We start from the raw sequence: 286,302 nt of genomic DNA on the forward strand, positions 1-286,302 counted from the left end.
CCCACTCACACTTATACCTCCTGGAACTGGGTGAAGACAGCATGGAAGGGAAAGAGGAACACAGCCTATTCCCTCCAAGGCCTCCAGGAGGACAAATTACAAAGATTCGCCCTGTTTAGGAGCAAGCGAACACGATGGGGAAAATGTGTTCATGCCCACCGAGCTCACAGTGAAAATTATAACACGGATGGCGCCCCTCTACTAACCAGCTCTGTAACTCTCAGAGAATCACTTTGGTGACACCGCGTTGAGGATGTTTCATGAGCTCAAAGAAACAACGGCACGGGTAGTCCAAAAAACACAGGAAAGTATGAGAGTGGAGATGAGAAAACTACAATTGGGAGTGATGAAAACAAAGAGTATGGGAGGTGATATCAAATCCTCAGCAGAAGGTCTGAGGAAGAGGCAGGAGTGAACCCGAATCGCTGCTGGGTGTGGACCCCCCAAACAAACAAAACAAAGCAAACAAAAAAAAAGAAAAGAAAAGGATTCCATTCCCCCTTAAGTGTTCATTGTATGGTATTATTAATTAAAAATCTTTGTTTGCAAGTTCAAGGTGACCCATCCTTACCTATAAGCAAACTGCTAGCAAGGAATCCTTGGAAGCAAAGTCCTGATGTGGTTTTATTTAATGATAGTATCAGATAACTTTGTCACTTGAAGAGAAGCTAAATTGAAGGTGGTACTGAAGTTTTCCTTATTTAATTTTTAAAAGTTTCGTTGCATGATTGTTTTTGTATTTAGTGCCAGATAACCGAATAATGATGCAATAAACAACCCCATCTCTTTCAAGGTTGGGGCACAGGTTACTGAATTCTACTTTGTGTTGACAAAGTCTCAATTTGCCTACTCCTTAAAAATAAAAAAGTCACCTATTATTATCAACAGGCTGGAGCGATAGCACAGCGGGTAGGGCGTTTGCTTTGCAAGCGGCCAACATGGCCGACCCGAGTTCGATTCCTCCGCCCCTCTCGGAGAGCCCGGCAAGCTACCGAGAGTATCTCGCCCGCACGGCACAGCCTGGCAAGCTCCCCGTGACGTATTCAATATGCCAAACACAGTAACAAGTCTCACAATGGAGACATTACTGGGCCCACTCTAGCAAATCGATGAACAATGGGAGGACAGTGACTGATCATTATCAAGCATTACTGGGGCAAATAGGGCTAAAAATAATCTGTTTTTGTTCAGTAGAAGGGTTTGTACACACTTTTTTTTTTTTCACTGGTGGGAGGCACACCCATTGGTGCTCAGGGATTCCTCCTGTTTCTCTGCTCAGGGAAGACACTTGGTTGGACCTGGGGAATAGAACCAGGACTCACTGTGTGCAAGGTGAGACCCCAGCCACTGCACTCTCTCCAGCCCCCATGTGCACAGGCGTTGTCCAATGTCCCCTGACTTTCTTTGGTTCTGTGCCAGGATACCACTTGCTTACCAGTCTGCATTTTGGAAAATAAGCTTTCTCAGAGTTCATTAAAAAAAAAAGGCCCTCCCGTTGATCATCGATTTGCTCGAGCGGGCCCAGTAACGTCTCCACTGGAGATTTTGTTGTTACTGTGTCTGGCATATCGAATACTCTCGGTAGCTTGCCGGGCTCTCTGAGAGGGGCGGAGGAATCGAACTCGGGTCGGCCATGGTGGCTGCGTGCAAGGCAGACGCCCTACCCGCTGTGCTATTGCCACAGATCTTTGACTCTAACATAAAGCTCTGCAAAAGTGCCTGTCTCAGGGCTGGAACAATAGTCCAGTGGGGAGGGCATTTGCCCTGCCCATGGCTGACCCGGGTTCGATCCCTGGCAATGTCAGGAGTTATTCCTGAGTGTAGAGTCAGGAGTAACCCCTGAGCATCGCTGGATATGACCCCAAAAGCCCTCCTCAAATGCCTGTCTGTTGTTACAGAGCCACTTGGAAAGATCTTTTTCCTCTTGGAACTTCCGACCTATTCTCTCAGCCTTTTGGGGCCCCTGGAGAAAGGCCTACTGTTGTTTCCTGTTTCGCAGGAAGAGTTACTTCCTCATAACATGTGACACCATTGGACAGAAAAGTGCCCCTGAATCCCTAAGTTTGTGAGATGACCCCAGCTTGCTGTCCCATGCCTACAGAGCTGGGAAGGCTGGGTGCGTGTCCAGATGGCCGCTTTTGTATATTTACACCTTAATGTTCTTTTCCTTCTTTTCTGGAGTTACACCTAGTGGTATTCAATGGTTATTCCTGGCTCTGTACTCAGGAGTGACCCACGGCTGTGCTCAGGGGACCAGATGTGGCATTTCAGGAGTGACCCCTGACAGTGCTGGGTGCCACGCATTGAAGCCCAGGGTTGGCTGCACATAAGGCAAGCACCATTATTCCTGTACCATCTCTCCTGCCTTTTGTGCCTTTTTCTTTGGGGGGGGCGGGGGGGCATACCAGCGATGCTCAGGGGTTATTTCTGGCTCTGCAGTCAGAAATTACTCCTGGAATGCTCAGGGGACCATATGGGATGCCAGGGATCGAACCCGGGTCAGCCGCATGCAAGGCAAACGCCCTCCCCGCTGTGCTATGGCTCCAGCCCCTCTCTTGTTCCTTTGAAGCGAAACAGTTTGTTCCTAACAACATACGTGCTCATTTGGAATACTCCCATTTTAAGGTGAGAAACGCCTCACATTTCAGGCTTTTACAGGAAGATTTTTATCTGAAGAATGAATAATTCTTGTAAGTGGTTTCCAGTACTGTGGATTCCCGACATTCTACTGCAGGATATCATCGATTAGTTTCACTAGGACCAGCGCCAGTTTGAATTCTATTTCCTGTCTCTTTGTTTGCCTTTGTGGCATAGGTGAACTAAAATTCCAGATTCCTTTAGGGAAGAATAGCTGGTTGTTTAAAAGGTAAAGGTAAAGGCCCTCCCGTTGATCGTCGATTTGCTCGAGCGGGCCCAGTAACGTCTCCATTGGAGACTTTGTTGTTACTGTGCCTGGCATATCGAATACGTCACGGGGAGCTTGCCAGGCTTTGCTGTGAGGGCGAGATACTCTCGGTAGCTTGCCGGGCTCTCCGAGAGGGGCGGAGGAATCGAACTCGGGTCGGCCATGTTGGCTGCGTGCAAGGCAAACGCCCTACCGCTGTGCTATCACTCCAGCTGGTTGTTTATGTTTTTTTATTTTTATTTATTTATTTTTTGCTTTTTGGGTCACATCCAGTGATGCTCAGGGGTCACTCCAGGCTCGGCACTCAGGAATTACTCCCCTTGGTGCTCGGGGGACCCTATGGGATGCCGTGGATTGAACTTGGGTCGGCCTTATGCAAGGCAAATGTCCTACCTGCTGTACTATCACTTCGTTTCCGGTAGTTATGTTATTTGCAGTTAAGTACAGGATTGAAAACCTTCTGTTCTTTGGATTTTCTTTCTATGGTCTTAAACGCACAGTTGGAAAAGGAAACAAAGGGAGTGTGTGGGTCCAGATACCACTTGAGACACTGGTTCATTTGGGGCAGTTCAGGCTGTGACGAATGTTGTCATTTCCCCACCTAGAATAAGCACCTTGTCTGGGGGCACACACGGGCACCTGCCCATTAGCAGGAATCCACTAAGCCCCATTATCAGGAAGCCTTTCTGGGAAAGCAGGAGTGGAAATGCATCGCCTCTTCCTAATTGTCCTGATTGTCCTGATTCAGGTCAAACAGGCACTGTGGAGGACCAGGTCTCTGCTTGGATCAACCAGACAACCATAGAGGGAGCAAAACACCGCTTAATTTCTAGGGGAGGTTTCTGTACTCTCAGAGGAGTTCACTTCATTTGGAGAAGAAAGAAATGAGAGGGGCTGGAGCGATAGTACATGGGGAGGGCACTTGCCTTGTGCGCAACTGACCTGGGTTCAGTGCCCAGCATCCCTCTAGCCCTGTAGGAGAGATCCCTGAGCACAGAGCCAGGAGTAAGCCCTGAGCACCACTGGCTGTGGCCCAAAAACCAACCAAACAACCAAAACCCAACCCCCCAAAAACACCAAATCAAAAAACTGAGAAAGAAAAGACAAAAAAACTTCGGAGGCAAAGTATGAAAACTCAGATTTGGACTTTCAAGTGCTGTAACTGTCCCTGATACCAGAGCACTTCGGGAATATGGGGGTCACTTGTGGCAGTGAGCCAGATCGCCGGGCGTTGTCAGAGGCCCTGGCTGCAGGGCAGAGGATGCTGGTCTCGTCCCGACTAACCAGGAATCACTGTGATCATGGAGAAGAAATTCTTCCTGTTTCCAGCATTTGCCATGTGGCAGGGTGTGGAGGAGCTGATTTATATAAAATGCATCATTTGATTTTTATGACTAGACTTCCAATTCACTCATTCTTCCCTTCGGCTTTTGGGCCACACTTAGTAGTGTTTAGGGCTTGACTTCTGCCTCTGCGCTTAAGGCTTGCTCCTGACCGACTTGGGGGACCATCTGGGGTACTGAGAATCGAGCCTGGGTCAGCCACTTGCAAGGCCAAGTGACCTGCCCTGGGTGGCAACAGGCCCACCCCTCCAATTCAGTCGAAAAGAAAAAAGTACAGGAGCTGGGTTGTGCTAAAGGCCTAAGAAACATGTGAAATATGGTGGTGGGAAGGTGTTATGGTGGTGGGATTGGTGTTCGAATATTCAATATAATCAAATATTGTGATCAACTTTATATATAATAAAACAAGAGGCGCATATGCGACCCGAGCCCATGTGTTGCTTGCGCCCATGCGGCCGAGCAGCTGAGCACATGTGTCGCCCGCCTCTCCCCTCTTGAGATGTGGACTTTCATGCTTTCGTGTCTAATGCTGGTATGTGTGGAGAAGCTCTCTCCATTCTTGGAGGAGCCCGTGTTCTCTCTTGAGTGCGTTACACTCTTTCATTCTCTCCACTCACTCCCACTGCCTCGCTCTTCTCCCCTTCAATACCTCCAAATAAAACCTGTTCTACTTCAAAAAAAAAAGAAAGAAAGAAAGTTCGGTTTTCAAATACACGTGCTGGGCAGGCTGTGAGCGGAGCCTCTCAGGGCCTCCCATACCCTGGCACCCGAACAAATGTGGGGACTCTGGTACTCTGAACATTAAACCACAGAGGAAGGATGGGAGGTGGGGGGGATAAAAATATTCATGAATGGGTAAAATAGGTCACATAAAGAAGTATTTTTAGAGCGGTGGACTAAGGGCCTCTCAAAGTTCAGTTTTCAGATTCAACAATAAATCTCTGGGGAGTGAGCACAGAATGATATGCCATAGAGATGCCTCCAGACCCCACACCAGGCTGTTTCATCAGGGGCAACCTGGAGGGGGTCGGGTGAGACCCCTCCCCACCCCAATGGAGACAGCCCCGGCAGCCAAAAGCCTCCAGAACTCAACCGCCACCACGTTCACGGTCGGTCTCCACATACTCGGACGAGCCTCACCCAGGAGTGAATCTATTCTTGGACCTGAATAGATTTACTAATACTTTACACCACTAATATACCAAAGAGTAGCGCACCACATTTGATGGGGTAGAAAGTAGTAGGCAACCAATCTTAGGGGGAAATATATTTCTACAAATATATTTATAAGCACACAAGGCTCAACCTTTAACAACATGTTACTAATCTCTTATGGAGGGCTGAATGGCTCCTGGGTAAAATACAACAATCTTCACACACTTTCCTCCATGAAACCTTTTTTGGATCATTTTTAGCGGGTTATTCATAACAAGCAATACAAAATAAATTATTTTGGTTCTGCTTTTGGGGGCAGAGTTTGGGGTTCTGGATGGAAACATCTGAATTATGGTGGTGGGAAGGCATGAAGGTGGTGGGATTGGGTTTGAATATTAAATGTAGTCAAATATTGTGGCCAACTTTATATTAAAAAATAGAGAAAGTTCTGTTTTCACACACACACACACACACACACACACACACACACACACAGTCAAATTAACTCTTCAGAACTCTGGGAATTGACCCAAAGCTTTTAACATTAGAAGCATTGATTGGAAACTGGCTCCGTCTGGTCAGACCACGGCAGTCTGTGGAGCGTTGGCCACCTCCGTCCAGGCCCAGCTGCAGCGGCTCAGTGTCTTGGAACAACAACAGACTCTGAGCTGCCTCAGTGGTGACAGTCGCAGCTACGGAACCAGAATGTATTGAAGTTATTGCAATGCTCCTTCTAGGAGCTTGTCACCCTCTGAGCTGATTGGCCTCTCCCGGGGCTTATTTGAAATGATGCAGAGTTGAGTCTGTTGAAACAGTCTTCTAAGGCATTTGGTGGGAAAAACTGTTTAGCAAAAGAGCTGCGGGAGTCCCTGAGAGTGATCAAGAAGAAGTAAGCAAAATGGTCAAAGGAAAAATGGATTTAGCTGCACGTAGGAACTTGAAACGTTTTGATAGATTTCTGCTTCTCTAGAAGGCCAAACATAGAGGGTGCCGTGGACACGGGGGATAGAGCTGGGAAACCAATTTCTCACCTATGCGCATTCTGAGATGTGCGGGAAGCAGGAACAGACAGCGAAGCTAGATGATCTGTTCACGGAACCTGAGGAGAACTATCACCTCGATATCAGGCAGCGGCTTGCTGTATCATGGAAAGTAAAGAATTTACAGCTTATTCAGGAAAGTCATTCAACAAGCAGCAACAAAAGCAATAAACAGAAAAAAAAAACCTGGAGAGATGGCTGTGGAATCTGATTTCCAGGGTTGGTTGTTATTTAAAATGTTGGGTTTTACACACACACACACACACACACACACACACACACACACACACACTCACAAATGTTACGATAATACAAACCATCAGGTTCATCAATAAGAAAAAGCAACAAAAGACAAAAGCAAAATCCAGTCAGCAAAAGGAAGAATCCCGAGGAAGTGCAGACCCAGGATATAGTACTGTCCTCCTGTCGTTCATCAATTTGTTCGAGCGGGCCCAGTAACGTCTCCATTGGAGACTTTGTTGTTACTGTGTTTGGCATATCGAATACATCATGGGTGGCTTGCCAGGCTGTGCCGTGCGGGCGAGATACTCTTGGTAGCTTGCCGGGCTCTCCGAGAGGGGTGGAGGAATCGAACTCGGGTTGGCCACGTTGGCCGCTTGTAAGGCGAACGCCCTACCACTGTGCTATAGCTCCAGCCCTGGGATATAGTAAGTAAAGGGAAATAATTCTTATCATAGTTCAAATTCTTATCATAGTTCAAAGAACTAAAGAAAAGTTGAAGGATTTGTATTTGTCAACTTGACGGGACTGAGCTGTCCCCAAATTTCTCAAGTCTCATTTCTGGAGGTACCTGTGAGTGTTTCCAGACAAGGAGTCTGAATGAACGCGTCATCTGGATGATGTATTAAAGCAGATTTCTCTCCTCGGGGCGGGAGATTAGCACCGTCCTGTTGTGGTACTGGATAGCATGCAAAGTCAGAGAAAATGAGGGTTTGTGCTCTGCCCAACTGTGGAGCTGGGATATCACTTTTCTACGCTCAGACCAGGAACCAGATCCTCAGCTCCTGTGAGTCACAGGTTTGGGACTCAGGTGGAACCACAGAAACATCTTTCCTCCATGTCCAACTTGCAGATGGTGGACTGTGCCATTTCTTAGTCTTTATAATTGGTGAGTAAATCCCCCTGCTCCTCCTAAGATCTCCACTCCTCCATTATCTGTCACTGTCACTGTCCTCCCGTTGTTCATCGATTTGCTCAAGTGGGCCCAATAACGTCTCCATTGGAGACTTTGTTACTGTGTTTGGCATATCGAATACATCACGGGGAGCTTGCCAGGCTCTGCCGTGCGGGAGAAATACTCTTGGTAGCTTGCCGGGCTCTCCGAGAGGGGCGGAGGAATCGGCCCTGTTGGCTGCGTGCAAGGCAAACCCCCTACCCGCTGTGCTATTCGGCACTCTCACCACTGCGGCCTGGGTTCGTTTCTTGGTCAGGGAACCATTATCTGTAGTTATTTTAATAACAAGGCCAAACACTCCAATCAAAAGACAGTTACTGGCTGAGTGGATTTAAAATGTACATGCTGTTACAAGAGACGCTCTTTCTGAGGATGAAGAATTGCATGCATTTATGAAAATGAAAGTGATTATACCAATAGCTGACAAAATGGATTTGAAGGCGAAAATTGTTAGAGGAGAGAAAAAAGGACCTTTAATAAAGATAAGGTCAGCTCACCAAGAGGACCTCACAATTTAAGTCATATATAAACCTAAAAAGAGTCTTCAAAAACATGAAGCAGAAATGGAAGGAATTGGAGGGAGAACTAGACAATTTAATAATATTGTTAGAGACTTAGACGCCTTTCTTTCAATAATGGACAATACACACAGAGAAGAAAAAAATGAGAGAAATAGATTTGCATATTGTTAACCAACTAGACCTAACAAATGCTTATAGAACACTCTAGGTAGCAATAGTAGAATGCATATTTTCTCAGGTGTAGCTGACCATTCTCCAGATCAGACTATATACTAGGTTATAAAACAATGAACTAATAAATTTTTATTTATCGATCCATTGTCCACAGTCCTCCCGTTTTTCATCGATTTGCTAGAGCGGGCCCAGTAATGTCTTCATTTAGAGACGTGTTGTTACTGTGTTTGGCATATTGAATACATCACAGGGAGCTTGCCAGGCTTTGCCGTGCAGGCGAGATACTCTCGATAGCTTCTGGGCTCCAAGAAGGGTGGAGGAATCAAACCCAGGTTGGCCAGGTGGGCTACGTGCCAAGGGTATAGTCTGTTTTGTATGTTGTTGAGCTTGTCTTTTAGTGTCTATTCAAGAGCATTTGTATCTGTATTTTGTAGAAATTCCTATAGTTCCCTTGTGTTTGATTTTGAAAGCTGGACCCATTAGATAAATTCACCTCTTTTATTGTTGAAAGAACTTATGAAGGGTTGTTATGATTTTGTAAATATTTGGTAGAATTTACCAATATATCATAAACCCCATATTTTCTTTGTAGGGCATTGTGGGAGAGAAAGTATTACTAATTCAATCTTTTTACTTGATATAGATCTATTTAAATAATATACTTCTTACATTAGTTTTAATAATTTTGCTTTTTCCTAGGAATTTGTCCATTTTTTTTTCCCTTCAGGATTTTTTTGGCATTTAATTTTTATAGTAGTTTTGTAATTTTTGTTTCTGAAAAGTCAAAGTAAATGACATTTTATTAGTAATTGTTTGAATTTGAGCTTCTCTGCTTTTTTCTTTGAGAGTCTAAACATTTATCAATTTTTTTATTTTTCCAATGAGCCAACTTTTAGTTTCACCAATTTTCCTCAGTTTTTTTTTCTTTTTCTCTATCATTGATTCCTATTTTAAATGTTTATTTCCTTCTTCTTACCTGGGGGTTAATTTGTTCTATTTTATTATCTTACTAAAGTAAGATAAAAATACATGATCATCTAGGAGACAGAAAACAGAGTTGGCAAAATCCCATCCCCATTCATAATGCAAAAAACTCAACAAACTTGGAATAGAAGGAGACGTCAGTGAAAAACCCACAACTAACAGTATTCTAAAGAGTGAAGACTGAATACTCCCCCCCTAAGATGAATAGAAAACAAGTATGATTACATACACCACTTTTCTTCAACTTTGCACTCTAGTTTCTAGTTATGGCAAGTAGGCAAAAAAAAAAAATTAACAACATTTCTTCTTAAAAAAAATTATAGATGACACGAAGATGACATGATCGTGTATGTGGAAAACCCCAAAGCACACCCACACATAAGACTGAAGATAAGAAGCAAGTTCAGTGTTGTTTAAAAATACAAGATCAGGGGCTGGAGCAATAGCACAGTGGGTAGGGCATTTGCCTTGTACACGACCGACCTGGGTTCGATCCCCAGCATCCCATATGGTCCCCCGAGCACCGCCAGGGGCAATTCCTGAGTGCAGAGCCAGGAGTATCCCCTGTGCATCACCAGGTGTGACCCAAAAAGCAAAAAAAAAAAAAAAAGATCAACATATAGTAATCAACTGCTTCTCTATGGGGTAGCAATGGAAAATGTGAAAAAGAAGAATCCAATCATGAACGGCCACCATGTTGACTCACCCCCTGGCCCTGCTCTGTCGATTCCTGATGAAATCCCTGAGGAGATGCATGCCAAACAGCTAAAATTCACAGATACCCTAGTCTCCCGGCTGAAAACACTGGGACGCCCTGGAAAAGGGTCCTGGCATCTACACCCACATCCCACCAGTGCAGCCACCAGGGGCTCAACCTCACCACCTCACTGGTAATCTCTGCAGAGACACCAAACTGCAGAAAACATTCAGGTATCCCGGTGCCCAAGCTGAGAACGCTGGTGTCTTCTCAGAGTGGGCGCCAGAGGCCTCCCCTCAGCACCCCTCCCCTCCCCTCCCCCACCCCCGTACTTCTGGAAGGCTCAACTAGTAACAAACTGTAAACCCTCCGACAAGGACTCGGGGAACATCAAGGCTCCCTCCCAGCACACTCACAGCGGGAAGGGCGTTTTGCCTTGCATGCGGCCGACCCTGGTTCGATTCCTCTGCCCCTCTCAGAGGGCCCGGCAAGCTACCGAGAGAATCCCGCACGCACGGCAGAGCCTGGCAAGCTCCCCGTGGCCTATTCGATATGCCAAACACGGTAACAACAAGTCTCACGATGGAGACATTACTGCTGCCCGCTCTAGCAAATCAATGAACAATAGGAGGACAGTGCTCCAGTGCAGTCTTTTACTGAAGTATTTTTGATACTTCTAGTAGCCATCTAGTTGTAATAAGCAATATAAAATAAATTACTGTGTGCCTGATAAGGGGACAGGCTTGGGGGGTGGTTTGAAAAGTGGTGGAGAGAAGGTCACTTTGGTGGTGGGATTGTTGTTGGGACACTTAAAGCCTGTGACCATTGCATTATGGAAAACTTAATAAACTACAGTGTTTAAATAAAGTATTTTATTTTATTTTTAAAGAAACAATCCCGGGGCTGGAGCAATAGCACAGCGGGTGGGGCATTTGCCTTGCACTCAGCCAACATGGCCAACACAGGTTCGATTCCCAGCATCCCATATGGTCCCCCGAGCACCGCCAGGAGCAATTCCTGAGTGCATGAGCCAGGAATAACCCCTGAGCATCGCTGGGTGTGACCCAAAAAAGCAAAAAAAAAAAAAAAAAAGAAACAATCCCATCTACAATAGCATCAAAAAAATTGGGAGGTGGGGCTGGAGAGATAGCACAGCGGGTAGGGCATTTGCCTTGCACGCGGCCAACCCAGGTTCGAGTCCCAGCATCCCATATGGTCCCCTGAGCACCGCCAGGAGTAATTCCGAGTGCATGAACCAGGAGTAACTCCTGTGCATCGTTGGGTGTGACCCAAAAAGCCAAAAAAAATTGGGGGGAGAATAAATTTAACAATGAAAAGCAAAATTTGTTAACTGGAAACTATAAAACATCATTTAAAGAAATGAAAGAAGACCTAAGTAAAAGGCAAAATAATCTGTGTCCATGACTGTCAAAAAAGGCAATACTTTGGTTTACATATTTGCTATCAAAATTCAAACTGCCTTTAAAAAATTCTCAGAAATAGGAATCCAGGATAGCTAAAAAAAAAAAAAAAATCTTTAAAAAAAATAGGAGAGTTGGAGAACCCACACTTCCCAATTTCAAAACTATTATTATAACCTACAATGATCAAGACAGTGTGATCTGGCAAGAGAAAAGACGTACAGGCTAGGGAAATGCGGCCAGGAGCTCCAAATTAGATCTTACATTTAAGACAAGTTTAACTGTCAACAAGCGTGGCAGGGCACTCAGTGGGAAAAGAAGATCTTTTAACTTACGAGACTGTGAAAACTGAGTGCCAAAGAATGACATTGATTCTTTCCTCACACGGAACAAAAATCAACTTGAAATGGATCAAAAACACTTATGTAAGAGCAAAACTACAAATATAAGAGTTAAGACTATAAGTTCTTACAAGAAAACCTAAAGAAAAATCTGCTTGATTTGAAAATAGAAACTAAGGTTTGACACCAAAGATGTAAGCAACAACAATTTTTTTTAAAAAGGAGAAATTAGCCTCCCAAAAGATTTCATATCAAGAATATGAAAGAATATATAAAATTGTACATCAAAGACTACTATCAAGAATATGACTTAGAGAATGGGAAAATATTTTCTAATGTTTTCTAAACAGAGCCAGTGCCCAGAATGTAGGAAGAAGTCTGTGACTCAACACCAGAGCCCACAGAAATGGACAAAGGACATTCAGGGACATTTCTTCTAAGATATACAAATGGCCAGTAAACATGTGACAATATGTCCAAATCATTAGTCATTAGAACAATGCAAGCCAAAGCACACTCATGGGGATGGCTATAATTTAAAATGAATTTTGAGGGGTCGGAGTAACAATACAGTGAGTAGGGCGCTTGCCTTGCATGTGGCCAACCCAGGTTCAATCCCAAGCATCCCGTATGGTCCCCTCTGCACTGCCAGGAATAATTCCTGAGTGTAGAGCCAGGAAGTTAGTGCAAGCTAACGTCCGAGCTCGCAAAGCAGTGCAGAGATGCGATCAAGGAAGACCTCAAAGAGAGAAGAGTAGAAGTGCTGGTAGATGCGGCAGAAGCTGGGAAAAGTATTCGTTACGCCCGCCTGTCCTTTGCCAACTACAAGACCAAGATGACTGCCCTCCGACGTCCTGATGGATCCATCACATCCTCCAGAACGGCAATGGAGAAGATTATCCATGACTTCTACTCAAATCTCTTCGATAGCCATGTCCACTTGCCGACATACCAAATTCCACAGGATGGATATGTCGTTCCCAACCTTCTCCCTTCCGAAATCCAACACGCCATTTCGTCGGTAAAGAAACAAACAGCACCCGGCCCAGACAAGGTCAGACCTGAACACCTGAAGAACCTGCCGTCAGTACTCATCAATACACTGGCTCGGCTCTTCACTCGCTACCTGTCTGAATGCAAGGTTCCGTCCCAATGGAAAACCAGCAGGACCGTACTACTGTTCAAGAAGGGAGACATCCATGACATTGGCAACTATCGCCCGATCTGCCTATTGTCTGTCATCTACAAGTTGTTCACTCGAGTCATCCTAAACAGGATTGGTAGAACACTAGATGAAGGACAACCATGCGAGCAAGCAGGGTTCCGCAAAGGATTCAGCACCATCGACCATATCCACACGATAACCAAGCTCATTGAGGTTTCTCGGGAGTTCAAGATGCCGCTCTGCTTAACGTTCATTGATTTAAAGAAGGCCTTTGATTCTGTTGAGACGGAAGCGGTCATTGAAGCTCTAGCCAATCAGGGCATTCAAGCCCAATACATCAAGATCCTCCGTGAGCTGTATTATGGATTCACTACCAGGATCTCACCATTCTACAAAGAAGTGATCGTTGATGTCAAGAGAGGGGTGCGGCAGGGTGATACCATTTCACCGAAACTCTTCAGTGCCACCCTCGAGAACATCATGCGATGACTGGAATGGGAAGGAATGGGAGTGAAGATAGATGGTCGGCAACTACACCACCTCCGCTTTGCTGATGACATTGTTTTAATAACACCAAACATCAGCCAAGCAGCACAAATGCTGGCTGACTTTGACCGTGAGTGTGGAAAGGTAGGACTACAGCTGAATCTTACGAAGACAATGTTTATGAGAAACAGCCTCGTTCCTGACGCCCCATTCGCTCTCAATGGAACGACCATCTCCGAATGCAACAGCTATGTGTACCTAGGTCGAGAGGTCAACATGACAAATGACCTGGCACCCGAGCTGCGCAGGAGGAAGAGAGCAGCTTGGAACGCCTTCAAGAACATCGAAGAAATAGCTAAGAGGACGAAGAACCTCCGGCTCCGGGCACATCTCTTTGATTCCACTGTTCTTCCTGCATTAACATATGCCTCAGAGACCTGGGCCCTACGCAAACAGGATGAGAACGCTATTCAGGTCTCCCAAAGAAGAATAGAAAGAGCTATGCTTGGAATATCACGTTTCACTCAAATGAGAGAAAGAATCCGGAGTTCCGACATCCGTCGATGATCAAGAATCAGGGACGCTGTCTCATTTTCCAAGGTGTCAAAAATCAGATGGGCTGGTCACGTAATGCGATTTAAAGACGACTGCTGGACTAGAGCTGTTACTGACTGGATTCCACGGGATGTCAAAAGACCGCGTGGCAGCCCACCTACCAGATGGTCAGACTTCTTCGTGAAGATCATGAACGATTGGTTTGAGGCTTTTCATGTTCCCAGGGCGAACAGATGCCATTGGGCTACACTAGCATGCGACAGGGACAAATGGAGACATTATTGGCGCCCGCTCGAGCAAATCGATGACTAACGGGAAGTTAAGTGATTAAGTGATTAAGTGCAGAGCCAGGAGTAACCCCTGAACATCACCGGGTGTGATCCAAAAACCAAATCAATAAAAATTATGAAATAAAGAGTAAATGACCTTCCACGCCTGACCCCAGCCACTAACCACCTCTTGCTGTTGTTTTCTTAGGCATCAGAGATTTCCATGCATGATGAGCATGTAAGTACACATGTAATAATTATCTTCAGACTCTGCACTCTCTTCAGCCCTTTGCTTTCTTTTTTTTTTATTTAAACATTAGCACCTGGTACCACTCTCTGTTGACACCCAGTGCTCTGCTTCAGTGAAAGCGACCCCATCAAAGCTTGCTTTCTGGATGCATCTCCCACCCTGGGAGGATCCTCCCAACACCCTTTATTTGGTGCTCCCTTCTCTATCTGAGCTGCCTTTTCCCCCAGCATGTGCGACTGGCCTCCAAGCCATGGAGGGAACTTCCTGGTATTTATCTTGGCTATTCTTGGGGTGTTAGTCTCCTATTTTGTTACTTTATGTTCCCAGATGAATGCAATCTTTCTATGTCTGTCCCTCGCACAAAAATTTGTAAATCTACAACTGTACCTCATGGTGTTTCACTAATAAAAATCGAAAAAAATAAATAAATAAAAGCTTGCTTTCGTGCACATGGGCTGGGTTTGTTTCTCTTGTCTCTGTCAGAGGCCTGGGTTTAGGAGACGCACAGTCTTTTACTATTAAAATTAAAAGTAACAGCATTCACAGAGTTAGGTGCTTTGGATTTTGACCGTGCCTGTTTCTGAATTTCTGCTATCCCGTCCACTCTCTGGAGGCACTCAACCAAGGGGTACTCAGGAGGTGCTGGGAGAGCCAGGACACTCAGTCTTCACGCTGGTGGAGTCAGGCCTTATTAAAAATGTAATCGAAATGAAACAAAGAAGACCATAAGTTGAGGATTAGAAACAGATCTTCCTTGAAGCTTGAACTTTGATTTTGCAGTGCCGGGAGTCCAACCCAGGGCCTCGTGCACACAAAGTCTGAGTTTTCCCACGGACCCACAACCTGATTCTGACTTCTTTGATTTTGAAAGACGCGCTCATCTGATCACCTTCTGACTGTCTGAGCAAGTCTCTGAGTCTCCTTAGGAGAGGACCCTTGCGCTTCTGCCAGCTCCCGAGTGCTGGGCTTTCCTGTCCCCCAGCCCAGCTCTGCCTGGAAACCAGCAATTCTCAAGGACTCCCTCCCTCCATGCTCCTAATTTGCATCTCTCATAAATCTAATCTAACCTAATCAATACCCTTCTCCACCTACTTTATGCCCTAACCTATGTCTAATTTACACTCTAACCATACCTCTTCCAGACCTAATCCGTACCCTATTCTGTACTGAATTTATATCTAATTTACTTTATTTATTTTGGTGTTTTTTGGGGGGTCACGCCCGGCGATGCACAGGGATTACTGCTGGCTCTGCACTCAGGAGTTACTCCTGGTGGTGCTTGGGGGACCCTATGGGATGCTGGGAATAGAACTCAGGTTGGCCTCATGCAAGGCAAATGCTCTACCCACTGTACCATCACTCCAGCCCCTATACCTAGCCTATATTACATTTATACCCCACATCAGAAGCCTTCTAGTACCTTGGCAGCTGTCACAAAGGAGCACAGCGTTTGAAATGAGAAGGCGGCTGTTTTGTGCCACATGGTGGTTGAGATACTGCCCACTGGGCTGGAGGTCACTTAAGCTCACAAGGCTCTACTGGCAGGTCTGTATGGAGCACGAGACTCCCTGCAGCAGAGAGAGCAGGGGTAGGATGGAGGGAGAATGGCCCAGAGGAGGAGACGGAGGGTTTGCAGACAAGTGTCGATGCTCAAATGTATCAGGATTGAATAGACTGTCAGAGAAAGAGAGCGCGCCCTCCACTCCTCCCCTCCCTACGTGTAGCCATTGTGAAACTCTCATCACAGGAGAAAATTCTTTGAGGATTTATTTATTTTTTTTCCACTTTGTGGAAATTCCCAAGTCTTGCTGATCTCCAAGAAATGACGGCTACCAGAATGTTTGAAAGTAGCAGGATGAAGTTCTATTTAAAGTGAAATGTGGGGGCATTTCAGTGTTGGCTGCCTAGAGGATCCCAAGGGTCAGTGAAAAGTTCCAGAGAGATCCTAGCCGTGGGGTGAAAGACTCGACCTAGGAGATTGAGTTTAGAGCCTAGTGTTGTTAGCAGTAGATTCACACATGGTATTAGCCTTAGGTCCTACTGTTAGTTTTAGGTTAGTATTAGGTTTAAATACACAAAAGTTTCTTGGAAAGAGTATATGCTACTGGTACATCCAGCCAGAAAACCGGCTGGAGCAATAGCACAGCGGTAGGGCGTTTGCCTTGCACGCAGCCAACAGGGCCGACGCGAGTTCGATTCCTCCACCCCTCTCGGAGAGCCCGGCAAGCTACCAAGAGTATCTCTCCTGCACGGCAGAGCCTGGCAAGCTCCCCGTGACGTATTCAATATGCCAAACACAGTAACAACAAAGTCTCCAATGGAGTGATGTGATAGGATACTGGGCCTGCTTGAACAAATCGGTGAACAACGGGAGGACAGTGACAGTGACAGTGACAGTGACATCCAAATTGTTGGAGCAGGGAATTGGGGCGGTACTGGGAATGGATCATTTAACCAACACCAACTGATTGTGGAATCCCTGGCTTTTATTGATTTACTTGTGCATTGAATATTTGGTGGGGGGGGGGCTCTCCCAATTGTTCTCAGAGGTCTGGGCGTTCCTCGGGAAGGCTCTTTTCAGTGGCTAGGGTCTGAGGCGGAGGCGCGGCTGGGAGCTGTTGTGTCAGGGGGAACTCGGGTCACCAGGGCTGCTGATGCTGGGGTTCAACCCAGGGTCAGCCCATATCCTGGATTTTAATCAGAGCCTCCTCCCTTCTCCTTTCATTTCATTTTGCTCTTTGGAAAAAGATCAGCGGATCAGCCGATCACTCCCTCCAGACCACATTTCTGCCTGAACTTGACCGCTGCCAAGTCTTTCCTCACGGCCAGGGTGAGCCCCCGCCTTTTCTAATCAGCTGAGCCCCCTCCCAATCCAGCAGGACCTGCTTTCCAACAGCCCCCTAACCCCCCACCCCCCATCCTTCCTCTGTGGCCCTCCTGTCCTTAAATGTCCCCCACAGCTCTCAGCGCTTGGCGGGAATGTCTTTTCTCGTTACCGAGGTTCTGCTTCAGCAAAAGTGTTTTCTCTCCTCGTTTTGCAATAACAGGGACTTGGGGGTGGGGGTGGGGAGCAAGGCTGCCACAGTGCAAGGCTGAGAAGGAAGGAAGCAGAGTTTGAACCTTTGTCAGCAACGCCGACAGGGTGGCTCGGTGATTCTAGGAAGAGCAGTGTTAGTTGTTTGGGAGACGAGGGATAAGGGAGGAAAGGTCTCCTCTGTTTTCTGGGGTCTTCCTCTGTCCTGCGGCAGGAAGGCCATTGGACAGGCAGAATTGAAGAGCAAGATGGGACCCCTCTTCTCCTTAGTTTAGGCTGGAGGCTGGAAGGAAGCAAGTCAGCCAGAAATGAAGAGCTCGGGTAACTTTAGGAAATGTCCTGGTTCGGCTGCAAAGGTCAGGGGCTGTCTTTCTTTCCTTGGGGAAGCCTTCTGTTCTCAGGGTACTTGTGCTTGGTTCATCTGTGAGTGATCCAGCGTTTACCAGGGGCCGTGGCACACTTCAAAACGACAGAATTCTATCGCTTCTAACTGAAGGCAGCAAATTGAAGACGAGGCCAGAAATGAAGATGTATGTTCCTATCATATCATCCCAGCAGCACTTCCGGAAAGTTGGGCTTTCTATAGCCTTTGGGATGTGTGTGTGTGTGTGTGTGTGTGTGTGTGTGTGTGTGTGTGCGCGCGCGCATGAGTGTGTGAGAGTGTTTGTGAATGTGTGCAAGTGTGTGTTTGAGTGTGTGTTTTGTGTGAGTGTGTGAGAGTGAGTGTGTGATTTACATCAGAATCACTGGGTGGCCGTTAGCGGCAGGTTCCTGGGTTCACATGCCTACCGGAAGAGTGCCTGGGCCCAGGAATCTGCATTCTAAGTGAGATTCTCGGTGATTCTAGGAAGAGCGAAGTGTTAGTTGTTTGGAAGAGGAAGGCCAGCCTGATCCTTCTGTCCAGCAGTTTGGGCAGGAGATCGGCTCTATTTGGGGGCAGGAGAGGGACTTGGCCCACAGCCGGTGCTGCTCCCTACTCTGTTCAGGGACGGCTCCTGGCAGGGCTTGGGGGACCATACGTGGTGCCGGGGTTGAACCAGGGCAAGCAAGTGCCTCGCCTGCCGTACTATTGCTCCTGCCTCTCTCATCTACATTTTGTGTTTGTTATGGAAGCCACACAGGTCGGTGCTCAGGGCTGACTCCTGGCTCTGTGCTTGGGGATCATTTCTGATTGGACTTGGGGTACCAGACGGGGTGCCAGGGCCCGCCCTGGAAAGGCGAGTGCCCAGCTGCTGTACTCTCACTCTGACCCTCATCTCTTTTTTTGGGAGGGGGATCACACTAGGCGATACAAGGGATTATTCCTGGCTCATGCGCTCAGGAATTACTCCTGGAAGTAAGTGCTCAGAGGACCATATGGGATGCTGAGAATTGAACCCGGGTCAGCCACATGCAAGGCAAACGCCCCCCCCCCCCCTCGGTGCTATTGCTCCAGGTCCCTCTCCTCATCTCCGTTTTGAGAACATTTCTCAGGGTGCATGTGCAGTCAGAGGCACCGTCTGATCTGAGCCTGGGCCCCCAAATCGCCCTGCAGCCCACAGAGGAGACAGCTGCCAGACCATCCAAGCAGCTGCAGGTGCCCCTGGCAGCTGGAATGGGGCGGGGTGGGGGGAGAACCCCACCTGCCCTGGACAATGCCCAGACATTGTGGAGATCTGTCAGCCGTTGTGAAGTGGGCCCTGATTCTCCTCAGAACTTTCAGGAAGGCTCCCCGCCATGAGGCGGTTCTTGCCCACGCCCCACCCCACCGTCTGTGGGAAAAGCTCGTGGTTAGAAGTGAAGCCTGTGGTGTGGGGGTGCTGGCTTTCAGGACTCATTGGAGCCCCCTGGGGGTGCCCAGTGAACTCTCTGTGCTGGACATGGCCTGCCAGAAAGGGGGCCCGCAGCACCCCGGTACCCCATTCTTGCAGAGAGCTGGGAGAGGATGGGGCTGGGGGAGTTGCTGAGACGTGAACCTTCTTCTGGAAAGCCCTGCACACGCTCTGCAGGAAGAGGCTGGACTGAGGCACTGCACAACGCCGGGGGCACCAGCCTGTGGGTTCTGTGGACGCAGCCACGTGGCGTTTAGGAGGGCAATGAGGGTGCAGAGACTCACCAGCTGTGAGGAGGTGAGCTGCTCCAAGCTGTCTCTGAAGTGAATATCTCCCTTCTCAACTGCCCTCAGAACTCCCCACACGCTTCCCCTGTCCGAGGAAGCTCAGTGACAGACAGTCATTTGACACCTGAGGTGACACCAGAGGTGGGTTTTGTTCTCCAAGGGATTAAAAAGAGAAAAAAAATTGATTTACAACTCAACTGGAACTCTTATAGGAGAATGTGATTTCTGATGATGAAGAAACCTTTTTTTTTTTTTTTTTTTTAGTGAATCACCGTGTCTAAATCTGCAGTGTTAGCGTCTCTCCACAACAATGAGGGATCAACTTTTCTCCCCCGGGAGACCAGATCGGATCATTGATTCCTTGCTCCCTGCTGAGCTTCTCTGTTTTGCCTTGTACAGCAGGTGACAGGAATCTTCTAGAAAACACCCCTACCCCCAGTGCTTCCTCCCAGTGTCCTTGGTGTTCTAAACTGTGGGCTTTGGTCAGCCGGTAGAGGCCTTCCTGCCTGGGAGCCAGCAGAGCTTGGAATACGTTTTCCACTTGGTTCTGAGTGATCTTCATTGATTTAAGTAGTGATCTTTCTTTTCCTGAAAAAATGGATTGTTGGGCTGTTTCCTCTTGCGTCCTCCACAGAGGATCTCTGTAAAGGACACTGTTGGAAATGGGAGGTCAGCCCAGTCACTCCAGTGCTCACTGATCTTTGAACAGTCCAGATTCAAAGCCAAGAGCAGCTGGGCCGGGTCCTGCTGAAGGAGCCCACAGAGATGACAAAGAGACGACAATGCCCCTCCCTGGGTTGCTTCCCTCCTCTTAGAGCTGAGAAGGTTCCAGGGGCAGGTGTTCAGAGCATCCCGTGAAGCTCATCCACACCCAACAGGAAAAGCCTGTCCAGCTCTCTGCAGCCTCGGGGAGGCTGGAGTTGGTGGTGCCTGAGGAGAGCTTCAGGGCCTCAGTCTTCCTGGTGGATCCTGTCAGGTGGCTGAAGCTGGAGTCTGAGGAAGCTCAGTGACAAGACACAGTCATTTGACGCCTGACGTGACACCTGGGGTGGGTTTTGTTCTCCGAGGGATTAAAAAAAAATTGATTTGCAACTTAACTCAAACTCTTTTTTTTTTTTTTTTTGCTTTTTGGGTCACACCCAGCGATGCTCAGGGGTTACTCCTGGCTCTCCTGGCTCATGCATTCAGGAATTGCTCCTGGCGGTGCTCGGGGGACCATATGGGATGCTGGGAATCGAACCTGGGCTGGCCACATGCAAGGCAAACACCCTACCTGCTGTGCTATCGCTCCAGCCCCTCAACTCGAACTCATAGGAGAATGTGGTTTCAGATGATGAAGAAAACTTTTTTTTTTATTAGTGAATCACCGTGAAGTACAGTTACAGACTTTTACAGACTTGCAAGCTTTGGTGCTTGTGTTTCAGTCATACAATGCTCGAGTACCCATCCCTTTACCAGTGCCCATTCCCCAGTGTCCCTTCCACCCCCCACCCCACCCCGCAGGGTATTCCCTTTTACTCTCTCTTTTTCTTTAGGGTGATGTGATTTGCAGTAGGGTGGCCATAGTGCCGAGAAAACTTTTAATATTGGGGAAAAGCTTTTTAAGAAATCATGTACGCTCTATCTACTTAAAAAAGATATTTTGAGGTACTTTATCACTTGTATTGATTAGGGAAGAAAAAGCAGAGACAAAACAGGACAGCAGAAGCCAGGAGCTAAGGGTGAGGTGGTACATTACTGCTTCTTCTAGAAGTTTCTAAACAGGGCATAAAGGTGGCTGTGAGAGATGGCACAGCTCATATTGTCTCATTGGAGGAAGACTTCCAGGTGTTTTTCTTCCAGATAGTTTTCAGGTGCGGGATTTATTGAGGGATTTTTTTTTTTGATGATTATCCTCTCGAGACCTTGGGGCTATACTTTGGGACAAAGATTTTGCATTAATTTAACAGCAGATATAAAAAATATACTAAAATGTATAGCACATATAAATTGCATATTAAAATCCCAAAGAACATTGAAGTAAGTGTTTCTGTCAGGAGAACCCCAATCTGGGCCTTCTCTGAGCTGCCCTCACCATATTACTCACCAATAAGGTTTAAAAGGATTCTTGACCAGAATTGTGTGGAAAAAAACAAAAACAGATGCCCAGAGAGATTGCCAGTAAGCAACAGAACCAAGAGAGCAGGAAGAGAAAAGTGAATTTGCAACCAAAGTCCTCAGAGAGCGGGGGTGTGAAGGCCTGTTGGCCTTCAGATGAAAGACGGTGGTGACCTTGACTGGGTATATCTCATAGGCTGCCTCCCTTCTGTGGGGAAGCACGCTGACCCCCACCGCAAAAGGAATCCTGGTTAGGGACTTGGTTAGATTTGTTAGACTAAGAGGAATGACATATGTATTTTTTCTTTTTTGTGTGTGAAATAAAGAAATGTTCTTAGAAAGTCAGGGAGAACGGGGCTAACATGGGCTGCCTCAGAGGAGAGAGGCCCAGGAAGGGAAAGGAAGGGGCGTCACCTGCCAAGTTCAGTTGCAAGTGATTCCAGAGTGAAATGCAAGACACCGTTTTGCCCTTCACAAAGGGTAGCTAGAAGAAGGAGACTCTTTTTTTTTTCCTTTTTTTTAGTTTTGGGATTTTCTCTGGGGGTTTGGGGCCTCCTCACCCACTGCCCCACTCAGATCCCACCCCCAACTTCCTGTTCTGAATCAATGTACAAGGACTCACCTGCAGTCTTCCCAGGGGTCCCCAATCCACTGCAAACTCTTTCCTTTTGGCTAGAGAACCACTGGTCACTCCTTCAGTCACAGCACAAGTGTCACCGGAAGTGGGATTTCCACAGTAGGGAAGTAGAGAAAACCACAGTGACTCTTTAATCAAGGGACAACATCTTCACTTTCTTCAGCTTGGCATCAAACTCCAGCTCATGAACAGGGAATGTGTTTCCATTCCCATGTGTCTTTTTTTTTTTTTTCATTAATTGAAGTAGTGATTTGTAGTTTTTTTTATATAAATCTTTCACTTCTTTTGTTAAGCTGATTCCCTTGTACTTGATTTGTTGGGGGCAGAGTTATGAAAGGGTTTTTTAAAATCGATTTCTCTCTTTTTTTTATTTCATTGTTTGTATAGAAAATGCCAGTGTAACACTGTCCTCCCATTGTTCATCGATTTGCTCGAGCGGGCTCAGTAATGTCTCCATTGTGGGCTGGAGCAATAGCACAGTGGTAGGGCGTTTGCCTTGTGTGCAGCCAGCCTGGCCGAGCCAGGTTCGCTTCCTCTGCCCCTCTCGGAGAATCTGGCAAGCTACCCATGACATAGTCAATATGCCAAACACAGTAACAATAAGTCTCACGACGGAGACGTTACTGGGCCCGCTCGAGCAAACTGATGAACAACGGGAGGATAGTGACAGTGACAGTGATAGAAAATGCCATGGATTTCTGCATATTGATTTTGCAGTCAGCCATGTTGCTGCATGTTGGATAATATTGGGTTGTCCTTGCTCCTCCTTCAGGGAGCTTGGGCTTATTGAATTATTCCCCCCACAGTGCTCCCGGAGCACACCCAATTCCATCAGGCACTAATGATCTTTTATTGTCTTTCTCTTTCCTTTATATCCTTTGCATGGTTTAACAAAGTCCTTTTTGTATAGACACAGGAAGACAGTTGGTGCTATGCTTTTGTAACATGGTCTTTGTTCTCAAACTGTACAAAAGATGACCTGTTTCTGAGTTCGAAGCTCCCAGCCTCTGCCCGTTCTTGGGTACGTTGTGGAGCCCCAGCATGCTGGTCCGAATAAAACCCCACTTGAATTCCTGCAGGAACGTTGTCTGTCTGGTCTCTCCGTGCCTCCCTGGGTAAGGGGACTCTCGACCCCAACATTTGGTTGCCCGCTTGAGCAAATCGATGAGTAAGAGGATGTCAAGTGATCAAATGATCAAGTGATTACTAACCAGCTTGTGGCCCCATTCCTTCATTCCCCCATTCCCTGTTCCTTTGTTTGTCTGTTGCCTGCGGAGGTGGTTCTTGGCCACCGAAGGGACACATCACATGCCCACAGCTTCAACGCACAGCTTTATAGTTTATTGTTTCTAGGAGATTTTTAATATCTGGTTCATGCCTAGTGGCTAGGACCTCCAGTACTTTATTGAATAATAGTGGTGAGAGTGAGAAACTTTGTCTTGTTCCTGATATTGGAAAGCTTTCAGTTTTTCACCATTGAGTATGATATTAACTGTGAGTTCATGGTAAATGGCTTTAACTATATTCAGGAAAGTTCCTGCTATTGAGAGGTTTTTATTAAGTTTTTTTAAAATCATAAATATATAGTGGATCTTGTCAACTGCTTCCTTTGTATCTATAGATAGAATCATACGGTTTTTATTTCCCCCTGTGCTCATACAGTGTACTACATTGATTCACCAGTGTATATTAAAACATCCAGCATCGCTGGGATAAATTCCACTCAGTCATTAAAAGGAGTAAAAGGAGTAAAAACAACCAGTATTGTGTTTTTGGAAGAAGAGGGACCCTTGCCCACTGCTGGTGGGAATGATGACTTAAGTCTTGACTTGGTCCATCCTTTTGAGAAAATGATACGGACACTTCTCAAAAACCTAAGAAATGAGCTTCCAGCCGATCCAGCAATTCGGCTTCGTAGCATCTATGCCAAAGGGTCCAAAAAAATTCTATTTAGAAAAGTATTTACACTCTTATGTTCATTACTGCACTATTCTCCATAGATAAAATCTGGAAATAATCAGAGAGTCCAAGAAATAATGAGTGGATAAATAATCTGTGGTGTATAGACACAATGGAATACTGCTTGGCTGTAAGAAAAGATGAAACGGGGGCCAGAGTGATGGTGATATAGTACAGCGGGGAGAGTGCTCGCCTGACTTGTCGCCGACCCAGTTTCCTTTCCTGGCATCCCATATCGCATCCAACCAGGAGTGATTCTTTTTTATTTTTTTAATAAAGTAGTTCACAATATTTAATTACGTTTAATATTCAAACACCAATCTCACCACCATTATACCTTCTCACCACCATGTTTTGGGTGCTTCCATCCCGAACCCCAATCCCTGCCCCAAAGCAGAACTGAAATAATACATTTCCCTCTAAGGTTGGTTGCCTCCTACATTGAATCCCATCAAATGCGGTGCGGTACTCTTGGAGTCTGGGTAGGATGTGTCCTATGAAATGTCCAAGAAAAAGGTTGACTCATGGGTGAGCCGAGTGTGGGGAGTGGCGTGAGCATGGTGGCAGTTGCGTTCTGGAGGTTTTTGGCTGCCGGGGCTGGGTCCGTTAAGGTGGGGAGGGGTCTCACCTGCCCCCTCTGGGGTGTCCTGAGTGAAACAGCCTGGTGTGGGGTCAGGCGGCATGGTTATGGTGAGTGTCATGTCGCTCTCTTCTGGGAGCGAAGGAAACACCTGTCCCCTTCCACGTACCAGCCCCCCTCCTGTAACAGTGCAGGCTTCTCTGGGGAGTCTGCCCTTCACCCCTGCGGCCCCCAGCTCCACCCCACCCCTTCCCAGGGCTTCTCCTGGCTCTCTCTCGTACAGCAGCGAGTGAGCAGGGCTGCCTCCTGCCCATCCATGTGCTGACTCCCGGGCCCACAGACACGTGTGGGCTGGTTGCAGGGACGAGGCTCTGGATGCCAAGGGGGAAGGCAGGAGACCACGCCTGAGGCTCTCTGGGGTGAAGTGTGGCAGCCCAGCCCTCCTGAGTGACTCCTCTCCCACAGGGCAGAGCTGCGGAGTACAGCTTTCAAAGGCCAGTGGTGACGCTCTCTGTCACCTCCGGATGGCCCAGCGGCTCAACAGGAAACGTTCTCATTTCCTTCCTAACCCCTCAGTGCAAAGGGCACCTGCCATACCTATACTTGTCAGAGAAAAGACTTAACAGCTGCAAGAATTCCTTTCTTCTGGGGTTGAAGAATTGTCCAGTGGGTAGGGTGCTTGCCTTGCACGTGTCAGATCAGACCTGGGTTCGATCCCCGGCATCCCTGAGCACTGCCAGGAGTAATTTCTGAGCACAGAGACAGGAGTAAGCCCCGAAGCATTGTAATATGGCAGCACCAGTTAACCAACCACAGGAGGTGCCCATGAGGTGAGGACCTCCCCCTCTTCCTCCTCACAGCTGCTAAAAGGAGAAGGGGGAGAAGGTGCAGGTAGAGAGAAGACCGGGAGAGCCCCAGGGAGTGAGGGGCAGGGGGAGGGGGCCTGAGGAATTTCGGTTTGCAAACTAGAAATCACAACCCCGTGTTATCAAAGAAGCATGGACCAGAAACTGGGTCGCCAGAGGCCTGGGGACATAGGAGCAACTTAAGTCCATTTTTGTTTAGTTCTCAGTTCTGGTGTCACCTGTCCGGTGAAGCTGTTAGAGCCCCACGTCTGGGGTAGTGATGCCAAACCATCCAGCTTGGATTCCTCCATGTTTTCGGGGCTTCCCAGGCGACGCTCTACTGGCAATTCTCTGGCAACTGGGCTGGCGGTTCAGTGCAAGCACCAAGAACGGGGTGCTGCTTGGGCCCTGTGCTGCTGGGAGACCCCTGAGTCCTCCAGGCACTGCTAAGGACCGCCCCACGTTGCACCTGGTAATGCTGGGGGACCAGGTGGTGCCGGAAATTGAGGCTGGGTTGGGCACATGCGACCCCTCCCCCTCCCCGCGGGCCCGTCTCCCGGTTGTGGGCTTGGGAGTGCCGAGGAGCAGAGCATCTCTGTCACAGCCTCGTCTGTCTCCTCTAGAGAAACAGCGCTGGGGTTCACAGAGGCTGAGAGTGAAGGAGTGTCCACCCCCCCCCGAAAACCAGGACCTCAGCCCCGGTGACCTACACAGAACCTGTTCTTTCAACAAAGCATAGACAGGATGCCCGCAGGATGCAGTTCTCACATTGGTGACTTAGAGGCAGGGTTGTCGGTGACAAATTTGGGTTTTTCTGGATGTTTCCCACCCGGGGAGCACTGGGAAATTGGGAGAATGACCATGCAAGGGGGAGGCCACCCTCAGAGCTGGCCGGGAGCTGGGGAGCCCTTCGAGGAAGCCTGCCCTGCAGGACACAACTGCCTTTGAGATCAAGAGAAACTCCCCCAACCGCCGCCATGCTCAAGGCCACTCCCCACACGCTCAGAAGAGCCTCACCCAAGAGGGAACCGGCAGAGAAACCCAGGTATGTGGGACCCGTGGCTGAGATCTCCAAGCTTGCTCAGATTGGAACTGGGCCTCCTCCACCCAGGTCCCCAGTGTCCCAGCAGCTTGGCAGTCACATCCAGAAACTACCCCCAGCACCATGTATGTAATCTCATCAACGGCCGAGACCCAGAGGCTATAAACTAGAGCTCCCGGAAGAGAGCACTGTAGAGCACCTGGAGAGAGCAACCTCTTATACTCTAGTCCACGTACGTACCAAAAATAGCACGCATTCGTTTGGTTTTAACATACTTGCTTGTATTCTCTTAAATACGGACGTAAATGGCTCCAGAATGAAATTACAACAACCTTCACACACTCCCCTCTTATTGTGGTGGGAAGGTGCTCTGTGGTGGGATTGGTGTTTGAATATTATCTGCAATGAACTCACGGTCATGGTCCTCCCGTTATTCGTTGATTTGCTCGAGCGGGCCCAGTAACATCTCCACTGTGAGACTTGCTGTTACTGTGTTTGGCGTATCGAATACGTCACGGGGAGCTTGCCAGGCTCTGCCGTGCGGGCGAGATACTCTCGGTAGCTTGCTGGGCTCTCCGAGAGGGGCGGAGGAATCGAACCCGGCTCAGCCAGACTGGCTGCATGCAAGGCAAACGCCCTACCCACTGTGCTATCGCTCCAGCCCTGCAATGAACTATTGTGAGTTATTTTATGAAAATAAAATATATACAAAGAAACAGAGAGAAACTCCCACCCCTGTTTCACCCCCATGCCTCTCCTCCTGTGCTCCCTGGAAGGTGGGGGATGTCCGTGGAGGAGCCCCCGCAGAGTCCCTCTGGCCAATGGCCACAGCCATGACTGTTCAATCTGGACCACAGCTCAGTTTAGAGGTGTCGATGGGGGACGGTCCCCTGGATTCACAGAGGTGTTGGATGCCGAGAGGGCGTCGTCTCTCTGTTCTCCCTTCTTCTCAAAAATGAGACACGGATGACAACCAAGCCGAAAGCACTTAGGGGCAGACGAGACAGGTTTCTGAGAGGCTGCGGCTCACCGATGTCACAGGAAAGCTGCTTCTGGAAATGCTGAACAGCGATAAATCAGCTCGCTTAATGGACCCTGTCCTGCCTCCTCGTCCCTGCGAGGGCGCTGGGTGTACAGCCGGGGCCCGGGGGATCCAGTGTCTGGCTAAGCTGTGCATTTTTGAAGTGAAATCCTTCGCACTAAAAGCTTCCCCTCCTCCTGTTAGGGGCCGCGGCCACCCCCGCCCCCACACATGTCTGCTTCAGAGTCTCCATCACACACTGCACCTCACTCCCTCTGAGCACTGCCGGCTGAGCAAACACAGCCGAGTCCTCGCAAACCACACCTCCAGTCGACGCGGGGTCCAGCACTGTCTTCGGGTCCAGGGTCTTCAACCCAGGACACCCCAGCGGGTGAAGGGGGAGGCGAGAAGGAGATGCTTGACTGGGCAGGGCGTGATGGGTGTCCTTTCAAAAGCTAGTTCCCAGGGGCAACTGGGTGGCCCCCTGGAGAACGGGGTGGACGAGGCTAGGAGAGGGACCTGGGCTCTCAGAGGAGCCAGTGACCCCCATGCCGGGGTGTTTGTCCCAAGAGATAAAAGCTCTCTTCATGGGAAGCGGTCCCTGCACACCCGTGTTCACTGGCGCTTTCTTTCCAAGAGTCCCAATGTGGAGCCAGTCGAGGTAGCTCTGGGTGAGGGCGTGGCTGGAAGGAGCTTGGGGAACGTGGTTCAGCTCTGGGCGACGTTGAAATATCGGTATTCACGGTCCCACAGATGGATGTTATGTCGGAGAGAGAAAAACAAGCGCTGACCTGATTTCACTCATAGGCAAGGGGTCACAGACAGTCAAAATGAAACAGAAATAAGCTCTCGGATCCTGAAGACAAAAAGGGGGTGACCTGAAAGGAAGGAGAAGTGGAGTGGGGTGAGGTTTGGGAAAAGGTGAATTTCCTGGTGATGAACAAAGACTAATCCAATGATGATCCTGAGGTCAAATGACAGCCCGATGTCAAATGAAACCTGCATAACATTTTAAAACACGGTTATTTCCAGGAGGTTCACTCCATGGCTTGGAGGCCAGCCGCACATGCTGGGGGAAAAGGCAGCTCAGATAGAGAAGGAAGCACCAAATAAAGGGTGTTGGGGGGATCCTCCCAGGATGCATGCTGAAAGTAGACTATAGACTGAACATGATTGCCACTCAATGCCTCTCTTGCAAACCACAGCACCCAAAAGGAGAGAGAGAACAAAAGGGGATGCCCTGCCACAGAGGTAGGGTGGGATGGGGGGATGGGGGTGGGAGGGATACTGGGATCAGTGGTGGTGGAGAATGGGCACTGGTGGAGGGATGGGTACTCGATCATTGTATAACTAAAACCCAAGCACAAAAGCTTGTAAGTCCACAACTGTACTTCATGGTGTTTCACTAATAAAAAAATAAAATAAAATATGGTTATTTCAACAAAAAAAATTACAAAGAAAAGTAGGGTTTGTATAAGCCTACTTTGCTTATACCTTGCTGCTACCTTGCCCACAGCTTTCTCTGACTGAGAACTTCCTCTGAAGGGCACCATCCTGGTCTTTTTTGCAGGGGGCGTGGGGGGTGGCGGTTGTTCAGTTACCCCTGCGGTGCTCAGGGGTTAGTCCTGGCTCGGTACAGGCTCAGGAGCGACCCCTGGTGGTGCTGGCAGGTAGGTCCACGTGCCATACAGATCTCCCAGGTGAGCCTTACCCCCTGGATTATCCTTGGCCCCCCCTCATCGCTGTTTAATTCTTACCTGCCTTCTCACTATTCCACCTGAGTGGGGACAGATTCGTTAAATAGCACACAGTATTCACTGTTCCTCTGGGATCCACTCCTGGGAGAGGCCCCGGTGAGGGTCTGGCCAGCTCAGACAATGGAGAATGTCCAGGAAGCTTCAGGACACAGGGGACTTCCCTTCCGGGAAGGGTCCGCCTCCCCCTGCTGGGTGGGACTCCTGTCTAGCCTGAAACAAGGCCCCTGGAGCCCCACACCCCTTGCAGCCCAGAATTCCTCAGAGAGGGTGCTAGCTGCTGCCAGGAAGGAGGGTTTTGGGAAGCTGAACCTCAGAAAACAAAGCTGGGCTGTCAGATTTCCTCACCCCTGGCTTGTGCACTGCCCAGTGACTCACACATGTGATGTGACCACAGTCACATGGCTGGTGCACAGGGAGATTTTCTTGTTTTATGGGTCACCCCTGACTCAGGGTTAACTCGTGACTCTGCTCAGGGATTCTTCCTGGAAGGCCCGGGGGTCCCTATGGGGTGCCGGGGATTGAACCGGGGTCAACTGCATTGAGGCAAGCACCCTACTCGCTGTGCTACCGCTGCAGTCCCCAGCGCAGAGTTTTCTGCTTGCAAACTCACATTTCCCTGGAAGTAGAGCAAAGAAGGCTGGAAGAATATTCTGGAAGAATCAATTTTTTTGGCATCGATGAGCTTTACCACCCCAGTGCCTGAACTTCCAGGCCGTGTCTGCAACTACCTGGGGATACCCGGAGCCCAGGACCTCACCTGCGCTTATACAGACCCACAAAATGACAGCAACATTGGCTGTGGATTGAACTGCTCCCCAGTCCATGTTGTAACCACGCCCGGGGACAGAACGGAGGAGGATGAGGTTAAAGGAGGTCAGAGCCACAGGACCCTAGAACCCAAGAGTTGGTATCCTTGGAAGAAAAGGCAGCTCCACCCTGTGACACACCCAGAGAAGGACACGGCGCTGTGTGGACACAGCAAGATGGTAGCCATCTCCACCCTGGGAGAGACGCTGCACCAGAAACCAACCCTGGGCCCACCTTGGTCTTTGGTTCCAGCTCCCAAAACTGAGAGAAAGCGTCTGACTTGGCCCCCAAGGGCATTTTATTCGGCAGTACAAGCAGACCAACACTGTTTTCTCTAGCGATCCTTGAAGCCCACTCTCTACCTCACAGGGGCACGGCTCTCGAATCAGGAGGCGCGACGTTTCTCCTGATCCTTCTGCTTAGTCCTTGGGGTTTAGCAGGGACAAAGGGGCTCCTTGGACTTCCACTCTCAGAAGGCTGGTAACTCAGGAAGCAAGCGGGAAGAAAACGCTCCTCAGGATGGGCGGGACCCAGAAGGATTTCCTGTTTTGTGAGGATCCATTCCTGTGAAGCAGCCCAGGGGATTCCCTGCTGGTTGGAGGCCAGCTGGCTTCAGGCCTGTCAGGCTGCCCCTCTGGGGTCCACTGGCTCCCGAACCCACGTTCCTTGAGGCAGGGTGACTCTGGGGCCAGAGATGGGAGTCATGTCTAGTTTGGAGTGTTGCCATGTTTGAGGGACGTCACTGCTTCCTAGTCAACCCGGCGTGTCCCTCTGCTGTGGGCTGGAAGGGGACTCACCGTGAGCCACTGCCCATGACCTCATGAGTCCATGAGGTTTGTCCAGAGGGCCTGGATTTATAAGACATGGAGGACATAAAAGAGAGAATTTTTCATCATGGGCTGCTCAGAAAGAGGAGAAAATAAATGGGAGCTGTTGGAGTCTGAGTTGTTGGAGTCCTGAGGAAGTTCTGGGGACACTGCCTTGCAAACAAGGCCGTGTCCTAGCTGCAAACAGCTAGGAACTCTGTGTGAACTGGACTGGGGTCAGCATGGCCCACTGCAGCCGCTCTCTGTTATAGATGAACTGTGCGATGATTGGATGAAAGTTAAACAAACATCTTACTGGGCTATTGTGTAGGCTTGCATAGATTTTGATGTGGAATGAATGGGAAATGGCATGTAAAGATTTACAACGTGGTCAGATTTACTTCATCAGGAACTTTGTGCGTTGTTAGGCTACAAAATAATGTGTACTTTAAGGTGTTTTGATCTTATGTATTTTGATATTATGTTCTCTGAGGGGGGGCACAGCAGATAGGGCGTTTGCCTTGCACACAGCCAACATGGTCGACCCAAGTTTGATTCCTCCACCCCTCTTGGAGAGCCCGGCAAGCTACCGAGAGTATCTCGCCCGCACAGCAGAGCCTGGCAAGCTCCCCATGACGTATTCGATATGCCAAACACAGTGACAATTGTCGCAACGGAGACGTTACTGGGCCTGCTCGAGCAAATCGATGAACAACGGGAGGACAGTGACAGTGACAGTACTCTGAGGTATGCTAGATGTTTTGATCAATAACTCAATAAAAGAGACTGCAAAAGCCGATCACTGCTAAATGGCCTGAGCGAGCTTTAGCCCTCCGTGTTTCAACATTCCACACGCCTTGCTTGTCTCTGCGCCCCCGACCCATCACTCAAGAACTAACAGGGAGCACAGTGGGTAAAAAGTTGACGAGCACTGGCTGAACTTGGGGAGCACCCCTGAAATTCACAGCACTAGGCGGGGTCAAGAGGGGGTGAGCAGGCATCCGACAGGCTGGTCAGGAAGAAGGGGGTGTCCCGGGGAAGTGAACAGGACCGGAGCATTTCACGCCCCAGAGCCTGTGAAGCCAGCCTTAGTGGGGGTCTCAGTTTCGAAGGCCACAGGCAAACTGTGCCCCACTCCGTGGCATGAAGCAAGTGTGGCTTATCTCATCTCCGAATGCTGTGGGCCGGCTGGGCTTGTGGGGGTGCCGGGATGCCTGTGGAGTGTTGGGATGGGGGGAGGGAGGTGCTCGATTAGGTTCCAGGACCCATAGAGAGACGGATCTGACCCTGCTTTTAGGCAGAGGTAACACCGTGGCCAGGAGAGTGGGTGGGACCCTATTGGAGATGAGATGGTGCTGGTGGGATCAATGGAGTCATTGGGGTGTGCCTGAGGGAGAGGCCCCCGAACCCCTGTATGCAGGGTACAAGTGCCACTTGGGGGCAGGGCAGGCACCCGGTGCAACCAGGAGCCAGGAGGAGGAGGGAAGGGTCTGTCCAGCTTCGCAGGGGGCCCACAGGACCCCTTGAGTTTGGAGTGCAGCCTGAGAGAACCAACTCTGTTCTCCTGCTGCTGAGGGGGTCATCGGCACCTGTCCCCCTCCGGTCCCCAGTGAGCCCCACGTCACAGGCAGCTGTGGTCACGGGGAGAGGGATGCTGGGCAGGGGGAGAAAGGCCATAGGACTTGGGGCTGCCCGAGCCAGGGAGAGTGACTGGAGCTGGGGGCTGGTCAGCTGCTCATCTCAGGAGCTATGCTGGGAGACTCACGGGGGCCCCTGCACCCCGATTTTCTTTAGTGGATTCCCTGGCCACTCCCAGTCCACATGGATCCAGGGTGGCCGTCTCTGGCCAGTGCAGGGTGGGGGGGCAGGATGGGGGTCTTGGGGTGGCCAGGGATTTCCAGGCTCACCAGGGTGGGGCTAGGGGACACTCTGTGTCTGTCGGTGCATGGGGCACCTCAGGGAGCAGGCCCTGCCGCCTTGCAGACTGTGGGTCAGCCTGTCTGCCACCCGGTCCTGGGGTAAGAGCATCTTAAGGCTGGCTGGCAGGACTTGCACTGGGATTCACTCACGCCAATCCAGAGCAAGCGCAGAGGGAGGGATGGGGGGGAGGGGAGAGGGTGGTGACTGGGGGGGGGGAACGGAGACTGGGAGGGCGGGGACGGGGGCTGGGAGAGCGGGGACTGGAGGGGGATATCCAGGTGGGCCCTGGCTTCGCAGCTGGGATGTGCAGAGACTTTGACAGATTCCACTGCCCTCAACTCCCATTCCATCCCCAGTGGAATTCCATCTGCAGCGCCTGGGGAGGGTGGGTTTGCCTGGAGGAATGTGCTAGAACCTTGTGCTTATTTTGTTGGTTTGTCTGTTTGTTTGGGGGTTGCACCCATCTGTGCTCAGGGCTTCTTCCTGGTTTTGCACTCAGGGATCACTCCTGTTGGGGACTGGGGGGCCATATGGGATTCCGGGGATCAAACCCAGGTGAAGGCCAGCACCCTGCCTGCTGTCCTGTTACTCATCTGACTTTTGAAGCTTCCTCCTCACAATAGTTTTGGTGACTCTCCACAACCACGTCGGCCTGGTTTGAAGTGAATGGGGAACTGGAGCAGACAGTGTGAAGGTCCCTGAAGATTTGGCCTGACCCCCACTCTGGGTCTGAGGGCTGGGGGTGGGGGGGTCTTCCCTGGCAGCTCAGGGAGCCGGCAGGCTGGCATGCACCAACAAGTCTCTCTCTGGCCCTTGGAGAAAACAGTGCTCTTGGAAAGGAGGAAGCTTCTAGAAAAAAGGCCCAGCAGAAGGGCAGGAAGTTTGTGTTTCCTGGCTGCTTCCTGAGGGAGCCCACACAGAAGTTCCCAGCCAGCCTTTCCTCCCTCCTTTCACGCTCCTCCATCCTCCCTACTCTCTCCAAGCCCATTTCTTTGCGTGTATGAGCCCCGGAGGCAGGAAGGAGGAGTGGAAGGCGCGTTCTCAGGAGTGCGTCCCCCCAGAGCCCAGCCCAGGAAACCCTGGAGACCACCAACACACTCCCACCTCCCCAAGAAGCAGACGGGCATGCTCAGATGCACTCCCCGGTCCCGCCAGGTGTTTTTCAGATGTCACTCCCCGGGTTCCCGCTGTGCCTCTGTAGGGGACAGGGGTACAGAGATCCTGATGTGACTTTCCAGGGGGGACCCAGCTGCCGTCACTGACCTCAGACCATCACTTCCCCGAAATGCAGCCGGGCTGCTCCGCATTTAAACCCTATTTTAAAATCAATAGACTTTGGTTCAGGTTCACGGTTGTACAGAGTACTGGGTGCCCCCCCCCACCCCGCCAGTCATAGTCATGCCCCCCCTTTCTTATTTCTGAGAATCGCCCTGATGTAGGCAGATAGATAGGGAAAGGCCCTCGGCAACAAAACTTAGGTCAACAGAACTTCTTGGGAGGAAAATCGTAAGGCTGATCCACCCTGTGGATACAGAAAACAGACCTGATAAGACTTCAGCAGATCGTGAGGAGGTTGGACCCCTCCCCATGAAGTTCCTCAAACCCTCGGACCATTCCCTTAATCTGATTAAAATGTGATCCAGCCCTGAGAAGACTCCAGAACTTCCGGATCCAGGAAACCCGAGAAGAGCCTATAAAGGCCACCTTGAACAAAGGAAGGGTGCACATATGCTGTCCGGCCCATGTGCTGCTAGCGCCCACGTGGTCAAGCACATGTGGTGCCTGAGTCCATGTGTGGCCCACATCTCCCCCCTTGAGATGTGGACTTTCCTGCTTTCATACCTAGTGCTTATGTGTAGGGGCTCTCTTGGCCGTTGAAGGAGCCCACGTTCTCTCTTGAGCGCGTCGCTCTGTCTCTCTTCCTCTCCACTCTCTCCCACTTTTCTCTTCCTCCTTCCCTTCAAGACACCTCCAAATAAAATCTGTTTAAAATAAGAGACTAACACCCAAGAACAGCTGTGATAAATACCAGGAGGTTCACGCCATGGCTTCGAGGCCAGCCGCACACCTTAGGGGTAAAGGCAGCTCAGATGGAGAAGGGAGCACCAAATAAAGGGTGCTGGGAAGATCCGCCCAGGACGGGATATGCATGCTGAAAGTAGACTCTAGACTGAACATGATTGCCACCCAATGTCTCTTCTGCAGACCACAGCACCCAAAAGGAGAGAATAAAAGGGAGTGCCCTGCCACAGAGGCAGGGTGCGATGGGGGATGGGGGGTGAGAGGGATACTGGGATTGGTAGAGGTGGAGAATGGGCACTCCTGGTGGGATGGGTACTCAGATCATTGTATAACTGAAACCCAAGCACAAAAACTTGTATCTCATGGTGTTTCACTAATAAAAAATAAATAAATAAAATCTGTTTACTTGACTGCTTGTCTACTCTTGAAATTCTTTTCTGCGAGCAAGACAAGAACCCAGTAATTCTGGGTCCCAGGTGGCAGAGATGGATCAAGAGAAAGTGACTGTCATTCTCTTCCTGACTGTTGTGAGCCATCTGTGGGGTCCACCGACATCAGACCCGTTTCTGCGGGGGGCCCCGCCAGACCACTCTCCGGCCCGTGGAGGTGGCCCTAGGATCCGTAGGTGCAAGGAGGGACCAACCGAATGAAGACACAAGACACAAAAGACAGAGTACAGTTTAGAAACAGAGATAAAGAGACAGGACAGGACAGGACTTTATTCAGAGAAGCAGGGGTATTATATACTTTGCAACGCAGGAAACTAGGCTTACATCACAGAAGGCAATTACATCACTAAGTCATATCATATATTGTTAGGAGAGTTACAAAAACTACATGTTCCATGTGCTTGATTAGTCAGTGTCAGTTACTTCTTATTCTTGGGCTAGCTGTGACAAATGTTTTCTTCTAGACAACCATACATAGCTCATAGGCTGCGGTCAGAGCAGACGCAGTACCAGATTTGCGCTAGTCAGGACCCGCTTGTTCAGGGTCACATAGGCCAAGATAACCATACATAGCACAGGCACGTAGGCCCTTGGTCAGTTAAAGGGCCAGCTTCCCACACGTTTCCAAACTGCGCCTCCACAGCTTAAAACCTGGCCCAGGTCCTCGCAAGCAATCCTGGTTTGGCCAAGTTCCAGCGCCCTGTCCTTAAACTCTGTTTGAGCTGTTTTGGTTTCGTTTGTTTAGTTTGGGGTCCGTGACGAACTGTGCTCGCTGGGGAGTGCGTCTCTGAGTCTCCTTCCTGGCCTGTGGGTGCACTCAGGGGAGCCCTGGTAGTGCTCAGGGCTTACTCCCGGCTGGGCTTGAGGGACCTCACTCATGTGGGGACAGAGGACGAGACTTGTCCAAGTGCCTTCCCGCTGCTTTCTGGGGGTGCTGAGGGGGCCTGTGGCCACAGTGACCTCTGTGGGGACACAGATTCCAGAGGCGCTTGGAACCACCAGGCCCTGCTGGTACTGCCCCTATCCCCAGGAGGGGCCGTGCATTCGCTGGACAGCCTTTGTGTGTGTTGCTCACGGAGTCCTGTCTTCTTAGGGGCCAGGCAGCTGGGACACTGGGACACTGTGTCCAGATAGGTGTCTGGGCAGCTCAGGGCATGGTGGGAGGCTCTGGGGGTTGCAGGCCTGGCGCCTGCATCCCGCCGGACTCGTTCCTCCCTTCCGTCTAGCCTCAGATCCTGTTGTCTGTGGCCTTCCTGGGGAGTCAGTGCTCAGGTGACTGTCGGGGCCCATGGGTGAGGGGTGCTCAGCCCCGTGGGTGGGGAATGCACCACCCACAGGAGCTGGCTGGCTACAGGGCCACTCTATCCACGTTCAGGGCCAGCCCTGACCAGCCCCACCGTCTCTTTCTCTAGACACAGCTGAGAACCCCGAGGGCAGCGCGTTCAGGTCCAGGGCTCAGGGTTGCAGTGCTGGGGGCCCCCAGGGCCAGCCCGTGCTGCTAGGGCTGTGGGGGTCAGGATGAAACCAGGGTCTCAGACGTGAGAGGCATGAGCCTGTCCTGGCCCCGTGACCCTCCCGGCCCAGCCGTTTGTGTGTGCTTGTTTGGGGGCCACCCCTGGCGATGCTCAGGGGTTACCCCTAACTCTGTGCTCAGAAATTATTCCTGGCAGTGATCGGGGGATCATATAGGATGCTGAGGATCGAACCCGGGTCCCCGGGCGTGTGCAGGGCAAATGTCCTGCCTGCAGTGCTATGGCTCCGGCTCTTTTCTTTTTTTAAAGTAAAAATGTTTTGGTGCTGGGGCGATAGTACAGTGGGAAGGTGCTTGCTTTGCACAGGGCTGAGCGGGGTTGAACTCTTGGCATTCCATCTGGTCCTGGGGCACCTCCAGGAGTGATGTCTGAGCACAGAGCCAGGAGTAAACCCTGCACATCACAGTCCAAACAAACAAAATACCATAAAGGCACCTTTTGATCACTGACGGCTTGAGGAGCACCGCCCTCACTCACTCCTGCACCTGCTGTCGCCGCTTCCTGGCCTCTGTGTCTGTCCACGGCAGGTGCGGAGGGGGTGGGTAGTTGAGACCGATGTTCTTCCTTTCTTTTGCTTCTGGGCCACTCCCAGTGGTGCTCGGGGACGGCTTTGGGGTCAGCGCTTGAGGGGGCCCCATGCCGTGCTCGTCCACAGATCAAGTCCATGCTCAGGCCATTGAGCTCCGTGATCGGTGTTCCTACTATTTCTTTTGTGCTCCTACTGAGGAATCTCTTTCCGTCACACGGAGGATTGTGACTTCTGCTGCAGGTGAAGCAACCGGACATCCTTTTTTGGGGGGTGAGGGTTCCCCAGCCAAGAGACCACTCAGCTGAGGCCACTCGAGGTGTTAGCCAGCTGGACAGGTGCTTCTGGGCTATCTGAGGATGTGGTGTTCATGGCCCTTGTGGCTTCTGGAGTCATGCTGGGACCTCAGGGCCACACCTGGGCTGCTGGGGGCCTCGTGGGCTGCACCAGCCCGGCTTGGGGGACCGGAGGTTGCCATAAGGATGGGACTGGGGTCAGTCACAAACGAGGCATGTGCCCCGACCTTCTCCCTGGCCCCAGCAGGAGACACTCCAAGTCTAATCCATCCAGTGTGTCCACTTGACCAGGAAGGACCCACTGGCCTGCACCCACCAAGGGCTTTGCTGTCCTATGGGTGAATCACTTCCTGCCACCAGAGGGCGCTCAAGCCAGGTTCCTGGGTGTGAAGAAGGGTGGGGGGACACTGAGTAGCAGGGAGGGACTTTGTGGGGGGCCGCCCGGGTGGGCGTCCTCTACTAACCAATTTCCCCCTTTCCGGCAACCCTTGGGAGTCTTTTGCCTTCATTCCTTCGAGTTTATTGAAGGGATCGCCCAAGCTAGTCACTGGCCCTCCACTGCTGACCCACGTGACGGGAGGGGGGGCACCTGGCCTTGTGGGTTGGAGGGCCCCCTTGGGCATGTGATGGAGCCTCGCTTGGGGGTGGCCTGCGCCCTCTGTAGGACCTGTCATGACACCCAATCAAGTCCGCCAGTCTGGGGGGCCTCGTGTCCTAGGGGCTCCTGGTGCTCTCAACGGTGCTTCCAGAGAAGTCTGAGAACTGAATGGAACCCAGTTGGTCACCAGGGGCTACAAAACGGAAGTGGACAGAGAATGGGGGGGGAGGGGGGAGAAGGAGAGGGAGGGGGAGGAGGAGGGGAGGAAAAGAGGGAGACATGGAGAGGGAGAGATGGAGAGAGAGAGAGAGGGAGAGAGATGGAGAGAGGGAGAGGGGGAGAGAAGGAGGGAGAGGGGAGAAGAAGAGGTAGAGGTAGGGAGAGAGACAGGGGAAGGGGGAGAGGGAGAGGGAGAGGGAGAGGGAGAGAAAGGGAGGGAGAGGGAGGGAAAGGGGGAAAGAGAGGGAGAGAAAGAGAGAGGGAGGGGGAGACAGGGAGAGGGAGAGACAGAGCCCCTCCTTCTAGCTGACCAGTCCAGCTGCTCTGGGGCCCCCAGTGGCCCGCAGGGTGCTTAGAGCGGCTCTGACAGGGCCGTCTATCCTGTCTACCCCTGCACCCGGCCCCGTGCCCACAGTGATAACCAGACTGGACTGGCTGGCCACTGACGCAGGACCCCTGGGAAGGAGGGTCGGAGCAAACCATCAGCTCCTCTCCTGGCTCCGCAGGGCGTGGCTGGGGGCTCCTGGGGCGGGCACTCACTTAGCTTAGGGCCTTCCCCGCCCGCCGGGTCTCGGCTCCTGCCTCGGTGATGCTTGCTGCTCCTGCCTCGGTGCTGCTCGCCCGGGCTGAGCCCCACAGCCGCCGTGTGCAGCGCGCCAGGCCCCGTGTGGGCGTCCGTGTGTGCAGCGCGAGCTGCCCCGCCCTCCCCCTGCCGCAACCCTGCCTCTGTTTTCTCTTATTTTGGGGGCGGGGGTCTCCCAAGCCATGCTCAGGAGAACCGCGGGCACCTTGGAAGTCGCTGGGCCAGGCCGACAGCTGTCCAGTGCAGTGGGGGTAGCCCGCAGTGTTTGGGCCACAGGAACAACCACGTGGTGTCAGGGACCCCACCAAGGGGCGGCTGCCTGCAGTGTGCGCGCCCGACCCCCAACTGTCTCTCCAATCCCGACCCTTCTCCTGATGCCAACGCGGTCACTCCTCTGGAGCCCAACTGCAGGACAGCTGAGCGCGGGTCACTCTTCCGGTCACCGCAGTCATCCATTCTGGGCTTGAGGAACAGAGGGGACCGAGGGGCGCTCCCGGGTAGGTGAATCTGGGGTATTCTCACGTCCTTCCAATCTGCTCCTGCCTCGACCAGCTGAGGTGTGCTCAGAGCAAGTCCCTTACCCTCAGGCGACTTGAGAGGAAGGTTCCGGGAGGTGAGCACTGAGGAGCTGGGACTTGCCACTGCCCACCCAGTTGCTTCGACTCAGGGCCAGGGGTTGGGGGGTGGGGGTGGGGGAGGGCTTTCCTGGAGGACGGAGGGGCTGGAACCATCACGGTGGTCTCCATCCACCCATCTGTCCTCATCTACCCAGAAAAAGTATGCATTTCTTTTTATCATTTTTTAAATTTTTATAAAGTAGTTCACAATATTTGATTACATTTAATAATTCAAACACCGATCCCACCACCATATTTGGGATGTTTCCATCCCGAACCCCAATCCCTGCCCCAAAGCAGAACCGTAATAAAATATCTTGTATTGTTTGTTATGAAAAACCACTGAAAATGCTACAAAAAAGCATCCTTAGAGGAAAGAGTGTGGAGTTGTATTTCACGCAGGGGCCATTAAGCCCTACCAGAAGAGATCACTAACCTGTTGTTAAAGGTTGAGACTTGTGTACTTATAGGACAGTGACAGTGACAGTGACAGTACTTACAGCACTGCACTGTATCACTGTCCTCCCGTTGTTTATTAATTTGCTTGAGCGGGCCCATTGTGAGACTTGTTCTTAGTGTGTTTGGCATATCGAATACATCACGGGTAGCTGCCAGGCTTTGCCATGCGAGCAAGATACTCTTGGTAGCTGGCTGGGATCTTCTAGAGGGGCGGAGGATTCGAACCCAGCTTGGCCAGGCGCCACGTGCAAGGCAAATGCCCTACCACTGTTCTATCGCTCCAGCCCTCGATATATATATATATATATATATATATATATATATATATATATCACAAAATCACAAATCATCCTGTTATTCATCGATTGCCTCCAGCAGGCCCCAGTAACGTCTCCTTCATCCTAGCCCTGAGATTATATTCAAGGCTCTTTAGGAGAATGAGACTCATCATTGTTACTGGTATTTGGCATATTGGGTATGCCACGGGGAGTTTGCCAGACTCTGCTGTGTGGGCAGGTTACATTCGGTAACCTGCCAGTTTGTCCAAAGTAGGAATGAGATAATAAGATGTCGCACGGCCGCATTTGCGGCCGCACGGTTCCGGGAGCTGGTTTTTATAGTCTTTGAGTCTTGGCCGTTGATGGGATTACATGGCACCAGGGGGCCAGTTGGTGGGTGTGACCCCTGCCTACTGGAATTTGGAGGATCTGGGTGGAGGATGCTCGGCCCAAATCCGAGTAGACTTGGAGATCTTGGCCCCGGAACCCGCGTGACTTTGTCCCTCTGCCAGTGCCTTCATGTGTGCAGAGAGTGGTCTCAGCATGGTGGTGGCTGGTCCTGGAGGTCTTTGGCTGCCGGAGCCCTGGTTGGGGCGGGGAGGAAAGCTCAACCCGCTCCCCTCCAAGGGGTCCCTGCGAGCTAGGACAGTCAGGCGCGGGGGCAGGAGACTGCACTGTTCACTTCCGGGAGCTGGTTTTTATAGTCTCTGAGTCTTGGCCGTTGATGGGATTACATGGCGCCAGGGGGCATATATATATATATATATATAAAAAATGTGTATTTCCCTCTAAGAATGATTGCCTCCTACTTTGAACCCTCTCAAATGTGGTGCACACCTCTTGGAGTATGGGTAGGGTGTGTGTTGCTTTGAAGTATTGTGTGGCCCTGTGGTCCAGGAATAGATTCACTCAGGGGTGATGCTTGGGCCTAGTGTGTGTGGAGCGGCTGTGAGTGTGGCGGCAGTTGGGTTCTGGAGGTTTTTGGCTGCTGGGGCTGGGTCCCTTGAAGCAAGGAGGGGTCTCACTCGCCCCCCTCCGGGGCACCCCGAGTGAAGCAGCCTGGTACAGGGTTCGGTGTCATGCTTATGGCATGGAGCATCATGTTATGCTCCCTTCCGGGAGAGAAGGATGTGAGATCTTAGCAAAGGCATTTTCTAGGGCAGGTACTGTAGTGACCTATCAGAGCGGCTCAGCGTTTGTCAGCAGAGGAAGATGCTGCCCCAGCCCTGGGCTCCACGGGCTTCACCAGAAGGTGACTGAGAAGCAGTTTTGCTTTCTGGGGTATCCTCTCCCCTGTGGCCAACCCAGGGTGGGGTCCTGAGCTCATGGCTGATGTGGAGCAGATCCTTGGAGGAGAGAGATGAGGACCATCCATGGCGCCCAGCTCCTGTCCAAGGCCGGGGAGAGAGCCGGTTCATGCTGGTCACCGCCCTGAGCTGAGTTAAGGATCTAGAATGTGGGCCAGGAACCCTCGCACCCAAAATCTCCCAGGGCTGTAATGCAAAAGGCAACGCTTGGCGAGAGAGCGCTGGAGGCCAGGTAAGGTGCTGACCTTGCGAGTGGTCATTTCTAGCCAACACCACATGTGGTCCTCCGAGTGCTGCCGGGGGACACTCCTGAGCACCCTCACCCCAAATAAACGGAACAACGACAGCTTGTCTTCAAGTGATACTTCAAGTGTGTTGCAGTGGAGAATGGAACCATTTGGAATCTCTGGAAAAAATGAAAATTAAAGAATTTCCTTCAGGTTTTTGTTTGTTTGTTTGTTGAGAGTTTAAGGAAATTGGATAAATTCCATGCATTTGGGGGTGGAGTTAACTCATTTGGTAGCAGGTAGAAAAGGCAGCAAATGGCCAGATGGTTCTCTGGGGTTCCTCAAAGAAGGTTTAGAACTTAGAGAACTTTGGACTTGGGGAATGGTTAGGGGTGTTTAGAGATAAGAATGGTCATTAATGGTACTTAAGGTTAGGAAAACCATTCTGTGACTGAGGAGCTAAGTACGACTTGTCATTTTTATTTCCATGAGAAATTGTATTCCAAGTTTCAAGCTCACATCACTGTATCACTGTTATCCTGTTGATCGTCGAATTACTCGAGCAGGGGCCAGTAATGTCTCTCTTCCTCCCAGTCCTGAGATTTTAGCAGCCTCTTTTTTCTCGTCTTTTCCTAACAATTGGAGGCTCTTTTGGGGTCAGGAGAATGAGACCTGTTGTCGTCACTGTATTTGGCATATTGAAAACGCCACAGGGAACTTGCCAGCCTCTCCCCGTGTGGGCGGGATACTCTCGGTAGCTTGCCGGGCTCTCTGAGAGGCATACATTTATATATTTTCTCTATGATTTGTTGCCTACTGTCTAAACCCCATCAGATATGGTGTAGTAATTGTGGAAAATGGGTAGGAAGAGTCTTTTAATGGTCCGGAAAGCAGCCTAGAACATGGTGGTGGTTGGGCAGTGGAGGTCAGCTGCCGGGGCTGGGCCTTTGGGGTGGGGAGGGCTCTCACCCACCCCACAGTCTGGCACGGAGTCCCAAGCTCACATATAGACTATAATCTGTGGGCACAGAGAATATACAGTGTGGGGCAGGACAGGTAGTGCAATGGGCAGGGCACTTGCCTTGCACATGGCAACCAGGCTTCAATCCCTGATGGCTCAGAGGGTCCTCTAAGCCCCTTAGGAGTGATCCTTGAGTGTAGAACCAGGAAAAACCCATGAGCACTGCTGAATATAACCCCAAAGCATTATAGTATATATAGTCTGTATTACCATATAAAAAGTAGTGAGTGCTGATATACAATATGGTATAAAGCAGAGGCATATGCAGATGCAGATAAGAAATGCATCTTATTCAATGTCCCTGACAGAAGTATATTAATAGAACTGATAAAAGCTTTCTGTTTTTTTTAGGGAAGAAAAAGAGAGGGGGGGGTCCAGAGAGAACACAGGCTTCACAAAAGCAAACAAGCCCAAAATAGCATTTTATTTAGAAATAATTTTAACAGTACACCATCCCCAAATAATCTAAGTTAGCCTACTATTGATCACGGTCACGGTCCTCCCGTTGTTCACCGATTTACTCAAGTGGGCCCAGTAACATTGTGAGACTTGTTACTGTGTTTAGCATATCGAATATGTCATGGGGAACTTGCCAGACTTTGCCGTGCAGGTGAGATACTCTTGGTAGCTTGCTGGGCTCTCCAAGAGAGGCAGAGGAATCGAACTTGGGTCAGCCATGTCGGCCGCGTGCAAGGCAAACGCCCTACCCACTGTGCTATTGCTCCAACCTACTATTGATCAAAAATTGGAAAAAAAAATCGATACCTTTCCTTCCTATGGGAATTTTCAAAGGTAACAGAGGCAGGAACTCTTTGACCCCAGGACAGAATCCCTGACTAATCCAGAAAATCTCAGGGGTGCTGGGGAGGGGGTTGTGATCCCCCCACCCCTGTGAGCTCCCAGGAGGATTTTCTCCAAGGCCAGTTCTTGCTCTACAGGGAGATTTGCAGCTCCGTGATTTCATGTTCTAAGGGTCGACCCCGGGACTAGCCCAAAGAAATGGCTCTCTGTTTCCTGAATCCTTGTCCCAGCCGCCTCTTTAGCCTCCAGCACTGCCTTCCAGCGGTCCCCTGGGAGAGGGAATCAAGGCAGATCACAATAAGGACCACACACACGAGGTGCCAGGGATGATGGTGGGGTCCAACCAAGGGAATCAGCCAGAAACGGCTTTGGGGGGTCTGGGGCAGAGTTAGGGCACTATACTCTGAGGAGTCGTGCAGCTTACGGGGAATTGATGGAACATACATGATCTGTCGATTTAAGAAACTTCGAGAGGGACCAAGTCATCATGGAATTGTAGAGGAAGGGGGCCTTTGGGGCTGAAGTCTTGTGGGTGTGTGGAAGGAGAGGGAGGAGCTTGGAGGATGGGGGGAGAGTGGTGGGTGCTGGAGGGGAGTGTTGGGTGGGGGGAGGAAGCTCAGGAAGCAGGGGCCAGGCTGGAGGGAATGTGACATGGGACAGGGTCACAGAGACTTGCTCTGTCCCCAGGCAGGACAAGGTGAGAAGCCTTGCCTACAGGTCACATGGGTGGTCAGGCTCCAGAGAGCTCAGAGGGGAGGCGGTGCAGGGAGCCGGGGAAGACAGTGTTGAGCAGCCGTTAGGGATGTGGCTGGCCTGCGACACACCCGGCTTTGATTCCTGGCACCGCCTGGTCCCCTGAGCATGACCTGATGCAGTTCTACAGGCCGCAGCTCTGCTGGGCCTGAGCAGTGCCACATCCTCCAGCCCTAGAGTGACACAGGGGCCCAGGGGAAGAGACTCTCTGATGGGGACCCCAGACCACTGCTTAGGAAGTAACAACAACAACAGCAACAACAGCAACAGCAACAACAACAACAAAACCCCCAAAAAACCCAAGCACAAAGCTTGGAGTCCCTTGTTCCAAGTCAGGCCGCCAACCCAAACCAAGACTGACTCTTCCCCCATAGCTAGTTCAGCCTCCTCCAGTCAACCCGGCACTTTCCGGTTCACACCAGGCAGCAACGAGGTGGCTCGTCCTTCCGTCCCCCAAAGTTCCCCTGTCTGAAACACTCTTTTTGCTAGAAAGGTCCTTTCCCCACCTCCTTTCTGCCTAGAAAACTCATCCGTTTTGCAGAGCTGCCCGGACCTCCTCTAACTGAATAAACACTGCAGGATTCATGAAGTTGAGGAAAAATCCAAGGCTCACAACAGTCCAAGGTGGTGAGATCACTCCTGGGGGGGGGGGGGGGGGCGGGGCGGGCACAGGGGACCATTCGGGTTGCGGGGCATTAAATTCATCCAGGTGAGCCCCGTGCAAGGCAAGAACCCTACCCACTATTCCCTTTCTGGCCCAACTGTGCTCCCAGCTTTTAATGAAGGCAGAAGGTATGTTTGAGTCTAAGATCCATTCTGCAAACACAAAGGGAACTTGAGGAAGCAGCGAAATGCTGAAGGCACGCGATGCTGAGGGTTGTCGTGCTCACTGCAATTTCAGGGAAGGCTGTGAGTCCACTAAGAGCTCCAAATGCATCCCCTGGCTCTCTTCAGTCTGAAATGCTTGACGGTCAGGGAAATATCAGTACAGAAGGCCCCAAGGCAAGCTGTTAGCAGGGCTTCCATTTTATTGTTAATTGCGGGCTGAAACCATCTTCGTTCACGTGGAACCGAGAAAAGATGTCTCCTTGGATACGCCTTCCAGTCTCTTCCATGAATGATGCATGAACATATCAAGGTCGATTAGGAGAGGTATTTATTCATAGCTTCCTGAGCCACACCAAGGATCTTTTAAAAAAACCAACAAGTGGGGAAGAGAAGTCTTTGCAAGCATGCAAGATGCTTATCAGCTTTCTAGTCCATTCTGTATACAACTTCTGGGGTTTCTGAGATTGGGGGGAAAAAATCTCTAAACTTGTAGCAGCTGCAAATTCCGTCGTTCCAGAAAAAAAACAACTAATCTCCAGACTTCCACTGATTTCCAATGGCTTTATCAGGGACTGTGCATCACTGGCAAGTTGTTGGAACATTGACTGGCTTACAAAACACCAGCATCTCTGATACTTACGTGAACGGAGGCAACACTTTATCTTATTTATTATTTCCTAGTCTTATAAGCAGAGACAGACACACATACGTTTCCAGGGAATAAGCGAGAGAGTGTTTTATTCTTTTTTTTTTCCTTTTTGGGTCACACCCGGCCGATGCACAGGGATTACTCCTGGTTCTGCACTCAGGAGTCACTCCTGGCGGTGCTCAGGGGACCATATGGACGCTGGGAACTGAACTGTGGTCGGCCACTGCAAGGCAAACACCCTACCCACCGTGCTATCTCTCCAGCACCAAGGTGTTTTATTCTTTAATGAGGAAACCTGGCTAGCAGCCTATTATGCCCGACGCAATCCTCCAGGGCAGGGGCACGGGGATCCATGCACAGACCCTCACTGGGGCCCACACACGCAGCCTCTTGCCACTCTCAGAAACTTGGGCCTCAGGGACTTGACTTGGGCTTGGCTCTAGGACAGACGTGAGGGGCTCCCCAGAAAGCAGATCTGATACTTGTTCCTGCTATTTTCTGTGAACGAAATGGGCCAAACTGTGTGCTCATGTGGGTGGGAGAAAGGCCGGCCTGTCTGCAAACACTGGGGATGATGGAAAACCCTAAAGCCCCCCAGCTGTGGCCCAGCGAGAAAGGAAGCGGATGAATTTTTAACCAACAAAATGAGTGACTCTGTGTGCTGGCTTGATAACAGCCCAAACTTTAATAGCATGGTTAAATATTTATCTTGTTTTCTGTAGCTAGCATGCAATCACTCTGTAGCACACTGACAGAATTTAGAAAGACCAAGGTCTGTGCAGATGCATCTAGACGCACGCACACACACACACACACACACACACACACACACACACACACACAGAGACACATACACATATGCACGTACAGGCACACACACACACACACACATGCACACAGGCTGTGTTCTCTGTCAGTGGGAAATGCAGATGCATTGCCTGGCAAGTTTGTCTCCTGGGACCCGGCCCCAGCCAAGTGGACAGAGTTTCCCTCTTGACTCTTGGCTCTTCCCCGGCTGCAGACAGTGACCAGGACTGTGCTTCTGTCCCTGGTTGGAGGTTTAGCAAAGTCAAGTTAATCTCCCTCTTGGAAGCTGAAGAGCTTGTATTGGTTTTGCTCAAATTCCCAGTCACGCAGGGAGGGTGACGGTGTGGGATCTCATCCCACAGATCGATAGTCAACAGCCTGGTTAAGGCATGTGCCTGTTCCTCTCTTATTTTTTGGTTTGGGTCACACCCAGCGATGCTCAGGGCTGACTCCTGAGTCTGAGCTCAGGGATCACTCCTGACAGTACTGGGGGACCAAATGGGGCGCTGGGGATCAAACCCTGGCCAGCTGTGTGCCAGGCCATCTCCTTCCCTGCTAGACTCCCACCTCAGGTTAAGACAAATGAATAATGATCCTTGCTTTTGAAAGTTGCTTTTATTTTGCTAATGAGGTAGGAAGTAGGTCTGGTCACAGGCCTTCGGCACCTGTGACCACAGGGCTCGACACTGGGGTCCTTGCAGTCCAGAGGAAGTCAGACTGTATGGTCAGGCAATGCTGGAGCAGCGGAGAACAGACCCGTCCTTCCATCTCCTTGGAGCCTTCTGGGGTTCCAGGAGCAGTAGCCAAGAGGCCGTGAGCCAGAAAAGCTGGCAGACCTGGAGGGAGCACTCATGGGGGCACCGTGATTCTGGGTTGAAGGAGAATTGCCCCTGAGTGGGAGAGTCATGGCAGCCCCTTGGTGATGAATCTCCAGTGGGTACCAAAGAAAACCAAACAGAGCTGTGAGGGCGGAACCCTCCCGCTGCCAGCTCATGAGGACCCTCTGGCCAGGGAAACGGTCAAAGGCACGGAGCAGAGAGGGCCCGGGGCTTCTCAGTACCTGTCTCTGGGACCTACGGAGAAGTGGCTTTATTCCAAGTAGACCTGAAACTCTGCTTTTCCTCCTTCCCTTTTACATCAAAAGGCAACACATGCCTAGAGAGACAGCCCTTCCCCACACGAGCACGTGGCTTGGGCTGCAGTGTGACCAGAACTGCAGGGTGGAGGGAGCCTGGTTTTGAACTTGGGACGTGGCTGTTGGAGTTACAGGGATGAAGCAAGGACGAACCAAGGTGTGCAGCGGCCACCCAGACGACTAAAAGCCAGTGTCCCTCCCAGGACCAAGGAGGGAAACTGGGTTGGTGTTTGGTTTCTTTCTTTTTTCTTTTCCTGTCCTTTTTAAAAAATTTTGGGGCTACACTCGACCATGCTCGAGGACTCCTCCTGGCTCTGCACTCAGGAATCACACCTGGCGGTGCTCGGGGACCCGTATGGGATGCTGGGGATGAACCCAGCCACGTGTTAGGAGACGCCCTCCCTGCTGTGCTGTCGCTCCAGCCCCTGGTGTGTGATTTCTTAACTGCAACCTGGGCCCTGGTGTTGGGAACAAAGGGTGAGACAGACAAGTTGGGGAGCAAAGTGGATTGGGTGTGTAGCGAGATCCTGAGATCCGGGATGCCAGGCCAAGAGGGGGGGGCGTGCTACTGAGGTCCTGTGACCGCTTTGTCTCTGCTCTTTCTCCCAGAGGAAGCACCTGTTCAGATCAACCCGCCTTTGCTCTTTGCAGAGACCCTTCTACAGTTTGGTTCGCCTAGAGGCATCCACATGCAGGATGTTCCCCTTGTCCCCCTAGTGATGGCTGTTCAAAGCATCCAGTCCCAAGGCTCTCGTGCCTTGACCTTTTCTCTTCTGTGTATTTCTGAATCCTCCGCCATGACCCATTTTCAACTCCCTTCACTCGGGACGGGTCCCTGGCAACCTGGCCTGGGACAAAACCAGGGCCATGATCCCTGGCTAGAGTTTCAGCCTGATCTGACACATTTTCAGGGGCATCAGGGCGCCCCTCTGAATGGGGTCACGCAGAAGCCCCCACGGCTGTCGGCTCCTGGAGCCCCCATACCCCTCCACCTGCCGCCTTCTCCCCCAAGAACCAACGAACCATGGGCGCCACTGGAAAATGTGGTGCTGATTCTGTCTCACTGGGGACAAAAGGGGGGAAAAAAACAAAACAAAAGAAAACCCACAACTGTGGAAAAGTTACTCTCTCCTCTGAGCAATCATCCCATAAACAACAAACCCTCAGTGCAAATGTTTCCTTTTTTCTTTGGCTGTTTGGGAATCTGGCTTCCTGGATTAGGACAAGCCCCCGGCCCCCCCGCTCCCATTGGAAAAGTGACGGGTCCCCCCCCTACCCCCGCCTGTTAAGGACAACCGTGTGCAGATGCCAAGAGCCAAGGACATGGTTTTATTGGCTGTCCCAGGAGCCAGGAGAGAAGGAGGAGGCCAGGGAGGCTCTGCACAGCTCCTCAGAGACCCAACCGGTGGGACAGAGCTAGCAGCCCCAGGGTCAGTGCGCTGGACGCCAGGGCCAGGCAGGGCACTGCCCTCCCACCAGGAATCAGTGCTGGAAAAGTCACGAAATCCAAGCCAGGAACACAGGAAGACACCCGGAGAGAGAGAAGCAGAGCTTCCTGGGATCTGCACAAAGGCCAGGGGTGGGCGCGGCCCAGACCCCCACCCGGCCTAGGCACTGCTACTGGGGCGTCAGCTGAGAGGGGTCAGCAGGTCTGTTCTGGGCATCATTTAGCAGGCAGCCAGTTAATACCGGTGCAGTCAGTGTCCTAGCCAGCAGGCCCGTGTCCACTGTCCCCAGGCCCAGCAGCCCAGCCCATCCTTCCTCTTCCAAACAGCCCAGAAATCTGCACGGCCCAAGTGCTCAGGGCGGGGAGACTCTGGCGAGCCCACGGCTCAATCCTGCAGCTCTAGCCCTCGCGGGGTGGTCCGGGATGTCCCCGAGGCCAGCGCCGGGCTGTCTGTTGTCGCCGTCACACGGAGCTGAGCTTCACCAACCCGCGCACCGAGTCCTCATGCAGGGAGTCCTGGCCGGCCGGGCCCAGCCCGTGCAGCGTGTGGCTATGTGCCAGGGGGCTGCCCCCCAGCAGCCGCGATGGTGACGGCACCTCGTCGGGCGTCAGGAGGTGGCTCAGCGGCTCTTTCTGCAGTGGCAGCAAGTCCGCCAGCACGGCATCTGCGCTGAGGCTGGGCATGGAGGAGGGTGGCGTGGGCGGGCCCAGTGTTAGGCTGGTGCATGGCGTGCCCAGGCCCGGCTTCCCCGACGACAGGTGCAGCTCATCACTGGACAGACTGGGCTCGCTCTGCAGCAGGGGGGTGGCCGCTGCCTGCAACATGAATTTGGTGCTCTGAATGCACTGGTCTTGGTCACACTGGAGCAGGGGGCAAAGAGAAGGCCCAGGAGGGGGTGTGGCGGGAGGGAGGGAGCGGGGAGAGAGAGAGAGAGCTGTTAGGGAACCCGTCAGAGCAGCCCTGCGAGAGCCCCAGTAAGAGCACCCCTCAGACTGCCCCCTCACCTCACCCTGTCAGATCACCCCTGTTAGATCACCCCGTTAGATCACCCCCATTAGGTTACCCCTGTTAGATCATCCCATTAGAACACCCCTGTTAGATCACTCTTGATAGATCACCCCTGATAAGTCTTCTCTGTATGATCATCTCCATTAGATCACCCCTGTTAGTTCACCCCCATTAGATGAGCCCTGTTAAATTATGCCCATTAGATCACCCCATTAGATTACCCCCATTAGATGACCCCTGTTAGATCACCCCGTTAAGTCTTCTCTGTTAGATCACCCCCACTAGATGACCCCTGTTAGATCACCCCAATAAGTCTTCTCTGTTAGATCACCCCATTAGATCACCCCCATTAGATTACCCCATTAGACCATCCCCAATTGGTCTCTGTTAGATCACCACATCAGGACAAACCGTTAGATCCCCCTTCCCATGAGAACACCCGCAGCAGCAGGGGCAGAGAGTGTGCAAGCAGCGCAGACCATGTGGAGACATCCCCCCCCCCCCACACACAAGGCAAGTGACCAGGAGGCAGCTCAAACTATCAGCCACCCCAGGCGCCCACAGGCAAGGCACGGTCCTGCACACCTGGCCTTTGCGCCAGAAGGGACCTGGTTGGAAAGTGACCCGTGGGCAGAGCGAGCCTTGGACCATCCACAGCAGATCAGGACACTGTTTCTCATGGGTTGAGAAGGTACACAGGCGTGTGCACGCGCACGCGCGCGCACACACACACACACACACAACACACACAGAGACACATAGCCTGGAGGCACAGTACAGGAGGAAAGGGGCTATAGCGATGACCCCGACTGGAATCCCCACATCTGGTCCCCAGAGCACGGCCAGGGGTCACTCTGAGCATGGAGCCACACATTGTCCCCGAGTACTGTGGGGTGTGGTCACAAAACAGAACGCACCAGGCAAGGCATTGCCGTGCCGCTGAGCTATACCTTCTCCCCAGTGTGGGCATTTCTGAAACACTATCGTACGTGGCATTCAGTGCCAGGATACGGCTGGGGCAGAGCCTGTGGGTTCCCCATCTGGGTCCTGGGGAGGTCCCCAGCACCGTCAGGCTGAATGAAACCCGTAAGCATCAAACAAAGGCCGGTGGCCACCTCCTGGCAGCGTCTCCCTAAGAGCCCACAGGTGGACGCGACATGAAGAGGCATGGGTGTCCCTGGGTGCAGAGAGGAGAGCGTCCCTATGTGGGGGGTCCTGGCGGGGGTGGGGGTTCCCGTGTTCTCACTATTCCCCTACATGGGAAGAATCTGGACACACTCAGGACCCCCAACTCAGACAAATTTCTCTTTGAACATTCTGCTCTGGGATATTGGGGAAACCTGTGGAGGGAGACAGTGGCATAGGTCAAGAGTCTAAACACCGTCCATGGTGACGGGGTCCCATAGATGATCCATTGCCAGACAGTCGTCAACAGCCTTTATTCCCAACCCCACAGACTGGATGTAGGGGAAGGGCCACCACGGGAGAGTGGGGGGCAGTGACAGACGGTGAAACAATGCAGGGGAAGTGTAGCCCGAGGAGAAGTTTACCACAGGCTTGGGGAACTGGGAGTATCCCTAGGGAGTCAATGAGTCACGGAGGCAGTGCAGTGGGTGACACACACGGTGGCAGGAACTCAAGGAACGAACGTAACCTCCTAGCGAGGGGAACAGACCTGAGCCAGGCCCAACTGCTCGTAACAGAGGAGCAATAATCAGAAATCATGGGGGATGTGCCCCTTGGGGCACTGTTCCCTGCATCTGAAGCGATGTCTCCGAAGCTCTCTTGCTGCAAGGAGAAACCTCGAATGTACCTCAACAGGGCACCACGGCCCAGATAGATCGGGAGCAGTATCCGTGGGAGACCCAACGTCCCACGGAGGGAATCCTGACTTTAGGCTCCAGTCGGGGTGAGCCAGGGGGTCCTATCTGAAGGAAATAGGCCAGGCACAAATGGGTAAATGCCAACCCTACTCATGCGAGGGGCTGGCGGAGTCTGATCACAGCAAGGAGAGGGATGGCTGCAGGAGATTGGGAAGTGACTGCTGGAAGCAAGGAGCTTCCGTTTGGCAAAGTGAAAAGGTCCTGGGGTTGGCAGAGGGTGGTGGTTGCCTAACAAGGTGCAGGAAGGTCCCGACCCCACTTTAGAAGGGCCAAGATGCCCACAGGGGTGTTAAGTACATTTTGCTGCTGAGAGAAAAATCCACAGGGCAAGAGAGACCCCGAGGGTTTGCTTCACTGGTTTGTGAAAGTCCCGGGACCCCCCTCCCCACAGTGCTGCTGTTTCTCGCCCCGAGAAGCATGGGCAGTTTCGTTCCGTGTCCGGGCTAGAAGGTCCATGCCACGCCGTGGCCAGCCCCATCCTCTCTGACACGAGCTCTGTGCTTCGCCGCTTTCCTGGGTGTATCTGGGTAGGCTGGCCCCCTGTGGCGGGTTACCGCTCCCTGGCACAGGGATGGCTGAGAGGGCTGAGTGTGGGCTATGAGAGCACAAGGCCTGGTTCTGACCCAGGAGGAGGAGGAAGAGGAGGAAGAGGAGGAGGAGGAAGAGGAGAAGGAAGAGACTTTCTGATCACACAAAGTCTCCGGGCAACACCAGAACAACCCATGAGCACTGCCAGGTGGGGTCCAGAAACCAAGCAAAAGAAAAAACTCCCGAAAGCTTGAGGACTCTTCCTCCTCCTCCTCCTCCTCCTCTTCTTTCTCCTCTTCCTTCTCCTCCTCTTCCTCCTCCTCCTCTTCCTCCTCCTCCTCCTCTTCCTCCTCCTCCTCTTCCTCCTCCTCTTCCTCCTCCTCCTCTTCCTCCTCCTCCTCTTCCTTCTCTTCCTTCTCCTCCTCTTCCTCCTCCTCTTCCTTTTCCTCCTCTTCCTCCTCCTCCTCTTCCTCCTCTCATTCCTCTTCCTACTCCTCCTCCTCCTCCTCTTCCTCCTCTCATTCCTCTTCCTCCTCCTCCTCCTTTTCTTTCTCCTCTTCCTTCTCCTCTTCTTCCTCCTCCTCCTCCTCCTCCCATTCCTCTTCCTCCTCCTCCTCTTCCTTCTCCTCTTCCTCCTCCTCCTCTTCCTTTTCCTCCTCTTCCTCCTCCCATTCCTCCTCCTCCTCTTCCTCTTCTTCCTCCTCCTCCTCTTCCTCCTCTTCCTCCTCCTCCTCTTCTTCCTCCTCCTCCTCTTCCTCCTCCTCCTCCTGTTTGGCTTCCGTTTTTTTTTAAAAAAAAAGCATGTTGGGGGCTATACCTGGCGGTGCTCAGGGCTCACTCCTGGTGGTGCTCTGGCGACTGTGTGACCTGCGGTGCTTTGTCCCCGGCCCTGACCTTTACCCAGTACACCTCGTCCTGCTGGATTCTCTCTCTCTGACCTCACCAACCCCCCCTTCCCGTCAGTCCACCTTCCTCCTACTTCTCCCTTTCATCTCTTGTTTCTTCGCCTCTTCCTCCTCCCCTTTGACCTCAAGCCTCCCACTGCCCCCCCACCCCCGCTTTCCTGGCTTTTCACCCAAATCTGTAGCTTCTCCTGAAAGCTACGGTGTGGGGCTCCTCTGCTCTCCAGTTCCCAGAGGGTCTCCCAGAGGGTCTCTAACCCTGCCCCCAGAGGCCACCAGGATAACTTCTAGAATTGCAAGGGGAAAACCCCCGGGCTCTGGGGTGGGGTGGGGGGAGACACACCATCCACTGGGACCCCCGGGGAACGACCGTCTTGACCTGAACACTGAGCACAGAGAGGGAAATGCTAGATTAGCCAGGCAGAGCAGACTCCGAATGGCAGCTCTTTCGGGGGTGCCAGGGCCTGTCCCGGCAGCATCATCACCCCCACAGCTGATTTACTGTCCAGGCAGAGTACGGGCATTGCCCTTGAGAGAAGCCTGAGGCCAGACACGCTCGATTCATACTCCCCTGGAAATTCCCAGCAAGAAGCTGAGAGAGGCAGAGCTGAAGGCTCCACTCTCAGTGCTCTGCCTGTCTCCTGAGCATCGCAGGGATGGGACTGAGAGGGTCCCATCTGAGCACAGACAGGAGCATCCCCTGGGGCCCACAGCGCCAGGTGGGGCCCCCAGACAAAATCGCCTCCTTCCTCACAAAAACAAAACACCAAGAAACCACCACCAGAGGTCATTGACTCTGTAGATTTTCAAACGTAACTTCCCATGTTAAAAAAATGCATTTTGTTTGGCCCAAGATGTCTTTATCAGTGGAAATAAAGCCAGTGTACACATCCAAGACTGCGGAAAGCGAAGCTGGACATTTCTAGGTGGTCCGTATGTGAAATTGGGATAAACAGAAGCATTTATTTCTTTTGCTCCAATTCTGTCAAACTGGGTAGTTCAGACTCGGTTTATTTCTGGGCTCTTACGAGCGTGTGTTTCCAGGGATAAAAATACTATGGTCGTTGACCGCTCCCCTGAAAGGGGGGTCAGGGCGGCCCCCTTAGTTCTCTTTTATGTAACATCACCATTCTAGTGCGTCTGGGTTATTTAATTCCATTTGAGTTTTCAGGTTAGGCGTGGAGAGGGTGTAATACTCATTTAAAAATGGGAAAGTCACTACTTGTAGCCTTGTCTTGATACAGGATTAAGAGGGATTTAAAAATTAGACTAGGCAAATAGAGTCAATTATTTTCTTCTGAAAATGCCAACAACCCTTTACATTGAGCTGTGTCTGTGCTCAGAGCATCTCCCTCAGGGGCTGTGGGCTTCCCCACTCCCCCAGGCCAACAGGGCAGTCAACCCATGGGGTCAGGAGAGATTGCAGGAGAGGAGGAAGGTGGCTGGGGACAGTAATCCTAGTGACCTCACTGGCACCAGCTGGTATGTAAGGACGGCGATGCCTTCTGAGTCAGAATCATGCTTTAAAGTGAGACCAGGGGCTGGAGTGACAGCACAGCAGGTAGGGCGTTTGCCTTGCACGCGGCCAACCCAGGTTCGATTCCCAGCATCCCATATGGTTCCCTGAGCACTGCCAGGAGTAATTGCTGAGTGCAGAGCCAGGAGTAACCCCTGAGCATCGCTGGGTGTGACCCAAAAAGAAAAAAAAAGTGAGACCAGTCTTCATCACACCAAAATCAAACTCTTCTGGGCTCCTCAAGCAGACGAATTTTGCAGGTTGAGTTTCTCCAAAATCCGAGGGTCTGAGAAAATGGTTCTTTCCTAATGAAACAGTCTCAGTCTACATAAGCTCACAGGCATGAACCAGTGGGTGGATGGCTACTGACGTAAGAACGAATGCCCTTCACAAGGAAATAGAACCCTGTTATCTACAACCCCCCCTGCAAGTCTCTGGAATGTGTTATTCCAAATGCTCCGGATCCAGTAAACTATAAGCAGATCTACAAGAGCCATAGAAAGTTGTGATCCAGCGTCACGAAACAGGATTAAAGACCGCAAACCCAAGGCGGCTCAGATATACTTTGCAGATAAAGATGTTAAGCACCGAATAATGATGTTCAAATGTGTAGAGAGAAGAGGTAGTCTCAAGGGGATAGTGAGGCATCCTCAGATGCAGTAGAGATGGGAAATGAGTCAGGCGAAGGTTCTAGAGCTAGAAAGAATAAAAGAAAACTGAAGAGATATAAGTGATTAAGCTGGACTCGCCGAGCAGGCGCTGAGCCAGGTTTGATCCCTGGCACACCAGATGGTCCCCTGAGCCCCACCTAAAGGGACCCTGGCACAGAGCCAGGGGCGAGCCCTGAGCACCATCACTGTGGCACCTCCCATGCACACGAGGATGAGGGACAAAAGGGAAGCTGTCAATTCTCTGGATGTGCCCTCCAGTGAGGGGAGACGCAGTAGACCCTGTGAGCAGGGGGCTAGGGTGAGCAGAAAACCCCAAATGGGCCTCGGGGCCTGTCCGAGGGGCAATATCTGAAGCTCCCGGACACTTAGAGATCAGGGGCAGAGACAGAGAGTTGGGACAGGAGGAAAGGGCAGGCCCGACAGCCCAAACATCGCAGCGTGCTTTAGGAGAGAGAACACGGAGGGCCGGAAACCAGTGAACTGGGCACCAAGGAGAGGGTGACCTTTGGGTCATCTCCTCTCACAGGGCGCCGGCGTGCTTCCTTTGGGTCATAGCTCCGGCATTTCTGCTAAAGTGCTCCTTTGGGGCTGGTGGCGAGAGAACACGAGGCCGGCTGTGGTGGGTGAGCTCTGTCCCCGGGGCCCACGGGAACGAGACAAACTTCAGAGGTGTCTGTTTCGTTGAACCGTAGTAGGTCACAGCATGGAAAGGGGATGCTGGCTCAAACACCATTCATGTCCTGAGCTCAGCAAGACCTTCCTCACTCCGGAAAGGGGTTCAGGAGAGCACTCGATGTGGAGTCAGGCTGCTAAGGACAAAATCTCCGCTGTCACTGGTCCCCAGGTGTCAGGGAACCTCCCTGGCCTCAGACTTTTCAGTGGGGGGCCTTTAGCAGACTCTGTGGGGATGGAGAGAGCTGCGGGCGGCCAAGCGCTTGGGCAACCCGACATGCAGAAGGGATGGCAGTGGGTCTCCATCTCTTCCCCAGCCACCCCAGGGACGGGTCTAGACCAGCGGAGAAAGTGCAGTTGCCAAGTAGGTCTGAAGCACTTTTCACCGCGAGCAAAATCCTTCGTTGGTAGCTGGAACCCGTCCAGCCTCCTGCAGGCCCTGGGAGGTGTCCAGGGGTTGCTGGCAGAGGTTGCCCTGGGGTGGGCTTTGCTGGCGGAGAGAGTAGATGAGGGGACAGAAGCACAGGGGGGCAAAGACCCCTCACAGAGTTGGGGTGCTGGCTGAGCATGGCAGAGCTCGGGCACCTGGGACCAGGTGCTCAGCATGGCCCGGCTATAAAGGGGCCATCGGCTGGCCGTGCAGATTGCGTGAGTGTGGCGGTGTCCTGGCAGGCAGGCGAGGGAGGGGGCGTGGGCGAGGACAGTGGGGAAAGTCGTCCTCCTCGTCCCTCCCTGCTCCGCTGACTCAGCGTCCACTGCTAGATGCCCACCCGGAGCAGTGAGCCAGAGGGGACATCACCAGGACAGGAATATGGGCCTCCCAACAGCGGGGGTTTTGATGACAGGGGAGAACCCAGCAGGACCTGCGCTGGGTGGACCCCAAGGTCAGGGGTCAGCCCTTGCCCAAGCCCTGGGCATCTCTGGCCCTTCCTGAGGAGCACCCCTGAGCAGAACACACCCGGGGCTCTGCCATAAGCTCTGAGGACCAGGGTCCTTCCTGCTGCACATGAGCTTCTGTTCTGGGCCGAGTTCCTGGGGAGCTCAGGGAATCCTTCACGGTTCTGGGGACTGAGCCTGCGAGGCAAGCGTTCACCTGTTGGACCCTTGCTCTGGCCTCGCACAGTGTGACTTGGCCTAAGAGCTTTTTCTGAGACCAAAGAGATTTTCTTTGTGCCAAGGCAAACACAAACTGGCTCAAAAGTCACTCTATTTTAACCTAACTTTTGGAGCAGACACGGGGACTGGGAGGCTGAGGCGAAGGTTTGTGTGCTTGGGGTAAAGCGCCCCTGACTTGTGTCCACAGCTGTCACTGGTCCCCAGGCATCAGGGAACGTCCCCTGACCCCAGACTTCTCAGCCGGCCACAGGAGAGCAGGGCTGCCCGGATTCTGTGCTCACAGCCCTTAGGAGGTCACAGCCGGATTGTACCCTGCCTGCGAACCGGGAGCCCGGGAGGGTGACCTCTGCTCCCAGAGCTAAGAGGCGGGTCCTTCGGGGTCCCCTGACCAGAGGGCCTGTTCACAGGGGCGTGGACGCACCATAGTTGTGCGGCCTTGAATCTCTGCCGTGTGGCTTTGCACAAGTAAACTGTCTTGTGCTCTGTAACTCAGAAACTGCTGGTAGGTTTCTGGAGGGCTGAAATGAAATAATCCTTACAATCACGGCGTCAATATCAGCCACGACCTGCCAACTGCCAAGAGCTCTCTGCTGTGGAGAACTTTCCGGAAGGCACCTGCAATTTGTGTGAACTCGGCAAGAAAGGCCTATGCACCTGCCTCCTCATTTCCTAGTGGGGGTGTCAGGGTACAAGAACACGGGCTCTAACAAAGCTCCAGTGAGAGACGCAGAGGGGAGGGTGCAGGCAGGCGGTCCCACTGCTGGGGGCACTACGAAATGTGCAGGCGGCAGGGTCCGAAGCCTCCTGCAGAACCAGAGCCTGGAAACTTTGGGGGCTTGGTGGGGGGGGTGTCCCTCGAGCCATATGGCTCTGGCTTGATTCTGGGATGGTCTTGGCTGGGCAAGTGAAGGAAGGGAACGTTTCGAGAAACGAGCATGCATTATAATGCACTATCCACACATTTGGACCTTCTGGAGCGTCTGTGGGGCCCGCTGCTCCTGACCATGTCATCGGTCCAGTGCCCTCGGCTGGGACTGCCCAGGTGTTCTACAGCACGTCAGGAAAACACGAGGCTGATTCTGCCTCTCCCTCACCTAGATGCAGGTGAAGCTTCTCGCCTTTCACGAAGACGCGGGTGAGCCCGCTTCTCACCCTGCAAACGAGAGCACACATACACACTCACATACATACACACATGCACATGTACACAGTCACACGCACATGCACGCACAGGACTCCACGTGGAATCTTTAGGCAGAGTTCTTCCTTCACCTGTTCGCACAGTGAAGGGCCCAGGGAGAGGTAACGGGGCCCAGCAGGCTGGCCGTGCATGCAGCTGACCCCAGCTCAGTCCTGATTATGGTCCCGAGCACTGTAAGGGGTGAACCCTGAGCATTGAGCCAGGAATAGGCCCTGAGCACCACTGGGTGTGCTTCCCAAACCAGGTCAACACACAAACCCCCAACACTGAAGACAAGTGCTAGGCTGGCACTGAGGGGAAACAGTCCCTGCACTGCGACGGCACTTCTGGGGTCTCCCGGCCTTTACAAAACACACCCCAAAGTCTTCTCTGATTCTTTGACGAAACAGAAGAGAGAAAACTCTTCTTACTGTTGCTCAACAGGGCCTGTGCTGCCTCGACAGCTCCACAGACACCCCGAGAAAGAAAACCAAGGAATCTTTGTCAACAAGGCCATAAAACCTGCAGGACACCAGCAGCAGAAGGCCACGGGTCACAGCCAGGCGGGCTTGTCCTGGACAAGCGGCAGTGGGGCTGTGGGCCCAGTCTCAGGGGAGGGGTGTTGTGGGGTTGTTGGCCAGGGTGGGGGGGTGCAGGAGGAGGAGGATGGAGAAAAGGGGAGGAGGAAGGGAAGGAGGAGGAGAGGAGGGGGTGGGAGGAGGGTGATGGCTGAGACGTCCTTTCTGCTGCGTGCCCAGGGCGTGGGGCTACACAGGTCCAGGGCCCTCTCTGTGGATGAGGGACACGAAGCTTCACCGGACACAGGACTCGAATGGGACTCCCTGCTCTCCAGGCCATTGGCAACGGTGGCAATATCACTCATGTGGTTGGACCAGACCAGGCCTCACACACACACGCACATACACACGCACACACACTCACAAACATTCATACATATACAAACATGCACACACTCACACATGCACAAACACACATACTCTCACACACATTCACACACACACAAGCACACACACTTTCACACACATGCGGACATACACACTCACATACATACGCACACATTCACACACGCACACACACTCGCACACACATATACACACATGTACACACTCATAGGCACCCACACTCACATTCACATACACTCTCACACATGCACAAACACACACACTCTCACATACACACACTCACACACACTCACATACACACACTCACATATGCACACACTCACACAGGCACAAACACATACATATACTCACACACATATGCACACACACATATGCGCGCACACACACACACACACACACACACACACACACACACACACACACACATGCTCCCTGCCCACTGTGTCCGATCAGGGAAGCAGGGAAGCAGCCCAGGGCTCCTTCCCTCCGTGCACATAAGCGCAGAGAGAGCGGCTCTTCCTGCGGTCTCTGTCTAGCGAGTGGGTCTTCCTTGCCAGGTGCTTCTGGAAGTTTCTGTGTGCAGCTCCCTACTCCTCCCAGGAGACCGGCCCAGCAGCTGTCTGGGCAGAGGCAGGGGCTGGGTGGCAGGGGGCCCTACCATGTCACTCTGCGACTGGGTGGCCCCGTAGGCCAGCATCCCGTTGGACGGCGCGGCCGGCTGTGGTGTGTCGGGCTGGATGTACCCTCTTCGGTCGATGAGGCTGCGGGGAGGGTGGGCGAGAGTGAGCACAGACCACAGCCTGTCCCCTCCATCCCCTCCGCCCCCTGCACCTGCAGTCAGGGGTCACACCTTTCGCTCCCCCTTTCAAAAGGCCAGAGCCTCTGTCTCCGCACAGTCCCCTCCCGCCACCTGCAGGGGCCCTGGCCTCCCACTGGCTGCTGGTCCCCCACTATGAGCTTCTCGGCTCTGCCCAGGCCCAGGCGACCAGCAAGTTCCCAGTGCCCAGGCCTGCCCAGGGTCCCTGCACCTGGCAGGACGCCTTCTCGGGGCCCTGCAGGGAGGGAGTCGAGGGGGCCCATCATTTACATGCATGAACTATTGAACTATTCAGACCTGCCGATAAATAAAATCTCATTTGATTCGAAAGGGAAACATTATGAAAATTAGATATATTTGTTTGAAATGTTTGTTGTTTTGGTTAAATGGGGGGAAAATACTGCTTTGTCTTAATCTTTTTAGTAACAGTGAGACAGATTTCTTGGAACAAAGAATATTAAGGAAAGATTAAAATCTCAGTTGGTTTAATAGAAAGTGGCTGTGGAGGTCTTAAAAGAGCTTCTGTGACATCCCACTAACATTTTCTCCCTACGGAAGGAAAGAAAATCCATACGGATGAGGCCTATTGGGACAACTGAAGCTCTGTGGAATCATGGTCCCATATGGAAGTGTGTTAACTTTCTTGTACATAACATTAAGCATTCCACAGTTTGTGAAATGCATGAAAATTAATGGCTGGAGCAATAGCACAGTGGGTAGGGCGTTTGCCTTGCATGAGGCCGACCTGGTCAGCCCGGGTTCAATTCCTCCGCCCTTCTTGGAGAGCCCGGCAAGCTACCGAGAGCATCTCGCCCACACGGCAAAGCCTGGCAAGCTACCCGTGACGTATTCGATATGCCAAACACAGCAACAAAAAGTCTCACAATGGAGATGCTACTGGGCCCGCTCGAGTCAAATGATGAACAACGGGAGGACAGTGCTCCAGTGCTCTGATTGGTCGCTTCCGTAAACCTCATTTGCATAGGGCTGGCGCCTGCTTCCTCCCTGAACTCAGTGCTCTGCTCCCAGGTGACACATGGTATCCCAGGGACCTTGTCCAGGTGTCTCTGCAAAGCCTCCTGCAGGCTCTGAGGACAGTGTCCACCGCTCACCCTGCCAGCCCTGGTAGAGCTGTGCCCCCGCACCCCTGCACCCCCCATCCTGCTGTCCCCCACTCCCAGGGCAGGACGGGCCTTCTCCATCACTGAAAGTCGCTGGACATCAGACATCAAGCTAGAAGTGGGGGTCCACCGGGTCCTCACCAGCTCCCGAGAAACAGCCCTGACCCCTTGGCTGTCCCTGTCCTCCCCTTGAGGTCTGTTCGTGGACTCTTGGAACTGGCTATTCCCTCCCCCTCCAACCCCTCCCCACCACCATGCTACCCTGCAGTGCCCACCTCCAGGGGCTGTGCAGGGAACTGTGTCCTCCCTCCAGAGCCCTTGGCTGCTCCCTCCTGCCAGCCCCCCGCAGGGTGGCAAACCAGGGGGATCTGGAGTCCCCCCTTCAGGAAGGCCCATGCCGGCCATTCCTCATGGCCAGGAGCCAGGACTTAGCAGCAACCCAGAAGCGACTCGGGGGGCCGAGTGCCCGAGTGTGCAGGCTGAGGGGGTGTCCTGGAGGCTGACAGAGAAAGACGAGGTCTGCGTCCCATGAGCTTGTGACAGTCACGGCCAGCAATGGCCTCTAAGTGCATGGGGCTCTGCGGGGTGCGGATGCAGTTTCCCTACTTTGCTCACCCTTGGTCACTGCATGGCGAGGGAGAAGTGGCTGGGCAGACCAAGGGCACATGTGGCCCCCTCCCAGTCACGGCGTCTGTACCACACCGTTCCTGCCGGCAGACCTGCCAGGGCCTGTTGGCCTCCCGGGGGCAGGCTCTGGGCACCGACTGGCCAGCCTGCAGCCCAGCACAGAGTCTCTCAGGCTCTGAGACCTGGACCACAAATCCCCGCGGCGTGCTGGGGTCTGGCATATGGGCCCCTTCCCACACACCCTTCCCAGGCTCGCCCATCGTCACATCTCACACCTGCAGAGGCCTCCTCCCTGTCCCCCCAGATCTCCCCCTGAGTCCCCTGCGGTTCTCACCTGGGAGAGACGGGCCCACACAGGGCCACGCAGCAGTTGGTGAAGATGTTCCCGTAGCTGTAGGGGTTGTAGTTCTCTTTCCCTCGTTTATTTGACCAGGAGCCTTTGATCTGCATGGGGACAGTCATCGGTGAGAGACGTAGCTGCTCTTCCCAGAGAGCCCAGAGGGATACTGGCTTCCTCCTCAGCACCGCCGCGGGGCTGGGATTCCTCTACCCCACCTGGAATGCCCCCAACCCCCTACCTCAAACAGCAGGTGAGAGGGGCCAGGGAGGCCGTTCTCAGGGGGTCACACCCAGCCGTGCTCAGGACTGACCTCCAGCCGGGCTTGGGGACCAAGGGTTGGTTCCAGAGCAGGGTCAGCCGCATGTCAGGCAAGCCCCAGCCCCGCTCTCTCCCAGGCCCGTGACAACCAGACGTCTGTGCGGTCACCTCACTGGCCCTGACCCATCACACGGCCACACTGGTCCAACAGGCTCAGTCTCCTCTTCGTGGTGCTAAACAGAGTGGCCTGGGGTAACGCCCATACGTCCCTGTGGCCCCCAGGTCCCCACAGGCTGATGGTCTGACCCAGCCCTGAGATGCTGCCAGAGGGACCCTGGGGTTCTGATGGCCGCCCCGTCCAGCCCTGTGTTCTGAGGCTCCAAGGGCAGCGGACCTTCCTGCTTCACGCCCGCCCCTCTCCCCCACTGCCCTGTCCCCGCAGTGGAACTTGGGGTGTCCATCCTTCCCTGTGCTCTGCTGGCGCAGAAGATCGGGGGAGGCTGGCCAGGCTCTCAGCCGTGCCCAGTGGCCCTTCCCTGGACATTGCCCTCTTGGGGTGCACCCAGCGACCTCTGCAACAGGCATGACTCCCAGGGGGACGAAGTGGGCTGGGCTGGTGCCCCCATGGTGATTGCACCCCCTTCTTCATCCCTCCACCCTCCTGCCGTGCCGGGAACTCACGTCCTCGTTGGTGGTCTGGTTGGAGCTGATCAGGTAGGTGTGGAAGCCCGACAGCCCCACGATGGACCACACGGAGAAGAAACACACGACGGCCTCCAGCACGGTGCCCGAGTCAAGGAGCACAGCAGGCCAGACGCTGGGCAGTTCGAACCCTGCACACGGGCACAGCTGCCTGCTGGGGCCCCCACAGGTCACCCTGGCCTCTCCAGCTAGCCCTCACTCCCCCTGGGAAAGAGGGCGGGGGGTTCTGGACGCGACTGCCCCCAGTCACCCTCCACCCCGACTTTTGCCTTTTCCTTGTGACCCAAGTTGTCGACAACCTTCCCCCCCACCCCACCCTTGCTTCTCCAGGGTGGTCGCAAAGCAGAGAGCACAGAGGAGCACTGCTGGCTGAGCTCTAAAATGGAAACCGTGGGGCTGGAGCAATATCACAGCGGGCAGGGTGTTTGCCTTGCATGTGGCCGACCCAGGTTGAATTCCCAGCATCCCATGTGGTCCCCTGGAGCACTGCCAGGAGTGATTCCTGAGTGCAGAACCAGGAGTAACCCCTGGGCATCGTCAGTGTGACCCAAAAAAGAGAAAAACAACAACAAAAACAAAAACACAAAAAAACGGAAAACGACGAAAAACAAAAACGAAACCTCTGCTCCTGGGACGGGAGCCAGGGCGTCAGGACCACATGAGTTCTAGGAGGGCAGGTGGCAGGGCAGAGCCCACCCAGGCAGTGGGCAGAGGGCAGCAAGAGGACTGGCCACAAATCAGGGAGAGCGGCCCGGCCTCCCTGTGAGGCTGCTGTAGGCACAGGCCCTGCCGGACCCTGCCGGGGTGCTTCAGGTCACCCACACCTCCACCCCATCACGGCACGGCCATGACTCCCCTCTGGTGCCCTTCTCTGTGGCTTCCTGCCATCTGCAGGAGCGGGGTTGGGCGGAGGGGCGCTGTTTCCACCATGGGCAGGAGGAACAGGCCTTACACCGCACCCCCCCACCCCCGAAAATTGCTTGCGATTTTGTATGTTGGTGTGTTTGGGGCCAGACCGGTGGTGCTCAGGGCTGACTCCTGGCTCTGCACTCAGCGATCACTCCTGGCAGTGCTCAGGAGAACCCTATGGGGTGCTGGGGAATTGAACCCGAGTGGGCCGCATGCAAGGGAAGTGCCCGGACCACTGTGTCATCTCTCCAGCGTCTGCCCCTTCCCCCCGGTCACTTGGTGTTTTAAAGAGTAAATGAGTTCTGTAGCACTGTAGCACTGTCCTCCCGTTTTATCGATTTGCTCCAGTGGGCCCAGTAACGTCTCCATCGTGAGACTTGTTGTTACTGTGTTTGGCATATCGAATACGTCACGGGGAGCTTGCCAGGCTTTGCTGTGAGGGCGAGATCCTCTCGGTAGCTTGCCGGGCTCTCCGAGAGGGGCGGAGGAACTGAACCCAGGTCGGTCGGGTTGGCCGCATGCAAGGCAAACACCCTACCGCTGTGCTATCGCTCCAGCAAATGAGTTCAGAGACCCAAATTTGGGAGCTGCTGCAAAAGAGTAGCAAGTGGGATTTGGACCTGGCTGGGAAAAATAGTCAAAACCTGACCTCATCCCCCCCCACATAGACTCACCTGACAGATAAATGCCCGTATGGCCTCAGGAGCAAAGGGAAAGGCATTTGGGAGAAGCACAGGTAAAGGTCAGGTGATCTGTGGGTGGTCAGCAGACACAGAGCCCAGGAACCCTGGAGAACACGGACAATAATCTGGGGAACCCTTAGCAGAGCCCAGGAGCCTGCAGGCCAGCTAGTGGGTACTCTGCCCGGAACGCTCAGCCTGAGGGCACTTTCAGTGGCACTGGGCCCCTGTGGTTGCACCCAGCTGGGCTCTGAAGGATCTTTGGGGCAGGGCACCAAACCCGGGGCCTCGGGCATGCCAGGCCTGTGCTCCAGCCCTCTGAGGCATTTCCCTGGCTCTAAGAAATCATGCTTTTTTGGTGAGGGCGTGATAGCACAGCAGAGAGATGGGAGATTGCCTTGCACACAGCCGACCCGGGTTTGGTCCCATATTGTCCGCTGAGCACCATCGGGAATAATTCCTCAGTGCAAGGTAAGGAGTAACCCCTGAGCATTGCCAGGTGTGCAACCTACCCCCCCCCAAATCCCACAAAAAAACAAACAAAAAAACTCCTAAAAGTCATACTCTGTTTTAACAGATTGGAAGAAAAAAAATGGTGAAAGAGATTTACTGGAATTACAAAAGAATGAGTTCACGGAAGATAAAACACCAATTAAAAATAAACAAAGGTCCCTGCCCCAAGGGACCCAGCACCGGCAACCAAAATCCTTCAGAACTCAACCAACACCAAGCTCACGGCCGCTCTCCACACGTTGAACAGGCCTCACTCACGAGGGAACTTATCCCTGGACATCTCATACCTCACAACACTCGTATTCCAAGAGTAGTGCACCACCTCTGATGTGGTTTAAAGTAGAAGGCAACCAACCTTAGAGGGAAGTAGGGAAATATATTTTTACTTATATAGATATAAGCACACAAGGCTCAACATCTAACAACATATTAGTGATCTCTTATGGAAGGGCTTAATGGCCCCTGGGAGTAATACAACAATCTTCACTCTTTCCTCTAAGGATACTTTCTAGTAGCATTTTCAGTGTTTTTCAATAACAAACAATACAAAATAAATTATTTTGGTTCTGCTTTGGGGCAAGGGCTGGGGTTCGGGATGGAAAAAATCCCAAATATGGTGGTGGGAAGGATGTTTGAATAGTAAATGTAATCAAATATTGTGAACTACTTCATAAAAATAAAATAGAATTTAAAAAAATGGATAAAGGTGGGGGTCGGAGCGATAGCACAGTGGCTAGTGCATTTGCCTTGCATGCAGCCAACCTGGGTTCGATCCCCGGCATCCCAGCATCCCATAGGGTCCCCCCAGCACTGCCAGGAGTAATTCCTGAGTGCAGAGCCAGGAGCAATCCCTGAGCATCGCTTAGTGTGACACAAAAAGAAAAAAAAAGAGGATAAAGGTTCTGAACTGGCCCACAAGGAAAATAAAAGGTCAGTAAATACGAAGAGGTGCAGAGGCCATCCGGACAGACGCTCCAGGAAATGGACATGAAGACACAAGCCCCACACCTGACCTGGGGCAACCTGCTGTCCAATCACAGCACGGAGGGCACCTGAGCAGGGATTTGAACAGTTCTCCAGGGGACAGGCTGGTACATCGGTCGAGACTGTGAAACATGCTTCACTCAGCCCAGTGGGGCCACAGCTGTTGCCGGCCCTGGGGAAACTTCCCCTCTGTGGCTGAGACATGCTGCTGGCGGACACGACACCATCTCAGGTATGACCGAGGTGTCAAGAGGGGGAGCAGGAACCCCAGCTAAGGGCTTCATGTGTCAACCTGTCCCCCAAGAAGACCAAAGCTGGGGCCAGGATGATAGCACAGCAGGCAGGGAGCTGGCCTTGCACTCAGCTGACCTGAACCCAAGTTCCAGCACCCCATACGGTCCCCCGAGCAACGCCAGGAAGGAGCCCTGAGCATGACCGTGTGGACTCCAACACAAAAACGGAAGAAGAATATGATCAAAATACCCAGGTACCGGCCCGTGTTCACTGGGGAGAGCCAGCGAGTGACCCATGAGGGACCAATGAGTGCTCTGGGGTCACGGCAGAAAGAAGGCTCTGTGTCTGGAAATAAGCCCGGGAAGCAGCCTCTGCTCAGGGGTCACACTGCCCAGGGGAATCCACACCGAGGTCAGAGGGTGCCCGCCGGGCCCACCCCATGACTGCAAACCACCAAGGGCACCCACAGCTGTTCTCTAGGGACCCTCCTGTCGAGCCAAAGGAACTGAAGGTGCATCCAACCCGAGGGGCTCTAAGCCAACCTGGGGGCGCCCACATCTGCACAGGCCCTGGTAAAAGGTGAGAGGACCCTCACGGGGAGCACTGCCCTCCTGCAGGTCTGAGCCCCAGGCCATCCTCTGGAGGGGAGCCAGGCTGCATGGGACACGAAAAAGGATATCTGGCAGGACTGTCCTTCAGCGCCGTCAGGAACCCGGTTTGCTGAGAGCCTGCAGGGGAGAGAAGGCGACTGAGTGTCCTTCACCGAAACCCCCACAGCCCACCTGACAAAGGGCTCCCTCTCCCTCCCGGCGGCCCTGGGAACACGGGATTTTGCATGTGCTGTGGTGCCTCTGGGTCAGAGCTAGGGGCCAGAGACCAGACGCCACCGTCAAAGTTGTTTAACAAGAAAATGGCAGCAGGGGCTGGAACGATAGCACAGCGGGGAGGGCGTTTGCCTTGCATGTGGCCAACCCGGGCTCGATTCCCAGCATCCCATATGGTCCTTCGAGCACCGCCAGGAGTGATTCCTGAGTGCATGAGCCAGGAGTAACCCCTGTGCATTGCCAGATGTGACCCAGAAAGCAAATAAATAAATAAACAAATAAATAAATAAATAAAAATCCCAGTAAGTTGCATGCAGGTGAACTATGGCGGATACAATAGTTCTAAACATACTGCAGCAAACTGCAGTGAAGGGGACTTGGGAGGGAAGGACAGTGACGTGGATATCACCCAATGGTGCTGGCACCGGGCTGGCTCCGCTATGTACGTGGGTGACAATGCGTGTATGAGTGTGTGTGTGTGTAAATGTGTGTATGTGAGAGTGTGCATGTGTGAGTGTGTACATGCATGTGTGTGTAAAAGTGTGTGGTGTGGGAGTATGTATGTGTGTGAGTGTATATGTGTGAGTGTGTGTGTATGCATGTGTGAGTGTGGATGTGCGTTCATGTGTGTTTGTGGATGTGCATGTGGGTTTGTGCTGTGAGTATATATCCTTGAGAGTCCACTTATGTATACATGTGAGTGTGTGTGTGGGGGGGGGGGGAGCGTGTGCATCTGAGCATACGTGCATGAGTGTGTATCTGTGAATGCATATTTCACGAGGGCATGTTCATTCCTAGAGCCGAGAACTCATGTATGAGTTGAGAATCCATATGCAGAGTATCAGCGCAGACCATCAATAGCATGGGGACATCCATACAGAAGCATCTCGAAGATGCTAAAAATGATCTCAGATATGTCTCAATCCTTGGTTTTAGGGTCACAGGTCTACTGGGATAATGGTCCTTGCGTAACAGTTGCTGCTTCTCTCTGCTGCTTCTGCTCAGACTCAGATCGAACCCGTGCCCGGTGTTGCCCCCTGTCCAACCGGGACACAGAAGTGTGACTCTGCGGGGCCCAGGAGAAGTTCAGGGGGCAGGAGAACTTTGCATGAGGGCGCCTGGGTTCGACCCCTGGCGGGAGTGAGGCCTCCTTGCAGGAGGAGTGGCCAGGCCAACTCTCCTCCTAACAGCCCAGAGGACGTGTCAGCCCCATGACATGCTCCGCCCACATGCGTGCTGCTCGCAGATAGGCTCTGGGATGCCGTGAACATGTGGAGCAGCACACGTTTCTGCGTGTGGAAAGAAGGAAGGCTTCATTTCTGCACTGCCCCCCTCCCCTCGCCCCTACGGGGGACCCCGGGGGGCTGACCTCAGGCAAGCACCCAGGCCGGTCTACGCGCTGCTGAAAGCACCATGACATGTCGAGGCCGGTCTGGGTGGGCCCGAGCCCCTACCTCACCCCTCCGCTCCTTGTTCTGAGTGCAGAAGAGCCCCCCAGAGACTTGGAGATCCACCCCTGGCCTGCAGAGTGGGGGTGGACGATCCACTTGCACTGGCACAGCTGCCCCCTCTGTAAGCTGGGCTTGCTCAGGCCAGTCCTGGCACCTGTGACATGCAGACCGGCTTGTCTGAAGGTCCGCACCAGGGCCCCGAGCTTCCCCAGGAGCGTGTTAAGTCACGGTCATAGTAAAGACCCAGAACGTTTTGCCCCTTGGTGGGTATCCCTGATGCTTTAGCCCTGTAGCAGCATGAGGCTGATTCTCCCAGGGGGCCCTTGCAGAATGGGGAATGGGGTGAGAAAAGGTCTTTTCTCATGTTTTTTTTTTTTTTGGAGAGGGTGGGGGACACACATCTGGCAGTGTTCAGGGTTGTCCCTGCTGAGGGTAGGTGCTAGGTGTTAGTGGGACCACGTAGCGCTGGGGTTGAACACTGGCTCTCCCGCATGCAAAGCATGTGCGCAGCCCATTGAGCCATCTTTATGGCCCTCGGGGGAAGGAAGGTCTTTGTGGAAAGGAGGGAGCTGGTTCAACTGGGGCTATTCTGGACAGGGAGGGAGCACGGTGGGAGAGGAAGGGGGACAGGCAGGAAGCGAGGAAGGGGCAGGGGAGGGGAAGAGAAGGAAGAGAAAGCCGGAAGTGATCAGAGGAGCAAATCAAAATCAAACCCGAAAACCACAAGTCAGGCAAACGGTCACGTAGGGAACCCGAGCTTGCCAGAGCATACTTACGAAGGATGACGTGGGTGATAACGAACGCGAATATAAAGACTGTCAGAAAAGACAGAGATAAAATAAACATATAAAAAAATCTGTAGTTCCTTTTCCCCACACAGTTGCCTACCCAGGGACAGTGGTGATCAAACCGTTCTGAAACGAGAGGCAGAGAAAGACAAAAAGGAAATCCATTAGTGACACGTCTTCTCCCCCTGGGGAAGCCCCAGCCCCACCCCACCCCAGGACACAGGATAACACAACTAGCCACTAGCTTCAGTGCTCAGAGAACACTCCGGATGCCCCAGGCACTCGGTTCTCCTCACGTGGGACAGAAGTCCCTCCAAGGTGACCAGAGGAAGCCGCAATGCCAGAAGCCCCCGATGACTAGGAAAGTCTCTTCCCCCCGGCCTGCTCCTCTCAGCCCCCGGAGTCACCCTCCTCCCCGTTAGGGCCCCCGGCCCTGTCCCTCCCTAGCTCAGGTGGCACCTGGCCCTCGCTTTACCCTTACTCCGTGGACCCCTCAGGTACACGGGGATCGTGGCCTACAAAAATTCAGTGAGTTTTTTTGTTATTGTTTTCTTTTGTGCAGGGGGCCACACCCGGCGGTGCTCAGGGCTGACTCCTGGCTCTGCAAACAGGGATCACCCCTGGCTGTGCTCAGGGGACCACATGGATGCCGGGGATCGAACCCGGACGGGCTGCGTGCAAGGCCAGTACCTTCCCTGTGTGGTATCGCTCTGGGCCCTCCGTGAGTTTTTTTCTCCTTGGTAACCTGGCTTCCGTCGATTTGAAAATCAACCCCACTAAAGACTTTCCTCTCCCCACACACGCCGGGTCCCTTCACGAGCACCTGCTGAGCACCTGCCCACGTCTGAAGCCACTGACTGACTGACCCACTCGCCCGACAGTGGCCAGGCTGGCCAGAGAAAGGGCGCGCAGGGGTGTGAATCCATCTGGCTTTCCTGAGACACTGGAAATGCACCACCCTTGAGGACAGTGCATCTTCCTTCAACTGAGCAGAGAGTAGTCACGGGGGGAGGGGGGCAGAGGAGAAGGGCAGCGGGAGGCTGGGCCCGAGTCCAGTGTGGACGCTGTGTCCACTCAGAGTGGACAGAAAGTTGCTGGCCACAGGGAAGCCCACGGGGCTGGGAGGCAGCAGGGCACCCTTGCCCAAGCACGAAGGTCTCTGCAGCACCTGGCACTCCCAGAGGGTACCCCAGGGGTGCAGGCTGGAAGCTTGCTCTTTGGGGGGCTGTGACCCCAAGCTTGACTATAGGAGGTGGCAGCTGCTGTCCGTGGGTTCTGGGTCTGGGGGCATCCTGGGAGGGGTCCTCCTGAGCTGGAAACGAGCTCTATTTGGAGTGGTTTGCTGAGAACTTTTTCTGTTTATTTTTTTGGGGGGTGCCACATTCAGCTCCGGCCTGAGCTTTGGGGGGACCATACCCGGTAGACTCTCTACCAGTGTCCCCCGGTCACCTCTGGTCTGAGCTTCCTCCCTCAACCCCGCCACCTCTCCTCGGACAGTCGTGCATTTGGGGCACGTTGTCCCCTCCCTCAGCACCATCCGTGTGCTTCAGACACTCCACAAATACCCCTGTTACTTCCAGTCAGCCTAACTGTCCTGCGCCCCCTCCAGACCTGGCATTCAACGGGGCCCAGCACCCACGGTTTGTTTGGGGTTGATACTGTCTGTGCCCTTGACTCATTTCTCTAGAGACCACAGGGCAGGGGGGCCATCCTGGGCCTGGGTCTGTTCTCCTGGATCGTTTTGCTTAGCATGATGTATCTCTTTGCTCAGTGACTATGGTCTATATATACAGATATAAAAAATTAGGCTAGAAGTGGGCTGGAGCGGTAGCACAGCGGGTAGGGCGTTTGCACGCAGCCAACACAGCTGACCCGAGTTCGATTCCTCCGCCCCTCTAAGAGAGCCCGGCAAGCGACCGAGAGGATCTCGCCCGCACGGCAGAGCCTGGCAAGCTCCCCGTGACGTATTCGATCTGCCAAACACAGTAACAACAAGTCTCACAATGTTACTGGGCCCGCTGGAGCAAATTGGTGAACAACAGAAGGACAGTGACAGTGACAGTGAGAGGCTAGAAGCAAGTGTTGAACATGGTGCAGTGGAAAGGAGACTCCTTGCCATTGGGGAGGGGGGTGTCATCTTGTCTAGCCCTGATGGAAAACAACAAGGAGATCTCCCCCAAAGTAAGGCAGGAGCTCAGGTTCGATTCAGCAAGCCCATTTCTAGCTTCTACCCCCTCCCGAAACACAGGAACGCTCGTTTGAAAGGATCTTGCACGCCCACAGACACGCAGCACTGTGTCACAGCTGGGGTAGGAAGGCAACTCAGACACAATAGAAAACTCTGGAGGTGTCTCTTGAAGGAGGAAGTTCCCACGAGAAACGTGGGCTCATGGGGAAATGCTAGCCCTGCATGTCTGTGGCCGGGTGTGCAATGGGGAGGGTGCTTCGGAGACGGTCCAGGGGCTGGAGAGAGGACGGGGCTGAAGGCACTTGCCTTGCATGCAGCTGGCCCGGGTTCGATCCCCTCTGCTCTGTATGGCCCATGAGCACTACCAGCAGTGAGCCCTGAGCACAGATCTGAGAGGAAACCCACTGGGTGTGGCCCCCAAACCCAACCCCCCCCATGCATACACACACAGGCACACACACGCACACACGCGCACACACACACGCACACACACACACACACACAACAGAGTTCAGGGCTGTTTGTGAAAGGCGTGTCCCAGCCTCCCGCTCCCTTCTTCCACCTTCCTTCCCCAGGGTCCCCTCTGCTGCCTCTCAGCGGGGGTCCCACAGGGCCGCCTCAGGCTCCACACCCCTTTCACAGGATCCTTTTCTACAGCAAGGCGCAAAGGACGGCCCAACCTGGCTGCTCCCGGCACCTCTGCCCGGCACCTGTAAGGCTTGCTCTTGCTCCCACTCCCTGTCGCGGCTGGATAACCCCCGTTCCCCCGCTGCATCCTTCGAGAACAATGTCGGAGGAGGTGCCGTCTCCACCCAAGTCCTGGCAGGAGTGGCCGAATGCTGATTCCCAGACTCAGAGGAATCCGCGGGCCCAGAGCAAGAACTCGCAGAGGAAAAACTCCTCCAGCCCAGCAACGGGCCCCACTTCCCAGCCCCCTAAGGGCTCGGAGGGGGAGGAGGAGGAGGGTGCTGGGGAGCGGCCTTGGGGGCTCCTGGGGCAGAGGGGACCGACCCCTTCAGCTCCCGGAACTGTAGATGATGAGGCACCAGCCAAGCCAGGAAGAGGCGCGTGGCTGCAGTGGCCACACAATGGGGTGGCCGGGTGGAGCAGAGTCCGAGAGGTGGAACATCTGGGGGCAGAGGGGAGCCCGGGCTGCGGGCAACCTCCCCCTGCCCCTGGGGCGCTTCCCACGCCCATCGTAGGGCTCAGTTTGTGGGGGTGCCCCCGTCCTCTGGGCTGGGGGTGGCACCCATGATCTGGAGACGGGGCCACGCCCAATGGCCAGGGGGAACGCTGCTTAGGAAGGGGAAGGAGGGGGTTCCGGGGTTCCTGTCTCTCGAACCCCAAACCCTGAAAGCCACAAAGGCAAGGCGACCAACAAAAGGTCCCCTTCTGGAAACGCCGGTGATACCTCACTTGGCAGTGCCACGCCCTGCAGGGTCCAGTGGGGGGGGGGCGCCCTCGAGCCAGGAGCACCCAGACCCTAAGGAGAGACTTCCGCTCTGGGAGAGACAGAAGATGGCAACGAGGCTCTGAGACCAGAGAGATGGAGAAGCGCGAAGAGCTGACCTGGAAAAGGGCCAGAAAGCCTAGTGAGCTGTTGGGGAAGGTGTTGGCAGAGTCGGGATGAAGGTGGACGAAAGGGTTGTGTGAAAACGCTAAGGCGGTCACCGGCCTGGGTCCTGGAGGAAGGACAGTGATGTCCTGGGCAGGAATGTGGAAGGGGCTGCCGAGAGTGGGCAAGGGGTGTCAGGGGGCTGGGAGAGGGGGTCGGCTCGGGCCCCAGGTGCCTGGCAGACAGACGGAAGCAGCCGCCGCCACTGCCAACGCACCCATTTTAACGGCAATTACAGCGGAATGACATGGAATGCTTTTAAAGGTACAAAGTGGAAAATTGCTTTTCCTTCAAACCCAGGACTTTCTTTTTTTTGTTTTTTTTTCAACATCCAAAATTAGAATTTCCTCTAGGAGGTCTCCTTTGTTTCTGAGCCCCACGAATGACGAGACTGTCAAGTGGGACATCGCGTAATGGGAATAGTTATTTTTATTTTATTCTATTTTACTTTTTTTCTGAAACAGCACATTCATTTTGATTTTTAAACTTTTCTCCAAATCGCGTTGAATTTCTTTTATTTATTTATTTATTTTTCTTTTAAAGTGTTTTCAGAGTCACTGACATCTCATTTATTTATTTATTTTCCCCCAAGATTTTTTTCTTTCTTTCTTTTTTTTTTTTATTTTTCACTGAATCACTATGAGATTGACCCTAGTCAAGCTGTTCCTGACTAGGTTTCAGTGACACAGTGTCATGGGCACATTTAAGCACTGAACTGGTCAGTGGGGAATGCTTCTTCCTAGGCCCTGAGTGATCCACGCAGCCCTCCTCCCCTGTGGGATCGCGGGCAAGGACTGGCTCCGTCCCTCCTCACAGGCCACTTCCTGTCACGTGACCCAGCCTCACGCCCGCTTCCCACCTGCTGGCTCTGCCCAGGGTGACACAGAGTCCTCTTGAGCAGGTCACAGAAATGTTTCCTTGGGGAATGTGTGCGGAAGAGAGGACGCTGGCCCTGTGTGGGGACGCCCTGTGCAAAGCGCACACCCTCCTCTCCCTCTCCTGTGTGCATTCCTTCCCCTGCACACACACCTTCTCTTCCTCTCTCCCCTGCAACCCCATCCCTTCCCTCTCCCTGCACACACTCTCTCTCTTCCCCTATACACAGCCCTCTCCCCGCTCCCCTGCACACAGCCCTCTTCCTGCTCCCCTGTACACAGCTCTCTCTTCCCTCTCTACACACAGCCCTCTTCCCACTCCCCTGCAGACACCTCCCTCCCCCTCTCTCCCCTACAAGGTGCCAGCATGAGTTGCGGAGTTGCCAGAGCATGCTGGAGTCGGATGACCTCGGCCCCTTTCTCTGGGCTGACACCCCGTCCCCGTCAGTGCTCCTGCTGCCTCCCTGGGTCCTGCAGCTTCCTCCTCGGCCCTGGGTGGTTGGGGACTTTCCCTCAGGGACCAGGAGGGAAGGGCAGGGGGACCACGGCTCCAGGACCAAGTCCATCAGCAGATGGGTGACGCCTTCCAGACAGTAAATGCTCGGCTGGTGGCAGTCGCCCAGACCATCAGCAAGGCCCTGGCACCCCAAGCCAGGAGCTAATGAACACCTGGGGCCTCCCCCATCTCCTCACTGCCGCCCAAAGAGCCACTTTCCCCAGGTGTCTAAATAAATCTTTCTTCTTCCTTACCCCATATGAAGTTTCCCACTTCAGGTTTTTTTTGCATTATTTTAATTTAATTTTATTTATTATTTTTAATTTTTTTATTAGTGAAACACCATGAGGTACAGTTATGGACTTATAAATTTTTGTGCTTGGGTTTCAGTTATACAATGATCACGTACCCATCCCTCCACCAGCGCCCATCCTCCACCACCACGGGTCCCAGCATCCCTCCCACCCCCCGTCTCCCCCCCATTCACGATTAAAAGATTCCATAGATGAAATGAAAAACTCAGTCTCTTCTCTTAACAATAGAATGACCGCAGTTGAAGAGAGAATTCAGTTTTTTTTTAAATGGAATAATCCAGTCCTTTATCTTAAACCATTCCCCACCTTCTAAAAAGAAAATAAAACTGACCCCGTTCCCACAAGTATTTCTGTAGCTCTATCCCCAGATGCACAAGCTTGCGTGAAGCACACAGGTCCCGGCTGTCACTCACCAAGCTGGCTGCCATCACTCTTTCCTCCCCAGACACTGGGCGGGCCCAGGCGATGGGTCATTGCTCAGCACCCGGCATGCGGCGGCTGGCCCAGCCCAGAACCGCACAGAGCTTGGAAGCAGGAACCCCCAGGCTGGGAAGCCGAGTTTCCTCTTTGCCCTATTAACCCCACCCCTCCACCCCCCAACTCCCAAAGCCCTTGCTTCAGAGTCCACTTTAGTTGTCTGTGACCTCAAGCACCGACCCACTAATTCACGGGCACCTTCTCTGAGAAACAGTTTGGGGATGAGGAGAGACACACGGGCTGCTCCTTAGACAGCAGTGAGGGTCAGTCAGGCGTTTCCTGGGGGCCAGTGGTGACAGCCACCCACTCCCGGCACCAAAGGCCACCTGCCCTTCAGGCCTGGGAGCCAGGGCTTATGGCCCACGCCCAGGCTGGTACCCCGGCTACATCCCGAGCCTACGAGGGTGCCACTACCCCTGGCCTTGGTTCTGCTCCCGCCCGAGACAGCTACAAAGTGCTAAGTCTCCCCCAGAGTGCTGGGACATGTCAGCCTCATCACGTTCATCACAGACTCGTGGGGTTCACCCTGGTGTGCACCCCAAATAAACGTCTCTTATTGCTTCACCTTATTCATCCTTGTCCCTCTGTCTGCGCTGGTTGGGGTCCCCAGGCTTATCAAAAGCCACTCCTGCTTGCTCTTGGGTCTCTGGGGAAGCACAGAATACATACAGACTTTGCTCCCTGGTGATGCATCAGGGGTCGGCCATTGTCATTGTCTGCATGGCAGCTGAGAGCCTTGGAGACACCTCATGCCTGACACCTATCACGTGGCCCAGTGAGCCACATCCACAGCATGTGCCTGTGGTGGCATCTGTCCCCTGGCCAGGCCCCAAGTAAATCCTGGGGGAAGTCAGAGTCTGACCCTGAGGCCCCCAGAGGATCCCTAGCACCAAGGACAGGAACGGTGATGCCCCATGGAGATGGTCACTGTCACTGGGAGATGCTTGTGACGCAGCAACACTGGCCAGCAGCTCGCTCCTGCACCCCTGCCCTCACTCCACATGGGGAGAGGCCTGGCCAGGGTCCTTTTCAGCAGCAGGCGGGAAGACCAGCCCTGCCACCACAGGCAGCCACAGGACTGCCCTCCCGCGAGCTCCCTGGAGCACTGTCCCTGGCCCGCCTGGCCAGTGCCATGGCTGAGGATGCCCCAGGATCCTCAAGGCATGAGGGCTTCAGTCACGGTGCAGCAAAAGAAGTGCCGCCCCCCCCACTCGATAACCGAAGCATCTGTCCTTCGATGGTTCCCGGCAGCTCAGCTGGGCTTTGGGGGTCACTTTTCTCTCCGGCAGAGAGTCTATATTGACTCAGTCACACCGGGCCCCACCAGGGCACTGCCAACCCTCCGTGCTTCGGGTTAACTTCTCCTTTGCGTTCTGCTTCCCCTACCCGCTAGTTGCGTTGCTTCCCGTCCTATCCCTGCCCCCCAACCCTTTATTTATTTATTTATTTATTTAATTGAATCACCATAAGATACAGTTACAGGTTTTCATGCTTGAATTGCAATCACACAAGGATCAAACACCCATCCCTCCACCAGTGCACATTCCCCTCCACCAATGTCTCCAGTATCCCCCCCTTTCCAACCCTCTCCCTGCCTCCATGGCAGATAATTTCCTCCATACTCTCTCTCTACTTTGGGGCATTATGGTTTGCAATACAGATACTGAGAGGCCATCACGTTTGGTCCTTTATCTACTTTCAGCACACGTCTCCCATCCCAAGCGATCCCTCCGACCATCCCTGTCTTAGTGATCCCTTCTCTATCCCAGCTGCCTTTTCTCCTGGTTCATGAGGCAGGCTGCCAACTATCCCCCACCCTTTACAGGGCAGTTTTCCTATCCCTGTATTAGCCCTGCTTGAGTTCAATAAAGTCTTGACCAGCCCTCAGCCTGTGACCCGTTCTTCAGCCCATCAGTCATGAACACACCAGGTGACACGGGCACTGTGGGACCCATGACAGCTGTCCCCTTCTTCTCCTAAGGGGAATGGTCTGAACGAACCACCCCGTGCTCACTCACAGTGGCCAACCCGAGCCTGGCAGCCTGGTCCAATGACTCTTTGTGATGCAGTGAGCTTCCCGGGAGAGGTGGAAGCTCCATACGGAGTGTGTCCGTATGATTTGCCTCCTCGATCCCTGTGCCCAGAATGCCCGGTGAACACATACCCTCCGCTGTGGAAGTGGTGCTGTGCACCCTAGGGCGGTCGCCTGACTCTCATACTAATCCTCAGCCTCAATGCCTGGACTCTGGGCACAGGCATGCGGCTCTGGGCGCCCGCAACCCTCTGGTCAAGCCACAGCCACATGAGGCTCAGATGTCCAGAGAGACAAAGGAGAACAGGGAGGGAAGCTCAGCCCTGCGGATGATCCCACCTGCGAGATCACTGCACGCGAGGCCTCGACACCTCTCCAGCCATGGGATTTCCCCTGATACTTTTGGGGGGGGGGGATTGCAAATCCCTTTGGCAGAATCTTCCAGGAAGGAGTTGCCCGCTGCCAGGGGCTGAGCAGCTCCAGGCATCCAGATGGCCACTCTTACTCCTGGAAGCCGGAGAGGCTTCACGACTTCCCTGGGCTTCCGCCCGGACCATGTGGTTTTTAAAAATAAAAATACTTTTTATTTTTATCGCTTTGCTTTGTTTGGAAGTACTCAGGGGTGACTCCTGGCTCTTCACTCAGGAATCACTCCTGGCGCTGCTCCGGGGACCATACGGGGGGTTGGAGATCAAAGCTGGGCTGGCCACATGCAAGGCAAGAATCTGGCCACTGTGCTACCTCTCCGGGCCCTTGTTTATCTATGACTCGCAGAGCCAGGAACAAACCCAGAGCCTCACACATGCCAAGGAAGTGCTCTGTGCTGAGCCCCAAGCCCAGTCATGATGCTCTTCTCTTTACTGCTTTACTTAATACTGAGGGTCGCACATAAGTGAGTGTCTGCCTAACTACAGAGCCCCTGCCCAGGCAGCCTGTTGGAAGGGACCCACATCTACCCTCACAGACCGACGGCCACGGCATGGCATCCAGAAGACCCTTCAAAGTAGTGACTTCGTGGAATTTTAGTTTTGCGACTGCCTCAAAAGCCTCTCCTGGGAATCTGCCTTGGGGACACAATGTGAAGCCGGAAAGACACGTGTGTGGGTCTGCTCTTCACAGCTCTGTTCACAACAGCCAACATCGGGAAGGAACCCAAGAACCCAACAGCAGACAAGTGAATGAGGAGAGCAGTACACATGCACACTGGGGGCTGGAGTGATAGCACAGCGGGGAGGGCGTTTGCCTTGCACGCAGCCCGACCCGGGTTCGATTCCCAGCATTCCATGTGGTCCCCCGAGCACCGCCAGGAGTAATTCCTGAGTGCATGAGCCAGGAGCAATCCCTGTGCATCACTGGGTGTGACCCACAAAGCAAAAAAAAAAATAATAAAAAAATAAACATGCACACCGGAGCACTATCGAGCTCCGAGAGAAGAGGGGGTCTGGCCGTGAGATGGATAAAATCGGGGTGTCACACTAAATGAAGTGTCTGAAAGTAAAAGACACGGACTGGAGTGATAGCACGGCAGGCAAGGTATTTGCCTTGCATGCAGCCAACCCAGGTTCAATTCCCAGCATCCCATAGGGTCCCCCCAGCACCACCAGGAGTAATTCCTGAGAGCAGAGCCAGGAGTAACCTCTGACCTGAGTATCGCAGGGTATGACCCAAAAAGTTAAAAAAAAAAAAAAGTAAAAGAAAAAGACAAATGCCAGGTACTGTCACTCCCATGAAGAGCCTGATAAGAAAGGGCCTGGGGGGCTACAGGTTGCCTTGCACGCAGCCCACTAAGGTTCTATCCCCAGCAATGCATCCAAACCTGAGAACCGGTGATGTGATTCAAAACCCAAAACAAGAAATGAAGGGCACAGACAATCCCCAACAGAGTTTTTGATGACTGACAAGGCCTCTGAACTGATGGCAGATTTCCTCACAGCCTGTCACCAAGCCCTGCTCTCTCCGCAGTCCACAGTTACCTTCACACCACGGAAGCAGCCAGCCCAGACGTGGTACCTCTGTCGAGCCTCCTTCCCTGCATGAAGGCCACCGCAAGAGACTAAGCTAAGCATCTCGCTGGGTTTCTGCTCTCAGGCGGGTAGGACGTGTGTGGGAACTTTCTGAGAGGGCGGCCCATGGGATGGGGTGAATGCCTCACGGGTGCCTGGATCTCCGAGCATTTACTCGATGGTCTGATGTGGTTTTTAAATGCAGTTCCAGGGCCTGTAGCAAGAACCCAGGAGAAGGGCTAAAGCTCATGACCCTGAGGCAGACGGCAGTGGGCACCAGGGGGCCGGATGCCATGGCAGTAGACATGCTGGCCACGGGCCCAGGTAGGAAGACAAAGCAGCACCCGGGGGCCCGGAAAGGGTCCAAGCCTGGTTCTCCCCCATGTCCTTCTCTGCTGGTTCCATAAACAACCTGTGTTAGTCCTGACCCTCCCCTCGTCCTATGCTCTAAGTCTGGGGAGGGACCAGCCGCCCCAGACCCCAGCAGGTGTGGGGGGCTCTGAGAGGGGAGCAGGCCAGGGGGAAGTAATCTGCTTGGACAGGGGTACACGGGTAGGTGGGGTCCGCATCCCCCCCTGTACCTCATCTGCACATCACTATAGGGTTTGCACTTCAGCATAATAGTCTGGACAAGTTCCACGCACAGACAGCATCTGCTGCAGTTGCGGGTGTGGTTCTTTCCCCAGAGAGCTGTCGGGGACAGGGGCTAGCTCCTGCCCCGTGGACTTCACAGGGGCCTCATCCCCAGCCTCACACTGCATTTGATTCAAAAGCAAGATTTGTGCAGAGAAAGTGCCCTGGTTTTCTGCATGCTTCCCTCTGATGGAGAGTTCTGTCGTCTCTGAACTCAATGCAGGCTCTGGACAGTGGTAGGGCTCCGAGGTCAACTGATTATAAGATTTCTCTCTCTCTCTCTCTCTCTCTCTCACACACACACACATACACACACACACACACACTTTGTTGCACTCCTACTCAGTGCTCAGGAGACCCGGCAGCCCCTACCAGTGATTCTCAGTCCATTAGGGCAGAGTTCGAACGCAGGAGGCTGATGATTCAGGCATGCTCAGGTCCTCTGGGGACACAGGCCATCCTGGCAGGGCTCCAGGGGCCCTGCCCAGCAATGCCCAGCAATGCCCAGCAATGCCCAGGGAACCAGGGCAGCTGCACGCAAGGCATGTGTCTTCATCCCTGAACCTTCTCCCCCTGCGTTATATTTCTGGATTTTTTTAAAATCTTAATGCACCAGTCAGAGAGATGAGGAAAATGTTAGGTACCATTAGCAGCACGGGCAGTCGGCATCCTGATTTTCCTGTAAGTAATACAGAGTTTTGTTGTGAAGGAAATAGTAGCTTTCACTCTTATGGGAATATGTAATTCACTCACTGCCTTGAGACTCAGGAGTCGCGGACTCTGCTCTGGTCTCCCCAGCCGAGATGGAGTGAGATTGGGGTGCTGGTCTCAACCAGGGGGCCTTCCACACTCCCTGGGCTGATGTCCCCCTCACACACAGGCAGACCATCCAGCCCTGAGCCAGCAGAGCCCGGGGAAGCCCTGCACCATTTCAAATGGCTGTTTTCGCTCTTGGGGCCCATTATGGCCTCGGGTTGACTGGTCCAGTGGAACTGTCAGGACATTGCCCCAATTTAAGGTCAGTTGATGGTGACCTCAATGGCACCTGCAAAGTCTCTGCCAGGTTGCATCATATAACCAAGGTGGGGAGGGCCGAGGGGGAGATGTGGGCACAAACCTCCCTCCCACCCCACCCGGTCTGGGTTTATGGACCCTCTTAGAAATCGGTCCCGATTTTATCAACGTCTTCTCGAAAATCCTTCACTATAAATATCTAACTTTTGGCCTTTGACCTTTGATAAATTAAGCCTTCTATTAACATTAAAAGCAACCATAATCCTGGAGAGCGATTCAGATCACAAAGACCAATCTTTTTATTTCATTGCCAAGTCAGTCCGTTATCTTTTCAAGTTGCCTTTTGACATTTATTCAGAGAATCGCTTTCGCTGGTACCTGTGGCCGGGGTGAGGCGTTGGACTTATGTTTTCTCATCTGCTCTAAGCTCTAAGCTCTAAACCACTATGCCCAGCACAGGAAGCAAAATGGTCTGGGTTCATCCTTGGGTATTTCTTCAATGAAACTCTTGTTTTTATTGGTGGTCCAAGCTTTCCATCCCTCTCTAGCTAATTTCTCCTGATGTCTCATTGAGACTTTCAAATCCAGCAGCACAGAGTTGTACAACATGCAGATGACGCAGAGTTTCTGGTTCCTAAACAAGCCTTTACGAAAGAAACCTGTGTTTGTGCCTTAGGCCCGCTCTTTCCGTTGTGCTCTCTGCTTTCTTCCAGGCCTACCCAAGTTCCCCCTTTTCTTGTTTTCATCTCAAAGGACCCACCCTGGCCTCCTGCCTCTTTTCTGGGCCAGTGATTGTTTTCTTCCGTTTTTTTTCCTAGCTTGATTTTGCTATTTTCCATCTTCTTGAGATGGTTGCGATGTCTGATTATTTGTTTCTAAGTTTTAGTTTAGTTTAGTTTAATTTTGTATTAGACTTTAAAAAAAATCAACAAATGATTTCATGGCCTGTGCTCCAGCCAAGATAGTCCTGGGTCCGAATCTGTGGGAGGCAGGCACGTGGCTGCCTGGGGGTGGGGGCAGGGGGGGAGATGAGGCTGGGGCTGCTGCCCTGATGCTGACCCCAGCCATGAGCCTCGCAGACGGTCAGTGCCACAGCTGGACGCTGCTGGGGGGGCAGCGCTGAAGCCCCACGGGGGGGGGGGGGGCGGAGGGGTCTGTGGGCCCTGCAGCCCTGAAGGACCCACCCCAGAGGTGACTAACCGCACTGAGCCCCTGGCCACTTCTGCGCCTGCAGGCTTTCAGCCCCCAAGGGGCTTCACAGCGAGGAGAACTGTTCTCTGCGATTAGAACTTAGAATTTGGAACGGCCCACACTTTTACTCTGCATTGTTCGAATGGTCACTTTCCTAGCATACCACAAATGCAGTTTGAACTTCCTGTTATCCAAGAGTTAAAGATAAAAGTTTGAAAAAAATATATATATCAGTTAGAGGGCCAGGGGATATGGTACCCCCAGTAAGATGCTAGACGGCCCCTGGGCCCCCGATGTTGCTGGTACGGTACCCCAAAGTCATGGCTGATTAGTTTCGTGTGTTTTCACACTGTGTGATGCTTTCTAGCTTAATATGTGCCAGCAAATCACCGATTTGGGCAATGTCTCCTTTGGGGATGTTAGGGACATTTTTTTATGGCCTAGTAAAATGAATTTTTAAAAAATATTCCACAAGTAGGTAAAGAAGTTACATCTATGTTACAGAAAAGTGCAGATTTACTTAGTGTATGTTTAAGTCCTTGATCTTCTTCCATGTATTTTCTTACTGGAGTTATCACGTCCCCACACTGGTCACTTACACTGTCATCCCCCCTGCAGGTCACCTCCCCAACACCTGTCACCTCCCCCGCACCGGTCACCTCCCCCGCACTGGTCACCTTCCCCACACTGGTCACCTTCCCTGCACTGGTCACCTCCTCTGCACTGGTCACCTTCCCCACACTGGTCACCTCTCCTGTACTGGTCACCTCTCCTGTACCAGTTACCTTCCCTGCACTGGTCACCTTCCTGCACTGGCTACCTCCATGTACTGGCCACCTCTCTTGTACTGGTCACCTCCCTTCTACTGTTGACTCCCCCTGCACTGGTCACCCACCCCACCCCAGTCACCCCAGGCACTGTCCCTCTCGGCCCCAGGCTGAGCTGTCGCCTGGAGGACAGATGAAGGCTGGCCGGGCCATCTGTGTCAGCCTTATTTTTAAGTCCATCTTTTCTGTTGTAGATTGGAGGGTTCCAGAACTAGCTGACTCCAGGGAATCCGCTGGTGACCCCAACTGCCCCTGGCCTGCCGGAAGACAGATTCCCTGCCTGGGCTCCTAGTCAGACCCCACGTGTGCACACGTGATGCTGTTCGGGCCCGGCCAGCTGAGGCTGTTTGCAGTATTCCCAAACAACACCAAGGCTTTTGGGAACAAACAACCCTGAGGACGTGTGGCCAAGAGGATGTGGCGAAAGGAGGGGCTGAAACAGAGAGACATCAGGAAGGAGGACAGACAGACAGACAGACAGAAGGAGCCAGGCCCCGTGCAGCCAGCAAAATGGAGCTGGGGGAGGCGGACAGTAGGATTGGGAGAGCGCCCGCAGCTGGGCAGTGGGATTACGGCAGGCTCGGGATGGCCCTGCGGGAGGGACAGGTTCAGCAAGGCTGCAGAGGAGCCTCTGCCCGCCTGAGGGTCTTACCAGGGCCACCGCCACTTCCCACAGTCAAGGAACAGCGCGTGGATTCTGCGGGAAAGGGGCAGCCTGCAGGGGGGCACATAGCAGGAGCGTGCTGGGAGGTGGGCAGGTGTGGAGGTGCGCATGCAGGTGTGTACTAGATATGTACAGGTGTGTGCAGGTGTGTTCTGGGTACGTGTAGGTGTGGAGGTGTGTGTGCAGGTGTGTGGAGGTGTGTGTGCAGGTGTATGCTGGGTGTGTGCAGGCGTGGAAGTGTGCGCGCAGGTGTGTATTGGGTATGTGCAGGTGTGGAGGGGTGTGTGCAGGTGTGTGTCGAGCATGTGCAGGTGTGGGTGTGTGTGTACAGGTGTGTGCTGGGTATATACAGGTGTGGAGGTGTATGTTGGGTATGTGCAGGTGTGGAGGGGTGTGTGCAGGTGTGTACTGGGTATGGCAGGTGTGAAGTGTGTGCAGGTGTGTATTGGGTATGTGCAGTTGTGGAGGTGCGTGTGCAGGTGTGTGCTGGGTACATGCAGGTGTGGAGGTTGTGTGTGTGTGCAGGTGTGTACTGGGTATGTGCAGGTGTGAGGGTGTGTGTGCAGGTGTGTGCTGAGTTTGTGCAGGTGTGAAGTGTGTGCAGGTGTGTATTGGGTATGTGCAGTTGTGGAGGTGCCTGTACAGGTGTGTGCTGGGTATGTGCAGGTATGGAGGTGTGTGTGTGTGCAGGTGTGTGTTGAGTATGTGCAGGTGTGGAGATGTGTGTGCTGGGTACGTGCAGATGTGTGTACACACGTGTACCAAGTATGTGCAGGTCTGCGGATGTCTGTACCAGGATGGTACCAGGCGGTTTCTGGGGTCTAGCTCCCTGCACCCTAAAGAAGCCAGATGGAGTGAAAATCACCCCATTCTGAAATGTGAGGACAGGGGAGGGGGCAGAGAGTCGACCCAGGATCCCCAGAGGAGGCCAGGGGAGGGGAGTGTGGGGTCTGCCCTTTTCTCTGCAGACGGCCTCTCTTTTGCCCGGGTTGTTTCCCTGAAAGCTCCATTCTCAGGAGAGAGATGGGGGCACTTCACCTTCACCCTCATCCTAACATGCTCCTCCTCCCTGCCAAGGGAAGCCCGCTCCCCCCTCGTCCGGCCCGAAACAGCCGCCCTATGGGCCCCAGGAAAAGACCCAAACCCTGTCCCCACCCAGGGCGGCTGGCCTCCTCCGGTGCGGGCATCAGTGCACTCACTCCCCGGTGCAGAAGCAGAGCTGTTCGGGGAGATCTTCCTGTCTGCAAATAAACGCAATGCAATGGCCGGCTCTGAGGGACACCTCCCAGCTGGGGACAGTGGCCTCCTGATCCCACTGGGCTGCGGCTGGGCCCCTGGAAGGACCTGGTACACCTGATGTGGGTGTGACTCATGGGACAGTTTCCCCAGAAAAGCTGTGTGGAGCTTTTCTTCAAACCTGAGCTCGCCAAACTTCTATGACCAACGGCTCCCTTCTTCAGAAAAAGAAAATTACTGGTCTCTCCACCCTCAAATCTACAGTTTCTTAAATAAACGAGCAGAAAATGTCCCCAATTGCACTGTGGGCTACTCTGGGTCCCCGGGATGCTGATACCTGAGGGGGTATCACCTGCTTTGGGTGCTTGAAGTCAGGGTGAGGCCACAGAACTTGTGTGTGTGCCTCTGGTGAGGGTGACCCAGACCCTCCGTGCCAGCACTGGGGTCTTGCGCGCCCAGCTCCCCTTCCTGCTCAGACAAGTAGGGGCGTGTCTGCAGAGTGTCATTCTCCCTCAGGACTTGCAGTTTTCACAAAGGTTGTTAAAAAAGCTCCTGGGCTTTACAAATCAAAGGTTCTCATGGTCTCAGTGGGCAATTTCCATCAGAAAGAAGCGTGTCATCAACTGTTCCCCTGCAGAGGGCCTAGGGAACTGAACCTCTAATCCACATGCTACGGAGCCGATGAATGAGAGAATGACATGGACTCTTACAACGTGTTTTCTAATAATCCAAAGGAAATTTTGAAGATATTAGGTAACACGAGGTAAGTTTTATCACGATGAGAAATCTAACGCACAGACGTGAACCCATAAGAGATGAACTAATAACAATGTAAAACAGGAAAGCTAGGTCACAAGTTAACATTTCCATAAACCAAAAGTAGGTAGGTGTCCAGTAAGCCCATTGGGTTTGTAAATGAAAACTCCCCACCACCTATAAATGCTGGCCAGCGAGTCGATTGGGCCAGTAACACCGTTAGGAGGGAGTGGGTGTAATGACAGGAAGATTCGAGAAAAGAAAGTTGCATTCTGCTATATCACACAATATCCCACCCTGTGATACCATGATGACCACCCCGGAAGGGATCCCCAGGACCCCTACAGACTGATCCCTACAGACTGATCCTTGGAAGAGTTGAAAGCCACTGTGTTGCTCTGGCTTTAAAGTGTTGAGATGGACATAAATGACCTAGGGACTAATATTCCAGGAAAAGTACCAAGATCAAGCCAAGAGTCCTGTGTCCTTATGGACCCCCTCAGAGGGGGTCCACAGAGAGGCCCAAGACAGAACATCCCTCCTGCAGAGGAGTGACAGCTCTATGCCTAGGGTCCTCCTGAGAAAGCCAGTTAAAAACATCAGGGGTGAATGCTGTGCTGGTCTTCTTGCCTCCCAGGTCAGTTAACCTGCCAGTATTCAAACCCAGGACTTGGCTTTTGCCGTGCAAGCACCCCAGGCATCTTCTAGGACCCTAGGACAAAAGCAGCCCTGAGCCTCTTCCTCTTCGTCCCCAATGCTGTGCCGGTCTTCTTTCCCTCCCAGCTAGTACCCCCCTCGCCCCCCCAACACACATACCAGGTTCCTGTGGAGGCGTGGCCTCATCAGAAGTGGGCGTGGCCTAATTTTAGGCAGGTAGCCGCTCATGTGGTTACAGGTAATTTACTCATACCAAGAAATCTAGTTCCCATCCCTATACATCCAACATTAAGAAACAACACAAATCCCCACCACGTGGGGGCGAAGATGAAAAGAATCCAGAAGCCTCAGTAGGTTCTACTCACCTAAAGGACCTCTCTGAGAAAGAATTCAGATGTGAAGTTACAAAGGTGTTCAATGTATTCAATGAAACAGTCAGACAGATATCCAGTAACATGACAGAAACAATCGAGAAATTACAGGAAGAAATTAGAGCAGAAATGTCACGAATAAAAGATTCCGTCGATGAAATAAAAATCCCAGTCTGTGTCCTCAACAGTAGAATGACCACAGCAGAGGACAGAATCAGTGAGCTGGAAGATCAGCTGCACCAAGCCAACAGACAACAACAAACAGTGGCAAGAGATCTCAAAATAGCTCTAGAGCGAATCAGAGTCCTAGGAGATGATTCCAAGAGGAACAACATTAGAATAATTGGAATACCAGAAGGTCAGGGAAACAATCCCAATGAAAAAACCACGGTTAAACAAATTATTGCTGAAAAATTCCCAGAGCTGGACAATGCAGCCATTCAGATTCAAGGAGCCCAAAGGGTGCCAGCTAAAAGAAACCCTAACAAAAACACTCCAAGACATATAGTTAGAATGATAAATACCATGGATAGATACACAATACTGCAAGCAGCAAGGTCAAAGAAGGAAATCACATACAAAGGAGCACCCCTTAGATTCACAGCAAACCTATCAGAGGAAACCCTCCAAGCCCGAAAGCAATGGCGGGATATAGTGAAAAAACTCACTGAAATGAATGCTTCACCAAGAATACTCTACCCTACTAAGCTCTCATTCAAACTAGAAGGAATGGTACACTATTTTCTAGATAAACAGCAGCTCAGGAACTTCATAGACTCAAAACCAAACCTAAAAGAAGGGCTAAAGGGGCTACTATAAGACAACACAAACCCTACAAGCACAACAGACCCTTACAGAAAGATGACACAAAACCCCATAACAATAACCTCTCTCAACATCAATGGTCTAAATTCACTAATTAAGAGACACAGAGTGGCAAAATGGATTCAGAAACAGAACCCAACATTCTGCTGCCTACAAGAAACTCATTTCAACAGTCACAACAAACACAGACTCAAAGTTAAAGGATGAAAAATAATCCTGCTAGCAAACAGCTCCTTCAAAAAAGCTGGAGTGGCCATACTAGTATCCGACAATATCAATTTCGGGTTGAAAAAGATTAGAAGGGACAGCTAAGGCTATTTTTTATTCATCAAGAGATATGTACAACAGGAAGAAATCACACTCTTAAATGTATATGCACCTAATGAGGGAACAGCTAAATATTTAAAACAACTGCTAACAGATTTTAAGGAGGACACTGCTAGCAACATAATAGTAGTCAGAGACTTCAACATCCCCTTATCACCTCTGGATAGATCAACAAGAACAAAACTCAGTACGGAAATATTGGCTTTGAAAGAAGTAATAGAAGAGAAAGGGCTTATAGACCTATACAGGGCTTTACACCCCCAAAAGAAAGAATATATTCTTCTCCAGTGCACACGGAACATTTTCCAAAATAGACCATGTGCTAGGACACAAAACATACCTCAATAGAATCAGGAAGATAGAAATAGAATCAACAATCTTTTCAGACCACAATGCACTGAGAATAGAAGTGAATCACACACAGACAAGAAGAACCAAATCAAACACCTGGAAATTAAACAACTCAATGTTTAGCAACGAGTGGGCCAAGAAGGAAGTCAAGGACGAAATCAAAAGATACCTGGAAGCAAATGAGAATGAAGCCACGAGCTACCAGAACCTATTGGATGCAGCTAAAGCTGTATTAAGGGGAAAATTTATAGCTCTGCAAGTATTTCTCAGGAAGGAAGAAAAGGCCCACATAAACAACTTGACCTCACAGCTCAAGATCTTAGAAAAGGATCAACAAAAGGAGCCCAAATCAGGCAGAAGGAAACAGATAATAAAGTTTAGAGCAGAAATCAACAACATGGAAACCAAAAAAAAACAATCCGAAAGATCAGTGAAACCAAGAGCTGGTTCTTCAAGTAAATAAATAAGATAGATAAACCACTAGCAACACTCACAAAGAAAGAGACAGAGAGAGAACCCTAATAAACCGAATCAGAAATGAGAAGGGGGATATCATAACAGAAACCAAAGAAATTCAAAAGATCATCAGAGACTACTTTGAAAGTCTGTATTCCACGAAACAAGAGAACCTAGAAGAAATGGATAAATTCCTGGATTCCTATAATCTTCCAAGGCTGAATCAAGAAGATCTAGAGTACCTGAGTAGACCTATTAACATCAAGGAAATTGAAACTGTAATCAAAAGTCTTCCCAAAAACAAAAGCCCAGGTCCAGATGGATTCACTAATGAATTTTTCCAAACATTTAAAGAGGACCTATTGCTAATTCTTCTCAATCTTTTCCAGGAAATTGAAGAAACAGAAACTCTCCCAAACAGTTTCTATGAATCCCATATCTCTCTAATACCAAAAGGAAACAAAGACACCACAAGAAAAGAAAACCACAGACTGATATCTCTGATGAACATGGATGCGAAGATTCTCAACAAAATACTAGCAGATAGAATTCAACAACTCATCAAAAATATCACACACCATGACCAAGTACGATTAATCCCAGGGATGCAAGAATGGTTTAACATTTGGAAATCAATCAACATAATCCATTATATCAACAAAAGAAAAGATAAAAACCATATGATCATGTCAATAGATGCAGAGAAAGCATTTGACAAGATCCAGCACCCATTTATGATGAAAACCCTCGCCAAAATGGAACTTTCCTCAATATAGTTAAAGCCATCTACCACAAGCCTACAGCAAGCATCATCCTCAATGGGGAAAAACTGAGAGCCTTCCCCCTAAGATCAGGGACAAGACAAGGATGCCCACTCTCTCCGCTGCTGTTCAATATAGTACTGGAAGTACTTGCAATAGCGATTAGGCAAGAAAAAGATATTAAGGGCATCCAGGTAGGAAAGAAAGAAATCAAGCTCTCACTATTAGCAGATGATATGATACTATACTTAGAGAACCCTAAAACCTCTACCAAGAAACTCCTAGAAACAATAGACTTGTATAGTAAAGTTGTAGGCTATAAAATCTATACCCAAAAGTTCATGGCTTTCCTATACGCAAATAGTGAGAGAGAAGAAAGTAACATGAAAAAAACAATCCCGTTCACAATTGTGTCCCAGAAAGTCAACTACCTAGGAATTAGTTTAACTAAGGAAGTAAAGAACCTGTATAAAGAAAACGGCAAAATGCTACTTCAGGAAATAAAAGAGGACATGAGAAAATGGAAAGATATCCCCTGCTCATGGATCGGGAGAATTAAAATTGTCAAAATGGCAATACTTCCCAAAGCACTGTACAAATTCAATGCGATCCCTATAAGGATACCCATGACATTCTTCAAAGAAATGGAGCAAACACTCCTGAAACTCATACGGAACAATCAGCCTCCACGAATAGCTAAAGCAATTCTTGGGAAAAAGAAAGTGGGAGTTTTCAACCTCCCTAACTTCAAACTCTACTACAAAGCAGTAATGATTAAAACAGCATGGTACTGGAACAAAGGTAGAGCTGCAGACCAATGGAACAGGGTGGAATATACTGACAGCTCTCTCCAAACATATGATCATCTAATCTTTGATAAGGGATCAAGAAATGTGAAGTGGAGTAAGGAAAGCCTCTTTAACAAATTGTGCTGGCAAAACTGGAGAGCTACGTGCAAAAGATGGGCTCAGATCTCTGCCTAACACCATGTACAAAAGTAGGATCAAAATGGATTAAAGACCTCAACATCAGACCAGAATCCATAAGGTACATTGAAGACAAAGTTGCCAAAACCCTCCATAACATTGAAGTTAATGGTATCTTTAAAGGTGTCACATCACTGACCAAGCAAGTGAAAACAGAGATAGACAAATGGGACTATCTTAAACTAAGAAGCTTCTGCACCTCCAAAGAAACAGGGACCCAAATACAGTCTACAGAATGGGAAAGGGTATTTGCCCAATACCCATCTGACAAGGGGTTGATATCAAGGATATACAAAGTACTGGTTGAACTCCACAAGAAGAAAACATCCAACCCCATCAAAAAATGGGGCGATGAAATGAACAGAAACTTTCTCAAAGAAGAAATCCGAATGGCTAAAAGGCACATGAGAAAATGCTGTACATAACTAATCATCAGGGAGATGCAGATCAAAACAACAATGAGATATCATTTCACAGAGACTGGCCCACATCCAAAAGAACAAAAGCAACCGGTGCTGGCGTGGATGTGGTGAGAAAGGGACCCTCCTTCACCGCTGGTGGGAATGCTGACTGGTTCAGCCCTTTTGGAAAACAGTATGGACGATTCTCAAAAAATTAGAAATTGAGCTCCCATCTGACCCAGCAATACCACTTCTGGGAATATATCCCAGTGAGGCAAAAAAGTATAGTTGAAGTGACATCTGAAATTGTTTGTTCATTGCAGCACTGTTTACAATAGCTAGAATCTGGAAAAAACCTGAGTGCCCGAGAACAGATGACTGGTTAAAGAAACTTTGGTTCTACACAATGGAGTACTATGTAGCTGTTAGAAAAGATGAAGTCATAAAATTTACATACAAGTGGTATTACATGGAAAGTATCATGCTAAATGAAATGAGTCAGAAAGAAAAGGACAGACATAGTAAGATTGCATTCATCTAAAGTAACAATATAGGAGACTAACACCCAAGAATAGCTGAGATAAGTACCAGGAGGTTTATTCCATGGCTTGGAGGCCAGAGACACACACTAGGGGAAAAGGCAGCTCAGATAGAGAAGGGAGCACCAAATAAAGGGTGTTGGGAGGATCCTCCCAGGATGGGAGATGCATGCTGGAAGTAGATTATAGACTGAACATGACTGCCACTCAATGCCTCTTTTTCAAACCACAGCACCCAAAAGGAGAGAGAGAACAAAAGGGAATGCCCTACCACAGAGGCAGGGTGGGAGGAATACTGGGATCAGTGGTGGTGGAGAATGGGCACTGGTGGAGGGATGGGTACTTGATCATTGTATAACTGAAACCCAAGCACAAAAATTTGTAAGTCTACAACTGTACCTCATGGTGTTTCACTATTAAAAATTTTTTAAAAACCATCAGGGGTTATTAATATTAGTACTAATAGCAACTGGTAAACAAAAAGTAAAATCCATGAAGCCATTCAGAGTCCAGACGCACAGGGAGACGCTGCAAGTCAAAGCCTGAGCACAACCAGCTCACCCCACTATGTGTAGGGAAGCCCAGACAAGACCACTTCAGTGATAAGGGCCTATGACCACTTAGAAGGGAAATAGCCAATCATTAGTTGAGGTACTCTCTACTGGTCAGAACTGCAACAGCTAAGATACTTTGCAAATGGGCATACATCTGGCGGGAGCGAGATCGAGTCCTGAGTGCCTATCCGGGCAGACCATTCGAGTACTTCTTGTGCTCCAAGTTGCAGTTCTCTTGTGGAGATCAGGGGTGGGGGGGGGAGTGGGCATTGGTCTATACCCAGTGGCTTGGTGTTTGGGAGTCACTCTCAGCAGTGCTCAGGGGACCTGTGGTGCCAGAGATCCAAAAGGAGCCAACTGCATCTAGGACAAGCTCCTCACCCGCCGTCCCACCTCCCTGCCCCGAGCTGCAGTTCCAAAACCTCGATAGACATGAGCTGTCACCCTCAAGCTACAGACTCGATCAGACTTCAGTTTCTCGGCCAGCACAGCGAACGGTTACAGGACATCTTCCCCACAGTCAGGCAGTAGCTGAACTCATTTAGTTTCTCTACTATCCTGTGAGGTGGGAACTGTTGCTGACTCAGGGTAGAGACGAAAAAGTGATAGTTACGTTTGTCTACACAAATCTATTGTTTGCACTCAGCCGTGCGGTTCAGTTCCAGGTTTGTACCTATGGGCAAACTGCGACATCAGAAAAGGCTGAAGCCCAACCAAAGGATGGGAAGTAATTTACCTGGTTACTAAAACAAGACAAGGCCTGCCGGGGAAACACAGCTGTCCCACCAAATTGCAGGTGATTAGCGTCAGAATACAGTAAACTGCTTCTAGTTAGAAGCAGACTTGCTCTTCACAGCAGGCAGTGCATTAAAACATTTGCTTTTCCCCATGAATTGCCGAATTGCCGCTCCAAATTCCAGACCTGGCAAAGGGGTTGGCCAGCCAAAGCGTGTTACCAAGGAAACGAGGCAGCTTCCGGAGATGCCCGCCCTTCAGACACAGCCAGCAGAGGATGCTGAGGCTTTTCCTCCCAGAAAAGTTACAAGTTGTTTCTATGCCAGGTAGGCACTGGGGCTGCAGACAAAGGTGTGGGCAATGTGTCCCCAAGGGTGGAAAAACCCCCATCCCTTTCTTACACGGGCCCTGCAACTTGGGACTTTGAACACCTCTCCCAGCCTCATCTTTCAGCAGCACCAGCCTCGGAAAATATGCCACTTGGGTAGCAAAGGGACAGGAAAGGCTCTGCAAAGAAGTGCCGGGACCTGGGACCCTGCGAGTGGCAGAAATCTCGGGTTGGGTCTTAGGGAGGAGAATCCCTGCAGGAAAAGGGGACAGGAAAAGGGGACAGGGAGGGGGAGTCAGCAGGTCCCTTTCCTGCTCCTGAGCCACAAAGTGGGCACATCCAAGTGTGCCCACTGGCTCAGTCCTGGAGGGACCGGAGGGCACAGGGTCTTTCCCCAGTGAGGGAACAAAGACCCTGTGTTTGCAGAGCCCTGATGCAGCCTCCTGCAGCGTGGGGTGCAGCCGGATGAGAAGGGAGAGGAGGAGCCTGGGTAATGCCAGGTTTGGAGAATGCCTTCGTGGCGGGAGGCAAGTACACAGAAATATTAACTGGGGCCGAGCTGTTCCGTTTCCAGGCACAGATTAGACACCCATGCTGCGTCTCCAGCACCAGGTCTATTCAGAGGCGACCAACTTGGGGGGCCCTGCCGGCCCGGGGGCGGGCCAGTTCCCTCGGCTACTCACCTACGCAGTTATCACAAAGGCTACAGTGAGAGGCACGAGGGGGCCGGAAAATCTTGCAGGTGAAACAGTATTTGAGTTTCACGGTCTGGCCGTTGATGATGACTTCTTTGGTTCTGGGGGGCGGGCGGTACCCCCCTGAACTGGTGCCATTTGCGACATCTGGAGGAAAGAAGGAAAGAACACGACCTTAGCATAATCACGGGGTACAGGGCCTACCCGGGCCCCAGATGCACAATCTGTGCTCCTGCCAGCATCCCGCAGGCCTGACAGCATCCCGCGGGGCGTGGCCGCGTGACCGAGCCCTGGCCAATAGCGTGTGGGCACACAGCCGTGCTCCATCAGTGGGACCCTCTCCTCCGCGCTCCGCCCCTTCTTCCCCTCTGGTCCCCTGCGTCCACCCCACGCGGCTCCAGCACGCGACTGACCTCTTCTCTCGTCCCCACATTCCTGCTGCTGAGAGCCTGGGCTTCATTTGTCCCACTTGACGGTGGTGTACTCATCAATAGGTACCCAACTCTCTCAGGGTGTACCCCCAATCCATCTCAAGAATCTCTGACCCCTCCCCAGAGCTGGGGAGATACTAAAGGGGGCTGGAGGGAGTGCTCTGCATATGGAGACTGGCTGTCCCACCCCCATCCCCCACGCCCTCCACCTCATTACCCCCCACTTCCCTGGCCGGACACCACACCAGGAATAGCCCCAAGCACCACTGAATGTGGCATCCCCAGATGGGGTCTCCCCACTTTGCTACTGGTGTGCCTCAAAAATCCCAGGCACTGGATGACTGGGTGGGTGGGGAGAGGCTGACAGGGCTGTGTGTAGCCTTAAGCGGGAAGGCTGCGTGTGGGCGGCCCCGCACTCAAGAGGAGAGAACTTGGACTGCAACATATGTGTGTGTCTGTATGGACATTTGCACATCAGCAGACCGTCTAGGGGAGGAAGGAGTTCTGTGTTTTGTTAGTCAGGCCAGCACTCTATGCTTCTGGAGCTCCATGGGGCAGTGGTCACAAGTCGCCCCCTGCTCAGTGCTTGGGGACTACTGCCCGGGTGCCTGCAGGCCTGGCCAGTGCAGGGATCAAACCTGGGTTCCTGCAGGCAAAGCCCTCTAAGGTCTCTCCCCAGGGTCTTTCATGGCATTCTAGAACTCCTCTGGGAAATATAATTATGTATTTGCTTCTAAAGCTCATTGTCCCTGAATCAGAGAGGGACAGACATAGTAAGATTGCATTCATCTGGGGAACATAAAGTAACAAAATGGGAGACTAACACCCAAGAATAGCTGAGATAAGTACCAGGAGGTTTATTCCATGGCTTGGAGGCCAGCCGCACACACGCTAGGGGAAGAGGCAGCTCAGATAGAGAAGGGAGCACCAAATAAAGGGTGTTGGGAGGATCCTCCCAGGATGGGAGAAGCAGGCTGAAAGTAAACTAAGACCAAACATGATTGACACTCAATGCCTCTTTTGCAAACCACAGCACCCAAAAGGAGAGAGAGAACAAAAGGGAATGCCCTGCCACAGAGACAGGGTGGGATGGGGGGATGGGGAATGGGAGGGATACTGGGACCCGTGGTGGTGGAGGATGGGCACTGGTGGAGGGATGGGTGTTCGATCATTGTGTAACTGAAACCCAAGCACAAAAATTTGTAAGTCTACACCTGTACCTCATGGTGTTTCACTAATAAAAAGTAAAATAAATAAATAAATAAATAAATAAATGAATAAAATAAAGCTCATTGTCCCACCCTGAGCTCACAGTAGAGTCCCGGGGCTTGGGGTGGGTGGGGGTTTCAATTCCATCTGCACAGGTGGGGCAGGGGGACCTCAGCCCCCTGGGACCCTTGCCCTGGGGGAAGGCAGACCACCCCGGTTCCTTCTCACTGAGACCCTCCAGCATCATTAGTCGATCAAGAAGGTTCTAGGGGAGCTGGCAGAGCCGAGAAGCAGAGCCAGATGGACAGAGAGTGACCAGGGCTCTGCGTCCTGCGGCAGAAAAGCAGAGGCAGAGGGTGGGGGCTGGGGGCTGGACTTTGCGTCCAGCTGCTCTGCTCCAACAGCGCTGGGCACTGAGGGACAGCCAATCCCCAGTGCTTCTCACATACACAGATAGAGGGCACTGTGCCAGCCGCAGCATCACAGACATTTAAAAAAATATTTATTTTAGGCCCCGCGATTTATGACATTGATAAGGGCAGGATGTCATCCCAAAGCATTTCAACGGCCCAGTGCCAGCCTCCCTCCACCATGTCCCAGGGTCCCCACCCATCCTGACCCCCTACAGTACAGGGATGCTTCTCAGGAAACCAGGAAGCGGCTCCCATAGGGTCCAGCAATTCCACACTTCTGTGTTTACCCCCAGGGCCTGACAACTCTTCAGGAAAGACGCTGAGCTCCTGTGTTGGTCACTGCAGCGCTGGTCACACAGCCATAGGGACACCCATGCACACACCCCTGCTGGGAGGGAGGGTCTCAGCGAGGAAGAAACAGGACAAGGGTCCCAGGGGCCCGAGGGGCTCTCTCCCAGGCCTGTGAAGATGGGATTGAAACCCCCCACCCCCGTGCAAACCTCACTTGGAGACAGCACCGGTGGCCAAGAACTGATGGATGGAGAAACCGTCACACATGTTTGCTTCATTGCCAGTGAGAGCGACTGTCCCACTGTCCGGCCATGGGCTCAGGTCCCCCATCCCCCACTCAGGAGGTGCGAGGAGCATGGGAGCCGCAACTGGTGTGGCCCCGAGCTCCCGGTGGGTCTGGGCGTTAGTGCTGGGGACCTCGTGTTGGGGCATCACGGCATCCATCTGGAGCTCGCTGGAAAAACTGGACGGCAGTGATCGGCCATGCCAGGACCTGGGCCAGAAGCCTCATCCACCCAAGCCCCAGGCACCCCATTTCGGGAAGGAGAGGCCCAGGCCGCTGGGGAGCGGGTCACACCTGTGCACACGACCCTCACCTCATCATCCTCAAAGCTGCCCCCCAGTCCCACAGGGTCCCTGATGGGGCAGCCCCCTCCCCTTCCCCTGGCCCACAGCCACCAGGCATGTTCTCGTGCAGAGTCCTGTGGTCCAGGAACAGGGGGTGACATCTTCAGGCTGTACCCTGGGCCTGTACCTCTTTGCCTCCCCGGGACCCCCACCTCTTCACAGGGCTGAGCTCCATGAATCCGCAGACTCATGGAACCCTGGGATTTTAGGAGCCTGCGGGAGAGACCCCTCCACACCGCCTCTTCCTTCTGAGGTGACAAAGGCCTGGTGTCTCCCTGAGTCCTTTCTCCTGGCACCCCTGTATTTGGGAACGGCCGTTCGCAGCCTTTATCTTCATGGAAGAGGCAGGTTCCACCAGCAGAGGAGAGGGCGTCTCCTGCGGGAGCCCGTGCTCCCCGCCCTGAGCACGACCATCCACGGAGAGAAGCGGCACCACGGAGCTGCCCACAGGGAACCCCTCCTGGCATGAGCCCAGCAGCGGCCCTGGCCAGCGGTGTCCAGCGGGGCAGGAATGTGGCATCAAAGGCGCCTTCCCAGGGCGCCGAGAGGAGCAGCCCACGCGGGCCTGTGATGACAGGACAAAGCACAACGGCGGGAGCTGCCTCCAGTGGCAAAAATAAATCGCTTTGAGCACATCAAGGTTAAGGTCCGAGCACTGCGCTGGCGAGTCCTGACTCAGCACCCCGCATGACGCGTCAGCTGGGGAACCTGGAGTCTCTCTTGGCACTCCCAAACGGTCTAGGAAACACGACACAGCAGGGGCTACGAAGGATCCCCAAGAGAATAGGCCGACGGCTCATATCTGGGGGAGTTGAACCGAGAGGCTTAGGGGTTGGAGTGGCAGTGTCCCTTGCATGCAGCCCACCCTTGTCTGATCCCCGGCATCCCATAGGGTGCTCTGAGCACCGCCAGGAGTGAGGTTGAGCACAGAACCAGGAGGAAGCCCTGAAGCACTGCTGGGTGTGGCTCAAAAATCAACAATCAAAAACCGGATCAATACATTTCATCAGGGCCCAGAGTGATAGCACAGCGGGGAGGGCATTGACCTTGCACACGACTGACCCAAGTTCGTTTCCCGCCACCCCATAGGGACCCCCGAGCACCGCCAGGAGTAATTCCTGAATTCAGAGTTAGGAGTAACCCCTAAGCATCACAGGGTGTGTGACCCAAAACATAAATAGATAAATTCCATCGGACAGGTTTAAAAGCTGATTTTTCAAGAAAAAAAAATATTTTCAGGAGAGAGGTAACCAATGTACCCCCAGCAGAGCCTCAGTACCCCCTGCACACCCCACCCCAACCCCCACACCACACAGCTCGGGCACTGGACAGCTGGCCTTGTTGCCAGGACTCACCAGGAGAGACCCAGCTGCTCCGAGCACCGCCTGGGAGCCCCCAGCTCCTGCAAACGGAGGATACCTGGAGGAGCCCGAGACTTGCCCCACACAGTGCTCAGGGAGAGTCCAAGACAAATGCTTGGCTCAGCACAGGGCTCAGGGCTTGGGGGAGATTCAGGATGATCAAACCCCAGATACAAGGTGCTGAGGCTAGGGCTCAGGAAACCTCTGCTGGCATTTCCCATGATGTCACGGGCTCACCGTGTGCCAGAATCTGGGCCGGGGCAGCCCCTATCTCTGCGTGCAGGATTCAACGCACTCAGCGCGCCGCCAAAATCAGGCGAGCTCCGGGGCTGGAGCAATAGCACAGCAGGTAGGATGTTTGCCTTGCACACGGCCGACCCGGGTTCAATTCTCAGCATCCCATAGTGTCCCCTGAGCACCGCCAGGGGTAATTCCTGAGCACATAGCCAGGAGTAACCCTCTGTGCATTGCCGGGTGTGACCCAAAAAGCAAAAAAAAAAAAAAAAAAATCAGGCGAGCTCTGACATACGGCCAGGCAGGCCCAGGGCCCCTAGACTCAGGGTTCAGTGGGTGCCTGTCAGTGAGCCACGGGTGGAAAAATGCAGAAACGGCACCTGCTGTTATGACCAACTCCTGCAAGAGGCGGCGGGGGCGTGACTTCGCGTGGGGCCCTCTGGGGAGCAGCGAGGCACCTGCCAGTCCCACCTGCCCTCTGCCCGGCCTGGCCTCTCTCTTGCCGGCACACAGCCCCCTCCACCTGCAGGTCCTTCCAGTGCCTGGGGAGGGCACTGAGCTGCTCATGCGCTTCCCTGGGAGGACGATGCTGTTCTAGGCGTTGGCTCTGCTGACCCCCCCCCCCCCCCCCGCCCCAGGCCTTCCAGGTTGTGCCTCCCAAGCACACACCTGCTTCAGGCTTCTCTTGGTGCCTTCGCCCCCAGCTCCTGTCCCTGTCGTTGTGATCGAGTCGAGAGGCTGGGTAGATGCTTCTAGATGGAGCTAGCAGGCAGGCTCCTGGATGCCAGCCTACGTCAGGGCTGGGCACTGTGGCCAAGAGCAGATGCACGAGTGCCCGCTCCTGTGTGCCCCCAGTGATTGTCTGTGTCTCCCCTCGACACCTCAAGGAGCCACACTCTCACTGGGTGCTCAAGCTGCAGGGCAGCGCAGAGTAGCTGCTCAAGAAATGCCTGTGGGATGCAAGTGCAACTGTCCTGGGGTGGGAGGTATGCGGGAGGAGTAGGCAGCGGGTGGACAGAGTCAGTGCCCCGGCCCCAGGCACCCCTCCCTCCCAAGATCTTTCTGTGGCTTCTGATTCTCTTAAAAAGTAACTTTATAAAAATAAAACAAAATTTTAAAAAATTAAAAACTTATTCATAACAAGCAATATAAAATAAATTATTTAAGGATCTGGGCTGGAGCGATTGCACAGAGGGTAGGACATTTGCCTTGCATGTGGTTGACCTGACTGACCCGAGTTCGATTCTTCTGTCCTCTTGGAGAGCCCGGCAAACTACCGAGAGTATCTCACCTGCATGGCAAAGCCTGGCAAACTCCCCAGGACGTATTCGATATGTCAAACACAGTAACAACAAAGTCTCACACTGGAAATGTTCCTGGGCCTGCTTGAGCAAATCGATGAACAGCGGGAGGACAGTACAGTGCATTTAAGGACCTGCTATTGGGACAGGTTTGGGTGGGGGCTGGGGAAATTCAAAATAAATGGTGGTGGGATTGGTATGGGAATATTGAATGCAATTAATTATTGTGAACAACTTTATAAAAATAAAATAAAATAATAAATAACTAAAAGCGTCTGCAGCAGAGACCAGGAGATGCACAGAGGCTGGCATGCCCGCCTTGCACGCGAGAGGTTTCAGTCCCTGGCATTACAATATCCCCTGGTCCTGCCAGGTGTAGCCCTGGTGGCCTCCCAGCACCTCTGAGCCTAAGGCCCAGCCCACAGGGCCAGCGCTGCTGGGCTGCATGTCCCTGGGAGTGGCCTCCGGGGACTAAGTGACCCAGGGAAGAAGGAAAAGCATATCCCTGGGGTGGGGGTGCTATGACCGGCAGGCGTCTAGCTCGGTAACCCACAATGGCGTTTCTTTCACAGAAAAGACCCAGCGGCTGCCCGGTGTCCAGGGCAGGGCCAGGCTTTGAAGCCTGTCTCGGGGTGGAAGGCACGGCCGGCCACCAAGGGTGCTCTGGTCCCGGGCCTGTCCTGGCAGCTGGCCTCTGTGGGCGGAGGGGAGCCACTGGCCGGGCAGAAGGGCAGGCGGTTTGTGAGCATATGTGTGGGGCAGACGCTGCTAAGGGCGAGCGAATGGGTGCTGGTCTCCTAGGGGTGTTTCTAGACACCCATGTGGCGGGGGGATACATCAGTACCCCAGAGTCTGGCTGTTAGACATTCCCTGGGGCCTCAGGCTGAGTGGGCCAGGCTGTTGGGCTGTTGGCCGAGAGCTCCAGGCTTCAGCTCTCTGAGGGAGCTTTTTCCTTCGTCCACAGTCTCCTTCAAGGCCACTCTCGGGAAATAAGCTGTTTTCTTTTCCCCGAAGGCGAGAGCCACTTGTCAACCCTCTTACTGATCCTTGCACCCCTGCTGGGAAAAAAAGTACCAAAAAATACATGTGCCTAGAGGAATTGAGGGGCCCAGCCTTTCTGATGTGACACGGGGAGAGCCCTGCTCACAGGGAAGGGCAGCGGGAGCCCCTCTCTGTGCCAAGGCTGCAGAACGTGGCTCCTCTCCCGGTGCTCGGGGGGCCAGATGGGCAAGGAGCGGTGACTGTGGATGAAAACATCCACGACCATCAGCTCCCCGAGGAGTGGCCTGGGCCTGGGAGTGTGGCGGGACAGCAGCCACTCCCTGCCCTACCCACAGAAATTGATCACTTGATCCCATGACCCATAAGGAATCGATCACTTTATCCTACTACCGGGCTCTAGCTCACTCAACAGGGCTGTAGTGCCTGCACATTCCGGCCCTCTGGGCGGCCACAGCTTCACCTCTGCAATGCGCCCCAGGGGTGGCCAGGGGCGAGGCTCCCCGCCCCTTCCTCTGGGGAAGGCTCTGCTGCCAGCTGGTCTGAGAAGCTCATCAGCAAGGAAAGAGACTGCTGTTGGGTAGAGGGTCAGCTGGGCAGACAGGGGGTCCCCTCTGATTTGGGGGTGCATCTCAAGACACAGAGTGGCAGAGGAGGGGTCCCCACCAGCACAGGACGGAAGCAGCTGGCCCTCAGCGCCTTAGTACCAATCCCTCGCCCACGGATGGGAACAGATTTTGCCAGTGCCTTCAGTTCCCACCTTTCCCTCCTGCAGACCCCGAACTCAGTCAGAGCAGTCGGGGGGGGGGGGCTTGGCTAGGTAATCAAGTGATCATCTTTGTGGGTAGAAGGATCAAGTGACTGATTCCTTGTGGGCAGTAGGATCAAGTGATCAATTCCCTGTGGATATTAGGATCAAGTGATCAATTCCTGTGGATAGTGGGACCAAGTGATTGATTCCTTGTGGGCAGTAGGATCAAGTGATCAATTCCCTGTGGATATTAGAACCAAGTGATCAATTCCTGTGGATAGTAGGATCAAGTGACTGATTCCTTGTGGGCAGTAGGTCAAGTGATCAGTACCTGTGGGTAGTAGGATCAAGTGATCAATTCCTGTGGATAGAGGATCAATGATTGATTCCTTGGGGGCAGTAGGATCAAGTGATCAATTCCTGTGGGTAGTAGGATCAAGTGATCCATTCCCTGTGGGAAGCAGGAATCATTGCATACACTGCAGTCTCAGCAAATGTGTGTGTGTGGGGGGGGGGGGGGTTGGGGTCACACCGAAACAGTGCTCAGGGTTTACTCCTGGCTCTGTGTTCAGGGATCGTCCTGCTGGAGCTCAGGGGACCATGTGCTGTGCTGGGGACAGAATCAGGGTTGGCCACATGCAAGGCAAGCAGCACCTTAATCCCTGTACTATTTGCCCAGCCCAGGATTTTCATGTTTATTTTTGGGGGATTTGGGGGCCACATCCGGGACTGCTGCCGGCTTGGTGTTTGGGGAACCACGGGGTGATACGGGGTCTCTGGCACATGTGCTCCAGCCTTTGAGCTAACTAGCCGGCCCCCCAGAGAGTGGACTTTTAAGAATGTCAGTGTTCAAACAAATCACATTTATTAATAGATCTGAGCCTTGGCCGCTGCTCAAGTTCACAGGGGACAGTGGTTCTCAGCCAAGGGTGGTTCTGCCCCCAGCCCCTCTCCAGGAAAATGTTCAAGTGTCTAGAGATATTTTTGGCTTGCCACAGCGGGAGGCGAGGCGACGAGCATTTAGGGGGAGAAGCCCAGGCAGAAGGCCCAGAGCAGCGCCCCTGCAGTACGGAAGGATCTCATCCCAGTCACCAGCGCTGAGCCGAGAAAGCCCAGCCGAAGTCTCGCTGCTCCAGAGGTGGCCCCTGCACCGGCGGGATGAACATCGGACGGAGCTGCTGGGAACGTGGGGGCTGACTGCCGGGGGGCCGGGAAAGCATACGGAGGTGAAAATGCCGTGAGCAAGCAGGGCAGAAGCTGGGCAGAACCTTGCCTATAGCCCTCTAGGTTCTCTGACGGGCAGCAGACAAGATGGAGCACTCACCAAGGAGGCTGTGGCAGTCCTCCCTCCCGGAGCTTCTTTCCAGAGTAGCTAAGATTCGCTTCGGGAATATGCTCCAGATGGGCACGGACTGAGGCTCACAGCTAACCCTGAGGGCAGGGTTGGAGTCTGCAGCTGGAGAAGCGGAGCATGCAGAGACCAGGCTGGGGTGACGGCTCGGCCGCCTGCACCGTCAGCTTCGCAGAAAAGAGGCTCGAGTTTGATCTCCCCTGAGCGCCACCAGGAGCGACCCCTGAGATGCTCGCGGGGAATAGCCCTTAAACAGCGCCGTGGGGTGGCCCCTACAGAAACACAAGACCCAAAGAATGGAGGTGCAGGGGAGACCATCAGGGGCCTCTGAACAAGAGCCTAAAGGTATCCAAGGATCTGTGCCGTCAGTCGATTCTGGAATGTGTGCCTCGTGAACCCGCAGTCTAGGCTTCCAAACGCTCCTTCTTGTGGGGGCTGTATTTCAGCAGTGTAACTTTGGGTTCAAGGAAAGTCTTCCCAAGAGCCTCAGTATCCCAGAAAGGCAAACGGGAAGGGGTTTGCTTAGCCTGTGCCCCGGGTCCAGGGCATAGAGGGAAACAGAGCCTGTCAAGCAGCATCTGGGCCTGGAGTGGCAGCCAAACAAAGGGCACAGTCCCCTGAGACTCACCTGTGACCAAATGTAGGAGGGGCCTTACCCACAACCCTGGCTCTCCCAGAATTCAGGCGATGATGACGGGCATGGATTGGAACTGTGACGTCATGGATATTCTCTTACTAGAGGCATGGATTGGAACTGTGATGTCATCAATGTTCTCTTACTGCGGACATGGATTTGAACTGTGACATCATCAATGTTCTCTTACTACAGGCATGGATTTGAACTGTGACATCATCAATGTTCTCTTTCTATAAAAAGAATTCCATGGGTAAGAAATCCAAACACTGCTAAAAATAAAATAGTCCGGAAGTTGTGTGTCATATAAAACTGGAGTATGCACTTGTGGGATATAAAATGACAGTATGAGACTAACCCCCAAGGACAGTGGAAACAAGGGTCAGAAGGACTGCTTCACAGTTGAAGGCCTGCTGAGGGCAGTTGGGATAGAGAAGGGGCCACTATGACAATGACGGTTGGAGGGATCGCCCTGGATGGGAGATGTGTGCTGGTAGTGGCAAACATGATGGCCTCTTAGTATCTGCACTGCAAACCATAATGCCCAAAAGGAGAGAGAGATAAAGAAGCAAAGTGCCTGCCCTGAGGCTGGCCGATGGGTGAGGGTGGCGGGAGGGATACTGGGGACATGGTGGAGGGATGGGTGTTGGAACACTGTATGACTGAAACATGAGCAGCTTTGTAACTGTGTATCTCATGGTGATGGGCAGTGATAGCATAGCGGGTAGGGTGCTTGCCTTGCACGAAGCTGACCCGGGTTTGATTCCTCCGCCCCTCTTGGAGAGCCGGGCAAGCTACTGAGAGTATCCTGCCTGCACGGCAGAGCCTGGCAAGCCACCCGTGACATATTCAATATGCCAAAATCAGTAACAACAAGTCTTACAATGAAGATGTTACTGGTGCCTGCTCTAGCAAATTGGTGAACAAAAATAAATTATTATTATTTTTTTGCACTTGACTGAATTTATTTGTTTCATTCAACATCATAGGAACTGTAAATATTTTATTTTATTTTTTTTGTTATTAGTGAGACATCATGAGGTACAGTTGTAAGGTAAAGGTAAAGGCCCTCCCGTTGTTCATCGATTTGCTCGAGCAGGCCCAGTAATGCCTCCATTGGAGACTTTGTTGTTACTGTGTTTGGCATATTGAATACGTCACGGGGAGCTTGCCAGGCTCTGCCATGCGGGCGAGATACTCTCGGTAGCTTGCCGGGCTCTCCGAGAGGGGGTACAGTTGTAGACTTACAAATTTTGTGCTTGGGTTTCAATTATACAATGATCAAATACTCATCCCTCCACCAGTGCCCATTTCTCACCACCACGGATCCCAGTATCCCTCCCACCCCCATCCCCCCAATCCCACCCTGCCTCTGTGGCAGGGCATTCCCTTTTGTTCTCTCTCTCTCTCTCTCTCTCTCTCTCTCTCTCTCTCTCTTATTGGATTTTTAAAAAATAATAAAATAGGGGAAAAAGAAACCGGAGTACGGAATGATGTTTGGTGAAGTAAGAGATTTACGCCGTAGAGGAAATAAGCTTCTTTCCTCTACTTTAGAAAAGAGACACCCAGCTGCGCTCAGGAGTTACTCCTGATTCTGCACTCATGCCTCACTCCTGGTGGGCCTGGAAGACCCTACGGGATGCCGGGAATGGAACCCAGGTCGGCCACAGGCAAGGCAAGAACAAGAGCCTGCGGGTTTCCGGTTTGCCTTTCAGTTTCCCCTGATGTAAACCCTGATGATTTGGGCACCTGGAGTTTAGGGGAAGACTGAACTGTCAGAGGGGGTGATATTCGCAGCTCTAAACCCTCATCTCCCCACCCCCACCCCCAGCCAACCCAGATTCTGCTGAATCTCAGGTATGGACAGAGTGCACTAAGAATGCAATTAAAGACAGAAGCCAAAGAACTGCAGGCAGCCCTGACCTTTCTCGTTCAGCTCGGTGGGTGAGCGGAGTTCATCCAGAGGGGCTGGGAGCACAACGCAGGCAACTGCGGGCTTGGGTTTTCCACACAGATGCCAATGTCAAAGCAAGAAAAGCAGGATTGTCCTTGTGACGTTTTAGTTCCTTCCAATTCTGTCCAGTTCCCTAAGTGCTGAGCTATTTCAATGAGAATCGACTGAAATGTACTGACGGCCAGAGGGAGAAATCTCTGTGTTCTCACCCCACGGGGCCCAGATTCTGCATGGTCAGAAGCTCCGTGCAGAATGAGAGTGCAACTACACCAGCAGTGTTTGCTGGCGGTGGCTGGCATAAGCCCGGTGGCTGGGGAAGAGGGGAAAAGCCGGTCACCTGGGCAGCAAGGAGGGGCCACTGCCTGGACATGCTTTTGGTAGAATTCCCATGCCTGGCAGACCAAGTGGACTTCAGGTGTGGCCCGATGGCCACCCTGTGGGGCTGGTGGGGCTCAGGCCCGTGCCAAGCAGGGGCTCGTAACAGACATTGCCAGTCCTAATCTTTCCAGCGGGTCCCGGATGGCAGAGGTGGAATGGAAGAAGGTGGCCGTCTTTCTCTCCTCCTGACTCAAGTGAACCATCTGTGGGGGCCACCAACATCAGTGTGACATTAACATTACGACCTCAGCCACGGCCTCCCTGGCAGGTCCAGCTTCTGTCTCCTTCCGTCCAGTAATGTTATAAGGTTTCCGGCTTTAGCACAAAGGAAAGAAAATGAATGATGCCAGCTCAGAACTAGGGGATGCCCATGACAAGCACACTGCACTCGAAAGGAAATGAAGCCCCCCTGTTCCCCACCATCTGCTCTTTCTCCTCTGCCATCAGAGAAGAAAAGAATAAAGCTCTTTAGTCAGGTGTCTGGTGTCACTCTAGAATCGACCGTCTATGGAATGTAGATGTGCGTATCTGCTAAGGTGTCACTGTCTACCCTCTACCTATCACCTAGCCAGACTCCAAACGTTACGGTCTCTCATATTAGCAGTGACAGGAAGACCCTAAGGAGGTATGATCCCACCGAAGGCAAAAGGCTCCCTGTCTGTGTTCTAGGGATCCCCCTAACCAACAGGGGGTGGGAGGGTCTCATGTCAGAAAGGGGTCAAAACAATACGGATACTTTAAGAGCAGGAGGAGGTAGAATATCAGGGAGAGACTCCATACTTCCTGGATGGAAAATGCTATCTTTTAAAAATGCCTTTTTCCCCCCAGAGTCCTTTGTGCGTTGATTCAACACTCATCAAAATCCTGGTATGATCTGGACAAATTTTGTGTGCTTTTTTTTTCTTTTTGGGTCACACCCGGTGATGCACAGGGGTTACTCCTGGCTCATGCATTCAGGAATTACTCCTGGTGTTGCTCGGGGGACCATATGGGATGCTGGGAATCAAACCTGGGTCAACCAGGCACAAGGCAAACGCCCTACCTGCTGTGTTATTGCTCCAGCCAAGATCTGGACAAATTTTGACCAACTGGACGACATGGTTCTAAGCCTTATCTCAAGGAATAAACAAGTGAGAGAGTTTCAGCAAAAGTAAAATACTGATGGGAAATTGTGGTTCTAAGCACAAATGAAAGGTTGAAACAAAATAGAACATTGCCAATTTCCAAATACTTGATGTCTATAAAACTCAGTATTTAATAAGCTGACAGCATTTCAAATCAGTAGGGAAGCACAGATTAAAAAATAAAACTGAGCAACCACAACACCCAAAAGGAGAGAGAGAGAGCAAAAGGGAATGCCCTGCCACAGAGACGGGGTGGGGTGGAGGGGACGGGGCGGGGGATGGTGGTGGGGATACTGGGAACATTGGTGGTGGAAAATGGGCACTGGTAGAGGATGGGTACTTGGCCATTATATGACTGAAACGCAAGCGCGAAAGTTTATAAGTCTGTCACTATACCCCACGCCGATTCACTAATAAAAAATGTAAAAAAACTGAACTGGGATAATAAACTAATCATTTTGGGGGACATACCAGCAATGCTCAAATGTTACTCCTGACTCTGCACTCAGGAGTCACTCCTGAGGTGCTCAGGGGCCCAGTGAGATATCGGGCATTGAAGCCAGGTCAGCCGTGTGCAAGGTAAAAGCCCTGCCCGCTGTACTATTGCTCTGGCCCCTTCCTTCCTTCCTTCCTTCCTTCCTTCCTTCCTCCCTCCCTTCCTCCCTTCCTCCCTTCCCCCTTCATTTCTTTCTTGTTTATTTCGAGGCCATACACGGTGATGCTCAGGGGTTACTTCTGACTCTGCACTCAGAAATCACTTCTGGTGGTGCTCTGGGGACTGTGTGGGATCAATCCCAGGTCACCCGCATATAAGACAAGTGCCCTGCTGTGCTGCTGCTCCAGCCCCAAGCATCTTCATCCCCTCATCTGTCCTTGACCACGGGTTGTTTCCAGATCTTGACTGTTGTGTATAGCTGCAATGAACACAAGAGCGCAAATGTCTTTTGGAAATATTATTTTTGGCCTCCTGGGGCAGATACCGAGATATGGAATCACTAAGAAGTAGGGCCCTGTGGAGCCTCCGTTCTTATTCTGAGACGTCTCCATACTGTTTTCCACAGAGGCTGACCCAGGCAACATTCCCAGCAGCAGTGGACAAGGGTCCCTCTTTTCCTCACATCCCTGACACCACTGGCTATTCCTCTTTGCTGTTCTCATTGATGTGTGCCAGCCTCGCTCTGTGAGGTGACAGCTCAGTGTTTTGCTTTGTGTTTGCCTGATGGAAGTGATGAGGACATTTTTCATATCTCTGTTGGCCATCTGTGTATCTTCTTTGAGAAAATGCCTGCATAGCTCCACTCTCCAGTTTTGGATTGTATTGTTTTTCTGTTGTTAAGTTTTATGAGCGCTTTATAAATCTTGGATATTGGTCTTCTGTCAGATGTGTGGTCAGTTAATACTTTTTCCCACTCAGTAGGCTGTATTTTTTTTTTATTATCATCATCATTTCTTTCACAGTGCAGGAGCTTTTTCATTTGACGTAGTGCCATTAGTTTATTTTTACTTCTTTTTACCCAAAGTCATTGAATATGTAAAGATATCTCTGAAATCAATCTCAGGGAATGTCCTTCTATTGTTTGTCTCGATGTACTTTATGGATGGATGGGTCTAATCTTGAGTTTCAAAATCCCTTTCGAATTCAGTTTTGTGTATAGCGCGAACAGGAATCCAGATATATTTTCTTTTTACATGTTGCTAAACAAATTTTCCAACACCATTTGTTGAGCAACTTCCCTTGAGTCATTTCATCCACCTAACACCTCCTTTGTTAAAGATGAGCTACTCAGGTATCTGAAGATTATCTCTACACTCTCCATTCTATTCCACTGCTATAAGAGTGTGCTTTTGTTCCAGCACCATGCAGTTTTGATTACTATAACGTTATAGTATAGTTGAAAATCAGGGAAAGAATAGAACCCATCTTCTTTTGTCTCAGGATTGTTTTGACTATTCAGGGAGTTTGGGGTTTGGGTTTTTTTTGTTTTGGGGCCACACCCAGCAATGATCAGGGGTACCTCCTGACTCTGGACTCAAGAATCATTCCTGGTGGTGCTCGGGGGACTACATGGATGCTGGGGATTGAGCAGGGGTCAGTCATATGCAAGGCAAATGCCCTAGCCACTGCTCCACCTCTCCGTTCCTGTTCAGGGAATTTTATTATAAGGCATCAAAAATCAGATGCGCTGAACACGTAATGAGATTTGGAGATGACTGATGGACTAGAGCCGTTACCAACTGGATTCCATGGGACGTAAAAAGACCGCGTGGCCACCCACCTACCAGATGGTCAGACTTCTTCGTCAAGACCCTGAACGATTGGTTTGAGGCTCTTCATGTTCCTAGAACGAACAGATGCCATTGGGGTACACTAGCACGCGACAGGGACAAATGGAGATGTTACTGGCGCCCGCTTGAGCAAATTGATGATTAACTGGAAGTCAAGTGATCAAGTGATCATGCAACAAGCTACCATCTGCTATTAAAGATGGGTCTCACGTGTCACAGTACACACAGGCGGAAAAAAGTCTGTTTTCACAATAGTACTGCACGAGGCGAGCTAACACTTGCATAAAAATATGCATAAAATATGCATAAAATTTTTTTTGTTGGAAAAAGTTATACGAGAGAACATTAGCACAAAATCAACTGTGACTACCTCTGCCTGATAGGATAGTCCAGATTTGGACAGTCAACATATATTACTTTGCAACGAACAAAAAATATGATTTGAAAACAGCATCTGAAAGCAATGTAGAGGGCCTGCAGGAAGGACTATCACTGTGGTTCCCAAATAAAGTTCTCTGCTTCTTTGAAAACTCACGATAAATACAGAAGAGCACTGTCCTCCTGTTGTTCATCGATTTGCTCGAGCGGGCCCAGTAACGTCTCCATTGTGAGACTTGTTGTTACTGTGTTTGGCATATCGAATACGTCACGGGGAGCTTGCCAGGCTTTGCCGTGTGGGCGAGATACTCTTGGTAGCTTGCCGGGCTCTCCGAGAGGGGTGGAGGAATCGAACCTGGGTCGGCCATGTGCAAGGCAAAATGCCTTACCCACTGTGCTATCGCTCCAGCCACAGAAGAACACAATAATCTAAAAAAAGATGTCCTTGGAACCTTGTCTAAAGATTGGTTGGGGAGAAGACCTTTGTAGATCATTTTCCCTCTCCTGGACTCCGTGAGAAGGTAGGAATTGGATTCTCTTGGGCTGTGCTTGGTGCTCTTGGAATTTTTTTGTGTATGGGGTGAAGCCACACTCGGCGATGCTCAGGGCTTGTTCCTGGCTCTGCACCCAGGAGTCACTCTTGGTGCTGCACGGGGACCATGTGGGACGCCGGGGACAGAACCCGGACTGGCCACATGCAGAGCATCACCCTACTCGTGGTCCTATCACCCCTCCCCTGCTCTTGGGATCTTTAATCCTCCCTCTGACCCTCCAAAAGTCACACATTGAAAATTACAAAATGAGCGCCCTTCACAAGATTCTCTCATAAATAAGCTGAATAATTTATATAATGTTTATCTTTAGGACAAGCGCCTTCCGTGCTACTGAGCACTGCGGTCTTCCATCTCCCAGATTTAATCCTGAGAATCACATCTATGAGCTCTTTCTGCCACCCCCCAGTGACCTCACTTTCCTGGGCCACTCACCTCGGGGTGGACCAGGAAGAAAGATGGGCCAGACTCCTGACCACACGGACTGTGGGATTCTGAGGGTGAGTAGAAGGGGGTCTGTAGACTCAAAGCTCATGCCCAGTGGCCGGCACTTGTGTGTGGCCGAACCATGCTGAGGATCTTACCTATGTTCTCCCTGAACCTATTTCTTGTCTTTTTGCCTTAGTCCTGTGAGCACAAAGCACCTGGCAGGTAAATGCTTCATAAAGGCTCATTGAACCCAAATCCAGCCCACCAGTAAGTCACAGCCTCAGTTCCACACCTTTAGATCAGCGATGCAGAATGACTCAGACGCTCTTATGGGGATGAGCCAGTCAGAATTGATCCTTTACTAACAAAGCAGCATGAAATCGCTCCCCCGGTCTCAAGTCCCCAGCCCGGGCACCTCAGGCTGGCCAGCAGAGGCCTGGGACAGCTCCTGGAGGCCCAACCCTCTGAATTCTCAGGGGCCAGAGCTATTAAAAGAATGAAGCAAATGAAGAAGAAGCAAGAGTAAGTTTTATCCAGGGCCCCGGGGATAGCTCGGTGATAAATGCCTGCCAGCATGAGGCTCTGCGTTCATCCCTGGCACCATCCACATATGCTAGGCAGATGGTGGGCCCATGGTCCGACACCCCCAGTGCTGAGGCTCAAGCATGGGACTCCTGGTTCCCCACAACCAAGGGCTCTGCAGGATCCTTGGCCTGGAATGCAAGTCCCAGCAAGCACGTGTATGAGCACAGTGACCCCAGGGACCACCTCAATCAAGCAAAACGCGCATGATCCCCACAGCTACATAAGGGGGACCCGGCCCACAAGTGTGCAAGTACTGAACACCAAAGCAGGGGTGGGTGACCCTCAAGGGAGCTCCACAAGCAACACGTGGGACCCCCAGTCATAGTAGTAATAAAGGAAAGAAGGGAAAGGGAAAATAGATTGTTTTGTTTATTTTTGTTTTCTTTTCGGTGTTTTCTTGGGAGTGGGGGGTGCACTTGGAGCTGGTGCTTAGGGCTTGCTCCTGGCTCTGTGTTCAGGGATCACTCCTGGAAGGCTCGAGGGACCGGTATGGTCCGGATGTGATCGAACCCAGTTGGCCACGATTTAGGCAAGTGCTTTACCTGATGTATCAGCTCCCTGGCAACTGACTAATTAATTTTATTTATTTATTTTTCATTTGGCATTTTATTTGAATTTTATTGATTTTTTTTTATTCTGGCCAAGAACATTATAGATATGAAGCTTTTCCTGCTACACTATATTTATCATTTGTATCCACTGAGATAAGAAATTGAACCAAATGCGGAACTTTGTGACTGAGAACTCTGGGTTCAACGGGACCTGGAATGGAGATCTTCTGCCCATATTCCCCCATCTCTGGCAACTCAGCAGTCACACTCCTGACTAATTTATTTTATTTTATTTATTTATTAATTAGCACAGTGGTTGGGCATTTGCCTTGCATGCAGCCAGCCCAGCTGAGCCGGGTTTGATTCCTCCACCCTTCTCGGAGAGCCCAACAAGCTACCGAGAGTATCTCGCCTGCACGGCAAAGCCTGGCAAGCTACCCGTGACGTATTCAATATGCCAAACACAGTAACAAGTCTCAAAATGGAGACGTTACTGGGACTGCTCGAGCAAATCGATGAACAATGGGAGGACAGTGACAGGACAGTGTTTTATTTATTTATTTATTTTTGCTTGTTTGAGTCACACCCGGCGATGCACAGGGGTTACTCCTGGCTCATGCACTCAGGAATCACCCCTGCTGGTGCTCGGGGGACCACATGGAATGCTGGGAATTGAACCCGGGTTGGCCATGTGCAAGGCAAACGCCCCACCTGCTGTGCTATTGTCCAGCCCCAGACTAATTTTAAAGGCATATTTTATTATTTTCTTGAAAGAATGTGTTCTGATTCGCTAAGCTTGCTCATCTGATTGGTAGCAATGGCTTCTCATGCCTTGAATAGAGCTCATGGGCACTTCCATAAAAGACTGTCATCCTTGAGCAAGAAGGTATGTTCGAGGGACAGAAGACAGAGGCAGCATTGGCCGGCCAGCACCCTGTCATCTGTAATTATCTGGACCATACATCTCCTCTGTATTCTTCTGATAAGACCTGTAGCGAGGGCCAGCGAGTCACTATGATCTGTGTACTGGACTGAATGAGAAGAAGGTTCAGTTTCCAGTTCTGGAGGCTACCAGATTACCATAATTTAAATTCAGTTTTAAAAATAAACATTATGCAGTATGGTTTTTTTGGGGGGGGCACCCAGGGTATATTCCCAAAAATGGTATTGCTGGGTGAAATGGGAGCTCAATTCCTAGTTTTTTGAGGAATCAATGCCCATACTGTTTTCCAAAAGGGCTGGACCAGTCAGCATTCCCACCAGCAGTGAAGGAAAGCCCCTTTCTCCCCACATCTGTGCCAGCACTGGTTATTCTTGTTCTTTGTGATGTGTGCAAGTCTCTGTGGTGTGAGATGATATATCATTGTTGTTTCGATTTGCATCTCCCTGATGAGTTGTGATGCAGAGCATTTTTCATGTGCCTTCTGGCCATTTGTATTTCTTATCTGAAGAAACTTCTATGTTCATTACAATACTATTCACTATAGCCAGAATCTGAAAACAACCTGAGTGCCCAAGAACAGATGACTGAATAAAGAAACTGTGGTACATCTACACAATGGGATACTTGGCAGCCGCCAGGAAAAATGAAGTCGCAAAATTTGCTTATAAATGGATGGACCTAGAGAGAATCATGCTGAGTGAAATGAGTCAGGAGGAGAGGGACAGACATAGATTGCACTCATTTGTGGGATATGAATAAAACAATAGTAGGAGACTAATACACAAGGAGCTGGAGCGATAGCACAGCGGGTAGGGCGTTCGCCTTACACGCGGCCAACATGGCCAACCCGAGTTCGATTCCTCCGCCCCTCTCGGAGAGCCCGGCAAGCTACCGAGAGTGTTCGATATGCCAGACACAGTAACAACAAAGTCTCCAATGGAGACGTTACTGGGCCCACTCGAGCAAATCGACGATCAACGGGAGGGCCTTTACCTTTTACCTTTTAATACCCAAGGACAGTAGAAACAAGGGCCAGGAGGACTGGCCCACACAGCTTGCTACAAGTGGGAGTGGGAGGAGGGAAACTAGGATAGAGAAGTCCACTGTGGCAGTCATAGCTGGAAATGATCACTCTGGACAAGAACTGAGTGCTGGAAGTAGATAAAGGGATAATCATGATGATCTTTCAGAACCTGCATGCAAACCATAACGCCCAAAAGGAGGGAGGGAGGGGGAGAAAGAGAGAGAGAGAGAAGAAAAGTGCCCTGCCACAGAGGCAGACTTGGGATGGGAGGAGGGAAACTGGGGACATAGGTGGTGGGAAACATACACTGGTGAAGGGACGGGTTTGGGAACATCCTATGCCTGAAACCCAATTGTGAACAACTTAGTAACTGTATCTCACAGTGATTCTATAATAAATAATTAAATTAAATTTAAAAATAACCACTCGCGGGCTAGAGAGAATACAGGGGTTAAGATGCTTGCCTTGCACATAACTGACTCCAGTTTGATCCCCAGCACCATATGATCCCTGGAGTAGAATGCAAGTACCACTGACTGTGACCCCAACCTCCTTAATAAACACGTATATACATATGTGTAGATATGATCTATATATGCCCCCAATTTCACATAATTATTGTGCTGCTATTTTTAGCCCCCAAATTGGTTAATTCGCTTTTATCATGCAACTGTAGACAGTTTAGTAATAAGCGATTTAAAAAAAATTTTTATTAGTGAAACTCAATCAATCATGGGGTTTCCATGAGGTACAGTTGTAGACTTACAATTTTTTGTGCTTGGGTTTCAGTTATACATTGATTAAGTACCCATCCCCTAATAAACAATTTTTAAAGACATACTAGCCCAATATTTTTAAAAGGTTTCACATAATGGGACAGAGAGACAGTAGAGCAGGTAGGGCATTTGCCTTGCACCCCACCAACCCAGGTTTGATCTCTTGGAATTCCAGACGGTCTTCTGAGCCCACCCAGCCTATCCCTGAGCACAGAGTCAGTAATAAAACCTGAGCATTGCCTGGTGTGGCCCCCAAACACACACACACACACACACACACACACACACACACACACACTCCCAAAGGTTTTACAATGGTTTCACCTTACTTTTGTGCAATAGAAGGAAAAAAATTGGCATAAAATCTGTGGTGAAATACTAGTATGAAAAATACTAAAGATGACAATTTCTCAATGTCTACCCTTCTCCCTCCAACCACACAGAAATACAGGCAACCTGAGTAGCAATGTTTCCCCTTCTGACAGACATAATGATCTGAGGTGGGTCAGCTGGTTGTCAGGGTGACAGCAGCTAAAATGGCCCCTCTTCCAGCAGTATATGGGGGGGCAGTCCCTTCCCACATCTCTCTGGGAAGGAGACATGAGGATCCCCCCTGCAATTCAGTTGGCCTCGACAGCCAGGCATCAGCCCCCCCCCCCCCCCCCAGGCTGTATTCCACGGCCCTAGACAACAGAAACTCTGACTCCTTCCCGCTGAGAGGCATCTAACCCAAGGATCCAAAATCATTTTGTTCATCAGGATAAAGATACGCATGTTTCTCAACCCACAAAACCCCAGGTAGTAAGAGAAAAGGAAAACACCCAGAGCATCGACATATGGTACCTCTTCGCTTTCCTTCATAATCATGCAAAAACGGGACAATAATTCACGAAATTTTGGCTGCTCTTGCACACATTCTTCTATAAATCATTCTTCAGTGAGTGAGTCTCTGAGTCAGGTTTGACTTTTGTCCCAGAATCACTGTAAAACAGGTGAGAATTTCGATTCTTCCTGTTTCTTACTACGTTTCTTCTGACATTTTGTTTAGTTTCTCAAATTCATTTCCGATCCTTGACACAGTGTGGATAGCCTGACGGTTCTTCTGCAAAATTCAGGAACTAGAACGTGGTCCCCCTCTTCCGGGAAAACGTTTCGAATGGGGACGCTACAGATGCTGTTAGTGGCTGTGGGGCAGGAAGGGAAGCAGCCCAGACAGAGATGTGGAGGATTTGAGGGCTGCGGAGGGAGGGGGAGCTGGGAGAGAAATAAGTAGGAGGAGACAGGAAGCTGGAGGAAACAGGAAGTAGGACAGAAATCAGGAAGGAGACAGGAAGCAGAAAGCAGGAAGTAGAACAGAAAAGAGGAAGGAAACGGAAAGAAGGAGCCTTTGGGATAATGGGGCCTCTGCTCCACCTCAGAGACAAAGAACAGGCAACACCTACTTCGTCAGATTCTGTGTCTCAATACAAAGCATTTTTGCCATCAACGGCCAAGGGTGTCTACAGAAAGAGGCCAACGCTGACACTAATGCACGGGAGGGACCAGCAACACATTTGCTGGTGGGCAGCATCGAGTGGGGAAGGTTGCTACACCCCCACCTGCTTCCCGACAGCTCGGGCACAGGTGTGAGAAGGCTGTCAGGCAGCCAGACAGGCACCTGGGAAGAAGTCCACTTGGCACTGGGAGATGGCGCTGCCCTTGGGCAGCCAGCACAGCTGAGGACTCACCTCTGGAATCACCGCCAGCTTCTGTGCCCATCACTGTCTACGTGAACAAGCCGTTAATGGAGGAGTGGTGGACGCCAACAACCACATGGCCTCATGGGAGAAAACATCCATACTCGTGTATGTGTGTGTGTGAGAGAGAGAGAGAGAAAGAGAGAGAGAGAGAGAGAGAGAGAGAGAGAGAGAGAGAGAGACGGGGAGAGTGGGGATCTATAATGATTCCAAGCATGGCTGGAACCAGAAGCGCTCATTTCCATATCTAGAGAGGATTTGAGTGGAACATCCACCTGCAGAGCCTTGGAACTGTGAGCCCCTCCGTCCCCACAGCGGGTCATCTTGGCAGCCGTTCTCTCCTCCCCCAGAGCCCACTCTGGCTGTGCTCAGCCAGGAAAGGAAGGGAGTCTGGGGTCCAGAGAGGAGAGTTCTCCCTTCCCCCAAGGAAAGGACAAGTGCAAGCCCCAAAGTTAGTGGGGGTTGAGGGGCAGGTGTGGACTTCTGCAAAGTGCCACAGCCAAGGGATTTCCTAAATAATGACTCCCTGAAAAACAGAATCACAAGGAGCTGGAATGAAGACCTTGGATGGGATAAATGAAAACCCACCTAGGGCTTCGAGTTCACCACTGCGTTAGCCTGAACCCAATCTCTCCTGTGGACGGGTGGTGCTCCCACAGACTGGAAACCGGGTGGTGCTCCCACAGACTAGAAACTGCCGCCCCCAAACTTAGCTTGAGGCTTAACTCAAGAGAACAGATGCCCAGGAGTGAATATCATTCGGAGTTAATGAACTCCCAAGTTACAAAAACATAGCATTGACTGTCTCCTTGTGTCTATCCAAAAAGGACATTGCTCTGAATTTACTATGCCAACGACTTTTTTTAAGGAGAAGAGAAAAGCAAAATTTACAAGTTAACAGAGTCCAATCAGGAGATAAAGGAGATTGACCGGTTGGGGAAGCAGAGCACAAAGAAAGAGGTTACAAATAAACACAGAAGAATGGGAGCACTGTGATGGGAGTAACCTAATAAACCTAAGCTCCCTGTGGCAAGGCAGAAAGGACAAACCAATGTTATCCTACAGCTTGGACTCTGAAGCTATTATTAGTTTTCCTCGGGATTTGGAAGGGGCTGGACACAGCCTCCCAGGTGACTGTTCCTCATCACTAAGTGGCTCGCCCGGGGCTCTCTGGCATTGGCTGGTCTGTCAACAGCTTCCCTGGGGGCCCGCAAAGCAGCCCCGATATGCAATGAACGTGGACCTTCAGGTCTCTTGAGCGGGCAGCAGGATGGCCGCCCCCCTCAATGGCACCCCCAGCCCATCCCTGTAGTGGTGTAGGGGTGGATTAGCCTGTGGTGCCTGGTGCCACCACCTCTACTGGCTCTCAAGGACTAGAAACACAACTGCAGTACGCCCCACCTGTGAAACCCACAGCAGCCTTTAGAGTTCTAGTACAGAAGGGAGAACATAAAATACTTCAGTTCCCCAAAGAAGCGGGGCATGTTCAAATGGGAATACTTGGCACAACCGGGAGGAATAAAAGGTGATGGATACGGGCACTGGGGGTGGGGGGTGGAGAGATCGTACAGCGTAAAGGGCATGACTTGCACATAGTCAGCCCCTGCCTGATCCCCGGCACCACATATGATCCCTGAGACCTTCTGGGTATGGCTTGAATTTCCATCTCCCTCAAACCAATTGGAGGCAGGCAGATGGAACAGGAGTTAGCGTGCCACTGCCTGTCACTGTGTAAGGTCCCTTGAGACCCCAAGGGAGATTCCAGAGTTAAAACTCTACTAATTAGTAACTCTCCCTTTCCTGCCCCCTCCCTAGTAGAGCCTTAACTGTGAAGCCCTTCCTTATTGGGATGTAAATTCTGAAACCATTTATTGACTCTTCCCTGCTGGGATGTAAATTCAGAAACCAATTGTTGGCCCTTCCTTATCTGTTACCTCTGTTAGGAACTTTTCCCTTGCTTCCACCAAAAGGGAGCCAGGTGATAACCAAATGTCAGAGTTACCAGATGCCCACTAGCCACAATGCCTATGTACATAAATGCTGATCTTTGAATCTATAGGCTAAGGAGTGATGTACTTTCAAATGGATTGGTTAAGAAACTATATGTTGTTACAAATCTATTGGCTATGAAATGCGCGGGCTTTGCTGTAAAGGCCAGTGAAGGCCTATATAAGATCCCCTTTGAAGAAGTTCGGGGTCTTGCCTCACCTATCTGACCTGCCTGTCTGTGTAGGCGGCTGGACCCTGGCTAGCCAGTCTCACAATAAACCCTGCTTGCTGTTTGCAGTCTCTGGAGTCTCTTTGTCGTTAAAGAGAGATCACGATCTGCGTCCTAACAACTGGTTCAGCTGCAGCTCACACGACCCTCAGAGCACAGTGGTGCTGCAGACCAACAGTACTGCTGGGAGACCTCCGGTGGTCCCCGCTCCAAGGTCCTGGGGCCCTTAGCGCATGGGGAGGGCACTTACCTGGCCTCCCGTGTACAGTTCTGGCTCTGCGGGGTCAAAGTTACCAGGTGCAACAGGGGGAGGAGTGCTAGTGACGAGGGGAGGAGCAGTGGAAAGTTGCCACAGAAGTCACTGGCCCGAACAGTGCAGAGATCACAAAGCCTGCATTCCCTCCCTCCCTCTGTCTTAGCCGAAGCATCTCTGTGAAACCGAAGAACCCTCTAGGTTGTCTGCAAGCCTAGAAGAGAATCAATGGGGGGGAGGGAGGGGAATAAAAAAACCAACTCGTGGACATCTGGGTCATGGCCTCCCTGCCTGGACTTGGGAAGTGTAAAGCCACCTTAAGTCCAGGGGGCTGGAACCACAGGTGGAGCACTGGTCCTGCAAAGGCCCGACTCGGGTTCAAATCCCCGGCCCCTCACATGGGCCCCTGAGTCCTGTCAGAAGTCACTCTTGAGCACAGAATCAAAAATAGGCCCTGAGCATGGCTGGGTGTACCCCCTCCCGCGAAGCAGACCCCACTGGTCCCATTCATGCCCAGTAGCCCCCAGCGAGATTTCTGCCAGTCCTTCAATGCTGGTTAGGGCAGAGTTGGGCTTTAAAATAGCCCGATTACCATGCTAAGCAAAATGAGTCAGAAAGAGAGGGATAGACATAGAAAGATTGCATTCATCTGGGGAACATAAAGTAACAAAATAGGAGACTAACACCCAAGAGTGGCCGAGATTAGTACCAGGAATTTTGCTCCATGGCTTGGAGGCCAGCCACACATGCTAGGGGAAAAGGCAGCTCAGATAGATAAGGGAGCACCAAATAAAGGGTGTTGGGAGGATCCTCCCAGGATGGGAGAAGCATGCTGAAAGTAGACTATAGACCGAACATGACTGCCACTCAATGCCTCTTTTGCAAACCACAGCACCCAAAAGGAGAGAGAGAACAAAAGGGAATGCCCTGCCACAGAGGCGGGGTGGGATGGGGGGTGGGTGGGTGGAGAGGGACACTGGGATCCGTCGTGGTGGGAAACGGGCAATGGTGGAGGAATGGGTATTTGATCAAAACCCAAGCACAAAAAATTGTAAGTCTACAACTGTACCTCATGGTGTCTCACTAATAAAAATTTTTAAAAAATTAAAAAAAATAAAATAGCCCAATTAAGTGATAATGACTATGCTTCTAATGCAACAGCTGGCCGGGAGTATTCCCCATTCACTCGTAAGGCTATAGCATCCCAGGTTGAAAAATAGCCGCATAAATTTTTGGAATATTCTTCACACTCCTTAGCAGGGGCTGGGGCACGGGGGTTGCAGGCTGTAACAAGGCAGAGTCGGCTGGGGAGACGGCTGTTTCTGGTAGCACACTTTCACTTTTGTGCTATCTCCCTGGACCCTGATCTTTCTCATTGCCGTAGGTGGTATCGGCCTGAAGCACGAGTTAACCCTGGTCATCCGTGTTCAAGAGAAAAACCCATCTTTGATTTTTCCAGAAGAGAGTGAGGCAGGTGTCCCAGTGACGGAGGCCTGAGGGCATGGGTAAGTGGGGCCTCATCTCTCTCAGGGGGTTGTCCTGAAGAGGAGAGAGTCACCGAGGGGAGAGGAGACTGCCCCGCCCCCTGCTGGCACCTCTGTGGCAGCCCCCACATAGGATAGAGTAAAGTAAAGTAAAGGCCCTCCCGTTGATCATCGATTTGCTCGAGCGGGCCCAGTAACGTCTCCATTGGAGACTTTGTTGTTACTGTGTCTGGCATATCGAATACTCTCGGTAGCTTGCCAGGCTCTGCCGTGCAGGTGAGATACTCTCGGTAGCTTGCCCGGCTCTCCGAGAGGGGCGGAGGAATCGAACTCGGGTCGGCCATGTTGGCTGTGTGCAAGGCAAACGCCCTACCGCTGTGCTATCGCTCCAGCCCTAGGCTAAAGTAAGTTTATTTTATTTCTTGGGAGGGGGTGCACATCAGCAGTGCTCAGGGCTTACTCCAGGCTCTTTGCTCAGGATGGTGGGGATCAGAGAACCATGGTTCAAGGCAGGGATTGAACCCGGGCCAGCCATGGGCAAGGCAAGTGCTCTGCCCACTGTACTATCTCTCTGGCCCCCTGATCACTCTTGAGATGCGTAAACCCTGCGGGTGTTCTGAGAGGCTCAGCTCTGCTTCCAGTGGGGTATGAAAGAGCAGAGAAGAAGTCCAGAGGGCTGGAACCACAGGTGGAGCACTGGTCCTGCAAAGGCCCGACTCGGGTTCAAATCCCCGGCCCCTCACATGGGCCCCTGAGTCTTGTCAGAAGTCACTCTTGAGCACAGAATCAAAAATAGGCTCCCAGGAGGAGCCAAGGCCAGAGCCCAGTCTCTCTGCAACGCCCGGCACAATCAATGTCCACCCCACCCTCCCACCAATGCCCATGTCTGTCTACCCACGCCTGCATGGAAACTCTCAGAAATACTCAGAAACTCCAGCCCAAGAGCCTGTGGTCTAACCCAGTGTGGCCACCATCAGGAGGCTGAGAGTGCTTCGGGGTTAGCAGGTGATTCCACTGTCGATAACATCACCGTTTCATTTGGGGACAAAGAAAAATCAGCAAAGCAAGAGGACACCTGCTCGGAGCCTCCCTGGCCAAGGACACAGTGCCAGTCTCAGCAAGTGCTGAGAATATTAGCCGGACTCAGCAAGTGCTCGAGAAATGTTAGTTGAATGAGACAGTGAGTGTATGTAGTGTGTTTCCCTTCAAAACACAAAACTGTCACTGTCACTGTTCTCTCATTGTTCATCGATTTGCTCGAGTGGGCCCAGTAACATCTCCATCGTGAGACTTGTTGTTACTGTGTTTGGCACATCAAATACGTAACAGGGAGCTTGCCAGGCTTTGCCGTGTGGGCGAGATACTCTCAGTAGCTTGCTGGGCTCTCTCCAAGAGGGGTGGAGGAATCAAACTCAGGTTGGCCATGTTAGCTGCGTGCAAGGCCAACGCCCTACTCGATGTGCTATCACTCCAGCCATTAATTTCCATGCAAAACGACAAATAAAATTAAAAACCATTCTCCCCTGGGGCCAGAGAGATAGTACAGGGGTTAGGGCACTTGCCTTGCATGTAGCTGACCCTGATTCAATCTCTGGCACGTGTATGAGTCCCTGAGCCCTTACCAGGAGTGATGCCTGAGCACAGAGCCAGGAGCCAGCCCTGAGCACCCATTCTCTCCAGTATGTCTTTCACATGATCCAAAACAAGTTAAACAAGGAGCCAGAGAGTTAGTACAGCTGGGTAGCACAGAGCTAACCTTCATGAAACTGACCAGGGTTCGGCACCCCCTACGGTTCCCCAGGCACTGCCAGGAGTGATTCCTGAGTGCAGAGCCAGGAGCAAGCCCTGAGCATCATCGTGTTTGGGGTTTGGCCCCCAAACAAAAACAAACTAACACAACAAGATGAACAAGACCAATAGCTCCAAGATTCCTGGAACGATTTAGGTATGATTCCTGGCCGTCCATGAGAAGCCACCTTGGATGCTCGGGTGCCCGTCAAACACGTGGAATGTGCTAGTCTGGACCGAGCCGTGTGCCAGGGATGGGCCCAGCCCGGGAGAGACGCAATGCGAAGGGCAGTATGAGAGGGGCTCCGCGCGGCACACCTGACAGGGGATGAGACAATGCCATCTAAGGTAGGCCAGGAGAGACGAAACAGAGGACTGGAGCTAATTTCACCTGCTCCTTTTCCCTTTCTTGAATGTCACGGCTAAGAAAGCGGTCTGCAATTATGCATGTGGCTGGCATCTCCTCTCTTGGATGAGCTGCTCCGAATCGCTTCCAAGTGCGCTATTTTTAGCTCCGCGAGGACCACAAATTTCCACTTATTTCTGTTCTGTTGATTTCTATTCGGACTGCGGAGCACCCCCTCCCCCGGCCCCCTTAAGTCATTCAAGGGCCCTTGGCCTTGAAGTTTCCATCTGTAAGAAAGTACGGGGGGCTTCTAAGCCAGACTCTCCTGGTAGCGAAGGCGGCGCTCACCGACTTGGGCTTCTGTTGCCAACTCCAAAGTGTCAACCTACTGTTTCCAAATAAACGGTCTTCACTTCTGCCCACCTGGGCCTTGTCACATTCCCCTGGTGGCAGGAAGAGCGCCCGCTGCAGGGCCCACGATTGCTGGCAGCACCCGGTCCACAAAAAGCTGTTGACCCAAGGGTCCCCCAGCGCGGTGGCAGGTAAGTGCCACACTTACACCAAACCTCAGGCGACATGGTGCCATGTGAGTACCACGGCCATATCAACTTCAGACTACACTATGCCACATGAACGCCACGTGGGTGCCACGCCCATCTCAAACCTTAGTCAGTGCCACATGAGTGCCTGCTGAGAGCACACCTCAGACGACATAACCAACATTACTCACGTTCTTCAGCGACTGTCCTCCCCCCCCGCCCCCCCCCCCCGGAGAACTTTCTATGAGAAACACAAACGAATGCTGACCTCTCTCTCTCAGAAGCTAGACAGAATTTCTCCAGGGTACAGATGGAAACAGGATGGAAACTCTCTCCCCACTGAATCCCAGCATCAAATGCTGCAGAGTGAAGGACAGTGGCCACTTTGGAAGCAAGTGAGTCGCCTGGCTCAGAGGTGGTGGTCCTGGGGTCACAGTATCATTGATACCACAGGGGAGGCCCCTCCACAAAATGCCACAAAAAAACAGAGAAACTCAGGGAGGCTGTTGGCGGGGGGTTCTTGGTTAAAGGGGCTCCCTCCAACCACAGAGCATGCAGAAGCTTAGTCTGGCTCCTTCAGAATCTGCTCAAAAAGGGAAAAGGAAAAAAGGCCTTGGTCAGGGCCACAGGGCTGGAGCCACGCCAGACTTCTGCATTAGCCTGCCGCACGGCGCATCTCCCCCCCACAAGCACTCGGACTCAGCAGGAGAACTGGGCCCAGAGAATGAACATTCCTGGGACTCTCCCTGGGGGTGGGGGAGGTGCGCCGGGGCCCTGACTCTGCAGAGGAGGGGGTCTGGGGGGGGTCCATTTCAGAAACAAAATGTCAAAGGAGGGACCGGAAGCTGATGAAGGCTCCACAGGAGGCGGGCAGCCCCGGTACCATGAGACCCCTGAGCATCCCGGAATAGCCCCCAAGTACAGAGTAGCTCCCGAGCACTGCCAGGGCAGACCCCAAGCCCCCAATTGAAACTGAGACTAGCATCCACAAAGGGCAGCTCTGGCCCGTGGCCCTGGAGTCGGGGCCTGCCACGGACGAGGCGCCTCAGCTGAAGCGCCCTGAAAGCAGCCGTCCCAGAGCAGCCGGGGGTCCCTCAGGGCTGGAATGTTCTAGGGGCCCTGCAGTGGGCAGGGCTGTGTCCAGAGGGTCTTTTACCAGACGGGGATCCCCGACCCCCTGCCCCTTAGGGGACCCTTCGCCACCTGCTCCGGACCCCACACCCTTTGAGTCTCTGGCACACGGTCCCTGTCATGTCCTTGATCCTGTGCGGGTCCTCCCTGCAGCCTCCTCTATGCCCCCTGACCTCATCGCTCTCCCCGCTCCTGCAGGTCCCAGATCGAGAGATGGTGTAGGGACAGAGGTTCTCGCCAGCAGCTCGTGTCAGCGTCACGCAGACCCTGAGCCCTGCGCCATGAACTCACCAGTCCCCATGAAGCCTCTGCACACCCCTGAGAGGACAGATCTCAGGGACACACAGGATTCAACAGACCCAGCAGGGAAGACAAGGATCCCGAAGCCCCCAGCCCGGTGACTGGGGGTACCTGGATTCCAAGGCTGCAGGAGGGTGGTCTCAAGAGATAAGCGGCCCTTTAGGGGAGCAAACCCCACAGGCAGGAGGCAAAGTCCAAGAAGGGGCTTGGGGGGTGGGAGGGGTACGCAGAGGGTGGCGTCATGGAAGATCCAGACCCGCCCCTCACAGCAAGGCTCCCTCCCCTCCAATGCTCTGAAAGGCTCTACCACAGACCAGCGTCACGCCAACACGCTATATGGGGACAAAGGGTGAGATCATGCAGGTGGTCCATGGTGAATGTCAGGGACCCTCATCAGTCAACTCCTGCCACACCCCAGAGGAACAGCATCTCCGGCCCCATCCTGCCTTCATCCTGTGGCATTCTCCATCCCCGCCCTAACCTGAACCAGAAACTCCAATCATGCCATCTGCCCCCGCCCCCGCCAGCGACTTGTTCCCCCTGGCCTGGGGTTTCTCATTTAAGAGATGGGAGGAATATTCTGACATCTGGAGCCACCACCCACCTCCCCATCCCTGCCAACACTCCAAGCTTCGAGCATTTTCCCTAAATAAGGAATCTACTTGGTGTTTTGTTTTAATTCCTAGGATGCCATTTCCCTCAAAAGCTGTCGTCTCTTCCCCAAAAGGTGCTTCAGACATGGTGGGGACCCCTTCCCCTTCCCCAGAAAAGCTCAGTTCTCAGGCAGCGCCCCAAAACAGTCAGGCTGTGCCCACTGTTCTCCCCTCGGTGCCCACCTGGGCTCGGGTTGGAGAATCCGGTGACAGGAGAAAGACGGGTTCTATTCCCAAGGTGTGGGTTTGAGGGCAGAGTCAGCGAACAGCAGGGAAGGACAGATGTTCTGACCGCCTGGGGGAGAGTGGCCACCTTGGGTATGGGGCCATGTCAATGGCGTTCAAGAGTGTCCAGGAACATGCACCACTGAGTGTCCAGGAAATGAATGTGGACAGGAGTATCTGGGGCTCCTGAGTGTCCAAGGGTGTGGACTGCTGAGTGCCCAGGACTCCGGAGTGTCCAGTAACGTGGATTGCTGAGTGTCCAGTAACGTGGATTACTGACTGTCCAGTATTCTAGAGTGTCCAGGAGTACAGGCAGCTCCTGCCCATGGCCCCGCTCCCATGGCAACAGGACCCCACCGTGGTTCTGAGTCAGAGGTGACGGTGGAAGGTCTCCAGTGCTGGCTCAGTGACCACACAATGGCTTTCCCTCTGAGCACAGGCTCACTCGCTCCCTTGGACGGGGACATGGACACGGGATGGGGCTCTCCCGAGTGACCCACGCACAGGGAATGCTTAGCAGAATGGCCAGCCCAAGGGGAAACAGCCACCAATGCCGCTCACCTTCTCCACAAGACCACGCCACAGGAGACGTGTTATTCCAATGAACATGGGTTGAGGGGTGGTGAGTCAGTGACCAGGAGATAAAAACCCAAAAGCCAGTGAGGTGGCATCACAATAGCCTTGGAACAACTGAGGTGGGAAGCAGAGGGGAGCGAGCTGGTCAGGGCAGGGAGGAGTCGAGGTGGGCAGGAGACCTCTGTGCTGGACAAATGAACCAGTGCTGAGTTTCGGAGCCGGGGAGTGGCTGGCCAGGAGCCCCGGGAGCCCCGCACGGCACCCAGGCTGGGATGTCTCCTTGAGCTGCAAGCTCAGCTGTTCGGGAAGTTCCTTTAGAAAAGAGTCAGGAAGCGTTTCAAGAGACTGCGCCAGACAGAGCCCGGACCCCCAGACAGCGCCTCCTCCCTCCAGAATCTGCCAGAGCCTTGGGGCTCGCCGGGCTCCTCGGAACAGAGACAGACAGCAGATAATTAGGATTAATGACCCCGATCATAAGAAGTTTCCAAAGCTCATTTTTCAATGTTCTGTCTTGGAGCGCAGCAGAGAAATGGGTTGAGAACTCGCTGGAAATCCAGCCAGGGGGGCTGGAACAATAGTACAGTGGGTAGGGCATTTGCTTTGCACGCGGCCGACCCAAGTTCTATCTCTAGTATCCCATATGGTCCCTCAGCACTGCCAGGAGTAATGCCTGAGTGCAGAGCCAGGAGGAACCCCTGAGCATCACCTGTGTGACCCCAAAAGAATAAAAGGGTGACTCCTCCTACCCACTGCACATAAAGGTTCCATTTCCCCATGTCCTCCCAATATTTGCTACGTCAGTCTTTTATTGGTAGAGCCAAAAGACATGAGGACAGTAAGTCACCAGCCTTGAGACCAAAAGAAGGGCATCAGCCAGTGTGAGTTAAGAAACACTTTTTTTGGTAATGGGTGAAAATGGCATTTGATGGTGGTTTTGATTGCATTTTCCAACATCGACTAATGCGGAGCACATCCTCGTGTGCTGATTGGCCCCTTCTGTATTTCTGACAAAAAAAAAAAACAGTGGAAATGTTCTCTCCTTCAGTGGGTTCTGATTACCGAGTAATGAGAGATTCTGTATGTGTTATAGATACACGTGCACGGTACTTTTGATATATGTTACTGGAAGATATTTTCTCGGTCTGTGACTTGCCTTTTCATATTCCCGGCAGTGTCTTTTTCAGGAGGGGACCCTCCCACACGCACCAAGCAGTGCTCAGGAGGCCTGGGGGAGGGGGTGGTTGTCTCTTCCATCAGTGTGCAGCCAACCAGGCCAGTGGTTCAATGTGGGATCCTGGGGATGTGGTGCTTCTGGGCCCTGCAGTGCCAGGGATCACCCAGGCCACAAGCTGGTGCTCAGGGGCTCCCAGGGACGATCCCATTGATGCTGGGATGATCACATGGTGCTGTGGACTCCCTCAGGCTTGGCCACGTGCAAGGAGCACACTTCACCCCTCTGAAGTCTCTCCTGACGAGTCCACTCCTCATGTTTTTTGAGTAATACCGGCCGACACCCTTCTGTAATCTCAGGCCTGCCGACTTACATGTCCTCATCTGTACGTGCTAACCGGGGCTCCTCAGCACAATCCAGTTTCTGTCCATTCCCCTACGGGGTATTTTGAGCACCAGAGCTTTTTTTCATCTGGTAAGACTGAAATGATGCCTGTTCCCTTCTCACAAATCCTGCGTTGGGTGTCACATCCAAGGACTGTTCTGTGCACCTCGCCTGGGGTCACTAAATTCTTTTCTGCTCTCCTCAGAAGTCCTGTAGTTTCAGCTCTTTGATTTCGGTCTATGATTGGTTCACTTTTGTGTCTGGTGTCAAAATGAGGACTAAGGTTCAGTTGCTGACAAATGATACCAGTTTCTCTACTCTTCAGGGTTTCTTCCACTTTTCCATTTTTTTTCTTGAATTTTATTTGTTTGTTTATTTATTTATTTGGACTGGAGCGAGAGCACAGCAGGTAGGGTGTTTGCCTTGCATGCAACCGGTCCGGCTGACCCGAGTTCGATTCCTCCGCCCCTCTCGGAGAGCCCGGCAAACTACCAAGAGTATCTTACGCACACGGCAAAGCCTGGCAAGCTCTCCGTGACATATTTGATATGCCAAACATAGTAACAACTGTCACAATGGAGACATTACTGGGCCCACTCGAGCAAATTGATGAACAATGGGAGGACAGTGACAGTGATTTGTTTATTTATTTATTTATTTATTTATTTTGTGGGGTTGGGTGGGTGAGTAAGTGTTACTCTCTTAAGAATTCACCCAAGCATCTAAGTTTTCTAGTAAAGTTAAAATCCTTCACATTTCCGAAGCAGGTGGTGAAACGCCTACTCTCAACCCTGGCTCTGGTCTTTGTACCCTGCACTTTCTAGAAGATTCTAGGCTCCATCTGTGGCTCATGTCCCCCTCCTCTGAGACCCGCCTTCCCTCAGGCTTTCTCCACTGTTTGTCAGTTTCCTCAATGGCACTACCCTCCCCCGACCCTCACTCCTGTGCGCTTTGGAGTCAGTTGCTTGTTTTCTGTCGGCAAACAGGAAAACTTCTGGAAAAAGAGCTCTGTACGCATGCGCAGGTGGAATTCCTCCCCTTTGGTTCCGGGCTGGGGATGGGAGCTGCCGCATGCTGGGGGATGCGTGTACTCACTACCCAACACCATCGCGTCCCAGTACCAGGATGTGCCTATCCAGGACCCTTTGGTCCAGTTTTATCTGTTTCTAAAAGGCCTTTAGTAACAGATAACTGTCCACGGATGCACTAACGTCCCCCGTCTCAAACTCTCCGTCCTTTTGTCCGAGGGGGGAACGTACTCCCTCACATGTAGTTCTCTTATAAGGTCACATCTTTGGATATGCCAAACATAGTAACAACTGTCACAATGGAGACATTACTGGGCCCACTCGAGCAAATTGATGAACAATGGGAACAACATCACAGTTACTCTTAAAAATAATTCATGTTGAGGTGATGAGAGAGAGAGAGAGAGAGAGAGAGAGCCCAGGAGTTAGAGCACTGTGCTTGGACACAGTGTACCCTGGTTTGAACCCCTGCCACTGCATTAGGTCCCTGGGGGTCACTCCGGAGCCAGGAAGAAGCCCTGAGCATTTCATCCCCAGCCCCACAAAAAATTAAATGAACACCAAACTTCATGTCGAGAATGCCACTCGGAAAGTTATTTAGCTTAAAAGAATGTCCAGGGATGAGGCTCAGGAGCAAAGGGCCTACCTGGCCTGCATGAGGCCTGGCACTGAAACAAAGAAAAAGAAAGCTACAATAAGAACACACATGCACACATGTACACATGCGCACACAAATGTACATATACAGACACACACAGACACACACATGTATACACATGTAAAAACATGTATATACACATGTACACATGCACACGCACACCTATGCACACATGTATATGCACATGCACATGTACACACGCACAACATGTACACACATGTACATGCACGTACAGCATGTACACACACATGTACACACATATTACACGCATGCACACACCAACAACAACCAGAAGCCCTCAGGGCTTGGTTCTGGCCCTTTCATAGGAAAATGCCTCTGGCCCCCTCGAGTTTGGCCGTTCTGGGGGCAGAGCAGGATCTTAGCAAGAAAACACCAGGGACAGCAGGGTCGGGCTCTCAGAGCACTGTGCGTGGAGGGTCTCGCAGCCCCGTGCACTGGGTCGTGGCTGCCGACCCGTTTCCTTCGGCTGGCTGTCTCCCTAAGAGGTGGGATCTCTGCTCCCCACTGGGATCTGTGTCAACACTGAGCCCCACTGGGCTCTGGTTCTGCCGCGAAGCCCCATTCACCTCTGGAATTTTCCTCCCTGTTCTGTAAAGCGGACTCACCACCAAGTCTGGCGCGTAAACGTGTTTCTCAGCGGGAGCTGTGGGACGGCCTCACCGTGCTCAAACCCAGAGCCTTAACATGTAACTCGTGCACCTTGTCTTGGACCCGTGAGTAGATGACAGAGGCCCCCCTGGACCCCGGTGGCTCCTGCACCCCCTTCTCCCCGAGCCCAGGGCACAGCAGGCTGCGGCCAGTGCTGACCTGGGTCCTCTCTCGCTGTCCTGTGACTGTCCCTCCCCGACCACAGGAACCGCAGGGGTGCATGGAGGAGCAGGCAGGGGTGGGAGGAGGCCCCAGAGGGCAGGGAACCTGCCTGCAGCCTGGCCAGCCACTTCCTATGAGGAGACGATGATGAAATCACTCCAAAATGCCCCTTCACCCCGCATACGTCCACGGCCTCCACACACACGTCATCGTGTGAGAAACGGGGGTGCCCCCAACACTGGGAAACCCCCCCGGATCCACTTCTCCCAGCCACGCTCTCCTCTCTCAGGAATCCCTGCGCCCACACTCCAAGAGGGGACCCAGGTCCAGTGGAGAGCAGAGCCCACTCTGCACCCTCAGTGGGGCACTCTCTGCTTGACAGAGACTCTCCCTGTAGTGGCCGGGGTGGCATTCCTGTTCCCACATGGCACAGATTCTCATCCCAGCCTGAGGAAGGCCGCCTCTGAAGCTAGGGGAGAGCGGTCCACTAGCGTCCATTGCCATAGTGAGGCACCCAAGCGTCTGCATCTTCCTGACCTCCCAATGCCCCTCCCCAGGGTCCCATCAATGACCCGAGTGGTGAGGGATGAAGGATGGAGGCAGAGTTGGCAGAGGGGTAGAGGGACCCAGCCTGGCTTCAGGGATGGGCATGGGAGATCAGGCCACCCAGCAGAGCCCGTGAGAGCAAACCTCTGTCCAGTGGTCGCTGATGCCCGCCACCAGCCTGCACCATCTCATGGTCCCCTGCCACCCCCAGTCCGTGCACGGGTACCATGACCAGCACACACTCAACAGCAACAGCTGGAAAACATCCCGTGCGGGTTAGCAAGGACCAATGAGACCTCCCCTGGATTAGCCAGCTTGTCTCCTGGGGCTGGTGTGGTGAGTCCCCTAGGTGGGGGTGTTCACCCCCATGGGAAACAGAAGGCACGCGTGCCCCCCAGATCTCACACAAGCCCACCTGGGAAGCACCTGGACCAAGAACCTTCCAGACTGTGGGCCAGGTGGCTGAGGTCACCTTTCCAGAGGGTGCCTCAAGGATGCTGCAATTAGGTCCCCGTGGGAATGAGGGGGCTAAGGGTGGCTCCCTCCAACCACAGAACCCAGCGGTAAGCACAGGACCATTCCCATCTGCTGCCCGCGCAGGCCACCTGCGGTCAAGGGGACACTGACTGCTAGGACGCTGCGGTCACTCGTCACTGCCTAGCATGGCCCAGCCCCTGGGGGGCCGGGGAGGGGGGCGGCCGCCCACTTACCTATTTGCCGTTCCAGGTCGGCAGCTTCATCGGGCGTGGCTCGTGGCAGGACCCCGGGGTCACTGAAGCTGGTGCGGAGCAGGGTCCCCATGACGAAGAAGAACAGGATGCCGCCCACCACGGGGATGGCCGGGGTGATCTTCACCGCGAGGTATGGGCAGCTGCCAGCAGGGAGACACAGGAGGAGCAGGAAGTCAGTCACCACCAGGAGCCAGCCACACCACCCGGGAGCCCAGCCGGATTTGCCCATGTCTTCCACTAAAAATGTCCCCACGTCACGTGCTTGCGAGGGAGTGGGAGGTGGATAATCAGACTCCTCTTCGAAGCCACAACACCCCCACCCCAACTTGGATGAGACCCTGGCAGGAAAGTGAAAAGTCCTCCAGGTACAATCGAGGCACGGAGTCCAGCGAGGGTCCCCCTGCACTCCGTGAAGACAGCTCCCTCCCTGCTCTACACCACTTGCCCGCTTCCCTGGGAGGTTGAGGGGACAGAGCCCGAGTCCAGCCACAGCAGCACTTCCAAGGCGCCCACAGTCCCAGCCTTGCCAGGAAGTGAGCTCTTAGCTTGGAGAGATTCGCTAGAAAGTGACCATCAGCTTGTCCTTCAGTCCCGTGGCCTCTTGGAATAGAGAGTGCAGGCGTGGCAAGGGGTTGGCCACTGTGGGTCAGGGGGTGCTGGGTTCCTGATGCAGCTACAGGGCAGCTCTGTCATGTCCAGTGGGCTGACCCCCAGGCCTGCTGCGGACAGCCGCTATCGGCCTCCTTCCTGAAATTCTCTTCGGGGAGGACAGGCGACCTGAGAGCCAGGAAGTGGCTGGGATTCCTCCTCCTCCACAGAGCAGCTCCTCACTCCAGTCTGGTACCATGATTCCCCGCGAAGTGGGGCACCAGGGACCACCCCTCGTGTCGGGAAAACCCAGTGGAACCCGGGGGCATCCCAAGGGTTGCCCTGTGAGTCTGGCGGGACACGGGCATCCCCACTGTGCAGGTGCCCCTCCCGACACTGCTCCGGGTGATCGAGGCAGGTGGAGCCAGAAGTTGGTGGCACTCTGGCCCTCTTGGGACTGGCACTACCCTCCCTCGCTTCACCCCACTTCATCCAAGTCCCCCCTCAGCGCTCTCCTCAGGTAAATGCCCTGTCAGTGATGGAATAGAGGCAGGGACTTGGGAGTGAGCATCAGAGGAGGCTGTCACTGGACGCTTCTGAGCTGGCTGGGCAGGAGTTCAAAGCCAGGGTTCTCTCTCCGCACTGTGATGTCAGAGACTCCCGTGGGACTGATGTGCGCTGCCTCTGGGACCCATCCGCCTTGGACTTCCAACAGCACCCTGGGCCCCTCTGTCCCTGGGCCCTGGGCCAGGGCATGTATGAGTGCTCACTGGCTAGCTTGGCTGGGAATTGTGCTGGGGCCCTCCGAAGCACCCCGTTGGGGACCATCCACTTTTCCCAAAGAACTCTTGGACCACACTTTTTATAGGCCCAGACGAGCCAGCAGCGAGCCCTGCATCTCCGACAATGCCAGCTGGGTCTCAGGAAAAGCAGCACATGGTCCTGCAGACAGAGAAAGGCACTGGCAGCCCCTGCCCAGGACAGCGCCCCCTGGAGTCCCAGAAGGACATGAGACCAGCGGGCAACGCCAGCCTGGCCACAGCAGCCACCAGGGCTCACTACTGACACCCCCAGAGCAGCCTGGCGCACATCTGCATCCCTACTGCAAGCGGGCTGGCAGACTCACCCCTCTCCTGAGTGGTCAAGATGTTCAGGCCCAAGGGCCCCTCTGAGGCCTCCTCCCCTGGGGGCCCAGATCTGTTCCAAAACCACAATGATGAGGATGCAGTTGCCAAAGCTGTGAGCACCGCACGGTGACCTACATACAACCCTGGCGAGAGGAGCCTGCGTCCCCATAAAACGCTACGGGAAAGGGAGCAGGAGACAAATCATCTGCTGGAGGCGGCGTTTTCATAACGCGGAAGACACGCGTTCGTTTAGCCAGCAGGATGAGAGCGAGCGGGAAGGAGGGCTTTGTCAGCAGCCCTTCCACCCCCGCCGCGGGCTTTGGGAAGGATATTACATGCTGATGGTCAAAAATCCGTCCCCTCACCGCTGGCGGGGGGCAAAGCAAGCCCCGTCCAGGTAGTAATGAGTCCACAGTGCGTTGGCACAAATGCGGGGAGGAGGATGAGGTTTCCTGTGCCAGCGGCAACCTTCTCGAAAAGCGAAAATCATTTATAGGCAAAGTGCTTATTCCTGTTTGGATGTTTCCACTGGAAGCCCACCCTGATGGCTGGGAACTACAGCATGGGAGTGTGAGGGCAAAACTGATGCCATGACAAGTTGCAACGAACACTGAGTCTCAACGAGGCCTCAGTTCCTGGTTCCCCGAGGCAGGACTTGCAGTTTCTGGTAAATCCCCAATTGAGTAATTCACCTAGATAAGAAACCGGGCAGTTGGATCTGGACAGTCATGAGGGGCTGCCCCACCCTTCTGGGAAAGAACCCCAAACTGTGACTGGTACCTGCTGTCGGATTGCTGATCACTGATGTAATACAGCCAATGCTAAAAATAGACCAGTATTGGGGCTGGAGCAATAGAACAGTGAGTAGGGCATTTGCCTTGCACACAGCTGACCCGGGTTCGATTCCCAGCATCCCATATGGTCCCCTGAGCACCGCCAGGAGTAATTCCTGAGTGCAGAGCCAGGAGTAATCCCTGTGTATTGCCAAGTGTGATCCAAACAGCAAAAATAAACGAATGAATGAATGAATAAATAAATAAATAAAATAAAAACAGACCACTGCTCTTAACTCTGAATCCTATATAAACTGCTTGTGATTTGGAGTCGGGGTCCTTGTCAAGACTACACTGTGTGGGATGGGACTTGGACCCTAGTTCGAGCTAGCCAATAAAGACCCTTTGCTTATTGCATTGCAACTCATCTTCACGTGATTCCTCTGGGGAGATCTTGGCCCGGTTTGACAGGAGACCACAAATTAGATTGTGTTCTCACAAACTTCTTTTACCATCCGACAAATGCTGATGTCCCAGAATCCACCCTCTGCTTTCCCAGTTATGGGCTGCCACAGGGTGGAATTCGACACAGATCGGATGCCTGGGGTAGAGATACCAGGATGGGATGAAGTTAAACATTTCAGACGGGAAGCCCAGATGTCCCTGATCTCCTCTCTGTGTTCACGGGGCATTCTGGGGGCAGACGGATCAGCTTTACTGGGGCCAGGAGATAGTACAGTGGTTAGGGTGCGGTTTCTGGCACAGCATAATGGTCCCCTCTCTCCCCACAGCAATTCCAGGTGCTTCCCTGGAGGCTCCAGGCATCGCTGGGGTGGACCTGGGGGCCCTCAGCACTTCCGGGGTGGCCTAGGCACCCCCAGCACTGCAGCACTCACAGCGGCTTCCCATCTTTGAGTCCTTGAGAACCAAAGGCCCAGTTAGCCAAGAATGGACAATGGTGCCTCTGGGCCTCCTCCCCAGGGCTTCAGGGGCCCCAAATAAAAATAAACAATGTTTACAAGATGAGAAAAGACACTAATAATGGGGCCAACAGTTAATGGCCCACTGGGACAACAGAGAATTTTTTTTCTCTTTTTTGGGTTAATAAGACACTTTACTTGAACACGTGGTTTACAAAGTCGTGCACAATACAGCTATTACTGGCTTTCGATAGTCAGACACCAACCAGAGTGGCCTTTCCTCGACCACTGTCCTCATTTACCAAGCCACCTTCCAAGCCTGCCCCCTTTGAAGGCACATGGTAATTTATTTTGTATTGCTGGCTGCGACTACATGGCTAAAGAGATTATCAAAAATACTTTGGTGAAAGAAAATCTGTGAAAATTGCTATCTTGGACCAGGGGGTTGTTTGGTCTGAGGATTGATGAAGCTGCTATTTGCCAGCTGAGCGTTGTGTTATCTCTTGTTTAGTTGGCGTCTGTGCTACTTTCTCATGTAATTCGGGGTGCTCCTACTGGAATTTCAGTAGTGATGAATTTGGAGGTGTCACGTGGCCACAGAGTGACCATGCAGTCGGGCAATTTAGGATTTGTGTTCTGGGCCAATGAGTTGAAAAGATCCCCCAGTTCTCAGCCTGGGCACTGGAATACCTATAATTTTTTTTTTCACTTTGGCATCTCTGCAGAGAGCGTTAGAGGAAAACGGTGGAGTTGAGCCCTCGGCATGGCTGTGGTGGTGGGGTGTGGGTGCGGCTGCTGGGGCGTCTATAGGGTGGGAACTTAGCCCACCCCCTCCTGAGGGTGCCCCAGGGCTCTCAGCTGTGGGAACCGGCATGTCCGTGAATGTTAGCTGCCTGGCCTGCATTTCCTCAGTGGAGCAGGGCCGGTGAGTGATGGATAGGGCAGTGGCTGCCCCAGAAGAGAATCTTTCACCCAACCAACCCCACAGATGGAAGCCCTCGGAAACACGCCCTGTTCATGGTAGCTCACATGCCTCCCGCAGCAGTGACATGGGGCTCCTGTTTCTCTGGCACCTGTGTGAGCACAGACGAGAGGATCACTGTCACTGTCCTCCCGTTGTTCATCGATTTGCTCAAGTGGGCCCAGTAACATTGTGAGACTTGTTACTGAGTTTGGCATATCGAATACATCACGGGTAGCTTGCCAGGCTTTGCCGTACGGGCGAGATCCTCTCAGAGGCTTGCTGGGTTCTCTGAGAGGGGCAGAGGAATGGAACGCGGGTCAACCGCATGCGAGGCAAAGACCGCTGTGCCATCGCTCCAGCGGCGAGGATAACTGTTCTTTTTTTCTTTTTCTTTTTCTTTTTTTAATGTAGGAGTACTGCTATTTATTCAGCCATTGATTAAGCTAATTGAATTGGGCATAAACTCCACATTATTTTTTTTTTTACTCACTGTGAGATACAGTTACAAAGCTTTCATGTTCGAGATTCAGCTGTACAATGATCAAACACCCATCTCTCCACCAATGCACACTTTCCACCTCCAGCATCCCCAGTATATCCCCCGCCCCCTCCCAGTCCTCACCCTGCCTCCATGGCAGACAGTTTCCCCAATACTCTCTCTCTCTCTCTCTGCTTTTAGGCATTACGTTTTGCTCGAAGTGTCCCACCACCATTCAAGCCTGCCTGCCAGGGGCAGATGCTAGATCATCTATTGCCTCTTGCTCCTTTTCAATATCTTGGGTGCCACGACCTCACACTTCTGGAATCCTAGATTGTAAATGGTTGGGTTCTGGAGACATTTCGGGAGGGCACTAATCCGTTTTGGGGTTCAACTGGGCGTCTCTGGGCCAGGGCTGGGTAACTGTTCTTCAGGCAGGGGAACGAGGCACAGGGGTGAAGTTCCCGCAGGACGGAGACGAGACACTGCTTCCGGGGTGAGGCCTGCTGGGATGGCGGCTCTGGCTCAGAACATGCGTGTTCGCCTGAGGCTTCCAGTTCCAGAATCTTGCCCAAGGTGCATCTCAGTGATGCTTAAAGTGGATGATCAAGAAGGGGAGTGATCTGCGCCAGTGACTCACCGCCCAAAGGAACCGCAAAACCGCAGAGGTTGGCATGAAAATGGTCCTTTCCCTCTTCGTATGAGTCACGGGGAAATAGATGTATCTTTCATTTACAGGCCCGGACACAAACACCATCCATCTCATGATGTGTCCCTTAATCAGATCCTTAGGCATAAATGTGCCATTCCAGAGCACAGATAAGGACATTACCGGAGACAGAGGGGAGAGAATGGCTTAAAAATATCCCCCTCATAACTCCAAATTGGGAAAAAATTGATTTTTTTCCTCTGAAATTTGCTCGTAAGTGGATGGACATGGAGAGTATCATGCTAAGTGAAATGAGTCAGAAAGAGAGGGACAGACATAGAGGGAATGCACTCATTTGTGGAGTATAAAACAACATAATATGAGACTGACACCCAAGGACAGTAGACACAAGGGCCAGGTATATTGACCCATAGTTGGAAGCCTGTCTCATGAGCTGGGCGAGAAGGCAGCTGGGATAGAGAAGGGATCATTAAGACAACGATGGCTGGAGGGATCGCTCGGGATGGGAGATGTGTGCTGAAAGTAGATAAAGGACCAAACATGACAAACTCTCAGTATCTGTATTGCAAACCATAATGCCCAAAAGTAGAGAGAGAGTCTGGGGGAAACTGTCTGCCATGGAGGCAGGGAGAGGGTTGGAAAGAGGGGATACACCGGGGACATTGGTGGTGGGAAATGTGCACTGGTGGAGGGATGGGCGTTCGATCATTGTATGACTGAAACTCAAACATGAAAGCTTTATAACTATAGCTCATGCTGATTCAAGTAAAAAAAAAAAAAGGAAAGAAAGAAAATGCCAACAAACCCAGCCCCTGACCAGCGTGGGAGTGTTGCAGAGGGAGGCCAGCAGAGGGAGGCCAGCGAGGAGAGGTCAGCAGAGGGGAGGCCAGCAGAGGGGAGGCCAGCAGAGGGAGGGAGGCACCCAGGGTCAGCGGCCTGGTGACCGCTCTCAAGCTCCCACTGTGTCAGGAGAATCCTGGTCTCTTGGGTTTCCTGGAAGCAGTGACTTGAAGTAAAAAGCAGGTGCCCAAGTCCTGGACTCAGGTCACTCTGCACTGTGTCGTCCCCTGGTCACACTGCGGGGAAGGACAATGAGCCACTGCCCACAAGAGCTGCCGGTCAACGGGTCGATCTTAGAGCCTCCAGGACCCAATCGTGAGGAGAAGAATAAGCAGCAGCAGATACTGATTTAGACATCGGGTAGGAATCGATCTAAAATAGCTCTCTGGAGAAGTCGAGAACAAAGAACCCCGTGATTAGAGAGTCTCAGGCTCCTCTTTCCCTCACAGTACGCTGTGACACAAAGTGCCTGAGAGGTGATAAGGGAGCAGAGTCTGAAGGCGCTTCCTGAGGGCTCCCTCTCCAGTGCTCGGGTCAGCAGCAGTGGGCCTTGACTAGAGAGCTAGTGTAGGGGTCAGGCCTTGCCTTGCACACAGACCTCCATGATTCCATCTTTACCACCACATTTGACCCCTTGAGTTATGCCAGGAGTGAACCCCAAGCACAGAGCCAGGAGTGATCCCTGAGCACAGAGCCGGGAGTGAGCCCCAAGCACAGAGCCAGGAGTGAGCTCTGAGCACAGAGCCGGGAGTGATCCCCGAGCACAGCAGGATGTGCTCCCCCTGCCCCACGCAAGAGAAGCACCACACCTGAGAATTCTGTGTTGGACCCAAGAGAACCCTGAGATCATCTCTCCCCTGGCTGCTCTGAAGACCCCCACGACTGTCTCTGTCTCTCCCTCTCTCCTCTCTCTCCTCTGTCTGTCTCTCTGTCTCTGTCTCTCTCTCTCTCCTTCTCTCTCTCTGTCTCTCCCAATATGCCTTGAATTTCTCTGGGGTCCAATAAGTATGGTGCCAGGTTCCTATGGCCAGTGAAGTCACCGGCCAGTGAGGCTACTGGCCACCCACTGCTTGAAATGGTCCAAGCAATCACTGAGTCAGGACTGGAAACCCAGACTGTGGGCACTGAAACCGAGAAACCTGCTTGGCCACCGAGCCAGCTTCAGGGATGAGAGAGTCCGACTCCCCTCCCTCCCTCCTCTCCCCTCCCCTCCCCTCTCCACCCTCCCCTTCCCTGACCTTCCCTCTCTGCTGTCCAAATGGCCATGTTCCATGAATTGTCAGTGTTGCAGAAACAATAACCACAATAATCTGACTCCTCCCTATGGGGCGGGGGGGGGGGGGGAGAGAGAGAGAGAGAGAGAGACTTCCTGGGGCAAGTGCCCTCCCCACTGTTCTATTGCTCCAGACCCCTGAAGGATATTCTTCCTGGAATCTGGCTATGCCAAATTTTATGCCCCCAGAGATTGAAATTACTGGGCGTGACATAAAAGGAAAAAGAAACCAAAAAGTTCGGGTGGGGAATGGGCACTTATCTGCCGAGGGATGTGGCTGAACGTCTCCTCCCAAGTCTACACTCATCCCTCACGATAAAAGCCAGAGAAAGCACATCCAGAGCTGAGGGGTGGAAGATTCCGGTCAGGCAGGGCTGAATCCAGGGCACTCTATGTCCCACGTGTCACCGCACACACCGGCCACGCACAGCATCAGGGGGGCCCCAGAGGGCAGGAAAACGGCCTTAATGCAGCAGAAGAGAGAAGGTGACCCGCGTTCTCCCCCCTAGAAATCAGAGAGGAGAATTCAACTCCCTCTGGAGAGTCACACTGAGAGACAGACGGACAGATAGACAGACAGACAAGGCACTTTCCTCCCCCTGCATGCGGGCAGAGAGACCAACGCAGTCTTCTTAGAAAGCAGTTTGGGGAAAGGGGACGCAAGTCAGAACAACAGTCCTGTTCTATGTTTAAACTGCTCTTACGTCCTCTGGAAAGAAAGGGGCAGGGGGTGGCGGAGGAAACAGAAGGGAGATAATAAAAACGCTTTGAAATGAGAATTTGGGGGAGGTGGGTACAGAGCCACACCCGGGCGTGCTCAGGGCTGACGCCTGGCTCTGTGCTCGGGGACCACGCGTGGTGCCAGGGATAGAACCCAGATGGCCACAGGCAAGGCAAGAGCCTTAACCACTGTACTAGCTCTCTGGCCCCCAAAGGAGTAGACTTTTAAAAGCAAACAATAGCTACTTCCGGTATCACTGTATCACTGTCCTCCCGTTGTTCATCGATTTGCTCGAGCGGGCCCAGTAACGTCTCCATTGGAGACTTTGTTGTTACTGTGTTTGGCATATCGAGCACATCACGGGTAGCTTGCCAGGCTCTGCCGTGCGGGTGAGATACTCTCGGTAGCTTGCCGGGCTCTCCGAGAGGGGCGGAGGAATTGAACTCGGGTCGGCCATGTTGGCTGCGTGCAAGCCAAACGCCCTACCGCTGTGCTATCGCTCCAGCCCCTTCCTAATTACTTCCTAATTACTTTTTATTTTTTTTTTTTGCTTTTTGGATCACACCCAGAGATGCACAGGGGTTACTCCTGGCTCTGCAATCAAGAATTACTCCTGGCAATGCTCAGGGGACCACATGAGATGCTGGGAGTCGAACCCGGGTTGGCCGCATGCAAGGCAAATGCCCTACCCGCTGTGCTATTGCTCCAGTCCCTAAATTACTTTTTCATTCATAAAAATGTCCTTGAAATGGTTTCAGGAGAGATGGCTCAAAGGTTGGGGTGTACCTTGCATGCCCAGGCCCTGAGTTCAGTCCCAGCACTGCAAGTCCCCCCTCACCATGGGGTGCAGTTCCAGGGGCCTCAATACCTCTGGGTCCCGGCAGCTCATCGCTGGCTGGGGTACGAAACCAGCAGGCTGGCACCCAAGGTCTAAGTAGTGCCAGGAGCAGCCCCCGGGCTCTTGAGTGCTGCTGGGGAGGGCTCTCCACCTCTACGTGGTTTGGGTAGCTTTCTGAAATTAGAATAATTTCCATAAAACCCAGAGACCCCAAGTGAAACTCTGTATTTGCTTTTCAACATCTTTATTTCCTATGTGAAGCTGTTTGTCTAGATCAGAGCAGTAGAAAACAGACAGGGCCATGAGAGAGCCCCCGGCACACACACACACACACACACACACACACATACACACGCACACACACATGCACGCATGCACACACACATGCACACACACACACACACATACACACGCACACACACATGCACGCATGCACACACACATGCACACACACATACACACACAACATGCACAGACACATACATACACACATATGCACACGTGCACACACGCCCATGCACATACATGCACGTGTGTACACACCGCACACAAACATGCATGTACACGCACACACACATACACATGCATGAACACACATGCACACACAAATGCATGCACACACATGCACGTGCATACGCACACACACACACAAACACACAATAGTCCCCCAGCCCCTGACACAGGGTCAGATCCATTCTGTGGGCTGTCGCAGAGCTACTCCGGCCCAGTTCATGTGTGAATCCCATTTTCAGAGAGCACATGTCAGGTTCAAATCCACCTCTCTGGTAGAAGAATGTCCCCACTTCAGCCCCCAAAGCCTTTTGGTATAATATTTTTTTTCTTTGCTTTGCTTTTGGGTTACACCCGGCAGTGCTCAGGGCTGACTCCTGACTCTGACAGGCTCAGGGATCACTCTTGCGGGGACAGGAGACCTCTGAGCTGCTGGGGATGGAATCTGGGTCAGCCTCATACAAGGCCAACGCCCTCCCTGCTGGCCGACCTCTCGGGTCTCAGCATCTGGGACCATGGCAGGAGCCAGCAGGGGCCAGAACCCCCAACACCCGACTCTTCACAGAAACCCCAGGAGGCGACACCGCTGCCGGTGGGGGGGAAGGGACCCCACCCCTCAGCAACCCTGTCTCATCACCCTAGTCTGAGTGCAGGGCACGGCCAGGGCCACCCCAGGCCCAGGTGGGGGTTGGAGCTGCTTGAGGCTACAAGCACTGCCGTTTCCCATGGGCTGGGCAGAGTGGACTTGGGCAGGATGGAACCCAGTGGGGAGACACGGGTGGGCATCCTGCAGGCCCCCTGTTTAGCCAGAGGGGGACGGGACAGTGCTGGGCCACCCAGGACCAGGGCGGGGTGGGGCGGGCTCCCCGGCAACCCCAACTGCAGGGTTCCACCACAGATCCTGCTCCTCGATGCCCCCCACCTTTCAGTGGAAAGGGGTCCGGAGACCCTTGCTCTGGACCGCCAACTCCCCCACCCCAGGCTTTCCCTGGCGACACGCCCAGCTGGCGGGCACCAGCTCCAGGCCACGGGCACACATCATCATCGGGTCTACCCCGTGGATGGATTACGGGGGACAGAAATAGGTCGGGCCAGCTCTTATCCTCAGGACCAAGCGAAGCAACACTGGTGCCCTGCAGATGCTTGCGGAAACCACTCAGCCGGACCCGCAAGCTTGCTTGTGGGTGCCCAGCTCCCAAGCCAGAGGGAAGCCCAGAATCCAAACCACAGCCCCAGGGCACCTGTGGGCAGGTGACCGGGATGTGCGCCCTTGAGGGGGGGGGGCATGGAGCGACATGGTAAGCAAACATCAAGGCTGTGGGACGCCTAGAACAGCTCTGAGCGCCCTTCAGGAGACCAGCTCCCTTAGGTGCAGCTGGGAAAGTCGCTCATATGGTTCGGCACACAGTTCCACAGCAACCCTGAGGAGAACGCCGGGAACCCTGGGCCCGGGCTTGGCTGTGGCTGAGAGCGAGCTCGGCAGGTGCTCCCTGGGTGCCCCCGGGGCCTGTGCTCAGGGCTCAGTTCCCGGAGGGATGGAGTTGAGGAACACTCTGCTTCCTGTTTTGGATACCGGCCTCTGCGAATCCCAGCAAACACATGAAGCAAGCGTCTTCTCAAAACGGTTCCTTTTCTGAATGTATATTCTCTCTTGGTAGGATATTTTATCTACAGACTAGTTCTGAGCAGCTGGTGAAGGCAGGCGGGCAGTGACCCAAGAGACTGGGAATCTGCAGCCAAGGAACCAGGGTGCTCCCAGCTTGGGGTGCATGACTTTGGCGTATACTCAGGAAAGCAGAACCAGACGCGACTACACCCCAGTGACCCAAACCCAGTCCCTCCCACTGGGATTTGCCTGAGGGGTAGAGTCAGGGAACATCTGTCCTGGGGGGTTGGAGGATTCTCTCAGGCATGGCCGTGTTGCCTGTGGTGGGGCTGTGGGCCAGGCCTCCCGTGCTCAGATGACCGCTCAGCATGACCTTGGGGTCCTTCCTTCTGCACGCACTGACCACCGTCCAGCCCTGAGTCCCCTTTCCCAGCCCCAGCTGTCCACTCTGGCCACGATGGAAGGGTCGGCCAGTCTGTCAGGTGCCGAGAGGTCCCCGGCACACCTGCGACTGAAACCAACAGGACAGGCTCAGGGTTCTGGACATGAGCACAGGGACAGCGTCAAAACACAGCTGGCCAACACTCTGCAGCCAGGTGCCTGGACAGACGCCCAGCAGAGAGGATGGTCCACCCTCTGGCTCGTGGTCAGCAGGCTCCAGGGCTCACGCAAACGACTGATGGGCCTGGACGCAGGGGTCCCCTTGGAGTTGAGGGACACTGGCCCAAACTCCCTTTTCTTGCCTCCTGCCCACTCCTCAGCACAGGTGTGGACTCAGCTCTCACTGAGGCTGAGTCTCTCATCCGGGACAGGCTCCTGGGCAATGGGTTGCTGGACAGTCCCTGAAGCATGGCCTTCTGTCCACTTCCTTTTAGGGGGTGCAAGGCCGGGCCTCACCTCTGCTTCTGAGAACATCTGAAAGAGGCTGAGGGCACCAGAGGGGGAGCTTATCTTTTCAGACCTCTGCCTCGGGGTGGGGGGACGGCAGGTGTAACCCAGTGCCCGGGGACAGTGAGCTGACACTGACCCCCAGGTGGGGGTGAGAGCTCAGAGCTGGCCAATGGCCATGACCTTGCTCATCTTCAGGTTCCACAGTGGACCTGGGAACCCAGGTGCCCTTCTGCCCACTCGTGCTCCGTAGGTGGGTGGCATCCTGGCTGCTACTTCTGTGGCCTAATCTCGCGTGTCAACTAGGGGGTCAAAGTGATAGTACAGCAGGTAGGGTGTTTGCCTTGCACGCGGTCGACCTGGGTTCGATTCCCAGCATCCCATATGGTCCCCTGAGCACTGCCAGGAGTAATTCCTGAGTGCATGAGCCAGGAGGAACCCCTGCATATCACTGGGTGTGACACGAAAAGAAAAAAAAAAAAGAAAATCAGCTCAGTTTGATTCTGTGGGAGGCCACTGCTAACAGCAGGACTTCGGGGGTCTTTAGGGAGCCACAAGGCTCCTTGGGGGAAAAAAACATTCCCCCCCCTCACCCCTACCCCACGCCCGGTTTTGATTTTTGGTCCTCACCAGACATACTCAGTACTCATTCTTGACTCCGCTTCAAGGATCATTGCCAGCAGGGCTCAGGCAGACCCTATGGGATGCCAGGATTCGAACCCTGGTCGGCCGCATGCAAGGCAAGTGCTCTACCCACTCTACTATCTCCCTGGCACTTCCTAAAGTCTTTCCAGATCCTCATTGGCAGCGCTGAGGTCTTCTCAGCTCTGCCTCTGGAATGAGCTCTGTGTGACCTGGGTAAGTTAGCTAACCTCTCTGAACCTCAGCTTCTCTTTCCACAAAACGAGAGCAATTAGCAATTAATTTGCAGTTATGAAACTGCAAACTCTGTCACCGTAACGCTCATAACTGGACGAAGAAAAGACATAGCCCTGGTGCCTGGCCCAGGGTAATATATATGAAGTAGATAAAGGTAACTGGAGCCTTGAGTCCACGGACCCATGAGCACCACCCCACGTGGGCAACTGACAGGGAGACAGGTGCAAGCAATGGGACCCCCCTCCCCCACAATCCCAGCGCAGAGTTTCTGCAGCCACTGATGCCAAACGGGAACGACACAGAGTGGTGGGTTTTGTTTTCATCTTCAAGAGAACAGGGAGCTATTCAGAGCAGCCTATGCTCACGGCGAGAGGGAACGCAGGCCGGTCTGTCCCCACGTCGGCAGCTGTGGCATCACGCCCACGGACGGCGACTGAGCGCGGACGCACCCTCCAGGGAAGACCCCCGAGACTGCCCTAGGACACTGGCTGGACAGTCACACACATCTCCCCCCAGGACTCTTGTCTTCCTGGGTTCTCCTGAGCTTCCTGATACTGCTAAGGAGACGACAATTCTCCCCGCTGGGCAAAGCCGATAGGCGCTTCCCACGACCAGGAAGAACAGGGGACTGGCTGGTGTCAAGGATGTGTGTGGTCAAATCCTAAAGCCTGACGGTGCAGAAATTTAAGGATCCAGTACTGGGAGTGCACCCGCGTCTAAATAAGCAGGTGACCGTGATTTCTCTGCGCAGTGTCATTATTGCTCCCCCACCCAAAGAAGCCCATGGGATGTTCTTGCATGTACATGCATGTGTGGATGAGTGGGTGTGAATACACACCCTGCGTGTGTCTTCCGCATGAGTGTACGTGTTCCTGTGTGCATGTGTGTGCACGTGTGAGAGGCACCTGCTGTGTTCTTCGTGGGTAGAAACAGGGCAGCATCTTTGAATGATGCAGTGTTAACCCCAGGGCAGGAATGGTCAAATCCAGAGCAGACCCACCAGTGTGCCACAGGGGTACCTGGGCACAGGCTGAGGAGGGGGTTCACGGGAGGGAGCTCACCCAAGGCTGCAGAGAGGCCAAGGGCCGGGCCCCACATCAGGGGATCGGGGTTCGAATCTGGCTCCTCCCCGAGTCACTCTGTGACTCTCCTGCACGTTTCCTGCCTCTCACAGAGGGGTTACCCATGCTTCCTGCTGGAGGGACCGGCCGGAATCACACATGCGTGCAGGGACAGTGCCTGCTGCCCTCTTCCCTGGCACAAGGTGGTGTGGCCTCCTTTAGAACATTACAGAGCATGGCTCCACGTTAGAGCAAGTGGTCTCCGAATGTTTCTGGTAAAAGGCCCTCCCGTTGATCGTCGATTTTGCTCGAGCGGGCCCAGTAACATCTCCATTGGAGACTTTGTTGTTACTGTGTCTGGCATATCGAATACTCTCAGTAGCTTGCCGGGCTCTCCGAGAGGGGCGGAGGAATCGAACTCGGGTCGGCCATGTTGGCCGCTTGTAAGGCGAACGCCCTACCGCTGTGCTATCACTCCAGCCCGTTTCTGGTAAATCAGGGCTAAAAGGCACAGCTGGTGCCGGGTGAGACGTAGCAATTGCCACACACTTTCTAAGGAAAATTCTTGGATCACTTTTAGCGAATTCTTCATAACAAGCAATATAGAATAAATTATTTAGGGCCTGCTATTGGGGCGGGGTTGGGTGGCGGTTGGGAAAATTCAGAATAATGGTGGTGGGAAGAGGTAATGGTGGTGGGATTGGTGTTGGACTTAATCACTTAATCACTTAACTTCCCGTTAGTCGTCGATTTGCTCGAGCGGGCGCCAGTAACGTCTCCATTTGTCCCTGTCACGTGCTAGTGTAGCCCAATGGCATCTCTTTGCTCCGGGAACATGGAGGGCCTCAAACCGATCGTTCATGATCTTGACAAAGAAGTCTGACCATCTGGTAGGTGGGCGGCCACGCGGTCTCTTGACATCCCGTGGAATCCAATCAGTAACAGCTCTAGTCCAACGGTCGTCTTTAAATCTCATTACGTGACCAGCCCATCTGATTTTCGACACCTTGGCATATGAGACAGCGTCCCTGATCCTTGATCGTCGACGAATGTCAGAACTCCGGATTCGTTCTCTCATTTGAGTGAAATGTGATATTCCAAGCATAGCTTTCTATTCTTCTTTGGGAGACCTGAATGGCGTTCTCATCTTGTTTGCATAGGGCCCAGGTCTCTGAGGCATATGTTAATGCAGGAAGAACAGTGGAATCAAAGAGATGTGCCCGGAGCCGGAGGTTCTTCGTCCTCTTAGCTATTTCTTCGACGTTCTTGAAGGCGTTCCAAGCCGCTCTCTTCCTCCTGCGCAGCTCGGGTGCCAGGTCATTTGTCATGTTGACCTCTCGACCTAGGTAGACATAGCTGTTGCATTTGGAGATGGTCGTTCCATTGAGAGCGAATGGGGCGTCAGGAACAAGGCTGTTTCTCATAAACATTGTCTTCGTAAGATTCAGCTGTAGTCCTACCTTTCCACACTCACGGTCAAAGTCGGCTAGCATTTGTGCCGCTTGGCTGATGTTTGGTGTTATTAAAACAATGTCATCAGCAAAGCGGAGGTGGTGTAGTTGCCGACCATCTATCTTCACTCCCATTCCTTCCCATTCCAGTCGTCGCATGATGTTCTCGAGGGTGGCACTGAAGAGTTTCGGTGAAATGGTATCACCCTGCCGCACCCCTCTCTTGACATCAACTATCACTTCTTTGTAGAATGGTGAGATCCTGGTAGTGAATCCGCAATACAGCTCACGGAGGATCCTGATGTATTGGGCCTGAATGCCCTGATTGGCTAGGGCTTCAATGACCGCTTCCGTCTCAACAGAATCAAAGGCCTTCTTTAAATCAATGAACGTTAAGCAGAGTGGCATCTTGAACTCCCGAGAAACCTCAATGAGCTTGGTTACCGTGTGGATATGGTCGATGGTGCTGAATCCTTTGCGGAACCCTGCTTGCTCGCATGGTTGTCCTTCATCTAGTGTTCTGCCAATCCTATTCAGGATGACTCGAGTGAACAGCTTGTAGATGACAGACAATAGGCAGATCGGGCGATAGTTGCCAATGTCATGGATGTCTCCCTTCTTGAACAGTAGTACGGTCCTGCTGGTTTTCCATTGGGACGGAACCTTGCATTCAGACAGGTAGCGAGTGAAGAGCCGAGCCAGTGTATTGATGAGTACTGACGGCAGGTTCTTCAGGTGTTCAGGTCTGACCTTGTCTGGGCTGGGTGCTGTTTGCTTCTTTACCAACGAAATGGCGTGTCGGATTTCGGAAGGGAGAACGTTAGGAACGACATACCCATCCTGTGGAATTTGGTATGTCGGCAAGTGGACATGGCTATCGAAGAGATTTGAGTAGAAGTCATGGATAATCTTCTCCATTGCCGTTCTGGAGGATGTGATGGATCCATCAGGACGTCGGAGGGCAGTCATCTTGCTCTTATAGTTGGCGAAGGACAGGCGGGCCTTACGAATACTTTTCCCGGCTTCTGCCGCATCTACCAGTACTTCTGCTCTTCTCTCTTTGAGGTCTTCCTTGATCGCATCTCTGCACTGCTTTGCAAGCTCGGACGTTAGCTTGCGGTTGCCTGAGGCATGCGCCAAACCACGCTGGCGAATTAGCTCAAGAGTTTTCGAAGATAGGCGACTTTTTGTGGCTATCTCTCTCTTGGCGTTCCTCGCACATTCATGGAGGTGCTGAACCAGTCGATCGTATTCCTCGTCAATGTTGTCAACAATGGCATCTTCCCATGTTGCCGCAATAGTACCAAAGAGTTCCCAGTTGGTGGTCGTTCTGGGAGTTCACTACTTCCACTACCCAGCCGTCGCCACACTCCAGGACGCTTTCCGGACCCGCGCGGCAGCTCCGGCCGAGACCCACGCACAACTGAAGACCCACAGAACAAGATAAGTGGAACTCTCTGAGACCTTGGACTCCAGGCTCGGCGGACCCAGGGACAGAGCTTCTCTGCGTGCTCCCACCACCACAGGTGACAAAGGGATTCTAATCAGGAGCCCCACCCTACCCTGCCCTGTCTGCTTCCATCAACCACCCAGGGATCGAATTGTGCACAGGAGACCCACCCTACCCAGATAAATACCCCACTGGCAGATTTCCACTCTCGACACTACTTCCACTACCCAGCCGTCGCCACACTCCAGGACGCTTTCCGGACACATCATAAGACACTAAATACCCATCTTCTGGAATTGTCGTACCATATTTGATAGGGTTCAAATATGGTAACACCTACAAGGGTGATTAGAGGTCACCCCAAAAGCCTCTATACCTCTCGGAAAGACTGGCAAGCTACCGAGAGTATTTCGCCCGCACGGAAGAGCCTGGCAAGCTATCCGCTGTGTATTCGATATGCCAAAACCAGTAACTACAACTGGTCTCATTCACCTGACCCTGAAGGTGTTGGACTAATGAATAATAAATTATTGTGAACAACTTTAGCACTGTCACTGTCCTAGCACTGTCCTCCCGTTGTTCACCGATTTGCTCGAGCGGACCCAGGAACGTCTCCATTGTGAGACTTGTTGTTACTGTGTTTGGCATAGTGAATACGTCCCGGGGAGCTTGCCAGGCTTTGCTGTGCGGGCGGGATATTCTCGGTAGCTTGCCGGGCTATGAAGATAAGATAAAATTTTTTAAAAATCAAAATAAAAGGCAGAGCCAGACCCTTCTCTGCCAGCAACCATCAGCCTTCAGGCACGGCCCTCTAGAAGCTGTGGATCCTAAGGGAATAAGACCCCCCTCAACAGACACTCACGGGAGCACTCGTGGTGTTCAATACACCAGACTTCGACACTGTTGGCAAGTAATGTGCTGCCATATAAAATCACCTTCTTGGGCCGGAGAGAAAGTCCAGTGGGGAAGGGCCTGACTGGCCCTGCATGTGGCAGACCCGCGTTCCATCTGCAACACCCCTTAGGCGTCCCCCAGTACCCCCAGGAATGATTCCTGAGCACAGAGCCAAGAGTAAACCCTGAGCATAGCCAGCAGTGCCCCTAGTCCAAATAAAACAAAATCTGTTTCTCTCGGGGACTCTATTTGAATCCCGCTGCACCCAAACTTTCCTCCGAGCCAAATGAGGGCCAAGGGTTGACAGCCAAGGACGTGAGGAAGGAAATGCAGGTAAGCCCAGTGTCTGCACAGGGACCCCTTTTCCTGTCTCTTTCCCCCCCCTCGCCCCCGCCACTGGTAAGTGCTGTGGGAGCCGCAGCCACCAGAACCCCCTCCCGGGAGGAAATACCATGTGGGAATCCAGGGCTCTGTGGCCTCTCCACCCCGAGTGTGTCTCTGGAACTCACGCCCAGGCAAGACGAGAACCCTCTGGGGAGGGGTCAGACATCTGGGCTGCAGAGCAGGGCTGAGGCTGCTCTGAGGAGAGGCCGGCGCTGGGGCAGACGTCGACGCTGCTCTCCTCACACAGAGGCATGTTCCCGTGAGCAGAGAGAGCAGCTCAGCGAGCCTCTAAGGAGAAACGCCGAGAAGGAAAGGCATGCCACCCCAAGCCAGCAGCCTCACGCGAGGGCCAAGGGAGGGAAGGGCCAGGAACTCCCTCTGTCGACACTGCCAGAGGCTCAGGGCCTGGAGTCTCCCGCCGAGTCCCACCCCCAGCCAAGCGAGCACCAGTGGTCACTTCCTCCCCAGGGCTGCAAGGCCATGGAGAAACCCCCAAAGCAGAGACTCTGAGAAGCAGCCACAGGATACAAGGACAGTGACTGAGAAGCACAGATAGGAGGTAGGGAGAGAGCCTGAGAGCACCAGCAGAAAGCCAAGAGGAGAAAGTGCTGGAAGAGGACTGTGGTCATAGGTCTGGAAAGTTCTAGAAGACAGAATTTGCTAACAACCCCACAGAGCACTCACCAACAACCGAACAGAACACGCACAAACCAACAGAACACTCACTAACAATCTTACAGAACACTCACAAACAGAACACTCACTGACAATCTAACAGAACACTCACTATCTTACAGAACACCCACAAACTAACAGGACACTCACCAACAACCTAACAGAACACGCACAAGCTAACAAAACAGTCACAAACAGAACACTCACTGACAACCTAACATAACACTCACAACGTAACAAAACACTGAGAACCTAACACTCATTGACAACCTAACAGAATACTAACAGTTTAACAAAACACTCACCAACAACCTAACAAAACACTCACAACTTAATAGAACACTTACTGGCAACCTAACAGAACACAAGTTACCCAAGAGAACACTCACTAACCTAAAAGAACACACACTCACAGCCTGACAGAACACACACCACGACCTAACAAGAGCTCTCGACCTGTGTGTCAGAGCCTGTTGCCCAGAGCCCTCAGGCTGTGAAGTGAGAGATTTTAAAGGGTTTGCTCATGAGGGCTGAAGAGATAGTGTATTAGGTAGGGCCTTGCACACGGTCAACCTGGGTTCAAACCCTGGCATCTCATAGGGTTCCTCGTGTCCCACCACGTGTCCCATGTGAGCACAGAGCCAGGTGTCAGACCTGAGCATTGCCAGGGTAAAAAGATGCATCACTGACTCCCCCGCCTGTGAGACTTATTCCCTCGTGGATCATAACAGACGCAGCAGGCCTGGGGTCCTCCCACAAGAACCAGGCTACTCAGAATCTGGAAACAACCCGAGGGCCCGAGAACAGACAACTGGTTAAAGAAACTTTGGTACATCTACACAATGGAAAACTATGCAGCTATTAGAAAAGATGAAATCATTAAATTTGCATATAAATGGATCAACATGGAGAATATCATGCTAAGTGAAATGAGTCAGAGAGAGAGGGGAACTCATTTGTGGAATATAAAGTAACAGAATGGGAGACTAACACCCAAGGATAATAGAGATAAGGGCCAGGAGGATGGCTCCACAGTTTGGAAGTTGGCCTCACAGGCTAGGGGAAAAGGCAGCTGGATGGAGAAGGGACCACTAAGTGAATGATGCTTGGAGGGCCCGCTCCGGATGGGAGATGCATGCTGAAAGTAGACTATAGACCAAACCAGACAGCCACTTACTACCTGTATTGCAAACCATGACACCCAAAAGGAGAGAGAGAGTAAAAGGGAATATGCCTGCCACAGAGGCGGGGTGGGGAGGGGGCCTGAGGGAGGTGGCGGGAGGGATACTGGGAACATTGGTGGTGGAGAATGGGCACTGGTGGAGAGATGGGTACTCGATCATTGTAAGAATGAAATCAGGCTACTGTGTAGCTGGTGGGGGGAGGGGGGATCAACCACACTTGCTTCATTCAGGGCACACTTGGGCCAGGCACTGTGACTCAAGTGAGCGAATGCTCTGCATGTCTGAGGCTCTGAGTGTGACCTCAGAACCACAGGCCTTGTGTACCACCAGATGGTTCCCTGGTGACCCCCCAAACATTGGCAGGTGTGGGCCCCAGGAGGAAAAGAAAATCTCATGTGATATTTGATGTGTACAACGACCCACCCCTGAGGCAGGCTTGGACGCCCGCACAGGAGGGTTTGGAACTGCTGCTCCTCATTAAACCCCTCCCTGGGCTTCTCCTCTGCATCCGTAGGGACTAGGACCCTCTGCCCCCTGCAGCCTGGGCTCCTGTTCTCCAGAGCCCAGAGCCGTCTCCTGGTTCTCTGATCACTCCCTTCTTGGTTTCCCTCCTCAGGGACCCCAATCACCTCCCCCTTAGCCTCCTTCCACCCCATGAACCTCAGTCCCGCTGGCCACTCCCGGGGCCCTAAACCAGCCATCCCTGAGTCTCTCTTCTCTCTTTGTCCCACAAGAGACACAAAGCCACTGCACACATCCGCATCCCACAGCAACGTGGCTGACGCGGGACAGGTCGGGCTCTGTGTGTGGCAGGACTGACCAGGGCTGCAGACCCATGTCCCGGGGGTCAGGTGCTCTAGGAGCCCTTCTACGGCAGAACACGGAGTCCTATGCACACAGGAGTCGGGAGTCTGTGGCCTCCGGGGGAAGGACAGTGTGTAGACACGGCACTCAGCAAGAAGGAAAACCAGAGTGACAGCCACATGGGCAGAAGGACCATTGTAGTCAACCAGACTCATGGAGCCAGCCTGAGTCTGTCACAGCACTGTGTCTGTCTGTCTGTCTGTCTGTGTCTATCTCCCTACACACACACACACACACACACACACACACACACACACCAGGGGCCCCCAGGACATAGTAGGGGGTCACGGGTGAAAATCGCATCAGTGGGGGGTCATGACATGAGACCAGGGACCAACCAGTGGGACAGCAGAGCAGGGGGTGTGCCCGGGACAAAGACAAGGTTGGAAGGCTCTGCACACACCAGGCCACCTGCGCCAAACTGTGTGCCAAGAACCCCCCCACACTGCCCCCGGGAGGCGTGGTGCCCCTGAGCTAAAGCAGCCCTGGCTTTGGCCGCCAGGAGCCCCTGGACATCACCGTTCCCCTCCCTCACCTCACAGAGAGGACAGGTTCTGGCCAAGAGCTGTCCAGGTAGGTCAGCGCTGAAGCTTCCCGCAGTAGAGCTGGTCTGATCCCAGCTCACAGAGCCCGGCCAGCAAGCCAGGCAAATTGGGTCCCTGACATGAGGCCCAAGGGGCCACTGTTAGGATGGGGGGAGCACAGGAAGGAAACAAGTCTGAAAGGGTGTCACACTGAGAAAGGCTGAGCCGGGCTGCCGAGAAGGGCAAGAACACACCCCATCGCTCAGTTAGTGGGACACGTCTGTTTTCATCTTGCACACATTTTTACGAAGGGATCCGAAAGCAATAGCATCGTTGTCTCAGCACAATTTAGAAAGCACACTCAGTATGTGAAATTGTTATTATATTTTTTTTTGGCAGAGGAAAAATATGATTACCGGCCTTGTAGGAAGGAAGGAAGGAAGGAATAACAACAGAACAAACGGAAACAGGAAATCCACAATGAACCCACCAACGCCCAGTGTTACGGCTACAAGGAAATTATCCAAAATTGCAAACACCACAGCCCAAGAGAGAGAGAGAAAAAAAAATCTAAATCCATCCCTTTTTCTTTCTAAAAAATTTCTTTTTTTTTATCACCAGCTGTCCTGGCTGTGTCAGGGCTGCTACCCCTGTCGCCCCCAGACCCCCTAGAAGAAACTGCATGTCCCAGCCTCTCTTTCCAACACGTGAGATCACGCACTCAGCAGGGCACCCGCCACAGGAATACTCTTTTCCTCCTGCAAGTTGCGAATTGGGATTTTTGTTTTTTATTTTTGGGTCATACCCGGTGATGCTCAGGGGTTGCCCCTGGCTCTGCACTCAGGAATTACTCCTGGAGGTGCTCGGGGGACCCTACAGGATGCTGGGAATCAAACTTGGGTCAGCCGTGTGCAAGGCAAACACCCTCCCTGCTGGGCTATCCCTCCGGCCCTTGGGTTTATTTTTCTAAGGAACATCTGCCTCCGGTTTAAAAGCTTGCCTGGGAGAGCTAGTTTGAAAGGTGACTCAAAGCCTGGAAGCGGGTCACATTTAAATGAGCAGCTTTCACCTGTCGGTGGCAGGAATTCCTGCAGGTCACTTGAAGGGGCGGTCACCCAGGTGGGCAGCTCAGATTCACCCCGGGCCGCAGCCTTGGAGCATCTCTCGTTGGACACGAGGGCAGACTCGGTCCCCTGGGGAGCACGAAGCAGATCCCCGCAGCCCGCCCTGCTGACCACTGACCACTGGTGCGGCCACCACGCTGCCCGGGGCCACCAGCACCGCTCCCAACCCACCAACTGCGTCTCGCACGAGTCCGCCTTGCCCTGGACCCTCTGTGCCCAGCACATGATGCTGTCTCCACCACAGCTTCTGAAAGTGAGTTCCTTCACGTGGTTGGAGGAAAGTGGGGGACGGGGGGTGACCAGGCAGAGCGAAGGACACCAGGGGTGGAAGGCGGAACCCAGGACGAGCTCACTGGTCTCCGGTGTGAAGAGAAATGAAGTGGGGGTGGGGGATGGGTCGACCCACAGCAAACCCCCATCGTGGATTGCAGACCCCTCCCCCCCAAAGGCCAGGTTTGGGGGCGGGGGATGAAGAGGTTGGCGGGAAGTGACGGGAGCGTGGGTGGGGCGTCTGGAGCACGTGGGCGATGCGAAGGAGGGGGACGCGTCCACAACAAAAAGTCAGAAGGAGGGGTGAGACCACCCGCGGCCGAGGGGCAGTGTCGGAGGGTCACGGGCACCTCCGGGGCAGAGGATGGGTGCAGGAGCTGTGAGCAGCGCATAAACCCGAACACCACTGCGTCCCTATGACCCAAATTAGAATGATTTAATGATTTATATTCTATTATACCATGAATAGAAATGATTGCGATGACTATGATTAAACAATTAATGAATATAATTAAATTATATTATGCTGCAATATAATAATAATAAAAATACCCCAAGAACCGGTTTACAGAACTTACCAAGGGTGGGAAGGCAGGGGGTGTCGGCTGGGGGGGGGGTGCCCTGGGACAGGGGTGGAGAGAAATGGACACTCTTGGTGGCCGCGGTGTTGGGATGCTGAGTGCACAAACCCAACCTGAGCAGTATTGTAAGCCACAGTGCTTCCAACAAAGGCATGAAGGAATAAAAGTGACTTTTCTTTTATAAAATAAAAAGTGACTTTTGTTTTATAAAAGTGACTTCTGGTTAGACTTAGCACAAGCTGGAATCTCTTCCACAGGGCCTAGCAGACCCCACCGGTACCTCTTTCTCTCTCTCTCTCTCTCTCTCTCTCTCTCTCTCTCTCTCTTTCCCTTCTCCTCTCCTTACTCTCTCCTCTGTTCTCTCACTCCCTCTTTCTCTCCTCTCTCTCATACTCTCCTCTTTCTCTCTTCTCTCTTTTATTTCTCTCCTCTTTCTCTCCCACCCCCACCTCAGCTTCCTGGTTCACTGAACTTAAGACACACACTGACCCTCTCGCCCTTCTCAGATGTGCCCACTTCCTCTGCTGCCCCCACCCTGGGCTGCCCTTACCCCAGCAACACAGACACTGCAGTGCCCCCCTTCCTAGCTCTGCTCCCCACTGGCTCCCAATGCCCACCTGACTGGCTCCGGACAGCCTGGCCTTCCCAGCTCACGGTCTATACCACCTCGCCCAGGAGCTAGCACATGCCACATGGACTTGGGTTCCTTTACTGTCACCCTTACTTGAATAGAAGTCCACTGAAGATAGGGAGCAGATGTGGTCTTCATCATGCTAGGAACCTGGTCGTGGAATATCGCCCAGTCCTATCACTAAAGAGCTGATGAATGAATGAACGAATCTGTTGGACTAGCACTATCTGTAGCACTGTCCTCCCATTGTTCATTAATTTGCTTGAGCAGGCCCAGTAACCTTGTGAGACTTTTTACTGTGTTTGCATATCAAATACATCACGGGGAGCTTGCCAGGCTTTGCCGTGGGGGCGAGATATTCTCGGTAGCTTGCCAAGCTTTCCGAGAGGGGAGGAGGAATCGAACTCTCGAACTTGGGTCAGCCCCATCAGCCACATGCAAGGAAAACGCCCCACCTGCTGTGCTATCGTTCCAGCCCTGTTGGTCTAAGAGTGACAAAATTCAAACAAAAGTCCCTACCTTTTTTTTTTTTTTTTTTTTTTTTTTTGCTTTTTGGGTCACACCTGGCGACGCACAGGGGTTTACTCCTGGTTCATACACTCAGGTATTACTCCTGGCAGTGCTCAGGGGACCATATGGGATGCTGGGAATTAAACCCGGGTTGGCCGCATGCAAGGCAAATGCCCTACCCGCTGTGCTATCATTCCAGCCCCTAAAAGTCCCTACTTCTTAACTAAAAACTTGGATGAGAGCTGTTTGGACCACACCCAGAAGTGCTCAAGGTTTAGTCTTGGCAGAGCTTAGGGGACCATGGACTTGGGTTCCTTTACTGTTCCTTTATATATACTGTGTCGGGGATCAAACTGGGGTTGGCTGCACTCAAGGTGATGCAACCTGACCACTGCGCTCTCTCTCTGGTCCAAAGGAAATACTTTTTACCATGATCATAAGTGGCCAGTAGCTGGTGTGCTAAGTATGGTCCAAGAAGCTGAACTCAAACCCGGTTCAACCCAGCACAGGGAGGGTCTCCAGAGCCTACACAAACTCCTGGCCCCAGAGTCAGCCTCGGGAGGCCCCAGGACCAGGCCTGGAGGTGAGGGGAGATTGGGTTTCGCTGTGTGGCAATTTCGGGCAAGAGGTCATACAAGCACAAGTGTCCTTCGATCCCTGGCGGAGGCCCTGGGACTGCAGGAGGACGGTGGGACAAAGTGAGCGGGTCACCGGCACTTCCAAGTTTCTAGAAGCAAATCCGCCATCTGACCACAAACCCAACAGTGTGGGAAGAAAGCTCCACTTTAGCAGACTCTGAGGAGCCCAGAAGGAGGGTTGGAAGGGAAGCACTGGGTGAGGACCCGCCCTGGCTCCAAGTCACACGGAGTCATCCCCCCGAACCACGCTGAGGCAGGAGCACTTCTCGCCTTCCTCTGAACCGACCCAAGAAATAGACCAAGAAGGTCGAGGGGGAGGATGCATAAAGTACCATCATCTGTTTCCAGGGAGACACCTCCTCCCTGATCCGTGGAAGGACAGGGGAAATGTGCCTGGAGGACCTTCAGTAAAGAAAAAGACCTGGTCAGAACACGATAGCCACTCAATGCCTGTATTGCAAACCACAGCAACACACTAAAGGAAAGAGAGAGAAAAAGGGAATGCCCCGCCACGGGAGTGGAGGTAGGGTGGAAGGGGGTTGGGGTAAGGGTGGTGGGAGGGATACTGGGATCACTGGTGGTGGAGAATGGGCACTGGTGGAGGGATGGGTACTCGATCATTGCATGACTGAAACGCAAGCATGAAAGTTTGTAAGTCTGTAACTGTACCTCACGGTGATTCATTTAAAAAAAAAAAAAAAAGAACCCCCCCGAAAAAAAGAAAGAAAGAAAAAGACCTTGTCCCTGTTAGGTCCAGAATGGGCCTTTCTAGCCCCAGTTCCCTGAGTCTCTCTGATTGGGCTGGACTGGATGCTTGCTGGGAAATGTCTTGTGACACCTATTCTAAACCAACAGATGATAGAATGGATCTAACTGCCAGGCCCCCGGCCTCACCCCATTCATGCTTGGCCACTTCTACCCCATGCTCTTTCCTCCTGGACACCCCCCTCACCTGCAAACATCATCCAAACCATCACCACTGAGAGGCTGAGCCCAACCTCCGCCAGGCCCTAAGGGATGCCTGTCCCTCGTTCCTCTGAATTCCTGATTGCTAATAACGCTTCCTTAGCAGTATCCATAATGCACCTGACAATTTCCAAAACAGTTCAATATAATGAACTCAGAAAACAAAAATAGTGCTCCGGGATACACGCGAAGGAAAGGAGAGTTGGAGGCAGGGAGAGAGAGCGGCGGGGAGGGCATCTGCCTGGACCAGGCAGGAGTGGCCCTTCAGAGCCAGGAGGAAGCCTTGAGCTCATCAGATATGGTCACACACACACACACACACACACACACACACAAACACACACACACACACACAGAGAGAGGCATGCATGCAAACATGCATATGCACATGTGATTTCCTTCCTAGTATGTTAGCCTACTGTCAACAACTCCGTAAATCATGGTGCCTAAAAACAATTTAAAAGAACGGGGGCGGGGGAAGGGGTCCGAGTGATAAGCACAGCAGGTAGGGCATTTGCCTTGCACGCAGCCGACCTGGGTTCGATCCCCGGCATCCCATATGGTCCCCGAGCACTGCCAGGAGTGGTTCCTGAGTGCAGAACCAGGAATAACCCCTGAGCATCGCCGGGTGGGACCCCCACCAAAAAATAATTAAAGAAAACAAAAGAACAGGGGTGCTTTCTGAGCTTTCCACCCCCAGATCTGCCACCTTCTTATGTCTGCTTCAGCCTCCAAACAACCTGGGCTGTGACTTTTCTCCAGGGCCAGGCGGTGGGGTCAGCGTGCTCCCCAGGGCCGGCGCCGGGCAATTCCCTTGCAGTGTTTGTGGCTGGGAGGCACGAGGGTGTGGGAAACTTCCGGTAGGGACATTGCAAATGCCATGCTCGGCCGCCAGCAACTGAGCCCCAGAGTCCTGTCTTGGGCTCCACGATGTGCCAGTGACACCTGGGGTCCCCCTCGGGTTCTCCAGAGGCTTCTTGGTCAGCCCCCGACACCCACGGGAGGGAGAGTCTTCAGCTCACAAGCACTGAGGAAGTGGAGTTCCCCCAAAGGATCTGGGAGGCAGGGGTGGCTTTGGGTGTAACTGGGGGCTGTGGGGGTTGGGGGGTAATTTGTGTTTGTCACTTGAAAGAAAGGTGGAGGGAAGCGAGCAGTCGGGTGGGCGTCTGTGGGGTTGGGGTGATGCCCACAGGAAATCAGCATTCAAGGGATTGGAAATCAGGGCACCACGATGAAAAGGGGGAAATGACAAAATGACAGCACACAAAGGAATCCTTCTTTCTAAACCGTAGGAGTGGTGGCTTTTTAAGGGGGTGCTGAGCAATTCATTTTTTCTGGAAAGGGGACAGTAAGCCAAGAAGGTCTGGGCACCTCTCCTCTAGCCCAGCGCCCCTGGGAATATGGCAGGATGCGGGAGGGCGGAAACGCTTCACTCTTTAATTCTTGAATTAAAAATGAATGTTAATTCATGAACCTTCCATCTTTTCCAATCGGACTTTCAAATTACAGCCTCGGGTTCCCAGAGCCCCGGTCAGGGGTGAGCAGGACTGCGTAGGGCCCAAAAACAAAAGACCAAAAAAAAAAACAAAAACAAGGGCAGGAAGGGTCAGCTGACCTGGGGGCGGGGTTGAAAAGGAGGAGAACACAGTGTGAACAGAACCAGTCCATCCAGAGCTGGGCCCACGGAGCAGTTTGTGGGGGCTGAGCTCCCCCCCCTGCAGCAGCCCCATCCACTCCTGGAGCATCTGCCTGGAGTTGGGGGCCGCCGAGGGGCACCACACACCTTCCTTTCTGCTTCTCTCAGCATGCAGTTCTCTGCCTGTGTCTTGGGGAGGAATGCAGAAACCTGTCGAGCTCACGCAAGTTGCCTGGACCAGGTGGAAGAAGCTGTTTGCTCTTCAGCAAGCCGCCTACTGCGACACAGACATCGGAGGAGACATAAACTGACCCCTCCTGCCAAACTCAAATCAAAAGGAATATGCTCCAGCCTTTCTCGGTGGGCTCGCCCAAGAACACCCCTAACAGCAATGCAAACGCGGAGCTCGGGGCACAGAAACTTTTTGTTGTTGTTGTTGTTGCTATTTTGGGTCACACCTGGTGATGCACAGGAGTTACTCTGGTTCATGCACTCAGGAATCACTCCCGGCGGTGCTCGGGGGACCATATGGGATGCTGGGAATCGAACCTGGGTCGTCCTCGTGCAAGGCAAAGGCCCTACCCACTGTGCTATTGCTCCAGCCCCGGGGCACGGAAATTTTTTACAAATCTCTCAGAGCACTCCTTTGAAAGGAACTGCAAAAAAGAAAAAAGAAAAAAAAAAAGACTCATGAGTTGATTTATGCCTCTTCAAGCCATCCCAGAGCTCTGTGCGCAGCCCACCGGTCCAGGGACCGAGAAGCACGTTAGGGCCTGGGGAGGTAACACAGGCCCACGCACAGGCCCTGCAGGTGCTGACACGTGTGAGCCCCAGCACCACGCGAGAGTCACGGGCTGCAGGCCTGCAGGCCCCTGAGCACCGTCGGGTTGGGGCGTCCCTGGCGTTATTAAACTGAAACGTACGCTCAGCACTCAGGATATAAAGCGGATCCGAGGTTACATGTCCAGGAAATGAAATGGATTTGAGGCCCGAGAGCCGACAAGATGCAATTGAACATCTTCTCTCCGAGTTTATTGGGTTGTTGACTTTTTTTTTTTAAAGTTCTTCTTCGCTACCTGAATGAAACAAAGGGAACTGCACTGGAAAAGGGTTGTATGAGTCCGGGTGTTATCAGAGGTGCCCCAGATACAAAGGGAACTGCACTGGAAAAGGGTTGTATGAGTCCGGGTGTTATCAGAGGTGCCCCAGATACAGGGAAGAGCAGCCGGCAGGCGGGGGCTTTGCGGGGTCTGGGGGACTCTGCCTGGTGCACCCCCCTCGCCCCAGACCCCAGGCTCTGCCAAGAGAGGGGAAACAGCCCTGAGGCCTTCGTGAGCCACACCCACCGCTGCCTTTTCATCTACACCTGCAGGGTCAGACATGCTGGGACAGAGGGGCCCTGTCTGTGGGCAGCCGCAGCTGCTCCCTGGGGCAGACTTTGGCCTTGACCTTCCTGGAAGGCGGGAGATTTCTACTGAGCTGAGAGATGACTGGGACGACCGCTGGTTTGAGAGCGGGAGTGAGTGGAAATGGCTTTGGTGACAGCCTGGAAGGACGAGGAGCCATGACAGACCAGGCAGGGATGGTGATGAAAATGGTCGCCTCTGCCAGAGCCGCCCGGAAGCCCGCCCACCTCCACGCCCTGCTCCCCGCCCCACCAGTGGTGGCTGCAGACCCTTCCCCAGAAAAGGCGCCACGGCGGGGCCACGGGCTCCAGAGCTTTGCGTGTCCGCTCAGGCCCTCGCTTGCTGCCCCGGCACTGTCCCACTGTCCCCGGGCCCTGTGTGTGCTCCCCAGGACTGCACGGGCCCCTCTGAGCCCCCCAGGGCCCCCGGCATAGTGGGACAGGGTAACCGCCGTGTGGCCCCTCACCCAGTGTGGGGACATGGGTCTCCCCAGGAGCTGCACCCCAGGCCCCTCCCCTGGTCACTCTTCCACATAGGGGCTGGCTCCCTGTGGACATGGGACCCTCCCCAAGGCCCGGGGTGCTGCTGTGGGAAGAGGAGGGGGTGAGCAGGGGGGGGAGGCGAAGCCCAGACCCCCGGGGCCACTCTCGGTGCAGTTGCTGACCAGTGGGCAAGGAGCGTGGACGGGCAGCCATGAGTGACTAGATCCCACTGGGAGCACTGGGCAGCCCTGACAAAGCAGAGAGCAGTGACATGCCATAGTGACATCGCAGAGAGCAGTGACATACCACGGTGACAGCAGAGAGCGGTGACACATCACAATGACAGAGCAGAGAGCAGAGACGTGCCACGGTGACACAGCAGAGAATGGCCACACACTGTGGTGACATGGCAGAGAATGGTCACAATATGCCTCTCTTGGGTGACAGGAAAACAAATCCACCGTCAGAAGGTTCCAGAAACTCACACAGGGAGGCAGGCAGGGGGGCTGAGGAGCGTTGGTGAGAGGCCTCAGATGGGACAGACTGTGGTGCTGTGGGACTCCCCTTTTGGCTGGGCCCATAAAGCAGATGGGCGGGGTCAAAAGTCAAACCTCCGTACTGCCCACTGGCCATTCCCTCACTCACCCGTGTCCAGCACCCCATCACTGCCAGGCACTAAATGGGGAGGTCAGGAGTGGGGGGGGGGAGGAGAAGAGAGGAGGGAGGGGAGGGAGGGGAGGGAGGAAGAAGGGAGGAAGAGAGGAGGAGAAGGAGAAAGAGCAGGGAGAAGTGGGGGAGAGAGTATGAGGAGGGAGGAGGGAAATAGGAGGAGGGGAGGGAGGAGGAGGGGAGGGAGGAGGTGGGGAGGAGGGGACAGAAGAAGGAAAGAGGGAAAGGAAAGGAGGGGAGGAGAGGGCCAAGTACACCTGGCCCAAGTAACAGGAGAGAAGGAAGCAGGGAGAGGAGAGAGGAGGGAGGGGGAGAAGGAAGAGGGGGAGGAGGGGGAAGAGAAAAGGGGAGAAGAGGAGGGAGGGGAGGGGAGCAGAGGGGGGAGGGGCAGAGGGGGAGGGGAGCACAGTGACCACAGCTGGGACCCTGACCCTGACCACAGCTGAGACCCTAATCACAGCCCTAACCTTGACCACAGGCCTGACTCTGTCCCTGACCGGGGCCAGCGCAGCTCGGACACTCAGAACACACCCTCAGGGGACACCCGTCCACTGCCAGCCCCCTTAGCTTCTCCTGCACTTCCCTCACCTCAAGTCTGACTGGACACAGTCCTGGTGCCCTCCCCACCCCGCCCCGGGCAGCTGCCCACACTGAGCAGGACGGGCAGAGCAGAAGTGCTTCCAGACTGTGGTGGGGTGGCCGCGAGGGGCATGAAGCAAGGACTCTGGCCTTGTGACCCATCAGGCCTTCCACTGGGGCTGGGGGCCAGACAGAGGTTAGGGCACTTGCTTGGCCATGCAACCCAGCCCAGCTCAATCCCCCGCACCGCCAGAGGTCCCCCAAGAACCACTGGGAGTGATCCCTGAGCACAGAGCCAGGAACAAGACCAGAGGTCCAACCCTCACCCCACAACACACACACACACACACACACACACACACACACACACCAAAAAAAGGTCTGAGAAAGATAAGGGCCAAGAACACAGCTCGGGGTCTGGGGGTAGGTGTTTGGCATGCAAAGGACTCAAGTTCGATCCTCAACACTGCATGGTCCCCCAAGCACCACTAATATTGGCCTGGAAGTCCCCACATCACTGGGCCTGAGTGTCCAGACCAGTTGGCAGCATGTCACTGGGTCCCCTGTCCCATACTCATGAGGCCCTCAAAAGGTGGAAATCAGAGTAAGCTTCGCAAAGAGCCTACAAACGGCTCCTCTTGGCAGGCTTTTGCGGCCAGGCAGTGACCACTCTTCCTCTGTCCCTCCCGAGCCCCTCCCCACACTCCACTCTGGGTGTCTGATTTTAGCCTCAGCCAGCATTTCCCTTCGAGCTCACTCATTCCAGAGACCTTTCTCGACTCGTGAACATGCCCACACTTAATCTGGGTTCTATTCTCCACCTTTTATATACACTCTCTCTTCCATTAAGCACTTGATGAAAAAATGCCTCTAGATTTTCTAGAAAATGCTCGCCTTACGTGCACCCGACCTGGCCGACCAGGGTTCGATTCCTCCGCCCCTTTCAGAGAGCCCGGCAAGCTACCGAGAGTATCTCGCCCGCACAGCAAAGCCTGGCAAGCTCCCCGTGACGTATTTGATACGCCAAACCCAGTAACAACAAGTCTCAAAATGGAGACGTTACTAGGTCCGCTGGAGCAAATCAATGAACAACGGGAGGACAGTGCTACAGTGCTCAGTGGTAATTAATTGTTGGTCTTACACTTGGCCTTTCTAGCTAAAAGCTGTTTTGTTGTTTGTTTGTTTGTTTGTTTGTTTTGGTCGCACCCAGCAGTGCTCAGGGCTGCTCTGTGCTCCTGGGATCACTCCTGGCAGACTCAGGGAATCAACCAGGGATCGAACCCAGGTTGGCCGAGTGCAAGGCAAATGCCCTACATAGCACCTAAACTCAAAGCTTTTATTTATTTATTATTTTTATTTTTAAGTCACACCCAGCCATGCTGAGTGGTTCCTCCTGGCTCTGCACTCAGAGATTACTCCTGGCAGTGCTTGCTGGACACTATGGGATGCCGGGGATTGAACCCGGGTTGGCTGTGTGCAAGGCAAATGCCCTAAGCACTGTGCTACCGCTCCAACCCGACTCAGAGCATTTTAAAGCCAATGATCACATCTTCAGCTTCTCAACAGCTGCTGATTTCTGCGGCCTGTTCAGGCCCCTGAATCCAGATGCCAAAACCTGCCGAGTTCCCCCTCAGACACTAGACAGTCTGGGCGTGCGAGCAGAACCGGGTCCTGCAGACGACCTGGCAGCCCAGCAGCTGTCCGGGAAGTGCCTGAGATACACGCTGGGAGCCTTCAGGGAAATCACACCCAGATCTGGGGAAAGAGGAGAAGATGCTCCCACGGGTAGCAACAATTCAGGCCCATACGCGAGGGCGCCTCGGGCTGGGAGCATGGTGTGGGCGGTGGGTGCTCAGAGCCAAGCCAGCCAGTGGTGAGGAGGTTCCGCACTCCTGTCGGGTGTTCCTCACTTCAGACATCCAAACCGAAAGCTTCCAAACGGCTGCTCACAAGTTTCTCTATTTTGCCATGATTTCCCAGAAACCCTGAATTTCAAGGATGTGAAGATGACTCAATCTCGTTACCTGCCCCCCCCCCACCCCGCCACTTCCCGCGTGAAGTGTCCTCCCAGGGACCACTGGTGCTTGCCAAGCACTGCCACTTGGTTCACTGAGATGCCAACGCAGGCACTGCAGCCGGGGCTGAGTCGGGGGCACGGGGGAGCTAGGAAAGGCTGCATAGCCCAGACACAGCCACAGGAAATGCTCAGCGCCCCGTGGGAAATACATGGCGGCGGCTCATGGCAACACTGAGTCATTTGGCCATTACGGAGCCCCCACGGGTGGCCAGCCCAGCTCCCTGCACCGTCATTGCAGCAGTGAGGAGGCCAACGGGGCCCTTGTGCTTCAGGAAACGAGCCGTGAGCCCAGGCTCCCAGATGCCTTCAGTGACAAGGATGGACATAACAGAGAATCACTGAAGCCTGCTCGGTGAGAGGGAGAGGCAGGAAGATGGGCCAGGTCCGAAGGCCACATGTACCATCGTGCAGATGCTCCACACACTTTCTGCCTGTGGGCTTATTTCTAGCTAACACAAGAGCCAGAGGGGATGTGAAGAGAAAACTCCAGAACAGCCCATGCTGGGCTCCCTCAGCATCCATGGGTAAGGGCGAGCTTCGAGGTCAGTGAGGTCGGCACTTGAAGGAACTGAGTTCATGGGCGGATGCAACCAGGCTCACTCACCACAAGCTGGAGTCAGAAGAGGAGACGGGATCAAAGAGAGCACGGGGGGTGGGGGGGAGGCACTTGTCTTTCACACAGTCTATCCCCAAAATGGAATGGTCCATTCCCCAACCATCACCGAGTACCACCAGGTGCAACCCAGGGGGCTCCGAGCCCCGTGGGGTAACCCCAGATGACAGAGCCAGAGAAGCATCACATCCCTGGGGCCTCACCTGGAATCCCTGGCCTATCTGGGGGCCCCAACCCCTGAAGCACTGCTTAGGAGGCCAGGCCCCACCCACCCCCAAATAAGAGACACTTCTATGAGAATGCAAGTCAAGAAGCCAGGAAATGTCCCCAAGTGCCACTGTCCCTCTGTTCTTTTGGAGAAACAGTCACTTGTGCTGGTGGCCACTACAACCAGCCTTGAAATGATTGGTAGACGGGGCTGGAGCAATAGCACAACGGGTAGGGCGTTTGCCTTGCACGCGGCTGACCCGGGTTCGATTCCCAGCATCCCATACAGTCCCCCAAGCACCACCACGAGTAACTCCTGAGTGCAGAGCCAGGAGTAACCCCTGTGCATCGCTGGGTGTGACCCAAAAAGCAAAAAAAAAAGAAAAAAAAGAAATAGTTGGTAGAGACAATTCAGGGAAGGAACAGTTACAAGGTGGACTCAAGCCACTGCACCTTGCCACCGAAGGGATGATGTTCTGAGTCCAGGTGAGTCAGGAGGGGCCCAACAGCGGACGCCCATGAACAAGATGCAGGAATTACGCCCCAACGTCTCCTTAGCCTGCCTCCACCCCCGTCCAAGCCACGAGTCCAGGGCCAGAAGACCCAGTGCTGGACCCCTCAGGTCAGCAAGGGGAGTCACCAGAGGGGACCCGAGCAAGCGGGTCAAGCAGAGCTCACAGCCCTGCTCATCTGCTGTCCACTGCACCATTCGCTGGCCTCGCTCCACCACTGCCCTCAAGGCCTTCCTGACTAGCCTTCGACATCCACTCTACCTCATGAGCACCCCTCAACTTGGACACCCCAGCCTCTGTCCTCCTACCATTCCCACATGTGCCCAGGGTGGTCAGACACTCTACATGAGAGTTCAAGGATGGAGGAGGGAGGATGGCGGTGGTGACGTTAATGATCGATTGGCGATAGGTGGTACAGGTAAGTGGGTGACAGATGGAGATAGAGAGATCATAGGTCCTGTGCATAATGAATAACAGATTGGTGCAATAAATGATTAAGGAGATTGATTCTAATACTGCCAGGCTTGGTGGAACAATCAGCATATAGGAACAGTGCCAAAAATAAAGAAGGAACTGCAAGAGTTGGTCATTTCGCTTGCCCTAAAGGAACCACAAGAGTTGGTCATTTCGCTTGCCCTAAAGGAACCACAAGAGTTGGTCATTTCGCTTGCCCCAGGGACACGCAGGGAGAACTTCCTGGAGGAGGTCGTGACCCCTCCAGGAATGACTACACAGATGTCATGCTGAGCGCATGCTCATGTGTGATCGTTATGATTCCTAGAGGGACATTTCTCCAGGGAGTGGCTAGGGTACAATTTGGGCAGGCACCGAAAAAGGTTGACAGAATTGTTCTGGAATATGTGAACTGCAGGTGCTAGGTTTACAAACATGGTCTGTGGGAGTGTGGAATCCAGGTCAGGGAGGTGGGCGAGGCCCCCTTACACTGAGGGCACATCTGGAGACCCACTGGAGGAAATACTCTCTCTGAAAGTCCAGTGCCTGCTTGGTACCCAGGGAAGAGACTCTGCAGGCTTGTGGAGGAAAGGAAGGACCGAGACAAAAGCGCTCCCTGAAGAGACGGACTGCGCCGAGTTTGCAGTTGCGGCAGGTTGACCTGAGGACCTGCTGCTGCTCTATCTCACCTGGACGCCCAACAGGACACGGGCTCAGCCAGGAGCACCCAGGGCACAGACAACCCGGGGAGAGGCCGTGGAGACCCAGGTCTACCTGACGCACCAAAGAGAGTGCTGATGGCTCTCCCACAGACACAGTTCCTTTGAGAGCGCAGGACAGAATAAACATGGCCCTGGCCCTGTGTATGTGAGGTCGTGGGTTCGAGTCCCGGCCCTGAAGTAAATCAACACAAAGCAAGGTCTTCGCTCCTGTCCCTTCTTTATATCAAGCTGAGGAGTAAGGAAAACAATATTCACCTCTTCCTTCCTGCCATCTGAAAACTGCTCATTTGCTCTCAATGGGGAAGCAGGTTCAGACGTGTGGCTTCTGTGTCTGAATAACTCCCCTGGAATCCGGGACCCCTTCTGGGTGCTAGTGGGGGTGAGTGGACACTGGCCCACACAGCCACTCCAGAGGGTTCTACTAAAAATCAGACTTAGGGGCTAGACAGACAGTCCCAAGGTCAAGGGGCTTCTCTTACACCAACCACAGTTTGATCCCCAGCATTGCCTCTGGTCTCCTGAGCCCCACCCGGAAAGTCCCCTTAGCCCAGAGCCAGGAGGAAACCCTGAGCACTGCCAGGTGTGGCCCAAAGCCCCCTAATTCCCCACCCCCCAAAATCAAATTGCTTCTGAACAGACGTGGTTGAGCGTCAGAGAATGTGGACAGGCTTGGGGCGGGGAGGTGAAGGTGGGATTCCTGGACCGGGTCAAATGGGGTTTCCAGTCTGGAGTGAATCTGCAGCCAAATGTTCTACCCTGAGTTCTACCCCTGGGCTGAATCTGAATCAATCCCACACCGAAGCTGAGTCTGTGGCAGGAAACTCACCCACCCAGGACCCTTCCCCATGCCAGCTCGGGGTACTCTGGAACCCAGCAGTCTTGCTGAAAAGAAATCATTTTCAGGCTGGTGGAATAGTATGGGCATAAGGGACTCACCTCACAAACGTCCACTTCCAACCACGGTGATTTCATCTCTGACACTGAACATGCCTTCCTGAGCACCGCCAGGAGAGACCCCTGAGCACAGAGCCAGGAGTGAGCCCTGAGAACTGCCAGGAGTGAGCCCTGAGCACCCCCAGAGCTGACTCCTAAGAACAGAGCCAGGATTATCCCCTCAGCACCACTGGGTGTGGCCTTACCCCTATCCCGCAAATAAATAAAACAAGGAAAGAGTTCATTTTCAGTACAACACAATAATAATAACAATCAAGAATCCTCATCAGGGGCTGGAGCGATAGCACAGCAGGGAGGGCATTTGCCTTGCACGTGCCCAACCCAGGTTCGATTCCCAGCATCCCATATGGTCCCCCCTCCCCCCGAGCACAGGAGTAATTCCTGAGTGCAGAGCCAGGAGTAACCCCTGAGCATCACTGGGTGTGACCCAAAAAGCAAAAAATAAATAAATAAATAAACACAGACTATGGGGGCTGGAGCGCTAGGACTGTGGACAGTGCATGTGTGCCTTGCATGCACATATGTGAAGCTAAACCACAGGGCCGGGGCAACAGGACGAGGATAGGACCTGCTTGCCTCGCGAGTGGTCAGTCCTCGTTCCCCCCGACATACGGCCCTGCAAGCCCATCCGGGAGTGATCCCTGAGCACAGAGCCAGGAGGACGCCCCAAGCACTACCTCAGAACAGAAGCAAAACACACAGAGACAAAAGAAACCCTCCCAAAGGGAGATGGAGTATGAACCCGCGAAGCCCTCTCCAGGTGTGGGAAGGCCTCAAGCCCCTCGCTTGGAAACCTCCACCACGGGACTCCTGCAGGAGACCTTGGCCTCTCCGAGCGCCTGGGAGGGAGGGAAGGAGTGGCCCGGAGCCCCGGAACCCGGTTTCGCCAGGGGCACCCCACAGCCTGTGGCCACGCAGGAGGGAAGCCAGCCAGGAAACGCAGGACAATCCCTGGGCAGTTCCTCTCCTCTGTGGAATAAAAATAACTGGAACAAACAGACTCACGGAGCAAACAGAAATAACTCGGACTGTAGAAAACAGGGTGCCCCTCCTTCTCCCCAGGAAGGGCCCCGGGGCGGGAGGAAAGGGACTTCTCTGACCACAGGGAGGTTCTAGAACTGGGGGAAAGCTCCTGAGACGATAAAATCCGCACCTTGGGCTGGAAGGGCGTCCCAGAATGCACCCCGCGTGCCTGAGCCCCCCGCCCTGCTGCTCCCATTTTCACAGTGCTCAGGGTCACTTCAACATTGCTTTGGGCTCAGCACCAGGCGAGACCCCACGACCTTCCCCTGCACGGAGGCCCCCAGCCCCTGCCAGCCCCCCAGAACGGACAGCAAACCCAGCTCCTTGGCCCCCTCCCCGGCCCCTTCTTCTCTCTCCTCCTTTTGAGAACTGGGAGGGGGCAGGGAGACGCACCCCCCTGTTTGTCCCCAGCAGTGAACCCCTCCCTCCCCTCGGCCCTCACCTTCCAGGAGACTGGCCGGGGGCAACCCGAGTGTCTAGGCAGCGCCGGGTCCACAGGGTCCCAGGAACGAGCTGCGTCTCTGTGAAGGGGTCTGTGAAGGCAGATCCCCCAGGGCCCAAGGAGGGCATCCAGGGCTGCCTGGGAGGCGGGTCCCCCAGTTCCCGGCCAAGCTGGGGTGTCCGGATCCACCCTCTTAGAGATGGGTGGTAAGAACGAGGTGAAAACAGAACTCCACACAGAGTGATAGACAATTCCGACATTGTGCCTCTATCATGATGAGAAGACCTTGACATGTCCTTATTTCACCCTCAAGTCACCCCGAGGACAGAGTACTGCAGCCCCATGTCACCCCTAAGGAGCACAGAAAGGTTGGGCACCTTGCCCAAGACCACACAGCAGAGTCAGGGCCCAGCGCCCTGTGGCGGTTCTGACAGGTGGAGGGGAGGGGTTTCCGGGGCTGGGGAGTCTGGCCTCTGGATGCAGGCCATAAGTCTCCATACAGATCACCCTGCAGTGCCAATTGGAAGGAGGGGCACTATACTCCAGTCCCTCATAAATTCATGGTTTAAAATTTGCCTTTTGATACACCAAGGGCTCTTACGGGAAAAGGCGACGAAACGATCTTCCACACAATCTCTTTACATCGTGTATTACAGTATTAGCCGTGGACACATACTGAGTCCCAAGATCTTGAACTGAGACTAACCCTAACAAGAAAAATTCACCAGCATTTCTGCCCCCACGGAGAGATGGACCCACGGCAGCTGTGTAGAAAGGAAGGGTTGTCTCCAATCACTAGTCTGCACCGGTGTCCTTCATGGAAGCTTCTAGAAGTCCACACCACCAGTGTCTGGCCATCCAGTGAGTCTACAAGGTCAGTCTGATCAGAGTATGTACCGCCCAGCTCATGGGAAGGTGCTCCCCCAAAGTGCTCAGGAGTCAGAAGAGCGGGGCTAGCACCCTCCGAGTTGCCTCCTCTGAAAGCTGACCAGTGGGCAGTGCAGTGGCCCCTGGAGAGACCAGAGGGCAGAACTACAGGATTTGGGAGGAGAAGCAGGCAGTGTCGCATTTAAGCTCTCGGGTGGTGAATTTAAGAAGAACAGCCCTTTCCCTACGGCCCTTCACAATTTACGTCTCAATCAACACACAGTAATAGCAATGCAAGACTCCAAAACGGTCCCACTTTTCTTCAGTCTTATTGCTTCCAAAGAGAGGCCATGGAAAACCGGATGTACTGCGATCACGTTTAAGGCAAAGTTCCCCCCAGATGAGCTTAGTTTCATCAGAGGACCTTTCTTTAATCCAAACAATGACACAGTGCTGTTTTAGTGACTGGGCAGCTCTGTCTCAAGTTGATTTAAATAAATAAACAGATCTATTAACTGAACGGCAAAGGGTATTTCACTAAAGTCTACTAGAATTAAGAAAAAAAAAATCACAGACCCGAAATGCAATAGGAAATTGCTAATTATTCTGCATGTGTCAAAAGGAAGCTGGCATCTTTGTACAACGCGATAAGCTCCTTCAATATTAATGAAGAGAGAGGGGGAAGCCTTTCTTACTTTCTTGTCCCAGCAGCATAAATAAATGACAAAGATCCTGGAGGCAAGATACAGAGTTACAACTTCCGCCGCGATGTAGATACACAGTAGTGCTAAGTGACAGGGGCCTGGTGGGGACCCCCCCCCCACTTCTTCCATGAAGGCCTGGCACAGAGGAACATCTCCTCATTGTAATCCCTTTCCCAGCGCAAGCCGATGGAAAGCCACGTTTGTTTTCTCTCACCAGAAGGATTCAGTTGAGATTTTTTAAAAACATGCAAGCACTGAAAGAGTGTAAGACACTCCCTCAGTTCCCGCCACTGATGACCAAGCATGCATGGTGTGAGGGGAGGGGCTGCAGTTGGGCTGCACTTGTGGCCTTTGCCTTGCAAACACAGTGTCTCCAGAAGAGGAACTGCACGCTGGGCTGACCTCCCACTGCTCCCAGGAACTGCCCTGTCCAGGTGACACTCTGCTGCTGATGGAGACAGAAGCTCCCACCCCGGCTATCTGAGGCCTTGTATTCCATCCACGAGGAAGGGACCATCACCCCTCCCCCACCCCCATGCGGATGCAGAGGCAACCCCACAGGACCCACTGAACAGCTCCGCCATCATCTGCATCAGCCCCAGATGTAGCCAGGCTGGAGGCTGCCATGACTCAAGTTTTGTGCAGTTCCCTCCCCGCTGGCGGTCCAGACCTGCTGCTCTCCCTGGGAACTCTCTCTAACCATCGTGTTCAGTCAAACGGTTCCGACCTCAGCACTCAGCGACGACTCAGGCAGTCGCTTCCCCGGCTATTTCCAGCCCTCAAAGGCGCAATTTGCGAGCACTCCCTCCTGAGTAGTTCTTCCTTCTCCAGAGGATCCATCTGAGGCGAAGTCGCTTCAGAACGTCCCCGTGCTGCCAGGGGAGGGTGTCAGTGCCCTTCACTTGGGAAGCAAAGGGGGGAGTCAGGGGTCTGGGGTGTTCACTAAAGGGGAAGGGCACGGAATATAGCCCAGCAATCACCAAAACCACCCGGAAACTCTAGGACCACAGACCATATGAGAGGCAGTTTCCTGCCAGTCTAGTGAGCCGAGCGATCCCTTTTGTTTTGTTTTGGGGCGACACCTGGCTATGCTTGGGATCATTCCTGGCCAGGTCGGCTGTGTGCAAGGCAAGTGCCCTGCCAGCTGTAGCGTCTTTGGCCCTTGAGTCTGGTAATCTTTTTGTTGTTGTTGTTGTTTTGGGGGTCACACCTGGTGATGCTCAGGGGTTACTCCTGCCTCTGTACTCAGGAATCACTCCTGGTGGGGCTCAAGGGACCATATGGGATATCAGCAAAAGGACCCAGGTGGGTTTCGGGCCCTCCCTGCTGGGCTGTCTCTCCAGGCAAACTCAGGCACCTGCAGCACACACCCACGCTCGAGCCACAGGCAGGTTCCTGGACCCCCTCTGGGGCTGCCTCCCCTAAACCCAGGTCCTGATAACACCCCACTCCACCGTTTTCAGTTCAGTCACAGGAGCGTTGCAGGGCAGGGAACTGGGGCAGCCTTGAGAATTGAGAAACAAACAGGACACACCTCCCACGCAGGCTTTGCTTGATTGACAGGCCAAGCCACCAAAGACAACCAAGGCCAGTGCTGGGCCACTAACAGCCAGTGCCCAACTGCCCAGTGCCGGACTCCAGGTGGCAGAACCCACCCAGCAACTCCATTCCTGTATTTAGTCGTCACAATCTGTAGGTGCAAATGTGACTGAAAACCATGTTCTCTTCCTTCTGCTTTCTAAAAACATTTCCTTCTCCTCTGGTCCAACTTCTTCCACGCAGTTCTTACAGAAGAAGGCCATTTCATAGCCCGGGTGCCTCAGCCTGAATTATGCCATGGAAGGTATTTTATGGAAGATTTTCTACCTCTAAAATAATTCTTAAGCCGTATCAGTAACATTGAAGAACATCGATTCAACTCTCAAAGTATCCTTTTCTAATATTTTTTATCTCTAGTCTTTTTTTTAATCTAACTTATTTAAAAAACTTGCAGTCAGTGAACATATATACACACGGACAGCTTGGCGGAGTAGTTTTACAGATCGTGCCTGTGCTACACCACAGAATGCCCCTGGCTATGCCTCTGCTATAAGTCACAAGCTCAATGGATGCTTATGACATCATCATTCTCCTACGCGGGAGATTTCACTTTGGGTCTTTGCAGTTCTTGCCAATGTATAAATAATTGCATTTTAACACATATTTATATCCTTGGACATCAGCTTCTCTGGGGAAAATAGAATAAAAGACAGTGGCTCACTTGTTCTTTTTTTCTGGGCAGGTTTTCCTGCAGTTGGATGGAGCCAAAGGATAGTTCCAGCTCTTCCCTCTGCACAGTGCCCTCCCGTTTCACCCACACGGTTGCAAACGGCCAATGGCCTTCCTCACCAAGGCGGAATCATTTTCCTTCGATCGTAGTTAATCATGCGTCCCTGCACGAGATTCTGGCGATGACCAGTCATTCTGAGGGTGTCCTGTCCATCGTGGGCGTGGGCTGTCCCATGTCCGTTTGGGTAGGTGCACCCCACGACTCCATCACCTCTCCTGGTAAGTTTCTCAGAAGCATCCTCCTAGCTAAGCACCACGTGGCCGCTCACAACGCTGCCCTTAAACTGTCACCCACGGCTATTAGCCTGTCCTGGATCTGGGAACAGGGCGCAGTGGCTTAGGGATTGTGGGAAGGACATGTGGGTCTGTGCGAAGCCCATAACCAACCTGGGCGCCTCTTTCAAGCTGCGCATGACCCCACCCAACTGGACTTGTGAAGATCAGTCTAAAGCTTGGAAAGGATCCTGGAGTGGAGACCCCCAGCCCCAGATGAATGGGGAAGGGGGCTTCCAAGAGCCATCAATTGCTAGGAGGCCGCCAACAATGCTGGACCTCCTGTCTCTGCCCCAAGTTGGAGGGGCGTGTCCCAGGGAGGCTGCCTGTCAATCACAGGCTGGAGGGCGTGTCCCAGGGAGGCTGCCTGTCAATCACAGGCTGGAAGGCGTGTCCTGGGAGGCTGCTGGTCCATCATAATCCTGTTTTCTGGTCTCTGCCCTCTCGAGCCTGTCCTGCTCTGAGGGCAGCCACGGTAGATCCCTCCCCTCCCCTTAGAAATGGGCTCAGCCCTGTCATTAGCACACTGCTCCCCCTCTCCCCCAATCCCGAGGAAGCCTTGGTGTTTGTATGCCCTGTCTAAAAGGAGACTGTCTGTGAGGGTGTGTCTCAGTTACTAAGCCCTGTCCAGAGAGGTAGTACAATGGGTAAAGCACTTGCCTTGCACGTGGCTGATCCCTGACACTGCATGTGGGCACCAGCAGGAGCGATCCTTGAGCACAGGGCTAGGAGTAAGCCCTGAGCACCTCTGGGTGTGATCCCCAAATAAGTGAAGCAACCGTAATAACAAAGACACTAGCCAAGTCAAATAGAGCTGCCTGCAGTCATAGAATTAACTGGAGACTGGGGATTCTGGACAGGGTTCACGCTTTCTCCCAGACCCAAGGCGTCTCCTACCATGGACTGGTCATGGGCTTAAGCTGAAACATCTGCACATCCACGCCCAAGAAAGCCCCTTTCCAAATGCATCACCACCAGCCCACAAGTCTGTCACTGTCACTGTCCTCCCGTTGTTCATCGATTTGCTCAAGTGGGCCCAGTAACATCTCCATCGTGAGACTTTGCTGTTACTGTGTTTGGCATATTGAATACATCACAGGGAGCTTGCCAGGCTTTGCCGTGCGGGCGAGATACTCTCGGTAGCTTGCCGGGCTCTCCAAGAGGGGCAGAGGAGCCCACGAGTCTAGCATCAGCAATCCTCACTCACACAGGAGGCGAGACTGACCCCCGCAAATGCCCCCACATGGCTCCCAAGAAGCCTGGAGACACCTAGATGCATGAGATCAGTCTCTGGCCTGGTCACTGGGGATTTCCCAGACCCCTGGAATGTCCCCAGACAAAAGGACACAATGACATCAGTTTCCCCCCCTCCAATCCCCAGAGCCACGTGTCTTGGAACTGGTCCTCCCTCTGCTCCTCCTGAGCCAATCTCCATGGCCGGCCAGGCCGGAAAGAGCCCCGGGGCGCCCCCATCCATTTTATTCATTGTCCCACACAGGAAAAAACAGGCACGGGTTCTCTCGTTGACCTCCTGGAGTCACCAACCGTGGCCACCAGGGAGAGGGGGGGCGCGGGCAGGGAGCCCCGAGCCAGAGAGAGCCCCATCTGGCCTGTCCTTCCCTCCATGTTCCACAGGTAAGCCACGCTGTGGGGTCCCACACACACCTGCTCCCGGCCGCAGCCACGTCTAAGGCGGACACACAAGAGGACTGGAACTAATTCATGCACCATCCAGGGAGGGCATCCGGGGAGCTTTTAGGGGGCCCCCAGCCCCAGATGAATGGGGCAGGTCACTGGGCTACAGGACACCACAAGGACGCCTTCCCAGCCCTGGACTTTCCTCCTCAGGTTATGAGTTCCCTGGACACGCGAAGGTGAAGGAGAGCAGCACTGCTGTGTGGGAAGCGTCTCTGGGGTGGAAAGGGCATCTGGGTGCTGCCGTGAGCCCCACCCAACTCAGGGGAATGGAAGGGTCTCAGCCTGCTGGGACTCCCCCAGGCTACTCTGCCAACAGATTCCAACATCGCCCCCCACACACACCCTGCCCAGGCCAGGTCTGCTGTAAGAACCCCAGAGTCCCATCCATCCCTGCCCCTGAAGGACCGGGCAGCATCCCCCCCACCCAGGGGAGGGGGACAATGTCGCTGAAGCGACAGCTTGACAGGGCTGCAGAGCTGAGGGGAGGCATCCTCCCCAGGGAGGCAGCCATGTGTGCCGTCCCCAGCCACGCCTGCCTGCTGGAGGGCCTGGGGAATGGTTCTCACTCTGTGCAGGAAGGCCTTGCTGCCGCCAAGGAAGGGTGATGTTTTGGGACAGAAATAGCAGGAGTCCCAGCACACTCCATCAACAGTTGTTTTTCCAGAAAGTTCTTCCGTAGACGCCTTTAGGGAAATGCCTTTATCTCCGCATCTTTTGGCTTGTGAAGGAACAGACATCCCCTGAAACGGGGCAGGGAGACCGTTCCAAGGGTCATGCATGTATTTTAGAGGCACAGCTTCGACCCATCCCTGGCACCACACGGTCCCCTGCACACTGCCAGGGAGAGACGGCTGGGGACGGAGCCAGGAGCACCAGCGTGAGTGGGTGTGACCCTCAAACCACCACCACCACCACCACCACCACCAAAACACTCGGAGAGAAGGTGAAGAAATGTTGGCTTCTGGCCATTTCAAGTGCAGGAACGATTTCTGAATACTTTAAAACCCGATGTGCTGGGTCAGGGTGATGGGTCAAAGGACTGAGCACATGCTGGGCAGCAGAAACCCCGGTGCAAGCCCTCACCCACATGGTCCCTGAGTCCCGCCGGGAGTGACCCCCAAGCAACCAGTCAGCACTGCCAGGTGTGGCCCCCAAACCACCACCACTACCACCAAAACACTCGGAGAGAAGGTGTAGAGAGGGATGGGTACTCGATCATTGTATAACTGAAACTCAAGCACAAAAATTTGTAAGTCTACAACTGTACCTCATGGTGTTTCACTAATAAAAATTAAAAAAAAAATCAAAAAAGAGAAGGTGTAGAAACGTTGGCTTCTGGACATTTCAACTGCAGGAACTATTTCTGAATACTTAAAAACCCGATGTGCTGGGTCGGGGTGATGGGTCAAAGGGCTGAGCACAGGCTGGGCAGGCAGAAACCCCCGGTGCAAGCCCTCACCTCACATGGTCCCTGAGTCCCGCAGGGAGTGACCCCCAAGTATCTGCTCAGCACTGCCAGGTGTGTCCCCCAAACCAAACACACACACAATGAACATTACATGGGAGCAGTTGTACTTTTGCAAGGCACTCGGGAGACTGGGCCCCACTGGCAAATTTCAACCAACCAGGTGGGCAGTTTGACCAAGGATACAGTGTTACTCGTCCGTGCAGTGCTAGTGGTCCCCGGCCAGCCCCACAGAAAGTTCTGGAGGCCTCCAGGGCAGTCCCCCCCAGCAATGCTGGGGGGACCAGGTGGTGTCAGAAAGGGAACTCGAGTCGGGAGCTGTCATGCTTGCATCCCAGCTGCCACACTATTTCCAGCCCCTTTTATCTTTTGATAATGGAGAAAATCCGTTCTTCCTGGCTTTGGTAACACTCTAAACTTGTGGTTGATGACTCACCACGGGACGATAAACACATTTACAGAGGGTGTGATACTGGGGGACACCTACGGGCACGATGCTCAATTCAACCACAACCCCACACAGAAAGCGTGGGCTCCGTCCCCCAAGAAGACATACTTTTTTTTTACTACTCAGACAATACTGGGCCCCGAATCCGGTGGCCACTGCCTCCCTGGGGAAAGGGCCCAGGCCGGAAACTCCTGTGGCCCATCCTTTTCCACAAATTCTAAAAATCAGAATGTTACTGAATGATCCCAGAGGAACTGTATGTTGACCTTTGCAAGAAGGGGGGAAATACATTGATTTTTTTCCCTTTAATATTTTTGACATTTTGACTTTTAAAATAACTATTATTTATCTCGTGATGACACCTCTAGGTTCTTTTATGGTAGCCAGTAACAGATTATCAACAGGTTGTTTTTTTTTTCCCCTACTGTTTGAAGCCGTCCAGCCATCAACAAACGTTAAATAAAAGAAGTGATGAAGGAATCACAGAAGCATCTTCTCCTGGGGGCTGTGGAGTCTTAATTGAAACCCACAAGATTAAGGCTTCGAGAAGAAATCAGTCACCATGGGAACTATGAAGAGGAAGAGATTTTGGTTAACAATTGCACGAAATTCCCCTGGATGGTCCCCTGGGCGTAAACGTAAGTCAATGAAAAGATCCAACGGGGGAGGTGGGCAGGGGGCCCAGCCCCAAGTGAATAGAGGGGATTTGGGGGTGGGCTGGGCTGGGGCCAGTTCCAGCCTTTCATCCATCCTTCCTGCCAAGCCCGTGGAAGCTGGGTGGGGAGGGTGTGAGCCGTTTTCTTTGATCGTGTCTTTCAGTGTGTGTCCACAGTTGCATTGTCAACCCCCAAGGTAAGGACTGCGAGGGGAGGCAGAGTCTGCAGGCTGCATTTGGGGAGTCACCTCAGCACCAGATCCTCAGAAGCGCTCAAAGCCAGGACAAAGTGTCCAAGTTTCTGCAACATAGTTTCTAAAGCGCTCGAGGCCAAGGCCAACTACCAGGCTGTCCCGTGTGGGTCTGCCAGCTTGAACATCTTCATCCTGCTTTCTTAGCTTCCTTGTTCTTCTTCAGCCATACAGGAATGTTCTCCCCCTGCCTGAGAACCAGAACGACCCTGGTACATTGCAGCGACAGAAAGTCACTCTCCCAAATACCCTTGACCCCACCCGCGAGACTGGCATGGCAGGGCAACTAGGATCCCTGCTTCTGAGTGCGCCCCAGACCCCAGGGAACACTCCACTCTTGAGCAAACATCCTGCTATCACCTCGCACCCCACTGGGTTCTCCTGACAATGTCCCGTTGTCCCAGCGAGGGCAGCTGCTGTGTCGTCACAGCCTGGAACCTTGTGGCTGTGGAAGGACTGGGCGCCCTCCCCTGCGGGCTGCTGGCAGGAAGTGTGTTGGGACGAGCCCGTGGCCGGGGCAGTCAGTGAGGCTCAGAGAGCAACAACGCTGCAAGGGTAGGAACAGCTGCTGGGGGTTCAAACTGCATGGGGGGACTGGGACTGCCCCATGGGGGGCTCACACTGTCCCATGGGGGGACCCAGACTGTCCCATGGGGGGACTTCAGACTATCCCATGGGAGGGGCCTCAGACTATCCCATGGGAGGGGCCTCAGACTGTCCCATGGGGGGGGGCATAATACTGTCCCCACATAGCAGTGGGCATCAGAAACCCTGGGGGCCACCTGCATCCCACCAAGGCAGAGTAAGAAAATCCCAAGACCCTGAAGATATGGTAAATGCACACACACACACACACATACACTCACAAACACACACTCACACAACCTTTAAATCTCTCTAAGTCACCCCCACAATGTGCCTCCGGGTGCCATCTTAGCGTACCAGCAGCCCTGGTCCAGAGACACAGAGGCAAGTCCCGGAAGACACCACAGCACCAGAGATCTCTCTGTGTCCCACACCAAGCCAATTTCACTGGGGCACCCCAGACAGAGCAGGTGCAGTTTCTCTGCCTACTCCAGATAGAGTCCCAGTGACCAAGAGTTTCCACAAGCAAGGCCCAGGTATGAGCGTTCCAGAACTAAATCTCCATGCCACATGGTGGCAGAGGTGCCAGGCATTCTCTGCCTGGCTGTCACCCCCACAATCTGCCTCCAGGTGCCATCTTAGTGCATCAACAGCCCTGGTCCAGAGACATCCAGTTGATGCCCAGATGCCCAAAACGAATTAGTGCCCTACAGAAGTGTCTCTGGAATGGGTGTAAACAGCGCATAGCACCCAAGATATTAAAAATGAACAATTAGATAATAATGATCTAGCATCTGCCCCTGGAAGGAAGGCTTGAAGGTTGGGGGCAAAATCCGAGCAAAACATAATGCCCAAAAGTAGAGAGAGAGAGTATGGTGGAAATTGCCTGCCACGGAGGCAGGGTGAGGACTGGGATGGGGGGGGGGGGGAGTTATACTGAGGACACTGGTGGTGGAAAGTGTGCACTGGTGGATTGATGGGTGTTCGATCATTGTATGGCTGAATCTCAACTATGAAAGTTTTGTAACTGTGTCTCACGGTGAGTCAATTAAAAAAAAAAAGTAATGTAGAGTTCATGCCCAATTCAATCATCTTAATCAATGGCTGAATAAATAGCAGTACTTCTACATTAAAAATTAATTAATTAATTAATTAATCTCTCTAAGTGGGCCCAGGAGCAGCTCCCAGGAGACACAGGCCACACGCAGCAGGAACAAACTGCAGCAGGCAAGGACACAGTAAGACACAGACATGAGGGCAGGTGCAGTGGCAGAAAAGGAAGCTCCTGGGTCCAGCGGGAACCAGTCGTGAGCAGGTGGGCACCGGGGCTCAGCCCCCAACACCCCCTTAGGGAAAAGAAACACAGGCAGGGCTGGTGGTGACGCTGAGAAATCCCACCATCGACATGGAGAGACTCACGACAATTCCCAGAGGCTTTTTAAGGCGTGGAGAAAAGTAAGGGGCCCCTTTTCCTAAGTTTGCTTTGGTTTTGTGGGCTCATGCTTAAAAGTGCATATGGAGTATTTTTAAAAGTAGTAACTTGGTGTTTGCTGCATTTTTTTTATTTGATGGATATACACATTGTACAAGCAGGGATTTCAGGGATTAAAGAGTCTGACCTATTTGGAGGAGAGATATCAGAAAAAGAATAATGTTCCAAGGAGCCTATATTGAGGTCCTGGCAAGGAAAGAAGTCAACATGTTGGGGGAAAAAGGCTGAGTCAAACGACTGACCTCATATCTTTGTCTCTTTATTGCTAGGGTTGTTGAACTACAGTTGTGATGGCAGGGGTGGGAGCAGCCACTTTGGACTATGAGGTAATCTTGGAAGTGGGGGCCAGTATCAGTGGTAGTTAGTGGCCTGAAGGATACTGGACAGCAGCCCTGCCAACCTGGCCTTTGCCTATGAAAGTAGATCATGTGACCGCATGTCAGGTCTATGATCTCTCTTGTAGACCTGAGTTCAATACCTCCAACGAAAGTCCTTGAGCTTGCCACAAGACATGAAGCAATAACGCCGCGCTAATAAACACAACTGATGTCAAAGCCAGGACTGAAAAGAACACCTCCTGGGCTACCAGAAATAAGGACAAACGTGAGTCGCACGTGTATGGTCCCGAAAAACCAGCAAACGACCAAGAGCAATGGCCCGCTACCAGCAAGCGGGCAGGTGGGCAGCAGGGGCGAGTCTCGTGCTGGTTTCTGGAGGACAGAGCCCAAGTCCAGGGCAGGCGATGACCCATTGAGGAGGTGGGTCCGACCAAGCGAGGGGCCAGATGCCTGAGGGGTCAGCTCAGAGCTGCAGGAGAGGCGTTGACTACAGGGCGGAGGAGCTGAGGCCAAGGTCCCGTCCTCAGCATGGAGCAAGGAGGAATCATAAACCCCTCAGGTCCGTAAGCCCAAGGCGCACAGTCCACGGGCGGCTTTTCTGAAAGGGAAGACCACCACAAAGAGCTGCGGCAGGCACCGAGCGCTTTGTTGGTGGCATCTGAGGTGACTCTGGTTTGTCACATTCCCCGTATAACCGCTACAGGATGCTCAGAACCCATGGACCGCGCACAGAGTGCACAGACGGGAGCCAGCGGTGTGGAAGGGCAGGGCTGGGAAGGTGCAAACCCTTGGGAGAACATGCCCTGACTCTGGAGACAGCGACCTCGGTCCATCCGTGCAGAGCCCACTCTCGGGGGTAAGAAGTGGGAGGCTGGTATATCTCCCCGCACTCATGGCCTCCGCGCACAACCACCAGGATACCTCCCCCCCCCCCCCAGCACGGCAGCCTGAAGGAGTGTGTCGTTCTCCTTCTTAATTGAAGCTATGAAAGCCTAAGACCAAATTTCCTGGCCAATGTAGAAAGTTAGGGCATGCTAAACTTGACCCAATGCAAAGGTTGAATTTATAAAAGTGTGCTGCGCTTCGGGGCTACCGTATTTTTCTTTCTTTTTCTTTTTTTCCTTTTTGGGTCACACCCGGCAATGCTCAGGGGTTTAGTCCTGGCTCTGCACTCAGGAATCACTTCTGGCGGTGCTTGGGGGACCAGATGGAATGCCAGGGATCAAACCCAGGTCAGCCGCACGCAAAGCAAACGCCCTCCCCGATGTACTATCAATCTGGCCCCAGGGGCTTCTATATTTTAAAATCAGCATAAGTCTTTAAAAGAATAAATCCATAATCAATGTTAGACAATTTGTCCATGAGGACATATACAGCATACCTACATATCCTTATACACTTCTCTCTCTCTCTCTCTCTCTCTCTCTCTCTCTCTCTCTCTCTCTCTCTCGTCTCTCTCTGCCACCCCCACTCCATCTTTCCCCACTCTTGAAAAGAAACCCTACCACAGAAATAACGGATGTGCTTAGAAATGGAGAAATTGGGGCCGGCTCGCAGGTGGTCTCTTTCAGGTTATCGGTGTTTTTCCAAACGGAAACTCACAGAGCAGATGGCAAAGTGATTCGCAGATAAACTTGACATTTCCAGGGAGCCCATTTGTAGTGAAAAACACGAGCTCATTAGGAGGTGAGCGGCACAGGGCGAGCAGTTTGGAAACACGGGTCGGACATAAGCCAGAGACTGGAAACGCGCCCAGCCCACGGTCAGCTTTGGGTGGGGTGGGGTGGGGGAGGGCAGGGGGCACCATCAGTGCAGAGTCCCCTGGCCAGGTATCAAGACTGCACCAGCCTCATGAGGTCAGGCTGACGTTCCGGACCACGCCCAGTGCTCAAAGAACTCCAAGTATGAAAGTGAAAGCGTCAGGCGGCCCTCCCTGCCCCCGCCTCCGCCCTTGGTGCTGCGTCTGCTGGCACTGACTCTGGGGTGCCCCCTCGCACTGGTATTTCATCTCCAGTCATCACCAAGAATGGCTTCCGGAAACCAGCTGAGCAGAAGGACCAGCTCCTAACTTCCCTGACATGTTCTTCCAGTCCCCTAAATTAAAGTCTCGGGGCCTGGGGACAGCAGGCCGGACGCTCGCCATGCACGCTGCAGACCTGGCTTTGATCCCCGGCACCACGTACTGAACAATTCCCGAGCACAGCCGGGGTACTGTACTGTACTGTACTGTCCTCCCGTTGTTCATCAATTTGCTCGAGCGGGCACCAGTAACGTCTCCATTGTGAGACTTGTTGTTACTGCGTTTGCCATATCGAATACATCATGGGTAGCTTGCCGGGCTTTGCCACGTGGGTGAGATACTCTCGGTAACTTGCCGGGCTCTCCGAGAGGGGTGGAGGAATCAAACCCAGGTCGGCCGGGTTGGCCACAGGTGGCCAGTAAAAAAAAAGAAGTCTGCTTTCTCTGACCAAAACTTCTGTAAATCCTTCCTTTTATCACAGTCCAGCAAGAGAAACGAGTATGATTGCATCATCCCATCGTCTCTCTATTAGTAAGCGCCGGCAGGCGGCCGTGTTTTCTTCAGGGTTTCTCAACTCTCCCCAGCCAATGCCCCTTTCTGACTTGGCATTTTTTCCTGTGCCCCCCACCCTGCCCTCCCAGCCTGCCCCTTCGTCTCATGCCATGCCCCATCTTTTGATGTGATTTTCACCTGTGCTCCCTTGGAATGTCCTGGGGGCACCCAGGAGGACAGACATCCCCCCTCCCTCCAGGTGGCCTCATCCAGCTCAGCTCTTCCAGGAACTGGGTGCACTGCCAGAAGGAGCCCCTTGGGGGCGCTCCAGCCACCACCGGAAATGGGCAGGATCGCTCCTCTACTGTTCGCCATGTCTCCAAACACCTTAAAAATGGGTTTTGATTTCTAGTATTGATTTGCACTAAATGTATGAGAGCCAGAAGGCCAGGGGGTGAGCATGTTTCCTCACAGACCAAGGTGAAGGTCATGGCGGGACTTCACTGGGTTGGAAAGCCCAGACATTCCCGTTCCCAGAGCCCACGCTCCATCCCAAGGGACGCGAGAGCCCCGGGGAAGCAACACACAGGCACGCACATGCATACATGTACACACATGTGTACAAACGTGCGTGTACAGGCACACACATATGTGCACACACAGGTGTGTGACACTGAAAACTCTCCATACTTTTCTTTTATTGGAGTGATAGCACAGTGGGTAGGGCGTTTGCCTTACATGCGGCTGACTTGACCAACCCAGGTCCGATTTCTCCACCCCTCTCGGAGAGCCCGGCAAGTATACCGGGAGTATCACACCCGCACGGCAAAGTCTGGCAAGCTATCCGTGACGTATTCAATATGCCAAAAACAGTAGCAAGTGTCACAATGGAGACATTACTGGGCCCGCTCGAGCAAATCCATGAACAACAGGAGGACAGTGACAGCGACTGGCAAAAGAAAACCACTAACACGTTCCCACTCGGAGATAGTCAGGATACAGTGAGAAGCTCAACCCGAAGAACCAGAAGCAGCCGGGCACGTCCCTGCGGGCGCCAGGGCAAGCCCGCTGGCTGTGGCTTCAGACGCACACGCTGCCTTCTCGGCTCTCCACATGCCAAGTCCATGCCTCCACCAGACCCAGGCGCCAACAGCGCTGTCGAGGGCCACCGACCGCCTGGCTGTGAACACGGCCGCCAGGATTTTCGGGATCAGATCTGGGTTTCCACTAGCTGCTGAAGCACCAAGGCTGGCTGGGGGGGGGGGGGGGGGGGGCGGGCCGGTGTCACGGCACCAGGGATAAGCGAGCCCCAAGCATACAGGGAAATGGGGGGAGTGGGGTAAGGGGACCCCGGGAGCATCATGCTGTGACGTGCGGCCCCCTCAGTCCTCAGCTCAGCGCACCCGGTGCCCTCCCGACTGTTTCTCTCCCAGGACATTTTGCCAACCTCGACAAATATTTACCCAAGTCACCATGGGTCTCGGGCGTCCCATCAGATAAGGCTTCTGACCCGTTATGGAAAACTGCAAATGCGTTGGGCTTCAGAAACGCCCTAAGAGGGTCATTTCCTTAATCTCGCCACATCCAGGCCTCTCTCAGACAGAAAGCAGAGGCGGTGCTCATGCCTCAGTCAGCCTCTTCCTCCTTCACCTCTGATGACGCACCAGGTATGACGCCGGACCTCACCGGTTCCCCCCGAACCATCCCGGGAGACGCGGAGATGCTTCTTCCCAGGGCAGAGGGAACCACGTCAGTCCAGGAAGCTAAGTCTGCTCAAGAACTCGAGAAAGTGGACAGCTGGAGTTTAGCTGGACGGGGAGGCGGCTACTCCCAGCTCTGTGCTCAGCAACCAGGAAGTACGAGGGATGGACTCAGAGCCAGCTGCACACCAAGTGACCCAGCGTTACCCCTGTAGCTCCAGAAGCTGCCATGAATCCAGAAGTCTCCCCGATGGCAAAGGCCACTGAGAAGCAGGAAAGAACCAAGAGAAACGCTAGGCAGAGGGGCTGACTCTTGGAGAATGACCCGCACAGTCAGGGGTCAGGGAGTGGCGGGAGATGGGGCCTTCTCGTCACCATACAGGTGACTTAAGCAGGAAGTCACAGAGGGCCTGGGTGGGGACAGCAGGGAGGGCACTTGCCTAGCTGAGGAAGACCAGGGCTAGTCCCACACGGTCCCCTGAGCCCCACCGGGAGTGATCCCCGAGTGCAGAGCCAGAGGGAGTCCTGAGCATCGCCGGGTGTGACCAAATAAGCAAACAAACAAAAGGTCACAGAATTTTTAATGGTTTGACGCACTCTAACCCCCGCCCCACCCCCAACACAGACACAGACAGACACGGTCACGGTCATGGTCACGGTCACAGTCCTCCCGTTGTTCATCGATTTGCTCAAGTGGGCCCAGTAACGTCTCCATTGGAGACTTTGTTGTTACTGTGTCTGGCATATCGAATACGTCACGGGGAGCTTGCCAGGCTCTGTCGTGCAGGCGAGATACTCTCGGTAGCTTGCCGGGCTCTCCGAGAGGGGCGGAGGAATCGAACTCGGACAGACACACAGACACACACACACACACACACACACACACACACACACACACACACCAATATATCTCTGGAATGTATTTTTCTCTGTGTGACCAATGTCGGAGGCTGGACATACAAGCCCTATGCTGAGACTTGCCCTCCAGCAAATGTTGCCCATTCTGCTCTGCCACTGGGTAGGTTACTAAATTTCTCTGAGACTACATTTTCTCTTTGCAAAAATGGGGATTATAGTGTCTCCCTTTTGGAAATTATGAAAATTGGATGAACTGATGAGCAAGAAAAGCAACTTTGTTTCTATTTTATATTATTCTGAATTGTTTTTTGAAAAATAGAAAAAATACTGTCTCCAAGAAATTGACAGTCTGCTCCAGATCCTAAAATTGTAGCTTATAAAATTGGCAGCTGCTTTTCTTTTTCTTGGTGGGAGGTGGCTCACTCCTGGCTCAGGGCTCACTCCTGGCTCTGTGCTCAAGGATCACTCCTGGCTCTGTGCTCAGGACTTGCTTCCGGCTTTGTGCTCAGGGCTCACTCCTGGCTCTGTGCTCAGGACTTGCTTCCGGCTTTGTGCTCAGGGCTCACTCCTGGCTCTGTGCTCAGGGCTCACTCCTGGCTGTGCTCAGGGATCACTCCTGGCTGTGCTCAGGGCTCACTCCTGGCTCTGTGCTCAGGGCTCACTCCTGGCTCTGTGCTCAGGGCTCACTCCTGGCTGTGCTCAGGGATCACTCCTGGCTCTGTGCTCAGGGCTCACTCCTGGCTGTGCTCAGGGATCACTCCTGGCTGTGCTCAGGGCTCACTCCTGGCTCTGTGCTCAGGGCTCACTCCTGGCTGTGCTCAGGGATCACTCCTGGCTGTGCTCAGGGCTCACTCCTGGCTCTGTGCTCAGGGATCACTCCTGGCTGTGCTCAGGGCTCCCTCTTGGCTCTGTGCTCAGGACTTGCTTCCGGCTCTGTGCTCAGGGCTCACTCCTGGCTCTGTGCTCAGGGCTCACTCCTGGCTCTGTGCTCAGGGATCACTCCTGGCTGTGCTCAGGGCTCACTCCTGGCTGTGCTCAGGGCTCACTCTTGGCTCTGTGCTCAGGACTTGCTTCCGGCTCTGTGCTCAGGGCTCACTCCTGGCTGTGCTCAGGGCTCACTCTTGGCTCTGTGCTCAGGACTCGCTTCTGGCTCTGTGCTCAGGGCTCACTCCTGGCTGTGCTCAGGGCTCACTCTTGGCTCTGTGCTCAGGGCTCACTCCTGGCTGTGCTCAGGGCTCACTCTTGGCTCTGTGCTCAGGGCTTGCTTCCAGCTCTGTGCTCAGGGATCACTCCCGGCTCTGTGATCAGGGATCTCTCCCAGCTCTGTGCTCAGGACTCGCTCCCGGCTCTGTGCTCAAGGATCACTCCTGGCTCTGTGTTCAGGGATCACTCTCGCAGTTCTCAGGGGGCTCCAGGGTTCCACCTGGCAATGACTGGGGCGGGGGAGGCCAACCAGGGCTGGGGATTGAACCGGGGTCGCTGCAGGCAAGGTCAGCACCTTAACTCTTGCACCATCTCCTGTATACCCCGATTCCAGAGTGTTGAACCACGAGGGCTCATGAGCCACTCTGGCCACGCCATCTGGTCTCCGCTGCAGCCGCGCATGCAGGTACTATTTTCCCCAGCCCCCTCTGGACACCCCTGCACGTGCCCCCGCCCCTGAGATCTGGCCTCTGAACACGGGTTCCGGGCCATTTGAGCCTAGAGCCCCAGGTCCCGGGGCCCCAGCACTGTCTGGGGAGGAGCAGACGGGACCAGTGGGCCTCTAAACCCCTGAGCGGGGCCGGTCTTGGCCGTCGGAGGCTGCAGCAGTCACTCAGGACCTGGGGCCAGGAGCACGGTGCCCCGTGGTCACAGAGAGCATGCGGGGAGTGTCCCGGCAACCCTCTGAGTGACAGTGGGTGACACGGGCGGTCCTTCTGGAGTCGGAACTCCAGAATCGGGAGGACGGGGCTGGAGAGGAGAGGCGGAGAGAGGAGGAGAGAGGAGGAGAAGGTGGCAGGGGAGGGGAAACCCCCCCTTCTGCACCCCTGCACCTCCCCCAATGAACCAGAGCTGGTGTGAACTCGGGTCCACACCCAAGATGACCACCCGAAGCTCCAGAGATGGCCTCGAGACCAGGGAACTGCAACACCTGCCCTCCATCTCCCACCCCTGCACACTCAAGGGGAGAGGGGAAACCGGTATAAACGCTCTCCCCGGAAGGATGCCTGTGCACGAGTCCCCATCCACACCCAGAGCCCAACCCGGGGGTCCCTCAAGGACAGCAGGGGCTCCAGCCCTCCGAGCCCCTCCCTGGTCTGTGAGCTGGTCTCGCGTCTAGTGTAACTGAAACTCCATCCAGCTGTTCCACGTGTTAAGTGGCAATACTTTTTTTTTCCAAAACAGGAAAAGATTTTTTCAAAACAGATGAACCAGGGGGTGAACCCCACTGAGTCAGGGAAGGATGGAGAGAGGGCATAGGGGCCCCACATGACTAAGAGCAGCTCAAGCCAATTTGCTTGATGGGAGGAGGAGGGCAGGATGACCCCTTCTAGTTCTTTCTGGAATAAGGTCACCTGGAGAGATGCATGGGCCGTTGGATCCAAGTCTGCAACCGTGGGGCCCGAGCGATTAGGACAGTGGCTCAGGTTGTTGGCCTGGCATGCGGCTGACCTGGGTTCAATCCCTGAAGTCCCACATGGTCCCCCAAGCCCGGCCAGGAGTCATTCCTGAGTGCAGAGCCTGGGGTAAGCCCTGAACATCGCTGCGTGTGAGGCTCAAACAAACAAGCAAATGACTGGGTTCACAATCGCCTGGTGCCCTCTGCGCCAGCCCCTAAGTCCGTCCTTCGGGGGACGCTGTGTGGGGAGCTGGGTGACAAGGGGCAGGCCCCCGGCAGAGGCTCGCTCTGACACGGGTGTCTCTGACCCATCCAGCGCTCAGCATTTGGAAGCGTTTAGAGTCAGACCCTCACCCCCACCCACCGCGCCCTCTCATTCTCTTTGAATTCTTCCAAACATCTTGCCTCGGTTAATTTCTTTTCAGCATCTAAATATAGTTCTTAAAACACAAACACACACACACACACACACACACACACACACACACACACATTAAAGTGGACGGGGAGGCTTCACTTCCATCTCAACAGATTTCCCAGCTCATTCCTGCAGGCTGCTGCCTTCAAACAATCTCTCTTCATCAGCCTGCCCTGGGGTGGGGTTGGGGTGGGGTGGGGGACACCCAGCGCCCCAGAAGGTAGGTTCGTGATTCAGGGCGAGGAGGTGCTGAATCGAAGCCGGGCACTCCCCCCAACACCCCGGCGCTGGCTGGCCTCTCTCTCCCAGCCCGACGCGTCCCTGGTTGCCCAAGAATAGAAACGGTTTGGGCCAGACAACTGCACGAAATGGAGATTCGAGGAAGAAGACAGGGACAAGACAGATGAACCAAGGTTCCGTCTATTTCTAGCCAGACTTGGTTTTGTTTATTTTTAATAAACGAGGATGGTTTTTGTCTCAGCAAAAATATGCTGCAGGAAGCAGGGAGAAGCCGAAGGACGTTTACAGCCCCTCCGTCCCTTCGGGTAAAGCGACTTTATCCCCAGCCACACGGAACGATTAGTGTCAATGGTTTCACATTAGCATAAACTGCGGAAGTAAACAGTGTGTGTGCATGTCTGCATTTGTGCGTGCACATGTGTGTCATGTGTGCATGCCTGTGCATGACAATACTAAATCCCTTTGCTGCCTCCTGCCCCTGACAGACCCCCTCTTTGCCCCTGACTCCCCTGACTGCCCTCAACAGGGGCTCGGTCATCCAGGGACCCTCCAGCATGACTTTTCTCTTCTTGGGGAGCTGGCCTGAGAGCCCCTCCATTCTCAGAGCTCTGGGGTCCAGTCCTTGCCTGCAGCCCACAACAAACGCATGACCCCTAGGCAAAAAGATGACCGTGGAGCAGCTTGGGTCGATTGTACCATGGGAAGGACATTAGCCTTGTGCCTGCAGACCAGGTTCGATCCCCAGCATCCCATAGGGTCCCCTATGCACCGTCAGGAGTAATTCCTGAGATTGGCCAGGTGTGAAAAAATGTAGACCTGAAAAAGTATCCCCTAGGATTCTCAGGGTGTGTGTGTGTGTGTGTGTGTGTGTGTGTGTGTGTGTGTGTGTGTGTATGTGTGTCTGGGGTCAGCCAAGCCTGGAGGCTGTCACTGTGGTATACAGGGTCTCTAATAGTATCTTGAAATGCTTTAGATGGGGGAAGGGGTCTCCCAGCAGTGCTCTGGGGAACCCAGGGCCATTCCTGGCAACACTCAGCCAAGCAGGTCACAGAGTGACTCCAAGAGGGCTGGACTCCACACACCATATGCAAGAACCCCAGGGCCAATCCACGCGGTCCCTCGAACACTGCCAGGAGCGACCCCTGAGCTGGGAGTTGTCCCTGAGAAGCAGCCGGGTGGCTCCAAGCCAAAAGGTGACAATGATAATTAAAATACATGCAGCAGTGACTTTGGGACATACGCAAGTTCCCACACTCGCTCTGCCGTTCGTGCACTGCTGGGGAGAGGGCACGTTCCCTCGCCTCCTGGTCCTCATTTACAGCATAGAGAGCTGATGAGATCATGGAGCGGGGGAAGGAAACACTCCAGCGAGAGTGAGCGTGAGGATTGGCACCCGGGGTAATGGAATCCCTTTGCTCCTTCGTTCCTTCCAAGTCACCCCAGCCCAGCATAGTGCTGAGGACATCACCTGGACTCAGATGCTCCACATGCCCTCTGTCCCTCGGAGGCGGGGGCTGCACTTGACAGGAGAGGCGACAGTGGCCCAGAGGGCAGAGAGACACCCATTCCCGCAGACCGGAAGGCTCCCGACACCACTCAGACACCAGGCGTGGGTTCCTCCAGCCCACCCCGACGGCGTCCCTCTCCCTGCCTTCTGGGGAACATGATGTTCCCGGGGGTGGTGGGGTGACTGCTGCTTCCGGTCTTATTAGAGTCCACAGATCGGGCACTCAGAGTCCACTGTCCCTTTACCATGGTTGGGGCGGATGGGACAGCGCAGGGCCGCAGGCATGGCTGAGGGATGGATCCCTGAGCTTGGCCTCTCTCCATCCAGAGGCTGCACCCCGCCACGCACCGAGGGGCTTCCAGCTGGTCCCAGGGAAGGGCCCTCCCTGTTGTCCGGGACTGGGCACAGACCCAGTCCTGGTGTAACCCCTGAAAAAGTCCCAGAATTGTCCCTTTCACATGAGACCAGGCCCCTGAAGGAGGCCAGGGACAGAGGCTTGAGGGTTGCGTAGGGCCAGCAGGAGGGCAGAATAATGGCTCTGGGGGTGGGGCAACCCTCAGGAGAGGCAGGCTGACCGCTGTGGGGCCCTCAGGAGAGGCAGGCTGACCGCTGTGGGGTCCCTCAGGAGAGGCAGGCTGACTTCTGTGGGGTCCCTAGGAGAGACAGGCTGACCACTCTGAGCCTTCAGGAGGAGCAGGCTGACCACTGTGGGACCCCTCAGGACACACAGGCTGAGTCTCCTCAGGACCCCAAAGGCTGCTTTTGTGAGGATAACAAAAGCTGGTTATTTGTGCCCTTCAGGAGTGCTGGGGTGTGGGGGAGAGTTCCAGGCGGTGCCAGGGAGGCGAGGGGCTGCGAGTGTTGTTTGCTGTGATGGCTGGGAACAATACTGACCGCCACCCACACACGGGCAGGCGGGAGCATGGGGCCGAGCAGCCTGATGGAGTTGGGGACCTTGTGTTCCCGCTCATCCCGTCCACCTTCTACCAAACCAGTCCCCGACGAGTGGTCAAGCCTGGGCGGCTCCACACTCTCTGAACGTGCCCTACCGGGTCCTTCCGAGGTCCTGTGGGCACAGTCACCAATGGAGAGGGGACGAGAGGTGGGGACCTGAGGCCCTCCCACATCTCACGTCTCCTTGCCTGGAGCTGAGAGAGCCGCAAACACCAAGCACTCCACTGCCGTCTCAGCGACTCTCCACGGCAGAACCAGCCTGCCCGGGGCCAGGCACTTCGGCCAGGCTGCTCAGCGCCATGGTGAGGTGGGTTCTGGGGCAGTTTTCCCGGCATCCGCCTCACGTCGATGCAAGAAGGCAAGGAACAGTCCCACAGGTGGGACCGCAGGCAGGGGACTGACCCCTGTGGGGGAAGAAGCTGTCATGGAAAGTCACTGTGTCAGGGCTGGAGTGATAGCACAGCAGGGAGGGCTTTTGCTCTGCATGCGGCTGACCCGGGTTTGATTCCCAGCATCCTATATGGTCCCCCAAGCACCACCAGGAGTAATTCCTGAGTGCAGAGCCAGGAAGAACCCCTGAGCATCGCTGAGTGTGACCCAAAAAAAGAAAGGAAGGAAGGAAGGAAGGAAGGAAGGAAGGAAGGAAGGAAGGAAGAAAGAAAGAAAGAAAGAAAGAAAGTCGCTGTGTCCCCTAGTCCCCTCAGGAGGTGACCTTGACGTTATCGTTTGTGAAGTTGGCCCATGGGCCAGTGACACAGCTCAGAGGGCCTGAGCATGTGCCCGTGTGGTCCGGTTGGGCCACCAGAAGCCACCCCAGAGCACTGTGCTAGGTGGGTCCCAAGTGCCAGCCATGTGTGACTGGCCCGGTCCCACATGTCCAGCCACTTGTGACCCCTCTGCCGCCTGCTCACAGGGGAAGTGGCAGAAACTCATGCCTTGGTTATCTTGGGCAAGCTGGGCTCACTCCCACCCGCCTTGTGCCCCCCTGCGGGTCCCTTGGCCTCACGCCCAGCTGCGAGCACACCTTGAGGACCCCGGAGAGCCCCTGCACCTGCTCCCCACTGCCGGGGACTCGGGGACCCAGTGGGAGTGAGAGGCTCTGACACTTCCAGGCGGGGACCCCAGAACACTGGGGACGAGAGTCTCTGGTCATTTCTCTGGGTGTGGAGGTGGCTTGGGCCACACCTGGGAGCGCTCAGAGCTTGCTCGTGGGTCGCTCCTGGGGGTTCCGGGGATCAAGCTGGTGTCAGCGCGTGTCAGGCAGAGTCCTCCCACTGGGCTCTCTCTCCGGCCCCGACCCAGCCAGCTCCTGAAGCGACCCCCAGACCATCCTCGCCTCGGGCCCGGCAGCAACATGGGGGAAGGCCAGGCGCTGACCACCAGGCTTCCGACCTGAGCCATCCGCCTCCAGGCTAGTCTCCACCTCCCCTTCATGCTCCCCCCAGAAGAGTGCAGCCCCCACTCCTGGTCATGGCCTCTGCAGCAGTCCCTCCCGACACCCTGGGGGGAACGTGACGGCAGGGGAGCTCGCTCACGTCACAGGGGCCTTGCCATGCAGGGCTGCGGCAATGGTGGGCTCCTGCTCCACCCCCAGACGCCCAGGTCAGGCTCCCCCAGGTCCCCCCGTGCCAACATCTCAGGGGTCAGCTGGGAATAGCAAGGAGCACCGGGGGCAGCAAGCTCATGCCCCAGCTGGAGAAGTGGCAGAAAATCTGGGCACAGACCCTGGCATGGGGGAAGAACCCCCCAGGCCCAGCCCCACACCCAGCTCACGCTCTGCCCCAAGGACAGTGCTCATCTGATACTGTAAAATATCCTTCCCTGGGGTCAGAGCACCAAGGGGAGGGAGCTTGCCCTGCTCACAGCAGACTGGGGTTCCATCCCCGTCATCCCCCACAGTGCCCTGAGCCCCCCCCCCCCAAGAGTGATTCCTGAGTGCAGAGCCAGGAGTCAGCCCTGAGCAACCTCGAGGGGCCAAAAAGCAAACCAAGCAAAAAAGCGAAACAATATTCTTCCCCAGGGATCCCCACTAATAAATAAACTAAACTGCCGTGGCTGGATGTTGGGGTCTTCGGGTCTAATTAAGCCCGACATGGGAAAGAAATGAGGTGTCTGGACCTTTTGAATATGCACTTCCATGAAATAGGAAATCTTTACTGTAGGGTAGCACCCCCTGCCCTGCAAAACACACACACACACACACACACACACACACACACACACACACACACACGAATAGAAACTTTCTTCCTCCTTTAATCTGCGTGCTTTCACACAGAGACCCACGTCTGGAGTCGCACAGACGCCAGTGCCCATCAGAGAGAAACGAACGCGGGGAATATTCCTGCTTCCTCCCACGCAACAAACACATCTGCCAATCTCTGACATGCAGAAGCAGCCAGCGACATGCAGCCCCCGAGAACAAACAAGCGAAGGAGCAGAGAGACGGGAATGAGGTGGATCTGGGGTCCTCTCTGACAGGAGCTGCGGGGGCGGGGGGCAGGTCTGCAGAGCCCAGAAAGCCCGGGACAACCGGCCCCCCTGCAGGCCCCCACTGCCAGGCCCTCCTCCCAACTCCTAATCGCCACCCACGGGGACGGCTGGGGTCAGTCCTGTGAGCACCGGTGAGCACCCACACGACAACGGCTCTGCTTCCAAGGGGCCATTTCTCGTCTTGCCTGCAGGCTGGACAGACTGTGGGGTGGCCGGTTCTGAAGGTTCTACCCACCTTCACGCCCGCACGCTGGCACTCCTCCACCCCTCATTCTGCAGGGATGGCCCCTGGCCCCTGGGGGCCCCTCTTCACACTGGGACTCAGGAGGGGAAACGCAGACTCAAACCCTGCCCTCAGCAGGCACCCTCCGGGCGGAAAGCCAGAACTAGTAAATCCAATGAAAAAAGAAAACCCCGTGTCGCATGAGAGGGCGGCCAGGACAAAGGGTCAAGAACAAGCCGAGACAGGGCGTGGAGGAACGGGGTGCTGCCACGTGAGCGAGCAGGCGCCACGGAGGCAAACGGATGGGGTGTGTGTCCGAATGCCAAGGGTTCAAGGGACCGGCAGTTTCCCAGGACAAGGGGAGGCGCTGAGTCCTGGGGGAGCAGCAGGAAGCGAGGAAGGCCAGCCCACACCACGTGGTCAGCTCAGATCATGTGGTCAGTTCATCCCACGTGGTCAGCTCATACTATCTGGTCAGCTCCCACAAGTGGTCAGCTCACACAGGTGGTCAGCCGCACCATGAGATTAGCCATCAAGAAGCTCCCCTGAAGCTGAGCATAGGCACCCGGGACCCTGCTTGTGTGTGAAAAGTTCACTCACTCGTGGGCCCAGGGGGAGATGCGGTGAAAGGATTAGGGAGACCCTGGGGGAACGAGGCCGGAGCCTGGAAAGGGAGTGGAACGTCCCCCACCATGTTCACAGGGAGACTTGGGAAGGTGGGGGTCTCCTCACAGGGACACTCGGGAAGGTGGGGTCTCCACACAGGGACACTCGGGAAGGTGGGGTCTCCTCACAGGGACCCTCTGGAAGGTGGGGGTCTCCTCACAGGAACACTCGGGAAGGTGGGGTCTCCTCACAGGACACTCAAGAAGGTGGGGGTCTCCTCACAGGAACACTCGGGAAGGTGGGGTCTCCACACAGGGACACTCGGGAAGGTGGGGTCTCCTCACAGGGACCCTCTGGAAGGTGGGGGTCTCCTCACAGGAACACTCGGGAAGGTGGAGGTCTCCTCACAGGACACTCAAGAAGGTGGGGGTCTCCTCACAGGGGCACTCGGGAAGGTGGGGTCTCCACACAGGGGCACTCGGGAAGGCGGGGTCTCCTCACAGGGACCCTCTGGAAGGTGGGGGTCTCCTCACAGGAGTACTCTGGAAGGTGGGGGTCTCCTCACAGGGACCCTCGGGAAGGTGGGGTCTCCTCACAGGGACCCTTGGGAATGTGGGGTCTCCTCACAGGGACCCTTGAGAAGGTGGGGTCTCCTCACAGGGACCCTCAGGAAGGGGGGACCTCCTCACTGGGACATTCTGGAAGGTGGGACATCCTCACAGGGACACTCGGGAAGATGGGGGTCTCCTTACAGGGACCCTCAGGAAGGTGGGGGTCTCCTCATAGGGACACTCTGGAAGGTGGGGGTCTCCTCACAGGGACACTCTGGAAGGTGGGCATCTACTCACAGGGACACTTGGGAAGGTGAACATCTCCTCACAGGACACTCAGGAAGGTGGGGGGTCTCTCACAGGGACCCTGGGGAATGGGGCTATTCCTACCTTTCCTGGTAGTTCCAAGGAAGGACTGAAAAATGGGTTGGCTGAATGGCTGAGGGCAGGCTTGGCCCTTCTATCTCCCTGCTGCCCGCTCAGAACCCCGGGGGGGATGCACACCTTGTCTCTAGGAAACACAAGAATCTTCATTCCAAGTCCAGAATGAGGCTGTGTTTCCTGGAACCTGAGTCGGGAACAGTCCCATGGAGTAGCTGGGTGGGAACATGTCCTATCAAACTCCTGTGAGAATCTGAACTTTAGATCGTCGCCAGTGAACCTTTTCATCACTCTTTTGGGCACTATTCCCATCTTTCAAGACATTAGCAGATTCAGGAAATTTGGCATGGAATATAAACATCATAAACGCCCTCTCTACGCTGGCGGGTTACCAGACCCCTGACAGCCGCGCGCTGGTGTGGGCAGAGGCCATCGTCCCCGTAAGTTACACAGAGGTGGTTCAGTGACACAAAAGATCATGGCTTGAGTCCCTTGTAGCCCAGCACACCTGGGGGTAACCTGGCATCAGGCAGCAAATCTCCACGGAGCTGATCACAAAATGCATGAACTCATGCAAAATACCAAGTAAAGAACATCTTCACTCAACTTGTCCTCACACTCAGCCCTGGGGGGCTCAGGATAATGCTAAGTTTCTGGCATTCTTGAAAATAAAAACCTATTTTTTTTTTTGGTTTTGTGTTCTGAAATGATTATATCACTTATCACTTAACTTCCCGTTAGTCGTCGATTTGCTCGAGCGGGCGCCAGTAACGTCTCCATTTGTCCCTGTCGCGTGCTAGTGTAGCCCAATGGCATCTGTTCGCTCCAGGAACATGAAGGGCCTCAAACCGATCGTTCATGATCTTGACGAAGAAGTCTGACCATCTGGTAGGTGGGCGGCCACGCGGTCTCTTGACATCCCATGGAATCCAATCAGTAACAGCTCTAGTCCAACGGTCGTCTTTAAATCTCATTACGTGACCAGCCCATCTGATTTTCGACACCTTGGCAAATGAGACAGCGTCCCTGATCCTTGATCTTCGACGGATGTCGGAACTCCGGATTCGTTCTCTCATTTGAGTGAAACGTGATATTCCAAGCATAGCTCTTTCTATTCTTCTTTGGGAGACCTGAATGGCGTTCTCATCTTGTTTGCGTAGGGCCCAGGTCTCTGAGGCATATGTTAATGCAGGAAGAACAGTGGAATCAAAGAGATGTGCCCGGAGCCGGAGGTTCTTCGTCCTCTTAGCTATTTCTTCGACGTTCTTGAAGGCGTTCCAAGCCGCTCTCTTCCTCCTGTGCAGCTCGGGTGCCAGGTCATTTGTCATGTTGACCTCTCGACCTAGGTACACATAGCTGTTGCATTCGGAGATGGTCGTTCCATTGAGAGCGAATGGGGCGTCAGGAACAAGGCTGTTTCTCATAAACATTGTCTTCGTAAGATTCAGCTGTAGTCCTACTTTTCCACACTCACGGTCAAAGTCGGCCAGCATTTGTGCCGCTTGGCTGATGTTTGGCAAGCTTCCGAGAGTATTCTGCCTGCACGGAAGAGCCTGGCAAGCTATCCGATGTGTATTCGATATGCCAAAACCAGTAACTACAACTGGTCTCATTCACCTGACCCTGAAGGCCTCACCGACATGGCAGCACTGAGAAGGATGAGAAAGGAGAGGCCAACAAAATCTCAAGGCCGACCTAGGCTGCCACAACGAAGGAAGACAAAAATGATCGTCTGTACTTTCAATGCACGTACGCTAGCATCAGATGCATCCATCGAGGACCTGATGGTACAAGTGTGAATGATCAAGTACGACATCATTGGTCTGACCGAGACAAGAAGGCACGAATCTCACCATGCCGCTTTCGACACTGGAGAAGAATTGTTCCTCGGAACATGCGATAAAAGAGGTGTTGGAGGCGTCAGTGTCCTTGTCAACACAAACTTGGCCAAGAGCATTGATTCATTCGAATGCCTAACAACCCGAATCGGACGTTTACATTTGAATAGATGTGGCTCACTGCCTGCAGTTTCTATCTTCATTGTCTGCGCACCAACATCTCATTATGATGAAAGAGAAATCGAGAAGTTCTACATGGAGCTAGAGAAGTTCTATAAAGAAGACCACACCTTCTACAAGATCATTGTGGGTGATTTTAATGCCAAGATAGGACCGAGAAGATCAGCTGAAGAACTTCACATCGGGACCCATGGCCTAGAATGGAACGAACAGGGTGAGAGACTGTCTGAGTTCATCATGTCGACCAAGACCATTCATGGTAACTCACAGTTCCAGAAGGCAGAATCTAAACGATGGACATGGGAGTCTCCCGGTGGACAATTCCACAACGAAATAGACCACATCATATTCAATCGACGGTTTTGCCTGACTGATGTCGCTGTTGTCCCAAAATTTCGAACGGGATCGGACCACCGTCTCCTTCGTGCAAAATTCTACTTCACAGAGCGGGGAGAAAGGGCTGCAAAGTTCAAAAAGAGAACTCCCAGAATGACCACCAACTGGGAACTCTTTGGTACTATTGCGGCAACATGGGAAGATGCCATTGTTGACAACATTGACGAGGAATACGATCGACTGGTTCAGTACCTCCATGAATGTGCGAGGAACGCCAAGAGAGAGATAGCCACAAAAAGTCGCCTATCTTCGAAAACTCTTGAGCTAATTCGCCAGCGTGGTTTGGCGCATGCCTCAGGCAACCGCAAGCTAACGTCCGAGCTTGCAAAGCAGTGCAGAGATGCGATCAAGGAAGACCTCAAAGAGAGAAGAGCAGAAGTACTGGTAGATGCGGCAGAAGCCGGGAAAAGTATTCGTAACGCCCGCCTGTCCTTCGCCAACTATAAGACCAAGATGACTGCCCTCCGACGTCCTGATGGATCCATCACATCCTCCAGAACGGCAATGGAGAAGATTATCCATGACTTCTACTCAAATCTCTTCAATAGCCATGTCCACTTGCCGACATACCAAATTCCACAGGATGGGTATGTCGTTCCCAATGTTCTCCCTTCCGAAATCCGACACGCCATTTCGTCAGTAAAGAAACAAACAGCACCCGGCCCAGACAAGGTCAGACCTGAACACCTGAAGAACCTGCCATCAGTACTCATCAATACACTGGCTCGGCTCTTCACTCGCTACCTGTCTGAATGCAAGGTTCCGTCCCAATGGAAAACCAGCAGGACCGTACTACTGTTCAAGAAGGGAGACATCCATGACATTGGCAACTATCACCCAATCTGCCTATTGTCTGTCATCTACAAGTTGTTCACTCGAGTCATCCTGAATAGGATTGGCAGAACACTAGATGAAGGACAACCATGCGAGCAAGCAGGGTTCCGCAAAGGATTCAGCACCATCGACCATATCCACACGATAACCAAGCTCATTGAGGTTTCTCGGGAGTTCAAGATGCCGCACTGCTTAACGTTCATTGATTTAAAGAAGGCCTTTGATTCTGTTGAGATAGAAGCGGTCATTGAAGCCCTAGCCAATCAGGGCATTCAAGTTCAATACATCAAGATCCTCCGTGAGCTGTATTGCGGATTCACTACCAGGATCTCACCATTCTACAAAGAAGTGATCGTTGATGTCAAGAGAGGGGTGCGGCAGGGTGATACCATTTCACCAAAATTCTTCAGTGCCACCCTCGAGAACATCATGCGACGACTGGAATGGGAAGGAATGGGAGTGAAGATAGATGGTCGGCAACTACACCACCTCCGCTTTGCTGATGATTATATAGTCACAGGAAGTAACGCAAATGGTCAAGTGGTCCTGCGCACCTTTGGCCGGGTATAAGCGTCATCTTTGTTTTTCGATGGCCGCAGGGATGGGATGGGGGAATCACCCACAGGAGGAGGCCTAGAGCAGTGAGGTGACTGTTCCCACAGTTCTGAGCCAGCATCATTCCAGGACTGGCTCTGTCACCTTCAGCACACTCTCAGCACAGGGCCGGGAGCACAGAGAGGCCTGTCCCCTGGAGTCTCCGGACACAGACACCTGCACCCTGAGGCCCAAGAAGCATCTTCCAAGGACAGCGGAGCGAGCTCCCTGTGCTGAGTGCACCCTCTGCCTACAGCCCTGAGCACCCTCCCCAGCACCTATGGGAGCAACCTCGAGCACCCACCTGGAGAAGCCCCTGAGCACTGCCAAGTAGGAGCCAAAAAAAGAGAGAAAAAAAAAACAAGCAAGCAAACGGTACCTAGCACATATGGTGCCTGGAGGGTTGACCATGTTGCAAAGACCCCAGGGCCCCGTGAGGTTACAGGTGGTCCCCGGTCGCCCCTTCGTCCCACACAGTGCCCGCTTCACAGCATTTCCTCGGGGATGCCCCAGACCTTCAAGCCCAATGAGTGAAACACAGATGATGAGGGCCCCGGGCAGCAGGCAGGCTCAGGCGGGAGCCAAGCATCCACGAGCCTTCCTCTGGCACCCCGTGCTGAGCACGTGGCCCATCCCTCCTCCTGCTCCCCTCCTGGGAAGGTCACCCACCCAGAGGAGCAACTGAGGCACGGGTGGAGCAGTTCCCCAGAGGGCCCAGCAAGGGAAGTAGCCGGGCCGGGATCTGAGCCCCAGAGCTGCAGATGGAAACATCCTAATAAGCCCCGAGTGGACAGTGCCTGCCTGCCCTTCCCATCCACTCTGCTCGGCCTGTGGCGTCCACTTGCATCGTCCCTTTAGCCTGGCGGCCCGTGTTCAGCGTGGACCCCAAAAGGACTCCCATAACATAACAGTGTTATGTAGGATAACACTGTTTTGTCCTTCCTCAGGTGGCTTAGGTTTATCGGTCACACCCATCCCAGTGCTCCAAGTCACTCCCATTCCACTGTTTATCTGTAAACTCTTCTCTGTGCTCTCCTCCCCAGCGAGTCAACCACCTTTTCTCCCTAATCAGATTCTGTTAGCTTGTAAGATCAGATCCTTCTAAGGACACTCAACTTGTATTGTAAGCAATGTCCTTTCCGTATGGACACAGGAAGACAGTTAATATTATGCTTTGTAACTTGGGAGTTGATTGACTCCGAATAATATTTACTCCTGGGCATCTGCTTTCTTCACTCGGTTGCCCTTAGTTCCTAGCACCCCAAAAGCAGGGTCCTGACGAAGGACTGGATGGACTCAGGGCAAGCTGTGAGCTACCCTGGCATCAAAATGGGCCAGGCCAAAGCGCCACGATACTCAACTACTATAAGTTGAGGGCATGATCATGGACAAATGCTGTCATGATCCAAAAGTAAGTAATGAAGAGACTAGGACCCTGCTGGGGCTAGGAAGACTAACCTGGCCTGAGGACTGCGAAATGAGATGTTCTCAGGAAGAACCAAACTGTAAGTTTATATCTCTTACTGTGGTCACACAGCGTGACATTGCTAGAAATGTTAGAAGTAGATTTACTACAACTAGATTACTAGCTGAGGAAAGAACACACCCTCGTTGAGATCCCACCCTTGAGCGGATCTCCTAGTAATCTGGAGTAATCTCTTTAGATGAGATTTTATCCTTGAGTTAATCTGCAGGAGTGGTCTTACCTCTGTTGTTGATTTGTCATGTTCAACCCACCTTTGTGTCACTGCCTTTTTTCATTTCATTTCATCATCCTGTTAATCGTCGATTGCCTCGAGCAGGCCCCAGTAACGTCTCTTTCATCCTAGCCCTGAGATTATATTCACGGCTCTTTAGGAGAATGAGATTATATTCACGGCTCTTTAGGAGAATGAGACCCATCATTGTTACTGGTATTTGGCATATTGGGTACGCCACGGGGAGTTTGCCAGACTCTGCCCTGTGGGCAGGCTACATTCGATAGCCTGCAAGTATGTCACTGCCTTATGTGATTGCTATATAAACTAAGACTGTAAGCTTGGAAGAGTAGAGTCAGAAATGAGAGAGCTCGGGCTCCAGAGATCCAGAGTCAGAGCCAGAAGGAGAAGGGGTTCCAGATTGGGGCCCAGGAGAGAAGGAGGCAGAGGAGAGCCAGGAGTGAAGAGGATTAGAATAAACTACAATTGATATCAACCAGCCTGGCCCTTGTTTCTTCTTTTGTCTGCCCTTGACCAACAGCTGTCCTGATCCAGGCCACACACAGCGGGTCAAGAGCACCGAACGCAGGCGGTGAGACAGAGCTGTCCAGCGTGCCCGTGAACACACAACCTACAGCGTGTTAAGATTTTACAGTGGCGTCCATTTGCATCGACCCTTTAGCCTGAAGGCCTGTGTTCAGCGTGGACCCCAAGAGAACTCCCGGCTATGCCCCTGTTCTGGCTTCTTCCACCTTGCTCTGTCCAGTGAGTGACCCCTTCCTGCATGGATCTTCTGGGAGACCAGTCATGGGGACACAGGGAGGGGTCAAGCCCTGCTGGACCAAGGACCTGCATGCAAATGTCCAGTGGAGTGAACGCAGTTCCTTCCTGATAAAAGCGAAGGCAGAAATCAATGTGCCTCCTGTCCTGTTTCCTGCGGGAACTCTGGAGTTCAGCCCAGCACCTCCCCTTCTAGAAACTCATCAAAATAACAGGCAGTCCTCGCCAACTGTGGCTGCCTTTCCCTTCGGGAGCCAGGGAGGGGAGGGGGGACAAAAGAGAGGAAATATCTGCCCAGAGATGGAAAAGAAGTGGCTGCACCCGTGGACCAGGCATCAGAGTCAGGGGTCAGGGGAGCCCTGAGCAAGGTGTGGAAACGCCTCCTTGGTCACCTCCTGGGCTCTCCTGGCACCATGCTCACTTCCAGGCCAGCTCAGCTCTTGAATGACACCGCTGCCTGGACACGCCCCTGGATTTGTCACCCACACAGTGTGGTTGGCTGAAGTCTCCCCCGAGGTGTTCCGCAGCCACGCACACCCAAAACTACAAGGCATTGGCTTGAGCCACACGAAGAGTTGGATCTGCCATAATTGGAAACCTGCCTCATGAGCCGGGGGAGAAGGCAGCTGGGATAGAGAAGGGATCACTAAGACAATGATGGTTGGAGGGATTTCTTGGGATGGAAGATGTGTGCTGAAAGTCGATAAAGGACCAAACAGGATGGCCTTTCAGTATCTGTATTGCAAACCCCAATGCCCAAAAGTAGAGAGTGTGGGGGAAATTCTCTGCCATGGAGGCAGGGGGAGGGTTGGAAAGGGGGGGATACTGGAGGCATTGGTGGTGGAGAATGTGCGCTGGTGGAGGGATGGGTGTATGACCGAAACTCAAACATGAACTCTTGTAACTATCTCAGGTGATTCAATGGAAAAAAAAAAAAAGAGTTGGGTCTGCTCTGGCTTGGGGCCTTCACTCACCGCCCCTGGGGGAGGGGGCGGCTTGCCTGAGGGTTCAGGGAAATGTAAACCACTCTGTGGTTTCAGGCAAAGGTGACGGGACATGTTCTTGGCCACAGCCAAGGGGGGGCCGAGGGCTCTGGGCGGGGTGACAGAGAAGAGCACCGTGAATTTCTGGTACAGAGTCAGGTTCCAGCTGGTGCCTGGCTGCTCCCAAGGCCCATCTGGGACTTAAACCTCCAACACCCTGACCACCCCAGCGGATATCTGACCTCCCGCAAAATCACCATCTCGACACTTAAAAGCAACCCTGGGGGGCTGGAGTGATAGTACAGCAGGTAGGGCGTTTGCCTTGCACGTGGCTGACCCAGGTTCGATTCCCAGCATCTCATATGGTCCTCCGAGCACTGCCAGGGGTGATTCCTGAGTGCAGAGCTAGGAGTTACCCATGTGCATCAGGGGTATGACCCAAAAAGCAAAAAAAAAAAAAAGGCAACCCTGGGGCAGGAGGGAAAGCACAGCAGGGCGAGCATTTGCCTTGCATGCACCCAGTCGAGTCTGATCCCTGGAACCCCACATGACCCCAGATGGTGCCTCATGCCCCACCTGAGCACAGAACCAGGAGTAAGCCCTGAGCATCACCAGGCGTGGTCCAGTGAACTCCCCTCCCCCACCAAAAAAAAGCTATTTAAAATATTCGCACTGTCGTACTGTCCTCCGGTTGTTCATCAATTTGCTCGAGCAGGCCCAGTAATGTCTCCATTGTGAGACTTTGTTGTTCCTGTGTTTGGCATATCGAATACGTCACTGGTAGCTTGCCAGGCTTTGCCATGTGGGCAAGCCCGGTAGCTTGCCAGGCTCCCTGAGAGGGGCGGAGGAATTGAACTCGGTTTGGCCAGGGTGCAAGGTGAACACCTTACCCACTGTGCTATCACTCCAACCCATATTTAAAATATTGAAAATTTTAAAATAATGCAAACAATCCCCTATTGCAGGCACAATAGCCCAAGTGGGGAGGACACTTTCCTTGAACACCACTCACCCAAGATCCATCCCCAGCCCACTGCATGGCCCACTGAACATGCCCACAGTGATCCTGGAGTGCAGAGCCAGGAGTAAATCCTGAGCATTGCTGAGTATGGTCCAGAAAACAATTTTCTAAAAATTGTTTCAATAAACATTGAAAAATAATAAAATATCCAAGCCTTCTAGGAGAGGGACTGGACCTCCTCCCCCCTGCTCCCCAGTTTTCCAGTAGCTTGGCAGTCACACCCACAAACTGCCCCCCAGCACCATGTAATCTCATCAACGGCCAAGACCCAGAGGCTATAAATTAAATCTTTGGGAAGAGAGCAACGCAGAATTTCCTGGAGCACGTGGCCGCATTTGCGGCTGCATGACCTCTTATACTCTAGCCCACTTACGTACCAAAAGTATCACACATTTGTTTGGTTTTAACGTACTTGCTTGTATTCTCTTATACACGGCCTTGAATGGCTCCAGAATGAAATACAACAAACTTCACACACTCCCCTCTTATGGTGGTGGGAAGGTGCTCGGCGATGGGATTAGTGTTTGAGTATTATCTGCAGTGAACTATTGTGAACTACTTTATGAAAATAAAATTTTAAAAAAATGGCAAAGAAAAAAAAAGAAAAAGAATAAAATAAAAAAATAAAGAAACAATCCCCTCTCTGAACTCCATGGGCTCTCTGACGCAGGCAGCCTTCTCCCTGAACCTGGGCTCAGGGCATCCTGCTTGTCATTCCACTTGAAAATGTTCCTTCTCACAGTACCTTCCACACTCCCGGGCCTTGTGGGAGCTGAGCGTGCCCACCTGGGCATAGAGGGCGCCCTCAGACACCCACACAAGGCAGAACCACGCACCTTCTCTACACACCAACGCTGGGTTCTGTCAGGACAGGCAGGGCTCAGCCTCGTCAGGGTCTCACTCACAGGAGCCCCGACTGTGCCCCCCTTAGGAGAGGCAGGGCCATCTGGGGGCCTACAGGGAGGTCCTGGGGAAACAGCCCCTCCCTTCCTCTCAAGCACTAGCTTACGGTCTGCACGTCTGTCCCCACAGAGACAGGCACATCCGAGAGCCCATCCCAGATAGGGGAACGTGCTGGACACACCCACTGCCCCACCCAGGCCGCTGCTATAAAGGGAGCCTACAGCCTCGGGGGGCCGTGGCCTCCTTACTGAAGGACACGGGCAGTGGCCTCATTTCTGTCCACGGGTTGCTCCGTGGGTGCCATCGAGAAAAGCAAAGACCTGCCCAGCTCAAGGCTCCGGGCCAGGAGGGCTCTCCAGCAGGCAGGGCTGGGCCTCCACTCCTGACCCGGTCACGGTCACCGGGCGGGGCAGCAGCACACACAGAACCCAAGACCCGGAACCCACACAGGGCCACAGCCCCACCCTCGCTGCTGGGGGCTGAGCCTCTGAAGGCCGAGGCCCCCTCGTGCTGGACCCCTGCAGCCCTCCCAAGAGCTTAGTCCCAGCTCAGCCTCCCACACCCCCACTGGCAGCTCAGGGCAGACCCCCGGTCCTAGCTCCCCCCAACCCCTGCCCCGGAGTTCTTGGACGGGATTGGCTCAGGGCTGCAGCACCTGTCTTGTGGGCATGAGGCCCCAAATTCCATCCCCAGCTCCACCCCTCATGCTGAGTGGAGGTCTGGAGTACAGGGCTGCCTTAGTGCTTCCTGAGCACAGCAAAGGGCCACCTCCCGGTCACTGCAATCATAAAGGAAAGCAGGAGGGGGGAGGGTTGGGGAGGCTCAGCATCCTTCAGAGCCCCTCAGCAGCCAGGAGGGCCTTATGCCCTGCAGGCCCCGGCCCTGGATGGCCCCTGGCACCACCTCATCCCCACACGGCCCCTATTCACGCGGGCCCTCGCCACCAGCCGGGCAGCACCTGCCACGGCCCCACAGCGACTGACCTGTGCACCCAGCCAGTCTGTGAGGACAGGGACACACGCCAGGGCCAGGAGGTACCTCTGGGCAGGACCCCCATGACAGACAACAGACAGACAGACAGACAGACAGACAGCGGCTGAGAATCATGAGTGCTCTGTCCTCCGTTACCCTTTCTCGTCATTTTTTTTTTGTTTGGGGTCACACCCAGCCGTGCTCAAGGGTGATTCCTGGCTCAGGGCTTGGGGAACCCTATGGGGTGCCGGGGACCGAACCCAGATGGGCGCATGCAAGGCCGGAGCCCTCCCCCACTGTACTAGCTCTCCAGCCCCTCAATTACCCTGAGCACCAGGCCAGGGTGCGAGTCCCTCCCGCCCCCCCCCCCCCCCAGCACCCTACAGTTCTGCTCTTCACGCCTTCTCTCCCTGTTACTGCTCAGGGAGAAATCGGAGGTGGGGGGAGGGGTCAGAGCCCAGGGCACCCTCCCAGGTCCAGCTACTGCCACCAGGCAGACTGGGAGAACTGGGGTCCCCGGCCCCCTCCCAGGTCCCGAGCGGTCTCTCCACTGAGCTCCCCTCCCCCAGACCGAGGGACCCAGCCAGGCCTGACCGTGCGCCTGTCCAGCCCCCGCAGATCCGGGGACAGCCTTGAGGAAAGCTTTCTATTTTCTTGTTGCTGTTGGAGGCCGCACAGTCTGGGATCTGGAAGTTTCTACAACCCCGTTTGCCTTTTAGCTGCAGGACTCTCCCTAAGGCAGGTCCCCAGTGGACCCCTTCTGGACCCCTCCTGGCCCTCAGGAGGCAGCGTGAAGGGTGCTTCGTCACTTTTCCCCAATCACTGCTATCGCCTGACCCCCAAAGTCCACTTCCCCACCCCACCCCGGCCCCCGCCCCGGAAGATAGCAATGCTTCCTGTTTCCCCCACCCCCCAAATGCCAGCGTGGGTGAATGTCTCTATCCGGGAAGGGACAGGACGCTGTCCCTATTCAAGGTCACACCCAAGGCCACCGGCTGGGGCGGGGATCAGCATGGGCTGAACCTCGGGGTTCATGAAGTCAGCACATGCCCTGGGTCCTCCTCCCATGGCCCATGATCATGCTCTGGGCCCCTTCGGAGGTTGGCACATGCCCCAGCCTGTCTGTCCACTCCCCACACTCAGCAGAGTGGAAGCTGCCCAGAGCCCCTGTTCTGTTTCTGCTCTGTATTTTTCCTCTTTTAATTTTTATTTATTTACTTTTTAAATTTTTATTAGTGAAACCCCATAAGGTACAGTTGTAGACTTACAAGTTTTTGTGCTTGGGTTTCAGTTATACAATGATCGAGCACCCATCCCTCCACCAGTGCCCATTCTCCACTACCACTGATCCCAGTATCCCTCCCCCCCTCCATCCCCCCCTCCCCCATCGCACCCTGCCTCTGTGGCAGGGCATTCCCTTTTGTTCTCTCTCTCCTTTTGGGTGTTGTGGTTTGCAAAAGAGGCACTGAGTGGCAATCATGTTTGGTCTATAGTCTACCTTCAGCATGCTTCTCCCATCCTGGGAGGATCCTCCCAACACCCTTTATTTGGTGCTCCCTATGCCCATGTTCTTCCTGGATCCCGGGAGTCTGCACTTGGCCAACGCGAAGCCCTGGGCCCCAGAAGGACTCGAAGAGACGCATCTCGGCTCACGCTGAGGGAAGCGCTTAGTGTTTCTGGATCCCGAGCTTGCTAACTGCCCGCAGAAAACCCAACTAATGAGTTCTCAGGGACCACGCGATTCAATTACTGCATCCCGATGACCCAAATAAGCCACCAGCAGCCAGCGACCGTGTCCAAATGCAAACCTACCATCAGCTGAGGCACGGGAAGAGGCTTCATGGGGAAGTGGCCGTGAGCTAAGATTCATGGAAACACGGGTCTCTGCAGCTGGAAACTCTGGGCGCCCTCAGGAAGGGGTGGGCTGCATCCTGTCACAGCCCCTGCAGCCACACACCATGCTCAAACCCACCACGGCACGAGTATTCTCTGCAGAGATGCCAAACTGCAAATAATTTCAGGTACCTGGTGCCCGGGTGAGAGCACTGCTGTTTCTCGGAGTCAGGGTAGGCAGCCTCCCCCACCCCTGAACTTCTGGAAGCCTGGCAGACACGTCCACTCCCCACAGCCACCATCATGACAACTCACTGGCCCAGACCACAGATCCTGAAGTCCCTGGGCCATGGGCGACGCCTCCTAGTTCCTCAGCACTGACATTCCAGTAGAAACACCTCGGAAAGTAACACAGATGCCAACTAACTCAGCGAGCAAACTAGTGACAAACAGATTAGGACACCCTTAGACAAGGACTTAACATCCCTGTGATCCACTATAATGATTCTCACTTTAAAAAAATCAATTTTTTATACTTATTGATGTTGATATTGGAGTTTTGGGGGGGTTTGTTTGTTTGTTTGTTTGTTTGGGTTTTTTTTTTTGCTTTTTAGGTTACACCGGCGATGCACAGGGGTTACTCCTGGCTCTGCGTTCAGGAATTACCCCTGGAGGTGCTCAGGGGACCATATGGGATGCTGGGAACGGAACCCGGGTCAGCAGTGTGCAAGGCAAACGCCCTACCCACTGTGCTATTGCTCCAACCCCTGGAGTTTTATTTTTTAACCGATTTCTTTCTTTTTTTTAATTTTATTGAATCACCGTGAGATAGTTACAAGCTTTCATGTTTAGGTAACAATCACACAATGATCAAACACCTATTTTTTTTTAACCAATTTCAACTCTAGAATTGTACCAACAGTTGTGGCTTTTGTCTACGCTAAAATAAATGAAAATTTTTTAAAAAAGAAAAGTGGCCCTGAGCCCTTTCAACACCTTCCTTAGAAGCACACTTGGGCATTTGGCTTGCACACAGCCAACCCGGGTTCAATCCCCTGGCACCCCCTATGGTTCCCTCCACCCCCCGTACCCCCGAGCATTGCCAGGAATAATTCCTTAGTGCAGATCCAGGAGTAACCCCTGAGTATTGACTGGTGTGACCCAAACCCCCCCAAAAAAAAGAATCAGACTTGGGGGGCGAGGGGCGGCCACAGCACTGACCTCCCACAGCTCCAAATCCAGGAGGACACTTCCTCCCCCTGCCCAAACCCAGGATCGCGCCGGGGGCCCTGTGCCCCTTCTGGCATCAATCATCTGGATTCAAGCGACAGAAGTGTCCCTCCCAAGCATGTGCACATTTAAGTGTCGAGAGAGTGTGGCGGGAAGAGGCCACTGTCACTCCTGTCCGTGTCTCTCCGTGACCCCTGAGATGGGGAAGAAGGAGCTTAAGGCCCCCATAGCTCTTGGTACCCTCAGTGGCCACTGCTGCCCTGCAGTGTAACCCTGGGACCCTACGCTGCAAGAAGTCAAACTTGAGATGAATAAAGACAGACAACAACCCAGGGAAGCCCTTCCGGGGCAGAAGAGTAATGCAGTGGGGAGGAGCTGGGCCAGGCGGCTACCTTACATCGGGGTGCCCACTTGCTCTCTTCGTTGCTGGTCAGTTTCCTACAGACCGAACTGGGCTGCTGAGTTTCCTGTGAACTGTTTCCCGGGCTGCCGAATTTCCTGTGGACCATTTCCTGGGGTGCTGAGTTTCCTGTGGACCGTTTCCCAGGCTGCTGAGTTTCCAGAGGCTCTGGAGAGGCTGTGGCATCCTGGCTGTCATCAGGATGTCCAAACTGTCCCCTACATAGGGGGCCAAGTCTGGGGAAACCTGACAGAATCTGTTCGTGTCAGAATGTGGCCCTTCGGAAACTTTCTGTTATTCCAGCCAGGAATAACAGAAAGCTTAGACAACTTAGACAACTGTTATTCCAGCCGGAAATCTTGACGCTGATAAGGGATTGAAAACTGTTCTCATGGCCCGTGGAACGAGGCTGGGAGGAATTCAGGGCCCACCACTCAGTGCCCAGGGATTTTTAGGTGACCCCTGAGTGCCGGTACTGAGAAAACCAATGAGCCACACTACCTTCTGGAGTCAAGTCACTGCCCCATCCCAACCAGATGATGCTTCCACAACCCGATCGGGCGAGGGGAGGGAAGGATTTCCCAGCCTCAGCGGCCGTGGTCTTGACCCCTAGTCACCCGGCAATGTCCACTCTGTGCAGTACAAGCCAGTGCCCACCGTGGATAAGATGTGAGAAAAAGGTATCCCTCAGACCCCCAGGGGCCAGGAACACCCACTCATTTAAGACTAATTTCCCCTGCAGAGTTTTCCATCAACATCACCGCCCGTGGCCAGGTTTCCAGGCCCAGGACCCAACCGCAGCGTTAACAAGGCGTGCAGAGCGAGGGGGAGACCGCCATCTCCTCTAACTGCCCATCCAGGACTGACCTGATTGCCAGTGGACAGCAGAGTGACAACCTCAGAAGTCTCTTGTTAAGGGGCCAGAGTGACAGTCGTACAGCAGGTCGGGGTTTGCCCTGCACATGGCCCACCGGGTCCAATCCCGGGCCCCTCATACAGTGCTCCTCCACACCCCCCCAGACCTGCCAGGAATGATCCCTGAGCACAGAGCCAGGAGTCAGCCCTGAGCACCGCTGGGCATGACCCAAAACAAAACAAAACAACACTCTTGTTCTTCCCCTCCCTGTAAAGTGCCCCTTGAAAAGCCCGGGGCAGCAGGTGTATCTGAGTGTGACCTAGTGGAACACAATGTCACTGAGGCCAGTGGCAGGGGACAGCAGCCCCCTCACACCCTCACTCTCCCGAACAGATGACCAGGCAACACCTGGTTCAGTCACGGGGACAGGGAAACAGCCCAGATGTCCAATGGCAGGCGAGTGGCTGAAGATACCGTGGCAGAGACCCTGTGGGAGGGAAAGATGAGGTCATGCATTCTCCGAGGCGTGGATGGGACAGGAAGAACCTTGTCAGATGAGTCAGAAGGAGATGGACAAAGAGCTGATGACATCATCACTGGGTGAACCGGCCCAGGTTCGGCGACCGTCTGTCAGTGACAGCCGAGGAACACCACCAAGGGTGTCGGCTGACAGGGCAGAGGGTGAAGGGAAGCGACACCAGGGCATGACTGGGGGATCCTGGTGGGCACCGTGGCGATGGCCATTTGAGGTCACCGTGGACAGCAAGACCATAAATGCCAACACCACTGTAAACACATTACCTTGACGATCAGAGATTATAAGAGACAAAACCAAAAGGCCATTAAGCATTTACACAACTGTAAACACGCAACCCAAACTATAAAAAACAAATAAATAAATAGATCACTGTCACTGTCACTGTGCCTATCACTGTTCTCCCGTTTGTTCATCGATTTCCTCGAGCGGGCCCAGTAACGTCTCCATTGTGACAATTGTTACTGTGTTTGGCATATTGAAAACGCCATGGGGAGCTTGCCAGGCTTTGCTGTGCGGGCGAGATACTCTCGGTAGCTTGCCGGGCTCTCCGAGAGGGGCGGAGGAATTGAACTCGGGTTGGCCATGTTGGCTGCGTGCAAGGCAGACATCCTATACCCGCTCTGCTATTGCTCCAGCCCAACTAACTAAATAAATAAATAAATAACAGAAAATGACCGAATGCCTCTTGACCCCCACACCCACCCTCCCCCCTGCAGTCTGTGGCTGTCGCCTCCTCGCGACAATCTCTGTTCCGGGCTCCGGGCTCTTGGCGACACAATTACAACTAGCACAGAGTAAGTTAAAATAGATGGTAGGGTGGCCGCCTCTCGGACACGGGCGGATTCCAGCAGGGAACGCGCCATCCGCCCGTCAGTGGGACAATGGTGATATCTTCTACCCACTCGAGTGCCAGCCGCCTGGCGGGAAGGGGTGTGTGTGTGTGTGTGTGTGTGTGTGTGTGACAAGCACATACTCTCACGGGCTAGCTGCTTGCTCACTGCTAGAATTGCACAGGAGGCCTAGTAACGGGCAGCAGAGACTCACCCGAGTTGTCTCTGCTCACTGCCCAGACGAGTCTGCCTCACAGGGAAAGCCCTCACAGACTCGTCTGCAGGAAGCACTTCCCTGTGGGCAACGTGCAGAGGGCCAGACCCAGACCCTGCGTGCACCTCTCGCGTTGGTGTTTCCATCTTTCCCTCCCTGTGGTGGGGGGCAGGCTTCCTCGGCGTGCTTTGACACGGGAGAAGGGCCACCCAGACAAAAGGTATGTCCAAAAACTCCTCCCACGGATGCGCCCGAGAGACAGTAAAGCAGGTAACACGCTTGCCTTGTGAGTGGCCAACCTAGGTTTGATTCCCAGCATGTCGTATGGTTCCCAGAGCCCTCCAGGAGTGATCTGTGAGCACAGAGCCAGGAGTAAGCCCGAGCGCAGCTGGGAGTGGCCCCAAATAAATAAATAACTACGTATCTCACCCCATACAACAGAACTTATGGGATATGCAAGTGGTGATGCCTGTGCAGAGTTCTCACCTAGTTTGTTTTTGTTTTTTTGTTTTTTAAGATTTGGCCTCCCAGCACAGCCCGGGGTCCACTGAGCCTCTGGTGTTCTCTGGGCAACCTCAGGCACTGGTAATGAACCACTGGCCCCACCTGGCTGAGGACCACCAGGAAGTTCCTCCAGAGCCCCTGAGCACCTGAGCACTGGCCCAGCGGCCAGGTGAGGGACAGTCCCCTGCTGTTGCTGAAATCGGTGATGGGAGGAACCTCTGAGAGCCGGGGACACCTGGTGCAGGACACACTGCTCCCGTCTCCAGGCCCATATCCATCCCAACCCCAGGGGGCGTTTCTGACTCTGCCCCCCTCCTCTTCCTCCACTCCCACTGCCCCAGTCAAGAGAGGGTCTCCAGGGGCCGGGAATGAGCTGCTGAAGCTGGCCAGGGTGGGAGGGTCTGACTCAGACATCCGGGCGGGTCCAGTGGCTTCAGGCTGCTTCTCACCTGCCCGAGAGCTACCAGAAGGTTCCTAAGACCTAGCAGGGAATTAAACACGCCGAATGAATGAAAATGCAGGTTCCCTGTGCGTGCAACACAGCGGACGCGCAAGGATCCCTTGCAGAGCACGTGGCTATCACCACGCACAGCCCACGGAGCACTGCACTGGGTTCACAGGAAGCCTGCAGGCTCAGCTCTGGGGTACAAAGTCCTGGTTTCTATCCCGGCTCTTCGGGCGGCAACAGTGGGGAACCCACCACGGTGGCACCCAGCATCACAGCTGCCACAGCCCAGGGACAAGAGGCCACGGAGTGGACATTGATTGGAAGGACGGACTTGGGTAAGGACCAGGAGCCCACACAGGCTGAGAGGGGACCCAGGCAGAGACCAGAGGAACAACTCCAGGAGGAAGATGCCATAAACTTCTAACCTATTCGCTCCCCAAACCGCGACGAAAGAGAAAGCATGCGTGACCAGCCTTGTCCGGAGCCTGATGCACGCCCCCCGCTCCCCGCCAAGAGCCCCAAGTCCTGGACAGCTCAGCCACGCCATCCACGGTCTTCTGGCATCTTCTGCTCCAATCCCTCAAACGCTCCCTGGGCAGTGATCAGAGAGCTCCGGGGAGGTAGGTGCGGGCTCCACAGAGGGAAGCAAACCTGGAGTCACTCCAGAGAAGGGTCTTGAAAGAACTCCTAAAAACGTTTCCAGATCAGAAAACCGTGACCTGCTGGGAGCTGGTCATGTTGCCGCCTTCACACCCTGCAGTGAAGAGGCATGCTCGGGGTCACAGCGCCATTGGGTGACGTTGGGGGGGTGTCTCGTTCTACCCCCAGAGCATGGGTCAGGATTCAAGCCTGCCACTGTCCCAGTCCCCTGCTTCTGGCATCTTTCCTAGGTAAAGGGTCTCCATGCGTGGGGCGGAGCCATAGCACAGCGGGTAAGGGGTTTGTCGTGCATGTGGCTGACCTGGATTCAATCCCTCAATTCCTTAAGGTCTCCGAGCACCGCCAGGAGTAATTCCTGAGCACAGAGCCAGGAGTGAGCCCTGAGCATGGCTGGGTGGACCACCCCCCCACCAACACCACCCCCCACAAAAAATGGGTCTCCGCATGGATGTCAAGTCCCAGAAAAACCAGCACCTGACACCCACAGGGTTTGAGAAGCAAAAGGCAATGATTCCTGGTTCTGTCAGCCAGCATCTAAGTCCGTACCAGTGCTGCTAAAGGCAGCTTGGAGGGCTGAGGGGGGATGGAGAGGTGGTATGGCAGATTGAGCTCTTGCCTTGCATGCAGACAACTGAGTTCGACCCTCAGCTCTCCAGGTGGCCCCCCGAGCCCCACCAGGAGGGATCCCCGAGCACAGAGTCATGAGCAAGCCCTGGCACTGCTGGGTATGGCCCCAAAACAAAACAAAAAAATTAAAAGGCAATTTAGGAATACCCTGAAATTTGAAATCTAGTTTTGTTTGTCCACTTTATTAAAATACTAGGGCTGGAGTGATAGCACAGCACATAGGGCGTTTGCCTTGCATGCGGCCGACCTGGGTTCGATCCCCAGCATTGCATATGGTTCCCCGAGCACTGCCAGGAGTAATTCCTGAGGGCAGAGCCAGGAGTCACCCCTGTGCCTCGCCAGGTGTGACCCAAAAAGCAATAAATTAATTAATTAATTTAAAATACCTCAGTTTGCAAAATTGTTTGTGATGGTTGGTTACATTCAATATTCCAACACCAATCCCACCACCACCATCACCTTCCTCCATCACTGTCTTCATTAAAATCCCCTTTTCAAACTGCTGAGGCAGTAAATACCCCTCTGGGACCTTCTCTGAGCAAGCCACACCTGGGGGCACACTCCTTGCTGGCCTGTGACCTGGGCAGGGCTGAGGCACAAGGAGCCCAAGGAGTTGCTGGGAATAAGGCCTTAGCTGCCCCCGGCTGGCAGCTCTCAGGTGCCCTCAGAACGGCCCTCGGACTTCATGGAATGAGGGTGCAGAGGAGGGCAGGGCCCTAAGATGTCCTGCTGAGCTGTCACCTCTCCCTAGCCCCCACCCCTCCCTGCCACCCTGTGAGGAGATGAGATGTTTCTCTGCCATGGGTATCCTGATACAGGTCATCATTTTCCCAGACTTGTGCTGAAGTCACTCCACCTATTCCTGCATCTTATGGCTGTGCCCATGAGAACACTCTCAGCAGTTTCATTTTAAAAAGTGACAACCAGCAAACCAACAAGTACTGTGGGGCTGAGTGAATGAAGGGCTGGCCATACTGTGGAAGACTATGCAGCCCCGAAAAAGAGGGGCCTTTTATGTGCTAAGATTGAAAGATACCAAAGAGGGTCCAGAGAAACAGCACAGTGGGTAAGGCACTTGCCTTGCATGAAGCCAACCAGGGTTCAATCCTCAGCACCCCATATGTTCCCCTGAGCCTGCCAGGAGCAATCCCTGGGCACAGAGCTAGGAGTAAACCCTGAGTACCGCCGGGTGTGTCCCACCACCACCAAAAAAATAAAGAAATAGACCCAAGGAATAGGATGAGTTGACCGAAAAACAAGGCTGAGACCAGGATGTGCGGTAAGACCTCTCACGTGCCTGGCTTCTGTGTGGTCATACCTGGGAGAAGCTGGCCGAGGGTGGAGACCTCAGGGTCACTGGAGAGCCTCTTCCCTGTTTGCACCGTCTCCCACAACATGTGCTGCACTTGGCCTTTCCTGGATGAAAATGAAAAGGACTTTCCAAAGAGGCTGAAGGGCTCAATCAAACAACTCACAGAAATCCAAATGGGAAAAAAATTAGAGAACTATTCTTTCCATGCCAGGGAGCCTCTCCAGACGCTGGCACAGGAGCCGTGCGTGAGAAAAGCTCACGTTTGTTCTCAGCACATCACGGCCCCTGAGCACTGAGAGGGGTGCGGCCCCCCCCAAACAAACAAATACATGTGATACATAGAAACACACGTGTTGGGCTGGAGCAATAGCACAGCCGGTAGGGCGTTTGCCTTGAATGTGGCCGACCCAGGTTCGATTCCCACCATCCCAGATAGGCCCCCGAGCACCACCAGAAGTAATTCCTGAGTGCAGAGCCAGGAGTAACCCCTGAACATCGCTGGGTGTGACCCCAAAAAAGGCCAAAAAAAAAAGAAATACATGTGTTACAAATCACAGGCTGTAGCCATGCTTCCTAGGGTGACCCTCAAAACTGCTGAATCACCCTGAGTTACAGAGTTACAGTTACAGAGTTGTTCCTGATTGGGTTTTGGTCGCACAACGTTCCAACACTCATCACCAGTGTTGTCTGCGGCCACCAATGTTCCCAGTTTCCCTCCCACCACCCCACCCTACCCTACCCCCAGTCTGCCTCTATGGCAGGCGTTTTTTCTTTCTCTCTTTCCTTCTGGGCATTACAGTTTGCAAAGCACGTACTGAGAGATTCTCACGTACACCCTTTTATCTCCTTCCAGCACTCAGTTCTTGTCCAGAACGATCACTTGCAACTCTCATCGGCCCAGTGGTCCCTTCTCTGTCCTTGCTTGAAAACTGCTCATACCTTTAAGGCCTGTTTCTCCCTTCACTCTAGAGCTCCTCTCACTGGCCTCCGCATAGACACTGGGCAGGACAGAACTCCGATGGCGTGCAGTAACGACACACCCGAAACCCAAGCCAGCCTACAGCAGTGTCCCCGTGGAGTCGCTGTCAGAACCACGTGGAGAAAACCCAGGCCCATGTGGTTTCCCGGATTCCTCGGGGGGGCGCGGGGGGGCTCAGCTTGGATCTGGGCTTGGATCATGAATTTGCTCAGCACGGGGACCAAATGGTTACGGAGCAAAAACACAGTGACTCAGCTCCCTCCCGGGAAGCCTAGTCTAATCTCACCCTCTGCCGAAAACACACACACACACACACACACACACAGACACACACACACACACACACACACAGAGACACACACACTCATATGTGCTTCCAGGGGGCGTGGCCCCCACTTCTGATCAGGGCTCCTGGAGAGAGGGTCTCACCTAACCAGGCCTTCCCTGGGGGACGCTGCCTCCACACTGTCCCCCACCATGCAGTGTCCGTCTATCTGCGCCTGGACTGGGGTGTTCTGTCCCCCCTGGTGTTCCCCAAACTCGACGCTGTGCCTGGCACTTTAGAGAAAGCTCAACCTGCCACGGGGCTTCTCCTCCAAGCCAGGCGTCTGCACTGATCCGGTGGAAGCTCACCCAGGGTGTCCCATGGCTGCAGGTCATGGGCGTCAAGATAGCGATGAAGAGGGTTCTGGATGCTCGAGGTAGGAGTCCACGTGCTCTAATGCGCGGGGCTAGATTTGCTCTCACTTCTCAGCCGGTGCCTCTGTCAATCAACCAACATGGAGCCCCGAAGCCTCACATGTAATCCGCAGCGCTAAGTCCTGTCACTGGGCAGCTCTGGGTGGGCCGCTGAGGGCTGAGGGACAGCCATCAGTCCTTCGGGCGGCTTGGCACAGATCTCTTTTTCCTCTCTCCCTGATTTCAGTTTCCCCAGCCGCGGGACCCGCATGGCAGAACCATCCCCACTCCCACCCTGCCCTGTCCGGGTCTGCAAAGAGAAAGAAGGAGTTTGTGCGGCCGCATGGGCCGTTCTGGATGGATCCCTCCTGCCCGTGAGCAAAGGCGCTACCTGCCAGGCAGGGTGACCTACTTTGGGGCTTTTTATAGGTTCACCACGAAAGTACTGACCCGGCTCCTGGGAGCTAAGGAGAAGAAACCGTTTGGAAACACCGAAAATGTGCGATCAAATGTATGCAAAGTGTGTGCGTGGAGGGCTGGGGTGGGTTGAGGGGGTGTTGGGGGTCACCCAGGAAAAGAGCTACTGTGAATGCTAGGAGGGGGACGAGGCATTGGACAGACTCAAAAGATCCAGTCACCGACGCTGCCCCAGACCCAGCGCTGGGTAAACTGGACACACCGTACCCAGCACCCAGAGCTCTGAGCCCATGGGTGCGAGGCCCCGGGGCCCAGGTGCCCACATACCACTGGCCTCTCTAGCCTGTGTCCATGTCCTTGGAGTGCTCGGCCAGCGACCTGGACCCGACCTTAGGAAGACTCTCAGGGCTGGCTTCTGGCCGATGGGTCTTCTCAGAGTAGTCTTGCTCCCGTGAAGCCCCTCCCACCAATTCTGGAAAAGTCCACGATGCCCTGCCATCCCTCTCTGTGTAGTGAGGGTGTCACCTGGTTCTGGTCACCTTCTGCTTAACCCCCTCCTGACCTCCTGCCTCCAGCAACTCATCAGAGGCCGGTGACTCTTAGAGCACTTCTGGGCCTCTTGCCAAGTGCAGTGACAAACTGGCAGTCAAGATGGTCTCAGTAATATCCGGCATGTAAGAGAGACTCGCAAACAAACCTACACTGGTGATTGGGGGCAGGGGGGTTGATCAGGGGGATGGATGCCAACCATTGTCCCTGTGGTTCTCCTGGCAGTGAGAGAGGCTGGCCTAGGCCCCCCCCCATCTCAGATCTCCTCCCCTCCCCCTCACTAGGAGTTACCCCCTTCCCCCACCCCAAAGCCAGGAATCATCAGATGACTCTGGGCTGCAGCGACAGAACCACGGGGAAAGGAGCGGGCCTGGGGGTGGGCACACACGAGTGTGGGGTCAGCTGGAAGAACCGGTAGGGCCAGGGGTGCCAGGGGGCTGCAGCCCGAATCAGGGGGGACAGAAGAGAGTCTCCGGGGAGACACGCCAGGCTGGGAGGGACCACGCTTCCACAGTGCATGGCGGTCACCAGACCCAAGAACACACAGCACTGACCACAGGGCAGACCCCAGTCCCCAGGGCCCCCTTCGGTATTGTCCAGCTGATAGAGGTGGCCACACCCAATGCTTCTGGGCCCTGGGCCCTCTGACCAACACTCCCCCATGCAAGAACCACACAGAGGGGATGGAGTTGGGCCTGGGCGTGGGGAGCGAGTCTCAGGCCCAGATGGTCAGCAGTCCGGGTAGAGGCAAGTCCCAGAAGGCAGGGAGCCGGCCAGCAGGGCCGGCTGGACAAACTTAGGCCCAGAGGAAAGAAACAAGACGGTCGGAAGGAACGCTACAATGCCAGGGTGGAAGATGACAAGGGTGGAAGATAACATTCTTCTACCAGGACTCCAGCCCAGGGTCCGAGTCCCAGCACTGTAGAGCCGGCCGAGAGCACCACTGGGCATGGCCCGGACACCAACGTAAGAAAGGCAATAATGTCGACTGTTAGGGCAGCCCCTTTCCCGGGGCCAACTGCCACCCACTGGAGGAGGGCGCCCCCAGGAACCCGTTCGTGAGCTGAAGCAGGGCTTTTCCAGGTGTCCCTCACCCCCTGAGCTCCATCACCCCTGCCTCTTCCGATGCCGCTGGGTTGCCCAGGCCCACCCCTCCTCCTCTTCTTCCTCCCCCACTGCCCAGGCTCTGAACCCAAAGTTTCATTCTGACCCACCATGACCGCTGGAGCCTCCTTGTCCCCTGGGGGACAGACGACCCCTGTGGACCCCACCCTGAACCGTCTCTCTCAAAATCAGAGATCAGAAAGCCACTAACAGCTGTACGTTGGGGGCCAAGCTGCCCATTCCTGGGAACTTTTTCTTTCTTCTAGATTTTTCCAATCCTTTGTGGTCCCTGGCGTCTCCTGTGAATTTATTTCTAGAACTTCCTGGGCAAAGAGGACACAGTGAGCTTCGATGCCAACTTGTGGGGAGGTGGGGGGGTTTCTAGCCTAGGCTGGACTGTCCAATACTCAGCCTGGCAATCTGGTGCCTCCGGGCCTAGGCAGTGCCGGGGGATGCCAGGGCCACACCTGGATATGCTGGGGCAATGGTGGAGGGCTTGTGAGCCCTCTGACTGGACGCCCTCCCCGCCCCCCTGGACAATGGTGCTCGGTAGTCCACAGATCACCCGCCCCCCACTGCCCATCACTCTTGCTGGACTCACCAAGGCCACGCTCCAGTCTCTGGCCTCACTAAAACAATCCACAATCCTCCCACGGGCACAATCCCCTTCCATGGCCACAGATAAAGCAGAGTCCTTCCATCACCCAGGATAAACAGCCCCCTTGAATGGCTACAGATACACAGTCTTGTTCCACGGCCACAGATAAACAGTCTCATACCACGGGCTCAGATAAGGCAGCCCCATTCCACAGCACAGACGAGACCACCTGCAAACGGCAGGCCCGAGGCACTTCCTCGTCCCCCGCCACACACACCAGCACCCTGAGAGTCGCCAGGAGGCAGCCCGGGCAGCTGGGCAGTCCTGCTGGCTGTCACCGGCACAGTGACAGTTGGTATTGGTCCAGCAGTCGTCATAGAAACAGGCAGGGGGTGGGGAGGGGGAGGGGGCGGGGTGGGGGCGAACCTGGGAGCCCTGGTGGAGCTGACACTGTGGTGGGATTGGAGTTGAAATATTAGATGCCGAAACCGCAACTCTCAGTGACTTTGGAAATCATCGTCCTTTAATTAAAAAATTAATTGGAAAAGAAAAAATGGAAGTTGTAGAAACAGGAGGGAGAGATCTGAGCATTTGCTTTCCTCTCCTCCTGCCCTTAAGAAGGGCCGCGCCCTTGGTGCCCCCCAGGGACACTCGTGCAGCCGGGCTAGGTGGCATCTCGCCTAAGCTCGTGCACTGCAGGCGCCTCCGTGAATTGCTCCGGGACACTTTCTCCCATGCTCGGCTTTGTCCAGGAGCCTCTTCCTGCAGCACTGATGGCCATGTCAAGGTTTCCCTGTCCCCAAGTCCCCAAAGGCATAAGGCTGGGCTGGGGAGTGGCATCCCACACATGCACTGGCAGGCCTGCCCTATAGCTTCCTCTCAAGGCCCCAGTCTGGACCCCACGTCAGGAACCCGCCTGCACACACCTGGCTGGTCTGCTTCAATCAGATACTGCCCCCCCACCCAGGGAGGAATATGAAAAGGGTGACCCCTCCGAAGGGCCAGGCTTGACAACGGTCCCAAGAGCGATATTCTCCCAGTGAGGAGGGCACAAAGAGGTTTGTCCAGGTTGGGGAGGTGACAGCAGGGACATCACTGGGGAATAATTATCCAGAATCTCAGCTGAACACTCATAAGGCATCATCAGTGATCCAGAATCCTCTGTGGAAAGCCATCTAAGACAATAATGACCCAAAATCCTCCATGGAAACCCATCAAAGGTAATGATGTGCCAGAATCTTCTGTGGAAACCCCATCTAAGATAATAACAACCCTGAATATTCCATGGGAATCCCATTCAAGATAGTAATGACCCAGAATCCTCTGTGGAAACCCCATCTAAAATAGTCATGTTCCAGAAACTTCTATGGCAATGTCATTGAAGATATTAAAGACCCAGAACCCTGAATGGAAACCCATCAAAGAGAATCCTGTTCCAAACTGCAGAGATAGTACAGTGGGTAGGGCACTTGTCTTGCACACGGCAAACCCAGTTTAAATCCCGGGTACCCCATATGGTCACCCCAGGCACTGCCAGTAGGGATCCCTGAGCTCAGACCCAGGAAGTCCTGAGCACTGCCAAAGACAATATAATAGTTCCAGAATCTTTCATGGAAATCCCATCTAAGACATCAATGACCCAGAATCCACGGCAGAAACCCCATCTAAGATAATAATGTTCCAGAAATTTCTATGGACTCTCCATTCAAGATAGTAAAGACCTAGAATCCTCCATGGAAACCCATCAAAGATAATTATGTTTCAAAATCTTTCATGGGAATCTTATCTAAGACAATAATGACCCAGGATCATCTTTGGACAACCCGTTTAAGGTAATAACAACACAGAATCCTTCGTGGAAGTCCATCAAAGATAATAATGACCCAGAATCCCCCATGGAAATCCCATCTAGGACAACAGTGTTCAAGAAACTTCCATGCAAATTCCATTTATGATCTTAAAGACCCAGAACCTCCATGGAAACCATCAATAATGCTCCAGAATCTTCTATGGAAGCCCCATCAAAGACAATAATGGCCCAGAATCCTCTATGGAAATCCCATCTAAGACAACAGTGTTCCAGAATCTTCTATGGAAACCCATCAAAGACAATAATGGCCCAGAATTCTCCATGGATCCCCCCAACAATAAGGACTCACAATCCTCTGAAGACAATAAAGTTTCATAATCTCACGTGGAAGCCCTATCTAAGGCAATGAAGACCTGGCATCCTTCATAAATACCCCATCAAAGACCAGCACGAAGCAGTACCTACTCTCTCCATAACACTGAATTGTTACCAAACCATCACAAAACATCCTTGCTTAGACGTGGCTTCAGGCTCATCTGGTTTCATATGGTTTCATGCAGTCATATACCGACTGGCCCCAGTCAGTATATCTGAGCAACAACTTGGAGCCCCTTTTGACAAACAGAAGCCACCTGACCCAGAAGCCTCCACGGAAACTCCAGCTCAGAATAATCATTTGTGCTTGAGCAGGTCACAACTCAAAGTTCAGTCCCTGACATGAACACATTCTGTGGTCACTTACCCTGCACCTGCACCTTGTCTGAACAGGGACTCGGCGAGAAGCCTAGTCGCACATTCCCGCGTTTCCGGAGAGGACAGAATGTTTTAAAAAAAGCAACAGAATGTTACCGTCTCCCTGGGGAAGGCCTGGCACAGTTTGGGGACAAAATTGTTCTGAGATGGCTTTCTCCGCTCATTAAACATTCCTGGATTCGAGCCCTAAGGAAATATATTCCTGAGCTCCTTTGAATGAGAGAGAGAGAGAGAGAGAGAGAGAGAGAGAGAGAGAGAGAGAGAGAGAGAGAGAGAGGATTCATGAACCGAGAAGCTCATGTTCTCCATACATCCAGGCTAAACACCACTCCCCAATTTTTTCTTTTTGAGGGATGGGGAGAGGCGGGAAGAATGTGGGCCATACCTGGTGAGGCTTTGGGCACTATTCTTGGCTCAATGCCAGATGAGCTGCCCCTTCAGTGTCCAAGAAAACCATCTGGTGCCAGGGATTGAACCCAGGGCTCCAGCATGCGAAACTACACCCAGCCCTTTGGGGCACACCCCCGCCCCCACGCTTTGATTCTCAGTTGTACTTGTCACCGAAGGGGTGCTGGGGTAGTGTGGGGTGCAGTGTGCACACCGTGCGGGGGGAAGGGGCGGAACCGAGGACTTCACACAGGCAAGACGTGACCTCCGGCAGAACCACCCCTGCAGACTCGAGAGCAGGTGAACGCACTCCAGGGGCCGCCTCGGAGGGCTGCCCCCGCGTACCCACCGCCTCTGCCTTTCTCATCTGCTGTCAGTGTTCTGAAGTGTGGGGAGTGCCGAAGGAAATACTCGCCGACTCCAGCCTCTGCGTGGGAAAATCCGTCAATGGCTGAGGAGAGAGAGGAGGAACGAAGCCAGGAGCGAGCACACTTTCACACGCAACCGAAGGCCGTTCTCGCTGCGTTTCTCAAAAGCAAAACTATGCTCCAGTAACAAGAGTATTAAAAGGGCAGCCTCCACCTCCTGACTAGGAGCCGGCAGGGTGAAACGCTCCAGGACCCCTCTCAGGGGTAGAGCCATTCTTCTTCCCATTTTTATTTATATTTGAAGGGCGAAAAAAACCTCCCAGCACAGTGCTCTGGGGCGGAGAGTGCAAAGGGGACCCTGGTCTAGTGTTTTAGCCATCTGCTGGACCCGCACCGCCTTGTCACAAGCCACACTTTTATTTAGTTATTTATCATGTAGGAGTACTGCTATTTATTCAGCCCCTGATTAGCTGATTGAATTGGGCATGAACTCCACCTTACTTTTATTTTCCATAATTTTGTGTATTTATTTTTCTTCTTTATTTATTGAATCACTGTGGGAAAAGTTACAAAGCTTTCAGGTTTAAGTCTCGGTCATACAATGATCGAACACATTTCCCTTCACCAGTGCTCATTTTTCACCCACCAAGAACCCCAATATACTCTCCCCCCACCCCTCCCAATGCCTGTGAGGCAGATGATTTCTACTTAACTCTTCTCTACATTGATTACATTCATTATCTTGACAAAAGAGGCAACATTATTGTTTAGAATACCCCCCCCAACAATCAGAATCGCTGAAAAGGCATTGTGAAATACTTTGTCTTCTATAGCTGGTTATGAGAATCATATAATGTTGTGTGGCCGCTACCGCAGCCGCATGGAGTTTGAATTTCTGCAAAGAGCCAGATAATTACGAGATTGGTTTCTGTGCATCTGGTGTTATGGCTATACCAGAGAGCCGCTCGTGGGGGGCAACTCTTGATCTCGGTAGGGCATGAAGGACGAGTCAGTACCACCCCCCTTCCCATGAGACTGAAGTTGCCCCATCACCGCCGGCTCATACCTGGCTTTCCAATAAGCTCTGAGGTGGCGGCCACCCTGCAGTCACGGGGGAAAAAGGCGGAAGGGAGCAACACCCTTTCCCTCCCGGGGAGGCATGGTGCCATAGTTTAACACATGGTCCATTCGCTTTTCTGCTGCAGGCTGCCGGGCTCTGGACTAAGCCCTTTTGCCTCTAGAGCCATGGCCATGCCAGAGAGCTGCTTGTGGGGGGCAACTCGTGACCTCGGTAGGGCATGACGGACAAGCAGGTACTGCCCCCCTTCCCATGAGACTGCAGTTGCCCAGTCACCACCGGCTCATACCTGACAAGCCTCGCTTTTAAAAGGCAATGGAGGTCTCTGAGAAGCATCTCTCAGACCCTCCACTAAGGCTACTGCCCAAACTGGGGAGTCAGAACAAAACCACGACTATTCAGTAATGTTCCCACGCATGAATCCAAAAGACCAAAATTTGAGAGAAATTTGAGAGCCCCCCCCATCACACACACACACACACACACACACACACACACACACACACACACTCACTACTTCCGGCCGATATCTGTCAGGACAGCGGGCTCTGTGACACATCAGTGCTTGTTTTCTCAGCTGTAAAATGGGCTGAGAAAGGTGCCAGCAAGGCCATCCCACAGGCAGTGTAAGGGTGAAACTGACACCATGACAGGCGGTGGAAATAAGAAAAATCAGGTAGGCCTCAGGTTCAGTTCCTGGAACCGAAACAGACTCCGTTTCCCAGCAGTAAAACAATGCGTAACTAGCCAACCTGAACCCACCTGGGAAAGTTCCTGGACTCTGCGAGTGGGCTCAATTAATCAATTCTCACAATGCCCCAGAAGTTGCTTTTTGTGAACCTAAGAGAACAAGAAGTCTATGGAATCACAAAATTAGTGCTGATACTGGAAATTATTGTTTAATTATTGCCTGACCACTGTTAATCCTAGACACTTGCCAAAACACCTTTGTTTTGGTAACTAAGTAAGACTCTTTTCTAAACAATAAGGCATGTACGGCTTATGTCATCAAACCCTATATAAACCGCTTGCTGCCTGAAGTCAGGGTCACTGTCAAGAGACCACTCTGTGGATGAGATGGCTGACCCCAGTATAAACTGTCCTCCCGTTGTTCATCGATTTGCTCGAGCAGGCCCAGTAACATCTCCATTTTTGAGACTTGTTGTTACTGTGTTTGGCATATGGAAGACGTCACGGGTAGCTTGCCAGGCTTTGCCATGCGGGCGAGATACTCTCAGTAGCTTGCCGGGCTCTCCGAAAGAGGCGGAGGAATTGAACCCAGCTCAGCCGGGCTGGCTGCGTGCAAAGCAAACGCCCTACTGCTGTGTTATCGCTCCAGCCCGACCCCAGTATCACTGTCACTGTCACTGTCCTCCCATTGTTCATCGATTTGCTCAAGTGGGCCCAGTAACGTCTCCATTTTTGAGACTTGTTGTTACTGTATTTAGCATATGGAAGATGTCACAGGTAACTTGCCAGGCTTTGCCCTGTGGGCGAGATACTCTCAGTAGCTCGCTGGGCTCTCCGAGAGGGGCGGAGGAATCGAACTCGGCTCGGCTGGGCTGGCTGCGCACAAGGCAAACGCCCTACCGCTGTGCTATCACTCCAGCCCGATCCCAGTATACCGAAATAAAACTCCTACTGCTTTTGCATTATCAAGTTAGTGTCTCTGTCTGTCTCGCCGCTTGGAAACCCAGAATTCTGAGCTTAACAGCAGCCCAGACGGGCACTGGGCACTCACAGGCCGTGCTGGGGGCAGTTCCAGCCAGGCCGGGGGGCTGGGTGCGGGGTTGGGCACACGTGGGTGCTAGCTGGGCAGACCCCCGGGACGGGGTGGTCTGTCTGGCCGTCGTGGGCAGGTCCCCTTGCCTGGGCGCCTTTCTCTCTCCCAGCCCAGGTGTGATGGTGCCACATTAGCTAATGAGCTCAGGCTTGCTAAACCGAGTTGAGCTAATGAGCTCTGCTGGGCCAAGCGCTTGAAGTGCTGCCTCCTGCCCCCAGCCCAGGCTCTCTGACCCCGGGAATGAGCTTTCCCGTGAAAGTGACGTGACAGGTTCTCTTTGGACGTCTCGCCTTTTCCAGCGCCTAAGAAAGCAGCCACAGTGTGAGGTCTCAGGGGCCAGGGCAGGGAAGAGAGAGCATAGGTTGGGCAAGAGTTGAAAACGGAAGGCTAACCCAAGGCAAGAAACAGCAGTGACGATTCTGATCCTACGAACTCAGTGACTGCGAATCTCACCACATCGTCACCATGGCCCGTCACCCACCCACCCGAATCTCATGCCAAAAGGGACTAAGCAAGAACACTGTATTGAAATTCCTTTTCCTCTCAGGGCCGGGGGTGGACACACAGGGCTGGAGCACTTGCTTCGCACGCGAGACCCAGGGTCAGTCCCCAGGACCACACAGCTGTCACCTGAGCACAGTGGACAATTTCACCACAGGCATTGTCCCAAATGGAGGTAAGGAACCTCCGTCCCCCACCCCCCACCCCGCGGAAGTGCTTGGTAGGGATGCTATATGCATTTTCCAGTTTATGGTAGGACCCTTGTCACACCCCAAGTGTTGAGGAGAAAGGATTGTTCTCATGGCACAATGCAACCCTCCAGACCAGAAAGGCAGATACCTCCCCAGAGCAAAAGCATTATCTTCAAATGCAGGGTAATACCATGCACGCTCATCCCTCTCCCAAGGAAAGTGTTATGCTTTAAAACCAGAATCATCAGGGCCGGGAAGATGCTCAAAGGGCCAGAACATGTATTTGCACGGAGGAACCCTGAGCTCAATCCCTGGGACACCAGATTCCCTGAGCACCACAGTTATGCCGCATCCTCCTCAAAAGAAAAAAAAAAACACAGAAATTTTCCAAAGGACTTGACTTTGAGACAAATTTCCTCGACAGTTCTGAGGCTCAAGACCCTCTTCTCATGACCCGTGTTACCTTCCTTAGTTCAGAAGGAAGAATTACATGACATTTCAACACCCACCTGGATTCATCCAGATACAGAACTGATCCAGCCAAAAAGATGACAAAAGTGGACTGGAGCAACAGTACAGGAGGGAGGGTGCTTGCATTGCACGTGGCCAACCCGGGTTCAACCCCCAGTACTACATGGGGTCCCTGAAGCAATGCCAGGAGTGATCCCTGAGCATGGAGTAAGCCCTGAGAACCATCCGGTGTGACCCAAAGTGGGGGGGGGGGGAGTGGGGGACAGGGAGAACTAAAATAAAAAGATTCCCATTGATAGTTAGCAAAGTTCTAGAAAATTCCAAGAGAGTGACTATGGATGGTTTTTCCCAACTGGTCAGAGCTGGGCTACAGGAGGGGCAGCTCTAGAAGTGGAAAAGGCAAGGGAGGGTCCTCCTGGGAAGGTCCACTAGGGAAGAAGGCAGACCCCCCCCACACACACACACGCAAACACACACACACACACACACACAAGCCTGAGTAGATCCAGGAAGAACTAGGTCCAACACGGACCCCACAGAACTCACAGTGATGCTCTCTTGTTAAGTCACAATATGGTCATGAGCCACAAGAACCCGTGACATGGGGGTACAAGACAGTGGGGACCCAGGGGAGCAAGCCGGGTGCCCCCTTTCATCCTCTTCCTTATACCGCACCAGGCCCTGAGAACCATCAGCTGTGACCCACTCGGGGCGGCAGGAATGTGCCCACATGGCGTCCTAAAACCCACAATGTCAGTCCCTCTCGAGAGATGCGGAGGATGTGGAAATTAGGTCTGGGGGTGGCGCTTTCCTGAGAGACCATGCTGGTCCTGCCCCCTCGGGGAGCGAGGGCCTATGCGTGCGCCTCTGATTCGTGGCCACGTCACCTGCTCGGGGGAGGGAAAAACAGATTGGCTCCGTTTCCCAGCCGCTTACACGCCACACTTCCGACTCTGGCTGGCTCCGAAGTACTGAGGCGCAGGACAAGACTGTTTCTGCCAACGCCACGTTATTCCTTACTACTTCGGCTTGACAGTCTCCGTAAGGTGGATATGTCCCGCCATTCCTGGTGAGGCATGCAAGGCTGGGGCACAGCAACCTCAAGGCCAACAACCATCTCCTGAGCAGGGAGGCACCCCCTGATCGAGCGCGGGGGTCACTCTGGGACCTCAGAGAGGAGCAGGGAAAACCCAGCGCAAGTGACCAAACGCGAGATTACAGACGTGCAGCCTTCTTCCCCTGGCTAGAGACAACACACAACGGATCACACACCACTGAGGAAGAGAGCTTCGCTGTGGCTAGGATGTTTTCAAAAATCCTCCATCTGCCTGCAAGTATGTGTGTGTGTGGGAAATTTCCCCAGAACAGTTCCAGTCAAGAAAATAAATGGCATCAACGCTGCAGCCCTGAGGCCCTCCAGGAGAGGGTCAGGGGAAGGGACCGTTGACCTGGATGGCCGAGTCTGGGCAGTGAGGCGGCCGAGGACACCTGGAGCCCGGGGGTCACAGGCAAGCAGGGAGCAGAGGAAGGCCCAGGCACTGCCGTGACCCCTGAGAAGAGACCATCCGGGCCCCATCACTGCCCAGGGGGACACCCAGGCTCCGACCCCATCACTGCCCGGGGGGTACTATCCTGGCTCTGACCCCATCACTGTCCAGGGAGGACCATCTGGGATCCAACCCGATCATTGCCTAGGGGACCATCCAGGCTCTGACCCCATCACTGTTCAGAGGGACATCCAGGCGCTGACCCCTTCACTGCCCAGGGGAGTATCCAGGCACTGACCCCATCACACAGCAGAGTGTGAGAGAGGGCCCCCCCCCCCCAATGCCTGCCCCAGGGCCTGCCGCCACTGACAAGCCCAGTGGGGTGACACGCCCGACACTGTGCCACAGAGCACTCCCAGAGGCAGGGCCTCCCGATAGCGCCTACTCCACGGGACGGCAGAAGCGCCCACCCCAGGGGTGCCCCGGGTGGCTGTAGGCGAGTCACCAGGACAGCCAGCACAGCACCAAGAGGACCTGGGGATGGAGGTCGGTGTGGAGTCCAGCATGATGTGACAGAGCCCGGACCACTGGACTCAAACTGCCTCCCAGCCGGACCCCAGGGCCAGGGCAGGGGTCTCCCAGGCACTGTCCTGGCTGGCCTCCGAGCCCCGAAGCCCTCCTCTCCCTCGCAGGAGGCCTTGCAGTGGAAGTGGACAGCGAGAACCGGTATCCCTGAGCACCCCCTGAGTGGAAACTCCTGCGACTTCAGTTACAAGGCTGCCGTGGGGCAGGGAGCACAGTGAGTCCATCATTTGGGCGTTTCCGGAAGCGTGTTCCCGGGACCGTGGCCGTCCTCCAATTAAGCTCTGCAGGGGCTGGGCTGAGGCTCTGGCCTTGCACGTGGCCGACGCTGGTTCCATCCCCAGCATCCTCTAATCTTCCCCCAGCACTGCCTGAAGCGATCCTCGAGCACTGAGCCAGAAGTCAGCCCCGAGCATCTCCAAATGTGGCCCCAAATGCCTCTCTACCCCACCCCCCAAAAAACGCTTCCCAAGCAAGCGCCCCAAACACTGGTTTGTTGCTGGAAGCACTGATCAGCCCAGCAGGAACTGCTCACGTCGGCTCTGTGCACGGGAGCACCACAGCCGATGTGAGGAGCGGGAGGAGGGGGAGACCCAAACTTAGGGGGCGGGGAGCATGGAATCACAGGAGGACTTTCGGTCACCCACTGGCCTCCGGGCCATGAAGGCCACACGGCAGAGAGGAAGGCGCTGGGGACAGGACCGTGCCCACCCCTCCGTCTCGGGTCTCACGCTGCAGCCTCGGGGACTGAGGGACGCTTGATCCCGCCCTAGAGACGGCACCGCGCCACTTCCTGCTCTCTGCTCCCCAGCACAGAAGAACATTCTTCGGGGGAGAAGACAGACGCCCCGTGCTCTCAGGGGAACAGCCTCCGAGACCGAGTGTCTGGAAGCCCCGGCCAGGATGAGCGTGCAGACACAGAGGGAACTGGGGAGGGGAGGATGGCGGCTGGCAGGGGTGAGATGTGGGGGGTGGGGGGGGGGGGTTCCTGCAGGAGATTCCTCAGCACCCCAAGTCTGGCACATGGGGCTTCTCCCGCATATCTGATGGGCACTAACTGAAAGACCATCGGGCAAGGTGAGGTGCCAGTCCAGAGGGCCAGGCTTGGAGTGGGAACAAGGGGGTGGTAAGATGACCGTGAGGTGGGGAGAGGCAGGCAGTGACAGGGCCCACGTGACACAGGGGGACAGACTGGAATCCAGTGGAGGGAAGGCCATCACCTAAGCAGAGGGCCCACCTTGGGACCCCCACCTTCTTCGTGGCTGAACAAAGAGGCAGGGGTGGGAGAGGTGGGGGTGTCGGGAGGGACATTGGTGGTGGAGAACGGGCACCAGGGGGACGGACACTCGAACATTGTATGACTGAAATGTAATTGCGAAAGTTTGTAAGTCTGTAAAAAAAATTTTTTTTAAAAATTAAAAATTGGGAAATCAAATTCAGAAATGCATAAAAATATAATAATTATTAAGAGATTTACCTTAATTCAATAATGAATCAAAATCCAAAACTCAAGTTTTGTAATTAATCATATAAACAGATTAAATAAATGTATTCATAAAATGGCTGGAGCGATAGCACAGCGGGTAGGGTGTTTGCCTTGCACATGACCGACCCGGGTTCGATTTCTCCTTCCCTCTCAGAGAGCCTGGCAAGCTACCAAGAGTATCCCGCCCACACGGCAGAGCCTGGCAAGCTCCCCGTGGCGTATTTGATATGCCGAAAACAGTAACAAGTCTCACAATGGAGACATTACTGGTGCCTGCTTGAGCAAATCGATGAACAACAGGAGAGCAGTGCTACAGTGCTATTTATTCATTAAAAAAAAAAAAGTGCCCCTGATTACCCCCGGGCTACCTGCCCCCTGGAGCAAACATCACCCACCCACTTTGGGGAAGGGTGTCCTAGACTATCAAAGGACTGCAAATAAAGCCACAGTGGAGAGACAGCGGGGCCAGAGTTGGAGGAAGGACACAGATGTCCAGGAATTTCATTCTTCCAACTGCTCAGAGGCACAGTACTCGCGGTGGGGAGGGGGCACTTCTCTCACGGAGTCAGGGCCCCACATGCAAACGACGATAAGCAAATAAGGCCCCTGTATTTGCAAGAAGCCCCTGCAACACGCATGGGACAGCCGACTCCTGCAAAGGGGGCCTGATAAGAGTATCACAAGGCAAACACGCCCGCCCAGCACCGTTGGTGCCGCCCTCACTATCAGCGCCCGGCTCCTCAGTCGCCTGCCTGGCCATGGGCATGGCTCGCTCCGAAAGAAGACGGGTCCCTACAACTGGAACCAAATCTGTCCCAAATCCTGAGAACGGGGAAGTCGGCTGGACAGCCAGCTCCCAGGGGATGGCAAAAATAGGTCTGCATTAGGGGAGTGTGACTTCTCAGGGCCCGAGGGGACACACACACACACACACACACACACACACACACACACTCCTACTCTCACATAAACAGAGGGGCGCTCACTCAGAGGACACGCACACACTTCTCATAGACGCACGCACATACACACTCACTCTCACACTCACATAAACACACACTCACACACACACGCACGCACACACACACATGCACTATCACACACACTCCTAACACACACAAACAGAGGGGCACTCACTCAGGGGACACACATACTCCTCATAGACTCACACACACAAACATACACAGTCACTCACACACTCACATAAACACGCACACTCACACCCACACACACTCACACTCACATAAACACACACCACTCACAACCCCTTGCAAGGCAAGCGAGGCCTTAGCAGCCGTGTACCAACCTGGCCCCTTGCAAACCTCACCCTCACTGGGCCAGCTACTGCAAAGATGAGTTGGCAGCTCTGATTTGTTACTCTGATTAATGACAAATTGTCGTGTCTGAGCCGGGCCAGTGCCTCTGGGTCTGGCTGTCGGAGTCACTGCCAGGACACACTTTCTCAGGGGGAGGCCATGCCGGGTAGTGCCAGACCCACGTAAGCGTGTGCCCCAGACCTTTGAGCCTTCTCTCCGCCCCGAGAAGAAACCGAAACTGAGGAGAGACAGTCCACATGGTCGGCTCCCAGAAACGGCGGTAAGCGCCAGGAGTCCGTGAGAGTCCGGTGAAGCTGCAACAGGGCAGGTAGAAATAAGCCGAAACACTTACACTCACTGCTCACGTGCCCTCAGCACGAAGGGACCTGAGAAACAGCATCAGGTGTATAACCTTCCGGGGGCCTGGAGTCATAGTACATCGGGGAGGGCGTTCACCTGGCACCCGGCCCACCCCAGTTCAATCCCCGGCACCCCTTATGGTCCCCCGAGCACCATCAGGAGTAATTCCTGCATGCAGAGCCAGGAGTGACCCCTGAGCATCTCCGGGTGTGACCCAAAAGGCCAATAAATAAAAACTCTGGAATAGAGTCCTGCCTGGGAGCCCCCAGCCACAGACATCAGTAAGAATCGTGCGGAGTCAAGGATGACATAAACACCGGCGCCCGTTTTCAACCACAAGTGAGTCTGAAGAGGGGCCCTGGCATCCCGCACACACCTGAACAGCCCGTGCCAGAGAGAGAAGAGCTGACGGCCAGCTGGGAGAAGAAACGGCCAGAAGCAGCTCACCCAGAGACGATGCCAATGTCTGTCGGAGGCAAGGAACTCCCAGGAACCTCAAAAGACAGACTGATGGGCTGGAGCGATGGACAATGGCAGGGCACGTGCCTCGCACAGAGCTGACCTGGGTTTGTTCCTTTGCTGCTTCTGGGAGCACTACCAGGAGTGTTCCCTGAGCACAGAGCCAAAGCTTTGAGCATCACCAGCTATGGCCCCTCAAAAGAACCCAGTAGAAAATACAGACATAAACAAAGACAATTTCAGCAGAGCGGAAACTATTTTTAATTATATTTCTAAATCTATGTAAGTTTAAGTGGTCCTTAGCATGGCTGTGGCTGGATTGTGGAGGTTTTTGGCTCAAGTCCATTTTCCACACGCTCGGACAAGCCTCATGCATGAACAAACCAATAGAGAAACCCAGGTATGCAGGACCCGTGGCTGGGATCTCTAAGCCTGCTCGGATCGGGACTGGGCCTCCTCCACCCAGATCCTCCATTTTCCAGTAGCTTGGCAGTCACACCCACAAACTGTCCCCACCGCCATGTAATCTCATCAATGGCCAAGCGGGTGGAGTGATAGCACAGCGGGTAGGGCGTTCGCCTTACACGCGGCCAACATGACCCGAGTTCGATTCCTCCGCCCCTCTCGGAGAGCCCGGCAAGCTGCCGAGAGTATTCGATATGCCAGACACAGTAACAACAAAGTCTCCAATGGAAACGTTACTGGGCCCGCTCGAGCAAATCGACGATCAACGGGAGGGCCAAGATCCAGAGACTATAAAACAAAGCTCCCGGAAGAGAGCAATACAGTGTTTCCTGGAGGGCGAGGCCTCGCCTCTTATGACCTCTTACGACCTCTTATAGTCTAGCCCACTGATGGACCTAAAGCAGCCCACATGCGTTTGGTTTTAACATACTTGCTTGTATTCTCCGTCCCTCTCAGAGAGCCCAGTAAGCTACCAAGAGTATCCCACCCACATGGCAGAGCGTGATGTATTCAGTATACCAAAATCAGTAACAATAATGGGCCTCATTCCCCCACTCTGAAAGAACCTCCAATAATGGAAAAGACGAGTAAGAAGAGGCTGTTAAAATCTCAGGGCTGGGACAAATAAGATGTTACTGGCACCCGCTCGAGTAAATTGATGAACAACTGGATGATGGTGATACAGTGATGGAAGTTTAAACAATTAAAGGTGGCTCTCTAAAGATAAAACGTGGCAGGAGAAATAACTTGGCAACTTCAGACAGTCCGATCGGAATTATTCCAACTGAAACACAAAGGAGAAAAGAACAAACACAGAAACAAAAGAGAATAAAAGCAGAAAGGCATCATATAGAAGGAAAAGGGAATAGGTTATTAAAGTAAGAGTGAGTGGGAACAACAGAAATCATGAATGAATAATTTCCAAATCTGTTAAGATTTATGAATCCACCGATCCAAGAAGTCTCTGCAAACTCATATCAGGATAAATATCAAGAAAATCACACTTCAGCCCATCGGGATTCTGACACTAAAAAACAAAAAGAATGAGAAAAACCAGCGAGAAAATTCAGCCAATCTGTAGAGAGGAAAACATTCAAAACACAAGCTTACTTCTCAGCCAAAGTCAGAGACCAGAAAACTGTGGGTCTTCAAAGTATGATGGGGGTGGGGGGAGGGAAAAAGTCAAACTCGACCTCTATATCCAGTGAATAGATCCCCTCAAAACACGAAGGCCAGTGTGGGGAGACCACTCAAAGGGCTGGGGTCCTGGCTCTATCCCCTAGCATGGCATGGTCCATGAGCATCACTAGGTGTGGTCCAAAAACAACCTTAAGAGGTTCCGTCCCCAGCAGCCCTACATAAAATGCAGAGAGGGACACTGGGGAACTAGAGACCTACACGGCTGAGTCTGACCCCAGCATCACCCCACATGCTGCTTTGGCCCACAACACTGTCGTCTAGACACACTGTGTCCCTGGGGCCACAACACGCAGTTTCTGGAGCATCCAGGGCAGCTGAGAGTGTAGGTCCCCGTCGTCACAACGACACCCACAACAAAGAGAAGGGGAGGGCATAGAGACATTTTTTTAACATGAACAGAATCTGGAGGCCACACCCAGCAAGGCTCAGAGCTCACTCTAGGTATGCGCTCAGGGGTCACTCCCGGCAGGGATGGTGGGGGGGACCATACACAGCGCTGGGGATCAAGCCAGGGTCAGCAGCCTGCGAGGAAAGCAACTAACCCCTGGACTAATCTTGCCACCCCATAAATGTCTTGACTGTACACCTGGTATACACATTTCCTTTAAATGCCACTGACCGAAGCAATAATATCACTGGCTTGAGAGCACTCATAGAAAATATACAAGAAGAATACAAAGGGTAAGAGAATTAAGGAGAATTAAAAGATTAAGGATAGCTCACGTTATTTACGAGTACAATTTTATATTTGTAGACTTTAAAGGGAAAAGATGCATAGTCTAATCTCTTAAGAAACTTTTTTTAATCATGATCACGATCATCCTGTTGTTCGTCGATTGCCTCAAGCAGGCACCAGTAACGTCTCCTTCGTGCTAGTCCTGAGATTTTTTTAAAAAGTGCCATAGTCAAGGCTCTTTCAGGATTAGGAGAATGAGACCCATCATTGTCACTGGTATTTGGCATATTGGGTATGCCACGGGGAGTTTGCCAGACTCTGCCAAACTTTTTTTAATAGAAACAGTAAAAATTTTTAAGGACATAAACTGGAATAAACCTGAAAATATGCAGGGCCAGAGAGACAGTACAGCAGGTAGGGTCGTTGCCTTGCACGTGACCAACCTAGGTTCAATCCCCAGTATCCTATTGGTCCCCTGAGTCTGCCAGGAGTGATCCCTGAGCACTGAGCCAGGAGTCAGCCTAGAGCAACACTGGGTATGACCCTGAAACAAAATGAAGACGACAAAAATACTAAGAATATCCAATTCCTTTAAAGGAAGGCAAGAAATTATAAAAGAGAAACCAAACACATATGCAGCAAAGAAAAAGCAAAGACCAAGATGATACACTTTTTATTAAGGTGATAAACTTAAAACCTCAAATATTGGACAAATGACAAAATGTGAATATGGACCATTATCTCCACGCTACATTTCCTGAGACTGACACACACAGTTTCAGAGGCCGTCTCGATGTGCTTTTTCTTTAGAATTACGTGAGGGAATCATGGCTTTTGTGGGGCGTGCTGCCTGCAACCAACCATTCAATGGTTCAGGGAGGGTGGGGACAAGGGTTTTGCAGAAAAGGTTTCTTTCTACTTATTTTTAGATTAGAACATCTTATTGTTCTTATAGTTCTTTCTAAACAGAAAAACAAGGCAGACAAAAACCACCTCTTACGTGGAAATGCATCCTTGCAAGAAGGGAAGAGAGGGTGTTAATACCATGTCAGGTGGGGCAGGACCAAGCAGAACCAGGCGTGGGCCCAGGAACAGCGGGTGGTGGACCCTGAACCCTCTAGGGTGTCATCCCAAACAGAGGGAAAAAGCACTGGTGTTGGGGTCGTCCAGAGCCGGGTGGAGCTTTCCTGCTCTCTCTAGTATTTTACATCAGAACCTGGATATCTGTTATATTTAATCCTCTGTATCGGTCAGATATTTCCCCTCCTTATTTATTTTTCCCAAGGAAAAGATGGAGGACACAAGACCAGACCATTGATAAGCGTCTGTGTGAACTGAGACTTACACTTAGTGAAGAGCCTAAACAGAAGCCGTGATGTCCCCATCACTTACCTGAACCAGTGGACGTTTATTAGCTCCACGGCCTTGGAGAGACTAATTATAAGTGTCCATGCACTGCTGTGGGTCTTTTTTTTTCCCCCTTTTCCTAACAACCTCAACTACTAAAGAATGAACACACTGCCTTGAAACCCTTAATTAAGTTATCTGGCTAAGACATAATAAGTCGTCCATGAATAAATCATGTGTAACAGGGCATTGCAAAAGAAAAATCTCCAGGTTAGACACTGAGAGCCCACGGAACAACTGACTGTCACTACCCTATTATAGAAACCGGCAGCTTTTCATTTCCCATGATTTGGTATCACTTTTTTTCTTTTTTTGGCTATTACTTTTTTGGGTACCACTTTTCCAATTTACTATTGCTGAGATATAGGAGGGTCAAGAGTATCCTCAAAACACATATTGGGGACCAGGGAGACAGTCTGTACATGAAAGGTACCAGGCCAGGCACACGTGAGGCCTCCACCCTAACTGCTGTGCTAACTCCCGGCCTCTCCGCAGAGATCTTAAACAGAAAATACAGTTTTTAGTCCAGTGACCTGGGATAATTTTTTTTTAATTTTTAAAAACCCATTCTTGTATATGTTATTAAGGCTCCCGGCTTTACCACGCCCAAAAATGGACACATCAGGAAGTTCTGTTTCAGAGTGTTTTGATATCACTATTATTTCATTAAACACATCTTTGCTGAGGGCCCCTGACAACAGGTACTATTTCAGGTCTGGACACACATAGCAGTTAACAAAACACAGTCCCTGCCCTCCTGGAAATGACCTGTGCTGTCCACAACGGTGAACGACGGGTCAGTGCTCAGGGCTGTGCTAGGCTTAAAAGCCACCCACAGTCCCTGCCAGGCCAGGGTACCTGGAGTCACAGGGGAACGTCCTTGCGCCGCTGTCCTGCTGATGCAGAAAGTCAAGCCGGGTTGGGAATCCTGGTAGTCCTTCCCTGTGGTCTACTCTTACCCTGCGGGGCTCTCCTGGGGCCAGTCTGGCCAGCTCGGGGTCAGAAGAAGCGGGGCCACTTTCCAGCTCTGTTCCGGGAGGGAGGACATGAGGCAGCGCTGAGAGGACTGCCAAGGAGAGATCGGGTCCTTCTGTGTTCCAAGGGCAGAATCTCCAACGACATCACAAAGGCTGGTCCGTCTGCCCAGAGAAATCCTAACTGGACATCACACTTTTGTTCACAGTGGGCAGCCTTTTGTTCCACCTTCCAGACAAACAGTACCCCACGTCCACTGACTATGGGCAATTTCAGAGGGGATCAACCAAAGAAAGATGCTAGAGGAAGAGGAGGGGAAACTGAGGGAGGACGAGAAGGAAGGAAGGACGGCAGAGGGGAGGGAGAGAGGACACGCAGCATCTTTATAGTCATCCAGGACCATCTGTGATGAGAAATTTAAGAGTGTTCCCACGTTCTCAAGTGCTCCAAGTGTCCATGGCGACAGTACAGAACTGGGGGACGGTCAGGCCCAGCCCTCCTCTCCACCTCCCCCCCGCCCCCGCCCAGTTCCATCCTGCCCTGGCAGGAGACTCTGGGTCGTCTGCATTTCAGGACCGAAGACTGTCTTTCTAGAACTCCAACTCAAACGCCAGCCCAACGCGTGCGTGCGTGCATGCCAAAGGAGAACTCCAGGTAACCCTCACCGGTGTACGCCACCTGCAACTCTTTAAGTAATAAAAAATAACTTCTGTGTGTTCAGTTTTTGTTTTGTAAAGATGGAAACCTTGAATCATTGTTACCAGAAGACTGACCCCAGGAAAATGACGTGGCTTACCCAAACCTTCATTTGTGAAACTTCCCCTAGGGAAGTTTCAAGTTTAAATTTCCTATAAACTTCCCTATAGGGGAGCATCTCCTCCAAAAGAAGGCAAGAAATCACAGAAGAGAAAAACAAAGATGCTTGAAGCTAATCAAAAGCAAAGACCAAGATGATGTGCTTTTGGGGAAGGTGATAAAACCCCAAATTTTGGGCGAATGACAACATGTGAATATGGATCTCTGTCTCCAGGCTACAGTTCTCAGACTGACACACACAGTTTTAGAGTTGTTCTCAATGTGCTTTTTCTTTAGAATTACGTGCGGGAATCGTGACCTTGTGGGGCATGCTGCCTGCATCCAACCTTTCGATGGTTCCGGAAGGAGGGGAGAGGGGTTCTACAGAAGAGGCAAAACAATGAAACACGGAGAGCAGAGTTGGGGTGCAGAGGGTGGGCAGAGCGCGGCCACCACATGTCCGGGAAATGCTGTCCGCGTGCAGGGGGAGGCTGGTCAGTCAGAGAGGCCAAGAGATCGGCCCCACCCGGCGGCAAGAGGCCCGCCAGCTGCCGCCAGCTGCTCCCGAGAGCGCTCTCGCCTGTCTCTGCAGATGTGGGATCGGGACTCTCCAAAAATGGAAATGAAATCCAGACCCGCTTTCGGCCGGTCTCACGCATGCTGTCCTTGGGGTCTAGAGGAGGCCTGTCCATGACTGTCCCCACCTGACCCGGACTCTGAAGGGACCCCAGGCAGCCACTCTGAGGTCTTTCGCGGGGATTCCCATGAGGATCTCAGGAAGTTCTGGGGTCCCCATCGGCCAATAGGACCTTGAGTCCAATGCAAGGGACCAAGGATGCGGTGCTGCTCAGGTCCTGCAGTTCTGGGGTTACCGGGACACCAGGACAGTACCTGGCAATGCTCCGGACACCAACTGGTACTGGAAATCGAACCCTGGCTGCGCGCATGCCAGGCTTCCATCCTAACCACTGTACTAACTCCTGGCCCCTTCCACAGAGGTCTTTAAATGCACAGTTCTTTAATAAAGGTCTTTAATGCATACATTTTTACTTTTTTTTTTAGCTCAAAGATACTATTGCTGTCACACTCACGTGCCCCCTCCTTCGAAGATCCTTGGGAAAGGGTAATGGGGTCCTGGTTGGGGGGGGAGGGTTACTGCCTCTAAGATTTGCTCTCAGAACATCAGCTGTTCTATTGAACATTTGCATGACCCAGACACTGTCCTGAGTTTATCTTCACACCTGTATAGGTAGCTGTTATTAATTCCGATTTACAGAATGGGAAACTGAGGCTTGGGTAAGCCCCATCATTTTCTCAGGATCAATTTTCCGGTAAGAATCTTGGGCCTCATCCTTCCCAAATCCAGGGTGGGGGAGAGAGCACAGGGTACAAGGCGCATGCCTAGTTCCATCCCAGAAACCACATGTTCTCCTGAGCACTGCCAGGGGTCACTCTGAGCACAGAGCCAGGAATAGCCCCTGAGCACGGCAAGGTCTGGCCCCAAACCTCCCTCCAAAAACAAAACCAACAAACCAAATTCTGGCCTGGAACTTCTATTCTGGACTTGGAGAAGCAGCACTTGCCCTGGGTCAGAAAGGGCTGTGGCCAAAGGCCACTAATTAGGGATCTCAGAGGATGCTTTAGCCCTGCCAAGCCCCCATCACTCCCCCTTCGATGTGGGAGGAAATTCCCTCCCAGCCTCTGCTGCTTCCCATGAGTCCTTTTCCCTTGGACCAACTTCCCCATCCATCTGTCGGAGGGCGGGCAGGACAGGGAGGCAGCGTTGGGGGAAGGTGTAAAGTGGGGTTTGAGGGCGTTTCATTCAAAGATTAGAAGCTCTATATTTTCTTTCCCAATGCTGAGTTTGCCTTGGTGATTCTGTGCGGGAGACACAGACGCTAATGTTTGATGGTGAAGTCTTCTAGACGAGAAATGCATCAAACGGGCAGCCCCGTTTCTGGTGCTCGGAACCTACAGCAAGGGTAGAGAGGAATGCCAACTGCCAACAGAGAGAACTCCGTTCTTAACCTGTTGGAATTCCCTTTCTTAAAAGTGCGACAAATTGATTCTCTGGGTCTCTATTAAATTAGTCTGATCAAAGTTACCTTATTTCCCAAAGTCATCTAATTTCATTAGCGAGGACCAAGAACCTAAAAAGCAAGATGGTGGCAAATATTCTTCGCCAAACGTCACAGGCTGTCGTGACTAGTCACACAACGCTATGGCTCAGTGAAGGATCATGCTTTGAATGAACCTATTTTTTTCTTTTTCTTTTGGTGGCGTGGGCACCTCACTCCTGGCTCTGCACTCAGGAGTCACTCCTGAAGGGACTCTGGGGACAACTGAGCAATCTGGAGATTGCACCCACTCGGTCGTATGCAAGACAAGTGAACTGTCCAACAGTCTGGGGAAAGCAGTGCCCAGCAGGCCAGTGATCTCTCCCAGAACACCAGCACACATGGTTTTCCCTACAGCAGGCAGCCAGTGTGGCACAGACGCACACCCAGAAATAGAGCCCTAGCAGCCCACTCTCGCGGAGTACGGCAACTCTTGGAAGCAGCCGCAAGAACTGAAAATGAGTTGATGACGTTTTATTACAAAGCACTGCATGAAGGAAGGAAGATGATCAGGGTGAGCCGGGGGCCGGAGGGTGTGGCAGACTAACCCGGGATGACTCCGAGTCACACAGCTGAGGGAACCCTCATCATCTTACATGCAACACTCCACAACCTGATGTATAGGCTGTGCCCCTGTCCCCCACTCTCAACACAGCTGACAAGAGCAAGAATGGGATCCCAGGAGTCAGCCGTGAGCGGCGCCAAGTGCGCCCCGAGGCCCCCAGAAAACGGGAGAGAAAAATAAAGAGTGAGACCCGCTTGAAACTTTTCCAACGTTCCGAACACAGGGCTGCCCTCTCCCCGGAGGCCCTGCTGTCAGCAGCGCCACCGAGCAAGGGAGGACACTTCTGTTCAGCCACATAGATTTTCAGGAACTTCCCATGACTCAGGACCCAAACCTACCACCAACCACAGGCCCCTTGCTCGGGTCCCCAGGCCCGTGGCGAAAGCCTGGTTCTGGGTAAGGACCACCACTCTGTCACCGTGACACCTTCCTCACCTTTTACCTCCCATGCCCAGACGCCCACACAGAACGTGCCTGGCCTCAGGCCTGCCAGAGTCCAAGCAGGAGAGGGCTGGCAAGTTCACTGCCAGAAGGAACGGAAGTGGCCTTTGCTGGAACTGTGTGCGAGAGAGAATGGAGCTTGGCGCTCACCGGTTCTCCTCCCTCATCTCTCTGTCATTCCTGCCTAAACCGTGATGCCCGTCCCCATACAAACCATTTCCCTTCCAGGCACACTGTCGTGGCCTATTCATTCTTATCGGACATAAAATAAACAGACATGCAAGACTCGAGTTAACTTTATCCCACAGACATAGACGGAGCCTGCGAGCGGGTTGTGCCCCAGGTGATCAGGAGATGGGGGTGTAACAAATCCCCTATAAATATACTGCTTTTGTTCCTTTTCATCTGGGGGGGAAGGCAGCTACAAGTTTCATTGAGCACCAGGCCCCAGGGATTATATAAGAAGCTGCGAGGACACTCTGGGTCCAGTAATATCCGCTGGATGCGATTTCACGTTGATCTAATGCTATCGATAACTAAGAGCATTCATTAGCTGGCAGGAGGACGGCCGCTCCCTGCCAACTTGATTTTCCTGAAAATGGCCAAGACGCACCTGCACTTTCTCCATCAAAGCCCTGCGGCCCCAGGGACTTGCTTCTGGAAGTAGATGCCCCCGCAGTTCCTGGGCTGGCCCTAAGATCTCTCTCTCTCTCTTTCTCCTGCTCCTGGAGGCAGTGGGGGGTGTGGGAAGTGCCCCAGGGTGGAACCTTTGTTAGGGAAACTTTTGAAAAAGTGAAGCATTCAGAGACGTCCTGGTACATCAGAAGTGGCCGATCAAGAGTGAAGATCTAAAGAACATGGAAAGCTGAATTCCTCCCTTGGCACCGCATGGGGTGGGGGTGGGAGGGCTTACGTGCCCTTCCTTTGAAAGCCCAAGCCCGATTCCCTTGATTCCAGCGAGGTAGCTAACGCATCAAGCTTGGCCAAGGCAGCCAACAGGCGGGCGGTCCCTGATGCTTTGGGAGCTGGACGCCAGGTGGGTCCTCCTCCTCCTCCTCCTCCTCCTCCTCCTCCACCTCCTCCTCCACCTCCACCTTTTCCATCTCCTCCTCCTCCTCCTCCTCCTCCTCCTCCTCCTCCTCCTCCTCCCGCATCTGCTCCCGCCCCCTCGTCCTAGCTGGCCAGCCCCCAAACTCAGCGGGGGCCAGCGCCAAGTGACTTGCCAGGGGCCAGCACACTTGACAAGTGTCCCCACTCGCCGAGCATCGCCTTCCTCCCGAGGGGTGGGGGGTGGGGGTGGGGGGCCGGACCCAGAACAGCGTCCCGGGCGCGCGCGAGGAGCGGGGAGCGGGGAGGGGGGACCCCGCCAGAGAGAGGGCTCGCGGGTCAGGTCTTACATAAGCACGTGCCGCCCCGCGTGGGCTTGCAGGGGGCCGGCGGAGGCGCGGGGGGTCGCCGCCGCGGGCGCCACTTACTCGAAGGCGAAGAAGAGCCCGCTGGTGACGAGGATGAGCACGAGCGTCAGGTAGAAGACGCCCGTCTGCCGGGCCATCATGATGCGCCCGTTGCAGAAGAACTTGTTCCTCCCGGGGAAGACCTCCCATTTCCTCCGGGCCGCGGTCCTCTTCTTCTGGCGGGGCGACTCCATGGGGGAGGAGCTGTGCGTGCTGATCTGACTGTACTCGCAGTCCTGCAGGGGCCCGCCGCCGCTCTGAGGCATGGGCGCGCGCCGCCGGCGGGGGGCAAGCGCCCCCGCCCACAACTTTGCCCGGGGGAGCCCCCCGGGCTCACGCTCCGGGGCCGCCGGCTGTCATCGCCGGTGGGGTGGGGAGGGGGGAAGGGTCGCTCGATCGCTCGCTCGCTCGCTCGCGGTCCAGTCCCGGTGGGGCCGGCCAGGAGGAGGGTCCCCGCGCGTCCGCCACGCGCGCACGGCCGCGCCCTGGCCCCGGCGCGCCTCCAGCCGAGCCCCGAGCGCCGCGCCCCGAGGGGACACGCGGCGGCGGCGCCCCGGGAGCGCCCCGGCCGGCTCGGTTCCGAGCCTTCCTGCGCGGGGCGGCCGATCGTCCCCCGGAGAGAGCGAGCGGTGGCAACTGGGAGGCGGCTCGCGGCCCCGGCAACCCCTCCCAGGGGTGGGGACACCCGGCACGTTATTCGGTCGCGCGCGGCGGGCCGAGCGCCGCGGACACTTGTTTGCCAGCCGCTGGCGGCAGCGGGGCCGCCTCCCGCTCCCGGCCCGGTGGGCGGCGGCCCGCGCTCGCCCGCGGCCCCTCCTCCGGCCCCTCCTCCCCGCCCGGTCCCCGCGCCGAGCGCTCCCGGCCGGGCTCGGCCCCTCCTCCCCGCCGGGTCCGCGCGCCGTGCGCTCCCGGCCGGGCTCCAACCCCTCTTCCCCGCCCGGTCCCCGCGCCGAGCGCTCCCGGCCGGCCGGGCTCGGCCCCTCTTCCCGCCCGGTCCCCGCGCTGAGCGTTCCCCGCCGGGCTCCGACCCCTCCTCCCGCCCGGTCCCCGCGCCGTGCGCTCCCGGCCGGGCTCCGACCTCTCCTCCCCGCCGGGTCCCCGCGCCGTGCGCTCCCGGCCGCGCTCGGCTCGCCGCGCCTCCCCGGGCAGTTCCGGCGGCTGCTCGCAGGCCCCGGGACACGCACGCTCGCGGCCACTCCCGGCCCGTCCTGGTCACGGCGGGGGGACCGGCGGGAACCCGTGCCCTGGAGATCCGACCTCCCCGGCCTGACCCGGTCCTTCCTCCCGTCCCCGGGCCCCGGGTGCGGTGCAGGAGCTGGGGGGGTGCACACGGGAATGGACTGATGTCTGCGAGTGGGGTGCGGTGGGGTGGCCCGGCGACAGCAGGGACCGGGATGGCACGCGGCGGCTGCAGAGGGTTAGAGGGGGGATCTGGGGGGCAGGGTCCCCTCCCGAGACCCGGACCCTCGGCGGCCCCCTCCGCGCCCCGCTTTTGCACTTCTCCAGCACGGGCGCTCGCACTCTGCTCGCTTTATTCCTCTCCGAGTCCCTCCGAGCGCCCCCGCGGCCGCCAGGGGACCGTCGCCCCGGCTCTCCCGCCCCTGCCCCGGCCGGCCCGCCCGAGCGCTCGCCGTGCCCTCCACCACCCCGCAGGCTTCCTGGGCTTGGCCCCCGGGTCAGAGCCCCGCGGGGTGGGCGCCCCCCGGGAGGGCGGGGGCAGCCGGCAATCGGGCGGGGACGAGCCCGCGTTTCTTTCACGGCCCCCTGGGATATGTAGTTCTGCCTCTCGCCGTCCCACTCGGAGAGGAGTCGCTGCGCGGGGTCGTAGAAACTACAATTCCCGACATGCCTGGCGGCGAGGGCGGGCGGGGCGCGGGGCGGGGCGTTGTGGTGCGGGGCGGGGGGGTGGGGGAGATCGGAACTAACAAAGGGAAGGGTGTGGAGCGAGGTCGGCTGGGCGCCCGCAGCCCTGCACCTTGCACGCATTCCCAAAGAGGTCTCCGCGGCAAACTCCCCCGAGGCCCCGTTGGGTGCACTTTAGAGACCGTTCTGCAGTGTGGGGTTCCTCGCGGGAGAACTCAGAGCTGCGGGGAGTCGCCCGGGTGAGCAGTGTCGAAGAGAGATACTTGATCCCCGGGAGAAAAAAATAACAATTGGCATGTGCTGCCTGAAAGGCAGAGTGGTAGGGTGCACGCTTAGGCGATGACGTGGAATTATAAGGAGTTGTACGTAAAGATGGAATTGGCTAAAGTTCATTCCAAACGAGAACATTTTTGAACATTTGTTCTGATTGTAGAAAATCATACAATCAGAATAATGTAAGACCCTCTGCATCCTGTTACGGGGGACCGGTGGCTGCAACCCCTTTGAGAAACCAGCTGACAAGACACGCCCAGTAAATGACCTCCCGAGCGCTGTCCTTTGGTTCAGGAGGTGAACAGGAGGGCAATCTTGCCAATGGCAAGTGCCATTTCTCTGCCTGAGAAACTAGATAAATTTCCAAGACTCTCATTCTGTTCTCGATTCCATTTGTATTGTGCTTTTTAAGAGTTTCTCTCTGCTAGACGTCCATAGAAAGTATTCACATGCGCTTGACAGTGCTCAGCCTATCCACCACCACCACCCAAAAAACACAGAAACATGAATGGGGATTTGCTGCTACTGGGCAGTATGTCAACATTAGTTATCCATTATTGCCCAGTGACTTCAAGCGACATAGACATCAATTCTCCCACTTCCCTGATTTTGGTGGCCCTACCCCCAGGGTTCTCACTCAGGGTCACTTCTATCAGGACAGCATGACTCCATTTTTATCTGGGGACTGGACACAGGAACCCGGTCTCCAGTCCCTCCTGCTGCTAGCTTTGTGTTTTGTCTTCTGTTTTGATTTTGCAGCTTTGGGGTTGAGGACCCTGATTTTATTTCCCTTCATCTATTTACTTCCTTGGGGGCCTACCATGTGATGCTCAGGGGGCCCTATTCTTGGTGGTACTGAGCTAGGTAGACCAGTGAATTCAGTGCCAGGCGCGAGGATACATGGCCAACCCCAGATATTAGCTCCCCATCTAAAAACTACTCTGCAAGCTCTGTTCATTCATTCATTCGTTTCACGGTGATTTAGGGCACTCACTTGTGCAAAGGACTGTTTAAGCAGCAAGGGTATGCAAAAATCCAAGTAGAAATTTCTCTTACAGGGAAGGAGGACAGAGAAGGAGAGAGGAAAGCACAGACCTTACACACACAAATCATCACATGATAAAACAATGTCCCTGCAAGTTCAGGAGGAAGAAACACAAGAGAGGTTTGGGGCAAAAAAGACCCAGGACTCCAGGGAGCAGACTTTGGGGGTGCAGAGAGAATTCAGTGGTGGGAACAAGTGCAGAGGCCAAAGGCAAAGAATCCTGGGGAGGTCCTTATCCCGAGGCCACCAACCCCGTGAGTGTTGAAGGGTCAGGGAGAAAAATGTGGTGCCTGACCACGAAAAGTTTATAGGCACCCATCTGTGGTGCCAGTGGGGCTTCTAGATAGTATCTGTCTAGAATTAGAGGACAAGCAATGTTTTGTGTATGACGAAACTGAGACCCAGATCAGGAATAACCTGCTGAAAAGTGTTTTTAACTGCTTCATAGTACCCAAGGAATCCATTTCTAACCCTCAAATTAGAAAGAAGAAAATCTGATTTAATGCTCTGGAAAGCTGATGACGAATTGTTTAGTGCCTGCCATCAGCAAGTAGTTAGAAAAGGAGATGAATAAAGTATAAAGCTATAATTTTTAAGGAAATGTCTGGAGACAACAAGAGACAGTCAATAATGACATGAGCTAATGAAAATAAAACTTTCCTGCAGTACCATTCTGTCTGAGGCTCTCTCCTGAGGCAACCAGCTGATGAAATCCCAAGACAAGTGAAAAAAGAAAATTAATCTCCTCTCACAGAGGTGGAAGCACATCAGAGAAGTTAGGTGCACGCATAACCAAATCAGAATTTGAGCCTTAACCCATATATCTGGTTCCAACTTTTCCTTCTCTAGGCCATGCCCAGTGTAAAGAATTCACTGCATCAGTCCAATGGTCAACCAAGTTGGCTAGGGAAAGTATCTTGATGGCAGAGGGAAAAAGAAATCTTGACAGCCTGGCCTCGTGCTATGGAACTCAGGTGCTGTGAAGGTTTGAAGGCAGAACCAAGGAGTTAACACTTCAGGTAATGGGAGTGGGTGGAGAAAAGTAACTGTGTAGGAAAGTGGGATGATTCTAGTTGAAGGAGAGTAGGCAAGGATTTATGTGCAATGTAACCCTTCAAGAGAAGATTTCAGGAAACATCTCTACAATATAGAGGAGTTGTATAAAGACCCAGGGCTGGACAGATAGCACAGTGGGGAGGTGCTTGCCTTGCACGCAACCAACCCAGAGTCAATCCCCAGCATCCTACATGGTCCCCTGTGCCAGGAGTAATTCCTAGTGCAGAGCCAGGAGTAACCCCTAGGCATTGCTTGATATGGCCCCAAAAGGAAAATCAATGGGTAAAGAGCCTTTCCAATGTGCACAAGAACAAGTTACAGCTTCATGACTAATATCAGAAGGGATGTAAGCCAAGCAGCTGAAACTCATGGGCACACCATTCTTCAGGTTGAAAACTCTGGGGCTCACTCAGGATGGAGGCAGGCTGTGTCCACACCCCACAGATGCCACCATACAAGGGGGCCCAACTACACTGCTTCCGTATGATTCTCTGAAGAGACGCCAAGCCAACAAAACTCCCAAGTACTCAGATACTGGAGCTCCTGGAGTGTGTAGGGTAACACTGCTATGTCCCTATTGTGTGAGTTTACACAGAGTGCACAGCCAAATTCCACAATCCTGACACAACAAATTAGACAGGAAAGTAGCAGGGATCAATAAGCAAAAACAGTGACACAGAAGGTTCATCTAGCAGTAAAGAGCTCAGTAAATCTTCAGACAATGACTTTAATAACACCAATGTGAGATGCAACAATTGTCACAAACTTTCTTTTACTGAATTATTTTTTTGTAATACTACTTACCATTTTGTTGTAACAAGCAATATAAAATAAATTATTTTGTGCCTGCCTAGGGGGTCAGTCTTGGGGGATGGGTGGAAACTGGGGACAACAGTAGAAGGAAGGTCACACTGGGTGTGGGGTTGGTGTTGAAACATTGGATGCTGGAAAGGACTGTAGTGAGAAACTTTATAAACCATGCTGTTTAAATAAAAGTTGCTAAAAGGTGTTTTAAAATACAAGTTGCTACCGAGGACCATGGAAGGTTGAAGCTCTTTGAACATTTGACTTGGTGAGTAAACTCCCAAGGAGGTACCCTACCTGTAGGTCGGAAGGGGGCGGGGCAGGGAGCCTGGACTCTGTCCACCAACCCATCTGTTGTTGGATAACATTGGGTTGTCCTTCTCCTCCCGCAGGGAGCTTAGGTTTATTGAGTTAGTCCCACAACAGTGCTCCTGAGGCACACCCAATTCCATCAAGCACTAATAATCCTATAGTACTTTCCTCCTTCCTTTATGTCACTTGCATGGTTTAGCAATGTCCTTTTTGTATAGACCCAGGAAGACAGTTGACACTATGTTTTTGTAATATGGGAGTTAACTGACTCCAAAATAATATTTACTCCTGGACATCCATCATATTTACCTGACTTAAGCCTCAGTTGCCCTTACTCCTTAACACCCCCAAAAGGAGGGTCCCGACAAGGGGACTGGATGGACTCAAGGCAAGCTGAACGCTAACCTGGGATCAGAAAGAGACAAGTTAAGCATCATAAGTATAATAAGTTAAGAGCACAGTCATGGAAAAAACTCTTTCATGACCCAAAAATAAGTAACTGAATAAGGACCCTTCTGGGGTTAGGAAAGACTAACCTGGCCTGAGAACTGTGGTCTGGGATATATAGCAAGATGTCCCCAGGAAGAGCCAAAATTTAGCTGAAGATATCCCTTACTGTATTCATACAAAATGACTAGAAATATTATAAGAAGTAAATTTACTATGATTGTTTAAATGGAGTATTAGCTGAGGAGTTAATCCCCTAGAACTTCCCCTGAAGGAGTGGCTTTACTTCGGTTTGTTGTTATGACAATGTTCAACCCTACCTATAAGTACCCCCACCCTTCATGATTTGTATTTAACTATGCTGTAAGGGTAACTGGGACTATAATGAGAACTAGAAATACTAGAAAGGTAAAGACGAGAACTAAGAGGACTATGCTGAGGATGAGGATGAGGAAGCTATGGTGACTGGGACTATGACCAAAACTACGACTATGACTGTGCTCCTGACGCACACCCAGTTCCATCAAGCACCAATAATCCCATATTACTTTTCTCCTTCCGGGAGAGATCGGACTACATTGGGGAGGAGAGAGAAATAAACTGACTACCTGACTACCGACAAGCCTGGGGTCCTGTTTCTCCGTTCCCCGGTCCTTTGTCAGTCCATTGCTGTGGGCCAGCCAGGGGGATGGCTCTCGGCCACCGAACACTCTGGTCCCCTAGGTGCGCACGCCCTTCTTTTGAAACTTCCAATCTGTTATTAATTGGAGCCCCCTCTGGGGAGATTAACTCTTGCCCCTTTCCGATGGGCCGCCTTCCAGATCTCCCCACATCTCTGCCCAGCTATAAGCACTGAGATCCTCAGACTGATTCACCCTCCTCCTTCTATGTGGGGATGGCGTGGATTCCGGGGGGTCTTTCCCTGTGCTGCCTGTGTGGGTCACTGACAACCGGGGTTATGTTATTAGCAAAATGAGGGCTTTGCTCCTTTCATCTGAGAAACTCAAAAGCATTCCACAAACCCAGCTCGGAAATTCTCATAATCCCTCCCACAGTCGAGAGGAAGTGTGGGGTTAGCGCCAGCGAAAGGAGAGACAGACGGCAGCTGAAGGTGGATGGCGGCTCCCAGCATCTTCACTGAGGGAGCTACCTCTAGGGCCAGGAGCAGGGTAGCCCTGCGTGGGTGAAGGACAGAGAAGGCCCAGGGCACACATCTGGAGAAGAGGAACTTGGAACTCTCCAGAAAGGGACTTTTGAGGATTTCAGGACTTTGGAAGCTTCCCAGTCAAAGGATATTCTTCAGAGAAATCAGTCCCCAAACTCCTTCCCATTTCTCAGGACTTTGCTCCCATTTTCCATGCTCAGCACATCTGGGACCCTCTTGCGTCAACACACTTAAGGTATTTAAAGTAATACACCTGACACTATAAGAAACAAATGGATGAAACGAAAACGTGCAATCTGAATTTTCCTTGTAACTTTCCCCCTTGTGATTTTGTCACCCTCAAACTGTTACATTTTTTTATTTGCTGTTTTTATATATTAAAAATGCAAGTATAAAGGATAGTAGAGATAAAGGACAGGAGGGTCACTCCACGGCTTGGAAGCCAGTCTCATGTGCTAGGGCAAAAGGCAGATGGGATAGAGAAGAGACCACTAAGTAAATGATGGTTGGAGGGCTTGTTTAGGATGGTAGCTGCATGCTGAAAGTAGGCGATGGACCAAACATGATGGCTTCTTAGTACCCGTATTGCAAATCACCCAAGAGAGAGAGTAAAAGGGAATGTGCCTGCCACAGAGGTAGGGGGTAGGAAGGGATGGGGGGGAGGGAGGGATACTGGGAACATTAGTGGTGGAGAATGGACACTGGAGGGATGGGTACTTGAACATCGTATGATTGAAATGTGATCACAAAAGTTGTAAGTCTGCAAACATGATTGCCACTCAATGCCTCTTTTTGCAAACCACAACACCCAAAAGGAGAGAGAGAGAAAAGAGAATACCCTACCACAGAGGCAGAGTAGGACAGGGGAGGGATACTGGGACCCGTGGTGGTGGATAATGGGCACTGGCGGAGGGATGGGTGTTTGATCATTGTACAGTTGAAACCCAAGCACTAAAATTTGTAAATCTACAACTGTACCTCATGGTGTTTCACTAACAAAAATTAAAAAAAAAAAAGTAAATGATGGAGAATGGGCACTGGTGGAGGGATGGAAAAAAAAAACAAAAAGAAAAAAGTTGTAAGTCTGTAAAAAAATAAATAATTAAAAAAAAAGAAAAAGGCCTGTGAAAATATAAAAACAAAAAGCTATCAAAAATGCACGTATATTGAAAATGCATACTACAAAGAGAAAACATCGTGTTCTATCTAAGGATGAAGACTATTATTTGCTCTGATCCCTGTAAGATAGCCGTCATCATATTGCGGGACATCCTTCTGGAGCTCACCTCATTCTCATATGCACAGATATACAGGTATTGGAATCATTTAGAGAAATGGCTATGGATCATGCTATTTGCATCCTGTATATTTTTATAAAACTTGGTTGCATTCCCACCCCCCTGAAATTCCCACTCTTTCTCAAAATAACCAGAATTAACAGCTTGATATATATATATATCCTTCTCCAGGCTCCAAAATTATAGGTTAGCATAGGTACTCACCTAAATACAGTCCAATTCTATCAATTGTCCTCGTTGGGTCCTTCAAAGTTGCATTTCCCAGTCAGGACCCTCTAGGGCCCTGCATGACACTGTGACATCACATTTCTGGAAACTTCTGTCCTGGAACAGTCCCTCCTCTTTCATTTGAATTTCTTGATCTTGGCCTGTGGTCAGGGTGTCGGCTGTGCATTTTGTACATTAGTACTGGCGTTTCTTCCCAATAAAATCCGGGAGAGGGTCTCAGTGAGTTTCAGTGAACTGGTGGCCGAAACTACAGGACATCCCTCTGGGTCAGGCCTGCCCTGACCTTGAAGAAGGAGAGTCACTCTCCACCCGGTTTCTGCGGCTCTGCAGAAGGCTGGAAGATGCCTTCAGCATAAGGCAGAACCCACAGGCCCAGTACAGATGCCCGTGAGTTGCAAAGCACATTGTGAAAACCTACAAAGGTTCCACCACTATTTTGTTGGTAATTTAGGGGGTAACAAGTTAGATGACTTAGTGGGAACAGAAAGTTCTTACTGATGCTGAGACCGTGCTCTGGTGTGGGGAGACGCCACCAGGCATGGCTCTGTCCATGGGCCTGGCTCTCACACCCCTACCTCTGACGTCTGTGCCCATTTGATCCCCAGGGCACGCACCAAAGGAACACTGGATGCTAGGAATGTGCTCAGTCACAAAGGAATCCCGAGGCTTCAGAGATCCCTTCCTCCTCTGGACGGCACAAATTTGGAGAAATGGCCGATGCTATTTCTGAACTGAAGCTAGTCAGTAAAATCTGCCCCATGGCCTTGTATTAATCCTCTGAGTGCCAGGAAACACTCAGGAGTAAGAGTTTCTTGGTGTCTTGGATTTGCTGGAGGAAATAAAATCTCACTGGAATGAACCCTACCGGCCTGAAAGGTGAAGGGGGAGATTTGAAAAAAGAAGATGGGACCACAGAGATCGTAGGTAACGGTATTTACCTTGCAGGTGTTGAACCCCAGTTCCACCTGTGGCACTGCATATTTCCCGAGACTCATCAGGAGTGACCCCTGAGCACAGAGCCAGGAGTAAGCCCTGTGCACCATCAAGAGTGATCCCAAAACCAAACCAAACCAAAAGACATGAAAGTGCCCGCAAGTATAAGTGCATATGAAGATATTTATTCTGTTCCTAATATTTTCTCTTTTCTCAGCAGTATTCATGATTGGCATCATTTCCCTTCAAAAATAAATTAAAACTATGTTTTAATTGAATCATTGTGAAGTACAAAGTTTTTCATGACTGAGTTTCAGGCATACAATGTTCAATTACCGATCCCTTTTTTTTTTACCAGTTTCCACTTCTCCCCATCCATGTCCCCAGTACCCTTCCCCACCCCCCCAGCTTGCCTCTGTAGCAGGCACCTCCCTCCCCCCTTAAGACGCCATCACTGTCACGGTCCTCCCATTGTTCATCGATTTGCTCGAGTGGGCCCAGTAACGTCTCCGTTGTGACAATTGTTACTGTGTTTGGCATATTGAATATGTCACGGGGAGCTTGCCAGGCTTAGCCCTGAGGGCGAGATACTCTCGGTAGCTTGCCGGGCTCTCCAAGAGGGGCAGAGGAATCGAACTCAGGTTGGTCATGTTGGCCACTTGCAAGGCAAACACCCTACCTGCTGTGCTATTGCTCCAGCCGCCCCCCACCCCTTAAGACACTGTAGTTTATAGTACTGTTACTGATGAGGTCTCGTGCTAATGTGTTATCACCTTCCAGCACCCGTTCCTTCTTCCAGCACCTGTTCCTTCTCCAGAGTGACCACTGCCCTCCACCATTGTCAGTTTTCCCTTCTCTGTGCTGTCCCTACCCACCACCCACCACTTTGAACTTATTTAGTTCCTCGTGAGGACTGTTTGTGGGTTCAATAGCCTGGTTACAAACGCAGAATAACCACGTTCCTATTCACCCACAGTCTGCTTCGTTGCGAATGAGTGCAGTCTGCGATATAAAAATGCCATGGAGAGTCTTAATTCTGGATGACGAGTAAGAGCAAAAAGGCACTTCTATTATCTGCAAGTTTTTATATTTATAACTATCCATTGTTCCTATAATAACGAGACATTTTAATTTGTTCTGCTACAACATGCTTATTAATGTCTGGATTTCTAAGGGTTTCAAAACAGAACTTAGTGGCTTCTCCTTGGCTATCGTGTACATTTTTCTGGGACAACATAATACACTTTTTCTTTATACTAAGCTAGGATTGTCTTCATACTTTCACTCTAGCTCATTTAGAAAAGTTGCCAGTAAGTCAGGTGATTTTCAGGTGATTTTCTCATGCAGAAATGATGGAAACAAGTCAGATGTTTTTCTCAGCATCAGAATTTCGCGGTGTGGTTTGTGCTCAAACCAGTGGTGTGGATTTTGCTCATTGCGGTGAAATGTTCCCATCAGGTTTTTCCAGTACATTGTTTTGTAGTCACAGTAACTTTTGTCATTTTTGTGAGAAGTAGTCTGCAAACAGCTTGTTCATCAGATGCTGGCCTACTGATTTTAGTGTCTACTGACGATTTCCTAAATCTATTTGTCTTCCTTTCTGTTCCTTCTTTTTCCCTTCCTTTCCCTTTCTCTCTTTGGTCTCTGGTTTTAGCTCTTATTTCCCCCTTCACTTTCTCCCTCTCTTCCATTTCTTGGCATACTACGGTTAGGAACAACTTTCCTTTCTTCCTCATTTATGTTAATTTCCTTTTTTTTTTTTTTGGTTTATTTTTATCAGTATGGCGGGGCTAGGGGTGTGACTGGCTGGCAGTACACTTGCCTTGCATGTGTGAGACCCTGGGTTCCGTTCCTGACACCCCCAATAAAACAAACAACGATAGATCATTTAATGAGTAATCGTCTAATATTAACAATAGCTATTGGGCATTCAGATTGTTCTGTGTTTGGGGGATGACTGCACTAAACTCTTTTTGGGGAGTCACACCCGGCGATACACAAAGGTTACTCCTGGCTTATGCACTCAGGAATAACTCCTGGTGGTGCTCGGGGGACCATATGGGATGCTGGGAATCGAACCCGGGTCAGCCGCGTACAAGACAGACACCCTACCCGCTGTGCTATCACTCCAGCCCCTGCACTAAACTTTTTAGATTAAACATTTTTTTTCCTTTTCTAAGTGTTTTAAAGCTATACAGTTCCTTTCACTGCAGAGTAAAGTGCATCCCACAAATTCTAATATATCTAATGATCAGAATTCAAAAGATCTTCTAATTTCCCTTGTGGTTGCTTCTTTTACATGTGTTTCATCCAGAAGTGAGTGATTTAATTCCTCAATATCTTCTAGGGGCTGATTTTTATTGTGATGATCAGAGAATCTGTTCAAATTTTGATTCCTTAATTGTGTTGAAACCTGTCTCCTTTCCGTACTGTGGTCTGTATGGGTTTCAGAGCAGATGGGAAGAAGGAAGTTCTCCCATTCCTGGCGTGATGGTCCTTCAATGTCAGTGAGGTCAAGTTAGTTGATATTTCCATCATATCTTTCTTTACCTGTCCTCAGTATCTGAGAGAGCAATGTCAACCCTTCACCATCCGTTCCTCTCTTTTTCTTTAGTTTTGTCCTCTTGGGCTGCGTGGGTTGGAAACTGTGTTATTAGGAGGATGCGCATGTAAGATGATTTAATTGGCCTACATTCCCAGCCAGTTGTTCTTCTTTTCTCTGCTTAATTCCTTTCCATGCAGTCAGTTCCGTCCGGTATTTAATTAACCAGCCTGGCTTGCTAATGTGGACTATTTGCAGGCTGAAGCCTCTAACATTACTTGACTTTTAACTCTCTCTGATACTTTGTACAAAGGATCGCATAAATGGCAGGTAGTCCTGTCTTTCTTGCTTTTTAATCTAGCCTGACAATCTTTGTTTTCAATGGAAGCATTTATTATGTGTACTACATCTATATAATGCAACTGTCAACAGATTAGCTGAAGCCCTACCATTATATTTATTTTCTCTTTGGTCTGGCATTTTGAATCTTTATAACTCCATTCCTTTCTTCTAAATGTAGCCAAAATGTAATATTGTGTTTTAATTATTCTACTGACTTTTTCAGCAGTACTCTTTCCATTAGTTGGCTTTCTGAGGGTTAAGAAATGCCAACTTATATTTCTTTAGAGTTAAGATGAATAAAATTTTATCTTCAAAAATAATATAGCAAATAATGTTCAAAAATAATATAATTTACTTACCTCCATTTGTGCAATCTATATCATATATTATAGGCTCTGCATTACAAATCACAAAATATGGTTACCTCATTTTAAATAACTGTATTTCACTTGAAGATAAAGAGAGAAAAGTCAGTCTTTTATACATGACTACCCACTAAACTCTTATTCTACTTTTTCCCTTTCTACGGATCTAGATTTCCATTTGATTGTTCCTTTACTTCAGCCCAAAGAAATGCTAAAGGAAGTTTTCCTTTCTCTGAAAACTGCGCGCTTTCATTTTCTAAGGATATTCTGATGAAATTTAGATTTCTGGTTTGACAAGTGGTTTTCTCTCAGCACTTTAAAGCTGCTGTTGTATTGTCTTGCGGTGTCTGCTGTTCATAATAAGAAATGAAACCGCCCTCCGTGCCTCTGCTGCTCCTTGTATGTCCATCTCCATTAAGTGCCGCCAAGGCTTGATGACTTGCGTTCCACCGGGAAGGACGAGCGCTCTTTCTTTCTCTGACTTAGTTTCAGAGCTGCTTACATCTGTACCTTTACGTTCTTCGTACCTTTCCATTCGTACTTCCATCTTCCCATCTGCTCCAAAACCCCTACAGACCACAGCACTGAACGGAGAAATGTTGACTGTTCTTCCAGACATTTACATGTGGCTCCATTCTCTGTCTTCTCATTCTGGGACGTTAATTCTGCACGAGCTAAATGGTCCTACAGGTTCTAGAGCTCAGTTTGTTTAGTTTTTGTTAAAGTCTTTTCTCTGTGTATTCATTTAATCAGTGTCGACTTACTGATCTTTAAGTCCATTTTCTTTCTTTCCTCCTTTCTTTCTTTCTCTGTTTCTTTTTTCTTTTTCTTTCTTTTTTCCTTCTTTTTCTTTCATTTTTTCTATTTTGGGTCACACCCGGCAATGCTCAGGGGTTACTCCTGGCTCTGCATTCAGGAATTACTCCTGGCAGTAGTCAGGGGACCATATGGGATGCTGGGATTTGAACCGGGATCAGCCGCGTGCAAGGCAAACGCCCTACTCACTGTGCTATCGCTCCAGCCCCATCATTTTTTACTTTCTCTCTCTTTCTTTCCTTCCTTCTTTCTTTCTAACTTTCCTTGACCTGACAGTGCTCAGGGAACCAAACAGAGCTCCTGGCTCCGTACTAAGGGCTCCCTCGAGGAAGCGTGGAGCTGTGGATCAAACTCATGTCAGCCACACACAAAGTAAATGCACTGCCCACTGTAATATCTCCCTGGCCCAACTCACTTACCCTTTCTTCTGACACCTCCAATTTTTTATGAAACACATAAAAGAAATTTTTTTCAGATATTTTATTGTTAGCTCTCCAATTTCTATTTAGCTCCCTCTTATGCTTTTTCTTTATTGCTGTTCTCTGTTAATGATCATTCCTCATTCCAAGTCCTTGAACACATTTGTAACACTCTTTTAAAACCCTTCTCTGTTAAGCTCAACCTCTCAGTTATTTTTTGGTTCATTTCTATTCATTTCATTTCTTGTTCTTGTTCATGGAACACTTTTTCCCGTTTCTGACATCCAGTAGTTTTGCTTGTTGTTGGCCATTGGAAATGATTTGTTGCTGAGAATATGAATTTTTGTTATTTTGCTTCACTATTTTTTTCACAGTAGTTAATTTACCAGCAGGGCACTTCAAGTTTCATAATAACGGTCAATGCACCTGAATCCATAAGGCACATAGAGGAAAACACAGGCAGAACTATCTGTGACACTGAAGCTGAAGACATCTTCAAGGATGGAACACCACTGACCAAGCAAGAGGAAACAAAGATAAACAAACAAATGGGGTTACATTGAACTAAGAAGCTTCTACACCTAAGAGGAAAGGATGACCAGGATACACAGATGGCCCATGGTTTGGGAAAATTATTTATTCAATACCCACCTGGTAAGGGGTTAATATCAAAGACAGATAAGGCACTAGTAAAACTTTACCAGAAAAAAAAAATCAAAAATGGGAAGAAGAGATAAGAGGTAAGCAGAAACTTCCTCAAAGAATAACTACGAAATAGCCAAGAGGCACATGAAAAAGTGTTCCACATCATTAATTCGCAGGGAGATGCGTAGCAAAACAATGAGATACCATCTCATGGCACACATCAAAAAGAACAACCAGTGCTGGCGTAGATGCAGAGAGAAAGGAACTCTCGTTCGCTGCTGGTGGAAATGCCAATTGGCCCAGCCTTTCTGGAAAGCAATAGGGAATTCCTAAAACAAAACAAAACAAACAAAAAAACCACCACCTAGAAATAGAGCTTCCATATGACCGAGTGATATGGTTCTTGGAATATACCCTTGTGACCCAAAAACATAACACAGAAAAGCCATCCGTACTCCTATGTTCATTGCAGCACTATCCACAATAGCCAGAATCTGGAAACAACTTAAGAGCCCAGGAACAGATGTGTGAATAAAGAAACCATGGTACATCTGCACAATGGAACACTCAGCAGCCATAAGAAAAAACGTCTGTCACTGTCACTGTCCTCCCGTTGTTCAACGATTTGCTTGAGCGGGCCCAGTAACGTCTCCATTTTGAGACTTGTTGTTACTGTGTTTGGCATATTGAATACATCACGGGGAGCTTGCCAGGCTTTGCCATGTGGGCGAGATACTCTCGGTAGCTTGCCGGGCTCCCCAAGAGGGGCCGAGGAATCGAACCCGGCTCGGCTGGGCTGCGCCAGCAAGGCAAATGCCCTACCGCTGTGCTATAGAAAAAAAATGAAGAAATAAAATTTGCTTTTTATTTGTTTATTTATTTATTGCTCCGTGTCCACATGGATGGCCATGGAGAGTATCATGCAGAGTAGAAATGAGTCAGAGGGAGAGGAACAAACATAGGATGACCGCACTCATGTACAGGATATATATAAAAATACAGACATAGCTTGTCCAAAATACCCAAAGGCAGTAGAAAAAGAGGGCCAGGAGAACTAGTCCATGGTGGGAAGCTTGCCACAACGGGCAGGGTGAGGTTAGGATGCAGTTAGAAGGGACCATATGGTAATTATGGAAATGATCACGCTGGACAAGAACTGAGTGCTGAAAGGAAGCAAAGTGATATGCATGATACCCTCAGTGTTGCAACCACAGTGCCTGAAAGGAAAATGAAAGCAAGAGCGAGAGCGAGAGAGCGAGAGCGAGAGAGAGAGAGAGAGAGAGAGAGAGAGAAAGTGAGAGAAAAAGTATCTGCCATAGAGGCAGATCGTGCTAGCAAGAGTTGGGGCAGGAGGGAAACTGGGAAACTGGGTGGTGGGAAATGTGTACTGGTGTAGGAACTGACGTTGGAACACTGTATGACTGAAACTCAGTCAGGAACAACTTTGTGAATGTTGATCTCACGGTGATTCAATTAAAATTTTTTAAATACTAAGATCTAAAAAAATAAATAAATAAGGTCGATGCCTTAACTTTGGTACATGTGTGGCATTCAGTATGCTCATCCTGGTCTTTCCAGAAAGATGGTTGGAATTCCCATGTCTATCAGGAGGAGAGAGTCTAGGCTTGGAGTAGACCTGCCCCTGCACTCAGAGCTCGGTAGAAACCAGAGGTGGGGAGACCCTTGTGCAGAGTCTGAGTTCCCTTGAGACACAGCAGCCTTCAGGCAGATACTCCCTCCCTCGATTCAGCTCTGTTCTCAGCCTCCTGAGATCAGCAAGGACCCAGTAAGAAATGTGAGTCCCTTCATCCTTCCCCATTGTCTGAAAAATACCCTCGGGCAGAGAACTGAGAACACAGGCTCGCCTCCTCCCCTGCCTCTGTCCAACACCCAAAAATGGCTGGCTCATAAAGTTTGATCAGATTTTATACCTATGTATGGAGAGAGGCAGGGTAGGTGTCAGTTGACAGTGTGGAACCTGAGTTTTTTAAGTATTGGGCAATGTGTGCCCGGGGAAGTCCGACCATACGGGGAAGCAGCAGTGGAACCCAGATGCTGCTGACCGGCGCTTCTTCCAGACGGGGGCTCAGTTCACGGCCTTTCCAGAAGGTTCTCCCTGTCGCTTCTCTGGGTCCGTCACTCCAGTCCTCGCATTCACACAGGGGAGAGGCTCCAAGTGTCTTCCTGTCTGGATCCTGGCACGGGTGGCAGTGCATCCTGATGCCAACTTCCTGCCCAAACGAGAAGTTATTCATTCGTTTGAAATCAAGACAGGACAGTGAAGCCTTATTCAAGTAGGTTTTGTCCCCGCCAATGAATTCAACTTGATTATGATGCTCCTTGGATTAAAAAAAAAACGTTGATCTCACGGTGATTCAATTAAAAATTTTTAAATACTAAGATCTAAAAAAATAAATAAATAAGGTTGATGCCTTAACTTTGGTACATGTGTGGCATTCAGTATGCTCACTGTGGTCTTTCCAGAAAGATGGTTGGAATTCCCATATCTATCAGGAGAGAGTCCAGGCTTGGAGTAGACCTGCCCCTGCACTCAGAGCTTGTATTGGGCAGCCTTTAATACACAGAACAAATTTATAAATGTATCTATAAATTTTTATATATGAGGTTTATATATTAATATATATTATTCAATGTTCATTACTTTTTGTGGGGGGGTCACACCCAGTGATGTACAGGGCTTACTCCTGGCTCTGTACTCAGGAATTACTTCTGGCAGTGCTCAGAGGACTATATGGGATGCTGGGAATCGAACCCAGGTTGGCCATGTGCAAGGCAAATGCCCTCCCCGCTGTGCTATCACTCCAGCCCCTCGATGCTCATTAAAATAAAGTATCTGCCCAAGATCCTTTTTCTCAATATAAGTCTTTGAACAAATATTTTACTCCTTTAATATCTTCATCTAAAGATGACATTTGAGTGGTCAGGTGTTTGGAAGCATCTAGGGAAACTTTTCCAAGATCCTGCCCATTGTCTGACGCAGTGTTCCGGGGTGAGAGCTACAGAGGACGAGGGACCATGGCTGACAACGCCATGTGCTGATTCCTGGCGGGAGGAAGGGGTGTAATCCCCACACTCTGCTCTGCAGAATCGGGCCGTCGGCAGACTTGAAAAGACGGCAGGGGCAAGAACATTGTTTTTTATTTAAACAAAATTAAAACTGGAAACAATCTGCTCATTAACAGAAGCATATAAATAATATGTGGACTCTGCACATAACAGAACATTTACAGAGTGACAGAATAATTATACAACTATAAAAATAAGAATGCAAATTATTTAAACATACTTGATGAAGTTTGCTGAACATCACATATATTAGAACACCTCTTACTGAGTCATAATAAGCCATGCTGATCATATGCTGTAGAATATATTTTCTTGCTGTTGTGAGCCACACCCAGCAGTGCTCAGGGGTTATTCTTGGCCAGGAATTGTTCCTGGTAGGCTTGGGGGATCATATGGGGTGCTGGGGATCAAACCCGGGTTGGACGTGTGCCTTGTCCGCTGTACTATCTCTCCGGCCCCCATATAATGAGTTTTTTTCATCCAAAGAGACACTAACCACATAATCAGTTTGTTCTCTGCCAGGGCAGAGGAAGGTCACAGGAAAAAGAGGATCAGGAACTTCAGCTATCTGGATAGGACAGGGGGAAATTATACTTTTATTGCATATTTGTCTGAACTTTTTATATCCCCTCCATTTTTCTTGGTGCTTTTTAGAAGAACAAGATTCTCTTTGTCCTTCCAAGGCCCCATTTGATTGGAAATTAACAAGAGTTCATGAAACGATGTTTTCCTAGACGAGGCTCTCTGGAATGCACCCAGTGTAAAGGAATTTCCCTGCCGAGATTCACTTCCTGTGCTGAGCCGGTGTGTCTGCCTCCGCGCTTGTTCTCTGCCAGCAAGGGAGATCCTCATTCACAGGTTAAGGTGAAACAATAGCGTCTCACTAGTGCTGACCGAGTGTTGGGCTTCGGACAAATCTGAACGCTGCCCACCTCAGGTACAAAGGACTATTTGACCACAAGAGTGGCCTGTTTCCACCCTAGAAGTGCAAAAGGGCTTCAGTGCTGAGTTATACCTATATCCGTCAGTCCCTCCAGTGGTCTGGCCTCTGGAAAAAAAGTCACCACAAGGAAAGCATGTCCTGTTCCCTGAGGGCTTCTGCTCCTCTCTAATGAGTGTCTATTCTCTTCCTGGCAAGGAGAAGCAGGTGAGAAAAGTTCCATTTTCTTGCTTTCTATCTTAACAAGAAACCCATCTATCTAGACCAGTGTTCTTCAAACCCTGGACCGGTGCCAGTCCCTACGTGTTGATAGTTTGAAAACCACCGTTCTGCCACCTTGGTTGGCACTACTGGCCAACTGGGATGTGTGCAGGTGTGAGAAAGTGGAAAAATGCTGGGCTAGCTGAGCGCGACGCCCCAGGCCCCTAAGGGGAGCATCTTGTAGAGACTGAAACCTGGACGTTGGAAGGAAAGAGCCGAGACAGAGGAGGCCCATGGCATCAGTGGCGATAGGGAAATCTAAGGTTTGTCAGACTCACTTCCTGGCACCACAAGGTTCTCCAAGCACCAAGCCAGGCGGAGTCCCCAAGCACTGCCACGTATGAGCCCAAAACCTTTGCGTGTAAGTCGGTTGGGCCTGGAGAGATTGTCCAGGGATCAAGGTCTTGTGTTCCAACAACCCCGGTCGAATCTGCAGTTCCATAAATGGTTCCCCAAGCACTGTCAGGGGTCGCACCTGAGCACAGACCCAGGAGTCGCCCCTGAGCACTGCTAAATGTGTGTGTGTGTGGGGGGGGGTGAGTAATGTTACAACTATAAGAAGTTTGAGGCACTCCAGGTAAATTTGAAGATCCACATAAGCTGTGTCCTCTGCAACCTTCCTCAGCGTCACAAGAAGCTGCTCTTGACCACAAGGGGACAGAGAGGAAGAGGATGACAAAGGGTCTCTGAGCTTAGCGTGGGCCCTGTGTCAGCACGACCTCTCCCCCAGGCAGACTGGCACAGCACCCCTGAGCTGGTACACGTGAGCGTGAAGGGGCTGAGTGGGGAGGGGTAGCTAACTGTGGGCAGTTTGGTCTGGATCTTTATGAAACGACTCATGCTCAGAGGGAGGGAAGGAAAATCCCAACCAGGACCCTAAGCATCTGACCAGCAGCCTGAACAGGGGCACCGAGAGAGTGCAAGGGTTCAGGCATTTGCCTGGCATCTGGCCAATTCAGGATTGCTACCAGGCACCACCCCAAGCATGGCTGGGAGTGATCCCTGAGCAGAGAGCACTATTAAGTGCATGCCTCGCACCAAAAATACCAACCAAATAAACAAAAACAAGTGGCGTGAAGAAAGAATGGCTTTTTTTTTCTTTAAGAGTTTTCTTTCTTTCTTTTTTTTTTTTTTTGGCTTTTTGGGTCACACCTGGCGTTGCATAGGGGTTACTCCTGGCTCATGCCCTCAGGAATTACTACTGGCGGTTCTCGGGGGATGCTGGGAATTGAACTCGGGTCGGCCTCGTGCAAGGCAAACACCCTATCTGCTGTACTATATCGCTCCAGCCCCAGAAGGAATGGCTTTTGAAAATTTGTGTGTGGTGGTGGCAGAGCCTGGCAAGCTCCCCATGGCGTACTCGATATGCCAAAACCAGTAACAATGATGGTCCTCATTCCCCTGACCCTGAAAGAGCCCCCAATATGCCATCGGGCTATACTAGCACATGTCAGGGACAGATGGAGACGTTACTGGCCCCCGCTCGAGCAAATCGATGAACAACGTAACAGTAACAGTGACTGTGTGTGGTGGTGGGCTGAATTATAGGCCCTCCAATTCATCCATCCCAGCATCCTGGAATGTGACTGCATTAAAGGTGAGGCCTTTTCCATTTCTGCCACTTGGCAGGGGAGTAGCGCCTGAGCAGAGGTAGAGTGTGACCGTTATTCTTTGCCTGGGGCTGCTCCCTGCGATGCTCTGCTCGGCGGGGCCAGGAAGCTCAGTGCTCCGAGTCAGCGATGAGGTGCTACTTGGGTCCCGTGTGCCAGGGACCAAGGCCATATGCAGCAGAGCTGGGAGCAGAGGCCCATGTGGTGCCAGGGATTGAACCCGGGGCCTCATGCACGCCAGGTATTTGCTGAAGCCCTGTGAGCAATCTTCCCAGCTGGAAGGAAAGTCCCTTAATGAGGGGGAGCCCTAATCCATTTTAACAGACGTACACAACGGGTCCATGTGAGGACCCAAGAACACGCCATCGAGTGGCCACAGAGGGAGGCCCTGAAAACCCAGGCCCAGCCGACCCCGGATCTCAAGCCTCTCTAGTCTCTAGAATTGGGAGGAAATGAATGTCTGTTGTTCCTCCTCATCGATTACGACAAGACGGTGAATTTTACATGTTGGAGGTGGGTGGGGTTGGGACTGAAGCAAGAGGACATCAGGTAAAGCACCAGGCGCAACCCCTGGTGCCCCATATGGCCCCCAAGCCCGCCAGAGTGATCCCTGAGCAGAGCCAGGAGTAAGTCCTGAGCATTGCTGGGTATGGCCCCGAAACCACAACAAACAAATACATTTAATTTAGTTTTAAAAATGATGGATGATGCCTTTTATCAACCTCGAATATTTGAGCTGTATTGTCCAGTGTGAGAGGGCAGATTCCCAAACACCTGCAGAGGATGAAGAAATTTTTATAAAAAGCATGAAAGGAACCACAATCTCCAAGAGCGGGGTGGGGGGGGGGAGAGACAGAGAGAGAAGAGAGAAGAGAGAGATTGAGAGAGAGATGGAGAGATGGAGAGATGATGAGAGAGAAGGAGAGAGAGATGGAGAGAGAGAAAGAGTTGGAGAGAGAGAGGAAGAGAGAGATGGAAACAGAGGGAGAGAGAGAGATAAGTGTTTGCCACAGAGGCAGTCTGGAGATTAAAGGAGAGAAACTGGAGACATTGGTGCATGAAATGTGTGAAGGGGTGGGTGTTGGAACACTGGGTGACTGAAACCCAACAGGAGCAACTTTGTAACTGTGTACCTCACAGTGATTTAATTTTTAAAAAAAAAGAAAAGAAGAAAAGAAAAGAAAAAGCAGATGTCCTTGGCATTTTTGTGATAGTTTTACTCTCTCCGTTAGACTTTCCTGCATCAGCCCATTCTTTTCCTAAGCTCCCAAGTGGATGGAGTCAATTGGGAATAAATATATATATATATATATATAGAGCATGACAAGAATGCAGCTGGGGACAGAACCCTGGGGAATACCAAGCCTTAAAGAAGGGAGGGTAGGAGTGGCAGAGAAGGGGGGAAGCTGGGAGGAGAGGCCAAAGGCCAAGGCCGGCAGGGCTTAGGGGGGGGACCCAGAGGCGCCACGTGGGTCGGACTTTCCAGGGCAGAGCTGCCGGGGTTCGGCAGGAGCGGGCTGGCGCGCCCACAGTGCTGAAAGCAGCTGGACCCGGTGCTTTGCTGGGAAGAGGTTTGACACTGGGCTGGGAGGACCCACAACAGCAAAACCTTGACATGTGCAGAGAGCAACCGTGCTCAGGAAGAGAAGCCGCGGGCACGTCATGAGGAGCAGCCTAAACACAAGCCGGGGATGCTGAGATGCCAGTTACCCTAGAAACCAAGAACCAGGGCCTTAGCAACCAGAGCAGGCTGCTGGACCTGTACCTGGAGTCGCTTGCTGGGAAGAAATTTTTGTTTTCTAGAAAGCACTGGCCTTGACAACGCCATCCCTTTGTGGCTAGCTCGAACTGCAGAGGGAGGGGCGTGATCTGCCTGGGTTGTCACGGGCAAGGTTCCAGAAGGAGACAAGAAAGCCTTTATAAACGCGCTGGATCCCGGGGTCCAGGCTTGCCTGCAATGCCTTCCTATCTCCTGGCCTAGTCCCCCTGCACGGAGGACATGATCAAAAGTCCACAGACAGAGGGCAGGCGGGCAGGACAGAGCTGACCAAGGTTGGCCGGCCCTAGCCTCCCTGCCCCACAGTCCCTGTTGAGAGCAGAGACTCCAACCTCTGTGCAGAGGCCGCCACGCACCGTGCTTGAATTATTTTACTGACTCTGTATATGAACCGTGGCGGTCAAAGAGGTGGGATTACTAGTCCCCTTCTCCAGGGAGGAAACTCTCAGCAGCTTTAGTCTCTGCTTAAAACTCTATAACCCGGGCCTGGAGCAGGTAGGGCGTTTGCCTTCTACACGGCCGACCCGGGTTCGATTCCCAGCATCCTATATGGTCACACTTCCAGGAGTAAATTCCTGAGTGTAGAGCCAGGAATAAGCCCTGTGCATTGCTGGGTGTGACCCAAAAAGAAAAAAAAAAAAAAAAAAAAAAAAAAAAAAAAAAAAAACCCAACCCACAACTCTTAGACAAGGTCATTTCTTGCCCATGTCGGTGGGCACGATGGTACTTCAGGACTCTCTCCCACCTAGGGTTCTGTGCCCCTCACAGGCAGTGTAGGGCTCACCCAACCTGCAAGCAGCAGGAGTTTGGCATGGAGAGAAGGACCAGGCACCCACCATGCCAGTGTGCCCACACCAGAGGATTGTGGGAAGGAGGTAGCGTTGGACTTTGAACGGTCCAAAGGGTTTTCATTAGTCAGATTCTGCTTATCACCAAATCAAAATGCCACTGCCTCTGAGCTCCGCCTCCCCAGCGCTGGCCACCCATCTCCGAACAGGACAAACCGGCAAGGTAGCCCTTCCCCGGGGCAGGACTGCAAGTCCCACACTAAAAGTGCACAGATGAGCAGGTCTCATGGCTCAACTGCCGCAGCCTGGACATTCCAGCCACCGTGCACCGGAGCCCACCACGCCAACTGGCTTCTTGGGAGGCCTTGTCTGAGGCGCCGGCATCAGCCTGCAGGCTGGGCTCTGTCTGTGACGGTTTTGCTGCCGGGGATGTCACCTGTCCTCACTGTCTGCTGAGGCCTTCTGAGCCTCATGATCTCACTCGAGCAGCGGGGAGGCAGCGGGACTGTGGGGACAGATTCTTATCTAGTGGCTAGAGACACATGCCTGGACAGAAGGTTCAAGGACCCGGGCGTCCTCCGGGTGATCTGGGCCCCACACATGACGCTGTTTCCCTCTCTGGCACTCTGGCAACCGAGCATGGTCTGCCTGGCCAGAGAGAGAGAATGAGAGAGAGAGAGAGAGAGAGAGAGAGAGAGAGAGAGAGAGAGAGAGAGAGAGAGCTCTGTATCTGCTGAAATGGACCCGGGTTTGTATTTGGCTTTTGTTTTAGTGTGGGGACCACACCAGGCTGTGCTCTGGGCTTCTAGCTGGCTCTGTGCTCAAGGATCACTCCTGTTGGGACTCAGGGGAAACACAGATGCTGGAGATCGAACCCTGGTTGGCTGCAAGCCAGGCAATTGCCTTACCTGCTATTCTGTCTCTCCAGCTCCTGAATCAATCGTTTTGAATCTATGACTGACACTAATTGCGAACCATGTGAAGAAAGGAGGGCATATGTGTTTCCAAACATCCAGGAAGCGGAGAATTGCTTCTGGAAGCTTCTGGAAAATAGTCAAAGGCAACTGAAAATAAAATTGCAAAGACTCATTTGTCCTTATCAGAGACCTAGTTACTTTTTAGGAACAAAGTCTTGGTAAATCAGCCTTGTAAAAGAAGCCCATCTCTGTGAGAAGAAATAAAAAAAAAAATCTCTCTGGATAAAAAAAAAAAATAGAAACATTTGATTGCCAAGGCTGCCATCTCTTATGTCTGACCCAGAGAAAAGGTCGCTGATGTTTCAAATTTCCTTTCAATCCTAAACACAGAGATGAATGACTTGTTCTCTCTCTCTCTCTCTCTCTCTCTCTCTCTCTCTCTCTCTCTCTCTCTCTCTCTCTCTCTCTCTCCTGAAGAGTTTAGAAAAGCTTACATAACCGGGGGTGGGAGCCTTATCTCCAGGATGATGACTGTAAAATAAGATGCTAAAATGATTGTGGCTTGATTGAAGCAGGAAGCAGCCCCACCCACGCGCCAGCCGGGCTTCCTGGCTTCACAGCTATATGACACGGATCGGGAGGGCAGAGGGTCCCAGGTGGGGTCACCTGCACAGCCAGAACCAGCCTGACGTGTGCGGCCAACGCTTCCAGCCTTCCCTGCTCCTTTCTTAAAAAGACAAAAACCCAAAAGAACCCGGAGACCTAAAGTGCTATTTCTTTCCGGGTTAGAAAATCAGGCTATTTTTATTATTGTTTCCTATGGAAACCGTTTCCCTGGGCATGGTAATCGCGCGCTCTTAGCAGGGAGCTATTTATGAAGCAGGTTCCTCTGGGTGAGCGTCAGAGGATGAGCACTTGTACTGGGTTCCAGTGGACTGTGCAGAGCTCATCTCTCCCTTCTCCCGGACAACCGGCAACAGCTTCCGTAGCCACAAGCCCAGCTGCTGAGCCAGGAAAACTAGTCCGTTCCCCCGAGATCAGTCTGAGGAAATCCAGGTCCTCTGGTCAGACCCCTCCAAGTCTGAGTGGTACCCAGTCAAGCAGCAGCGTTCTGAAGGCGCAGAGTGGGATGGGAACTCTACTGTGTCTGCCCAGGACAGAGTGAGCTTTGCCTTCTCACAGTGCAACTGAATGAGGAGCTCCTACCAAAGGAAGACTCTCACTAGAACACAGTTATGAAAACGTCCCTCCAAATAAAACATCTTTTACAATGGCAGAGAAGAGCCATGGAGACGGTACATGGGGCAAGGTGCTGCCTTGCATGCAAGCAGGCACCCCCCCACCATGCAATTGCTCTGCCAAACCCAACCAGGAGTCACTCCTGAATACAGAGGCAAGACTTGCCCCTGGGTACTGCGTAGTCTGACCCCAAATCCTTAAAAATGATGATAAAATACAGAATAACAAAGAGCAACCAAAGCAGCTAGGATATAAGGACTCAAGAACCTGCAGAGAGGGAAAATGCATGAAAGTGAGCCAGACAGTTGCCACTGCTATTTCCACAGGGAATCTAGGTGGTAAAGATGGGTGGGTGGGTAGGTGGGTTGGCGGATGGATGGATAGATGGATGGATGAATGGATGGATGGATGGATGGATGGATGGATGGATGGATGGATGGATGCCAGGGACCAGGCCCTGTCAAACGGGTCTGAAGCAGGGCACTGTGAGGATTAAGGAAACAAGAAAGATATAAGAGAGAAAAGCCTTGTGGCCTGGGAGCCCCAATTCTCCATCACATGCCTTAATTATTACCTTCAGACATCACTCATAGGAAGAACAAGGGTAAGTGCTTACAATATCTGCGTGTCTATGCTAACCTAACCAGGCTAAGCCAATGCAAGTCAGCAGGAACTACATGACTGATGGACAAAGGGCTACAGGACTGAGGGTCTCTAAAGTGAGTTTATCTCTAAGGAATCTTGTCTGGCAGAGGTAAAGATGAGAGGTTATAGGGCTCCCACCAAAGGACCTCCTCCCCATGGTGCTGACTTTCCAGGAAGTAAAAGTCCCATAAAACCGTTCTATCCAACCCCTTTCCTCAGTCTAACTAATCTTTTAAATTAAGGGTAATTATATTTATGTGCAAGTGTGTGCCTATCCAACAGGTGAGTGGATGGATGATTGTATGAATTATTCCATGCTTCAATGGATGCATGGATGGATGGATGGATGATTGGATGGATATTTGAATGGATGCATACATGGATGGATGGATTAGATGTATGGTTGAATGGATACATAGTAGTAAATACAAAAATGAAATACAGTTGACCTATACACATAGATGACAGAAGGACAGAATAGGTAGATTTCAGATAAATAATTGACAATAGATGATAGATACATAGATAACACAAATGCTATCTAAATGACACTGCACAGAGGAGAGAAGATCGCCGATAGATTGGTAGCAGCGGTAAAACAGGATCTAGTGTTACAGGCTCTTGTGGGACTGAGCAGAGTCCAGGCTCCCAGACAGACTAAATGCCAACTGAGTCAGCACCTAGGACTGTCCCCTCAGCCCCCAAGCTATTTCCTTTCAGGTCCAGTTCTGAGGTAAGTGGCAGAGTCCAGGAGGTGAAAACCTCCAACTAAGTAGGCAGAGTCCAGGAAAATGAAACCCAGCGGACACGCCATGGGCAGCGTCCCGGAGGAAGGAGTGGCACGCAGCACATGAAGACACACTGTGTGCTCCAAACTCCCCACAGTTCCCACCAACACCCAGAAGGAGTGTGTGACCACACAGAGAACTCTCACAAACCCTGACACAGCTACAGGCCAAGCAAGACGGTAGGCCGCAACCCCTCAACCTTGTAAGGGTTAACTCTATCCAGAGCGGCAGATCCAATCACTACAAATGAAAATGTCCCTGCAAACTAGAAGTTGAACAATTAATTTTAAAATTCATTCAGAAAAGCGAAGGACCAAAAGAAGAGAAAAGAAACATGGGTGTTGGCGGAGAGATAGAACAGTTGGGTAGGGTGTTTGTCTTGTACTGAGATGACCTGGATTCGATTCCCAGTACCCCGTGTACGGTTCCCCTGAGTACTGCCTGGTGTGCCCCTCTCCAGAAAAAAAGAAGCTTGATATGGGGAAATGTTGACAGGCTTACTACTAGGATCCATTATGTCTAAATTAAATAGCTATGTGGGAGGGGCATTAAAGAGACCACCAGAATATAACAAAGAGTTGAGGGGGGAGGGTGAAGTTTTTGCTAAAGAATGGTTAGACTATATGGGGGAAAATGACCTACAATCTCCTTCCTCCGTGTCTCAGGGCTTACTCCCGGCTCTGCTCAGGGATCGCTCCTGCTGGGATCAGAGGAACCATAAGTGGTGCTGGAGTAGAACCCGAGTCAGCGCGTGCAAGGCATGTACGCTGCTTGCTGTGCTGTTGCTCAGGCCCCAGGGCAGCGTCCCCATCGGGCCTGGCACTGAGCATTAGAGAAAAGGTAGAAATTAAGCCCCATTAAAGTGAAGTACTTCTGCTCATTAAAAAAATAAACTATTAAAATAATGAAAATAATTTTAAAACAAAAAGAAATGAGCTGTGAGAACATTTAGATCATGAACACACACACATATAGAGAGCTAGATAGCCGTGTGTCCTACAAATAATTGAGAGGACAGATAGTTCAGACGTGGACACAAGCTTGCCTGGGCTCCCCAGAAAGGAGTCTGTTCTGAAGGACAGAAAGCGCATAGAAGGATGTTTGCAGGAAAAGGTTGGCATGAAACTGAAAGCTGGAAGCATCGCGGCATGCCAGCCTTCACCCAGCAACTGGCAGCAGAGCCAACTGGTTCTCCCGGCACAGCTGGGGGGATCTTCGGTCTTTGCCATCGATGTGTGTGTGTGTGTGTGTGTGTGTGTGTGCGTGCAACCAACAATTTGTAGCTGACAGCGCTTCATCCCTGCACGCGGTGGATTTCTGCTTTCTCAGAGCTGCATGCGGGCCTTTGGTCACCAGACATCTGCAAAGGCTGCACAAGAAGAAACTGGAAAAGAACCGCTTTGTTGGGGGTGGTTCTCCTTCGCTGCTCTTGGCAGCCCCACCACCAACACCACGTCAACAACATGGGGCCAGCAGAGCCTGCCGGGCAACGAGCTACGCTGGGCTCGACCTGCCAACTGCCAGGCGCATGAATGAGGCCTGGGGCCCACAGCTGACTGCAAACGCAGGACGAACAGTGGACACATGCGGAGCTCAGACAAAACAGGCCTGAAGAGTTGGCTCTGCCACCCCAGAGAAGAATGAGTGTTGCTTCTATCCACTCTAGTCCTGGGTGGTTATTTATGCAGCAAGAGCAGACTGACAAAGACGGTGGGGGCAAATAGTTTGGCAGTGACTGGTTAACACAAACCCAGAGATCAGCAATTCCTCTTCCCAGTGTAACTCCAACAGAAGCCCATCAAAAGACAAGTGCAAGGAGAAGTTCCACTGTAGCATTATTCGTAATCTCACAAACTAAAACTTACACAAATATGTGTCACTCAATTGCAGCACAGCCTGGTGGTGAAATACTATATAGCAATGACAAAGGCCAAATTTTAGTCATGTTCTGCTCAATGACATTTCACTAACAACAAATTGCCTATAAGAGGACGGTTACAATAGATGGACACATTTTGGACAGACAAAGGACAAACTGTGAGTGAGGGGCTGTATCATTGAGACCAGTGTCCTCACACTCCAAGACATTTGTACCACCTCAGCACTGCCAAGTTGCACATTTCTCAGGAAATATGTCTGTACACAGGTAAGTGAAACATGATTATTTTGACATGATTAGCATGAATTAATCTCACAGATATCATGCTAAGTTATGAGGAAAACAATTTAGGGAAGGATAGGTACTGTATGATCTTTGATAGAAAGTTTTAAAATGAAGATAGATCCTCAGTGAGCACAGGGGAAACATCAGTGCCTTGGAAAAGTTTGGGCTGAGAGAGAGTGGAAGGAAGGTTTCCAAGGCCAGTAAACGTGTCTTGAACTACTCCGTTCTGTTTGCTCTCAAACTTCATTGGCCTGAGTGCCAAACAAGTGTGACCTTTATTGTGTGTGCTATAGTTGTAGTTTAAAATATAAAAGCCAATAAGAAATGGCTCTCATGCTAGCCTCTACAATGTTTGCCTCAGGCTGTTCATCCTACCTCCCCAACCCTCCCCTACACACACACACACACAGACAGACACACACACACACACACTACTGAGTAGTGCTGCAAACACCAACCCCTGAGCACCAATTCAGGAATTGCCCTTAAACACTGACATATGCCCCAACTTGTAAAAAAAAAAAAGAAAAGAAATGAATAAAAAGACCAACAAACTGGCCTTCCACAATCAGGCAGGTGGAAGTTTCCAGAAACCTCCTATCATAGCTACAAGCTATGCACCAAAGTACCACCCAACCAGGCCCCAATTCATAGCCTGGAACACAGGTCCAGAGTTAACCCAGTCTTTCCACTCGCCAACAAGCCAAATGGGGAAGACAGTCGTATCTCAGTTCCCACTTCTGTTTGAGGTGTTAAGGAGGGTTTGACTACACCCTGTAGTGCTCAAGGCTTTCTCCTGGCTCTGTGCTCAGGAATCACTCCTGGCAGTATTTGGTGTACCATGGAGGCTGATGGGCATCAAACCTGGGAAATCCGTGTGCATAGTTGAATGATCCTCACGTCTCTGGAGGGGATTTCAATGGTCCCCATGTTTCAGGGCAGAGTTAAATCGCCCCCATGTCTGTGGAGCAGAATTGAACATTCCCTGTGTCTGTGGACTGAAGTTGGACAGCCTCCATGACTGTGGGGTGGAGTTGGACGACCCCCGTGCCTGTGGACTGAAGGTGGATGGCCCCCGTATCTGTCTTGAGAGGGGAGTTGGAGGGTCCCTGTGTCTGTGGAGCAGAGTTGGAGGGTCCCTGTGTCTGTGGGGCGGAGTTGGACGGTCCCAGTGTCTGTGGGGCGGAATTGGATGGTGCCCATCTCTGTGGAGCACTGGACACACTAAGTTACTCATCCCCAGATCAGCTTCCAGTGAAGGACGAGTGAAAGGGCCTAGTCAGGGCTGGAGGCTGGCTGGGAAGACTGGCCTGCCTCTCTCTGAGGCGGCTCCTCCCTGACTGGAGGCTGCAGGTAGAGCGTGTGGCTTTGGGCGCTGGGCCTGCCCGGGGCAAAGCCACCTCTGCTCTTCAGCCAGTGTGCAGCCACCCCCAGTCCCTGCTGGTCCCCCGGGCACTGGCAGCCCCCTCTTCCCTGGTACTCACAAGGCCCGGCCCCTCGGGCCTCCTGGGAAAGGCTTTTGAGAACTGAAAGGGGCCCAATCCAGATGCGCGAACAGGTGGGTTGGTTTCAGTTTGTTTGGGGACCTCACCCAGCAGTCCCCGGACTTACTCCTGCCTCTGTGGCCGGGGATCACTCCTGGGAGGTTCAAGGGACCATATGGAGTGTTCGGATCAAAACCAGAAGATCCACGTGCAAGGCAAGCACCCTATCGCTTGGTCCTGCTGAAACCTGGTTTTCCTTGAAGAGCCAATTTTTAAATTTTGTTTTTGTTGTTTTTTGGGGGGGGCCACACCCAGCGATACTCAGGGTTTTCTCCTGGCTCTGTACTCAGGAATCACTCCTGGTGGTCCTCAGGGGACCACATGTGCCAGGAATTGAACCTGGATCAGCAGCGTGCAAGGCAAACACCCTACCTGCGTACTATTGCTCCGGCCCACTGAAGCTCCAATTTCGAATCACACTCAGAGTCCGAGCTTCTTCCTCTGTGTAAGGGGGTGAGGTGGGGTAGCACGTTCTGCCCGGGGGGGCTCTGCCACTTGTGCAGGTCAGAGCACTTGGCATGGTGCCTATCAGGTGCACCACAAGGATGGCTGGTTCTTTCAGCAATGTGCACATTTTTAATTTTAGCTTTGTGTCTTTGTCAACGTGGCCACCAGAATAGAATCGCACAGATCCACGGCGTGCGTGCAACAGAACTGTCTTCCTCGAAGTTCTAGGGGCTGGACGGCCGAGCCTGGAGAGTTCTGGGGGGCTCACGGTCCTTCCTGCCTCGAAGCTGGCCTCCTGGCGGGAAAGAACTGGCAAATGCAAACACTTCCTTCTCTTGCACAGATTCTAATCCCCTCTGGGTCCTTCCTATAAAACCCATCACAGTGGGGCTGGGGTGAGGCTTCAACGTATGAACTCGGGTTTGGGTTCGCAGCTACAAACTTTCTGTCTACACAAGTAAGGTTCTCCGAAATTCCCCCGGGCTTGATTTCTTTCCTTTTCTGGAGACGGATCCCTTCTGCAAACCTGGCTGAACCTTGTGCACACACACCCCAGCATTGCCAACCTTGCCTGCTGGGTGGGCTCTTTGCAAAGAACAACCCCGTCCATCTGGAAGGGGGCTGACCGTCCCGCACAGCGGCCTAGGAGCTCCTCCCCACCCTCTCTGTCTTTTTTCTGAGCCTCCAAGACCTCCCCTGGGGTCTCTTGCAACTAGTTTCTCTTGGGATCTGGCCCAGTGGGAGGCAGGGGCCGTTGTGAGAGGGCTAGAAACAGGTTTCTCTCCTCCCTTCATGCCAGCACCTCTGGGTCTGAGGTCCACACCCTTCCCTAAAGATTCCTCCTTCCAGGGAAAGCATCTTCTACCAGTCCCCAGATCTCATGGGGACACCTGGATCCCTTCAAACCCAGAGTTTATAACAGCACCCTACCATCTGTCCTCTGGACACCTCTTCCTCTTGCATGGGGTCCCTTAGCCTTGACCACACCTGGGTGAGGAGTTTCTTCACCAAAGACTCTGCTATAAAACCATCTGGGAGTTTCCACTCCTTGCGAACATCCTGGCTGATGGGTGCAGTCAGAAAAAGCACCAATATTTAACCACCGGGCCTACTTCTCTTTCTTCGCTGAATACAAATAGAATAAAATAAAATAGAATAAAATGCAAGTATAATGATAACACTCACCCTTAAAAGAATGAAACGCTAAAGGATTTCCAACCAGTCCAAAGGACTTTCGCAAGGCGGTGCTTGAAGGGAATGGTGGTTTTGAGGCTGACTTGGGAGGGAGACTGAGGAAGCCACAAAGGTAATCCAGTTCTTACTCAGGACTTGAGGTACGGAACAGGAGAAATGAGAAGTGGGAAGTGGTGGGGAGAATTCCCAGAGATTCTTTGCCTGCCTTGTCAGAGCTTCTCCCTTTGAGGCTAAGTAGGATTCTCTCTCAGTAGGAATAAACACGCCGCTTCCTCCACCAATATTTAGGGGTCGGTTTGAGATTTCCCCTCTTCTCTTTCCACCTCGCACCAGTCCGCAAACCCTAGAATCCTGGGAAGTCGGGTTACTTTCTGGGAGTTGAATTCGATTATTGTCGTTGTTGTTGTTTTATGTAGTTGCCCTGATTTACAAAGCTCTTGATAACGATTTGAGGCATCCAACCCCAGCACAGTGTGAGTATCTCTCCGCGAGTGACCCAAGTGTTCCTCCCTCTCTCCACCTGGCTCCTTAGAAAACTCACTTTAAAAAAAAATGTATGCATTCTAGTTGGGGGCACACTCTCACACTGGTGTTGAGCTTCATGGTTTTGACATACACTGTTGCCTCACCTCTGCATCACTGAAATATCCAGACCCTTCACCAATCCACATCTTCATCTCCACCCGTCCTTGGTCTTCTTGTTTCTGTAACCCGGGGCCAAGGGTGTGCTATCATTTAATTCCTCCCATTCCCTTGTCTTGTTACTCTGTTTCCCATAGAAGAGTGAGAACATTCAGTATTTGTCCTTTTTGGATGTTGGATTTTAAATCAGTTGTGTTAGATCAGCACAGAGAGAGGTAAAGTCATCTTCGAATCAAAAAGACTCTGCAAACAATGAGGCTTGCATTTAACTGGACTGAATATATTCGATTAACTAAGGCAGGGGCGGGAGAGAGGATAAAGTGAATAGGACATTTGCCTTGCACAGGGTTTGATCCCTGGCATCCCAGGTGGTCCCTTGAGCCCCACCAAGAGTGGTCCCTTGAATGCAAAGCCAGGAGTAAACTTTGAGCACAGCCAGCTGTGACCCAAAAACAAACACGAAGTATCTAAAGCAAAAAGACATCTGGGGAGAGGTCAGCCCTGTGCTCAGCAAGGAACCTGGCAGGAGAACAAGCTAGAATATCTTGGAATGTTCTGATGTCCTAACAGTGAGGCAAGCACCAAGCTTATCCCAGCCAGACACCATTAATCAATTCTTTGAATTCTTTGTGTGTCCACACTGTGCTCGCTAAGAAATCTTTTTATAGAAATGATATTCTCCTTTCTCAAGAAACCCATACTTATTCCAGAGATAATGAGAGGTAGGGGCCCACCCCACTCACAGTAATGCCGCGTATACCTTCTTCCACACCACTTTTCACCCACATCTAGACGCAAACGTGGCAACAAAAATAGCAAAGTTCCGTCTTCCTGAGAGGTGTTCCAACTCCTCTCCACTTAATAATGAATCCTGCGTGTCTTTAGCATGACAACGGCAGGTCACCCGTCCACAGCAGGCCAAAGGCTGCCTGCTTTCAGGAACGCAGCTCTGTGATGGATTGGACCAGGGCACTTTCTGCCATCCCCACCATTTTGCAACTTTCCACAAGGCTGCAGGAGGCATCTTCGCTGCAAGCCATTTCTCAGTGAGGGCCTAAGCAGTCCAGTGACCTTGGCTTCTGAAAGGCCTATGGGGACCACTCTGCCGTCCTAGCTCAGGTCACCAGGTGCAGGAATTCAGGGATGTTCTCACACAAGATAAGGTGCTGTGAGGCACGAAGGCATTGTCTGAGGCTAGCCCAGAAGGCATTGCCTGAGACCAGCCTGGGAGGCACTGTCTGAAGCTAGCCCATAGGCATTGCCTGAGATCAGCCCAGAAGACACTGAGACCAACCCAGGAGGCGCTGTCTGAAGCTAGCCCAGAAGGCATTGCCTGAGACCAGCCTAGGAATCACTGTCTGAGGCTACCCCAGAAGGCATTGCCTGAGACCAGCTCAGGAGACTTTGTCTGAGACCAGCCCAGGATGTACTGTCTGAGGCTGGCCCAGAGCTAGTAGAGCCAAGAGCTACCCAGAGGCTGTGTGGCTGTAGCTGTTGGCAGAGCCTCAGGAGGGAGAAGATGGTCTGGGGGTTCAGGGGACAAGAGGCGGGTCAGGTGATTGTTTCAACAAAGAGATTCTTGAGAGCAGAGCTGTTGACCTCCAGATGTCTGTCTTCAGGGACCAGTGTTTGTCCTTGCGTTTGGCTGTGGCCTTGGCTCTCTCCACATGAAACCAAACCCTTTGCATGCCAGGGGTCTTGAGTCTCTTTCTCAGTAGCTGTGACAGTGCTCGGGTAACCCTCACCTCTTAATGCCTCTCTGCTCTGCAACTCCCTGGCCTCAGGACCCTGAGTTTCTTGAGAACAAGGAGATGGTTTGGGGCCCCAGCCAACTGTCTCCCAACAGGAAATCTGGTGAACCTGAAATAATTAGGCAGATTTTGGGGGGCAGGGGAAGCTGTCCTGCATCCAAGTCGCTCCTTGGTGGCGTGACCCCTCGAGGTCACCGCCCTTTTGAGCGGCCATGTAGCTCAGTGAAAAGCAACCAAATAAGGGTAACGACACAGCAGGGCTAGAAATAGTACGAGGTCGCCAACAGTAAGTCCGTCTATTTTGGTTTCTTAACTCTCACCATTCAGAATGTACTTTGGGGACCGCATTTTTCTTCCCGATAGAAAAGAAAGAGACCAGTCATGGCCCTTTTGGACTTCACCCCCTCACAAGCCAACCCATGGCTCCCTTTCTTCTCAGCAAATGAAGAATTGCGCGACAGTTGACATGGGAATGTGCAATGTTATTTTTGGCTCATGGAGAATGACAGTGTCACCCCCCAGAATGAGATCTGGGCTTTGGGATCCCGACCACAGCGGGACCTCGACCCGACCCAGCAGGGAGCCGTCACCCTCGTGTCGCAAGTGGGAGCAGAGACACGGCCCTTGGGGCTCCCAGGGGGACCCCATCCCTCTTAACATCTCAAGAATCCCAGAGCCAACACCACAGGGACTCAGAGGAACCCAGCAGGTCTCTAGCTGCAGGCTGAAGGGCAGCAGATGTTCCTCAGCCAAGTCCTGTGGGCGATTGTGCCCACCCCAGGGGAGCAGAGAAGGCCTGGGATGGGGGTGGGGGTGGCTACATTTTAGTTGCCAACCTCCGCTGATCCCAAATATTTCCTCCTGCCTTTAGGAGACAGCTAGTATCTTCTGGAGTGCTCGGCTAGGTTCCCTAAAGCTATCCAGACCCCCTCACGGTGTTGCCCTTGTTGTACAGGGGACTCAGGGAAAGAATCATCTGGTTAGGGCCTGAGAGGAAGCTCTGGCTTCAAGACGACGGGTCCCAGAGAGGAACCAGGCGTGCCTGGTGAAGGGGCGTGGGTGTCTGCCTCCCAAGACCCCTGCCTACCTGGAGGCGGTGTTTACTCTTATTGCCATCGCCAAGAACCCCTTCAGTGCTCCGGCTGTTTGGAAGGGGCACTGGCTGTTGCCCTGAATGAAGAGCTGGTGTTCAGATGCTGTGTGCTGTGCAGTATGAGGAGATAGCTACCACACTACACCTTCATAGTCTCAGGGACGATTGCTTCTCTACGCAGGAATGACTCAAAGAGTGAGAGGGCCACAAAATGGAAGTGCACTCCCAAGAAGACAGACACACTAACTCTTATAATGCTGAGAGCGCTGGGATCTGAGCCTAATTTTTTTTTAATTATCTAAAGGCCATGCATTGGGGCTGGAGTGATAGCACAGCTGGTAGGGTGTTTGCCTTGCATGCAGCCAACCCGGGTTCGATTCCCAGCATCCCGTATGGTTTCCCGAGCACCACCAGGAGTAATTCTTGACTGCAGAGCCAGGAATAATCCCTGTGCATCTCCCGGTGTGACCCAAAAAGAAAAGAAAGGCCATGCGTTTATCCCTCCGCACCCCCCAAATGGCGGTGTTCATCTAGTTTCGGCTTGCTGGTGCTCTTCAAGTAACATTCTTCTGATGTTGTCATTGAATTCCTTGGCCATTTTTTATTTTCAAAGAGTTGTTCAGAGTAATTGATAACACTCAATATTTCAACATCAATCCCACCACCATTACAACTTCCCACCACCATTATTTCAAATTTTCCCACCACCACCCAAGCCTGCCCCAAAGGCAGATACTAAATAGTTTATTTTGTATTGCTTGCTATGAATAATTGACTAAAAATGATCCAAAAAGGTTTCCTTAGAGGAAAGTGTGTGAAAATTGTATCGCATCTTAGAGCCCATAAGTCCCTGTGTTAGAGATCATTAGCATGTTGTTAGCGTTTGGGTTTTGTGTGCTAATATATATGCGCACACACACACACACACACACACACACACACATATATATTGTGAAGATTGATTGTCTTCTACCATACACCCCATAAAATATAGTGTGCTACTCATGGTACGTCAGTGGCATAAGAGTATAAGATGTCACATGGCCACAAAAGTGGCTGCATGCTCCTGGAATTTTAAATTTTTTTCACAGGGTGCTAGAACTGGAGTTAAAATTTTTTTTAACTGGATGGTGATTTTGTCGTCCAGAGGCATCTCTGCAGCATGTTGATCTCTTCCGAGATTCATATGTGACCCAGAACCCAACCTCATCACATCACATCAAAGAGCATCTCACACACACACACACACACACACACACACACACACACACACACACAAAACACATGCACGTGCGCACTCACGCAGTCATGCACATACTCACTCCAGCTGGCCCAACTGCAAGGCCTGTTGTCCTCACGTTCACATCCCAGGGATGTAGGAGTGAACCCGACTGGGGAGAAAGGGCACATTCTGCCCAGGGAAAACACCAAGAACACAATGTTTTCCATCGTCGAGATAATAAAATGATACGGGACAAAAGAACGTTATGTGAGGGCTGGATACAATTAAACTTGATGCTCTGAATTCTGTAGACTCTGGGAAATGAAAGTGTTTTCTTTCGAAGGAGTCACCCGGGCAGTGCTCAGGAGCTGTGCTTGGCTCATTGCCTGGGGTCTCTCCAGTAGCGTAAGAGTATCCTGCAGTTCCAGGGGATCAAGGCACGCACTCAGCCTCTGAGCTCTCCCCAGGCCCCATGTCCCATTTTTAATGGCACAAAGTAGAACTACAGTGGGAAGGAATATCAGCCACCATGGTCGAAACAAAAAGACATTCTGATTAAACTCTTCCTTAGACCATTCAAGTTGCTCTTTCAACCCCAGTGCCAAAGATTCCCAAGAGACTTCCACTTAAGACTCACTGAATGAATGAATGAATGAATGAGTGAATACTTGTGGACCCATCAAAGCAGTGTCTGCCACAGAAACGGTGCGTGGGTTTATCAGGTCATGCTTGCATTAGCGGGGGGATTGAAGTATAAATCAATAAAGCTGGAGTAATCGGACAGTGAATTAGTCACTTGCCCAGCAAGCAAGTGAATTTGATCCTTGGTACCACATCTGATTCCCTGAGCAACTCTAGTGGAGACCCCTGAGTACAGAGCCAGGAATAAGCCCTGAGAATCGCCAGGTGTGCCTCCCCAAAGCTAAAAAACAAAAAGATATAAATAAATAAGAGTTGAGAACACACAGCCCCTGTTGCTGAGTGCACAAAAAACGCTTATACCTCTCTCCAGTCGGGCTTCAATAATCCCTCATCCGGGACAAGAGAAAAAGGTCATTTATAAAGCAGGGACATATCAGGAGCATCCAAGGGGGGGGGGGGGGGAAGCAGGGGTCTGCCTGGTCCCTAGCACGAGGATGAGGGAAGTGTGCTTGTGTGTGAGGGGATTCCGCAGAGATGGGAACGTGCTCACTTTGGCGATGGGAAAGGACTTTGCTCTAACTGGCACGCAAGGGAGGGAAACCACAATGCTTCCCTGCCACAACACGGGGCAATCTATAAAGTGCTCAAACCTTCGTCACCCTGTGTGAGCCTCCCTATGGACCGAGGGCCGGGGCTGAGGACACGTGGATGCGTTATTCTCAGAGAAGGGACTCTTTCATGACTTTTGAAAAAGAAAGATACCTGATGGGTCACCATCAAGAGCCACCACTCAATGGGCAGCAGAGAAGGATCCATTCTTGCTCATTCGGCCACTAGAATAAAGACTCTTCTATTCCACAACCTGGCACAGTTCTGGAATCCTCCTCCAAGAGATCAGCGTTGAGGCATAGGGGTGCGTGGAGGGGCCATAGCTCTGGGTCCAGTCTCGCCCAGTGTAGATAGTGGCGTCAAAACTTACCTTCTCACCACAGAGCCTGATGCCTGTGGCTTCAGAGAGCTGAACTCCTGAGGGCAAAACAGAGAGGGGGAGTCCCAGAGGCTCACCTCACACAGGACCCAAACACCAGTGCACTCTCTGAACTCTTTCAACAGCAACAACAACAAAAAAAAACTTTAAAAAAAAAAAATCTTTGTTTTAGGGGCTGGAGCCATAGCACAGCGGGTAGAGCATTTGCCTTGCACGTGGTCCACCCAGGTTCGATCTTCAGCATCCCATATGGTCTCCTGAGTCCCACCAGGAGTAATTCCTGAGTGCAGACCCAGGAGGAACCCCTAAGCATCACTGGGTGTGACCCAAAAAGAAAATTTTAAAAAATCCTTGTTTTAAAGAAGGACTGCAATTTAGAAGTACTTCGGAGAGAGAAGAGGAGCTTAGGAGACCTAGGGCCCCTCCAGGCTGCTCCCCGGCTACCTGGGTTGGGGCAAGGCCGAGGTTGTGGTGCTTCTTGGGGCCTGCAGTGCTGGGGCTTTCCTGGGTCCTTCTGGGGTTGCACCCAGGCCCAGTGATGTTTGGGGAACCATGCAGAGCTGGGGACAAACCTTGGTTGGCAGCAGACGGGCTGGAGCGATAGCACAGCGGGTAGGGCGTCTGCCTTGCACACAGTCAACATGGCCGACCCGAGTTCGATTCCTCCGCCCCTCTCGGAGAGCCCGGCAAGCTACCAAGAGTATTGGATATGCCAGACACAGTAACAACAAAGTCTCCAATGGAGACGTTACTGGGCCCGCTCGAGCAAATCGATGATCAACGGGAGGGCCTTTACTTTACTTTACTTTTTACTTTACTCTGACCCTAAACGTGTTGTTCATGTTTTTTTACTTCCCATTTATAAAATGCCAATCCTCATTAAAACATTTTTTTTCACCTAGAACTCTATAAAAACATTGCTTGGGTCAGCATATTCCTCCTTAGGGCAGAAAGCGGAAGCAACGCAGTGAGCAGTTTTCCTCTCCTCTCTTTCTTTCCTGCCCATCTTCTGGAAGAACCTGGTGTGAATGCGAGAGGGTTGTCTCCACACCCCTTTCATTATAAAATCACTCAGACAACTCTGCACTCTATATGTTTTTTGTGGGGAGGGCTCCCCAGTAGTGTTGTGGGGCGCTGAGAGCGCCCCCAGGAATCTTGAGCAAGGCCTGTGTGGGTCTGATGGTTCATTGCTCGGCCCTGTGATACTCTTGGCCAACAGGGCCTGGAATGCAGCGGTCACTCTGGTGACGCTTGGGGACCTCCACGGCTACTGTCCCCGAGGGGATGGCAACCATGCAGTGCTGGAGATCAAACTGGGTCTGGCGCCTGTGAAGCCTGGGCCTTTCCCACTGTGCTCTCCCTGCGGCCCCAGCTGGAGTGCATTTTTTTTTTTGGCTTTTTGGGTCACACCTGGCGATGCACAGGGGTTACTCCTGGTTCTGCGCTCAGGAGTTATTCCTGGAGGTACTCAGGGGACCATATGGGATGCTGGGAATCGAACCCGGGTTTGGTCACGTGCTATTGCCCCAGCCCCCTGGAGTGTATTCTTAACTCTCCGATCTTCTATCTGACACCAAGAAGAACGCAAGGCTGACCATGCCGTGACCCGAACCAGATTTTAAACATAAACACCAGCTTTAAACGGGAGACATAGCATGGGTTTCGAATTGACCATATGGGGGAAAGGGAAAGAAAATCATCTCATCGGGGTTTGAAAGTAGCTCGAGCTCTCGAGCTTGGATCACTCGGATTCCAGGAGCTGTAACGGTAACACGTTTCTGTCAAAAAGGGAAAAACAGCATGGCAGGGGCCAAGAGGTTTGGAATAAGAATGCGGTCTGAACTTTCAGCTGACGAAAAAGAACCCCAAAATAGCTGCCGACGATGTCTCCGATAAACTGGCTTTCCCAGCCACTTCTGCTGCTTGCAGAGACATTTCGGTGACATTTTCCTTAAAGGGTATCAGGGCCGCCATGGGCGCGACGGTCCCGCTCGCCTTGCACGGAACCGAGTGCCACAGCCGGGCGGCCCGTTCCCACGCTTCGCCCTGCAGGAAAACACGCATGTTGGGCTGCTCTGAAGGTACCAGGCGCCTTGCTCTGGGGACTTATCATCACACACTCCCACAGACGCCCATCTCGCCCATCTCGCTGGGGTTGGGAGTGGCGGGCGGGGATGGGGGGTGGGGGGGAGGGAGGTGGGTGCTTTCCAAGGACAGACCAGCCCACCAGGTGACAGAGGAAGAACCCAGCTGTGGCCACAGAAACAAGGGGGCCTTGAGAAACACGCTTGTTTCTGGGAAGCGTTCTCCATGGGGAGGCCCGGAATGCTGCTCTTATCTCAGGGAGAGGAACGCCCTGTCCTTGCACGGGGCAGATTTTCCCAGGCCCTGCAGATACCATCTGGGGGGCCAGGCAGGAAGGGGCTGGGAGCGACCCACCAGCCCCCCTTCTTCCCGGCTCACAGTGTCTGCCTTCGAGGGCCTGGAAATGTGCAAACTGTTCCCCCGAGGCTGACGCTGACTCGCTGGCTGGCTTTCCTGGACTCCTTGGGGCTGCTGCAAATGGAGAGAGAGAGAGAGAGAGAGAGAGAGAGAGAGAGAGAGAGAGAGAGAGAGAGAGAGAGAGAGAGAGAGAGAGAGAACATTCAGGAAGGAGGGGAAACAGAGGCAAAGGTCCTAAGCTGCAGTGTTGGGACGAGAAGCACACAGGGTTTGCGGTGACACTCTAGGGGCGCTGGGACACTCGCCCTAACGAGATTGACACGTTTTCTCTCTGTGTTATGTCCCAGGAAGGCGCTCAAACATTGACCAGACCAGACACGAGGCTGCAAATGCAAGGCCCCTTTATCGCTAGCTCGAGCTAGGGTCCGAGTCTCATCCAATGCAGAGGAGTTCTTGACAAGGACCCCAACTCCGAATTCTGAGCAGCTTAGACAGGGTTTGGTTACATAACAGCATTTTTTTTTTCTAGGAACTGGCAATAGGTTTCCAATTCCTGTCTCTCTCTGGTCCTGTGACTTCAGGGACCAGCATTATGTTTCCAATTCTCGGTCCCTGTTCCCATCCCGTGACTCCACTCCCTCGGCCCTCTCTGCTTGGCCGGGCGCCACTGCCCAGGCCCCCGACTCTGATCGGCTGTTGCCATGGGGCGGTTTATCTGCCCAGGGTGATACTGTTTTCTGAGGAGTCGGGACTTTCTGATGGGGGAAACCGAGACTTAGGCCTGCTGAGTTTCGGTCTTAAAGTGGAGCCTGTCATGGCTCAACTCTTCTGTCCTTCAGGGTGAATGGTGACAGAATGCTCACAACAGAATGCTCCCGCACCAGGGGGTGGGGGTAACAGCAAACAGGACCCCTCTTCTCTCTCTGCGGTCCTGGGGACCAGCCCCACAGGTGTTCCTGCGACCGTGTGCACACAGGAGCAGGAGCTGGGAGAGGATGGTGGGGCGAGGGCTGGGGGGTGGGGCATCTGTTCTCCCAGGGGAACTGTTGCAGGGGTGCAGCAGACACGGAGGTGCTGGAGCCTTCCACAGAAGCTCACGGGATCCCCGTCCCAGCTGGGTCCCTGGGCAGAGGACAGCCCTGGCCCTGCAGCTGGGCCTGGAGCAGACGAAGGGGAGAGCACTGAGCGCAGGGCCTCGCCCCCGTCAGCAGCTCTGGCCCACCTCCCGGACAAAGGGGAGGAAGGAGGCAAGTCCTGGAGACCAGTGAGCGGCCCAGCCTAACACTGGCCAGGTCAAAGGCCAGAGCCTGGCTCTCCGGGTGAGTCAGGAAACTCTTAGTGTCAGGCTGCCTGCAAACGGTGAAATGAGCCCTGAACTCCTCCCTCCCTCCCTCCCTCCCTCCCTCCCTCTCCCTCCCTCCCTCCCTCTCTCTCCCTCCCTCCCTCCCTTCCTCCCTCCGCCCTTCCCTCACTCCTTCCTCTTTCCTTCCTTCCTTCTCTCCCTCCCTCCTTCCCTTTCTCCCTCCCTCCCTCCTTCTTTCCTTCTTTCCCTCCTCCCACCCTCCTACCTTCCCTCCTTCCTTCCCTTCTTCCTTCCTTCCCTCCCTCCTTTCCTTTTTTCCCTCCCTCTCCCTCCTTCCTTTCCTCCCTCCGTCCCTCCTTCCTTCCTTCCTTCCTTCCCTCCTTCCTTCCTCCCTCCCTTCCCTCTCTCCTTCCTTCCTTCCTTCCTTCCTTCCTTCCTTCCTTCCTTCCTTCCCTCCCTAATTCCTTCCTTCCTTCCTTCCTTCCTTCCTTCCTCCCTTCCCTCTCTCCTTCCTTCCTTCCCTCCTTCCTTCCCTCCCTCCCTCCTTCCCTCCCTTCCTCCCTCCCTCCCTACCTTCCTCCCTCCCTCCCTCCCTCCTCTGGAGGTGCTCAGGGGGACCATATGCAGAGCCAGGGATTGACCAGGCTTGACCAATATGCCTCCCCACTCAACTTTTCAACTGACTGGACGTCCAGAGCTCTTGAAGGGCGGCCTGAGCATCACCGATTTTATTTCTAAATTCACCAGCAACACTACAGAAGCTGGAGGCAGTAACTTGCACTCACAGGACTGAGTGCTTATGTGGGCCAGACACTACGCTAACTTATTTAAAGTGCTTCATTTACCTGGAGGTGCTATACTTAGCTAGCAGGGTGGGGATTATTTCCTTATGTGACAGAGGTACAGAGAGACTAAAGAGCTCAGTCAAACTCAGGACGAAGCTGAGAAACTAAGACTTGTGCTCAGGGCTGAGCTCTGGATTCATGTTGGTGCAAAGTGCGGGAGGGCTTCCGAGTGCTCCTTGCTGTGCTCCTTCGTGTGCTCCCAGTGCCACTGCGTGTCCGGGCCTGTGGCTTGGTCAGGGACTTAGCTCAGGACCAGAGGAGCGACCTGAGGCTTCCAGCCTGCCCAGCCCCAGAAACTCAAGGCTGCTGTTGCTCTCGCT

General features: G+C 52.7%; 1 protein-coding gene across 1 annotated transcript; it reads right to left on the reverse strand.

Moving 5' to 3' along the window:
• Positions 1 to 49,551: 49,551 nt before the first annotated feature.
• ZDHHC14 (zinc finger DHHC-type palmitoyltransferase 14) lies at positions 49,552 to 243,484 on the reverse strand. Its single transcript, XM_056125990.1, has 9 exons — positions 243,122 to 243,484; positions 131,772 to 131,932; positions 94,602 to 94,760; positions 70,295 to 70,432; positions 67,923 to 67,971; positions 63,903 to 64,005; positions 62,958 to 63,067; positions 60,717 to 60,819; positions 49,552 to 50,519 (listed from the first exon to the last, which is right to left on the reverse strand). The coding sequence occupies exons 1-9, from the start codon at positions 243,364 to 243,366 to the stop codon at positions 50,121 to 50,123; spliced, it is 1,467 nt and encodes a 488-aa protein (XP_055981965.1). The 5' UTR covers positions 243,367 to 243,484; the 3' UTR covers positions 49,552 to 50,120.
• Between the last annotated feature and the right edge of the window lie 42,818 nt (positions 243,485 to 286,302).

Source organism: Sorex fumeus, unplaced genomic scaffold (genome assembly GCF_029834395.1).
Source record: "Sorex fumeus unplaced genomic scaffold, SorFum_2.1 ptg000061l, whole genome shotgun sequence".
Lineage (NCBI taxonomy): Eukaryota > Metazoa > Chordata > Mammalia > Eulipotyphla > Soricidae > Sorex > Sorex fumeus.

Coding starts and splice junctions, on each gene's coding strand:
- ZDHHC14 (XM_056125990.1), bottom strand. CDS start 243,366: ATGCCTCAGAGCGGCGGCGGGCCCCTGCAGGACTGCGAGTACAGTCAG. Junction 70,433..94,601: donor CCTTTGTGATAACTGCGTAG/GTGAGTAGCCGA, acceptor CTCTCGTTTCAG/AACGGTTTGATCACCACTGT. Junction 64,006..67,922: donor CTGAAGGACAGTCCTGCCAG/ATATCCTTTTTC, acceptor TGACTCGGGCAC/CGTGCTGGAGGCCGTCGTGT.